This window comes from Dunckerocampus dactyliophorus, chromosome 14, assembly GCF_027744805.1.
Source record: "Dunckerocampus dactyliophorus isolate RoL2022-P2 chromosome 14, RoL_Ddac_1.1, whole genome shotgun sequence".
Classification (NCBI taxonomy): Eukaryota; Metazoa; Chordata; class Actinopteri; order Syngnathiformes; family Syngnathidae; genus Dunckerocampus; species Dunckerocampus dactyliophorus.
In genome coordinates, this window is record NC_072832.1 from 12,855,120 (window position 1) to 13,108,976 (window position 253,857).

At 40.5% G+C, this 253,857-nt stretch overlaps 8 protein-coding genes and 1 long non-coding RNA gene across 18 annotated transcripts; 6 read left to right on the forward strand and 3 right to left on the reverse strand.

Moving 5' to 3' along the window:
* Positions 1-12,480: 12,480 nt before the first annotated feature.
* LOC129194261 (uncharacterized) lies at positions 12,481-76,787 on the reverse strand. Its single transcript, XR_008573731.1, has 3 exons — positions 76,618-76,787; positions 67,058-67,134; positions 12,481-12,579 (listed from the first exon to the last, which is right to left on the reverse strand). It is a non-coding gene; the product is annotated as an uncharacterized LOC129194261 (long non-coding RNA).
* On the forward strand, positions 20,241-61,215 carry kcnk12 (potassium channel, subfamily K, member 12). Its single transcript, XM_054799379.1, has 2 exons — positions 20,241-20,960; positions 52,777-61,215. Exons 1-2 carry the CDS (start codon positions 20,621-20,623, stop codon positions 53,652-53,654), a joined length of 1,218 nt encoding a protein of 405 aa, XP_054655354.1. The 5' UTR covers positions 20,241-20,620; the 3' UTR covers positions 53,655-61,215.
* A 313-nt stretch (positions 76,788-77,100) lies between the features above and the next one.
* Positions 77,101-85,271, forward strand: msh6 (mutS homolog 6 (E. coli)). The gene is made up of 9 exons (XM_054798638.1): positions 77,101-77,461; positions 78,006-78,211; positions 78,293-78,465; positions 79,957-82,522; positions 83,092-83,496; positions 83,576-83,665; positions 83,740-83,894; positions 84,013-84,212; positions 84,281-85,271. The coding sequence occupies exons 1-9, from the start codon at positions 77,211-77,213 to the stop codon at positions 84,360-84,362; spliced, it is 4,128 nt and encodes a 1,375-aa protein (XP_054654613.1). The 5' UTR covers positions 77,101-77,210; the 3' UTR covers positions 84,363-85,271.
* fbxo11a (F-box protein 11a) lies at positions 84,558-101,587 on the reverse strand. Of its 3 annotated transcripts, none has more exons than XM_054798640.1 (22): positions 101,241-101,587; positions 99,747-99,871; positions 99,595-99,676; positions 97,544-97,688; positions 97,236-97,365; positions 92,193-92,276; positions 91,977-92,109; positions 91,801-91,907; positions 91,605-91,716; positions 91,415-91,521; positions 91,183-91,320; positions 90,872-91,089; positions 90,611-90,791; positions 90,398-90,520; positions 88,577-88,662; positions 88,419-88,495; positions 88,200-88,343; positions 86,935-87,045; positions 86,756-86,863; positions 86,571-86,679; positions 86,381-86,479; positions 84,558-85,886 (listed from the first exon to the last, which is right to left on the reverse strand). In XM_054798640.1, exons 1-22 carry the CDS (start codon positions 101,332-101,334, stop codon positions 85,757-85,759), a joined length of 2,643 nt encoding a protein of 880 aa, XP_054654615.1. In that variant the 5' UTR covers positions 101,335-101,587; the 3' UTR covers positions 84,558-85,756. The 3 variants fall into 3 exon arrangements, with proteins under 3 accessions (XP_054654615.1, XP_054654614.1, XP_054654616.1); XM_054798639.1 differs by having other exon boundaries at positions 97,544-97,691; positions 101,241-101,586; XM_054798641.1 differs by lacking the exon at positions 88,577-88,662 and having other exon boundaries at positions 88,419-88,545; positions 97,544-97,691.
* Positions 101,588-119,997: 18,410 nt separating this feature from the next.
* Positions 119,998-152,665, forward strand: foxn2a (forkhead box N2a). 3 transcript variants are annotated; one of them, XM_054798619.1, is made up of 6 exons: positions 120,001-120,366; positions 137,612-138,189; positions 143,054-143,178; positions 143,325-143,374; positions 146,750-146,818; positions 149,489-152,664. In XM_054798619.1, exons 2-6 carry the CDS (start codon positions 137,626-137,628, stop codon positions 149,914-149,916), a joined length of 1,236 nt encoding a protein of 411 aa, XP_054654594.1. In that variant the 5' UTR covers positions 120,001-120,366; positions 137,612-137,625; the 3' UTR covers positions 149,917-152,664. The 3 variants fall into 3 exon arrangements, with proteins under 3 accessions (XP_054654596.1, XP_054654594.1, XP_054654595.1); XM_054798620.1 differs by lacking the exon at positions 120,001-120,366 and adding an exon at positions 120,386-120,723 and having other exon boundaries at positions 149,489-152,665; XM_054798621.1 differs by lacking the exon at positions 146,750-146,818 and having other exon boundaries at positions 119,998-120,366; positions 149,489-152,665.
* Positions 152,666-155,814: 3,149 nt separating this feature from the next.
* On the forward strand, positions 155,815-175,075 carry ppp1r21 (protein phosphatase 1, regulatory subunit 21). Its single transcript, XM_054799192.1, has 22 exons — positions 155,815-156,429; positions 157,853-157,921; positions 158,141-158,287; positions 162,564-162,665; positions 162,753-162,917; positions 162,998-163,056; positions 163,159-163,253; positions 163,372-163,424; positions 163,512-163,661; positions 163,744-163,845; positions 163,928-164,016; positions 164,104-164,240; positions 164,328-164,420; positions 166,744-166,871; positions 167,297-167,446; positions 168,552-168,644; positions 168,956-169,207; positions 169,465-169,500; positions 169,590-169,706; positions 170,548-170,646; positions 170,761-170,889; positions 173,575-175,075. The coding sequence occupies exons 1-22, from the start codon at positions 156,370-156,372 to the stop codon at positions 173,602-173,604; spliced, it is 2,355 nt and encodes a 784-aa protein (XP_054655167.1). The 5' UTR covers positions 155,815-156,369; the 3' UTR covers positions 173,605-175,075.
* A 2,064-nt stretch (positions 175,076-177,139) lies between these two features.
* LOC129193757 (stonin-1) lies at positions 177,140-188,894 on the forward strand. 5 transcript variants are annotated; one of them, XM_054798351.1, is made up of 6 exons: positions 177,146-177,284; positions 177,695-177,791; positions 181,325-181,477; positions 184,637-186,561; positions 187,474-187,676; positions 187,783-188,894. In XM_054798351.1, exons 4-6 carry the CDS (start codon positions 184,701-184,703, stop codon positions 187,846-187,848), a joined length of 2,130 nt encoding a protein of 709 aa, XP_054654326.1. In that variant the 5' UTR covers positions 177,146-177,284; positions 177,695-177,791; positions 181,325-181,477; positions 184,637-184,700; the 3' UTR covers positions 187,849-188,894. The 5 variants fall into 5 exon arrangements, with proteins under 5 accessions (XP_054654327.1, XP_054654325.1, XP_054654326.1 ...); XM_054798349.1 differs by lacking the exon at positions 181,325-181,477; XM_054798354.1 differs by lacking the exon at positions 177,695-177,791 and having other exon boundaries at positions 177,152-177,284.
* Positions 188,895-189,043: 149 nt separating this feature from the next.
* Positions 189,044-202,666, forward strand: gtf2a1l (general transcription factor IIA, 1-like). Its single transcript, XM_054798357.1, has 10 exons — positions 189,044-190,588; positions 192,063-192,164; positions 192,236-192,356; positions 192,423-192,472; positions 193,766-193,859; positions 195,260-195,780; positions 196,288-196,533; positions 196,898-196,987; positions 197,079-197,182; positions 200,380-202,666. Exons 1-10 carry the CDS (start codon positions 190,565-190,567, stop codon positions 200,561-200,563), a joined length of 1,536 nt encoding a protein of 511 aa, XP_054654332.1. The 5' UTR covers positions 189,044-190,564; the 3' UTR covers positions 200,564-202,666.
* Positions 202,667-202,799: 133 nt separating this feature from the next.
* Positions 202,800-222,261, reverse strand: LOC129193758 (lutropin-choriogonadotropic hormone receptor-like). 2 transcript variants are annotated; one of them, XM_054798355.1, is made up of 11 exons: positions 221,886-222,261; positions 221,737-221,808; positions 218,240-218,314; positions 217,738-217,812; positions 216,613-216,687; positions 216,383-216,460; positions 213,228-213,296; positions 213,000-213,074; positions 210,665-210,853; positions 209,186-209,239; positions 202,801-207,071 (listed from the first exon to the last, which is right to left on the reverse strand). In XM_054798355.1, exons 1-11 carry the CDS (start codon positions 222,053-222,055, stop codon positions 206,024-206,026), a joined length of 1,980 nt encoding a protein of 659 aa, XP_054654330.1. In that variant the 5' UTR covers positions 222,056-222,261; the 3' UTR covers positions 202,801-206,023. The 2 variants fall into 2 exon arrangements, with proteins under 2 accessions (XP_054654331.1, XP_054654330.1); XM_054798356.1 differs by lacking the exons at positions 217,738-217,812; positions 218,240-218,314 and having other exon boundaries at positions 202,800-207,071.
* Between the last annotated feature and the right edge of the window lie 31,596 nt (positions 222,262-253,857).

Here is a 253,857-nt window from a genome sequence, read left to right on the forward strand (position 1 = left end):
ATTTCACAGTCTTATTTCAAATGCTAAACACTCTACCTGAATGAAACACGGAGTGCTGCAGAGAGGACGTCCTGGGCTTCTGAGTGATGTTTGTTCAATTAAATAGAAAACACGTCTTCTCAAAATTCCCAAAAAACAAGCATGTTTTACTGTATGTGCACAAGAAATGTAAGTTATTACACTTATCCAGTTATTGTATTTTAAACACAGGAATCAAATGGGTTTTTTAAAAGTGTTTAATCAATAGATTGAGATACTTCTGGCAACAAACCTCAGTTTTAAGATACTGAAAGCAACACAGTTTTCCAGTTTGCTCTGTGGCGGACATGAGGACTTCTACTTTTTTTTCTTTCATAAATGTAAATAGAAAAAAATATAAGCAAGTACATCTCTGAACTGCTTTACATTTTTAGCTGTTTAACTGTTTAATTTTTTTAGCAATTATATATTTTTATGTATTTAGCATGCAGTACACCATTGTCAGCAACAAAATAGTGTTTAAAAAAAGAAACACATTTTCTGGCAAAAAACAAAATGACATATTGTTTTCATTCATTTTTCACTTATTTTACTGCCAAACCAATGCAACTTTAATTTAGTGTGTTAGTCTTATTTATGATGAGGAAACATTACACAATAAATCATTTTAGAGCCCGAAGGCCTCACATTAATCAGATGATTGAAAAGAAAAGGCGTAGGTTTTTTTCACCATCTTACATTGTGCAATACACAAGACATTACAGGAATTTTGATGTATGGCTTCTTGAAACAGTGGGTATAAACAATGGGTGGTTAATGGCTGAGGGATGCAGCTTTCCTCCACCATGCTGCAGTTAATGTGCCGTGGCATACAGAATACATCTGCTTAGTGTTTTGCTTGGTACGTCTGCAAAAAAAAACAAAAAAAAACGGGACCATGCAAAGATTGTTATTCTTAATTGTTGGACTGCAGCTGAAAAGGCGGTGGATACAATTTCTTAAAATGTGAGCAGACCATCCACCCATCCATTTTCTGTGCCGCTTATTCTATCCATGCTGGGGCCTATCCCAGCTGACTTTAGGCTGGTCGCCAGCCAATCGCACGGCACATATGGACAAACAACCATTCACACTCACATTCATACATATGGACAATTTAGAGTCGGCAATTAAGCAAGCATGCATGTTTTTGGAATGTGGGAGGAAACCGGAGTACCTGGAGAAAACCCATGAATGAGACCCATGGGGATAACATGCAAACTCCACACAGAGATGCCCAAGCGGAGATTCGAATCCAGGTCTTTGCGATCTCCTGACCAACACACTAACCACACATGTGAGCAGACAAAGCACAAAATAGTTGTTAATTTCCAAATATTATTGTATACTTTTCTTTGGGGGTGAAACAAATTGCAGCCAACTGTCGATCAAGTTTAGCCACCAACTGATTTGGATATTAGTTTAGTGATAAGGGCTGATAGGAGCTGGAACAGTGCAAAGCGTCGGGCCTTTTAATTGAAAAATTTCTGTCTTTACAAAATATATAATAAATATTTAATAAAAAGAAGCTGAATTAAATCAAAATATTAAAGATGTCTGATTTTAAGTTTTGCTCGTCTTTCTGTGTCACTACCTAAACCAGGGTACTGTTGTTGCACACCTACCATGTTTGTTTATGTGAGTGTTTTAGCCTTTCTCTTTGAGGTGGGAAATGTCACAAATGAGATGTGTTTATTTGCGGGGCCATTCGCGCTGCTCTTTTAAAAAAAGGGGGGCCAGAATATTAGTCGACTATGGACAAAATCTAACAAATCAGATTCGACAATGAAAATCCTGAGTTGAAGACAGCCCTATTCTGGATATATATTAATAACTTTGGTCATATTCAGGAAATGAAATGTATTGTTTAATATTGTTGATTTTGGCATGTTATTGTAGAGTTGTTATTATTGATTGTTGATAAATTCAAGTTGCATCTGTCACATGCTGGCTGGCGTTGCAGCATTGAGGTAGCAACCCCAGTATGCAGAGAGCAGGACCCAAGTGCAGGTAAAAGTATCCATTTACCATTTTCTATGCCGCTTTTCCTCATTAGGGTCGTGGGGGTATGCTGGAGCCTATCCCAGCTGACTTCGGGTGAGAGGCGGGATACACCCTGGACTGGTCGCCAGCCAATCGCAGGGCACATATAGACAAACAACAATTCACACTCACATTCATATCTATGGACAATTTAGAGTGTCCAATGAACCTAACATGCATGTTTTTGGAATGTGGGAGGAAACAAGAGTACCGGAGAAAACCCACGCATGCACGGGGAGAACATGCAAACTCCACACAGAAATGTGTGGGCAACATGCTAACCACTAGACCACCGTGCGGCCCCAGGTAAAAGTATATTTTTATTTAATATAGCTGCTATGCAGCGGCAGGAATGCACACGAGCAGTTCTATGCCAATGCTCCGAAACACATCGGAAAACGCATCTGGACTAAATACTAACAATAAAAATTTGCGGCAGGTGCGAAAGGCAAAGCAGGCAAACAGAAAACAGGGCAAAGCAGGAAGAACTACAAAATAAAGGCATAAAGGCAAAAAAACAGGAACTAAGGTATAAAAGTGTACTATCACGCAGGCTAACTCGTGGATCAGCATTAAGCCTTTTATTTTATTTTCAGCCTAAATGATGATATCTTCAATATTTGGCCAGTTCCTTGATGTCTTTTGACAACACCTGTAAATTCCGGACTGCGCTTACCTGACTATAAGCCACACCCATAAATTTAAAAAGGAAAAAAAAATGGATCTATAGGCCATACTCTATAGGCCACGTTGTAACATATGGAACATACGGAAGTGGCAGTGTTCTAGGCAGGATTACAAATGCACATTAAGTAGGCTACTTTAACCACACTTCAGCCTTGCAGTCCTGTACACGTGTTCACATACATGTTACCAGCATCACTCGTTAGCTCCAAAGACTGAGACATGAGGCGCTTTCTTTCATCAGAGTTCAACAGCTCTGCAGCAGTCCAAGCAGAAACTGTAGTGATTCTACACTTGATTCGAGTCACTACTTCCTGAATCTGAACTCTAAGCATCATGGGAACTGTAGTTCTTTTTTTGCGTGAACAAACAATCTACTGTAATCTGCAATCTATTTTACATGTGCTTTTACATAACTACACTCCAACATAAATGATTAGTAGCAGCAGCTTGTTAGTAAAAATCATCATCGTTTAAGCCGCAGGTGTGCTGTTGTTATTTTTTGCAAGACATCGGAATGCAAGTGTCCACGTTGCTGACATCCACATCCACCCCCTTTAATTGTAAAAGATTGGCCACCTGTTGCTCTATTGAAGCAACAGCACCTTGTTTTCTCCTGTCATCAAGTACCCTGCCTTCAAACCTGTGCGTAATGTGAAGCCCAGTCACAATCACATTGTCCATGCGTGTATTCTGTTCCAAATCATCAATCCTGCACATCATTTGCGAGATAATGTGATGCTTTTCATTATTTTGCTTCTTTAAAAGCATACACTTTTTCCAGCCCATGATAATTTTAAATGAAGTGATGCAGGATCATTTTCCAGTTCCTTAATGTGTTTTGTTAAGTCCTTCACACTGTTCTGGAAGTAACACGGTAAATTGTTACCTTGGAACATAATTTATCTACCTTTTCTATGTAAATATGTATAGTATAGTAGTCTCCTTCTTCTCCCTTATATGCGAACTTCTATTTTACTATGTTTGTACTTTGTAACAGACAGTGATGTTAAGAGTCAAATTCCTAGTGTGGTAACATACATGGCAAATAAAGTTGATTTTGATTCGCTTGTTTAGTTCTCGTTTCTATTCAACCTGTCGTTCAACATCATAATTACCTCTCGGAGACTACCTGGTTCCAGACTGTCTTCTGCGTCCTCCTCCTCTGCATTCGCTGCAACAGAAGCCTTTTTCATCCCATTCTGTTGATGGTCAATAACCTTTTTATAAACATGTTGTTTGATTATTACACTACAATGAACGCATCACTGAAAAGTGAATATTATTATCATTGGGAGGTGCAGGTATATCAGCTCCCGTGGTGCCTTAAAACTTGAACAATAATGTTCTTGGAGAGCTTGTCCACTAGATGGTGGTACCATGCTAGGAGTCAAGTAATTAGCTATATTTTTAAATAAAGGAATGTCTGGAATGCAGTCTGCTCAAATAAAACAGGACCATTTCAACTGCATAATACGTAAACACATCACTTGATTGCACACAATCAATGCTGGCGGCAATGAAGCGTAATGTCCGATACTGCTATGTGCTTGACTAATATCTACTGACTGTACAAAACCTGTTGTGGACGATTTATTGGCAGAAATGCAATTTAGTATTCATAATTATGAATTATGACCGCATGTGAATACATTTGCAGTCACCGCTTGGATGCAATCCACCTATTGGACTAGGGGAAAAAAATGATTTTGTGTGAGAAGTATTAAAAAAAAATCAACATCACGACTATCTGAGGTTGCTATTTTAACTCATGTTCAAAACAAGGCAGCTTGACTCCTCGCTGTTAAGAAAGCAAAACGAAACCAGGGACAGACACCAGCAGATAATGAGGATAAACATTCAAGTGGCCTTTGCCAAATGGGAATCACTGATGAGGGCCAAATGTTTTGCGCGGTGTTGCCAAGCTTTTTGGTTGGACGGATCATTTAGCCAACCAATCTACATGCAATTACTGTTTCACTGCTGTAGTTATCATTAAAATAATGTTTGTTACAGAATATCTAACTACTAACAGGATGGGAAAACATGAGTTTGTCTTTGTTACTCTACTATAAAAGATTCAGGACTATTTTCTATTCCAGTGCTTTTCAAAGTGGGAGGCAGGCCTCCCCAGCAAGGCAGCAGACAAGTTCAAGCAGGGGAGGCGCAACAGCTTGAGGGAAATGAAGACATATTTTTCAAACGTGATAAGCTAACTTGAGTTATGTTAAAGTAAAAAGGAACTGATTCTTTGTTTCCTAGAAAACATCACAAAATATGCTCCAGTAAATATTTTTTGGGGGGAGTAGGGGAGGCCCTAGCAGTCTTATACTCTCTGAGGTGAGGCTCACTGTACTGTACTTTGAAAACACCTGTCCTATTACAGTACGTAGCTGCACAATATGCAAACTAATGGACACTCAGTATCGTAGATGAAGACAACAACAAACTGATAATGTCCATCAAAAGCACACAATTCCTGGAGTCAAACATCAAGACAAATGACCCAATTGCACTGCACGTGTCTGCAACCCGTTTTAATTTGTCATACTGGGACATCACAGATGTTACCAACAGCATGATGCTTTTTTTTCCACCGAGGTGAGCCATTTAGTTTTGCAGAGAAGCAGATTGCACATTTTGACTGCAAACATTTTGCCCTAGTTGTAGTAGACAAGGGGCAACAGTGACATGACAGGGCCTAAAAAACTGCAGCAGCTGGTCAGAATGAAAGCTAACCATGACATGTCCACTGTGGAAAAAAAGGAAGTAAAATCAGGCCTGTTAACTGGATTTTAAAGATAACATATCGTAAGTGCAACAGAAACCCAGTGGCAGTTGTATTGAAATTAAAGACAATTTATTTGGGATGACTAACATCCCTGCAGTGTTAAAAGTATAAGAGAGAAAAAAATACAGCCTGTGTGATTCATGTATTAAATTTCCATAAATGCATGCTTTATTTCCAGCAATTCTTTTTCTCACTGTCACTGCATGTCCTCGATCCCATAATGACACCCACTGTTTGAGTTTCAGGCTGCTGCCATGTTGAGCATGCTGCATGCCTTCCTGTCACGCTTCATGGCCCACTGGGACACTTTAATGTTACCTTCCTAAGACAAATGAATATTCGCTTAAAAGGGAAATCTGCCTCTGGAGAGGAAGTTTGTACAGTACGGCCAGTGACAACATTCACCAAGCGAATGATTCACATTGCCATGATGGGTGGATGATCTTAACTTTGCAGAAATAGCCAGTCTCATATGCTCATAAAAACTAAATCAAGAGTCAGAGTCTTTTCCCAGAAAGAGAAGATAGATTATCCCACAGTATAGCCCCCCATAGGAAATAATTGCCTTTTAAGATTCTGCCTTTGTCTCATCAATCAGGAGTATAACTTTCTTTGTAATTCCAGGGGGAACCAAGAAAAGATGACTCTCAACTGTAAGAGGTGCTGACTTAGCTGCTGCAATTTGCTGTCTTGGAGGAGCAAATAAAAAACCAAAATGGCTATAGAGAGAGATGAAAAAAAATATAGGAGAATGCAGGACTTCTGGTAATTGTTTGAGCTTGTGTTTGATGAAATGCATTTGCATTGCAAAGACTGCGTAGCTGCAAGATTCAGCTGCTGGGGGAGAAAATGGGTAAATAGAGATGTTTTATGAAGCAGGGATCAATTTCTCACAAGGCTGCACTTCTCACAGTAATACACTCATCTCTAGCAGTTGGACTGCCATCCTCCTCAGTGGACAGAGCCAATGGCATTTCCAGATGGCATGAACACCATGGTGCATAAAAGCTGCATATTCATCCCCGCCTCTCTAAGCCACCAAACTCATTAGCATAGTACATATACACTCACCCGCCACATACTTGATTTACAATATTCATACGTATCACAGGGGTACTGTAAAGTACTGTAGTGCATTTCAGTACGACGATGGAGTGCAGGTGACACTACCATGCACAAACAGGTTTATTTATTTATTTTAATCAGATTATTAACTTTGTAAAGGAAGACTTTTAATAGATGTTAGCAGCCTATGCAGATGTACTAACTACAACTACCTAAAAAAGTACATAGGTGTATGTGTTTGGCATATTACAGTGTTTCTGAAATAGTGCGGCGTGCCCCCTGGTGAGGAGTCGAGGGAGGGGAGGGCTGGGTAGTGTAAGAGGCAGTGGAGACTTTCATTGTCAGTGTCTTCATTCCTTGCCAGCATGCAGCTGAAGCAGACAACGTCCATGCAAAACTGTAAACTTTTACAGACAAGAACATTTTAATACAGAAAATAATGTAATTTCTGTAGAAAAAAAAGATTTGTACATACAGTATATAGGCGGCACCTGTCTATAAGCCACAGGTGTCCACTTTGTGGGATATTTAGTACACACAATGATTTATGAAATATTTTTCAAACTTCTGATTAAATGAATGTTTTTTTCCAAACAGTGCCGAACAGCGAGTATAATATGGCTAGTTAAACAGTAGCCTACCAGAAAAGTTATTCATCCTTGTCCTCCTCTTCCTCCTCCTGGGAACTAAAACCACTCATGTTGTCTTGATAAGCATCCCAATTGAACCACCTCATAATTCCTTCACTTTGACAATCTCTTTGACTCTCTCTCTCTTTTGTTGCCCCTTGTTGTCTCGAAGGAAAGAGCTTTCCTCTTCATTCAGTCCAGCCTTTCAAAACCCGTTGGTGATATTGGACAATTGGCGGTCCGATTAGTCCGTACAGAAGCTGTAGTAATTCTACTCTTGATCAAACGTACTTAAGATGTGTCAGAGATCACTGCATTCCGCTTCACTGGTCGATGTTGCTACTTCCTGAAGCTGCACTCTAAACATCATGGGAACGTACAGTAGTTTTTTGCCATATATTAGGCACATCACTGTACAAACCCCAGAGTTGAAAGCATGAGAAAAAAGTAGCGGCTTATACAATGAAAATTACGGTTATTTATTATTTTTTTGTATGTTTTCACCAGGGCCACACGGTGGTCTAGTGGTTAGCACGTTGGCCAACACGGTAACAGCTTGGAGATCGGGAAGACCAGGGTTTGATTCTCCCTTGGGCATTTCTGTGTGGAGTTTGCATGTTCTCCTGTGTGCGCGTGGGTTTTCTCCGGGTACTCCGGCTTCCTCCCACATTCCAAAAACATGCAGGTGAGGTTAATTGGCGACTCTAAATTGTCCATAGGTATGAATGTGAGTGTGAATGGTTGTTTGTCTATATGTGCCCTGCGACCAGTCCAGGGTGTACCCCGCCTGTCGCTCGAAGTCAGCTGGGATAGGCTCCAGCATGCCCCCGCGACCCTAATGAGGAAGAAGCGGTATAGAAAATGGATGGATGGATGTTTTCACCATGTAAATTGGGTGATGTTAACTTACAACTTGAAGACAAGCGGAAAAACAACAGCATTCACTTTCTTTTGTAACTGTATGTAAATCGCCGATGAAGGGGGGCTGTCTGTACTCGTACTGATGTATCCACAGTGCGAGTCCTTGATTAGAAAAGCGTGATTTTAATTACAATAAGTCGGAGTTCATGCCACACAATGCAGGAATCTTCCCCATTTACAAATACAACAACTTTCTTGCTATATAAGGAAGGATACAACAAACATGTAATGACCGTGTGACAGGAGGAAGCAACCAAGTGAAATGACGGCTGCCCTCAAACTCATACTTATCTGCATGGATAAGAGTTCCAATTATCTTGTACAAGGACATGAACACATGTCCACACAGATACTCCAATGTTCTGGGATTCGTCAGGCATCTGCCACCAAAGATACAGGCTCATCTGTTGGCCAAAACGTCACTGTGACCACTGTGTCTTTCCTCGTTCAGCGTCTTTGCCACAGTGCAGCCTTAGACAAAAAACACACAGAAAGAACATCTGCATGTGCCTCACAATGGCAAAAAAGCGCCGTTATCTGTCTCCCTCATCACTATGCCACTGGTAATAAAACAATAGTTTGTGGTAGAGGATAAAGGCAATCCTGCTGATAACGGTGATTCCTTTCCCCCCTTCCTAGAGAAGGGACGGAGACAGAGAAACCATTAGAGAAGAAGAGGCGCGATAATCGGATCAAGTCCTATAGGGACAAACGCAACATCAGTCACAATCTCAACCCCCTGCTTTGCTGCAAACATACATCACCAAACTCTTTTATGTATGGCTTCTTTCTGATGCGGTTTTGTCGTAGAGAACACAACTGAATGCTGGAGAGCCGGGGTGGGTATAAATAATGGGTACCAAAATATCACTGGCCCCACGTAAACGGTAGTAACCAGACCAAAAACTTAAGTAGGTATTGGTACCTCATTGCCATGCCACTACATTAATAGTAACTATTTATTTAGCACTGAAATGAGGCAAAAATGAGGTATTGACGCCTAATTCAGGAGTCAACGGTTGTGACTGTCTTATGCCAGGCGTACATTTTTCACCTGTAATTTTGGTGATGAGCATCCAGCTAAAATGCTCAGGCCAATAGCTCAAAAGTTTGGTTGTACTTAACCTCAAAAATGCAGACTCAGCCACATGCAACAAGTGCTTGAAGGTGATATTTTGCAAGGAACGTCGCATAAGTAACTTAATTTTGCTCAATTAATACACATCTCTTGCATGTAGGATTAACTGGCAAACTCTGTTGTAGCAGTAGTATTATAGTCCAAAAAGAGAAACAAAGCGATGTGGCAAAAGTGCATACCATGAAGCAATCCATAACAATAAGCACTCCTATAGTACGGAGAGAGGGGGCCGGGATCCACTGGCATAATGAGAAAAAGAGTACTTCACAACTAAAAAGAAAAAAATAGCAGCGTGAGAAGGTGGATAAAAAGCACCAAACGTGAGGAGCAGTCACAAAGCTGGTGTCATGGGAGACACAGAGGAATAATCCAGCAACATTCAGCTGTCAGCAGTGAGCCTTAGTAGCAGAGTAGTTATCAACCGCAGGTGTGCCCAGTGAAATCACCCGTCGCCAGGGAAGGGAGTTCTGTGGAAACAAAACAGAGGAGGAAAAGTATAGGGTATAAAAAATAATAGGGGCAGCAAGCGTACAATGAGAGACCGTAATAGTAAAAAGGAGAATGGATGCAAACTCATGCAATCTTAGACATTTAGAACACACTTCCCTGTGTTGTGCGTTGCTGCTGATTTTGCTGTGATAATTACGACAATTTGTTGTGGATTTTATTCCACATTGGTGAGTTTCTAATCGTATTATCATAAATATCATATTTTGGACAGGCGTATGACGATGGCTTCATTGATCACCATTATTTTAACATCAGCATCATAACTCCTTCTCTGTTGTTTGCTAACTTTCCAACCTTTAAGGCACTTTTTTCCAGCAGGTCTCAGTGTCATGGCTGCATCTCTCCAGGTCGCTGCTGTGTGACAGGAAGAAAAGCTTTGAGTCACTTAGGGAGAGGTCATTTGGCGCCACCTTCTGGTTTGCATGTATCAATCTGTAGGTTGCAGTGGTTTAGAACTGCCTTGCATACATTGAGAGCCGTTTCCAATGTAGTATTTTGGTTACTTTCTTTAGCTACATGAGAGCACTGCAAACTACATTTCATACCTTGTCTATGTCTTTGCAAATGCTGATTTTTTAAAATTCAGCTCTTGTATTGGATTCAGTTTATTTTTTGCACCGATGCTGTGACTCGTAACACATTATATAGTGAATTGATCCCACTGTCAGATTTGTCAACCCACACCCCCACCCCAACCAAGTGCAGCGCTTTCACAAACTGCTGATGAAGGCACAGTGTCCATGGCACAACAACATAACATGCTGTTCAACTCCCTCAGGACCTCCCACATCTGCTGAACATTCAGTTTGTGATGGTAGGCTGACTAGTTGTCATTTTCTAAATTTAGATTACACACCTTACAAGCTTGTTTATGGAGCATTTAAGCTTGCTTCTGAAACATTCTCCTTTACAAGTTAGATGTGTGTGTTTACCCCATTCAAATGTATCTTCTGACAACAGAATACATAAAATGGTTTTCCATAAGAATGTGTAGTATATATTAAAAGTAAGTACACCCCTCACATTTTATGATTCTCAAGGGACAATACTATAGAAATGAAACCAGGCTATAACTTATAACCACTGTACCGCTATAGGTATACAGTAGCGTCAACACACAGCCATTATTGTCTAAATAGCTGGCAACGCAACACACAATGAATTCATGTTTCCATCAATGAACTGTAGCTCCCCAGTGGTGGCGGCCCCAGACCATGACACTTCTGCCATCATCCTTGACTGTTGACAAGACTCATTATTTTCATACTCACTTGTGTTGCCAGCTATTTAGACAATAATGGCTGTGTGTTGAGTCATTTTCAGTGGCTAGTAAATCTACACTGCTCTACAAGCTGTACACTGACTACTGTAAAGTATATTCAAGTTTCATTTCTATGGTATTTTCCTTGAGAAGATATTATAAAATGGTTGCTCAAACTATAGTATAGTATGAGTACTCTTGCTATTAGAAATTCTTGCCCTATGGTAGTGGGACTTATGTGTGTGGAGCGTGTGATAGAATGCAGCCGATGCTATCGTGTGTGCGAATCTAAATGAAAAAACTTCTTGTGCGGAAACATACAGCCTATGAAAGCAAAAGAGAAAGGAAATCTATTGGCGTCTGTCGGCATGATAAATGCATTGGAACAAGTTAGTTTTCCTTCACTGTAAGGCTGAAAGTCTCAGTGGGCTAAATGAGTTGAGGTTTATAGGAACTCTACCACAACAAGAAGAAACTATAGGCTCCAATTGATTTCTTTTTTTCCCGCGGGCGAAGCCCCGTTCTGAAGGAGAGAACAAGTGTGATGAAAGTGAACTCACTGGGAGAAACATTAGGTACATGAGCATACACTGATGAGCAAGGGGTATATTTAAAAGGCATTCTGCTTATTAAGCATATTGTTAAAATGAATACCTCTCTATCATTCTCAACCAAAACTAGCCATGATTAGCTATAATCATAAATCTATCTAATAAAAGTTTCCAATTGATGTATGGCACTGCTTCAACCACAAATGTTTGCTGATGAAGATGTTTAATATAACATTTACAGGCATTGAAACACACAGTTAAGATGTGCATCATGTCCCTTCACAGTGCCACTTAAAACTGCTGGACTGAGACATTTGCTGCTTGAGGCAATTCACAGCATCCACTGATGCAGCCATGGGTCCTCAACTTGTCTTATCAGCTTTTTTTCCTTAAATTAGCTGAGTCTCGCGATACATCTTCACCTTATTTAACCTTTTATTCTGTGCATTTATTGCCCGAATCTGCAAAGCGTTGCTTTTACAAAGTTAATACATATTGCTTATGTTAGATATCTATTCATAATTGGTGCTTGACGAAAAAAGTAATAAGTAAGTTATTCCTGATATTCTCCTGAGACGCTTATGTCTGCTTCCCCCGTTGTTCCCTTGGGAGCTGTACAAAAGGTAGGTGGATGGAAGATGGAACACTGCAGCAAACTACAACCATCCAACGTCCACCTCCGTGATTTCACTGGTCACACAGTCACCAAGGGACACTGAATACAAAATGACTGAAAGTGACTTTGCATTAAGGTATACAGTAGCTTCAAGAGTAACTCAATATAAACGCAAAACCTTGCTTACGTTGTGCAGTTGCCACACATGCCAGGGAACGTTCATTTTTATTTTCTTCTGATGGGTGAGAGGCTCCCAGAGAAGAGATGACAAACTCCATGAGCGTTGCAGTCGCACATTCTCAGCTCCTTTCACAATGAGTCACTCTGTTACCACTTGAGGAACAAAGTGTTACTACAACACAAAAACAGGACAGGTTGTTAGAATGTTGGCTCTTTTCTTTCTCCTCCACTGAAAAGGTCAACATTTAAAAGCAAATGGAGAGAATCAATACATTGAATGTATATTAGGAGCAGTGGCAGGCGGTGCATTTGGTACCTGGTCCTTCAGTGGGCCAACAATAATTTTTTTTCCTCTAGACATCATGACAGCCAGTATCAAAAACTATTATACAGTCAAACCTGTCTTAGCGGCCACCTGTATATAACGGCCACCTGCCTCTAGCGGCCTCTGAAAAATCCCCCGCAGAAAATTTACGTGTTATAAACCCTGTGTACAGCGGTCGCCTGTCTAATGCGGCCAGCGGCCAACCATTTTGTATCCCTTGGTCAATATCTGACCGCATATAGCGGCCAAAATACCGACTCAAGCAGAAGCTTCATGCACGAAAAAGTTTCGTTTTTTTAATCAATGAAGCCGTCGTGTGTAGACTTTAATTACTGCGTCGTAACTCAGTCACAATCATTCACAAGATCCACACAATTTGTCAGTTGTTCCACATAAAAAAAAGCAGTCTTCTTTGGAGCTTGTTGCAGACAGTAACACCATTTATTTCCTGGTGTGAGACAATGTGCACTGGTCAATACTGTAATGCCCCTTGTTGTGGGGAAGGAGAGACTCTGGTTGGCGATGCACTTTAATCGCTTTATTAACAGCGGAGAACACTGCAGGACTTTACATCCACGCCAACATCCACACACTTCCCAACTCTCGACTCTCACCACACAGGTGTTTAAAGAGGAAGGAATTGCTGCACATTCCAAAGGCACACCATCCAAAAAGAAAAAGATCTGTGTGTTGCATTTGAAGTGACAGCTCAAGAGACAAATTGCACATTTGGTTTCTCTATAGTAACCAAACCTCCCAAAACATATTGTGTACTGCCTTGCCAATACTTCCATACACTAACAAAAAAGAACAAATTTTACAAGAATAAAAAAACATTACCTTGGAAATTGTTCCGTCACGTTCCTGTCTTTTCTTCATTTCCTTTTTGATAGTTGAGTGTTCTGAGATGTGTCTTTGGCTGTATCATTTTTGTATTAAAGGCTATTAAACTTCCATTAGTCTCTCTGACTCATTCCTCTGCTCTAGGGTCCGCCTTTGACACGTTTGTCACAGAAGTGATGTGCCTGCTTGGTAACAATGACTATAAAATTGACATGCATCACATTTTGAATGTCAAAAAAAAATTGTTTTCCTTTTGAAAGACTAAACCATCACAACAGACAGCCAGTTGAACCACTGCACAACCTCAAGCTCCATCATGAAGCCCTTTTCTCACAGATGCCGTCTCATTGAGCTGCAGTCAACATCAGTCAGGGGCTGTGTTCAATTTGCACACTTTGGTACTCACACTTAGGGTTCTGAGTGCATATGTGTGTTCGCACAAGAAGTATGGCAAAATGCAATGCGCGGTCAATGTCCAGATGTTGCCCTCAACACACCCCAAATGGTGAGTGACTACCCTCAGATGTCGCCATCTTGGCTGCGTTGCAGAAGAGAAAGGACTAACTACAAGTAAGGACAGGAAATGACAACAATTGATTTGGGACAACACTACATTGTCAAAATTTGCACCCTTAGAAACTAAGTATGCAGTGTAGTATATGTACATATTAAAGTGTGAGTAAGAAAGTGTGCCAAATGAAACACAGCCAGGGTCTTCATGGGTTGAGAATCGGCCCGAGAATTGTCTTTACGGACAAGCTGGCTTGACTTTTTGGTCCCATAACTCTCAGGATATTTTAAGAAATTTAAAATCACTGTTTTACTCCATTCAACCTCGGCAGCTTGTACAGTTATACAATCCTGCTGCGTTCAAAGATAGAAAGCTTTTTTGCCTTTGCCATCAGTGTGTGAATGTCTGATCGAAAATTACATGAAAGCCCGATTTTGACTATGGTCTTAAAGCAGATGGTTTTAAAACAGCCTTTAGGAGTTTAAATAGTTTTCAAAACATTCTTTTTTGTTTCTTGCTCCAGTTTCTTATTTTTGTATTTTGATGCTCTCCTGACAATCTGGTTACAATCCATTGCCACAAAATGTGAACTGTCATCCTTAATTTATCTCGGTTAATCGGTTCCAGACCCGACCATGATAAGTGAATTTCCACGAAGCAGCATTCCTTATTTATAAATCAAACATTTTCACAGGTAGAGCATAGAAAACCTGCTTATGATCTTCTAAATGCGTTTTTTTAACATTATTAGAGCCCTCTAGACATAAAATAACACCCCTATAGTCACCTTTACACTCATATTACCGAATGGAGTAGACAAAATATTAAGTCACGAAACAGCATGATGAATTAGTTTATATATTTTTGAAAAACTAATGTGTAAAGCCACAAAATTTGAGGGATTACTGTACTATTTTGTTCAGGAGTGTTTCAGGTAGGCTGTGGACTTTCAAATGATGCTTAATTTGTAGTAAGTATGGCAAAAAAGATATACCTCACACCATAAGCAACAGCAGCGTGTAACACTGAGGCAAGGCAGGCTGGATCAATGTTTTCAGTTCAAAGCAGCGTAAAACTAAACTGCAGATTTTCATGGTCAAGGAGTTTTTTTTAATTTTTTACATTGTGTTTGATAGTGCAATTTCACTTTATGAACCGTTTTAAATTCCCCTAAAGCAAGATGCTGATTATTTGACATGCTTTTCTAACCTTTGACTCTTTCAGGCACCTCATTTACTCGAAAGCCTCTGTGACAAATGAGTTTCATGAAGGCTTCTTCGTGAAACTCAGTGGGCTGTGCTGGCTAAATTGGCCTTGTCAAGCCAGATTTAAATCAATAAACCTTCATTTCTTTTAATGCAACATGGCAAGCGTTTTGTCCTAACCTTACAAGCGAGAACTTTATGGAACTCATCAGATCCCATTCCGTCATTAAACGGGCCCCACGGAGCGCTCTGAGCATGACAAAGGATCGGTTCCACCATATGTTCTAAATGACAGCGAGGCCGCTCTCGCTCGGCAGGGTGAAAGGAAATCCCTCACTCACTCGGTTGCTTCGTTTTTCAGCGTAAGTGCATGTGTGTCCTCCCTTGTCTCCTCATCATTATTCAGCGCAGCAGTGCTCACTGCTGCATTCTGAAGGATGGCCTCTCCTCTGTCTAGCCCACATGTCCTCTGTATCACCTGTAATAGGGAGAGTTAAGTGTGTGGAAAGATGGCTCGAGTGTTTGCGCTGTTTACATCACTGAAACAGCTGCTGTGCTTGGCACTCGTGGAATTACGTGACTTGCAAGTGGCTTCCACTATTGACACTTGCGTCGATGCGCAATGAACAGACCTTTCAGCTGCTTTACTAAGCCAATTTAAATTCAATAACAATTTCTTTTCATGAGCTTTGTCTGCTGTATGTGCCTGACTAAACTGTGAACTATTGAAAAAGTAAACAGTTCTGTTCACTGACGTCACAGACATTTGAAAGCAAAAGCTTCAAAAGCATAATGTTTTAAAACAGAAAGATTAGCAAAACTTTGTCATCTCGATGAGCGTTTAGGTTTTTTAGCATTCATATAAAACAACTGTAGTTACCTTAGTTATGCCTTTTATACTTTGCGGTCAATTTGTCTTGCAAAAGCTATCTATGAACATGTTTGCACTATAGCTATGCCACGTGTATAATTCATTTGTTCTACCACATTTTTTGGGCTGACTTGGGGCTAGAGGCAGTGTACACCCTAGACTGGTCACCAGTCAATTAAATTACACGGCACGTTACATTTCATAATATGACAGCTTATTTCCATAAGCTTAACACCTTATATACTTTGTATTATAGACGAGACGGGGCATTTATATATTTACAAGGAAATCATTTTTTAAAATTGAATAATGATTTGAAGTGAACAGGAAAGTAGCTCTCTTATGGGGGTTTTTGCGACCCCCAAAAGGAAGGCATTGAATTGAAGAATTAATCTTTTTGTGAACTCCAATTACACTAAAGAAAAAGTCAACTTGACCTGAGGTTGTATAACAGTTCTTTCATAACATCCATCCATCCATTTTGTATACTGCTTATCCTCATTAGGGTCGCGGAGTTATGCTGGAGCCTATCCCAGCTGACTTCGGGCAAGAGGCGAGGTACACCCTGGACTGGTCGCCAGCCAATAGCAGGGCACACTCACACTCATACTCATTCACACTCACATTCATACCAATGGACAATTTAGAGTTGGCAATTAACCTAACAAGCATTTTTTGAAATGTGGGAGGAAATCGGAGTACCCGGAGAAAACCCACACATGCACAGGGGGAACATTCATTAGAAAACTTTTATGATTTTCTTTTGTAGAGCACGCACTCAGCGACTATAGGTGACTCAGTGGTTAACTGAATAGTGGCCTTCTTATCCCCGCACTCCCTCTCTGTTTTCTTTTCTCTTCTTCTCTATCCCCTCCTGCTCTGGTCCGACTGCTCCTAATTTGCATAACAACAAAACATCAAAGCCAAATAAATTCTGTATAACGGGGCAAGTGTATCTCACACTTTTCCTTGGCAGAGCAAATCTGTTGAGCACGCAAGGGCATTTAGATCAACAATACCATCTGCCCTAATGGCTGGACAGGACAAAAAAAAAACAAAAACTGAATAGTGGCTTTAATTTTAATTGGAATTTACGGTACAATAACTCATTTCAAACACCTTTTGTCTGATTTGTTTTGTTTTGTCAGGATTTCTTTCAGCTTGAATTGGAGTGGAGACGTAACCTCTTGCTGGAGTGTATGTATAAAATCCTGGAATGACCTTCCACTCAGTGCACATTAGCCCCTCCCCATGACCCTGGGAAGAAATTAGTGTGGGCGGGATATAAATTCACATAAAGGGGGATGCTGTCGTCGTAAATGTTGTGTTATGACCTTATCCTTAGCTCATCCACTCTCCGCCATGTGAAGAGTACCACAAAAGCACCGACCTCAATCAAAGAAGTGGATAATTGTTCTGCTGATGCAGCTTTCTAACCCAATTGCTCACGAAATTTCTTTTCTTATATTTGGAGTCAATTATTTGAATTGACAGACACAGAGTGTGCAGACAACTGTGGTGTCCTTCTTTTGCATTCTGCTTTGATTTTTGTGTAAGCCAATTCACTAGATTAGAAAGTGTAATCAATCCATCCACCTATTATGCAACCCGACATAACACTGATGTCCTCGCCTTATGAAAGGGACGCCTGCTTGGAACAAAATTGGGTTTGATACACTTGGAGGCTTTGATTTCCTCCCTGCAGTAAATGCTCCCCATTGAGAGAAAACACATAACATATCGTACATCACATGAACCTCAGTGCTCCTTTCTATGTGGAAGTGACCGTTTCTTGAAAAAGATAACCTAATCTATTCACTTAGAACTTATTAAAGCAATAGTCAGTATTTTCAGACTCATTTTCATGGATCATCAGATCGGGGTCACCATTAATTTAGTCAGAATCTCCACTCCATCTCAACTCACACAAATACACTTGTGATCAAAATTTTAAGGCTAGTTGAAAAATTGCAAGGAGTTACATTTTGCACTGTTGGATCTTAAGGCGGTTCTAAGTAGAGCTTCAAAATGCAAAAAGAAGAAATGGGAGTGAGACAAAAAATGTTGTGAGTAAGCAATTTATTGAGAACAAGCATTAAAGTGAAATAGGCTGTCCGCTGTCCTCCGTCCACTATCCGCTGATCAAAAGTTTAAGACCACAGCCTTTACAAGCCAAAATCTTGACATAAACCTGGATTCAATGTCATTTTGTTATTCACACTGTCATGATCTCTTGATGGCAAAGGCAAAAATGCTTTCTCTCTTTGAATGCGGCCGGATTGAGCTGCATAAGCAAGGACTCTCGCAGCACACCGTTGCTGCTGAGGTTGGATGCAGTAAGACAGTCATTTGAAACTTCTTCAAAGATCCTGAGGGTCATGGAACAAACTTATTAACTTATTAAGTCATGTTCTTCTTCAGGCTGTAAATGAGTTAAGACTGAATCAACAGTGCCTCTGCTGGTTGCAGCCATGTATGCACTTTAATTTGCCTCAATTGCAACATGAATTCCAGACAGTAGACAGAATTTAAATTTCAGTATGATGCAGGGCAGTTGCACACCAACTACAGCCACAATAATAAACATACTGTCGTGATCTGTCAGGCACGAGTTGAGGTTATCGAGTGCTTGACCCCCAGTATGCAGAGATGAGGCAGTGGCGTGCAAAAATAAAGAGTTTTTTAATAATGCAAGTGCAGTTACTCATTGCAGCAAAACAAAAGCAACAGAGAAAAGGCTTTGTGGAAAACAAATACAAAAAGTAGAATCAAGGTAAGTAAACTGATCTACGTGACAGCTCCGGTAAGGAGATGAGGTATAGTAGGAACCGTGGCAACAGCAACATTGAACAACGACAATGAACCAGCGCCGTACGTCTGACGACGCTGGTCCTTTAACCGCCACTAATGGTAAATGGCAACAGCTGCGCTGCCACCAGGTGTGAAGCGGCTGCCTCTTCCACCCGGCAGGAAGTACACATTGCTAAAATAAGAGCGTAGGACAAAAAGCACTCGCTCCTGTCTTGTTCACTTAAAGGGTCCCTGACATGATTCATCAACTTTGCTTAAATATATTAGAGTGTTTGTAATTATGGTCTACATTGTTCGTTTTTTGAAAGCAAACGGTAAAAAAAATTACATTCATAGTTCATGGCGCCAGCCATGACGAACTAAGTCTTGCTGTTCAGTCTCGTTTCCGGAAGTGATGTCTCACCTCTCAGCTAAAGCAGAGTAAACAAACGCTTCGTTATTGCTGGACGTTTACAGTATCCGAGTGAGACTGTAAGCTTTTTTAATTTTCCAAAAGAGGAAGGTTTAAGACAAAAATGGACGAAGCAAGTGCAGAGAACACAGAGCGCAGTTCAAGTTCTTTTTTTTTTTCAGTGTTCATTTCACTGATGACTGCTTTGAAGGAACACCTTTACAAGAAGCATTTGGCTTGAAAGTACGGTATAAACACATTTTCAAAAAGAATGCTATTCCACCGGTGGAATAGTACCGGCTGTTACACAAGAAAAAAACAAGACAAGAACGACCACTACTGTACATCAAAGTTGCCACAGAACAGAGTAAGTCATGCTTTGTTTACATAATGTCTTCTAAACACTATTCCACAATAGCGACAAGGTTGCAAAATATGAAATAAATCCGCCTATAAAGACCCCTTTATGCTCATTAATGAGCCGATTTAAAACATTAATTGGAGGATAAACAACTCCAGAGTAATTTACATTTACCATTCTGTGTTTTGAAGGCAACCAACCGTCATCTGCATGACTTAATGCTTAATACCGTGTTCTGCAAGTTCTCTGTTTCATCTCCAAGTGTTTCTCCCTTCTTTTCTCCTTGAAAACTATTAACACATTGCTCACACATTAGACCAAGAGAACTACACATATAGTATTCCACGTTCCTTGTAGCTTCTAGGTTCCTTCGTAACTTTAAAACAGCTAATCTTATAAAGCAACGTCTGTGTGCGAGTGCGCGTATGGACCCGTGTTATCTCTAGTGGAGAGATAGTATCGTGGAGTAAGCTCGTAATTTGCGCGCGACAGAGCCAGTGTGCAGGCTGCAGCTCCCTCGCATCCTCACGCAAAAGGATGGACGAGACTGTGTGAAACATTTTTTGGTGCAAGGCACACACAAAGGGTAGCAGCACTGACAGCTTCAGTTTTTGCACTCGGGTTGATCATGACACCATGCGCCAGCGTCCAGTCTCCTGAATTCTTCCTCGGAGGGTCCGTGCAAACTGGTGGATTTCCACAAGTGGAGCCTCTTTGATGTCCACTCCACCATGGGACGGGGTACTGGGGGGGGTACTTAAAGGAGAGGCATCCCGGGGAAATGCACTCACTGCGGTGCCAGTGACTTTGACTAAAGCGCCCCCACGCTGGTTTTCATGCCGTCTCCGACGAGAAGCTTGTCGCTGTCCGATGCGCGAGTGGTGCTGAAATTTGGATGATGACTGGCCCGCGTCTGCAAGGCTGTCGCTCCCTGCACTTGAACGAGGACAACGGCCGCTTCGTGCTGCTCGCCCTCCTCATCATCTTGTACCTGCTGTGCGGCGCTGCGGTCTTCTCGGCCATAGAGAGGCCCTCCGAGCTAAGGGCCCACGGCCGCTGGAACGGGACGCTCCGCAACTTCAGCGAGACCTTCAACATCAGCCTGCGGGAGCTCAACTCTTTCCTGCGGGAGTACGAGGCAGCCATCGCCGCCGGGATCCGGGCTGATGCCCTGAGGCCACGATGGGATTTTACAGGGGCTTTTTACTTTGTTGGAACTGTGGTGTCAACTATAGGTGGGTGAACTATGATCATTTATTATCTGTGCAGTGTACATGACCCTTGCATCCTTAATCAATGCACGTAACTCTGTGACAAAGGAACTTAAAGAAAAAAAGCTCTTTCAGTAATTCCTACTTTAAACCTACTTTATTAATGGGAACCATATTCAGGGATTAATCAACATTACAGCTTCTGTTAATAGGATTAATTACAGTATACTAGCTATTTATCTATCTTGCTATCTTTGCATGATTGTAGACAACCAGAACAGATCCCTCTGGACAGCAGTTATTTTTATCATATATTCCAACACACAAGTGTACATCAGCATAATTAAGAATGAGGTCTGTGGATGCTAGTTGACCTACAGGATGTTGTCATTTAAAAAAAAATCTGATATTGGAAATAATGTAATATTAATTAATTCATTCCAGATTTAAGCTGTAAAGTAACATTTCCACATTAGTACCTGCCAAACTGCAAAACTATAATAAAGTAAAACTACTTACTCTGAAGACAAAAGCTGCAGAGGGAACAGGAAGGTCTTTGCAAAACCATACCATCACCTAGTGGTGAATTATAGGTGTTGCTGGATTAAAAAAGTATGTTAGTCAAATGGCAGCATAAGAACAGTATGTGCTGTTGACGTATTTATACATTCAACATCATCTTGGTAAAATTCATTGGTGTATGTAATCTTTACTTAATTTTATGAGTCTGATGTAGCTTTTCCATGTCACAAAAGGTTCAACTTCTGGTTCAGTTCTTCAGTGCTACACTCTTACACTCACCGGTGTCCTTAATTTGGCAAAAAAAAAAAAAAGAACTCCACACTTCTGAGGCAAAGTCCGGCATGGGGGCCACTTGGGGCCACTTGCAGCCTTACAGCTTCTTTTTTATTGACCCACATTAGAACATTATGAAGAAGGAATAGGCCCAGACTGTCAAGAAAAATCATAAAAGGGTTAAAAAGGGTTAAAAATAAACATTGGATTGGTTTAACACCTTTAATAAACAAAAAGGTGATTTTTTTCTGTATGCTGGCCTCGATTCCAAATATGCTTGGACACTTTTGACCTATTCATTATCCTTTGAACTAAAAATAACCATAAATTCAGCAAAACTGAAGAAAGAAATGTTGCTATACAGTTGACCCTCGCCACTTTGTGCTTCGAATTTTGTTGTGCTTCACTCTATTTTACTCGTTTATTTTGCTTTCAAAAATATGTTCATAAATCATGCTGTATTGTGGTTGAATATGATCTATTATTAGTCGAATATACGCATATGTGAGCAAATTTGACTTCTTTTCTGCCTAAATTAAGCATTTTCAAGCATAAAAATGGCTAGAAGAAGGCATTCAGAGGACGCATTCAAAGATGCTGGGATGATATGTAGTATTCTACAATTGTCACTAGGTGCCGGTAATGTTACTGTAATGTTCAGTGAAACACACAAGCACCAGACTTGATCACCGGAACAACAGGCTTTTATTGCAGGTTTGAATTATTACACAGCAGGCACAATAATCCCTAGCATGAGCTACTGTTATGGCCGTAACCCACACCAAGGTAAAACTCAACTCTGAACCCCCCGACGTCACTTCCACCAAAACACATTCACAGCAACATACGTTTACTAGTCTTATTAATTTCTTAAATGGTTTATTTTCTTTTATTATATCTACTATATTGGGTAATACAAGTGCAAAGGTGACTGTGGGGCGTTATTTCATGTCTAAAGGGCACCAATAATGTTCAAAACCATATTTAGAAGGTCGTAAACAGGTTTTCTATGCTCTAACTATGAAAATATTCACTTTATGAACCTTAGTTTGTGGGAATTCACTTGTCATGGTCGAGTCTGGAAGCAAATGACCGTGATAAATGAGTGTATTACAGAGTGTATATTCTTTATGTAAAAAAGGTAAAACCAATAATTTGCTAAGAACTTATAATGTATTTTTAAAAAAAACAGCTTTGTGTTATTAGCATCAACATGCCATTTTTTTATGTTTTCTCCATATTTGTTTGGTTTTTTTTGCAGTAATTGTATTTTTTAGAATGATTCAAGGGTCACTAAAAATGAGCTGTGGGCTACAAGTGGTTCTCGGGACACACTTTGGATGACTCTGATTTAGTGTGTCATTATTGACAGCCGTGAGCTTCTCAACACCTTTCTCTCCACTGGCTAAAATGTGTAACACAACAGATGAGCATTGCTGTTTTTTCCCCTCAGTCATGTGTTACTTTTTGGCTGTGAGGGCTTTTTGGCAAGGGGTTTGACAGCTCACTCTGCCTGCCATTTGGAACGGCACACTCATCACCAGCTATAGGACAGCACCCATGGGTGCAGTCTTTTGCCACATTTCCATTCAAACCAACTGGAATGTCAACGAGTAGGCCCCCTTCTGCCTCCCCTCCCAAACCACCCCCTGTAACATTTACTTGTGCAATAGGTCAGTAAAGAGCAAGAGTCCCTCCCAGGGTAACCCGCGGGCCAATGATGTGGTGGTCTGCATGCCTGATGGCTGAGGCGCCACGCTACCTGACGCCTCCCCCCTCCCTCAGCAAGAGAGGGCATAAAGTTAAATGATGGAGGCGATGAGCTCAGGTAATGATGTGATGTGACAGCAGCTCTCCATCTGACCTTGCCCTCTACATGCAACCCTAATGTACATATTGTACACTATGACCCCCCCCCCCCGAGACCTCTAGAAACAACAATAATGGACATACAGTACACAAACAGACACCCAAAGATAACTTTATCCACTGCGTACATGTCAGAGTTCTGTCAGATACTCGCCTTGTGCACCTTTCTCCACACAAAACACACAAAGCTCCAGGGAAGCACACGCACTAAGCTCACTCAGCTGTGTTTGTGTACGTGTCTCCTTAAAATCCTTTGTGCTCCAGTTGTCTCACACACTTCCCCCCGACAAGCAGAACCCATAAACTGACTCAGCCGTCTCATGCTGGCAAGGAAAAAAAAAAGGGGGGTGATTCAGAGGTTCTCTCTAAATGTGTTTCATGCACTTGCATGGGTTTCTATTTGGATTTCCATCTCGCTTTGATCTGCAAACCACCCCCACCCCTCTGGCTGTTGTGCAGCATGAGCTGCTGATATGAAAGGGATGTGGGGCGTCCCCACACAAGGCGTTATCACAGCGGCATCCCCCTGCAGCTCCAGACAATCCTCCCAAAACACCTCTCCAACTCCCACCGCGTTGTCACTGAGGATTCAGTTCTACTGTGATTCTTGGCTGCCCTTGATGCGGCACTAGCTTTGAAGGATGAGTGCTTACCTACATTTTGGTTAGCTTACTCTTGAGCCAATGTGTTTTTCCGTTACAAACTGATGTGTTTTTCCAATTTGAGGTAATATTATAGAGGACAATCAAGGGAGAAATGTCACTTTTTGTATAAAGCCAAACCCATCGGTGTCTTTTTCACTACAGTAGAAAAATCTAACTACAGCACTACTGTATATCTCCTTCAAATATGTTTTTTCAGGACTGCTTTTCAACAAAATGAGCATGGGATTAATTCCTACCTTGTACACAAAAAGGAGTGGGACAAATAGATACGCTGATGTAAAATATTGTGATTGCTTACTCACACGAGACTGCATGGTTATTTATTGTATGTTTAACGTGCAAGGATTATTTCATTTGTATTGAGATTTTATTGTTATTGTCGGCAGTATGTCATTTTATATTGTGAATGCAACCTCAAAAAACTTTATACAGTAATATTTATGGTATGTTTATCGCAGCTAATTAGTTCCAGACTTGACCGTGATAAGTGAATTTCTGTGAAGTAGGATTCCTTATTTAAAAATGGAATATTTTCATACTTAGAGCAAGAAAAACCTTTTTATGACCATCTAAATATGATTTTTAAGATTATTCGGGCCCTCTAGACAAAAAAATAACACCCCTATGGTCACCTTTACATTAGTAGACTCAGTAGACATAATAACAGAAAATAAGTTATTTAATACATAAATAAGACTCATGCGAGTGTGTGCTGCCGTAAATGTGTTCTGATAAGAGAGCTGAGCGGTGGTGATGTTGGGGGTTCAGAGTTGAGTTTCAGTTTGGCGAGGATTACTGCCACTCAGGCTCGGGTTTTCATTAGGGATTTTTATTAGGGATTCTTGTGCGTGCTGTGAGATGATTCAAACCTGCAATAAAAACCTGTTCCGTCTAGCGCTTGTGTGTCTCACCGAACATTACAGTAACATTACTGACACCTAGTGACCAGTGTAGAAATCTCTATATCACTGCAACATCTTCTGCATGTGTCCTGCGAATGCCTTATATTTGCATTTTAGTTAATTTAGCCGTGTTTATGCATGAAAATGCTTAATTTAGGCCCAAAAAAATGCATACAATTTGCTTAAATATGCACTTTTAAAAAAAGTAATAATAGGCCGTGTTCAACCAAGGAACAGCATGATTCATTAAATAATACATTTTTGAAAAACCATGATAGAGTGAAGCCGCAAAGTACAAAGTTGCGAGGGATTATCTCATTATCTGATTGCGGGATGCCGGGGTACTGTATAAAAGCACCCACAGCAACATCCCACTTCCTAAGGTTCTCTGTAAAAGGGAGTAAAACGTGTTTATATGTTGAATATTTGTTTTAATTTGAGCAAGTTGGGTTTATTTTCTACTAATTCACAATCCCCAATTCTGCAAAGCAGTGAGAAAAGCAGTCAAGTTAAGTTTGCCTTGCCAGAAAAGTTATAAGGACTCCCAAAACCGCATCCAAAAGTCATATGCTGGGCAGCAACCTGTGATGGAAACCCCCTGTCCGGAAGTCAGTGGGCCATGGCAACAAGACTTATTTGTTTGTGCTTGGTTGTCTCTTTACAAAAACTGAGCAACATGCAAATGAGACCAGCTATGTAATGAATTTCACTGCAGTAAATCTCAGATGACGCAACAACAGATGGAGGTGGAATGTAAGCGACTGCGGCTGTGGCATTGTCTGCGTGGAAGCAAATGCGACAAGTATGAGTAAGTTTAAGTTCTCACCGCGACGAGCATTAAAGCCTTCGGGAGGCAGGCAAAAAAGGCAGGAAACTAGCTGCATTTGAAGTGTCGTGAGTGGTCAGCATCCGGCACCTTCATGTACCACTGCATGCATGTTTACAATGAACTCATCAGCAGCATTTATTCTGGCTGAGCAGTTACCTCATGACCAGTATTCCAACACTGGTTCTGTTGCTTCTGTCTTAAGCAATTTGTGAATAAATTACCATGAGGTCAAAGAGAGCTACGTTTTCCTTTCCACTTGCATTGGATAAGGTTGTGGGGCAGGGGGGTTTCATTGAGAGGCCTTTTTTCTTATCATTTCATGACGGGCCCAATTTGTGTGTGCGTGTGTGTATGTGGCTTTCCGGAACAGGAATTTAAGAGAAACCCAACCTTCTTGCTCTCCTGTAGACCTTCTAAACCACGGGTGTCCAAACTTTTTCCACCGGGGGCAACACATGTCGATATGATAAGAATTTTTTGATATGTATACTACTCACAAGAAGTTAGGGATATTTTAGATACATTTCATTATGACCCTAAAATGTACTACTCTATAACCTTTACAGGTGAACTTAATTTGAGCTTCTCTGATTTCGAATGCAGATGTCCAAGATGTTCAATACTTAACGCATAACGTGCTGTTCTCTGACATAACAGTTGTGTGTATCCTTAACTTTTTGTGAGTAGTATATTTCAAGAAAAAACTGCATCTCAGCTTTGTGATACAGGTGAAAAAGCATATCGTTAGTGTGAACTTGGGTCTTTGCTCTTTTTTTTCCCCCATTTTTGTTGCTGCTGTTTCTTTTTTCCCCCCAAATATTTCAACTTTCTTCTTAAAAAATCTTCGTACATTTTCTTTTCATAATAGTATAACATTATTCCCATAATAGTATAGCTTTTCCCCAACCTAATTTTCCAAAAATTGCAACTTTATTTTGTTTTGTCTGTTTATCATATTAACACGTTTTCAAAAATATTATCTTTTCTTTAATATTTCAAGTCTATGCTACTAAAATGAATTTTTTTCTCGGAATTTTACAAGTTTATTTTTGCAAAATCGCAACTTTTTTCCACTTAATATTTTGACTTTATTCTTGTAAAATTACTGCTGTTTTTTTTTCCTATTTATGCTGTTGGTTTATGGTTTTTTTTTTAAATTTTCTACCTATTTCAATTTTCTTCTTGTAATTTTTCTTCTCAGAATTATGACTTTTTTTCTTGTAACATTATTTTCGTAACATTAACATTAACCTAATTTTCCAAAAATTACAACTTTATTTGTTGCTGTGTTTGTCTCTCATATTGCTACAACTTAGAAAAAAATAACATCTTTTTTTTCTTCAATATTTTAGACTTGTGCTACTAAAATTACGCTATTTTTACTCATAAAATGACAAATGTTTGTCATTAGATTACACATTTTTTTATTCCTGTAAAATTACTGATGATTTTCCCTGATTTTCCCATTTTTGCTGTTATTTTTTTTAGTTTTCTTGTTAAATTAGATTTTTAGATTGTACTGCAGGACAATAAAAAACAGCCACAGACCGCAAATGGCCCCCGGACTGCACTTTGGACACACCTGTTCTAAACCAACGCTAAAAAAGACCTTCTGGTTTGTGTTGTCTCACTATTTTCAAAAGAGTTCACTAAAGGGAGCACTTGAGTGTGTTCTGTCAACATTTCTATTAATACATCTGCTATTTATAACCGTACAGACTGATTGATAGCTGATGGCTGCCAGTTAGGACAGCTCTCTAAATCTGTTGAAGGGGCCCAAGATCTAAATTTGATGTGCTTTAATGACATTCTGGAGACCTTTTCTGTTGTTTGCGCAGAGTAGCAGTGCTTGACTGAGAATCGAGTGTGCTCAGCAAGGAAGAGGGCCAAGCTAATTAAGGGTGCTTTTTTCCATAACACATTCAGCTGCAGGATTGTACACTGCAGTGTTTTCCGTACATTCATTTTTTTCACTGTTAAATTTAAGCTGCCACGAATGGTTTTGGTTTGGTATGTGTCATAACGCCGCTCCGAATTCCCGCGTCAGGTGCGTTAAAAGTGAGACAGGAAGTGTTTCTTCTTCGTCATGATTAAATACAAGCGGTCACAAAAGGCAAAGCATTTGTGCCGCAATGTGCGGCGGTGTGGGAGTCGTAATAGCGATGGTGTTAAGAAGACCGATCATGAAGACGCTCTTGCGTCGTTTGGTAACACTTCTCCTTCCTATGAAATACTTGAACAAGGCGTGTCCAAAGTATGGCCCAAGGGGCATTTGCGGCCCGTTCATTTTTTGATGCTCACGTTTCATGTTTTATTTTAGCCCTGCATGCACATGCGTCATGACAGATTATGCAAATTATGCAATGATGACATCTACACACCCCCAGCAACCGCCCACCACAAATAGATATCAGTCCTGCGTTACTACCGCTTCTTACCGCTGCATGGCTCACCCACCCACGCAGATAAGTCAGACACGGATGCACCGCCGGCCACAACAATAGTCACACCTGCACAATCTTACACAAGAGCTGTATGAAAAAAGTCTGCATGTACAAAAGATAATAATGCTCCATTTTGAGAGACATAACATTCACTGATATTGTGTTGCGACAAGGAGTTATTCATGTAGTGTACATTGTTACTACATACATGTATACATTGGTTTTTTAACATTTACAAAATAAGCACTGTCTATCAGTTTCGGAAGCCAGAACTGGCTCTGCAGTTCATTGAACATCTGCTATCACACACATAAAACAGCAGGTTTGTCATTCGACGGGCAGTGATTGACACTGTCAGGTCTCTGCAGACTGCAAGATACAAGACGAGTGAGCAGCAGTCCCCGTTTAGCGAGCCTTGAAATCTGGCATGATCGGCTATTTTATTCTAAAATTCGTGGAATAGTGTAGGTGTAGTTGAAACAATGTGGATTTACTTACTGCCACCTTGGCAAGTTTTTCCATGGTTGAACTTCTTCTATTGTGTTTTCACTCGCAGATCCCGGTCTGACTTGAGGACAGATAGACGGGACAGCTGATGGTAGAAGCTCTCTCCGGTAACACACATTCAGTCCCAAAAGGTCCTTTATCTGAGGCGCAGTAGCGAAACAACTGGCTTCAAAAATGTGCCGGTATCAAAGAATCCGACGCGGCGAATGGCGTCTTTTGAAAATGAACACGCTTACGCCGTCTGCTTGAGCGTTCAAGCAAAAGCCTGCCACATATGCCATGTACGTAGCAACAGAAGATCAACAAAAAGTACACCACAACAATACGAAAACACTGCGCAGTCCCGGGAGGGTGTGTGTGTTTCACGTCACTTTTTCCTTTTCTCCAGTTTGCGACAGAAAAAGGGTAAATATGTCAACATTCGAGCACATATCTATGCAGGAAATATGCCTTTCAATGTTCATTAAAAATAAAAACGAAAATAAGGTTTTGGTGCCTTGAGCACTTTAACGGATGCTATGGCCGATTGCCAAGCAACTTATTCATACACAATGCTATGAGCGACGCAGCATCACGTTCCCTGCAAAGAAAAAAATCAGGCTGCCAGAAGAGAAATCCCACAGATATCCCAATAGTCGTATACATGACCCGATTTTCGGGTTAGAAAAGGAGTAACCCAGGGGTAATATTCGGGTTTTTAAGCACTGTCAAAAAGGGTCATTGGTGTTTACATGGCGGTGCGCAACCGGGTAATTGCTAATATTCCGGTTCTGATAAGGTTATTTGACTGCATGTAAAGGTAGCCACTGTCTGTTCAAGGCGGCAACACTGCTAATTTACTCTGCCACACTGTCATGTGCAAAAGGTCCGGCCATATTGGAGGACAGAGCTGCTCTGTCAGTAATCAGCTGCAGGATGCTGTTGCTTTAGCTGTTGTGCAGCGAGGTAGAGAGTGAATGAAGAGAAGGAGCAGTGAATCAGATCAATAATGTATTATTTAACGATTGTTACGTTCAACAGCACAATTAAGCTTCCCCACACACCACCAGCCAACCGTGCAGCTCCACCACAAACCTCTAAATCTGAAACACCCGTGTGTTGTTAAAAATACAGCAGCAACATTCTGCTTTGTTTAAAAAAACAAAAAGCTGTATGTCTCTTATTTTACTCCAAGTGCAATAAAATCTAAATGAATACTGTACACAAACCCAGAGAATACTAAAATTTATTTCAAGAAAAAGGAGTGGTTATTTGAAATGAAATAATAATTGCTTTTCCGTTTCATTCCATTTTCTTCCGCTTATTCGGGTCCGGGTCCCCGGGGCAGCAGTCTCAACAGGGAAGCCCGAGGGGGGACACCAAGGTGTTTCCAGGCCAGCTGTGAGACAGAATCCCTCCAACCTGTCCTAGTTCTGCCCCTGGGTCTCCTCCACCCACCCTGAGTCCACCCACCCTAGAGAGGGAACTGATTTCCGCCACTTGTATCCGCGATCTCATTCTTTTGGTCACAACGCAAATCTCATCACCATAGGTAAGGCTGGGCACATAGGTCAAATTGAGAGCATTGCCTTCCGGCTCAGCTCTCTCTTCACCACGACAGTCTGGTACAATGACCGCATCTGCGCAGATCTGCCTGTTGACCTCACGTTCCAACCTTCCCTTATGCATGAACAAGACCCCGAGATACTTGAATGCCTCCACCTGGGGCAACAGTTTAAGTAAAACAACTTAAGAATGTATTGGCTTCTATTAGATTGTACCGTTGTACGAGGATAACATTCTGTAAAAGTGGCCTTATTTGGAGGAGCAGAGCATTTCTCACCTCTCCTACAGGTGAACAGTGTGTCAGTCCATCCTGGTGGATTGTGTGATAAAGTAATAAAGGTGGTCTCATCAAACTAATGGTTGACACTGTAATGTGTACTTCAAATTTCAACAAGGCTGTTGATAAGAAATATAATTTTAGTATCCAATTTACTGTAAGTATCCAATTTTGTTCTAATTCAGACTAAATTGGCCAACTTTTTAGTTTATAGGAATGTCAAAACCTGCGTTGACTAGTTGACCAGAGATGCGATATACCCATATTGTCCAGCACTTCATTGCAGATACCAATATAGTAGGGTTGTGAATGATAAACCGATGGGACCGGATATATCCGGTTTGACAAGCGGACGATTCAGCAGCCTCCTGTATCGATAAGAATCAGCCATAAATCTTTAGATTAATCCATTGTGGAGACGTGCACTCAGCATCACGAGAGAAGCAATCGGTTGACAGAGTGTCATTTAAACAACACGAGAGCCTCGGCTGCCGGCTGCTCTACAGCTTGCCATGACTGAAGACGAGGATGGATGTAAACAGTAGCAGGCGCGCTAGCTAGCTAGTCACCAGGAAAGTCTTTGGATTTTACAAGAAGGGCAAAAAACCTGAGAAGCCAGAAGCAAGGCAAGTATGGTAGCTTTTTTGCTTTGTAACTTGTTTACATTGAAATACTGCACTTTTGTTACCTACCTGGAGTGTTGAAAACATTATGCTCAGTCTGAAATGTTGCACGCTTACTGTTGTTAGGACATTTTATCTGTGCTTGGACACATTTTTGCCACTTTTGAAGAGATGTGTCATTGTTGTTGCACACTTGCACTATTTATTGTTTTCTATTACTGATTGGACTGAAGGTTAAGGCTTCTATTTTTTTATAGTTATATTTTCTATATTGTAGACGGATCGATGTTTATTGTCATTGCACACAGTATAAAACGGCACTTAGTTGGTGGCTCCACTTCCATTTCTAGCAACATTAAGACATGTTAAAACTTAAATGTTTCGACTCTAACAGGTATAGAAATATAAATTGTAGAATGTAAAATATTGATTTCATCAAACTAAAAGATGTTCATTCAGCAAGTCATTTTTTTGTGTCTAAACAATACATACATTTGACATATTATTACTGTTATTACTTTTGCCAGTGCCTTCAGCATGCTTGGGGATATGATGTGCTCCCTTTACACATTAGAAAATACTGTAAGAATGCCACTTTCATATAATTGCCATCTTTATTTTATAATGTAAGATCAATGTCTACATCAACAAACATTAACCGTAGAATCAAACCGGATCGCTTGTACACTGCATCGAATCGTTCTGTTTTTAAAATATATGTTTTTTTTTTGTTTTTTTTTTTTTAAATCGCATGGTAACGTGAGATTTACATCCCTACAATATAGGCAGCATCTCTTCCCTCAAACTAATGTCAGGTCACATCACATGCAATGAATGAACACATTATGCTTCTTTTACTGTCATGTCACTGGATGCATTTCACAAACAAACACTGTTTACGCAACGTAATGTATAGAAATGTCCCAAATAAATTCAACCATTCAACTATAGAAAAAGTGGCATTCAAATTTTAAACCTTTTGTCTGAACAAAATAGTCACTAAAAATCGTCACCAACAGTCAACTAAAACAACATGTAACAACTATCAACAAGTAAGACAGGTTCATCTTAATACATTCACAATGAAGAATCCAATTAAATAATGCTGGCAACGACACAATTTGGACAGCTGCACATTTTTATGTGGCACAAACACCCGTATAAGAACGAAGTAAAGTGCAAAGTACGAAACACTGGTCTAATACAGCGATACTCTAAACTGAAACAGCAAGAACTAAACATTCTAGATTAAAGGTATTAAAAGGTACGAGACAATACAATGTGGCATTCAACAAACACAGATAAATGTAGCTTGGACGTCCTTGTGTTTTGTTGGGATGCACAGTGTGTGTGTAGAGTCTGGAGGGCATCCCTCAGCAGCTGACGAAAAACAAAACAGAGCTAGGAGGATCCTTACGTTAAAGATGGATATTGAGACACATTTGAAGGAAATGAGATTCTGTCACAGTGTGACAGTGCATATCATGGTTTATCACATACCTACTGTATATTCACAAGGCCAATAATAATTTATAACTGGGGAAGTAAAATCTGATATAGCACATAATAGTATAATGCACCATAAAGAAGAGGTGCTACTATACGCATTGAGAAAATCATATATTATAGTCATTTGCAGATCAGATTGAGCAAAGAACACAGCCCGCATAAGACCTCTAACACATACTCTTTAAAAAGGGACGATTTGTCTTACTCGGGTATGTGCGACTATTAAACGCTTGCATGACGCGGGCCAAGAGAAAAAAGCCGAATGGGTTCTATGCACTGACGAAGAGTGCGTGGCATTTAAGCGACGTGGAATGCCACGATTTGTGTTCTTGCGGAAACGGTTGAGTGCTTCCTTGCTGACTAAACCATCTGTGTAGTTCATACTGTGTTGGTGCACGCCATCAATGAGGAGGTGATTGGAGGATGTGGTTTAGGCAAGGTTTGTAATCTGTCACCTTAAGATGTTATCTCTGAATGACTAGTGCTTCGATTTGTTTCTTGATTTAAGCGCATTTGCTCCTCCCTCAGTTTTGATGTCAGACTCTCAGCTAGACAGAAGGCTGCTTCCATCTCTGTTAACGTGGCACTGAAGTCTGCAAACTATTTTTGAAATCACTTTTTCCACACAGGGCCATGTAGGTTTGATTTTTTTAAAATTCTTTTTATTTTATATTTACCCCTGTCTTTTTTTTTTTTGCTTTCGTCATTCTGCCCTGTAGTTTCTTTAGATGTGCTGTTCTGTGAAATGACAGGCTCAGATGAAATGTCACCAGTAAAAATGGACAACAGAGGACCTGCGGTCGCACAGACAACACTGGGGGTCTCTTTAGATTGTGCGCTGTCCTGAGGTCCGCACGTACAGTAATTCTCACTAAAAAAAAAGGCAAAGGAGTTTGTTTTTGTGTTGCTGTAAAACCTAACGAGCCCTTGCCTTTATATTCCAGTTGATTGGTGCCCCCCGGTAACCATACGGATACAATAAGTGCATCAAATTAACATTGCATTACATTTACAGCCACAAAATTTGTGTTGACGGCAAAGTGAAAAGCTATATTTAAAACAACAACAGATTACAGTGCAGTTTCTAACCACAGATGCGACATTTCCAGCAGTGTGTTATTCCTGTAACCATGACAACAAAAGCCACCCACCCTTAAAGTCGCAGACATAGTGTGCTTTGCCAATAAAAGGGGTCACAATGAGGTTACAAGAACAATATTGCTTGAATGACGAATAATCATTCGCAGTTAGAACAACTAACCCATCAGGAACATACACAGACGGACATGGCAGGCACATAGAAATATATGACTGCAATGGTAGAGTGCAGAATTGTACCTTAGATACCCACCATGGCATAAGGCTGAATTTTGTCAATGCACCATTCACTGAGAAATTAAGAAGTGGTCCAAGCTCAGAGTCAAACCTTCTTGAGGTAGCAACTTTACTAATAATGAGGTGGCGGGAGTATCCTGTTGTTGGAGCGGAGTTGTGTGGCCTTGCAGCCTCTTTGGAGCCCTTTTACAAAGCAAGGGAAACACACACACACACACACACACCAGGCTACAGAAGTCATATTGCTGAAATTGACAAAAAGGTTATTAGATTAGAATCCCTGAATCCATCTTCTAGGCCTTAATAGCGCCGGTGTGACCGTGTGTGTTCTTCATCAACTCCTATAGACTGTACAGTATGTCTGCACACATCTCTGCAGCGTCACTGTGGGTCATAAATCTGTGCTGACTAGCGAGGGCGTCCGGCCGCCCACGTACTGTAACTCATAGAGTCAAATCATCTCAGTGAAGTGATCCCAAGAACAGTTTAGAGGACACAGCAGATTTTTCTGAACTTCCTCTTCTCCCAAATGATTAGCGTTTCACTGATTCTGCTTTCTGCATCAGCAGAGCGAAGAGATAATCATCCCTGTGTGTCCTTTGCAACCTGCGGTCGCCTGACCTGCTTCTCATTTGTTCTAATTTGGAACCGTTAAAATATTGTGTAAGTTGAATTTATCTTGGTTTCCCACTGACAACACGGTCTGTATATGTGATAATCGCAGTGCTGAGTTGCAGAAAATGTCCATAAGGCGGTTGAAAATGTGCCTGCAAAGCAGAAAAATCATTTTCCAACAATGCAAAGACTGACTTACAAGACATCTGCAGTCACATGACAATACACACTTGCCAAACAATACAAGAACTGGATAAAAGATCGTGCCATCCAAAAATTACAATATCCAGTCTGACAGTATCAATCAAAACATTATTACTGGGGGTGCAAATCAAGCGCTCCTTTTCTGTGACGTGCTGCAAACAGCCTGTCGTAAACTTCCCGAGCTTACTTGTAAACAAACATGACATCGATCGTGTGGGACATCTCACTGTTTCAGAGGAAGACATTTCGCAAACATTCCGCAATGAGGGAAAAAAACAACCATCAAGCTCCATCACATCAAACCGTATCATCCGCCTGAAAGGCCCGGGGCTTGCTCCTATTGCCGCAGCGTCTCCAGCCCTTTACCATTGTTGAAGATACCGCCTTTTGTTGGCTCGTAAACCCCTTGAAGCCGCGCTTTGTACTCCTGAGTCGCCGCTATTTTGTTTTATGTTTTGTTTATAGTAGTGATGTCATGATTTTTGTTTAGGACAAATCTCCAGGTCCAGCTTTGTTTGAGTCGTTCTTACCTCTAGATGTGCACAAACTACAGTTAAATCAAAATTTAAAAAAATGATATATAAAATTATCGAGTATCGGTCTTGAGAAGGTGAAAGTTATCAGTATTAGTACTGGCTTGAAAAAAATATATCGTGCATCCCTAATTATTACACAGTAGAACCTCCAAAGTTAGTTCAAATCTTCCTCTTGCATGCCGTCACACTTCAACAAATCATGTGAGACTTCAGCTCAGTGAGCAGCCAAAGCAAAAGTATCCAAAGTGCATCCCGCATTTCTTTAAGATGGAATCTCTTTTTAAGATAAAATTAAACATGGCCTGCATTAGAACATTCCACAGAAAACACAGAAAAATTGGCAAAAATGCCCCCAAAACCTGCAAACCAAAATAGCCAACTACCTTTACGTCTTGCTTTATAGACCACCTGTGGGGCCATTTGCGGCCCGTAGCATATACTGTATCTATAAATATAGTTTAACCAAAAACAAAAAAAAAACAGCAAAAATTGAAAAAACAGTAATTTTATGGCAATAATAGTCGCAATATTATGAGAAAAAATAATGGCATTTTAATACCATAATGCTTAAATATTATAGAAAAAAAAGTGTTTGTTTTTTTTAAAGTTGGAATATTATGAGAAACAAACAAAACATAACATTAGGTTGCAGAAAAAGTTTTAATGTTACAAGAATAAAGTCAGAATATTATGGGAATAAAGTCATAATTATGAGAAGAAAACTGAATGAAAGCTGAAATAGTTGGAAAACAACAGCAAAAACGGCAAAAATTGTCACACGCTGGCGTGTTAAAGTTATCGGGTCCCAAGATGCAGAGAGGAAACACCGGTTGAGATAACAAAAAGGTTTAATACAAAAAGAGACCTCCGTGAAGGAAAAAGGCAAACACAAAAAAAAAAAAAAAAATGGTCTAACAGTCCAAGAACAAAAATACAGGGCAGAACCACAGAAAAATGTATAACAAAAACACTGCGAGCCAAACGTGCTGCAGGGAAAAACACACCAGCTGAACTGAAATCGCTGCTGAAAACCAAGCAGGTACTCATCGTTTGCATAACTGCTCTAATAGCCAAGCAGGAAACTATACTCACTACAACATAGGTTCTGAGACAAGAAAGCTAGCGAACAAAGAATACACTAGGCAGGTTGGCACAGGTTGCAGGTGAGGAATGGAGGAACAATCTGGCACTAAACAGCTGCCTTCAACCAGCTTAAGAAGGTGTAGGAGATAATTGGCTGCAGGCCTGTGCCGACAGCTCCGCCTCTGCAGGCCAGCATGCACTATGACAAGAAGCAGACAGGCGGCAGCAAAGCGACAACACAAATCATGATATTATCATCAAAATATTAAGAGAAACCCCACCTGTCGCCCGAAGTCAGCTGGGATAGGCTCCAGCAAGGCCCCCGCGACCCTAAAGAGGAGAAGCGGTATAGAAAATGGATGGATGGGTATTAAGAGAAAACAGTCATATTCTAAGTCACAATTTAAGAGAATAAATTTGTAATATTATGAGGAAAAATGATGTCATTTTAGTAGCGTTGAGAAGAAATATTAAAGAAAAAATACAGTATTTTTTCATAATATTAGCTGTAATATCATGACAAACAAACAAAAGAAAATAAAGTTGTAATTTTTGGAAAATTAGGTTGGAAATATTATGGGAATAAAGTCATAATATTAGGAAACGAAAATTTATGAAGATTATTTAAAAGGAAAGTTGAAATATTTGTCAAATTAAAAAAACAACCTCAAAAATGGGGAAAAAAGAGAAAAGACCAAAGTTCATAAGCTTTTTCACCTATATCACAAAGTTGTAGTTCCATTTTATTCTTGAAATATATATATAACTTATCATATCTACATGTGTGGCTATGCAAAACATCAAAGTGATCCCTGCATCCTTTCATTTTATGCGGTCCTCACTGGAAAACGTTTGGACACTCCTGGTATAGGCCCTTTGATGATTTACTTGTATCCTGTTATGATGAACATGTCACTGTGTACCATATTTCCTGTCAATCAGGCACTGGTGGCAGGTATTTCTCCCTCTCTCTCTGGCAGGGGTGCTACTGAGCAGGTTTTGGGGGACGGGGGTTGCATCCGGGACGCCATAAATATGTCAGTTTTCACCAGTGGACAAATGCTCGCAAGATTATGTTTTCAAAAAGGTAATTTAGATTGATTTTAGCATTTTTAATTAAAAAAAATAAATGAAATATCCAAGTGGCACCCACACCCTACCTAATCTAAGGGATTGACAAAGCTTTTGTGTGTGTGTGTTTTTTTTTTTTTATTTGAACCGCCACCAGAAAAAGATACCAGTGACAGCAAAAAGGAAAAGGGTACTGAACCTGAAATAGAAGTTATTATGACATAGGAAAGCAATCCATCCATTTTCTATACCTCTTATTAGGTTCACGGGTGTGCTGGAGCCTATTCCACATGACTTTAGGTGACAGACAGGGTACAATGCACCCTCGACTGGTCCCCTGCCAACCACAGGGCACAATAACAATGACACACGCAAATAATTTTTACCAAGCAGATGCTGCTGTAAATACACTTCTTACACGCCACGAAACAGTTAAGGACCTCAGTTTTTGTTATTAATTCATTCCTAAGGGTCAGGTAAAAACGGAAAGGTACATAACCTAAGCGACTTTCCCTAAAGGAAATCATGTAAATCCATATAATCCCAAAATATTAACAAAAAATACATATTAGAGGGAATAATTATAGTTTTACATGCACAAAACAATGTAAATCAATTGTGAATGACAAATTAAATGTATAAATGAACAATTAAAATCACTTTATTGAAGACTCTTGTTGGGAAGACGGAGAGGCGGGAGGGGAGAGAGGAGAGGATCCACACCGAAAACAACTTCTCAAGTATCTTCGATCATGTTTCCTTAACATCTTTACTCCTTTCGCAACATTAGCTTCCTTGATATCGTCTTTCTTCACCAGAAAGGAACTTACTGTTGATGTGGCAAACGGACCAGTGTGTGTTACATTTTCATTTGAGTTTGCCTTCCAGGATGCCGTAGTATTGTGTAAACTAAGCATTGCGAGATTTGGTGTTGGGTGTGTGATCCAAGATGGCTGAATAAACAAGCAATGCTGGGAGTAGTCCATCCCACATCTTCATCACCACCACGAGATTCAACATGCCAAAGGGTAAAATGCAACAGTTTGTTACGTGCAATATTGTACGATAACAGCGACACTGTATGAGAACCCAGGCCAAATTTGGGCAAAAATTTTCATCAACAATGGACTCATACAAAAACTGGGGCGTTTGAAAACTGAGGTTTGACTGTACCTATAAATTATATTGGCGACAGCATTTTTGTTACGTGCCTTCAAAGACGGACTAGTTTTACTTTATTTTGGCTTCATTTGATATAGTGGATATTGTTCATTTGTACTTAGTAGTTAGTTGTTAGAATATTTCATAACATATTGCAAGTACTGTTAATAAACTAGGAACAGATGAATTCCCTTCACATTGTCCTATGGTCAAATTTGTAATAAATTTGTAATTTTTTGTGTTTGACTTTGGCGGTTCCACTGTATTTGATTTTTGTACTGACCAGGATACTATTGCAACAACACGTCATCAGTAGGGCAAAACTAACCTGTCCCACGACGGTCTAACCCCAGCTCACGTTCCCTATTAGTGGGTGAACAATCCATTAGGGTAGAAGAGCAGGAGTTCAAAGCATTCCTGTAGCGTAACAATTTAAATTAATCAATTAATCAATCAATTAAATGTACTGGCTTTTCACCCTAGATGTATTCACTGTGAATGCATGTTCATTTTTTTAAATTAAGAAATCTGCCTATTCCCGAGAGAAATGACCAAGGTGCCGGATGAAAAGTTGCTCCTTGAAGGCGTCTTTCTGTTTTATTGATGGATGTTATAACTGCTTTGATGTGTCTGTGTCTGCCGTGTTTGCCGAGTGTGTTTGCCACTGCAGGGGTGATATTCCTGTCCCTGAATCGATGTCCTGTCTTCTGCTATATCCAAAATTCAGCCTTTACAAAGACAATAATATTCTGTTTTGATTTACACTTCGCCCCCTTTTTGAATTGTTTATTGTTGCCTTTGAGTCAATTAATCTAAAAGCTTTCTTTTACTTAGTCTTTACACGGTCCTAGTGGTAAATCAGGGTACATTTCATGTGCTCTAAAACTGTGAATACAATAATTACTAGGGCTGGCAAGTGATCAATCAATTTGATCAATCAAGTTAATCTCAGTTTTCAAATGAATTAATCATGATTAACCATGATTAATAATTTTTACTGTATTTTATGAACAGAAAGATAAATGACAGTACATGAAATGTGTGAACAGCTCCAAACGAACTGAAAATTTAAATCAAGCTAAAAGATATCACACATATGAAAATCTATTTGCCTAACATTAACGTAGCAGAACATTAGAATCACACGTTAACATTGTTATAATGAGCAATGTGAAGTTGAGACACCACGTGATATACGTTGAATTCACATATTTAGAGTGTGCTGGGATTTCCGAGCATGCTTAAATGCAGCAAATCGTAAGTCTTTTTCTTTGTCTTTTTTGTTCATTTAGACACACGCATAATAACGATGTTGTTGTGATGCTCCAAGTGTCCTTGAATGCACCTCGCGGTCGTAAAGTGACAATGGGGAATTATCGTTCCGAGGCTGAATAGACTAGAGACGTGTTTGTGAGTTGGAGATACATATATGGTGTTGGGATTCCACTGCTGTTGGTGTGTTCAGGTCAGAATAAGGTTCTAAAAGACTGGGTCCATCTGCCGTCATAACAGAGAGGGCATTGCTTGCCATGATGCGCATGCATTGATTAGACTAAAAATTGTCACGTAATTAATGACATAAATGAGTTAAAGCTGTTAAAGAGCTACTTTTGACTGCCCTAATAATTACAGAATATTTATTTTTTTAAATCAGGTATTAATTTAGCAATATGCTACACATGGTTCATAGTAGCCTCCTCTACACAAAGATCATGCAAAATGACTATACTATAATTACTATATACCAGAAGATCGGTCACTTATCCACCATTGCCTTTGCATGCAGCGACATGGTATCCCTCAATAAAATCAGCACCTCTATCTGATGTGATACAAATACATGTAATACATACATAAATGTAAAATGCTTGTAGGACAGTGACAAATGCTTTCAACCCAACAAGATAATGAATTCCATTGCACAAAGGCGTCATACCGCCTCTGTTGCAGCTTTGATACTATGTCTGTGTAAGTGTCGTTTTTTGTTTTTTTTCCTGGCCTAAACACCATCAGCAGCATTAACCTACACTCGCAACCCGGTGAGTAGGTGCATTTTATTGAACAGTATTTTTTTGTCAGGTTTTTGGATAAATATTGATTCCGAACTGCTCCAGATGATGTTGTAGTGTAGGTGTTTGTCTTCATTTCTCTCTCTCTCTCTCTCTTTATTGCCTAACCGTTCTGTTTCCGCTTATTAGGCTTATTTGGCTGAGCACCAACATCCACCACCGATCATCATCGGAAGTTACTAATGCTCGGAGTTACTGGCAGAAATGAAAGTGTGGTATTGATGTATTCGAAGATGAGATAAGATACGATAAGGTTAGCATGCAATATGACTTGTCGTGTTATTAATACACTGTGCGACTGCAACTGTGTTGTTAATGTATTTTTTTATCACTAAATGTCCTTGTTAGCATCTTGCAAACACATGGAAACAGGAAACGGAAGTCAGCTCAGTCGCCTGTATATGATGTCATCCGCGGTTGACTCTTACACCACAAGTTAAAAAAATGTCAACAGAAGGTTAGTTTTACGTGCATTAAATAATTCTAAATACATATACAGTAAATGATGAATGAAAAAGATAAATGAACATTTGAGGTTACTTTTACCTTCATTGAAGACGTGATGATGTGTTGACAAAGACACGATGTGGCAGCAAGATCAACACGGATGCCACCCTGTGTTTTGCGATAAGTTGTTTATTGAATTCAATAGTGTCAAATGCTGGCGCTTGCAGCTCGCAACAGCTTTTATACACCTGGTAGTGTTACCCATTACAAACAGCTCCGAGGGGAGAGACCAGACTCTAATGAAGACAAAAAACACTGCACCTAATTTACCCTTGCCCGGCTGCGGGCCATCAGGGCCCCCCTATGGAGCCCAGCCTGAAGATGGGGCACGATGGGAAATGGCGTCTGGTGGCTGGGCCTAAACTAATGGGGCCCAGGCGGGCATAGCCCGAACTGGCAAGATGGGTTCCCTCTCCTGAGTGGTGAGTGGGTCGGGTGCAGGGTGAGCTGAGTGGCGGTCAAAAGCAGGAAATTTGGCTGTCCGATCTTCGGCTGCAGAAGCTATTGGTACATGGAATGTCACCTCTCTGGTGGGCAAGGACCCTGAACTGGTGCGTCAGGTAGAGAAGTTCTGGCTAGATATAGTCAAACTCACCCTGACGCACAGCAAGGGTTCTGCAACCAGTCCTCTTGAGAGAGGCTGGACTTTATTCTACTCTGGCGTTGCCGGCAGTGAGAGGCGACAGGCAGGGGTGGCAATTCCTGTTGCGCCCCGGCTCAGGGCCTGTACGTTGGAGTTCAACCCGGTAAACAAGAGGGTAGTTTCCTGACGGGTCCTGACTGTCGTTTGCGCTTATGTGCCAAACAGCAGTTCAGAATACCCATTCTTTTTGGAGTCCTTAGAGGGAGTACTGGAGAGTGCTCCCACTGGGGATTATCTTGATTGGGAGGAACGGCCCCCCTGATCTGAAGACGAGAGGTGCTTTGTTATTGGACTTTTGTGCTCATCACAGATTGTCCAACAAACACCATGTTAAAGCACAAGGGTGTCCATATGTGCACTTGGCACCAATACACCCTGGGCCGCAGTTTGATGATTAACTTTGTGGTGTGTCTCTGGACTTGTGGCCACATGTTTTGGACAATTGGGTGAAGAGAAGGGTGGAGCTGTCAACCGATCGCCACCTGGTGGTGAGGGGGCGCCAATGGCGGGGGAGGATGCTGGTCATACCTGCCAGACCCAAACTCATTGTGAGGGTCTGCTGAGTCCCGTCAGAAGGAGTTTCATCTCCCACTTCCGGGAGAGATTTGATCATGTTCTTTGCCTTCATTGTCGAGACAGCTGATCAGAGCTGTGGTCGTAAGGTAGTTGGTGCCTGTCGTGGCGGTAATCTCAGAACCTGCTAGTGGACACCAGCGGTAAGGGATGTCATCAAGCTGAAGGAGTCCTATCAGGCCTTTTTGGCCCATGGTTGATGACAGGTACCAGCAGGCCAAGCGGCCTGTGCCTCTGACATGGAAGTAGTTCGGAGAAGCCATGGAGAACCTTAAGGTCGTACCTTCTGGAATGAATTAATGATGCTAACCAAGGTTCCACTGTACAAGATAGTGTTAATCAAAAGTGAAAATTATTTTTACTATGGCAGAATTTTTGATCAAGACCTTAAATTGGATGTCATTGAATACACAGGTGTACCTACCGCTGTTGCAAACAGCGAGTCTGTTATTGTTGTGGCAATGTCTTTGGATAGTTTCCAGCTCTTGCACTGGGAATACAACACCTTGAGTGATGGCAGAGTTAAAAGTTGATGGTAACGTAGCATTGCCTTATCACCTAACTGAGGCAGCTTGCCGCTTTACACGTTGGTGCAACATCAATTTTATAGGCGTCAGTCTGCAGTCACGCTCCATTTTTTTTTTTTTACATTTCAGACTTGACGGTCACATTTTTTCCCAAGAAATTCCTGCAACACTTCATATTCCATATAGTATCACCACAATGCTGTATCAGCACCTTTCCTGCTGAATATGCTCCATGAGTGAGAGTGTTTCAAAGGCTCCATCAGGGCAGGTGTGTTTACTCTCGGGAATAATAGCAGAGGGCTTTATGAAGCTAAGCTCTTACTCAAACATGGATGCTACATGCAGTGTCATAAGAAAGCCAAGGACAAGGCCACTGGATCCATTCAAGGCAAGCTATTAATCTGATGGCTGAATGGCTCCTTGGTCCCATAAAAGGACACATGCACGTCATTTGCAGATGGACAATGAAGCAGAGTACATCTTCATTGTGACAGTGTGTCCCTTAAACGCACCAGCATAATCATTTCCATCAGGCTAAAAGAGTCATCATAAATGGACACAGCTAATGCTACACCCTTTATTTCATGCAAAAAAATCACCATTTTGCTTTGTGACAGTGTGTACGGTTCATTTCCAAGTTTCCAAATGCATATTTCTTTGTATGTTACTGTATGTGATATTGGCGCAACAGGAGTACAGTAATCTTTTATTTGTCACAGTTAATTGGTTCCAGACCCAACCGTGATAAGTGAATATCCCCGAAGTAGGATTCTTTATTTGTAAAACAAATATTTTCATAGTTAGAGCACAGAAAACCTGCTAACTGCTTAATTACAGATTTTAACATTAGAGCCCTCTCGAAATGGAATAACACCAATATAGTCACCTTTACACTCGTATTACCCAATATACTATAGTAGATATAATAGTATAGTAAATATAACATAATAGCAGTAAATAAGCTATTAAGGCATCAATAAGACTTGTGCTCGTGTGAGTTGCTCCAAACTACATGCCCCTGTGTGAAGAAGTCATTGCTCCCTAAACCTAATAAGTGGTTGGGCCACCCTTAGCAGCAGCAACTGCAGTATTGCAGTAACTGCAATTTAGAAGTGGGGTTCCTCGGGGAATCCTCGGTGGCGCTTGGGAGTGTGACCAATCAAAGTGGAGTGGGCTCGACGGGACGTGCACCTGGAGGAGGGCCGTGGGTGGAGTAAACTACACAGACCGTTTGGGCAGGAAGCAGAAAACCCAAGGAAACACTGCGGGAAGAGGCGCAGAGACTGGAAAATCTAGAAAGCTTTCTGTGCGAGTTATTGTGTGTAGCTGCTCTATGAGTCCAGAACTCAATACAATACTCAATACAAAATGAGTGTAATAGGTCTCCTTTAATGTTCTTTTTGGTCAGCAGTAGTTTTCGTCTTAGAACTCTGCCATGCAGGCCATTTTTGCCCAGTGTCTTTCTTATGGTGGAGTCATGAACACTGACCTTAACTGAGGCAAGTGAGGCCTGCAGTGCTTTGCATGTTGTTGTGGGGTCTTTTGTGACCTCTTGGGGTCGTCGCTGCCCTCTTGGGGTAAATTCGGTTGGCCGGCCACTCCTGAGAAGGTTCACCACTGTTCCATGTCTTCGCCATTTGTGGATAATGGCTCGCACTGTGGTTCGTCCCAAAGCTTTAGAAATGGCTTTATAACCTTTTATAGACTGACAGATCTCAATTATTCTCAGTCAAGTTATGTTTCAACGGGGGGGGGGGGGGGGGGGGGGGGGGTGTAATCACTTTATCACACAAGGCCATGTAGGTTTGGATTTTTTTTCTCCTTTAATAATAAAAAGTTTCATGCAAAACCTGAATTTTGTGTTTAAATTTGTTTGATGATCTGAAACATTTAAGTGTGACAAACATGCAAAAAAAAAAAGAAATCAGGAAGGGGGAAACACTGTCACACTACTGTATGTCGATGTCAACTTAAGCAGGCACTTTTTAATAATAATGATAATAATAACAGTGGACTGGGATTTGATGAGTTGTTCGACAGACGGGTTGGCAACATAAGCGAGACTGACCTAAGCGGTCTCCCGTTTCTGTTTATATTCCCCTATAGTTGCAGAAATCTTGTTAGCTCCTCGGCAGATGGTCTGATAATGTCAGGACCTGAGACACTGTCCTGTCCCCCCCCCCCCCCCCAATCAACCCCCACCATGCTTCCCATGACTAATGATTTCCTGTTCGTCACAGAAACACATCATCAGAGCAGCAGGAAGGCTGGTGTATTCTTCTCCTGCTTCCATCAGACCAATTTAGGACTACTCCCACTGGTGGGATGCAGTCGGTTAGACTGGGAGGGAGCTTGTTTATAAACCAATTTCATTAAAAGACACGGGGCACCAATAAAAGCCACAGTTTTGGACTTTTAGTTGCAAAACACTTGCGTGATGAATCTTTGGGTTCCTCTCAGGTCCCCCTAAGGTTGGAGATGTACACAATAACAGTCATTGACATTTAGCTTCAAGGCGATTTAAAAAGACAAGTGAATGTACATGTCAGCGCTATATGTTGAATATTCATTCTTGGGGTGTCCACACATTATATTCCCTCTTTCTAAAGCCAGTCACACATCGTCAGCACTATGATGGCTCCCCTTGACAGGCTATTTTTCACTCAGCACAATCAATATGCTTTTTTTCCCAGCACACATGATTCCTGTTTGTTTGTTGTTGTTGTTGTGCAAGTGAGCTTAGACTAAATCACTGGCAATGTTCACGGTTTAATTTTATTTTGAACATGCATACAGGTTACATTGGAATACATCACGTTACACGTTAGTAAATTGGTGTTTGTCTCCAGTTTTGAAGATTGGTACGACCAGCTATTTTCATTTTGTTTGGAAATTTACCTGTAAATGATAAATTACTGATGTACGTCAATGGTGAAAACATCCCATTTTTTTGCTTGGACAGTATACTCACCGGACATGTCACCCGTTGAGCATGTTTGGGATACTTCGGATCGGCATACATAGACCACAAATGGTGGTAACACCAGATACTGACCATTCAAACCACTCCAATTCAGTTAAAATCCACATTTTGGAGTGTCCTTTTATTGTGGCCAACCTAAGGCACACCTGTGCAATAATCCTGCTTGTCTAATCAACATCTCACTATGCCACACCTGTGAGGCGGATGACATGAGAATGCTTTGTGAACAATATTTGAGAGAGATGGGCCTTTTGTGTACATAGAAAGTGTTTTAGATGTTTTGAATTCAGCTTGTGAAAAATGGGAGTAAAAACAAAAGTGTTGTGCTTATATTTTCGTTAAGGCATTTTTGTTTGTTTAAATTTTGCCCAATGGATACAACTCTGGAATAATGCAAGAGGGAAATATCTCGATAACATACCTTCTAAATGCAATGCAATATTGCCAAGTTAATGTTTAACTTTCTTTTCGTGATGGAGCATGAGAGTGGAACAGGTTCTGCAGTTCCATTTTTACTTTATAACTGCTCCCTGTTGGTTATGAAAAATACAAACAGCAAGAAGAAACCTTAATACATTAACATTTCAAGCTCCAAATGAAAAAATAGTTACATTGTCAATTACTGTATGTCTTATGCTTGAAATTGCTCAAATCATGTAAGTACACCTGCCAAAAAGGAGCCAATCGACATCAGGTCATGCCGCCAAGGAAAAAAGGAGCCAAGCTTAACTCCACCACCAGCTTCCGGCATGGACAGCACAGAGGTGCTGAAACCCAAGAAGCCCCTGAGGAGCCAGTTCTTATTCCTGATGATGCTGCACCTACCGACCAGACGTCGGGCAGCAATCAAATGGCACTCATAGGCTGTTCGAAATGCTTTCTAAATATTCTGGCTGCATTGTAACATTGTAAAACGGTAGGTGTTTTGCGGTTAGATTATCACTCCCTCACTATATTGTGTTTTTTCATAAATTCATTAATTAATCAATGATTGCTGTTTCATGGGAGACTATGGTCTATTAGTCAAAACATATTGAAATAGAAGTGATATGTAGTATCCTGGTCACTAGGCAGAAGTAATGACACAAAACATTGAGACATGATCTTAAATTACATTACCTTACCACTGCATGAAGTCCGACATGATAGAGCGGGGAAAAAAAAGTTCTCCCATTGCGTGTGGAAGTGGTAAGTTTTTGGCTTCTTAAGTTTGTAAGAAATAATTTGGAGGCTAACTGGTTAGTTTTGAATTGAGAAATTCTTAATTCCAGCTGGTGCTGCTTGATTAGTGCTTAGTGTGACGGGGGCTTAATCGGACAATTAAATACATACTGTAGAAATGTCATACGGCAGGCACTTGCAGCACCGCTACATCCTGAAGGGTAGGGCCATGCGTGAGCTGGAAGGTGCTTGTCAGCCTTCCTTGCACAGAGGAAAAGCCATCCTTTTTTAAACTTTATTGCAATACACAAACAGCAGTGCTGGCTAGGGCTAGATTTACAAACAATTTAAATGCAAAATATTTTCATGCTCTGCCGAGTGAATGCATGAATTTGACTGTCAAGATGGAGGTATACGTACCAAACCTCACCAGGAGGGGATCAGACTTTTACAACAAAGTAGAACGCATCCTGGAGAAGGAGGCTGCATGTATTTCATATCCAGACGAAACGTAAAAACACAACTTTTTTTCAGTGAACACAAAATTAAATAAATGGGACTAACCAAAGTGAATCAGTCTCTTTTTTTCTTATCCTCTTCATAAACAACCTGTATTAACATTAAAAAACAACTCCAAAGGAGCCAGTGCCTCACCCACCATGAATCTCACCACGCGTCGCCCGACTGTCGATTGTTTTGAATGACCCTCACTTTATATTGTTTGTGTACTTTTTGAGTTTTGAGATTTTGTGAGTCCTGTTGCTAAACGTCAGGACTGTAAATTAAACGATAGTTCTCCACACAATGGATTCATTTCCTTTCCACCCAATATTATAATTATACAATCTTACTGGAACAGTATAGGACATTTGTTGGTTGCCGATAATACTATTAACCCCGCACTCTCTTGTGGTTATTGTATCCATATCTGTGCTTCATCTGTTGCATTTATTTTGGACTAAAAGCCACTGATTGATTAGTGTGTTGAGGGCAAATGAAATGGAGTCAATCAATACTTCTATTAGCAACACTAAGTGATTTGTTGTATTGCTTTGCCTGAATGAGTCATTGTAATTTAGCATTTGACTGCAGCATGAGAGCTGCTCTACATTGTGTCGCCCCCTCTAATTGCTGTTGAGCACATGTGACGACCAAATCACAGTCCAGTAATGTGCTTTGCTTTTTTTTTTTTCTACACCCCATTTTTACTTCCCTGTCCCTGTGGCCTTATTACCATTAGAGCATCTTCTTTTGCTCTTAAAACTGTCAAATGGTAATTCATAGATCTTCAATTCATCCAAGGTCCAATCTCCCTTCCTGGTTGGATCTCTCATGTGTAATTATGTTTGCAAGAATCATTAGCTATTAACATAATTTGCATGTGGAGTTGAGCATACTCTAGTGACTAGCATATTTATTCAGTCAATGCTAATGAATAAATATGCTCCTATGGATTTTTAGATTAATCGCATATGTTTTTCTGCCTCATCAGTTTCTGTCGAGTTTAACAACTCTCTGACTGGTGCAGAGATTTAGCATTCACTGAGGTCAGCTGCAGTATCATTCATCTGGGCTGGCCACTTCTAAGTCTAATCAAGAATTTTAGCAAATAAAGTCATGGTTTGTTTCAGCTCGCTTGTCCTTTGTGTTCTGTTCATATTCCTTGTCCCTAATGCGTCTTGACACTCGCTCTGGAGTAATGGCTCTGCAACGCGACGCTGAATCGATGCCTGGTGCCTTTGCCTCTCTTAGGTCATTTGCTGGGTAATGAGAGACGGTGCACAGGACGATTTTTGCTCTCTTTGAAGGAGATGTGATGTTTTCATCCGGGATGCTAATTAATTAAATAGGAAACGCAAAGGTTTTCCTTTCAGAGGTTAATTTAGGGAGTAACTACTCCCTACCTTTCCTCATGGTTGTTTCACGGACTTTGTTAACAGAATGCTGTCCGGTGCACAGCTGTTGCTCTTGTGCAGAACGTACACCGATAACCCATGTGTGTGTGCAGCGTTACTTTGCTTTTGTATCCCTAAAACCATCTGTGTCAATCAGTGCTGATCTAAACGACCCAGCATGTCAACAGCCCTCATGAGAGTGCTCGTCAGTGAGCAAGATAAGGTCGAAAAAGCCATTTTGGGTGCCATAAAGGAAGTATTGTCTTGATATTGATGTCATTTATGACCTGCCAAGGATGGTTATAAAGGTGCTCTGTGCAAAAAAAGGAAGAAAGTGCTGCCCTGTAGAGAGACTCAGATGAAGGGTTGTCATGATGGGAAAAAAAAATCACTTTACCTGGAAGTGATAAAGATCAAGCAAATGCTCAGCAAGAGTTGATTTGTCGACAAATATACAGCCTGCTGCTCAGTGGATCAGAGGCAATAAATTTGTGAGTGTGTGAGTGTAAACTTGTGTGTGTGTGTCTGAATAAATGAGATTTGATTCAAAGCTTTTGAAAAAAAGAAAAACAATTTTGACATTTTTACATGTGCATCTCAAATTTCAGGGTGATTAACAAGTGCTTCACCATTTCTTTAGTTTTTCTGTGCATAAACGGTAATGGAAAAATTATATTGTGCACTAATGTACACTCCAGTTATTGCAATTTGTGATGGTGAGGGTTTTTTTTTTCCCCCACAGCTTACCTTTTTCGCTGTTGTTGGGCTGACCAGGATGTGACATTGTGGCGACGCATATTCAATGTATCAAAGAGCTAGTGGATGGACCCCTGCTTCAAACTCCGTGCAAGACTCAACACTAACACCGAAGTGTATTGATTAGAAAAAATAGATACAAAATCTGGATTGTAACGCATATAAAAAAAAAACAACTCCAAAGTAGTCAGTGTCTTAGGACAAACTAATTTGGATTGTAACGCGTCTCATGGACACTATGCCATATTTAATATTTTGAATCAGTGTCACTTTCGTTATTGTGTGAATCTTGACTAAAAAAAACAGAGCGATAACCCGGAAATACTCTGAAGCTCACATTTTGTGTCAAGGCTGACGTCATCTTATTTGCATACAGTCTTCCTCGATTCAATTTTAGCTACATCATGTGTGGACTATGCTGTTTACGTTAGCAACGCGTAACTTTTTGTCAGAGTTCGGTCATGTTACATGTTACAAGTACATGTTTTAGTTGCAGCAAAATGTGTTTGGTGCACAATGAGGCATTATACTTTGGAAATCACAGCAGCTGAAACGTACGTTCCACCGTATTATTTCTTTCTGACACACTTCTGCATATCACAAAATGGCGATGCGCAAACAGGCTGAAGGTGACATCAGATCGTGTTTTATACACAAGAGACACGAAGAAAGCATTTGACCTGGTTTCCCCTGCTTATTCATTGCGTTTGCGGTGTATTTTTATATGGTTCCAGCTCCAAATCATTGTGGTGTGTGCGTCATGCCCCTCGAAGTGACGGCACCCTCTCTGGTACCCATTTAAGGAGAATCACCTATACTGTAGATATATGGGAGTGTTGCCACTGTGGTTTTTATTAGGTTCTTGTAGCCAATTTTCATCAATCTCCCAAATTCAACCCTCCGACCTTTTTTACACCTAAAACGACCAACGTAGCTTCATTTTACGAGAAACCTTTCTGCACTCAAATCTCAAACATCCGTTGATGTTCACATCAGAGCTGCACCTGTGACACTTTAAGAATGTGAACCTCCCCTCTTCTCTCTGTGCCTCAGCTTCAACACTTAGCGTAATTGACTAGGAAATCAGATGATAGCAGGAAGCCGTGCGCTAAAAATGGGAGGAAAAAAAAGAAAAGGCTTAGCTAAGGCTTTTTACAGACATTATGATCTCTCCTGTTTGACCCTTTGTCCTTGAATGTTCCCTTCCCACCAATGGTGAGAGCAGCAGCCACATTAGATACACCTGCGCATTCCAAACAACATTTTAAATAATGCTGTGGTTTTATTAATAGAGTCAGAAAGAGTATTGATATAACAGTGACAGGCGATGCATTTGGGCCTTCTGTGGTCACTTGGAAGAATTTATCTCGGCAGATAGACCAACATTTTTTTGCCTCCAATCCTGATCCGATTTTTTGGCCTCAGTTCCGATCCGATTTCGTGTCCCGAGCCGATACTTTGACAATATTATTATAGATTATGGAAATGAAAATGTTTTCAGTAACTAACTAAAGTAAAAACACAATAACACATTTTTTTATTTCATGACATTTAGAATTTGTTAGTGTTGTAAATCAGCAATGTGTCGTTATGCCAGAACATCGAGTGTATCCATACGTTGTAAAAGACGGCAAAACCCCACGTTCTCCACAACAGAGATGGGCTGGATGTCCGGAGCAATAAATTTGACTACCTTTTCACTGATCAACTTTGCAGTTTTGGATATTTGTCTTTCTTCAGAAGGTTTGTTTCTTTGGCGTCGCAGCCTTTTCGTTGGTGCCCGTGTTAAACACATACGTTTTACCGATGTTCAGATACTACTCAGACGATACTCATACGGCGTATTAAATTTGTGGTATTGAATGCAGCTCTGCTAGTTCCACCCCTACTTGAAGTTCAGGCAGAAAAAACTAAATACTGTATCTTTATACTGGAAGAAAAGGCATTGGAGAACAAAGTGACAAGGCAAATATGTGGGCGCACAAGAAACTACAGTATATGCTGACAAAAATCTGGAAATTAAATGCACACAAACCAATTACAGAACAAGAGACAGCTGGGTAAGACACAAGGGAAAGGAAGGAGTCGATTGGTAGACACTATAGGAGAGCTGATGAGATCGGTTTAAACTAACAAGACAAAGAGGAAAAGTCTTCAACAAAAATATAACTCTAAACTAGGGCTACTCTGAAACCAAACATGAAACCAAAACGAAATGCCAAGATAGTCTAAAGACAAAATTGGGTAATAAAACTGTATACAGACCAAGACACCAAAAATTCAGGCGAATGCTGGTCACATCTATAGCGACGCCAATACTATGCCCCACATAGGTGGCAGATTCCTTAGTGCCTCACAAATTTCCAGGGCGTCACCTGAGCCTGAAGTCCTTCCAACTGGATATAACTGGACACAGTAAGTACTGTATGTATGGCCTTAAGGATCCCACTTCTGATGCCATTTTTTATGGAATCAGGGAGAAAGCCAGATGCTTTGCCGTGTTATCCAGCGATGGTATGCGACGTCATGTTACCGCCAACCAGTTGCCAAGTTCATTAGTTTTCTACGGCTAATCTTATTTAGGGTCTTAAGTGAGCTGGCTCCTATTCCAGTTGACTTTGGTTTGCATGGTTTTCTCTACAACAAAATATGCTCAGAAACCAAATTTAAGCAAGTTTTCACTTATCATGTCCCATGGTGTTCAACCACAGACAGAATTAGCCTACTAATATTTCATGTTTCCTCCATCTCTGCAGGTTTTGGAATGACAACACCTGTGACCGTGGCAGGCAAGGTCTTCTTGATCTTCTATGGGCTACTGGGTTGTGCAGCAACCATCCTCTTCTTTAATCTCTTCCTGGAGCGCATCATCACACTGCTGGCCGTCGTCATGAAGGCTGTGAGGGAGAGGCGGATCAGGAACAGCGGCCTCCTACCACCGGGGATTCACCGGGACTTCTCTGCTTTCTGTCTGCCGGGGTGGAAGCCCTCTGTGTACCACGTGATGCTGATTCTAGGCCTATCAGCCATCACCATCTCCTGCTGTGCTTCGGCCATGTACACCCCCGTGGAGGGCTGGGCCTACTTAGATTCGCTGTACTTCTGCTTTGTCACCTTCAGTACCATCGGCTTTGGGGACTATGTAAGCAGCCAGAGTGCGGCTTACGAATATCAAGGCCTCTACCGGGTGGCTAACTTCCTCTTCATGTTAACAGGAGTGTGCTGCATCTACTCGCTCTTCAACGTCATCTCTATCGTTATCAAGCAGGTGCTCAACTGGATGCTGGAGAAGATGAGCTGCTTGTTTTGCCAGCGCTGCAATAAAGCCAGCACCTTCCTGGGCAGACGTAATGCCATCCGGCCGGGTTCTCGGGGTCGCCAACCACCCGATCCGGATGGACCGTGTGACAGTGACACTGAGGGACGCAGGTTATCAGGGGAGATGATTTCTATGAAAGACCTGGCAGCTTCCAACAAGGTGTCACTGGCTATCATGCAGAAGCAGCTTTCCGAATCTGCTAATGGGTATCCCAGGACGGTTTGTGGCAGCTCACGGCATAACGGTTTCTCTGGGGGGGTCGGTGCCCTTGGCATCATGAACAACAGACTGGCAGAGACCAGTAACTCCAGGTAGACGGTTAGTAAGACATTCTGGCATCAGAAAACCTGCTGTGAAGTCGACATGTTATCCGCATTACACAGGAGTGTTTGCATTCATGTGGCTCCAATTTCCACTGTGATGACAGTGATGCTCGACTATTAGATGGTGATGGCATGAAGACGCAGTCATCAAGCAGCAGGGTAAATGGCTCTGGATGAGTGACAACCACCAAACACCCAAAATGAAATTAGCTTGCTTAAACAGAGGCATGCCGTAGTGGACCCAAGGGAAGCATACAAAGCAATCTCTATTTGTTGTATATATAAATTTATATGAATGTCCATAATCAGTGGTAATATTTATATTTAAGACAGAGTATAATCACTGAATGACACAGCACATACCAATCTATGCATTATACATTTCATGCATTATTTTGCACCATGTCTAGACATTCTGTTGGTTTTTAGGTGCCATGTTTTCTTGGCACAAGAGTGGCGTTTTTCAGCATGATGTAGCAGATTTTGTCTCGGCTGCGCTGGAAGGGATTTACAGTGCGTCTTACCAACAGGCAACAAAGAGACATTTTGCAATCCTCGCTTGCTCGCCATGGAGAAAAGGGCAGGGTTAAAGAATGAAAATCCATTTCTCGAGAGAGTCACCGGCCCTCTTATCAGCTCTGAACACGCTTCCACGGCCAAAGACTTTGACTTGAAGGGTAAAAGAGGCACCTTCCAATGTTTCCTCCCTCTGCTCACAGCTGACTGTGCAATGGAAAACAAATGATAAAGCCTTGCAATGTATTCATCGCTCTATGAACCCAGAAAATGTATTTGTAAACGGAAATAAACGAGAAGTAAGTTTATGTTTTTGGATGATGGCGGTGTAAGTGGGAGGTAAGTGGGTTTATCCCGTAGGCGCATTATGCTAAATGATGCAGGCTGAAAGAAGCTGGGTCAGTCTTATAGATGCTCATGTGGGAAACAAAACCCTGAAGAATTCTCTCCCTCGCATTGATTTATCTTGTTCCGGGTATTTGTGGTTTTCGTCAAGGGAGGTATCGTTGCAGATTAATGTTTTTGCCTCTCTTGCTAAAACAAAGATGACCCCGAAAGTCTGCAGAGGTTGATTTTCCTGCTGATTTCCGTGTAAATGTGCTGGCCAGGATTAATGGCTCAGTGGTTGTTTGCAGAGCATATTGTGCCACCTTGTCAGGCTTCACGATCAATGTCCTTATTGCCGGCGAGTGTCTCTTCCAAGGCGTCTGTGATTTAAAGCTGTGCGATGATGTTTGACGTTCGCAAACAGACACAGAGGAGCTTACGGGGAAGAAAGGAGTGGGGCGGAGAGTGGCGGCAGCGGCGGTGGCGTTCGTAGTAGTAGTAGTAAAAGATTCCTGTCAGATCTAGATTCATGACCACTGCAAATCAGCAGCCACAGGCTCTGTTTTTCCTTACACATTCTGGTTCTTTAATGTCCCAGGCCACATGCAACACTGCATTCATTTACGCACACAGCACCACTACTATCTTGCTTCTTTGTCTTTGTCAGCCTAAAACTGTGAACACAAGAGCCTCTAGTAGATCTAGATAGCACAGAAGCACAACAAGTCACAACATTATCTGATGAGATATCCAGCATGCATCCGAATCAGTTGGGGCTGATTAGAATTAACATTTGTTTTGCGTCCTGCATGCAGGTAGCCAATTTGGTTAAAATTCATGTTTTCTGAGGAGTCGAACAAATCATTTCCAGGAAGCTTAACTTCAGAATCACTTTTGCACATAAAAAATTGGAAAGTGAATTGATATACAAGGCTCAATCTACTTCAACTGCACAGGCGATGTATTCATTAACATTTCAGCATTCGCAACTGTCATACAAGTGTAAAAAGAAGTTAACCGCTTCAATAGGAAAAACACAAAAATAATTTCATCCTCATGTTTTTCAGTTAACGTTTTTGCCTCCATTTATGTGCATTTTCTGGATAGTAAACAATATGGTTCCCGTCTTGTCATGTTATTAATACACTGCGTGAGTGCAACTGTGTTCTTAATGGGTTTTTTTGTTTTGTTTTGGGTTTTTTTTTTTTTAAATCACAAAACGTCCTTGTTAGCAGGTTGCTAGTACATGGAAACAGGAACCGGAAGTCAGCCATCTATGATGTCATCAGTGTTTGATTCTGTAATTCTTTGCTCACTACCACAGTTACGCCACAAATCTCAAAAATGTTAACACAAAACACGCATTTATAGTTTTAAAATTGTAGTTGTAGAAAACCATTTGAAATACATACAAATGACTAATGAACATCTAAGTTTACTTTTATCGTCATTCAAGACGTGATTGTTGCCAAAGACACGATGTGACAGCAAGATCAAGACGGACACCACCTTCATGTTTTGATATGAGTTATTTAACAAATTCAAGTGTTTCTCACCTTCTTTATGAAATGCCGGCACTTGGAACTTTATTTGGCTTAATTTTGATATTAGACAAGACAGATACTTGAGGTGGGAAACACGACTGAATTTAAGAAATAACTCTTCTTGCTGCCACATCGTGTCTTTGTCGACAATTATATCTTCAATTAAGGTAAAAGTAACCTTAAATGTTAATTTATATGTATTTATAGGTATTTCAAATTTTTTTCTGGATGTATTATAATTGTAAACCTATGAAAATGTGTTTTGTGTTAACATTTTTGGGTGTCCGGAACGTATTGATTGGATTTACATGATTTCTTATGGGAAAATTTTATTTGGTGAGAGTATGTTTCGGTTCGAGTTGGAGCTTCTGGAACGGATTAATGACGCTTACCAAGGCTCCGCTGTATTTACTGTTATTATTAATGCCATGCTGAGGTCAGAGAGGTGTTTTCCCTGTGTGTACCATTGCAGTAAGTTTAATTTATGGTTCTGTGAGTCACCATATTTTTCCTATTTGTCATCTCTGGTACCCAATGCCCTGGCAACACACAAAAAAGCGAAATAAAAAGCAAAACACTCTTCTGGAGTTAATACGGAGCTCCAATGTATATACCATATTGACCCGAATACAAGATGGTATTTTTTCACTAAAAACATAATAAACATAATAATGATTTACTCTGTATTTTGTTTTTTTCCCCAAAAATGGGTTTTAAAAAACAGGTGTGTTACATTCAGGTCAATACAGTAAATGTTAACAGTTTCGCTTATTATTAAAACAAAGAATTTTTATTTGTATTTTTTTACATTTTTCTCATTTTTGCTTTTGGCTGGATGTGGATTGTGTTGAGAACATCCTTGGAAGAATACCTACCCATCATACAAAATCCAGGTTGCTATATTAACTGTAGATGGGAAGAAGGACAAACAAATAAGGGAAGAAAAAGTTACCACATATGTATATAAAAATAACATTGAAATGTCTAAAGCGCTTTTACAACAAGGTGTGAATTGGATTGGAATTGAAAAGAAGACTCAGGTAGTTAAAACTTCAGGCTGGTTTTCCTGCATTCCATTATGGTAAAGCCATACAAGATGTATAAAAGAATTAATACTCTTTATATTTTTATACACTGCATTTAACTAATAGAATAAGAGTCTTACTGCTACATGTCGTTTGCTTCCTCAGTCAGCAAACAGATAAAGTCATAAATACACTACATACACCATTAAACTTGCAGCCTGCAGTCCTAAACCCTTTGTTATTTACACTGCAAACACAAACAACACTGCTTGATTTGTGAGCTTTAGGCTTTAGTTACCCAATCAGTCCATCAGTTTTTTGTAGACTGCATATGCCGTCTAAAAGATATTGATGTTATCATCTGACCCCAAAGAAAGCAAACATGCACATTGGCCCAACTAGAGCTGCAGATATACAGTGGTGTGAAAAAGTTGCAGATTTTTTTTTTTTTGCTTTTGTTTGTCACACCTAAATGTTTCAGACCACCGAAAAAATTTTAATGTTAGTCAATGAAAACACAAATGAACACAAAATGCAGTTTTTAAATTAAACTTTTTATTATTAAGGGAAAAAAAATCCAAACCTACATGGCCCTGTGTGAAAAAGTGATTGATCCCTAAACCTAATAAGTGGTTGGGCCACCCTTAGCAGCAACAACTGCAATCAAGCGTTTGCGATAACTTGCGATGAGTCTCTTACAGCACTGTGGGGGAATTTTGGCTCACTCATCTTTGCAGAATTGTTGTAATTCAGCCACATTGGAGGAGGTTTTAAGCATGAACCGCATATTTAAGGTCATGCCACAGCATCTCAATAGGATTCAGGTCAGGACTTTGACTAGGCCACTCCAAAGTCTTCATTTTGTTTTTCTTCAGCCATTCAGAGGTGGACTTGCTGGTGTGTTTTGGATCATTGTCCTGCTGCAGAACCCAAGTTGGTTTCAACTGGAGGTCATGAGCAGATGGCTGGAAATTCTTCAGGATTTTTTGGTAGACAGCAGAATTCATGGTTCCATTTATCACAGCAAGTCTTCCAGGTCCTGAAGCAGCAAAACAGTTCAGACCATCACACTACCACCACCATATTTTACTGTTGGCATGATGTTCTTTTTCCGAAATGCGGCGTTACTTTTACGCCAGATGTAATGGGATATACCGTACACCTTCCAAAAAGTTCAACTTTTGTCTCGTCAGACCACAGTATTTTCCCCAAAGGTCTTGGGGATCATCAAGATGTTTTCCGGCAAAATTGAGACAAGCCTTAATGTCGTTTTTGATCAGCAGTGTTTTTTGTCTTGGAACTCTGCCATGCATGTCGTTTTTGTCGAGTGTCTTTCCTATGGTGGAGTCATGATCACTGACTTAACTGAGGCAAGTGAGGCCTGAAGTTCTTTGGATGTGGGGTCTTTTGTGACCCCTTGGATGAGTCGTCGCTGTGCTCTAGGGGTCATTTTGGTTGATCGGCCACTCCCGGGAAGGTTCGCCACTGTTCCATGTTTTTGCAATTTGTGGATAATGGCTCTCGCTGCATTTTGTGTTCAGTTGTGTTGTCATTGACTAATATTTACATTTGTGGGATGATCTGAAACATTTAAGTGTGACAAACATGCAAAAAAAATAACTCAGGAAAGGGGCAAAAAAAATGTCACACCACTGTATATTTGATAATCGTATGTAATATGGAGTCATGCTGGGGTCATGTTTGAGTCGACACTGATAGACGTGACCGTGCGTGCACACACAAAAATATCATGCCTGGGAGGCATGTGTATTGTAGCAACTGTGCTTTCCATCATAGCGCTGAACTAATCAGTGTTATGTTCTATAAGTAAACCTTCGTTCCCCCCCGTTGAGGCTTAGGGTTACAGGGCCAGCAGAGGTTTCGGGACTACAAGCTCTCTGCAGAGCTTTTGGCTCCAGTCTATGATTAACCTTCGAGAAGAAGCATGAGTGTAAAAAATGGCTGCAAGGGAGAGTTAAAGGACTGTGAAACAATGCAATGCTTTCCACAACATAAGTCTCCTACAGGTCAGTGGATTCGGTGACACACAGAGCTTTTTAGTCACACAATATAACCAGTGAGACATCAATGCTTATGTAACAGATTTCATCTAGCTTAGCTGTGCACTAGAACGTTATGTAAACCTCACTCACTGATGCCTCAAGAGCCGCGCTGGTCAGTGGGTTTGGAACCTGGGCTTTAGTCTACTGGCTGGCATGCACCACTCTCAGTCAGAGTGGTTGTGTGCAGGGCATATGCTGTCAGAAAATGTTGTGTTTTATTGTACAGTTCTTCTGCATTATGCACAATTGATCTCCACTGACTGCAATAATTTAAATGTCCTGCCATCCTCTGACAGGTGACAGGTGGTCTAAGGGAGTACAGTGGAACCTTTAATGTCAAACAATCTGGACTCTGAGGCTGGTTGACTTCCAAGTTGTTCTGATTTTAAAACAATTTTCTCCCAGAGAAAAGTGAAAAGGATGAAACCCTGTCGGTGACGTTTGAAGTAACATTCTAAATGAGATACAGTAATCTCTCGTTTAGTGCGGTAAGTGAATTCCAACAAAGATTTTCATTGTTAGAACGAGGTTAAAACCTTTTTACAAACTTCTAAATATGGTTTTTAACATTATTATAGCCCTCTAGACATGAAATAACACCCCTATAGTCACCTTAACACTCGCATTACCCAATAAAGTAGACATAACAGAAAATAAGTCATTTAAGACATGCTTGTGTATGTTGCTGTAAATGTGTTCCAGTGTTGGGGGAGGACAGGAAGTGACGTTGGGGGGTTCAGAATGGAGTTTTAGTTTGGCGTGGGTTACCGCCGCAACAGTAGCTCGTGTTCGGGATGTTTATGCTTGATGTGAGGTAATTCAAACCTGCAATAAAAACCTGTTACTCAAGTCTGGTGCTTGTGTGTCTCATCGTGCTCGAAAGCAAAAAAAATGTAAATAGGCCATATTCAACCACAAAACAGCATTATTAATTTATGCATTTTTGAAAATATGATTGAATTTGAAGCGCAAAGTAGCGAGGGATTACTGAATAAGGAAACTGAACAAAACAAAATTAATGGGCTGGAATTAATGAGCGTTACAAAAGTTTAGCATTTGCTTGGTAACATTTATTCATAACTGATATTTAATTAATTGTATTGATTGTGTTGTCCTGAGCAGCGAGATCCTTTCCTACGTATTATGTCCAATTTCTGGTTATTGTCACACTTTTCCCTCTTTGCAATTGCCAAAAAGTCAAAGAAAAAGCAAAACACACGAGTCTAGTTCATCCGTTAGATGCTCACTGAGCTGAAGTCCAATTCCAAGTTTGGTTTGACTTTTGAGGCATGTTTTTTTGCACTCCAAATCGTTTTCTTGTGGGGTGTTGGACTTTGGAGGTTCCACTGTAGCGCGAGTTCTTGCTGTCGTGTAACTCTTTCCTTTCATCTTCTCACCCACAATTCACTTTAAATGATGCAAAAGCCTCCACTGCACATGATAAAACATGAACAGCGGACCTTTGTGTTCTTTTCAGCATAAATTGTTCAACTCAATCCTGCTGGGGTTTCTTCCCGTCAAGACATATTGTTTCTGTAATCTCCAAGTAATGAATCTGCTCATGAGGAAACAGCACTTTGACCTATAAAAGCTCCAAATTGGTTGATAATGAGCAGGATCTGCCATTTTCATCTTGAAAATGGCTGACATTTTCATTAAATGTAATAAAAAAAAATGCCATATCGTGATGATACGGTGCACTCTGCAGAGAGTGGAGGTGCTTGTTTCAGGAGTAAACCATACGAACAGTCACTTTGAAAGCAGCAGGCAGGGAAACTGCAGACCAGTAACAGAATGATGTATCACTTGCTTGCTTGGTTGCCTCTGATGTGTAACTGTGATCTCAGCATTAGCTTTGGAGTTTCATTTTCCAGTGCTTTTGTATTTAGACTGAAGGTACAGAGCCACTGAAAACGTCCTCTGGTTAACTGTATGCTAAAAGATGTCTTCTTGACTCTTGGCATCACATCCAGTTATGTATGCAAAACAATTTTGTTTGCAGGTTGCACATTTCTACCAATGATTGTAATTTTATATTTATGTAATTAAAAGTCACAGATATGCTACTGGGTTCCATTAAACACCTATATTTGCTGAGGTTTCGTTGACTGTCCTATTTAATTTGGATATAAGGAGGGGGGAAAAAAATTGGTTTAGAAGTAATTAATACACAGAATAACTTTTGGTGTGCTGTTGAACATCTACAACCAATGAGTTAATATTTTAATCATCAATTAATGCTGTCAAAACGTCTCATAAGGCAGCCGGCGAGTATTCATCCTATCCTGTCTTAATGATACTTTAGCTGAAGCATCACATTGATTTTTTCCACATTTTTAGGCAATTTTATTTGCATCATCCATTTCAGAGATGTTATTATGCTAGGCACATTTACTCATTAATTACTCCAAAGTGAAGGATTGCAGCATAAAGTTTATTAATGACAAAAACTTTCCTGGCATTCCTTTTCATCTCATTAAAAGGAGATATTGATGGTGGATGTTATTATTTCACAATGTCAGCTCAACATAATTTAGGTGAAAATTTTGAGCATAAATATGCATAATTGCAAAAAGTCTCTTTAGGAGGCGAAGAGTGAGCTCACAACTACCTCAAAGTTTAACCCACAAAATCAACACTAAAACAGACATATAGCAGAATTATTGATATTTTAAAAGTTCGTTTTTTTTTTTAAGTTACAAGATATGTCAAAAAAAAATTATTTTGTCGTTAGTAGGGGTGCAGCCATGGTCTACAATACACAAGTCTACAATAATCCCTCATTTATTGGTTAATTGGTTCCAGACCCGATCATGATAACTGAATTTAGTAGGATTCCTTATTTATAAATGGAATATAATCGTCGTTAGAGCATAGAAAACCTGTTTACAACCTTCTAAATACATTTTTGACACAATTAGAGCCCTCTAGACATGAAATAACACCCTTGCACTCGTATTAGCCAATATAGTAGACACAATAACCAAAAATAAGTCATTTAAGATATAAATATGACTTTGTGAATTTGTTACAGCGCTAGAGGAGCAGAGCGGGGGGAGGACAGGAAGAGACTTGGGCGTTCGGAGTTAAGGTTTAGCATGCCGTGGGTTACATGTGCCACAACAGTAGCACATGTTAAGGATTATTGTGCCTGTTGTGAGATAATTCAACCCTGTAATAAAAGCCTGTTCCGGTAGTCAAGTCTGGTGCTTGTGTGTTCCACCAAACATTACTGACACCTAGTGATCAGTGTAGAATACTACATGTCACCGCAACATTGAATTTGTATTTTAGTTAATTTTTTAACCTTGAAAATGCTTAATTTGGCATGCATATTTTAAAAACATGCACATTTTGTAATACTAGGCCATATTCAACCATGAAACAGCATAATTTATTCACCGATATATTTTTGAAAATCGTGAGAGTAGATACTAGTTATGTGCGATACCACTGATTTCATTTCCAATCTGATACAGAGTAAAATTCAGGCTGGTATTGGCGATACCGCACCGATACCGATACTTTGCAAATTCACCTAGTGTGTCTGGTCAATTTTTTTTTGAGTAGTTTATTTAATCATTTAATCATTGCATAAGGAATACAAGGCATTTAAGTAATTTATTAATGAAATAAAATGATTAATTTCAATAAATTAATCAAGATAAGAAGAATGTAGGATATCAATACACTTTAATATCTATCTGCAGATGAAAATTCATTCAAATCTGATCGAAAAATGTTAATTTTGCCCCAGAATTACTGTGTTCATGCAGTTAGTAGTGTGACAAATACAGCTTGCTGCTGCAGCATTTATGACACTTGATTTTCTTCCCTGGACTTTTTGATTATCAAAAAAAAAAATATGTACAGTAAATGGCTACTGTGTTGACTTTTAAAACAAATGTCACAGCTGAAGCTATGATATATTTTGTACTACGGTTGTACTTGCCAAGGTCCGTGGATCCATCACAGCTTTTGTCTTGACTATGTTAAAGCAATGGGAATTAAAGGCACTATGACATTTGCTTTAACTTCTTTAATACTTGGGGTAAAGAAGTGAATGATGTATCAAACCAAAGTTCAAGTCATGTTTTATCAAAGAATTCATCACAGACTTGATTTTACAGGTTTCAAAATTGTGTAACATCCCTAACACATTCTGTCAGTTCAGTGTATTCTTGCTAGTTGCTGCACCGTTCTTTCAAATGGCTGCTCTGATCACAAGGATTATTAACCCAAAAAAAGCCTGCGTCCATGGTCCCGTACACGTGAGAAAGTTTCAACACCTCATTGAAAATACCATACCACATTCATTTGTTGAGGAATTTGCATAATGTCCCTCATTGGGTGCAAAGTGCAGGTTCGGATTGCACCATTTAAAGTAAATAATTCATTATGGCAAGCTATACCACCTTCTGTTCATCCTGATTTTGTGTTGCATTTGTTTCTAGGTAATTTTTTGTACTCATTGATCATTTATTCTTAAGTATGTCAGCACTATTCATGTTAGACCTGATTCCCTTATTTAAAAAAAAAAAAAAAAAAAAAAACAAAGGGAAACTTCACCTGCACTGTCTAGTATCCAGGTATTTATTTCACAGTCACACTGCTTGAATTTTTGGCTAAAAAGTTACTGAATCGTTTCGGATCGCATCATTCTAAATGAACCAATATCGTCCTTGAATCGTATTGGCAATCACGACTCGTGATATGAATCAAAGTTAGAAGAAATCTTTACACCCCTACTTTCACAGTTATTTTTCACAGTGAAAATAAAAAGAATAGAAAGTGTTTTGGTGTCGTGAGCACTTTAATGCAGCAGAGGCCCACGGACCGCTACCCAACCCCTGCCTGATGGTTGGGGACCTGGAATTCCTCAAACTTCGCTGATAATAACGTACAATATTTCCGCTTCTTACAGTGTTTTTCCACTTTCTGTTGTCATTTTCAGCCAGACGACACATTACAAATCCAAAATCATGAATTACTTTTACTATCATTGAGTATCTGAACGATTCCAGTTTGGAATCTGAGTCCTCGTTTCGATTCCAGTTCCAGAGTTCTTTTTGGATGAAACTGAACTTCTGCCTCGACGTCATGGTGACAATTTTTTGAAAATTACAATATGACTAACTTGTCCCTGAACCCCACTCTATGGGTCGAGGTCACCGGTGGGTCAATCTGATGCTTCTGCTTCATAAATATATTCTGGTTTGGCCTGGCCAATTTCATGACCAGCAACTGATAGCTTTATGTCTTACTCATCTTCACCAAATGGCGTCTGGTGTTTTCATGTGTGATTTCTGTTTGTTTTATAAACATTGTTTGCATTCTTAAAAAGGTAATTACTTTAAATCTTGAGTGTGAAGGACGTACTGATTTGTACCCCACTGAGTACAAGTCAGCGACCACGAGTCGAGGTCATCAACGGGGCAAGTGAGGCGCTGGGAAGTAGCGGGAGTGTGCTCGATGTGAGTTGCTCTCAGCTCATGTAGAAACAAGCCTGATGGAAGGAGCACTGAAAGGTAATTATGATATTGCATGAATCATACTGTGGGTGTAATGTGCTTAAAAGGTGGTACAACTGTACACCCAATGATTTACATCAAACCAAAAAGCATGCTGAAGGACAAACAGCGTTAGGTCGACTTGCCAATGGGCAATGGGTCAATTACAATGCAAGTCATAAAAGAGGGATTTGAAGGTGCATTCATTAATACAATCTTTATAATCCCAGCAAATAAACACGTGTTAACACGGTGCTTGGGTGCCTGCGTCCTACAAAGTCAATGTGGTCATTTTGAAGCAACGATCGCCTGCATGGATATCACAGTTTTCCAGTTATATCATTTTTCAGAACATGGTGATTAATCAGGCTTTACTGCACCACCAAAATTGTTCCTTGATTGAATGAGCTCTGGGAAAAGATCTAGCTGAAATGTTCTTTGTTTTCCATCTATAGGCAACACCGCTGCAATTATCTCATGCACACTCACGTCTTCCAGCGCAGGATATTATAGTACATGCACCCTACCCTTCTCCAGGAAAAGTTCAGATCCTTTTTTCATCTTAAAGTCCAGTTTGGAGAAGTTTGAGGTTGACTATTCAATACTCCATCTTGGCAGACAGCTTAATTCATTCCTTCATTCAGCAGCACATAAAAATACATGTATTGGTGACTTAAGCTCAAGCTGGTGCGTCTCTTTATGTACTGTATTTCAATAAGTAAAAAAAACACTGACATTGGCTTTTCCTCTCTATAGAAGGACGGCAGCAACAAGCAACAAGCAACAACCCCAACCATTTAAGGGAAGGTGGAGTACTGCAACGCGTCTTCATGACATTTTTTGTATTTTATTGGATAGTGGTCCAATATCAGCAAAAACAAGAAACAACTAATAACAGATCGGCCTGCATCTAAAATCTCAGATGTGAGCACTCCGATACAAGCAGTCCATTCCAGACTCTGCTGCAGCACTTCTACTCAGCAGTGGCGGGATTAGAGCCCATGTGATCACAACAGCAGTGTGTTCTAACATGCTAACAAAGCATGTTGATTTTGTTAAAGTCCAAAAAAAGACGTTGCAGCTGAGTGCAAAACTTTCCATGCACAAGCTTCCCGTGATGGCACAAAACCGGGGAAGTTGAATACGACCAACCTCAATGCGCAACAAACCTTTGGCTCCCTCAAATGACCAACACTGTCAGAAACATTTGCAAACCATGACAAACTCCCACGGGACAGCAAAAACCCACTGGCTTTAACAGAAAGAGCCAGCCCCTATTGGTGGTGAGTAATGTCGGGCTTTAGACATTACTTGCTATTCTTTATATCAGATGCCTTTTCTAACATTCCACACCAGTAATAAGTAATAGAAGTATCTATGATTCATGCTGATATTGTATCTATTCAATATTGATATCGGCCAATACTCACGGCTGCAATATTTGTATCATATTAGAAGTGAAAAGGTTACATCAGGACACCCATAGTGTATAATAATTGGCAATGTGCTGACAAACAGAAATCGCCATCCAATTCAGTGCATTGAGGGCGCAGGATAGGCTTGGTTGTGCACTAAGCAGAGATGAAAGACTCGCTGCAGCCTCATCTTAGCTTTCTGCCCTACATTTGAAAACATTTTTACGGAAGAAAATGTTAGAAACAATCGGAATCATACAGAAAGTACATTTATAAACACATTTCAATGGACAAATAATATTTGATGCTATCGTGGTTTGTTTTGTTTTTTTCCTGATCCCTTGACTGCACGTCACTGTTTCACTGTAAATAGCACATTGCCTCTGCTGTTATGTTTTTCTGGAAACAGGAGTTAGTGTACCACACTGTAGTCAAATGTATTCCACACCCACTGGTAGCATGTAATATATCATAATTTCAAGATTGTCGCAAGTGATTAGGATGCCAAACTGTTAAGAACCTCTTAATAAAAGCTTGTCAAGCTGAACCGATCAATCCTGCATGAGAGCACTCAAATTGGCTTTGAAGTCTCTGCAAAAAAGTCATTAAGAGTCTTCAGTGTCAGAGGGTGGAATTATGTTTTGTATAGAAATGTGCCAAGTACAAATGAAAGTAAATATATACAAACTGAGGTGACGGTGAACTGTTAACATTGACATTAACGGTCATTAGCATTAATTTACACAGTGCGGTGATGAGCTTGATTGCCTTTAGACATGAAAAACCTCCTTAACCATCCACACTTGCAGTTTGGACTCATTGTACTTTAGAACCTCCAATGTCAAACTCCCTAAAGAGCGTACAATATGGAATTCAACAGAAAAATATGTCACACACACACAGCCTGGGTGCCCAAGCACCTCACACAATATCTCCATTACAAAAAAAAACAGTCCTGTTACTGTTTCCAACAAGTAAATACAGGATATACTCACTGTCCTCCATTGTTGGTTCAACCGATGCGTTCAGTGTGGCTTGTTTTTCCAGTTCCTTCGCCTGTGGAGGCTCATCACTGCAGTTGTCAACAAAGACATGGGTAAGTAAACATATTATTGTTTCCTACCATTAGTAGTGGTTAAGATTCCCATTATACAATATATTTTTTAGTGATGTAAAATAGTTATTTGTGCCTCTAGAGCAGTGGTTCCCACACTTTTCACAGTCACGTACCCCTTCAGACATTTGACCTGAATCCATGCACCCCCTACTTCTGCACACTTGTCTTCATCCGTTGTGAAACACATACACAGCAATGGACGCGCAGTGATACGACAGGGAAGAAAGTAACGCCTAGCGATTGTGAGGTCTGATTTTTCGAGGAGGCGTTTTTGTGATGCATGACTCTTTTGAACGCATATTGTTTTGAGAAGCCAAACTCTTTACTAAAGTGGCCCCACCAACTAACCGGAACTACATTCCTCATCACTGAAATACGACTCGACTCTTGGGATAAAGTGGGGGGGTAAGTCACTGTTGGTGCACTATACTGCTGATGGGGATGTCATACAACTGCATGTCAAAAAATCCGTAATATCTCTTTAAAACCAGTTGAAAAATTGCAAGAATTTACATTTTGCACTGTTAGATCTTAAGGAGGTTCTAAGTAGAGCTTCAAAATGCAACGAGATTAAATGGGAGTGAGAAACATTTTTTGAGTAAGCAATTTATTGCAAACCATTAAACTGAAATAGGCTGTTCATCAGCTGATCAAAGGTTTAAGACCATAGCTCTTAAAATCCCAAAACCCTCATAAAATAAAAATAGAATTTCCAAAAAAGGACTCTGTAATGAGGAGCTGTGCCATTCTTGTTAATCACCTCAAAAATTGGTGTGGGCATGCTTGATGCCAGTGTTTCCAGGAGGCTAGTGGGAGGCTAGCTCCAGGTGGTGAAGATGGCATCACGGAGGGCATCCACCGTCTGGAACTGATGTCCATGTTTGTAAATGTCAATTGCCATCCATCCCTAAATTTTCTCAACTGGATTTAGAGCAGGGAAACACACAGGATGGTCTGAAAGAGTGAGGTTTTTCCTCTGGAAGAAGTCCTTTGCCCAGCAGGCACTGTGCACTGAAGCGTTTTGCTGTTGAAAAAGCCAGTCATTACGATAGCCTTCAGTCATGAGGGATGTCCGCTGCAACATCTCCGCATAGCCAGCAGCCATTGGACGCCCCTGCACAACGTGTAGCGCCATTGCTCCACTGAAGGAAAAAAAAAAACCCAGATCATAGTGGCGCCCCCTCCACTGTGCCATGTGGAAAACATCTCAGGTGGGATCTCCTTGTCATGCTAGTAACGTTGGAAGCAATCAGGACCGTCAAGGTTACATTTGTTCTCATCGGGGAATAAAACTTTCTTCCACCTTTCAATGTTGTGGTGCTCTTGTTTGCAATATATTGCTTACTCATTTTTTTGTCTTACTCTCATTTCTTCTTTTGCATTTTGAAAATCCACTTAGAACCCCCTTAAAGATCGAAACACTGCAAAAATACTTTGTCTTAAAATTTTGATCATGAGTGCATATGCCATCTATTACAATGGACAAGTGCAGAGTTAGTGTGTAAAAAGTGGATAAAATGCAAAATAATGCTTTTTTTTGTTTTTTTTTCCTCCCCCAGTGGAGCCACACTATATGAGACAGGTGTGGGCAAACACCGCTTATTAGCATTAAAGCTACAGACACACAATATTATGTTTGTACTTGTTTGGTACCTGCTTGAACAGGAATTAAAGAGGTTAACAGTTTGACAATGGAACTGATTATGTCAATTACAACTGTATGAAAAAAGGCACACATTTTGAAGGTCGTAGCTGTGTTGGTACCACATATGTGACTGAGTGAAGTCAAGCGGAAACGGGACATTTACATGCAAACAGGCCCAGCAGCCTGAGAGCGATGAGCCAATTACCTTATGACATCTGCTCTTTCCAATTACCATGGGGATAGATAGGGAGAGAAAAGAGGTTAATAGATAAGGGAAACCCACCAATTCAGCTAATGGAGTATATTATGATCTCCACCTCTGATCAGCATACGGTTGTGTTTATTATTGCATAAATTCTTCAGTGTCAGTCAGGTCTCAAATGCAATAAACGCTCAGGTTGAGTTTGCATCAAAGCCGAATGAATGCTGATCAGGCTGAAGAGGAAAGTGTTCAGCTCTCACAACAAAATGGAGAAATAAACTGCATTTCAATTAGTTTGTCATTATATTTGCCAAACAAATACAGCAATCCAAATCTTTCTGTAGATTATCATTCAAAATTTCCACTACATTGTCATGGAGTTGACTCATTCCGATCACATTTCCTGTATTATTTACATGGCTGCTAAACATAACTTTGTTACCAAACCCTCTGCAGCTAAATGCACCTCAGTATGGACATTGGGGAAGACAAAATGTAGCAATCCTCATTTCAATATCCCCCTACAGCGTTTCTAGCTAGTATCAAATTTGCTGACTGTACCATAGCTCCACTATCAGGGACTGCCCCTGCTTTGGCCCTGGAATGAATATGTAAAGGAATCTTAGTAATATGTAGTGTCTTTAGTCAGGTTCAATGAGAGGCTGTGAGAGCCCGGGTGGAGTGCAAAACTGGTGGCAAGAATGTCCAATTATTTTAATTTGGTGTAATTAATCCCAAAAAAATGTTTTATGAAGCTAAGATGATGATCAATAAAGAGACTATAGTCTACAGTATATTTGTGTTGCTGTCCCGAAACAGCAGAGTAGGGTGAGAGGAAGTAGAAGGGTAACTAAACACAGATATAAACACGACCATGACAATATGGTCCATCAAAAACAACTGCTCTAAAATATAAATCACCTAATCATCACATAACTCCAAGTAAATCACACTTGCGGGACATCAGCCAGTGCTGTTAAGAAGCAATAACAATTGTAAATTAATTTCACCCTGCTGTTGTGCAAATGGGACAGACATCAAGTGGAAACAAGAGCTCGTACTAAGAAGTGTTTTCGTATTTTTCCCCACTGCCCTTGCCGCTGGTCTTCAGTCCACAGAAGTTACTCAGGTGTTGCAGTTCTTAGAATATGGTTTGCTTACAGTGTCAAGAGCATGGATAAGATACTGTACTGAAAAATTGAACAAATCTTTTTTAAATGGTTTGAGGAACTGAACAACACACAGTCAAAGGATTCGATCCCCTGCTATGATGACCAGGCCCACTGGCTTGAGTAAGATGACGTCTGGCGGACCCTCAAGGGCAGTGGCCGTGGCCACCCTTGGTCTTTCTCCGGCTCGGGGACAGTTTTGACAAAAGGCGGCTCTGTGGTGCAGAACATTAGTTCAGACTAACCGCTGTTTCCTCTTGGACGCATTTCACTGCAGCACACAACTTTCCAAGTGGAGGAGCTGTCAATAAAAGCGTGCAATACAGTGGTCGCGTTGGTCTCGCAACATCTTGTGTGCTTCGGAGCAGTCATTTTGCGCTCTTAAAGGAGAACGCGTGCAGAAGTGCATGTGACGCGGTTTTCAGGTTGAAGGCGTCCGATCTAGTGTCTTTTGCGTGGGTCTGCAGCTAGAGCTTGGCAGCATGCAATGTGTCAATGTCTACCGTCGCTGCCAGGTTTCAGGTGGCTGGACTGTTGAGTGGTGGAAAGGACAGCACAGGCCTGGGGGCTGATTTGCCTCGGGGTGAGGGTGGAAATGGTAGTGACAAAAAGAGGGGAGAGAGACCGACGGGGTGGTGAGGGAATTGTGGGGTGGTGTTTCTCGGTGTTCGGTTCAGACACTGAAGAAGACAGCTTTAGTGGTTTGTGTAGTGGTAGTGCAGGAGGAGGAGAATGAAGATGTTTAACCTGATGTACTACACGCACTGTACGGAAAAAACATTTATTTAATTAAAAGTTTTTTAAAAATCTGTGTGTAACATTTTTCTGTATACTAAATATCCCATGCTACGACGTGGACACCTGTGGCTTATAAACAGGTGCGGCCGTAAAATGTACAAATCTTTTTTCGCTTTAAATTTAGTGGGTGTGGTTTATTTTCAGGTGCGCTGAATAGCCCAGAAATTACGGAACGTGCGAATGCTTCAGAGCAAAGTACCCCTCTTTGGTGTCAGCACCCCCCTATGATACAGGCTGTTGAATTTTCTCATGAATAGACCTCGTTGTGTGCCAGTGGGGAACACCTCCAGCACAGTCTCCCTAAGTATCCCCCAAGGGTGCACCCTGATCACCCATGACCATCAAGCCAGATTGATCACAAACTACATATTAAAAGTACACGAGCGACACCAGTGGTGGGCCTCAGAGAAACAATGAGGATTACAGATTACAGGATTACAGACAATTTGTGGAGTGGTGCTGCCCCAACAACCTGGTCCTCAACGTCAACAAGACATAGTAAAGGATTGTTGATTTCAGACACCATTGCACACCACTCCACATCAACGCCACTGCTGTGGCGACAGTACCACAAAGTTCCTAGGGGTGCAGATCATGGATGATCTCACCTGGTCACAGATCACCACATCTTTTGTGAAGAAAGGACAACAGTGACTACACTTCCTGCGTCGGCTGAGAAGAGCAAACCTCCCACCTACCCTCCTCACCACTTTCTATGGAGTAGCCATTGAGCGCATGCTGACCAGCTGCATCCCAGTATGGTCTGCAAGCTACAAAGCCATGAACTGGAAAGCTCTCCAGAGAGTGGTGAGGACTGCAGAGAAAATAATTGGGACTTCTGTTCCCCTTATTAAGGCTATTGCAGACAAACGCTGTGTGGCCAGGCACTGATTATTACCAGGGATCCAACACACACCATGGACTGTTCAGCCTGCTGGCCTCTAACAAGAGATGCCACCTGATTCCTCACCAGACACAAATCTAACAAATCTAAACTATAGTTTCTGTCACAGCAGAAACTCAGTATGTGCAATCACTGGACTCATATGCAATTTGTTTTGGATGTGACGGCAATATTTTTACCCTCTTTAAGATTACTGAATATTTTACAGAGCCATAGGGACATCGTGGGAAAAAAAAAAAGATGAGAGAGCGAGGAAAAAAATGCAAAATCCCGAGATCCCAAGAAACTTTTGTGAGATCCCGAGAAAGTTTTGCGACATCCCGAGAAACGATTGCGAGATCTCCAGAAAGTTTTGCAAGATCTTGAGAACGTTTTAACGAGAGCCTGTGAAACTTTCGCGAGGTCCCGTGAAAATGTTGCAACATCTTGAGAAACGATTAGAGATGCTGCGAATATTGTTGCTTGCCAGTCATGAGCTGAGCAGTCATGGAGTACTACTGCTAACAGTGCAACACTAAAGCTAAGCATAGAGATAAGAAACAAAATTATATCATGCAGTGTGACAAATGCTGAGGTGCACCTGAATCCTAGAATCCTAGAAAGTAGTAAAGTAGGACCTCGGTTAGCGTACACCGCTTATTTTTCAGTTTGCGTTGGAAATGTACGCAACAATGCCTCGGCGCGATGTTCGAACCGCAATATAGCGAGGGACGACTGTACTACACTGCTGAGTTATAAATGTGGAGCCTTTTACATGCTCAAGGGCGCTCCAGCAGCATGACAGTTATGTGTAATGTTTTGCATTGAGCTTAGTGTAGCTACAAAGCGTGATAACAAAGAACTCAATGAACTGAAGACCATCTGTAATGCTTTTCAGGATGAAGTATAGCAGCCAAAAGGTCCAACAGGTTCCAAGCTAACCTTTACTCTGCATTATATGCCAATGAGAGTGGGATGTGCAATAACCTTCTGCATATCCAATTCATGATGCAGACTGATGTGTGTATTGGCGCATACATCTTTCCTGGTGCAACCTGATGGGCACATTTAATATCACCCAAGGCTTTTTCCCCCCTTCTCCTGCTTATCCACGTCATTTAAATCATTTGACATAGAGATGTGTCTTAGGAAGAAGATACGTGTGCGCCGAGTATAAATTCCTAATGCAGCTTCGTGTGCATTGCTGCCCAGTCTCCATCCCTCTGGTCTGAGTCAATGCACCGAACAGAGCAAGGACACATGACACTTGACATGAATTTGTTTAACACTGACAAGTTGACCTTGGCTGCACTGGACTGTTGCATCGGCTTTATAACTGTCACAGCAGACAGGAGAAGACATTTCTACAGCCACACTGTAAATGTTGCTCTTTTAGCTGAATTAAAATATGTACTTTGGTGGTCAGTCTATCCCACATAAACACCTCTATTATAATGCTCCATAGGCACTATTTTGGACATAATTCTTACTTTATTTTCTGTCCACCATCTTTTGCATTGGGAGTACATACAGTAAGTAACTGGTGTCTTTCAAAAATAAAAAAAAAAGCAGCTGTGTTCTTCCGTCTGCATAGCTGCATAAAATTAATTAGCAGTCTTTGTTTTGTGTGTGACATATGGCAGCCAATTAATGTTTACACCTACAATGAAAGCAGTGAGATAGTAAGACTTTGTGTCTTCTCGCAAAGACAAGTGTTGCTTCCAAATGCAATCTCATGAAACAACTGCTGTGTAAGGGTACCATAATGCGTTGTTAATTAAGTGTTTTCTATCACCCACACACCATATGCCAAAAAAATTCAAACGTGGCTGGATACTTGCTTGTTTTCAAGTTTCTTTTTTTCCCCAAAAATGGTATCGGTAAATAACACTGGCAATGGAGCAGTTCGAGAAAAGCAAAGAAAAACACATTTTCAAACCTGTTAAGAGAACTTCACACATAAAGACAAAAGGCAATTGACTTTCACTTCCTATGGCAAGTGCAGTAGTGTGCAGTCAGGGCCAGCAAAGCCTTCTCTGCTGGCCTCAATACTATCAGAAGCACTGACCTATATTTGCAACCTAAATTCTAGTATTTGTTCCATGAAATTGTGTTAATTTATCCCAACAGTCTACTGTCTTAATTTTGGAGCATGTCTCTCGGCTGCACTTCTTCCAATACGTGTAGGTTAGATTTTTTTTTGTCCAGTCAGATTTCAGCTCCTATGTGTTGCCATGCCAGTGTAATCTGTTCAGAGCCTTCAGAATCAGTAGTGCTGGCCCATGTCACATAGTAATCAGTTTTCACATTCACCTCACAGGACTAGCTAGCCGGCATAAAAGGTAACATCATTTTTCCATCCTCCGATTGAAACCTATGCCTGAAACGTTGAAAGTTACCACTGCGCTTGAACACATCACATAAACAGTGCAGCACAATTTAATTGAGACAGACACAGTGTTGCTCATTGTTCTGTGTGCATAATATAAACAAATAAGTGAGTTTATACAATCATATAAATATTTGAGCCACTGGAAGTATAAGACACTGACTGAATATCTGTGTACATGAAATGGCAGGCTTAGAAAAAGGCTCCCCCCCCCCAGAAAAAAAGAGGTTGACTGGGTCGCTTAAGTCCCCACTGAAACCCCAGGTACAAATGCAATGCCCACCACTGGGTGAGAGAGGACACTAAATATGCAATCATTTATGGCTCTAGCCATATTATCCTCTCTGAGGGGAGGGTCAGTGTGCCACCCCTCTTTTTGAGGACTGCTGTCAACAATTCATGTGTCAACAATTCATGTGTTAACCAACGCTTAATGCTCTGAATTGAAGGTGCAAATTCTTTTCCCTTTTATTTTTTAACTTATTTATTCTGCTGCCCTCTACTGGGAATGGATTGTTAGTACAGTTAAAGAGCCAACTCGGTCTACATTAGCAAATTGCTTTCTTCCATTTTATCATAAATGTTATCGATGAAGGTTACATACTTTGATTATGAAATGATTCAACTATGTAGCGCTTTAATAAATGAAGTGTTGAAACGTACAAGTTTGTTTATCCTGAGATCAGTCGGACACTCTTTTCTGTATTATCAATCTTTAGTGAAGCAACTGTCTGGAAGATGTCACAAAGCTCAGTGCTGGACTTCAGTTCATCCCATGGGAAAAGGAAGAAGCCCCACACTACAAAGCTCCTGCTCTATTATCCTGTTCTCCGGTCCCACCCTCGCAGGGGTGGCACCGCTCCCTTACGTGGATCATTGGTGTGGCTGTGTTTGCATCTAACTGGTTCCAGCTCATCAGTCTAGGGTACGAGTGTGTGTCTTCTACATGGTGCAAGCTGCAGCAAGCGGATAAGGTTGTCAAGCAACCCGTCTGTACAAAGTACTTCTATTGTTTAATCCTACAGTGCTTCTATTGTTTAATTTTAGCCATCCCTAACAGGGTGAATTTGATAACTTGCAGCAAACTCGTGAGAGAATGAATATCAGGAATGCTGTGATTTTTTAAAAGATCATTTTGGCATAATAGTTGACAATTTAGTATTATGCTGCTTATGCGCTGTGTAATATAAATGGTCAAATTGCTTGTTTCATTAAAATATAGATATTTGCTGATTTGTGCTCATGGGACACAGAAAAAAGCTGCATTTTATTTTTGCATGAAATTGCCTTGGGTGAAAACCTTATGCTGCAATTGTCTTTTTTTTTCATCATGTGTACTTTTTTTTTTTTTTTTTAAATGTCCAGTGGCCAATGATATCTACTATCTGAATAAATATTTCATCTATCATCTTTCTATTGTTTTGATGAAAGGCACAAAGGATTTTTTAATGGAACAAACAAATTATTTAAACTGTACTATCATTTTCTAATCAATATCACTTGAACTTTTCTTGGTTTTGCCATTTTGTAAATTTCATGCCACACTTTTTCCAACCATAATATGCAAGGAGCAGTTCTTCTTGTTGGTTGCCCACATGCATTTCTGAATCCTCATGTATTTTTGTTGCATTGACTGTATTTTCGGCACAGTAAATGGGGGGTGTCCAAACATTTTTCACTGAGCGCCGCATGTTTGCTTTTGATACTTTTTTTATTTGGAAAAAGTAGGGATTAGCGGTTAAAGAGAGATAAAAAGAGAATCACACGTGGAAAGATTTCTTGTTTGGAGAAAAGCTGTATCTCAAGAACAGGGCAGCCAGAAGCCAACCAAGACTGAACTTTGGCATGGCTACGATGAATGATAATACAGTATTGTGGAAGTGGTAGTGTGCAAGGCATCATTGGAAGTACACATTTAAGGGATAGTTCCAATTTTTTGACATGAAGTTGTACGACATCGCCATCAGCATTGTAGTCCAATAACAGCAACTTACACCCCCCCCACCACTTGGGCTCCTAAGCCCAGTTCTGGTTTCTGTGATTTCTGTGATGAAGAATGTAGTTTAAGTATAATGTTCACTCGCCTGTGTATGTTTTTTTAAATTAGAAATATCAAAGGACAGCTGGACAGCCCTGACTTAACTAGATAAAGACAAGTAAATAACAGAAAAACAGCGAGCTGTATTATTATTATTATTATTATTATTATTATTATGCAGTATATTATCATAACAGTGGTTTATTTGTGGGACAACTGCCACAGAGGTGCATGGTCGTGACCCAAGATGCAGAGACAGAGTCAAAGTGTAGGAAAAGGTATTTAACTAGTGACGAGCAGGTGCAGATACTCACGGTTTTATAGTCCGAATGGAAACACAAGGTGACAGAGCAAAAGGGCTCTGTGAAAAATAAAACATGTAAGTACTAGAGGGATAAAAAAAAATAAAATAATAAGACTGAGAGCAGAGAACTACCCATGTCTGAACAAAACAGCTGAACTAAATAGTCCCTGATAATAATCAGCACCACGTGTGCTCACAGTGCTCACAAAAGTAAAGGCTCTGGCAACCAGGAACAACAGGGAAAGGAAATACCAAAGTAAGAGTCTCAAACAGGAAATCAAAGCGAAAGCAAAGGGAAATACATGTAATGTCCAACAAGCCAGTGTGACAACAATAAATATTTCAAAACACAACTGCATTGTTTTGTGACTCGGTTAAATAAAAAAGTCTGTTTGTCCAGTCATATGGTGATGTTTTGGCCACGTGACATTTTGGCTGCCCAGTACGCGTTCGTCATTGGATGCCATTTGTAACTCCGCCCTTGTCGCAGCCCGCGTCTGTTTCCCGCGAAGAGCGAGAGCTTTTGCTGCGTGTTTATGGCGTAGGGAGCAGTTGTTAGTTTTACTTGCTAGCCACAGCTACTTGTCACATTAAAGGTCTGTCATGGCGAAGCAAAGCTCGCTTTTCAATTTCTTCACCAAGTCACCACCTCCGGTATCCAAGCCGAAACCCAGTGCTCACCCTGCCGAGGCTGACGTGCCGTCGTCCGTCGACAAGTCCAACTCGTCTCCGAAAGAAGAAGCTAAACTACCGTCGAACGCGGCCACTAAAGTCAAATCAAAAAGTGTCGCCAAAAATGCTAAAGGAGGATTCAACAAACTGTTCGGTGGCAAGGCAGCAACAGCCAAGGATACGTGAGTTAAACCTGATATTGTTGTTTGCAGCAGTCTAATTCCTGGGAGCGTGTTTTGTTCAGTATAGTTCATACTTAACCGCAAGTGCACCTGTGGCCCTTATGTGTGCTTTACATATAATTAAAAAGAGGAAATACACTACTAATAAACTCTTAGTCAATCTAGCGTTTAAATGATTGTCCTGACATTAACCTGATAAAGAGTAACATTTAGAGTAACTGGCCCATCTTCTTCTTCGTTGGTGTTCGTCATGCGCTCATTTGCGCATTACTGTCAACTACGGGGCTGAAGTGTGGATCAGAATTTTGTCAGCAAACAAAAAATATTCAATAATAAAATAAAATTGGCAAATTAACTGGTCGCACATGCGCGAGAAGAGGAAAAATTAACTCGCAATCTCTCAAATTTTTGTCGCAAAATGCCATCATTTTGTCGCAGTCTGGAGCCCTGCTGGGGTAAAAAAAATGCAAGCATGGGGAGATTGTACAATATATGAAATTATATTTTGCATAAATAATGATACATTTTTTTGCCCTCCTCTCAGTAACCCCACATGCTCATTCAGCGCTGGTGCTCTTGTGTGGGCAAAGCTGGAGGGGCACCCATGGTGGCCATGCATGGTGGTACCCCAGCCTCTGACTGGACAGCAGATGCGAGGCCGTGGTCAGGCTCAGCGCATGCACGTCCATTTCTTTGACGAACCGCCTACTCGGGGATGGGTCAGCACCAAATACATCAGAGAGTACCAAGGTATCTTTTGGGACTATTATTTGCATGGCCTCCTCTTAAACTAGACCATTCATGAGGGGCGTCTTCTCTTTTATTTTGCAGGTTCCGACAGTAGCGATGCGAAAACCGGAGGGTTGTTTTTCAGTGGAAAGCCTGAAATCCGCCGTGCAATGGATCTGGCAGATAAAGTTATGTTTGACAGCACAGAAAAAAAATTAAATATGCCCCTCTGCACAGATGCCTCAGATGAAGAGGAGGAGGAAGAAGAAATGGAGGTGAACACTAACACCACAAGTACACCAATATTTTATTAAACTCACACCTGCTACCTCCTGTCAAAAAGATCTACACCTGCACAGAAAGGCTTTTACACATTAGATGGCTGTTATACATATTTTAGTTGGTTATAAAGCAGCTGACGGACATTCTGACACCTGCATTTATCAATCTAATGGAGTATTAGTTGTACATCTACGTTATTTGGGGGGAAAAAAATTGTCTACGCGGCGCTTGGGAGATGAGATGAATTAACATGTTTTGCCATGTGTCTGCTATTGCACAAAAACTATAACTTTCTTAAACAAGATCTGTTATGAAATGTTATCAATTTACAGTAAATGTTTTATTGTTAAATGATTGGTAAAGCTACATTTTGCTCCATTAACACACAAACACCGAAGACAAAGTCTGGGACAGCATTCACCTGGTACAACATTTTTCAAAAAACTCTTTAATTAATTTAATCCCAGCCATTTTTCAAAACACAAACCCTTCAGTACCGGTCATTTTAGACAATTTTCACTGATCTTTCAAGGCACACAGAATATTATGCTCTATGGCTATATACTGTAAACATGGAACCTACCAAAAGAAAGATTAGACTCTCGTCTTTCATCAGAAAAAAAGTTTGTTTCTACCTTTTTTGGTTCGTTAGTAATCAGCAATAGAACATAAGTAAGTTTCAGGAAAATATCTGTTCCCGATTAGAAAAGGGAGAAAACCAGCTTTTTGTGAAAAGATATACTGTATTTCAAGCATAACTTTCACTTTGACACAAATATTTTTTGCTTTTGTGACAGCTTGAATATGTAAACAACTATACTAACAAAAAGGGGCTGTTTTTCATCATTAACAATTGAACAATTTTCACATTTGGAACCGACCTATGCGTGTGCGGGCATGCGTTAAAATGTTCCTACGATGCGTAGCCTTCTGCGCTACACTCCTCCACGCTCTCTCACTTCCTCCTTCCTGTCGTGTGATTTGTCCGTTAACATGATCCCTGCCGAGCTCTTATCAAATACACTTCTGCCACCTAGTGGCCGTTTTTATGGCTTAAAGGTGCTCTGAAGTGTTAATGCATTAGTGGAGTGTTGCATCACCTCTTTTTGCCTCTCGTGCAAAAAAACGTAAAAGACATATAAATACATTGTTGGGATCAGGTGTTTGGGATTCTAAAAACGTATAAATACGTCTCTGGTAGTGAATTAGTTATGGGCAACTTGAAAAAAAGTGTCCCAAAGATGGGACAAATTAGCAAACAACATATGTCTTGCATTGCTAATTAATTAAGGTAATCGTGATCAATGAAGCAGTAATCAAGGAACTGTCTGGGTCTTGAGAAAGAGGGGTTGTCATATAATCGGAATCCGGTAATTCTCGGTGTTACCCAGTTGACTGTCAAAAAATAGTCAAGAGTATATGACAGTCATGCTATTTTTTTGAAATAGTATGTAAATAAATATGTACATTTTTATTTTTATCAGCTTGACAAGTCGACTGTAAGTGACGATGACATCGGCCATGAGGATGAACAGAACAATGAGGAGTCCACGTCAACAAAGGTCAGTCAACGTCTGACCCGTTCCACAGGACATAAGGCCAAGCGACGGCGCATTGTCGTGGCCTCGGACAGCGAGGCATCCGATGAGGAATTCAAACCCGAGCAAGCCGCAAGCAGCAGTGAGGACGAAGAGGAAGAAGGCACAGTTAGCAGTGAGGATGAAGAAAATGACAGCGAACAGGCATCCGAGCCGGACAGTCCTGTGAAGCCTGTAAAGCGCAAACGCCCTGCAGCAAAGCCTGCCATAGCAAAGCCAAAGATAACCAGTACCCCCTCTAGTGCGCCAAAACGAGCTCCAGCACCTATTACAGCGGACACAAAGTCTCGTTTGTCCGCCTTTTCTGCCCCTGACAACTTTGAAAGCCAGGCCAGTGGGTTGGGCACAAGTGGAGGAGCCACAGTTTGGGACCATGAGAAGCTGGAGTGGCTACAGGATCACAGGAGAAAAGATGGTCAAAGACGACGAGTGTCTGAGGAAGATTACGATCGTACCACTCTGTATGTGCCAGAAGACTTCCTCAACAGAAACTCTCCTGGTATGCGTCAGTGGTGGCTTATCAAATCTGAGATGTTTGACACTGTCATTTTCTATAAGGTGGGCAAGTTCTATGAGCTCTACCACATGGATGCTGTGATTGGAGTTAATGAGCTAGGACTGACCTTCATGAAAGGCACCTGGGCGCACTCAGGTTTTCCAGAGATTGGTTTTGCTCGCTTCTCAGATGTCTTGGTCCAAAAGGGCTACAAGGTGGCTCGGGTGGAGCAGACTGAAACCCCAGAGATGATGGAAGCGCGTTGTAAGACCCTGGTTAAGCCCACCAAGTTTGACCGTGTGGTGAAAAGAGAGGTGTGCAGGATCATAACACGAGGCACCCAGACCTACAGTGTGTTGGATGGTACTCCTGCTGAGAGTCAGAGCAAGTTCCTACTAAGTTTAAAAGAGAAGACTGAAGATGAAGGAAAAGGTGGGTGTTGCCGCATCTATGGCGTCTGTTTTGTGGACACCTCTGTAGGCTCCTTCCGTGTCGGCCAGTTCCCAGATGACCGCCACTGTTCACGCCTGCGCACACTCATAGCCCACTTTGCACCTGCTGAAGTGCTTTTTGAAAAGGGGAACCCATCTGCTGAGACCCGCAAAATACTTAAGGCTTCTCTGTCCTCCGCACTGCAGGAAGGCTTGAGTGCAGGCACTCAGTTTTGGGATGCTCAGAAGACTCTGAAAACCCTATCAGAAGAAGCGTACTTCAGGGAGAGTGCAGGCAACGACCAGGAGACAGGGAGAAGTTTTCTACCAGTTCTTTTAAAAAAGATGACTTCTGAGAGCGATTCACTGGGTCTTACCCCAAAGGAGGGCTACGAGCTGGCACTGTCGTCATTGGGTGGATGCATCTTCTACCTGAGGAAGTGTCTCGTAGATCAGGAGCTACTCTCCATGGCCAACTTTGAAGAATATATCCCTGTTGATGCTGAAATGGAGAAAGCTGCCGAACAGTCAAGCTTCTTTGCTCAGACTCGCCAGCGCATGGTCTTGGACGGGGTGACTCTGGCAAATCTTGAGATATTTCAGAATGGTTCTGGAGGGACAGAGGGAACACTGCTGGAGCGCTTAGACACTTGCTCCAGCCCGTTTGGCAAGCGGCTGCTCAAGCAGTGGCTCTGTGCTCCTCTTTGTAACCCAAAATCCATCTTGGACAGACTGGATGCACTGGAAGACCTCATGGGCGCTCAAGCTCAAGTTTCTGAAGTTTCCGACTTGGTCAAGAAGCTCCCCGACTTGGAACGCCTCCTGAGTAAAATTCACAGCATTGGCACGCCTCTGAAGGGGCATGACCACCCAGACAGCAGGGCAGTTCTTTACGAGGAGGTCACCTACAGCAAGCGAAAAATAGCAGACTTTCTTTCAGCTCTCGAAGGTTTCCAAACTATGCAGGATATTATAAACGTCTTCACATCAGTTACCGGTGACTTTCAATCCACACTACTCCGCCAAGTGGTCAGTTTTAAGAGTGACCACGGCATCTTTCCAGACCTTTCTGCTGAACTCAAGCGCTGGGAGACTGCATTTGACCACAAGAAAGCTCGCAGCACAGGAGTCATTACCCCGAAAGAGGGCTTTGACCCGGAGTACGACCAGGCTTTGACAGGAATCAAGAGCTGCGAGCAAAAGCTGCAGGATTACCTGGACCGACAGAAGAAGAGACTTGGCTGTAAGAACATGGCCTACTGGGGCACAGGGAGAAATCGCTATCAGATGGAAGTGCCCGACAGTGTCTCAGAGAGGAATATCCCAGAGGAGTACGAGCTGAAGTCGACAAAGAAAGGCTGGAAGCGTTACGTGACAAAGGAGTCTGAGCAGCTGTTCTACGAGTTGCAAGGCTTTGAGGAGAAGAGAGACGCTGCCCTGAAAGACTGCATGAGGAGGCTCTTCTACAACTTTGACAAGAACTACAGCGACTGGAAGACTGCGGTGGAGTGCATGGCGGTGCTTGGTACTGACATTTTTTTCTATCATTTCCACAACATTCAGACATTCTAATTACAGGTTTGCTGACTAATGCGTACACACATTAGGCCGTTCATACCATGCTTGGACCAACTTCACACCTACAGTCTGTCATGTTTGGCTACTTTGAACGCTTGATACACTTAGCCCCATCTGGCACAATTGAAACATGTGGGCCAGGGTACGATTGGATGTGCACATGCACTTGAGCAACATAGCCAAGTCATAGACTATAATGTGACTGCGCCATGACAGTTCTTAATGATAAACATTTCATAATAGAAAGACCACAATTATCCACAGCGTGAAAAACAGCGGCACATTCATGAGTGCATTGGAGCACGTAATAAAGATGTTATAAAGATAACCACCACCTTGCACAATAGAAATAAATGGCCACTTTAAGTAAGACTGGAAATTGAAGTAACCCAGCAGTACAGAAGTGATGACAGATTAGCAGGATGGGGGGAGAGTAGAGAGAGGGGCAACTAAGTCCAGTATGGTTGGACTTGCCAAATGTGAGTACATCGTAACATAGCAGTTGTTTGTTTTCAGATGTGCTGCTGGCCTTGTCACGCTACAGTCAGGGGGGAGATGGACCAATGACCAGGCCACAGGTGGTCCTCCCCAATGGCCATGAACAGGCAGCGCCCTTCCTGGAGCTTGTCGGTTCTCGCCACCCGTGCGTTACCAAGACCTTCTTCGGCGACGACTTCATCCCCAATGACGTCTACATCGGCTGCCCCGGCGGCAGTGAGAAACCCGAGGAGCAAAGACATTGTGCCTCTTGTGTCCTCGTCACGGGGCCCAATATGGGCGGGAAGTCGACTCTCATGAGACAGTGTGGACTCGTGATTGTGCTCGCTCAGCTGGGGTGCTTCGTCCCTGCCGAGAGTCTGCGCTTCACACCAGTCGATCGAGTCTTCACTCGCCTGGGAGCTTCAGATCGTATCATGGCTGGTAACGCGGCAAACTCACTGTCGCTTCAGAAGTTGTATTTCTAGTGCTCTGTAGTTCTTATTCATGTCGTCCATGGTAGGAGAGAGCACCTTCTTTGTTGAACTGAGTGAGACCGCCTGCATTCTGCACCATGCCACCAAACACTCGCTTGTGCTTCTGGATGAATTAGGTATGCTTTCACTGCAGTGGTCCTGTTGCTTCAGGGTGTGTGTGTGTGTGTGTAATTATGGAGTGTGTCTGCAGGAAGAGGCACAGCCACATATGACGGTACTGCAATTGCTTGTGCTGTTGTGAAGGAGCTTGCTGAGAAGATCCGCTGCCGTACTCTCTTCTCCACACACTACCACTCCCTAGTGGAGGACTATGCAAACAACCCCGCAGTGCGCCTGGGCCACATGGTATGCAATTTGGCACTTACAATCTCAAATCTACTTGCCACTCAATGTTTAACAGGATCCTGTACCGACAGTTTCCATCTCTGCGCGTATGAGTGCAATCCATATGTTCTGCATTCAGGCATGCATGGTGGAAAACGAATGCGAGGATCCGAGTCAAGAGACCATCACATTCCTTTACAAGTTTATCTCCGGTGCGTGTCCCAAAAGCTATGGCTTCAACGCCGCTCGCCTCGCCAGCCTACCAGAGGAGGTGATCCAGGCTGGGCACAGAAAGGCCAAAGAGTTTGAGAAGAGCACCATCAGCCTCAGACTTTTCAAGTAAGTTGTTAAAGTGGTTATTTCTGTTCACCATGCCCACACTTACTTCCTCTGTACTGCTGTTATAGGAAGCTCTGCCAGTTTACAGAAGACTCCACAATGGACAAATCCCACTTTGCTGCACTTGTTCAGATGATTCACACACTGTAGTTTGAAACTTTTTTATCACTCACACTGTACCAGTCCTGTCGTACCCCACACAGACGACCTAGGTGGTAGGTGTCCAATGGGCCTGAGCACGGTATGCGTGCCCTGGTGTAGGTACACTCAGTTTTGTTCTGTTTTACAGGGGGAATAACACTACTCCATGATCCAATAAAGTTTTTTGTTTTTTTTTTACAAAAAAAAGGACAATGTTTCACCTAGGAAATTAAACCCTTTTAATTCAAACTAGCGCCTACATAACGGTTATTGAATACTTCACAATATATTAAGTCTAGATGTTATGATACATGCATACATTTCAGTCTGAATGAGAACCCACAATTACCAGTACACATGAATAGGGGAGGTAAAGGGCATAATGAAACCATATAGCGCTGTATGCAGATACTTGTCTCAGCTTCAGCGAAGTAAAAGCCTAAGAAGTTCTCCTGCAACATTGGCAAATAAAAAAAAAAATCCAAAATTTTGTAAGACCTGGAACCTGATCAGGTAGAAGCAATGTCTTGATTAGTAATGTAGCAGTATTGTTAATGGTGGAATAATGATTTTGGTCATGTATTATAATAAGCATCTGTTATTTCCAAACAGATACATTGCAAAACATTAAACTGTTATTTTTAAGTTTGAAAAGAGCAGACTAAGTTCATCTGGTTGAGAAAGAGTCCAACAAATACAATAAGACACATCTGAACAGTTCCTTTGGAGAGAAAAAAAAAAAAAAGTGATTGAGCCAGCGTTGCAGGAGAAACCATTTAGTGTTTCCCTCTCATTTCTCACATCTCTTTCACAGAAAGAAGTTAGATACTGCGACATGAGTATAATTACAGCAATTTGGGATATAATAAAAATAAACACATTTAATAAAATAAAGACATTCAAGTACAGATTTTTGCATGAAAATACAAAACTACACAAAAAGCATTAAAATCAAAGGAACAGTTGTGTTGAGTGGAAAAAAAGCTGAAGTGCTAAGTCATTTTTCGTCGTACGTATCATACGAGCAGCCCGGTCACCCACTGATAGAAGCAATGCGGCCTTCGAGGGGCCTTTTACTCCACAATGCAGTGTCTTTTCGCCATATGTTTGTACAAGACTGTATTTTTCCCTCCAAAGCTGATGAGCGACTCTGGCAGTTGTCATTGTTCTCTTTCGGCAACCACTTGCTCTTCAGCTCTCCCATTAATGTCACCTTGCTTTAGAAAATAAAAGAAAAGAAAGGCTAGGCATCTTCTCTTGTGTCCAAGTCTTTTGTTTGTTTTTTTAAAGTCACTGTAAATGCTCTGTGAGAGTCTGTATTTAAAATTTGGATTTCCTCCTCTGCAATGGTCCAAAATGTCCATAATTGCTGAGGCGCAACAGGTTACTTATGGATTTTGAGCTCAGTTGTGCTGCAGCGTATTGGACTCTATAGGAGGCGCCGAGTCGTACAGTGTGTCGGTGTCGTGCGTTGGCTCTCCGGCTAATGTGCAAGGATTTGACAGCGTCCCTGCGCCACAGTCACAAAAAAACCTATGGGGGGGAAGAGAAGGACAAAACAATGACAATCGTGTTGACTTAATGGAAGCATAATAAAAGCTATTCAGTACTGTAGTAGACAAAATGCTTCATTTAAGACTGTTTGAGCAAGAAAATATTGCTTAGGTCTGAAGGATGCAGGGTAAAAAATGAAAAAATGAGAAGAAATTGGCACACCCCATTGTGGAACTCTTCTACCCCTGATCTACTATACCCAAGTGGGACAAGTTGTGCACCACATAGAGGTTGACCATTTGTCTAATGATTGTAAACTTTGAGCATATCAGTATTGCATCTACGCTAGCATGTCTTCCACAGCATTTTGAGCACAACCCATAGGAGTCACGTCAACACCATTGGGTGTCCTAATGTTTTTACAACTGTACATAATCTTAGTCACAACCTTTTTTTTCGCAATGAAATAATAGTATCGTATTGATTGTTTATGGCGTGTCTCAATAGCGTATCAATGTAAAAAAAACACTGACCTATCGTGTCTAATGAACTCCACGTCATGTCCCTGGTGGCACTTCTTGATGCAGTTCACGCAGATAGCGTTCCGGTCTGTCGTGTTACAGGTGTGGCACCTGTGGTGAGCCAAATGGGGAGCCGTGAAAAGTCAAACAAGACAGAAAAACAGTTGGATGATATTGTCATCTTGTTTTCAACAGCGATTACCTGTAAAAATCGTGCATTGGGTAGCTGGTGTAACTTGAAATCTTGTACAGGCACTGACCTCTGCTCACAGCCTTTTCAATTGCATCTTGATTGTTCATTATTTTATTATCTGGAGAATAAGAGTAACATTTCAGTTGGTGTCAGATGGTAACAGTTGGTCAAGTAAACTCAATCAACGGTTGTACCTTTCATCGTAACGTTGACACCAGATGCAAGAAAAAGCCCGCCAAAGCGATTGTTGAAGATCTGATTGCCTTCTAAAGTTGCTGTGGCATGATTGGTGATCTCGATACCTGGTGACGACAAACATGGTTCATACACACAACTCAATTGAAGACTTGAAAGTCACGATTTTTAGATGGACCTGCAGCAAAGCCATCGAATATTCTATTTTTCCTCAACACGGGGTGGCTGTTGGTGCTGATGAGCACGCCTGCTTGGGCATTCCTGAAGATGTCATTTTCCTCAAGCAAACCTGGGAGTGGGGTGCAGAGATGATATTTAGATAGCAAAAAATACAAAAACAACCTTCTTCAACAATACTCTTACAAATCAAACAGCTGTGTTGTTTAGAAGAAATATATGTAGAACAGAATGGCAGCAGACTGTAACTAATCTGTAACACAAATAACTCCAGTCTCCTGCTGCTTAGTGAGAAATAAGCATGTCAATGAAGGCAGCTGAAACACACCATACCAAGAGACATTGCAGGGAGGTGAAGAAGGCACAAAAGCAGCAACTTTACAGTGTGTTTGTTGTGATATTTACCAAGACGCTGGTTATTTTTCCAGTTTAAATTGATCCTACACCAAACTTGTCTCAATTTACCTGCTGTTTGGATTTCTAAGGAAATACGCCTCTGTTGGTCCATAATAAAGTGGCTACATAATCGGATTGCTACAAATCTTAAATTCAACAACACAACAATCAAAAGCGGATAAATCAATTTATCATGCCCAGTTCATTCTTAATGTCCATACGTGTACAAAAGCATCTATGAACTGTGACTTGATTTTACCCATTTTTTCCCCCCAAGGGGAGAAGTAAGGCCCCTATATGAGGGAGGTCATGTTTGGGACATGGTGCCTATTAGAGCAGTGTTTCCCAACCTTTTCCAAGCCAAGCCACATATTCTATACAGTGTTCCCGCACTCTATCGCGGTTCACCTTTCGCGGAGTCACTGAATTTTTTAATAGTAGGGAGTTGAGTCTCTCTCTTCCCTAGTTCGTATGCCTGCACTGCCCATTATTTTCTGCGCCCTGATTGGCTGTAGACCGTTTTAACAAGGATACAAAAACGCTAGAGTACAGCGGATTGATAATTATCGGTTGATAATTAAAATTCAAACGAAGGTTTGAACTTATTTGAGAGAGTTTAAACAATTGAGAAATGTGATAAAATGTTAATGCCTGTCTGAGAAAATTATCACTGGCATAGGTCGATACAGATTTTTTGTAGTAAATCATTATTTTCTGAACAATTAAGTGAAGTTGAATAATTTGTACAGCACACGAATGTGTCGTTAGGAATCACTGTATTAGAGAGACGGTGACAATCTGAAGAAATACAGTATTCACTATATATGGTGTATTTATCAATACTTCAAATATAACGATCAATGTAGTTACCTCTTCCTCCATTAAATATGCAGATTCCACCGTCTCTCCCATCATGGATCTTATTCCTTCTCAAAGTGGGGTTGCTGTCAGTCTTGATCCACACTCCTGCCATTGCGTTGTCAAAAATCTCATTGTCCTCGATAAAGCCCAGGCCTGGAAAACACACACAGGTTTAAGGAAATGTGGAAGCTGTGGAAAAAAACAAAACAGATTAAGTCTGCATCTCACCTGAGTTATAAACCAAAATGCCTCCATTCTGACCTCCCCAGATCTTGTTCCGCCTGATTTTAGGATTGCTGCCAGTTCTGTGGATCAAAAAGAACACATGCTCACTCAGAGAACACATTGCAGAAGTCTGAGTGAGCCAATTACAGTCACATTCAGACCTTATCTGAACTCCAGAATACATGTGATTGTAAATGTCATTGTCTTCCAGCACACCATGGCCGTTGTCATAAAAGTAGACCCCGACCTGTCACAATGAAAGCAAAAAAAACAACAACAAAAAAAAGTTAACGTGTTGACATGTACTACAGCTCTATTCAGCCAACTGCGGTCCACAGAGTAAGATATCAAACTGGCCCACATTTATCTTCTATTTACACTGAAATCTACTCTAAAATCTCGTCTTTGCAGTAGTCTTTAAATCAGAAGCCAATGCAATACTCCTTGTCTGTTAAATAAACTATGGTCATTGGCAACTCGTCTATGTTTTTGTTCACAAAAATGTGTCTTTGTACACTGCTTGCTGCTTACCGATGGCCACTGTTATGCACACAATCTTTTGACTATTGGCTATGTAATTTAGACAAGCTACAGTAAAAGGGAAGGTCCATCACTCCTGAAGGAAGAAGTCTGACCCCCGTTCATTTGCTTTCTGAAAATGTGGTCCCCTGAGCATTTTACAGGGGAGCCTCGGTTTTCCAACACCCCAGTTTTTGTGTGATTTAGATTGAAACAAAATGATTTGCCTCTGTTCTCATACACTGTCTCGGTTATCGTACAATATTGCACTTAACTAACAGTTGTATTTTACCCTTTGGCACGTTGAATCTTGTGGTATTAATAAAGATGTCGACGGACGACTACCAGCATTGCTTGTTTATTCAGCCTTCTTGGATCACACACCCACCATCAAATTTTGCGATGCTTAAGTTTACCCAATACTATAGTATACTGTAAGGCACATTCATTTGGCAAAATCAAATAGGAATGTTACACAAAGTAGTCCATTTGCCCATGTATCATTCTGCAGACTCTGTTCATGCTCTGGTGTTCTGCGTGACCCCAGGTTGCAGAGACAGAGGCAAAGTTCAAGTAAAACTGTCTTTAATCCAGCATGAGCAGGTGCAAAAAAAAATCACCACTGCAGGAGGGCAGGCAAAAAGGCAACAGAAAGTACAAAAACACCATAAGGAGACACGTGTAAGTAGCAAAAGGAAATGCAGATGATATGCATACAAAAAAAACATACTTGGCATCTCACCTAACCACACAATAAACAGCATGATGTGTACAAAGAACCATCAACATCCAAGTAACTACCCTGGGCACAAGAAGCCTGCCAATTGTCAATTATCGTCAGCAAAATCACACAAAACAAAAAACAGAAGACAAACTAAGAGCACATAACAGGAAATACGGATCAGTAGTCAAAACTGTCACACAGACCCTAACAGACTCGAGTGCCCAAACAAAGAATCCCACACGGTTGTGACTTAGTCTTGTTGTGTTATTGATACACTGTGTGAGTCCAACTGTGTTCATAACGTGTCTTTTACAATACGTGTTCTCAACGGCCACCCGAAAGTCATTCTCTACCAGCTCTGTTGCCCCTCTAAGTTGTAGTAAAACACCACGTTGGTGTCTGTGGGCTTAGGAAGAGTCTTCAATTGAGGTAAAAGTGACTTTAAATGGTAATTTATCCCTTTCAGTCGTCATTTATATGCATTTAAATACATTTAAAATTGTTTTATGCTTGTAAAACCATAAATGTTCTACATTAAAAGTGCTTTGTGTTAATATTCTTGGGTCTCTGGAACAGATTATTTAGGTTTTACATTGTTTGAAAAAACGTTTTGTACAATTCATTTTTACACAGACCCTTTGGAATAGATCACAAAAAACGAGGTTCCACTGTAGTTGGAAAAGCCATGGATTACAACAAAATGGGAACTGAAAATATCTCATCTCATCTCTAATGGTACCTGCTTCCCACTGTGTATCCTGTTCCTCCTCAATACCGGCGTGCTGCCAGTTGTGACCCACACTCCAGCAAGTGTGTTACTGTACACCTCATTCTCCTCGATGACGCCTTGTCCTTTCTCATGCTGCAACACACAAAAAAATCAACAATGACATCAGAGATACTATATGCTAAAAAGAAGAGAACCATTCTCTGAAACTGTGAGGCGTTTTACCACATAAATGCCACCATGCTGGCCGTCATGGATCTTGTTGTGTCTGACAATAGGGCAGCTATTTGTCCTGATCTGAATCCCTGCCAAGGCATTCCCATAGATGTCGTTTCCTTCAATGAGACCTCGTCCATCACCAAAAATATACACCCCACCTTGGTTGCCATTATATATAGCATTTCCCCTGTATATGAACACAAAACATTTCAGCATCAATACACAAGTAAATACACGCATTTTTTAAGGGTCAACGACAATACTGACCGTATTGTGGGGTCGCTGTTAGAGGTGATCCACACGCCAGCAAAGTTATTTGCATAGATCTTATTTTCAATAAATTGGCCGCGACCCTTTTCATGCACATAGATGCCTCCTGTCTGGCCGTGATGTATCTCACAGCGCACCACTGTCGGGTTGGCATACGCCTTCACCTCAAAGCCGGCAATGCGGTTCCTGTGGATGTTGCAGCTCTCAAAGTAACCCTGAAAGCAGACCAAAGAACATACATAAGCAAACATTAGATAACTACAGCAACTACACCACTAATACTTGCTTCTTGAAAATACACGACTTACCATGCCGTGGTCAAACGTAAAAACACCCACATCTCTGCCATGGTGGATGTGATTCCGTCTGATGATTGGGTTACCATGGTTTTTCACCCAAATCCCAGCCAGAGCATTGTTTGAAATCTCATTGTCCTCATATATTCCCTGGAAAAACAAGGAATATATTTTAAAAATCTGTCCATTCGCAGACCCTAGCCAAGCTCTTCAGCTGTCCAATAAGGGGAATGCTGCATGTTACCTGTGCATGGTCAGTGATGTACAGACCAACATTTTCACAATCACTAATGTTGCAATGCTTGATTGTAGGACCAGCACCTTGACCACTAACGCACACAGCGGATCCCACTGAAACAAGCAAAGTAAACTGCAACTGCAAACACACTGTAAGAACACACAAAGCAGACCCAAGTTGCACAAGTCTTCATTACCTGTGCAGGTGCTGCGTATAATGCAGTGGTCAATAATTGGGCTGCAGTTGACCGTAATCTCCAAGCAATGGTGTGCATTGTGGTGCTGGGCGGATTTATCATCAGGATTGAACTGCATTGGACACAAAACCAGATCAGCACTATACATATATTTGACTACAAGGCGCATAACAATATAATAAACATATTTTCTCACCCTAATGGTCATGTATCCAACGTAGGCATCTTCTGAACCTTCCATGAACACAAACGTGGAGTCCCTGGTATTTTCAATGATGACTTTCTCTGCCACTTTTCCAGGAGCTACAAACACAGAAGACTGGTCAAACTACAGCATATAATCACACACAAACAAAACTAAGACACACATACCAGCTCCGATCATTGTGATGGGTGACTCTATGTAGATCCATTCATCTGTGTAAATACCAGTGTGGACAAATATGAGGCCGTCAAAGTGAGGCTCCTGGCCTCCTCCAAGGGCATCCTCTATGGTGTCATAATACTGAGGGGGGAATACATGTGTTGATTAATGGATGGCTGGATAGTGACATGGAACAATACATTGTTGGGAGTGAAGTTACTCACAAACATGTTATCTCTTCCTTTGTATCTAGCAGGATTACTGTAGAAGTGTTCCGCAAAGCCTGGCTTAACGTGAGCTCCTTTATACTGCAAACAAACCATCACACAATTAGCCACGTTTGCTGTTATCAATGCAGACATTGGAGAGGTTAGAGGTAACAGTTTTATGAGATGAGAGTCGAAGCCAATGTGGAAATATTTCAGAAATGTTTTTTCTCAAGGAAACTGTCAAAGCCAAAGTTACCCAAAGGAACACAAATTAAACAAAGTTCCTGCTCACACCCTGCAAATTGAAGGTCACAGTTATGGCCGATGGTGTTGTCCTTTCACATTAGCCATTAGACATTAGACATTAGCTAAACATAAGAGGGCTTTAAGCAGCACAGCACCCAACCAAATAAATGTTAAATATGCTAAACAGTACAACAAATTCTGATATTACTGTCAAAACCTTTAAACCTAAAAATGTTTTTAATTATCATACATATGTAGATATGCACACACAGCGGGTAAAATTAGTAGCCTATTAAACACATCACCATTTTTCTCAGTAAATAAGTTTTTAAAGATGCTGTTGACATGAAATAATCACCAGACATCGGTAGCAACGATTGCAGTCCACTAGGATTGTCACAAAACGAAATGGTACACAAGATTGGGTCTACAAGAACAAGACGAGACGAGATCTTAACATTACAGTAGATACATAACATCTACATTACAGTAGAATGAAAAATATAAATATAAACTTTACTGCAATGTACTAATTTAATTTCTTTCTCTAATGCTATTGTTGTTCGGCTCTATACCATTCTCCAATCTAATCGTTTGTGGTATGGATAGCTAAAGGTTTCCACCTCCAGGTCTGTCTGTCCTGCCATCTTTTGGGTTGTACTGTGAATGTCATTGAATGTAGATGCATGGCTTCCTAATTCCAGTACTTCTAGTTGAGCAGGCCCTTGCAATTTGGTAGTGATGTCAAATGTTATTGAATGCCATCTTCTAACTGCATCGTTCTTTGTTTGTGAGTTGTATCCTCCATTTTCCTTGTCATGGTGATGTGATCTTTAATATTTATATCCAGATCCTTGATATCTTTGACAACAAGCACTCTTCTAGCCCTCCATTTAGCTTGATGTATATTTTGCAGTTGCCGCTCCAACTGCCTTAAATCTTCCCCTCCTTCCTCAAGTTGCGAGCTTTCTTGGCGATATCAGCATGGCATTGTCAGTTGCTCATTCATGTAGACCTTTGTACCTTTCAGCTTCTTTCCCTGTTTTAGCAGTGCGCTTTTGAATTCCCTGTTGGTGAACTTAACGATGATGGCGTGTGTGGCGTTGTTTGTGCCCTACGGTGGGATGCCAGTATCGATGGTGTTGATATCTACATCCCTCTTTTGATTGTAGAAAATTGGCAATTTGTTGTATCATTGAAGCAACATCCATTTCATCTGGTTCTCCTTTGGTCTGGACTGCCCTGTCATTTGACCTGGGTATTTGGAACCCCATGGGGATCACATCTCTCTTTGTGCATTCTGATCTCATCAATTGTATTTTTTATTTGCTCACTGATTTTTTCCTTTGCTTATTTCTCTTCCTCAAGAGTGGTGTGCACGGCAGTGTTATCATCCAGTAGTACCTTCATATCATTCTGTAGTACCTTGATATCATTGCGTAGTGCACTATTTTCCTCCATAGGGTTTTAAACCTCCATAAGAGCAGCATTATCATCTTGTAGTACCTTGATATCATCTGTTTTCCTGCTTAAGGTTTATGTCGTCATCATAGATCTCTGAGCAGCTCTTCTTGAGGCTATCATTCTGTTTGTACATTTCCAATCTGTGTTTACAGCCCTCTTATATCTTGCCTTACTTGTACTACAGTTTCCTGCTGTTGCTCTTTAATCTCCTCCTTCAAGACGCAATATAGCCTCCAAACTTTCTACATCTAATTATGGGCCTGTATGTACATACTTGGAGGCGCCGTATAATATCAAATCCTCCTCATTCAACTCTCACAAAAGCCCTTTTTCTGATTGTGGACCAGGATTTCCAGGAGCAGTATTATTTTGCTTTTTGTTGGGCATTGTTGCTAAGCAACCGCTTTGAACTTTAACAGTTAGCCAGGTAGCTTGTCTTGCTAGTACCTGTCAGCACTTGTAACTCGTTTATTTAAAAGAATCTGTACCTCTTGCCTGTCTGAGTTCAGGTTCAGGATGTCAGCAAGCTGTTCTGATCTTGTGTTCACAAAGTGTAGTAAGGAAAGTACCAATATAGTTAAAAACTCGAGTAGCGCATAGTACCAGTGAAATAACAGGTCAAAATATTGAACACAGTCACTGACATTTATTTGATACTTTGTACAAAAGCCTTTGTTGGTAATGACAGCTTCAAGACATCCGTATGGAGAAACAAGTTGATTGCATTGTTTAGTCCTGTACTATGGAGCAAGTTTAAGTTATCCAGGATCTCTCTCTGTTTTCCAACTTAATCAAGCCAAACATTGAAGAGGTTGGATAAGCAGTACTACAAAGCTGGATAACAACATTCACATAAAAGGGGCGGTGTTAGCGGATGACTAATCACAAACATGGACAATGTACCGACAGCATATCTATATGTACGTAAATTTGCCACATCATTAACCAAGAATATTGTACATATGAACTGCAATACAACTTTATTTTAATGGTGTAGTTAACCAATTTTGTTTTCTTCTTTCAGTTTCAATCTGGGTGGTGTCAGGCGGTTAAGTTGTGTCATACAAGTATGCCAAGTGTTGGAGTGTGCAGGTTATATCATTACATTAAAACACACTGAAATGACTGACATTGATTTAAATAGCAGATATACAAATACAATAAAGAAGACAGGTAGGAACCTTGCAGCACTGAGTTTCACTCTGGCTGAGGAACCAGCAGCAATAATGGAAGGGGTCTGAGATGAATTTCACTTTTATTTACAGGAAGAAACAGAGCAGATAATGGATATGTGAAATAAAATGAAAGTATTGTATGTTCTTTTATGGGAATTGTAAGCCCACTGTTTCACTGCATGTTATTGTAAACATACGACCCCAGAAGCTGGGAAAGATAATCCAGTCCCTCCAGTTAGAAATGTAGAGCTGTCCTCATGAAAATGAAACAAGAAAATCTAAAGGGTTTTGCCTGATCCTGGAACAATCATGGCTCTTCACTCTTACTATGTGTGCCGATCTCCACAGGACTGTCAATGAACGGCGACGACAACTGATTGGTGGGTAGGAAGGGCTTTCATAGGCTCTAATCTCTTCTTGAAAGTAGTTGGTGTTTTGTTCAACTTTGAGTTCTCATCCCCAAACATAACCTGCTCCCGACCAAGCCAGTGCCACTGCATAAGTTACCGTGGTGACATATCCTGCTAAGAAGTTAACCAACTTCGTAGCACTGCATATCAGCAGTTAATCTTTAAACTTCTCCTGGTTAAGAAGAAATCCTGCTTCATAGTACAAGTCCCAGGTGTGATTATGGCCCATTATGCCGCACCAACAGCCTTCAAACCTTGACGGTTCTGTGGGTCTCTTCTATACACTATTTGGTTGTTTCCATAAATTTTCAATTAGATTTAAGTCAGGTGATGGGCCATTCTAGCAGCTTTAATTTCTTTTTCTTGACCCTGTTGAGAGTTTCCTTGGCTTTGTGTTTGCCTTGCTGTAATGCCCACCTTCATTTCATCTTCATCAATGCCGCTTGGTGCCAGCATATTTTTCTCAAGAATGTCTCGATCCATTTTTCCTTCAATTATTAGAAGTTTGTCATGCCTTATACTGAAAAATAGCCCCACACTATAATGCTACCACTTGTGTTTTTGGGGTGATGTGCAGTGCAGTATTATGGTAAGTGTTCAATGGGGTCTCATCTGACCAAACCAGTATTTCACAGGCTTGTCCAAATATGCAGCAAACTTGAAACAAGCTTCAACATGCTTTTTCTTCAGCAATGGAGTCTTGCATGGTTAGCATGCTTATAGGCCATAGAGGTTGACTGCATGCATACCTTATTGTTTTCCTTCAAAACACTCATATCTTCTAATTTCAGGTCTTTCTGAAGCTATCCACAAGTAGTCTGTGGCTCTTGGACAACTTTTCTAATAATTATATTCACTCCTTTGTCAAAAATCTTGAGAGGAGCAACTCGTTGTGTCTAGTTCATGGTAAAATTGGGTTCTTCTCACTTCAGGATTTAGGTCCTCATAGTGCTCACTGGAACATTCAGCAGTATAGATACCCTTCTACGACCAATATCATCAGTATGCTCTACAGCAATAAGGTTGTGAAGATCTTGAGGTAGCGCTTTGCTTTTACCCATCATGAGATGTGTCTTGTGTGACACTTTGGTAAGGAGACACCTTTTTTTAGGCCATCAGTTGAGAATGAACCAGCTGATATTATGTAGACTGACGTGGGGCAGGATTGCTTTGGAATTACTGACTGATTTCAGGTGATGCTTTGACTTTCCACACTTTTTTGCACCTTCTCTTTGGACCTCTTTCTTCATTTGTTCAATACTTTTTCCCTGGGTCATTTATTACACATAATTTATACACATCTACAGTTTGATGTTGTTGCGTCTGTGCATTGCAATGGTTGTTTCCAACATCTGATGATAATTTCATGTCAATAGGACCTATAGATAAATACTGTAATTACTGAGAAAAATGGTGACATGTTAAATACTTTGCTTATCAATATTAGCTATCCTATATTAGCTATACTGTACTATGTTATGTTCATTATTGTGGTTGTCTTTTGTAGTGCTGTAGACCTGCACTAGATCAGACTGATAGGTATTCAGCGTACCGGTCAAAACTATACAATGTATTAAACGTCAGTAAGAGTGTAATGCTGTAGCCACTGAGTGCATAACTACCATCAGGCCTAGTTCAAGATAAAGAAGTACTTCACTTTCACTTTCATTTCTAAATACATTAAATCATTCTACCGTAGTGAGACAAAAACGTTTAGAATGAAACATAATAAACAGAAAAAACAAAAATCAGTAATGTCATACCAGCTGTTGAAAACTTTCCTTCCAGGGATTTGGCTGCTCATATTCTTCTGGGTTTATTTGGTAAAACTTCCCTGCCTCAGGATGCATCATGGGTCGCGTGTACTCAAAAACTTCCATGTAAAGCCTTTTCCTGCAAAAAGACATTAGTGCTTAAAATTATCCTTCTTGTGTGAGCACAACTATATAAGATGAACAAAATGTGTGGTGAGTCAGATTTTAAAAAATACAAATTTCAAAAAAAGATCTCTTCAAAAAAATACCAGTAATCCCAGTGCTTTCAATGATGTAACACACCACCGGAGACTCACCAGAGGATGGGGTCATTGGCCAACTCACTGAAGCGCTTGCACACACAAGCGGAGCGGCACAAGTCTTGCTCCAGAAGGTATGAGAAGATCTTTAGCACCACCTCGTCTGGAAGCTTCTCCTGCAAATACTGCTCTGCTGGAGCTGCTGCTAGGAAGGACAAGAAAACAAGTCGTCAAAGGCATTTGAGGCAATAAGAGAGAACAATGAATACCTGTAAGTGCTTAGAATGTGAAAAAAACACATCATCTGACTAAGTCGTCCTAATTTCATGGCATCTTTTATCACCTTTGAATGACATGTTAGTATACAACTTTAGTGAAAGTACAAAAGAAAACAAAAAAGAAAAAGAAAATGCAATTTTGTTGGGAAATTAAAACCCCTTGTACAACTAATCCTACCTTTCCATCCATCCAACCATTTTCTGCACTGCTTGTTTTTATTTTGACCAAAATTACACTGGAGGTATGGAAAAACGATTAACAATGACAACCATAGAGTCAACGTTAAATGTTTTTCCATCCATCCATTTTCTATACCAATTGTCCTCACTAGGATCGCGGGTATGCTGGAGTCTATCCCAGCAGTCTTTGGGAGACAGGTGGGGTACACCCAGCCAGTTGCATGGCACATACAGACAAACAACCATTCACACACACATTCACACCTATGGACATTTTAGAGTCTCGAATTAACCTATCATGCATATTTTTGGAATCTGGGAGGAATTCGGAGTACAAGCATGTGGAGAACATGCAAATGCCACACAGAGATGTTCCAACGGAGATACGAACCCACAATCTCCTGATGCTGAGGCCAACATGCTAACCACTCGCACACAATGTTTATATGTGCATTTTTATACTGATTAAAAAAATCAACACAAAACTGATGTAAAATGCTCTTTCATTTGTATAAACGCTTTTCCACCTCCAAGGCACTCAAAGCGCTTTGACACTGTTAGCACATTTGCCTACTGATGATGCAGCATCAGGAGCAATTGGGGGTTCAGTATCTTGCCCAAGATACTTCTCCATGATCGCCGGAGGACAGAGGATTGAACCTTCAGGTTGGGAGACGACCACTCTAGCACCTGAGCCATGCTGCATCCAAATCACAAAATTGGCATATGCCGATAAATGCCTTTCAACGCGGATCAGCTGTGGCTAGCACTGTTGCAGCTCGCAGCAATCCTTTCGTGCAGCGTAGTGTCTTGGCGTCGTCCTCCCATTTTTCCCACAATATCAATCATGTCTGCCATGTGGAACTTAACTGCCAACACATGCCACTGAAACTATCGTTAAAAAGCTTTAATACGACATTTGAAGAACAAACAATTGACGGAGTATGGTGAGTTTTCAAGGCTCACGGTGTGATCAGTAAACGGCAGCTGACACAGCCATGTGGCTAACACTCGCCCATATGTGCGTGACAATCAGAGGGCTAAGCTAATAACCCAAAAAATAATTAAATTCATCGGACGAGATGACCAGCCTCTCTCAGCAGTGCAAGACACTGAGTTCGCCGAGTGCTTTCTCACGTACCACCAATGTACTCTCACATCCAAAGTCTCCATCAAGAAGGCGTGTCATCCCCTGGAAGTTTCACCAGTGATACACGTTCTCTTCAAAAAGTAAGACGAATATATTTTTGTCTAAATTAAGGTGATTTTATGGTTCCTTTTTTCATATCATATAGCCAGTAAGCAGAGGTGCAGCCAGGAATTCTGGGTCCCATGAAAAAAAATCACGATTTTATTAGTAATTACCTATTTTTTGGGTCCCCTGGCAGTCAAGGGACCTTGGAATTATCCTGACTTTTCCACTTTATGCGCCACCCCTGGCCAATAGCACGATTAATAATAGCATTATTAGCATTATATTGTTAGCCAACAGCATTATAAACAAAATTGAAAAATTTATAATTAATCCATGTGATGGGTATCGGTCGATTTCACTCCTGGATGATCGGTATCAGAATCGGCAGCATAAAACCATGATCTGATCATCCCTATAATTACCCCTTCAATCTCCCCCAAAGTCTTAGTAGGTACCTGGTAAATCTTGGCATTTGCCTGAAACTCTGGGTCGCTTAGGGCGGTGTCCAAAGTTTTCTGTGGTTGAAGTGGAAGCACCCTATGTAAAGAACAAGTCAAAGAAAATATTAGTTGATGAAACTGTTTTGGAGGCATTTGCACCCATTTACCTCCATGTTTGTCTTTGTCGGACACACTGTTCTCTTGGGCAGAGACTTTCTTCTAAGTTGGTATGGACTATTCTGAGCTCCTGGACCAGATTCTTCTGCAACCATATCTGCAGGAACGTCCTCATCTGGAAACCATAGATAAAGGTTAGAGCATTTCATCAGAGGCATATGTGAGAAAAAAAAAGTTATTTTCAAACCTGCTATTCTAACTTCAGTGATGTTGAAAGTGAAATTAATAGATATCTAGTTCCTACGATGTGTGAGTAAACAGAGTCTGGGGTGAGCAGGAAATGCCACCAGGAACCTGTTTTAGGGGGAATAGCTGAGCCCCGATACAAATTATGTTCTCTGAAGAGAGGCTCACTGCGCCTATTTGAAAACCTGTGGGCTAAACATTATGTCTCAGTAAAAAAACACAGGATTTAAAAAAAAAAAGAAAACATTTTGTCATTACCTACTTTGTATGCTCCAGAAACTAATCTAGATCCCACCAAGAAGGGGATTCAATCAAGCCTTCATGAAGCATTCACCCTAAGCTTATTGAAGGGTTGTTAGCTACCCCGGAAGGGTGATGCAAATCCAGTGTCTGCTTGTTGCTCTGGTTGCAAAGATGACTCTCCCAGGCTACTGGGCCAGTAACCATTATAAACACTGCAACAAACCGGGTCGGTTAAAGCCGCTTGAAATTCCAAAAAAAAAAAAAAAAACTGATGCAGGGATCAATGAAACTGGGGACACATCACTTTCAATATATTCTATTAAGTGGAACATCACAATATGAATGTAGCTGATGGCGTTATATCACATTTACTAGAACTGTGTCACAAATAACAAAAGTGTCTGTAAATTAAGGTTCACTTCAGAGCAAAACCAGCTGTTTACGTTTAGCAATCTCAGCACGTATTTCAGAACATTACACAGCCAATGGGAATTGCAAAAAATAAAGTCAAACCATGTAATTATAGCATTAAAAAAAACCAGAGTTGTATTCCTTCACTGACAAAACATGGTCTGATATGAAACACCTGGACTCAGCAAACTAGCCAAACATGCTAATAATATGCGCTCAATGAGTATGCTATGACAACCACTTTGTGTCCCATTTCCTACGTTTGCCACTCGTGAGACAAGCAAACCCTGCATCAAGCTCGTCATTGCCCCATCACACCAAACGTTATTTTGTGGGAAAATATACTTTTAAACTCCGCTAAGAAGAGCAAAGTAGAAAGAAATGCCCACGCAGAGCGAAAATTACAGCAAAACAAAGCGCGGCCTAAATTCTAGCTCGGAACACAACAGCCTCGGTGTTTCCTGACAACACAAGCCTACTTCTACGCCTGTTACAGGCTAACTGCCGTTACAACAACAACAACAACCGATATTCTTTCCATTTGAAACAACCGTGACGAACATGACCATTTAATTACACAAATCGTCCTACAATTAAATATTAAACAAGTGAAACGTTAATATTCTGCGTAATGTCACGGTTACCTCTTTCTTGGTGGTTCCTCTCCGGCTGTACCGGGCGCGGCCTCGACACTCGCCTTGGTCTTCTGCTAACGTTACTTGCTCTGACGGAGTTCATTTGGTTGTGTTGTTAATGGTGAGGAAATGTCGAAGCCTTCACAGCAGAAGAGGCGAGCACATCGTTTATGCCTCTTTCAGGAGCATGGTTAGACCTGTCATTTTCCGTGGCGGTGGCTCCGGAAAAAGTCGCACGGTTGTCGGGTGATTCCCGTTCCCCTGCGCTGGTGTTACGTCTCGGCCTTACCACTGTGGCAGGCAGGAGGAGCCATAACAGACGAGCACCGTCCGCCAGGAATCAGTCACATCACACTCTGTCTCCGTCACATGGTCTTCTGACATCTAACCCAAATATTCAATTAGTATGTATGTTATTAACTACAAGATTTAAAGGTAAGATGCCTTGCTCAACAGCCCAATGGTCATTGGAGGCATGTAGCTATCCAATAATTCTGCCTTTGCAAATTACATTTATTGATTGACCGCATGTGTGATTTTTAACAATATGTGTATTATTGTGATTGCAGTGGTGTAGATACTAGGTGTCTTTAATATTTTGCATATGCTCCATCCATTTTTTTATGGCTGTCCTCAACAGTGTCATGGGTGACCTGGAGCCTATCCCAGTTGACTGGTGGTGGGTCAATCCCAGCACACATATTGACAGGCAACCATTCACACTCATTGACAATTTACAGTCTTATTGTCTTAGCAGACGTGCCTCACAGTCAAGCATTTTCTAAGTAAAAGTTTTGATGCAGCTTCTGTATTGAATATGTCATTGAATGTGTACAGATAATACTGCAACTTAGGTTGGCTTGTGAGCAATCTTTAGTGCAAGTTATGAGAGGATTCTTAAAAGTTGCAAGGCATTTTCTGTCACATGTGCATCTCAATTAATTTGAATATTGTGCAAAAGTTCATTTATTTTCGGAGTTCATTTCAGGTAAAGGTTCAGGAAGTGAATTTGCTGATTTAGTGTGACACCAGTTCTGTAGTTTACAATACAATATACTGTGCATAGTTTGAGACACTGACTTGGGGGATTTTCTTAGTTGTACATTCTAAGCGTGAAATTATTAAGTACAGTATTACTTTCCTTTAATTAGTGGGTAATTAGATTAAGCTCCCGTATTTGGCCGTTTGAAAAGAATATTTAGAAAAGAAAACTCACTCTTTGCATCGTTGATTTTTATGTGTGTTAGTGTACGAGTTTTAGGTAATTTTATGTATAGATGTGTTTTGTTGCATAGACATACTATAAATGGGTAAAACTGTGCTGTATAGTTATTAACAGATGGTGTTTTGTCCTAATGGTGGTGCTCTTGAGCCTGGGAATGTGCATCAACAGAGAGGTACAATATACAGTAGTTCATATACTGTATATTTTGGACGAATTGTGATATTTTGTAATCCCAGGTCTTTTTTTTGTATTTAATACACATACAGTAGAACCTACAGTGCCTAACAGGGGCCATCCAAATGCGCCAAACACAGACATGATGCACCTAAAACACAAATACCATTAAACCAATGCAAAGGGACAATGCTACAAATGAAAAATACTGCAATCACATACAGGAATTGCTGCAGGATAACAAATAAATGCAAAGAAAAATGCTGCAAATGCCAAAAACACACATACAAACCCCCAAAACAACTGCATGAAAGAAATACTGCAAGTGAACGGAACAAATCAGAAGTTGACTACACTGTAGGTTACCAAGGAAGTTAGGAAGGCTACTAGGGGCACCAGACCTGAGGGATATCTGTCTTTAAAGACATCAGCGGCACATGCTGTTTATGTGACTGCAGAATTTTTAATTTGACGCATTTTCCCACTGCATGTGTTTTATGGTGTTTTTGGTTTTAAATCATTTCTGTGGTTGGAGGTTGCCGCGTCTTTGACCCCGTCAGCCACCGTAGAATCCTCTCAAGTTGTAGAGTTTGGAGTTGGCAAAGAGGAAACGTGTAATGATAACCACAGAACCAGAAATTAAACTTACATGACCTTACATAAGACAGGCTCTGACTGCTTAGTACAATAATCATATTAGTTATAATACCCAATACGTAAACAATTGAATTTGATAAAACAGTTACCAGGGTGAACATACACTTACTTTACAACAACATACAGACACAAGCCAGAAAATTCAAGATTTGTCGAGACACACACGCACACAACTCCACAAGCGCTGTTAATGGTTGAGTAGTTTTTTTTTACTTGAGTTTAGTTTTATTTAGTTTTATTATAAAAGGGCTAAAACATTGCACTGACACATAATAAAGGTTTTATAATGGCCACAAGTTGACAACATTTACATAAATTATTAACTATTGGGATTAATTAGCAGGAAAGAATCTGTAGTCAGTTAAATCCGCTGTATGTTATGTCCAGTGTATGTTAGGAAAGTAAACAGACATATTTTTGTCTCTAACAAATTTTGACTGCTCATGCGTACTAATCAGAAATTTAATAAAAATGTCCGCAGTTTACAAAATAGTGGTAATAATATATATTTAACCATCTCAAATATCTGTTTCTTACAAAATAACACACATTACATTTGTAATTAAGTCTTCGCTCAGTCCCAATTTCCCTTTAGCTCATTTAAATGCACTGGATGCCCACTAGATGTCTCCTCTGACTTCTCACCAGCTGTTATGAGTGAAATGAGTGTCACATGGTATCTGTGATCCATACTAACGATGTACAGTATGTGCCTCCATCCAATAGAGATAGAGTCCATTGTCTGGAATATGCTGCGCCTCATTCCGCTTTATATTTCTGTCTTTCATGTGAATCCTTCTTGTTGGTGCTCAGTAAAATCTCTGGCATTATTATATTATCACTATTAAATAGAGAATGGTTCCCTCTGGCTAATTAATTTGAATGTGCAACATTTATATGATTCTAAGGGTTATCAGTGTGTAACAATTATAAAAAAAAGTCTGTATGATCATTATTTTTCTAAGCAGTCCAAAATTAATTTAGCCGGTTAATTAATCAACATTATGATATGCTAAATGACTCACACCACTGAGCTGCAAAACTAACCTGCAATTGCTTTAAGGTGACAGCCTGATTGCAAACAATTAAATGTTCTTGATTTTTTTTTTCCACTTCTCCTCTCTGCATTTGTTTGTTGTTATTAAGTCTTTAACTGTTTGCTCAACTACAATTAGCACCACCAGCAGGAACATCGGTGATTTGCCATTTTTCAAGGCAGTGACCCATCTGCAGGTTTGTCTGTGCGGCTTTGTGACAAGGTTAATGGCGACTGACTTTGCATTGGGAGGAGTCAAAAGTCAGCTGAGGATATTGTTCTTGATTGTTGTACTGCACAGATCCTTCTCTAATCTCATGTTATGTTATAAATAACATGAGATTATTAGAAGGATTAATAATAATGATGGCTGATGAGGGAAAGATGATATGTTTGGATTTATTGTTGCCGTAACCAGAAGGAGCCAAGTATATTCTTTATTTTGTATGTAAAAAAATAACAACATGTCACTTCTTCTGGTAAAAACATGGTGTTCTTCACCTAATCCATTTGAGTTTTGACAGTGCAGCACACGTGTTGGCTTGGTAACCGTCTCGTATCCAGTGGCAACAGAGGTCTATTGAACGCTCTCTGAATTGGCTGACGTGATGGCCACTATCATGTCACCAAGTCACAGTGACGCATTTGTACAGCAGCAGAGGATAATGAGAGGCTTGTGTATTATTTGGCTCACTGGTCAACATTGTGTGTGTGTGCAAGTCAGGGGAGGGGTCATTACAAATACCCATTGTGTTGAACTTAATGTACTGACCTGCAGGTGGGGGCACTCTTTGTCTTTCTGTCAAATGCACACAGAAACAGCTTGCTTAAGTCCTTAACTTCCTCTATGATGCATTTGTTTTCTCACTGATCATCTTTGCACCTTGTCAATATCTGAAGGCATCCACTAGTGCAGAGGCAGACACAACAGGATAAGCGTCTTTGTCTCAGACTCTTGTCTGTCAGAGACACCCCCACCACTCCCCATCCTTCCATCCCCTGTCTATTTGGGCGGCTGTTACAGAGAGGGCAGATGGCTCATTACCATAAATAGGACAGGGAGAGAGTGAGTGAGGGGGCCGCGCACACCGACCAAGAGGACCATACCGCCTAAAACAGAGGAAATGGGAGGCCGTTGCTAGGAGAGAGGAGAGACAGCTTTATGGAAACACAAAGCTGATCACCCCTCCCCGTCCGGCCTCATCCCATTCCTGCCCCCCTTTTTTCCCTGAGCCCTGAGTCTGCTGGTTGGGGACAGATGGTCACTGGGCCCCACCGTCTCTACAGCTGGACATGGACTACAACAACACAGTGGGACCTGGCAAGAGTGCATCACACCTCATCCCGTCCAACCTATGAGGAGCACAGTGCTGAAGCCCAGGCCAGAAGCTAAGAATAGATCTACACTTGTTGCCCGCAGGAAACGTGTGGCAGCAGAATAGTTTGTCTCTGAGGAAGTGTATAGAAAACCCTGACCTAACGTGGTACGCTTCCCAACTAATGCAGTGACGCTGATGTAGGGAGAGTTGCTGGGTTTTTTTCTAGCGAGCCGGTGCTGTTATTTTTAATCCTCCACTTGAGTCACTGACCTTGTTTTAAAGGGCTGACATGCTTTGTGGATGTGTTCATCCGTATGCAAATTAAAAGCACACCAAAATATGGGACAAACTGTGAGGTGAGGTCAGCATGCCAGTCAAGACAAACGTTTCAGCCTCACATCTGTCCTCAATGTCCCACAGACAAAAAGGAGGAGCATCAGCTGAGAGTCCCATCAAGATAAATGTTGCACATTAATACTTCAGTGGGGGTAATTATTGAGCAGTTACTTTAATATGATTAGAAACTACAGCATATTCAAATGATAATATCACGTCATTTCCCATGATAACTACTTAGATGTAATTGCTGGCGTGACAGGACCACATTTATTTTTTGGGCGCACAGAATGGGAAAGAGGAAAAGCACCAGCATAGAGGCAGGCCTGCATCACCTAGCCCTCCGTTGGCCATGCCTACCCTGCAGACACGCTCCTTTTCGCTCTTTTCTGTCACGCTTCATTACGCCGTGCTCAGCCAGGCACGGAGGCACTGCACCACTTTTCTCCACACTGCATCCGTGCGCCTTCTTACATTTTGCAACCAGCCTCTGTGTATAATCTCAGGCTGGGTAGACGCTCACCCTCAGGCATTGGGTCATTCTCGCTTTATATGCGTTGAGCAGAGGCAACAGTAGTGTAGTGCTAGGAGCCCTTTATCAAGAGAGGAACCTTGTTTGGTAACTAACTTGGTGTTGTGAGTGAGTCAATAAGGACAACACACATGTCACTAAAGGTAGTAGAACCATGTGAGTTTGCCTCACTATTCAGTGAAGATTCACTGCTATGCTCTCATCTGGGTCCGGGTTACGGTCTAAACAGGATGAGACTTTCTGAGACCAACTGTAAAGCATTGTACCTTGAAAGTGTTCTCTCCTGTCCTTTTGAGTGGAAATACCCAGAGCAGAGCACTAGGATGGTCACTTACACTGGCTCCTCTTGGTGTGGAACCATCACTCACAAGGGCAAAATAAGGTCCGGGGCAATGTGTGCATGACTTTACCTGTACATTTTTGAATTTATTCAATGAGTCAGCAGCGGGTGGTGCATTTCATATCTGGGCCTCCAGTGAGGATTTAAGCGACACAGTCCACCTCAATATACTATACTTAATACTATCCCGTCACAATTATACATATACAATATAAAAATGCGTGGCATTAAAGAATTGAGGATGAATAACATTATTAGTAAAGCAACAAACCCAGTTAACTCTTTATCTCTGAATGCGTAATCTCTAAACAACTCCAAACCTCTACACTACAACATCATGTGGAGCAGTTCAGAATCAATATTTATCTAATAATATGATAAAAAAACATTAAAAAAAAAGTAAAATACATTATACTCACCAGTCACTTGTAAGCGGTGGTTTGGCTTGACTTCCACCGGAAGTGGTGAACAAACCCTTTCAGCAATCGCAAAGGCGACTCTGACCTGGTGAATTACCTCAACTACATGGCCGGCAGGCCCCCTGCCTCCTAGCCCCAACATCACGGTGCGGTGCACTATTTTTGAACACTTCACCTCCGTGAACAGATAAAGATGAGTGCATAAGATGAAAGCAGCGTGCTGCCATTGTCCGGTAGAGATGAGAAGCTGCAACTATTAACATTGCACATCAGGCAAGGAGCTTAAATAAAAATTTAATAATAATCACCCTGTTCAAACTTTTACCGTTGCACTTGCACCTTCCTAAAAAGAAACACTGTAAATCAGGAGTGTCCAAATGACTGCCCATGGGCCATTTTGACTGAAACTATAGCCCAAATACCGAGGTACGGACCGTACCGTGGGTGAAAAAATTGCCTCATCTAATCATGTAAGAAAACATTTCAATTTATGATGCCGTTTATACTTTGTAGGGTCTTAAGGTATCGGACCTTGGATTTGGATGGGATAGATAGCTCGCCAGGCTAATAATAAAAATAGCATAGTGCTCTTGTGGTTAGAGCACGACAGTTTGGGGATGACATCACTGTTGGCTTAGGTCATTTGGATGACATCATTGTTGGCTTAGGTCTTTAGAAAATGGATATGTAATATGATAAGCATGATTACATTTTGAAAAAGTGAAAGCACTCGGAAGTATTGCCCTATAAAGGGTTAACAGTATGTTTGCAACCTAATGGTTGTAGTTTCAGTCGTGGAGTTCCAGCTGTGCCTGTCACACCGTAAATTCATGAGAATAAATGTTTCACCTGATCATCATCAACTGAATAATGCATAAAAGTTAGGGTGAAACTTTTTACTCTCCTGAATAAGTCAGTGCAAAAACCAGCTTCTCTCCAGGCATGAAAACTGACAGGGCTGCAGGAGCATTAGCAATGCACAGCACTGGTCGTGCCAGCCAACTCTGTCGGGAATAAGACCACAATTGTCCAACAAAATAAAGTGTGTTGTGTTTGTGACCGAAGAATGACAGGGCGGACAAGAAGCTGTGCAAATACATGTGGGTGTCAAAAGAACAAAGCTTTTGGTGTTATGTTGTTGTTAACAGTGAAGCCATCAGCCAGATGTCTCTGCAGACGTCTCGACTTTGCATAGCTGATGGTGCATTTTAAACTGAAGGAACTACGTGAGACAGTGGTGGAGCCAGAAATATTTCATTGGAGTGGCCAAGGTGAAACCATTACTCACATTGGGGTGGCAAGTTGATAGCTGAATTGTCTAGATGGCCAGTGGGGTGGCTGGAAAGTGACCAGGTGCCACCACTGGCCACCCCGTAGCTCCGACACTGTTTTTGGACCACCTATTAGAGCAATTAACAGCTGAGCAGTGTGCCGAGGACATGTTTTCAATGCATAGTTTCTGGATTCTGCTCCCTATCAGGGCGACCAAACCCGCCCACGGCATAATACGGAAGTGGATGCCGATCAGCATTCCTGTTTTACCTCTAGACTCCTTGGTTTACATACCCACTCATGCTGCTACCGAGAGCTTCCATTATTAAAAGAAAAGTTGACGGAACCAAACAGAGTAATCATGGAAAAATAATGCTTGAGGTTCATGCAAGACACGGTTTTATTGACAGCTCCTCCACATGGAAAGTTGTGTGCTGCAGTGAAATGCGGAAATGGCGGTCATGCTGAACTATGTTTTTTACCACAGAGCCGCTGTTGTCAAAATTGTCCCCTACCCGTGGAGGTGGTCACTGAAGTGGCCAAAATAGCATAGTGCTCTTGTGGTTAGAGCACGACACTGGCACGAAGCTACTGGCACGAAGTGGCCAGTAGCTCCGCCACTGACGTGAGATGTCAGAGTGGGTTGTCTTTCCTTCATACAGCTCCCGTTCCACTGTTAATTGACTACAAGTGTTCATTTGCGTGTAAGGAGTAGCCATTAAGGGTGAATAACTAAATTTGGTTTGGCAATAGAACAGCCAGGGATCAATGGTTTTATTCAATTATCCCTACATGTGGTGTATTGTCTAACTCAGCCATTCCCAGGCCCTTTGCAAGGGAGCCATGCTGCTTTAGTGTGCTTAAAAGTGCAAAGAGATAGCAGTGGTCAATAAAGACAGAAAGAGACTCACTCAAGGTGACGCAATAGAAAGATGACAGTTGAGTGTTTTGTGTCTTCTGGAAACAAAGAGCTTGAATCAATAAGTATGGGAGTCTTTACTTGTTATAATCAAGTTGCAACAACTAGAGTATATTGATTGTCTGTTTAAACCTACGATCATTGATGTAATCAGGAGGAAAATCTAAGCAGAAGAATGTAATCTGAAGGCGTCTGGCTCCGTTACTTTGACTGGATTACAATGTATGGATAGTTTAATCTATTAAAAAGGACTTTCGAACTGTTTAATGTCTCTCATGGCACAAAATCGTGGTATTGCTTTGTTCATAAGATTGATGTCTCTATTTCAAGTGCAATCCCGTTAACACCTTACTGAGTCCTTCACTATCAGCAGTAAAATTGTAAAAACAAGACAGACAATCAGCTTCTTAAACAGCTAGTTAAAGGTCATTGCACAGTTTAGTTTGTTTGTAATTAAGCCCTTGTTAAATTGAATTTGCTGCCCCTTAATGCTGGCGTGTGTTATCCTCCAAAAGAACAAATTGACGCTTGGGCCCGGTAATACTCTCGCATGTTCCTGTTGTAACCTGAATAAATAGACAGAATCAATACAGAATTACAGGATATTTGTTTGACTATTGAAAAGATCATTCCTCTGCCCTCCACGTTGAGCATTTTATTGCCTGCGCCTGAAAGGAGGCACTTATCTGCTGACAGATAACAGACAATCAGCAAGTGCTGACACAATTCATAAAACTGGGTTAACAGAAAGGATTGTCAAACAAAGGCTTCTGTAGGCAAACATCCTCTTCAACCGAGGACGACTGCAGGCAAAGGCAGGGTGAACCTCCAGCAAGACAAACCTGAAGAACAAAGACAGTGTTGCATTTGAAACAAGTTGACCACGCCTGCTTTGCTCTGCTGACAGTTACTTGAGGGCAGGCTAGGGAAACATTTACACTTGCATTCACAACAAAGATCAAATCATTTAGCCTCTGAGTGTACTATTTTTGATTATCATCCAAACAACAAATTTACATCTGCTATTTTTGAAAGGATGGGACTTCTGGCAGCTTCACAGATAGTTGTGGCTAACATCTCATCCTCATGAGAATGCAAATATTACCTGTTAAACCACTCTGACTATACTTATCTAAGAAAATGTCATTACTTGACACTGCGTGAGCACATCGTGTTCACGCGTGCCTACACATGCATACCTGTGCAAGCTAGACACTGTTCTCTTGACCTCTCGCTTCACATTTCAAAGGAGCTAATTACTGTAACTCCGTGAGCAGGTCTTTTGGGTCTTGGTCCTATTACACTAGGACATTTTCAACATCTTAATTCACTTTGGCTGTGTAAAGTACAGACTATGCACTCAAATAATGCTGAATACTCCCGTCTGTCACCAGTCCTACCTCCTTTCTGCCGTTATCTTGCCTTTCTTCTTCCAGTGCCCATTCTTGGTTTTCTGGGGTAGGGCCACATTCCCGCACCTGATTGTAATCTCCAATCAGGTCTACTTAAGCCTTGTGGCCATGACTGTGGACACAGTACTGTTCCCTGCCAATGCTTCATACTGCAGCTCATGTTATTGTTTGCTCAAGCTTTCCTTGTTATTCATTTCCCTGTTGATTCCTATTCCGTACCCGGGGCCTCATTTATAAAAGTTGCTGCGCACAAAAAAAGTAGCGGCAGCAGGAAAGAAATGTGCATTCACATCAAAAGGGTGCACATTCTTTCACCCAGGTTTTTCAGACATGGGACTCAGCGATGTGATGGGGACATCACAAAATAAAGTTCATACCCACATGAAAGACAAATGAGCCATAAAATGCATAATTCACATATATTTCACAATTTATAAACCTTCCTGGATTTGCTGATATATTGTGTATTAATTGATACAGCTTAAATCTCCCTCTCTTTCTGATGACATTTTGCACTGTTGGATCTTAGGAAGGTTAGCATATTGGCCGCACAGTCAGGAGATAGGGAAGATCAGGGTTCGAATCTCCGTTGGGTATCTCTGTGTGGAGTTTGCATGTTCTCCCCTTGGGCGCGTGGGTTTTCTCTTAAAAAAAAATGCATGTTAGTTTAATTTGCAACTCTAAATTGTCCACAGGTATGAATGTGAGTGTGAATGATTGTTTGTCTTTATGTGCCCTGCGATTGACTGGCGACCAGTCCAGGGTGTACCCCGCCTCTCACCCGAAGTCGGCTGGGATAGGCTCCAGCATACCCGCGACCCTAGTGAGGATAAGAGGCATAGAAAATGGATGGATGGATGGATCTAAAGGAGATTCTAACTAGAGTTTAAAAATGCAAATAGAAGAAATCGGAGTGAGACAAAAAAAAATGGAGTAATCAATTTATTGCAAACAAGCATTAAGGTGAAATAGGTTGTTCACCAGCTGATCATAAGTTTACGATCACAGCTTTTAAAAGTTCAAATCTTGGCAATGTGGCTGAAATGTCATTTTCTATCAGGTATTCACACTGCCATGATCTCGTGACGGCAAAGGCAAAAAAGCGTTCTCTCTTTGAACGTTCAGATTGTTGAGCAGTAGGCCTCTCGCAGCGCACCATTGCTGCTGAGGTTGGACGCAGTAAGACAGTCATTTTAAACTTCTTCAAAAATCATGAGGGTTATGGGAACAAAAATCAAGTGGTAGACCCAGAAAAACATCACCGGCCCTTAGCCGGAGGACCCGATTGGCTGTCCGTGAAGACACGAGACGATCCTCGGGCCAAATGAAGTTTGTTACTGGTGCTGAGTGCAGTCCAACCATTAGACTGCAAAGAGCTTGTCTCCTTCAACGACACAAAATCGCCATTTGGAATTTGCACGAGAGCACCAAACATGGGACATTGAAAGGTGGAAGAAACTTTTATTCACTGATGAGAAAAAATGTAACCTTGACAATTCTGATGGCTTCCAACATTACTGGCATGACAAGGAGATCCCACCAGAGATTTTTTCCACACGGCACAGTGGAGGGCGTGCCATCATGATTTGGGTTGCTTTGTCCTTCAATGGAACAATGGAACTTCAGGTTGTGCAGGGGCGTCAAACAGCCCGCTATGTGAAAATGTTGCAGGGGACATCCCTCATGACTGAAAGCCCTCATCTGTGTGGTAATGACTGGGGTTTTCAACAAGACAATACTGCAGTTCACAATTACTGCTGACAAAGGACTTCTTCCAGAGGAATAATGTCCCTTTTTGCACCATCCTGCCTGTTCCCCTGATCTAAATCTAATTGAGAACATTTGGGAATGGATGGCAAGGGAAGTTTACAAAAATGGACATCTGTTCCAGACAGTGGATGTCCTCCGTGAAGCCATCTTCACCACCTGGAGCAACATTCCCACTAGCCTCCTGGAAATGCTGGCATCAAGCATGCACAAATCAGTTTTTGAGGTGATGAACAAGAATGGCCTGACTACTCATTCCAGAGTCCTTTTTTTGACAAATTTATTTATATATTAGGTTTTTTTTAAGCTATGATGTTAAACTTTTGATCAGCTGATGAACAGCCTGTTTCAGGCTATTTCGATGCTTGTTTGCAATAAATTGCTTACTCAATTTTTTTTTTTATCTCACTCCCATTTATTCTTTTTGCAGTTTGAAGCTCTACTTAGAACCTCCTTAAGATCCAACAGTGCAAAATGTATATTGTAATATTTCAACTGGCCTGATCAGCAGTGTATATTTAATTTAGTTGTATTGTTTACATGCAGTTATAATGTGGGTCCTGTTATTTAAGTATCATTTAGTTTACTAAACTTTTAATTGAATGCCTTTGCACTGTAAATAGGTTGGGATGTGCATCTTTTCCTTTGTGTGCCTAATGAAAGAGTGAACACTGGCACAGTGAAAATTGATTTTTTTAGGCTTCAGAACAAAAATATGGATTTCAGCACAATAATTTGTTAGATTCATGTTATCCATCCATCCATTTTCCTCTGCTTATCCGGGTCCGGGTCGCGGGGACAGCAGTCTCAGTAGGGAATCCCAGACTTCCCAGTCCTCCTCCAGTTCCACCGGGAGGACACCAAGGTGTTCCCAGGCCAGCTGTGAGACATAATCCTGCTAGCGTGTCCAAGGTCTGCCCCAGGACCTTCTCCCGGCTGGGTATGCCCAGAACACCTCACCAGGGAGGTGTCCGGGACACATCCGGACTAGATGCCCGAGCCACCTCAACTGGCTCCTCTCGATGTGAAGGAGCTCTACTCTGAGCCCCTTACGGATGACTGAGCTTCTCACCCTATCTCGCCACGCTACGGAGGAAACTTATGTCAGCCGCTTGTATCCACGATCTCGTTCTTTCGGTCACGACCCAAAGCTCATGACCATAGTTGAGGGTGGGAACATAGATCAACCGGTAAATTGATAGCTTTGCCTTCTGGCTCAGCTCTCTCTTCACCACGACGGTCCGGTACAGCGACCGCATTACTGCAGATGCTGCGCCGATCTGACTATAGGCCTCACGCTCTAACCTTCCCTCACTCGTGAACAAGACCCCGAGATACTTGAAATCCGCCACCTGGGCCAGGACCTCATTCCCAACCCGGAGGGAGCAATCCACCCTTTTCCGACTGAAAACCATGGCCTCAGATTTGGAGGTGCTGAGTCTCATCTCAGAAGCTTCACACTAAATTGAGCACTAAATTAAAAAGTAACATGACATATATGGTTTACTTACGCGTGTTGTCATGTTCAGTTCCTGTGTTGTTCTTTTATTTTGTATATTATTTTGTTAAGAAAACATTTTTTCTGTCCCTTCCTTCGGGTCAGGTGGCAGAGTGACAACCCACATCAGTTGCCGCCTGGCGATTAGTCATGTTTCTTCAGATCCACCTTTGCACCAGTTTGGTGTGGGATTATTCTCTGCTGAGCTGTTGTGTTGCCACATATCTCCTTCGCTGCCATTGTTCTCCTTTACCATGGTTCAGTATTTTTGCTCTATTCTATCCACAGCTTGTTTAAGATGCTGTGTTGATGCAAGCTCTGTCCTCCTCCTCCAAACCCTCTTGCATAGAGTGACGTAGACCTCCTTGCATTGCAGCGATGTGGACCGTATATACCGTATAGCATAGAAAATGACTGAATGATACAGCTTTTTCATGACAACCTTTTTGTCACCATCGCTTCTTAAAAATTCATTTTTGTATTTTTACATTTGGACTATTTCACACCTTTTCATGCCCTTAGTTAATACATATTTTTTTAACTTTACTTTGCCTGACAGTCTGCTTTGGGGTTCAACCTTTGACAGAATGCATTTTTCCGTATTTACACAAAAGCAGCTGTGAGTACAGAGGATCCCACATATTTGCAATTCAGCATTCACGACGCTGAAAAACTGGTTGAATTTATTTCCTCCGAAAACAGGCGATTGGTTCAGAAGAAAACACATCTCATGTACAAATTTAATGACATGATGACATGACGTCAGTGCAAGATGGGGGTGCCCTGTTTGTGTGGCTATAGCAGCATTAGCTTTGACGTTATTGTCAACTCATTGTCACAATCCGGCCTCAGAATCAATATTTAGCTAAAACATGACAAAAATGTAAAACTTTTTGGAATATATGAATACAATTTTATGGAACAAATACCAGAATTCAAGTTGTAAATGGACGTCAGTGCTTCTGATAGTATTTAAGCCAGAAGAGTAGGCTTTGCTGGCTCTGACTGCACGATGTACAGTATGTTTGATATACTGTAGGATTGACCACTTAATTTACTAGCATATTTAAATTGTTAAAATTACTTGAATAGCCTGTATTATGTTGTAAATGTGGTAAATTTTGTGAATATTTGCAGATGCCCTCCCTTGGCCCTTTAAAGGTAGTCCACGGGTCTATAACAAATGACATTAGGCTGACTGAGCACCTCAGTGTCAACATCCATGTTCCCATTCCAACACTTGCTAAAAGGAAGGGGAAAAAAAGAAAATAGACAGGGAGCAACAAAGGCAAGAGGACAGAGGGAATATAGTGCAGTATACAAACAAGGTTTGTCACTAGTAGACAGTTTTATGAGCTCCAGACCTGCTGAAATTGAGTAGCGCGTGTGTGCAGCGGCTCTTATCGCCTCGCTGGCAGTAAGGGGAGGGCAAGAACCTCAACACTTGGCGCTCCGTAAAAATGGTCTGATTCATTTTCTGCCTGAGAGGGTCTCGCTGGGGGCAGCATCAGAGCAGCCAGCCCACACAGATTTATGGACCATTAAAGCAGCGGGGGCTCCTGACCACTCTGCCACCATAGGCCGGCTTGCTGAGACACACCGCGCCCTCATTCATGCTCAGTCACTACTCACCAGGACAGGATAGATTCCTCATTGTTCATCCCCTCACTTTTACTGCCTCACATGAACTTCTCTTAAAGTCTGTAATCTTGCACTTCTCACCTTACTCCCTTTATCTGACAAAGCTGTTTATTCTAATTGTTTTCCACTGCTGTCAGGTTAACACAAAACGTCAATATTCTTCTCTGCTTCACATTGTGTTTGTGGTATGGCCCTAGATATGCTCATCTAGCATTCTCAACATTTGTGATGGTAGTCAGTGGGCCATGTTGTTTTAGCCCAACAGTTTTACAATGAGATTAGCACCATTTCAGGCACATTGACTAATGGGCCTGTCTTTTCAAGGCATCCTCTATCAACAGTTTCCCTGGTGATTAATGCTTCTCCTCTCTCGCTCTCTCTCTCTTGCTTGCTTTGCAACTTCATCCCTGAGAGTGATGCCGGAAGGGAAAATGGGACACAGTCTACGCAGCTTGCCGCCCCTAAGAATAGCTGGTTGCACAAGAGAATGATGTCAGCACAGGCCTTAAAACATCAATGAATATAACATGACAATGAAAATGGCTCCCTTAACCAATAAACAAGTGTCATCTCATTCCTTCTTGAATAAATAAACACAAATCCCCTTTTAGGGCCTTTTCACACATTATGTGCGCATATTGTACTTATTCAAAGAATACAAACCAAGAAAATTATTTTAATGACAGGTCTGACTATAGAGATGGAAGACAAATATTTCAAGTCAAGTGTTCTCAGTGGCTCACAACAGCTGCCGCAAAGCCTGTTTGTCAGGTTAAAAGGAGGTGAAAACAAACGTGTGCATCAACAACAGAGGCAGTGCGTATGCCAGGAATGCATGACAGTTATGTGGGCTTATGCACAGTTAAAGGCACACGGAGAACCTTTTAGATCAGACCACAGAAAGCTACTTATGTACGCTTATGAAATAGGGTGAGCACGGTATCACCAGTGTGTGAAAGTTACAGTTTGGTGTGAAGTCGCTTTCAGACAGTAAAGCTGCACTCAACAGATAGCCAAGTATAGATAACAAAAAGCAGCTGGCTCTTTTCTGCTGCTACATTTTCAATATTGTGGTGCAAAGGCCTGCCTATATTTGATGTGCTGTGGCTGAATTGTAAGACCAATGAGAAAAGTATAATTACTGTGCTTTTTTCAGCTCTGTATTGATCTACATACTCAAACTTTGTCAATTTGGGGCTTAAGAACAACTTTTATAGTTCAAAAACTTCATGTAGAGGGCATTAAACTGGACGTGTGTGAGAAAATCCAAGTCATTCAAACTTATGGTGTAAAGGGAGCAACAATTTGCGAGTATTGTAGTAATATGGGCATCTGTGGGGCTCAATAACAGAACTATTGATATAAAGCATACCTTCGCAAACTTTGTGAATTTGGGGCTTAACATCAGCGCTAAATAGGGGTGCCACAAGATCTCGTATCACAAGATCTCGCGAGATTACGACGAGATTTCACAATATTTCTTGTTCAAAAAAAAAATGTCTCGTAGGCACTAGGCCTGGGACGATAATTAATAAATTCATTAATCCCACAATAAATGAAAATGAACTCGATAATTTTGCCGGCCTTGGCATATTGCCATGCGCATGCGTGTCTGTTTTCCTTGTCTCTCGCCTCCAAACAGGTAGGAAGAGAGTTCATTCTGTACATTGGTTTCAGCATCTTTTGCGTGTTTGAGATTTATCAGTTTGGAAAATGTTATAAAGCCATTTCTAAAGCTTTGGGACTCCAGCAAACCACAGTGAGAGCAATGGCCGGCCAACCAAAATTACTCCAAGAGTGCAGCAACGACTCATCCAAGAAGTCACAAAAGACTCCACAAAAACATCCAAAAAACTGCAGGCCTCACTTGCCTCAGTGAGGACATGACGCCACCGTAAGAAAGACACTTAGCAAAAATGGCATGTATGGCAGAGTTCCAAGACGAAAACTACTACTGGACAAAAATAACATTAAGGCTCGTCTCAATTTTGCCAGAAAACATCTTGATGATCCCCAAGACCTTTGGGAAAATACTCTGTGGTCTGATGAGACAAAAGTTGAACTTTTTGGAAGGTGTGTTTCCCGTTACATCTGGCGTAAAAGTAACACCGCTTTTCATAAAAAGAACGTCATAACAACAGTAAAATATGGTGGTGGTAGTGTGATGGTCTGGGGCTGTTTTTCTGCTTCAGGACCTGAAAGACTTGCTGTGATAAATGGAACCATTAATTCTGCTGTCTACCAAAAAATCCTGAAGGAGAATTTCCGGCCATCTGTTTGTGACCTCAAGCTGAAACCAACTTGGGTCCTGCAGCAGAACAACGATCCCAAACACACCATCATGTCCACCTCTGAATGGTTGAAGAAAAATAAAACGAAGACTTTGGAGTGACCTAGTCAAAGTCCTGACCTGAATCCTATTGAGATGCTGTGGCATGGCCTTAAAAATGCGGTTCATGCTCAAAAACCCCCCAATATGGCTGAATTACAACAATTCTGCAAAGATGAGAAAATTCCTCCACATCGCTGTAAGAGACTCATTGCAAGTTATCAACAAACACTTGATTGCAGTTGTTGCTGCTAACTAAGGGTGGCACAACCAGTTCTTAGGTTTTAGGGGGCAATCACTTTTTCACAGGGCCATGCGGGTTTGAATTTTTTTCTCACTTAATTATAAAACGTTTCATTCAAAAACCGCATTTTGTGTTCAGTTGTGTTGTCATTGACTAATAATTAAATGTGTTTGATGATCAGAAACATTTAAGTCTGACAAACATGCAAAAAAAAAAAAAAAGAAAATCAGGAAGGGGCCAAACACTTTTCACACCACTGTACCTGAGGAGCTTGTCAATGGAGCTTGTCAATGTGTAAATTTGGCCTTAACAACAGCTCTCTTATATGAACAAGTGTTACATTCCAAAGACTTTTTGTAGAAGACATGAAACTGGACTTGTGTGAGAAACTCCATAAGACCTATGGTGTAAAGAGAGCAGCAAGTGTGGGGCTTAATAACAGTAACACAATGGGGAAAACTTCAATGTTTCAGCAGATGCAGCAGCCTTTTTTCTGAAGAACATAAGAAGCTGAGTGAGTGACAGAAATTTGGTGTGATAGTGATATACAGTGATATTTTAAAATACTGTCTGAGGGGTGTGCCTTGTCAAAAGTTGTACTTTTGGGGCTTAACAACAACCATCTCATCTGGCAAAATATAGAGGACATTAATTTTACACATGATTTGTGTAAGCAATGTCGACTGATGCTGTAAGGGGAGCAGGGATTTCAAATGGGTAACTTTGGGTTTTAATAACACCACCAACATACAACATACTTTTACTGTAGAACACAATAAGTTGGACATGCGACAGAAACTTCAAGTCCACTGCAGCAGTGACAGGCTAAACAATCTATCTGTCTTTCTACAGTCAACATTATATTTGTGGCACCTCCTATGAGTTCTGCTGACAATCGTTTGGAAGACGTGTAATACAGATATCCCAAAAAGTTTTGTCATGATTAGACAAATGGTTAATGATGGCCAATTAGTTGCTGAGGCCCACCTGCAAACCAGCTTGATGGCGGCCATGTTTTTCAACAAATTGTGTTTGTCGGTCCCCTAACAAAGTTCACCAAATTCTGTGGTGATTTGCCTCAACACCCTAAAGTTACAGTAGGTGTTTTATAGCACACATTGGCCTGTGTGAGAAATTTCAAGTCAATCCGGCTTATAGACAGCATAGGCAACATATTGCGGGGAAGTTTTTGAATAATTTCCACTCTTTGGTGTGTTGTGGTCCAGGAGTAGAAGAGTTAGTATACACAAACAAATGTAACCATCCATATACTATACAGTATATAATACTCTGCAGTATCAGGTGAGCAACAACTCGTTTTCATAATCTACACTGTAAATCGCATGTCTATAACATTTGAACCAGATGAACCTTTGCAGAGGAATGTAACTCAAAGGTTACTGTGCTCTTTTTAATTGCCTTTTTGTTCTTCTTTCAGGTATCACTCATCATGTGACACTGTGTGTGCGTGTGTGCAGGTCTGGTTAGCACACGGTTTACTTTAGGTGGGGCCATGTTGAGGGTCCACTGTAGTGGGTGTGGTGACACATCCTCTCCCCGCCCCGAGGCGTTTGTGTATAGTGTAAACAACATGCACTCTCATCGCCATTTAATAATCATTCTCGCGTGTACTTCCCCGTTCGTGGTGCTGCAATAGAACAAAACAAAATTATTTAACTCCATATTGGTATGTGACTTAAAAAGTGAAAGCCCATTTGGCGATGCAAAATAGGATAGCGTGCGCTCACTCATGGAGCCCCCTTCGCTGCGGCAGTTGCCAGGGGAGATAGGAGGGGAGGGGCTGTGATTGGCTGGATTGGCTGTGTTGCCATGACGACGGCGAGGGGTTTGGTAGCGTTGCCGTAGCGCTGTGTGATCCGCGCGCTGCGTGCATGGAGGAAGCAGCTGCTGATCTGATCTCTGACATTGTGCGAGCAAGGCACACATCCGAATAAACTGCGCACTGTCGTGTCGTTGAAACACACACACCGCGCCGAGGCACGCCGTGCATGATTGTGAGTATTAAACATCTTCTTATTTGTGTTGTTTTATATCCGTGTGTGGATGATGTTTGTGTTTGGATCAAGCTAAAAGTAAATGTGGTCAAGTGACTTTGCTCAGAGCGGCCAGCATGGCAGAGCATACGACAGCATGTGGCAGCTAGCTAATGTTACTTCCCTTTGCTCCCCTAATATCTAGCTTTAGCTTTTTATTCCAGCCACACAGCAATCTATGTTCTTAACTATGTCACGCTTATCGAAATAGAATCGACAGTGTAGTTAAAGTTGCCCAGTGCTAACGCTAACGGTGGATTTACCCTCACTGACCTACCGAGCTGCTGCTAAAGCTACTTCGCTTCGTGCCTTTACTGGGTGAGCTAACACATGTAACTGAGTTTAAAACCAAACAAATGTTTGTTAACCGGTAATAAGTTACTCAGTCCAGTTTGTCGGAAAGTGTTGTGCAATACTTCAAGTCATTGCGTGTACGGTAACTTCGTATTCCACGTTGTGCGTGTGTGTGTGTGTATGTGTGTGTGTAAGGCTGTGTGGTGATTCATGTCTCCTATCAAGTATTAGCCATTTGCTTTTTTGTTTGCTAGTTACTCATTTTTTAGCTGTCACTGTCTTTAATTACATCTACAAGTATTTTGTTGATTCAAGTTTCATGCTGTTTTATCTGTGATTAATTTCTGCAACTGTATGTTTTTGCTGGCTAATCTATACATAAAATAAAAATGTAGCCTAAATATCGACAGGACCAAAGGTTGTGAGGCTACATTGGCTGAGCACATGATGTAATGGATTATCACAAGATTGTCCCAGATACTGAGTCCTCTGTAAACAATATCTGAATGTGGAAATTATCCCTTTATTGCACTTCAATAGAGACTGCAGTTATTTGAGGATATAATTGAGTGTTATTGTCCGCAAAAGGTCTACTTGACGTTATACTTTCCTCAATCTACTAACTGTACCCATCCTAATTTCCCTATATTTTGTGTGTATTTTAGTTATGCCCTTCATATGGGCATTGCTTGGTTTTTCAAGTTGTTAAAGCCCCTATGATAGACACAAGACAGATACAAAAGGAGGTAAAGTGAAATGAACAACAAAAAAAAACAGATGTTATCAATCTGTCATTAGTTTATAGCCAGCGTTTCTATGGCTACAACCATCTGTTGTCTTCGTTGCTGTTTGTAGTCCTTGCATGTATTCCACGTCCGTATGTACAGAGGCCTTTGCAGGGTCTTGCCGCCCAGAATAGATGGGAGCCTGTTAACTTTACTGACATACATTACTATAAATAGGACTCTGTGATGTTGTTATGTCTTCAATATCTATGAAGGCCTGAAATGTTGGGAGTAAAATTTGATGACCTTTTGAGGCAACAGGCTAATGATGTAGGTGGTGTAAAACAGATGGGTAAAAGTGAGCTTTTTGGTTTGTGTCATAAGAAGTGTGCAACATGTTTTTCAACCTTATTTAACAACACAACATGAAATGATTGACTGACAGGTGTCTGTTTCATTTTGTGCAGTTGTAGACTTGCCTTACAAGACGCACGGGCGATGAAAAAAAAAAAAAAAAAAAAAAGAGTCCATGATGTTTCCTGGGCTCCATGTAAGTGTGCGCTGATTTTAAAGATAACGTGTACTTCATTTTACATCTAATATCTCACTATAATGATGAACCGATGTGTTATAATGTGCGACCAAGTCAGCTGTGGTATTGACTGCGTAGTACGACCACTGTCACACGTGTGACGTTTGACGGGCCGCCACAAATTAATGAATGTATTGGCAACACTGGCATCTTTTCATATGCAGTTGGAAGTTGGAAGTTGAGCGCTCACTGATGTTCTCCATACATTTATTGTTAATAAGCATCATCAGTTAGTTGTTGTTTCAAGACCAACAGAAGGCTAACCTGCTAAGAGTTGTTTTTAGTGTGCTAGAAAACAGCATATTAAAAAAGGGTATGGTCAGCTTATAATGGTGATATGTTAATATATTATGTTTTACAGACAAAAACAAATTATATGGGATAAAATGATAACTTGCTAACATCTAGCATGCTACCGAGTTGAGTAAGGAACGTCCGAAGTGTGGTACCATATATTAGAATTAGGGCGGTCATATACGATAATGTATACAGTATATTACTACATACTACATTTTTTTTTTTTTTTTATGCGTGATTAATGTGCGCATTTTCTATTTAACCCTTTGTCCACACCGCAGTTTGAGGTAACGCAGCAGTGTGCAGTTGATGTGGAGTCACAAGCGGGAACAAATATTGAGCAGAAATGGACAAACAAAAGGGTATTTTTTGAATGTTAAGCTTAGCTTCAAAGCCCTGGCAGATTGCTCTCTCGACAAGACCTAAGTTATTTGTATATACTGTCGCTGCAAGTTGAGTTGTTACGGAGTACGTCTCCTTAAAAATGCCAGAGAGAAGAGTACTGCAAGTATTTTTTATTGTCATTTATACAGTGCTACCTTGGCATACGAGCGTCCCAACTAACGAGTGTTTTTTTTTTAGATGCGAGCCGTCTCTCAGTTTATTTTCTTGCTTTGAACAGCGAGCTAAACGTTATGGCGCTCAATGAGATGGCAGTAAAGGGTCGTAATTTATTATTGTTATTATTATTTATTAGCGTTTGTGCCTAAACTGCTGTTTGTCAAAAAAAGACAGAAAAATAAAAGTTGCATGTCGAAAGACCCGCGGTGTCATACTTCCACGTTTTTGAAGTCGCCAGACTAAGAAAAGTGTGATAGTGTGTAAAAGAGTGTTTGAAAGTGAAGTACAAGCTATAGCCTGACTGCACTACAGTATATAAGCGCAGTCTGAGCTCTGTAAACCACTGACTGTTCTTCAGCACCCTATTAAAAGTTGTGTTGTATTTCTTTTTCCAACACCCTGTTTTCATTCCACTTAGTTGTTTGGTGTTTTTGCAAACCTTTATTTGTAATGTTAGTCAAAATTATATTCTGTGAGGTCATTTGCTTCAAGAGAATGATATGTGAGTGATGGACAGTTTACCTTACCAATGTCTACTTTTACATTGTGTTTTTTTTTTTATATATACGTTTCTACATTTGTGTTGAGCTGTTTAAAAAACCAAAACAAAAAAACCCGGAATGTTTAATAAACAAAAAATAGCATATAACAAACATATTGTCTAGTCTCACGTTGGTAGGTGTATTAAAAATGTTAAAATGATCTTTCAGAGGTACACTTATTACAGATAAAACCTTCTTTCTATCTGTTATTATTTGCAATTAATTACAAGTTAACTATGGACAAAATGCGATTAATAACAGTTAAATATTTTAATCGATTGACAGCCCTAATTAGAATGCTAACATTTGCATGCCAGGCCCCCCCCCCATACAACCTTCTTTAAGCAATGGGTAATTTAGGGCAGCTGATGTTGTGTATATGTATTTTTTATAATAGGAGCAGAAAAAAAACGGTCAGCCATTACAATTTACCTCTAACATTTTCCCTTCTTACCATGAATTTAATTTGGTATTTGCCACAGTTTGGGCAAATAAATACAAATACGGTTTGTGGTGCCATAAAATAGTAAACAACAGAGAACCCGTCCACCGTGGACTCTCTTTGGGTTGTTTGTTTGAGGCGTAGACTCGGTAGGCCATGACTGACACATGACATGGTGGTGTGTGGGGGGTTTGACAGTTGACTCTCACTGATACTGGTCAGGCTTTAATAAATAAATAAATAAATGTCAGACTTTTCTGCGCTTATGTAATTATTTTTGGGCTGGGAGTACACAAACCGTACGTACCGTACGTGATTTATGATTGGCTCTTTATGACAGAGGAATTTGCCTTTAATACAGTCAAGTCAAACTAACAAATATTGTTTGTTATTCTGCAAGTCATGTTTGCCACTCTCTGTCATTGAACACATCGGTCTACATTTTAGTTTGTGTTGAGATGGACATGACCTTGTTAGTCTTACATGTATCATAGAAATGAAATTATAATCAAGCTAAAAAAAAAAAGTTAAATGATGTCATGCCCCGTGAATCAGGACACAGTTACGGAGATGTTTGAATCCTGACCAAAATGTAGCACCCATCCCTCGAACCATTTTGCTAGCGTGGCTTAAAGGCCTGAGCCAGGGTGTAGGCCCTCTTGCTGAATGGCGTTCATTTGATTAGGGCAAAGTCCAGACCAAACTGATTTCCAACTGAATTGTATTGGATTACGGCCGCGACAGTCACATTTTGTGTTGGGCATTTTTTTTGTATTTATATGTTTAGACTGTGCTATTACAAAGCTCCCATTGTTACTGGGATGTTGTACTCCAACAGAACACTGCACTCAACTCAGTGGTAATCTCCTCTGGAACCCTTGTGAAAACCACGTTTTATTTTTACAACTTTGACTACTTATTAGTTTCATTCTTTTCAGCAGTCGCTCCATTTCACTCTAATTAGTGATGCAGATACTCCCCAGAGGATGTGTGCTAACAGTGAAGAAATATGACCAACTGGATTTTCATAATGTGACTTTTATGTGTGCTAAGTACCTAGCACGCACTCGAGATATCAGCTCAGATTCTGTTCAGTCAGCACAACATGCTCAATGTATGAAACACATAAGTGACTAAATAAGAAACACGAAAAGTCTGAATTTGTTGTTCCTTTTAGGTTAAAGTGGCATAGAAACTGCAGTTCGACGTGGTGATATGGCCATGTAATCAGTCTTATCAGAGTTTTGTGTACTCTGACCCTAAGTAAGTGGAAGGTGGCGTCCTCTAAAATCCACCATGTGCTTTCTGGGTGTGTGACTGACTGTGGTTTTAGATTTTGTTATAAAAGCAGAAACTTCTTGCTTGTTCTGATTGCTTAATTGTATTGTCATAGTGCCCAGGCCCTCCAGTGAATTACTCCAAAAGAGAATTGACAACTCCAGCCATTATAACCTGTGTTTTTCTGTATACCCTGTAATTTGTCATACTGATGTGACTGGTTGAAATGGACTGGATTGATTAAACCATGGTGGCAGTAAATGTAGTAAATGAAATAATTTGATGTTTCATAAAACGAGTAACTTAATGGTCTGCTCATTTTACGCGTTGCTAGTATTTACACATTTTTAACAATTGGCTCACTGTCACGATCCTAATGTATTGTGCTGACAATGTTTTGGGACTTATGCTATCATACATGTAGGCATGGGCCGCTTCCCGGTTCCAAGGTATACCATGGTATGGAAAAAGTCACAGTTTCAAAACTGCTAAGAAAAAGGCCGTCATACCGTTGTACGGTATGGGAGAAAGTGGAGGTCCAACGTGGCCACTATGTGGAAATGCTTTGTCATGTCCTGTATTTGTCCTTGCAGTTGGAACTTGGCTTCGATGTGCTGAAACCATGGGCATTAGCTTTGTTGCCAAAAGTCGTGCAACTTAGCAGTGACATTAGCTGCCTCGTTAGCATCATGTGACGCCGTGTGACAACACGTGTGCCCTCGTAGAGTTTTGCATCCTGTACCAATTTATTGTGTATTTCACATGGCTTTGGAGCTGTCAAACTACTATGTAAGCACATAACACTATTTAAGTACATTTTTGACATGTTAACGTGAATATCATAACCTAATAAGTCGCAAATGTCATCGTATAGTCGCTTGAAGTGTAAACAAACATGTATCGGCACTACATGTTGCAGCTTAGAACGTATAGTAAATGGCAAAATACATTAATATAGCATTATTATGCACATTTAGAAGATTTACTCCATTTACAACAGGTTTCCTTTTATACGCATGCGCAGTAGCGCTAGGCGGAAGAACTCGATGAAGGCACACGCGTCGTCGAGGGTCACTAAATGTGGAGATGTGATTCAGAAGCCAAGTGGTATATAAAAATAACACTACAGTGAAATCAGATTTAACTAGAGAAGCACTCGGAGAATGCAGACCTCCGCCAAGTGCCATAGTCCCCCCCCCCATATTGTGATTCACACCAAAATAATAATCCTGTATCCTGTAATAGTCCTGTGGGGGGGGGTTCCAAAGTGCTCTGACCATTTTTTGTGGAGTTATAAATGCACAAATGCTGAAAATGGTCCTATCTCACAATGTTAAACAATCCTTTAAAAAATTCCTGGATCCTGTCGGTGATCCAGTTTTCAAGTTATTTTGAACACAAACAGGTAACAACAGCGGGTGGTATTACTCTCTACTGAACAACAAACAACAACGACTTAGTAACAGTTACGAACAATGATCACATGATCCGGAAACGGAAGGTGTGACCTGCACATTCACCACGATATGAAATGATAACGTAACATTCCGAGTTTTTAAAAATTATTATTTGTGCTGTGACCTTTTTTATTAATAGTTTTATTCTTATCTAGAAGTAATTCAGTTATTTATTCTAAATACATATGTTCCACTTCCGCCCTGCGATTGGCTGGCGACCAGTTCAGGGTGTACCCCGCCTGTCGGCCGAAGCTGGGATAGGCTCGAGCATGCCCCCGCGATCCCAATGAGGAGAAGCGGCATAGAAAATGGATGGATGGATGGATGGATGGATGTTCCACTTCCATCATGTTCTATTATATTGTTTAAAAATGACTGTTCCACAGAATTTTTTTTTCCCCCTCTTCTTTTCAATAAAGGTATTTCAAAATAGCACATTTTAGAGCTGTACTTATAATACCGTGAAACCATGATACCGATACCATCAGAATCTCATACTGGTCCATGCCTACTCACATGTAATAGAGATATCCTTAAAAAAAAAACAAAAAGAGATATCCTCACAGTTTTTACATGTTTTAAAGTTTTACATGCCCATGCCCTTTAAGAGGTTTTAGTTGATGGCGGCCATGTTTTTCAACAAATCTTTTATAGACATGTGCTTGTCAGTCCCCTAAAGGTGTGTATCAAGTTTTGTGGTGATTTGGCTCAACACGCCAAAGTAACAGGGGGTGTTTTGTAGAATGCATTAAGCTGTGTGAGAAACTTCAAGTCAATTCGTCTACAGCCTGAATAATTATGCTTCGACTGGCTCCACCCTCTCCCTTCCGCAGACCTGTGATTGGTTGGCTTTTCTTCATACATCATTTGTGGTTCTCCCTTGCCAAAAAGTCCATCATAACAATAGGAACAATGGAGCAAGTTGAGGGGCATCTGAGCGAAGAACTTGTCAAATATCAAAACCTATACAGTAATCCTTTGTTTATCACGGATAATCAGATAATTGGAAGTAGGATTTCCTTTTTATAAATGGAATATTTTCTATTTAGAGCATAAAAAACCTGTTCTAAGACCTTCTGTGTGTTGCTGTAACTGTCTTCCCTCGGGGAGCAGCATGACGGCCAGACAGGAAGTGATGTCAAGGGTTCAGAGTTAGTTCACTAATGGCCGCAACAGTAGCCTGTGTTATGGATTAATAATTAAAAGATATTTCAAAACTGCAATAAAAGTCTGTTGTTCCGTTGATTAAGTCTGGTGCTTGTCTGTCTCACCGAACATAACAGTAACATTACAGACAATAGTGACCAGTGTAGAATGCTGCATATCAATGTTTTTGAATACGTCTTTTGAATGCCGTATATTTATATTAGCTCATTTAGCCAATTTTATGCTTGAAAATGCTTATTTTAGGCAAAAAAATAAGTAACACTTGCTTAAATATGCATTTTTGAATATTAACAGGCCATATTCAACCACGAAACAGCATAATTTATTCATTAATATATTTTTGAAAAACTGTGATAGCGTAACGCCGCAAAATCAGAAGCGCAAAGTGACGAGGGTCGACTCCATAATATAATTCCTCGCATCAACCATATCTGCTCTGCTCACTTATGCAAACAAATACATACAGTATGTATTAATTAACAGTCATAAAGATAAACTTTAAAAGTTTAATGTTGTTAATTCTGGGAATCATTCAATTCATCTAACTCAGACTGATGACGTCAGTGTATTTGGGCCGTGGAGCCGACCACTTCTGATCTTTCCATTAGTTCTCCGTGCCCACTGACAACTATTGAGTTTGTTGTCTCGAGTTCTTTTACCTCCTCATGGCCACATTAATATATCTAACCATACACCCAAACCCAAAGTTATTTTGCGAGCTTGGTTGATGATTTGAAACAATCCTGCAAGACTTATGCAGCAGGTGTAGAAAAGTGCATTGCAAATCACATAACTGCTTAGACTGACTGTGCATGTCTAACGTGATTGTCTTCTTTCTGACTGGTGGACACAAGACACTCCAGATTAGGACACGCCTCACTGGCAACACTTGATGTGACTGTTTCTCTGAGTGGTAGAGAAGAGGGAAACACAATGGGTCTTTGTTTCATCACCCCTGGCATAATTAACAGGATTTGTTTAATTGGTTAAACTACAACTGTATTGACTGAGGACTTGGCAGCTGTTGTGCAATCGATGTGCATCTTCTAGCACCTAGGTTCCCAAAGTGGGGTACACCAATTGTCATGGGGGGACGTGAATTAAAATTAAAAACAATTAGCGCCTAACACTCACAATTACGAATGCCCCTAAAGGCCTCGCGGCGCAAGGAGAACAGAGTAGAAAAGAGACGGAGCACGAACTTATTCATTGCTCTGTGTGCATCATATGAACAAATAAGTAAGTTTGATGATTATTTTGTGGATTAAGAGTATTTAGTGTTGAAGATTTGTTTTATATTGTTGTTCCAATCCCCGCACGGCGCAGCTGTGAAAACCTGTCGTTGCGAGTGGGGATTCCCCCGAAAACAAGTCTTTATTGTTGGCTGTATGTATTTTTGTACTTTGCACGCTGCTTTATCGTGATTGTTAAACTTTCCCCTTCCATTTGGTGTTAAATTAATATGCAGACTTAAACAATAGCCATTGTGAGTGGACAAAAAAAGTGAAATGTCTGAAGGGGTACGCGACTGTAAAAAGTTTGGGAACCACTGTTCTAGCACAACTGAGGATGAATCGGCTGTTATGAAAAAATAAACCGGTAATAGAATACTGCTTGTAAAAGTCTAGTTTAGTTTTAGTTACGCATTCACAGTATGAATGACAGCTTTACATTGACCTTACCAGGTTTTTGCTTTACCAGATTGTACAAGTGTAGGATTTCACGATGTTTAACAATGAATCTCCAGGGATATATTGATGTTTTCTTGCAAACATTGCTGAACAAATTGAAACTGTCCCTTGTCACCCTGTAAGATGGATCAGTATTCATGCAGGAAACCATCAAAAGAGCACATCTGCTTTAGCCTCTAACAATAAGAGGGGAAACCTACTGCAGGTGTTGCATGTAAAAATAACACTACAGTGAAATCACATTTAACAACAAGCTTCATTGTGTTGACGTGCGTAACTAGAGTCAGAGATGAGATGCTGAAATATCACTATTGCCTTTTTTGGTGTACAGTCGTCCTTCGCCATGAATTTGATGGCTTCACTCTATTGTGGCTTTTCAAAAATACATTAATTAATAAAACATCCTGTTTCGTGGTGCAATATGGCCTATTATTAGTTCAACATATGTATATTTAAGCAAATGCTACATAATTTTTGACTAAATTAATAATTTTCAAGCATAAAAATAGATACATGAAATAAAATACAAATACAAAGCATTTAAAAGACGCATTCAAAGACATTCTCAACGAAGCACTCACACACGCCACACGCAACACAAGCACACACTCATAGCACTTTATTTATTTATTTGTATTATTTATTTGTATTAATGTGTCTTCTGTTTTTGTTGCTTAATTTATTGGTATATATGTTTATGTTTCTTATGTTCTTATTTCTTGTGTTTTCTTTCTTTTCTTGGGAGAATGAACAGAATAAGATTTTCATTGCATAGTATAACTGCTGTTTTACCATGCACATGACAATAAAACTCTCTTGAATCTTGAATCTTGAATTTATTTTTTTTTTATATCCAGCACAAGCATGTCAATTCCAGTTGTCCTCAACCTGATATTTGAGCATTTCATCTGAAAGTTCAATTCCTTTTCCTCAATAAGCGTTTCCAATGAGCACGCTTGATAAAGTTTGCTCTGATTAGGTTGAGTGACCTTTCTGCTGGTTCCTTAAACAAAACATGTTCTGTAAACACGGAAGCACGTGACTGTACACGGCGCAACACTTGTGTGTTAAAACCTGAGCAGAACTAAGAGGGTACATTTTTTGCAGATTGACAAAAGACAAAAAGCAAATGGAATGGCAATGATTGGTGTTTGTGGTATTTAGAAGCATATGAGGCCGTGGTGGGGAGGGTTTGTAGACATGACAGGCACATGACCCTCCAGATAAGGTTTCAGAGTGTTTGCTGGGAGGCAGCTCTATACTTTGTAAGCTAACCTCTGATTAGAGTCGAAGTGCAGTTTGAAACTAATAAAATCAATGTCTGTGCCCAACAAGTCAGTCTTTCTTGCATTTCTTTTTATTTGCCAGTCTGTCATTAAGAGGCTAAAAAAATGTATTTGCCTATTCCTTTTGCTGGTTCACTGTTTTAATGTCGGGCAGGCCTAACTCTCTGAAAATGGACTTCCTCAACAGGCAGGAGGTGTTTCCTTCCCTCCCGGTCGTCTGTTTGTATCTGTGAGGTGAATACTGAGAGCTTAGAAACATGACTGGAGCAAAAAAAAAAAAAACAAAAAAAAAAACAACTGCTTCTTTGTAGGAGCCGAGAGCAGGTTGGATCCCTATGCTTTGTGCAAGCTTTTTCATTCGCCCAGTCACCGAGTAGCTTGCTTTAATCCATTTAGTAGTTTTGCATAAGGTTCTGCCATTTTTAAAGAGTCGCCTTCACATTTCTCTTTGTGTAATTCAAGTTTTTATTTGTAGGGTAAGGTTTCAAATAACAGCCATTGGGGTTTTGCGGCACGCCTTTGTGTACCAAGAGGTGTAACTGGTTTGTGTTGACTGTGTTTAGTTAGTGCCTGTGAGGAGGGTGCGGTTCATTTGAGCGCAAACTTAATTCACAGATGAAATTGATTGAAAATCTCACATTGTATCTAATATGTAACTATCAGTATGATAAATACAGCATGCCTTTATGGTACTTAGTCAGTGCACTGTGTCATCCAGGTTGGCTGCGGCCTCTCCCACCCCTCTTTGTCAGACAGGTTTTGCGGAGAACAGCACTAGACTGCTGGCCTCAGCGTTTTCCGCCTGTATTGATCTCCCCACATCAGCTCTCTCTTCGTGAACGTAACCGCTTCCCTGGCCACACTGGCTGCCGTGGCAACTGATTCCTGAAAGTCACATCTGCTGCCTGAAATCCACGCTGGTGCGTCCATCGTCCACCTTTACATTCTCCCGTACCTATGTGACGCATTAGCAGCTTGATCTGCCACTTAAAGCGATCTCAGAGTGTCTTTGTGTGTGTGTTTTTTTGAATAGGCTAAGTGCTTAACAGGATAAAAGAGCAGTTTGAAAGGGGTGGTGGGGGAAATTGCCTTGGCACCTGCTGTTAGTCCTTGCCTGTTTGCACATGAATATGATGCGGCTGGCGGCGCACTGGGCTATTTTAACTTGCAGATGAGCCATCAGGTCAGCGCCATTCCAGCTTTGGTGTATTTTCAATGACAAGCTGCAGTCAACAGGCCAGTCCAGCTTATTGCCTCTACTTTTTACACACTAGTGTCCCATTAATCATTGGATTCTTACCTCCCTCTGAAGCTTTTTACATAAGAGCAATGCTAAGTGCAGTCATGACAAATGCAAGGGTAATTGACCAACTGCCATCACAGGAAAAGACTTCCGGTGTTTGGCTGGATGCAGACATTTTTTCCTCCTCATCCATTCATATTCAAATGACAGTCCTCTTCTTGGAGGAGCCAGTCCAAATAGGATGATCATTTCTCAGGCACCCGGGGGCCCAGCTGAGAGGTCAGGACTGTGAAGATGGAAAGAGGTTAATCAGTGGTCAGACACTTTACCCAGGCCATGACTTCTCCACATTTCCAAGCAACAAAACTTGAACAGATGTGAAAGCCAGTCTTCCACAGCATGTTTTTTAATAAGACGGAGACTTCAGATAAACAAACACGCTTATTACAGAAGGCTGACAGAGTTTTGCTGCGCCACACCTGTGCTAATCTAGTTGATTGTCACCATGACAATGCCTCTCAGTGGAATGTTTTGGCTAACCCAATCATGACATGATTATAATAGAAAGAACAACCTCAATTAGGGCATTGGTGTTGATCAGCAAGTTGCATTAATGTAGAGTCTATTCTGGGATTTCCACACATATCCTTATGACCCAGTCTCATTAGTCTACAACTTGGAATTAGTGACTTGAACTTCAAACATTTAGTTTTTCCACAGTGATGGAGTCCTTTTAGTCAGACATGTTGTTTTCAGAGGCCAAATGGTATTTTCCTCGAAATGTCTCTGCATACCTTCCTCACTATTTGAAAATTCACCCAGGGTAGTAACCCGTCATGTCAAAACATCTTTTTTTTTCTCTTGTCTTGGAGCTGAGATTTTCTTAAAACACAAATGGACAGTTCTCTCACTTCCTGGCATATCTTGTTGCTCTAGTTTTCTGAGAGTTTGGATTCATCTTGGACTGACGATAACTCCATACTAACTCCTTTTCTCTCTTGTTATTGTGGCTGTGTCTTTCCATAGAAAGATTTGACTATGTGTCCAGGACCTCTTGGCCTCTTGTGTGTAGCCTGGATAACTTTCTGAATTTAGTGTTTTTTTTAATGTGCTGACAATGAAGGCAAGTTAATGTTGGATGTAGGACTAAATTAGTTATCTGTGAAATTGTTCAGTGAAGGTCAACAAATTAAGCATAACTAAAAGTAAGTAAGTTTAGTAAGTTTCTTCCAGAACAATTTGATGCAATTTGATGTGATGAGAATTCACATATAAGCATCTGAATATGTTAAATGTGATTTTCCATGTTTAATTTATCTTACATTTGGCATTGCATCTTCTAATTTAGCATCCTATCTCATTGAAATACTGTCAAGCCAAATGTGGTTCATACCCTGGCCAAATATGGACTTAAAGTCATTTTTTTATTTGTTGAATGTGTATTTTTTAAAACTTGGAAATGTGTCAAAAGACTGCAAGAAGTTCTTTGAATAGTAGTTTGTGTATGATCGTGCCCATTTTCATTGTTTTTTACATTTTGAAAATTATTTTAATTTTTTGCCACCATTATCATAGATCCATGTAACTAGTGGCATAATGTAGAAATATATACAGTGAAGTCCATATATATGTATGTGTATATATATGTATATATATGTATGTGTATATGTATATGTGTACCTTAAAGCTCCGGTCAGACAACACATAGTCATCAGATGGACTCATCAACTTTAATGGTGGACATAGTAGTGTATACATGGTGCGTTACTCTAGTTAAAGAAACTCAATGTCTCTATGTTATACGCATATAAACTGAATATTAATATAAACAATGGCAGCAAATATACTTGCATATAGTAAGTGTCGGCCGCACGGTGGCCGAGTAGTTAGCATGTTGGCCACACAGTCAGGAGGTCGGGAAGACCTGGGTTCGAATCTCCTCTTGGGCATCTCTGTGTGGAGTTTGCATGTTCTTCCCGTGCGTGCGTGGGTTTTGTCCGGGTACTATGGTTTCCTTCCACATTCTAAAAACATGTATGTTAATTGGCAACTCTAAATTGTCCATAGGTATGAATGTGAGTGTGAATGGTTGTTTGTCTATATGTGCCCTACCATTGGCTGGCGACCAGTCCAGGGTGTACCCCGCCTCACGCCCAAAGTCAGCTGAGATCGGCACCAGTATACCCCCGCGACCCTAATGAGAATAAGCGGCATAGAAACTGAATGGATGGATAGTAAGTGTCAAACTGTAGCTAATTCATTTCGCAGTCGGATGCTATTTACTAAATAAAGACAGCCACCATTCTGACTATAACACCAATCATAATATTAATCAAACATCGCACACACTTAGGAAAAGCCATAAATGCTTCAAATATATCTCTTAAAGTGTTTCAAATCTTACATCGGTAGTAACTTCTGCACAGATAGATCATAGAAAGTGACCGAGAGAATAGCATTACCGATTGCACACAACACATACTCACACGAGCAGAAGTGACACTTTCAAAGAAAAAGGTTTCAAAATAAGAGTCGCCGCACAAACGTGCATAAACATGGCGAATTCTTAATAGGTAGCACCAAATCAATCTGTGGCAGTCAAGATTAATTAGCGGCAGGCCGCCACAAATAAATGAATGTATGCAATCTGCACACTGCAATCCCATGGTGGTAAAAACATAACCTCTTTGGCAGAGGTATCACATCCAATACAAGTGCTCTGGATGGCTAAATAAACCATGACTCAACCAAAAGCAAATTGGGATTTGTCTGCTATATGTTCCTCCACCCCCAGTGAGGGTTGAGTGGTAATTTAGTAAATGCACTAATGCCCCTCTCCTTCCTCTCCTGTTTTCACTGGCTGACTTTGACAAAATGATTTGTGTGTCAATGAGTGTGTGTGTGTGTGTGTATGTGCATGCATGTGCGTGTGTACACTCCCTCTCCCATCTCTGGGCAAACACTCTTTAGTCTGACCCAATTCCTATCTTATCACAGAAATGAAAAGATACGCCTATCTGCCAGATTATACGTCCCTTTTACATGTCCACATTGGTCCACATTCATTGCTTTGCTCAGGGGCATTTGGTGTCCACACACAGGTACTGCAGCATACATTTCCTCTGCAGTGCATGTCCATGGTGGCGAAAACAGCTAACAGCTAGCTAGATTACATGCAGTATTCCCCTACTGTTGTTTGTGAGATTTCTGCTCTTAATTGAAGGGACGGCATGGTTGTCATGGTGACACCCAACACTTAAAGCTTGTTGTGAGCTGAGCCAAAGAGTAATCTCTTTGTACACTTGGCCTCAACTGCATAAAAGGAGTTTACGTGTTGCATTTGCTTTGGGGAAATGCATTCAAATAAATATTAATGTAGGACACACCGAATAGTCTGGGGCAGGTACAATACCACATTGACAGTCTCAACCTTGGCTGTCCATATGTTCCATTGGTTCCACATTTTTTGCTGCTGCTGAGCAAAGGGAGTAAGCCATGTTACTTCCTTCTCAGCTCTTTTGACTGTTGCACAGCACTGATAGAACACTTATGGGAAAATATGTCTACAGGTGAGTAGAAATGTATTGTGGAGGGCTCAATGGTTTGACTTTCTCATGTGCAAGTTCTAAAACAGGAGGTTTTCCAAGTATGGCACAACGAACCTCCCCTCAGAGAATATAATGGAACTGGGACCTCTCTCCTCAAAAAACAGTCTTTCTGGAACGTATTTGGTGACACAGGAACTAAAGATCTGAAGTTATAATAGAAGGTTTGAAACATTTTTTTCTTTATTTTTTGTCAAGCAGCTGCACCTCCCCTGAAGTTTTCTGGTGCCTGCCAGGGGAGACCTGCCTTAAACTACTGTTCTAATACATGACAGTTGAATTTTTTTGTTATTTATATAATAGCCTGTGTTTTTAACAGATACATAACCAATGCAATATATTGAACTGCAGTAGATTTTTGCTTTTCATGGTACTTACATTGCGGAGCCACCGGCGAATGGCGAAAATCCGCAAGCAATCGAGGCCCCCATTTTTTTTGACACATGACGTTGAGGTTCTCCGATTTTGGTGACTGTTGTAATGTTGACTTCAGCTCCACTCCGGTTTCCTCACACATTCCAAAAACATGCATGTTAGGTTAACTGCTGATTCTAAATTGTCCATAGGTATGAATGTGAGTGTGAATGGTTGTTTGTCTATATGTGCCCTGTGATTGGCTGGCGACCAGTCCAGGTGTATCCCACCTCTCGGGGATGGATGGATTCAGCTCCAGAATCCTCCCCCGTCTCTCTTCAGTATGCTCCACACACTTATTAAACACATTTTAAATTCTAACATGCAGTGGTGTTCAAACTTTTTCCCACCAAGGGTCGAATACTGAAAATCAAAGGATGTGGTGGGCCACTTATTTTTATGTTTTCATATATTTTTTTATTTTGTAAAAAGGCTAAAAAAAAAAACGTTTTATACATATTTAAAGACAATAGCTTGCTTTATTATTAGTTATGAATATCAATATTTCAGCTTCTTCTCTATAAATTTTGCCTTTTTGCTGTATTTTTCCTATTTTTGCTGGGTTTAATTTTATTTCTACAATGTGCCGCGGGCCAATAAAAAGCAAGGTGCGGGCTGCAAATGGCCCCTGGGCCGCACTTTGGTACACCCCTGCGCTAATGAATGATAATGTAAGATGATCGATAAACAGATGGAATCAGTCACATTGTAGAAGTTATAAATTTCACTTTTGCGTCTCAAGGACCGCCGAACAAAGTGCAAAATCGTAACGCTTGACGACTTTTAAAACTTTGTCAGTGAAGCATAAAGACAAAAACATGTAACAGTGGTTCATGTATGCTGTACATCTTGCCTGTGTCATTACATATTTATAAATTATTACAGACGTGTTTGCTGCTGAAAAATTGCCTATTTTTGGAGACAAAAAATGGAAACATTATTTTTGACCAAAAATTTGCAAATTTGGGGGGTTGTGAATGCTGACTCGTGAATGAGTGGAGAGCCACTGTATACGCTGCCAGGGTGCTGGTTTTACTATTCTTTCATTTGGTGTTCTTGGCTGAAACCTAATTACATCAACCTTTGAAATGTCCCATAGTTGTTAGAGGACAGATGACTCCAAGGACTGTACACGTCTTAATCTTGCAAGTGACAAATTAGGACTTTATTCCTGCATAATGGGTCAGCCTGTAAGAGCCTTCCGCTGTAAGATGGAGGCAGTCATCAGATTCCTGGATGGTTTCATGCTCATTTACACATAACCAGAAGCCGGGTCTAGCCTGAAATGAGGTGGGCGTCAATGAGTGGAGCCTTAAGTCCGCTCAGTTGCTTGAGAGGATCTCCTTGATAGTCCTTGGCTAAAGTCAAGAGCAGGCAAGTTAAGGGGCTGGAGGAGAGGGGCAGTGGAGAGGCCTGGGAAGTACAGTTGAGATGCACAAGCAAGACCACAGTAGCTTTGGCCTTTATGAGAATCTCTATAACCACCTAATGGTGGACAGTATTTCAAATGTTTTTATCTGGCAACTGTATCTTATTGTCAACTTCAAAATGATCCTGTCAGAAGCTAATAATAGCATGTTTGACGTTGATCTCTTTATTTTTTTTTCTCCAGACCTCCTTGATTTAATGGGTCCAATCATTGGGATGTCACCAGACAAGAAAACGGAAATTCCGGGTATGCAAGAGGAGCGGACGTGGCTCCGAGGTGTTTGTGGTGTGGGAACACTGCCAGAAGCGGAATGCGCTGCCAGCCCACTTGCGACCAGTGTGGATCGGACTGGAGTTGCTGAAGATGAAGAACTCACAAACCTCAACTGGCTCCACGAGAACCTGCTTCAGAACTTTACTCTGGGGGGTCCTGAAGCTCAACCTAGTGGAAGCCCCCTCTTTGACATCGAAGGAGACAGCGGCTCCAACCAGGGCCCATCATCCTCATCCACAGCATCAAGTCACAGCAGGGGCAGGGAGCGGGACTCATTGAGGTCTAAACCCCCTTTCTCGTTTTCGCTCCTCATCTACATGGCCATCGAGCAGTCCCCTAGCAAATCTTTACCTGTCAAAGAAATCTACGGCTGGATTCTTGAGCACTTCCCTTACTTCTCCAATGCTCCCACTGGATGGAAGAACTCTGTGCGTCACAATCTCTCCCTGAATAAATGCTTCCGCAAGGTCGAAAGGAGTTTAGGAAAGGTACGCCATTAAACCGCCTTCTGTCTTCTACACCCTTCACACAGATCTACTTTTGTTAAATGGTGCTGTATTAAAATTTTCACTGTCCAAAATAATTTTTTGAGAAAATCTCTGAACAGTGTGACTCACATGACAGTGTCTGTGACTGCCACTGGCAGGTGATAAGGCTCAAGAAATGCAAACAAAGCACACTTGGACAGATGGCAAATAGTGTAACTGTAGACCAAGATTGAGCAATATATTACAATTTCTTAGAATTAGGTCTCTGTTATAAAAAGATATAGTTTAAAGTCTTAGCGAAAAAAGGATTTAGTGTAGATAAAAACAGTTAAAAACACTAAATATTTTTCTTTGTAGACAGTCTGTGAGGTGACTATGTCCATAAAGTTTAATGTCTTAACACTGACACTTGAGGTACACTACAGGGCATGGGTGTGCAAGTAGATCAATGGTTCCTAGTGTAGTGTCCCTGTCGTGTCACTATAGTACCGTAATTTCTGTTCAATTGAGCATACCGGAATATAAGCCGCACCCACTAAATTTAAAGACGGGATATTTAGTACACAGAGCGATATTACACAAGAAGATTTTTAAAATTAAACAAATTTTTCAAAAAAGTGCCAAACAAGACATGTAATACGGCTGGTTAAACAGTAGGTAACCAGACAGTAGCCTACCAGAAAAGTCATTAATCGCTGCCTTCATCTTCCTCCAGCTTCATAATTCCTTCGTCACACACTTTGTCAGTCTCTCTCTCTCTTTCGTAGTCACTCTCATGTCACTTTTGTCTCGAGGCAAATTATCCCTTGAGCTTGCGCTGTCGTCTTCATCATGCAGTAGTCCAGCCTTTTGCAACCCGTTGGTGATAGTGGATTTTTTTACGCTTCTCCATACTGTCAAGATCCGCTGGTAGACTTGAGTTGCTAGATCGATCGCTTTTAATTTGAAAGCTGAATTATATGTATTTCTTTGTGTGCGTGAAGTGCAAAATGGCTGTTCTGAAGTATACAAGATGCCGCATCACTGTATAAGCTGCAGGGTCTAAAGCGTGAGAAAAAAGTAGCAGCTTCTACACCGGAAATTACGGTAGTAGTGGTATAGTATTTTGGCAATTTTAGCTGCTAGTGGATTGGAACTGATAACACACAATTTGGATGCATATTTTTGGATTGTGGGAGGAAACCGGGTTACCTGGAGAAAACCCACACACGCACAACGAGAAAATGCAAACTCCATACAAGAGATGTCCAAACAGAGATTGTAACCCAGATCTTCCCGATCTCCTGACTGTATGGCCAACATGCTAACCACTAGGCCACTATGCAGCCCCGCCATATGAATATACAGTATGCGGGGAAAAAAACCCACAATGCAAACATTGTTTTTACTTGTAGTTTGTGATTCTTCAAAGAAGACGATGTTCATATAAGAACACAGGTAGAATATACTGTATGCTCATACCATAGTTTGACTTTGTGTCAGAAATGGGTTTCAGCAGATCCAGTGAGGGACACGATGGTAGCCATATTGAGCTTCAGTGTGAGTTCGGACTTGTGACCGGTAGAGCCCGTGGTGCAGAGGACTGTGCCTGGCTACAATCTGATATTTTTCAACCACGGGAGAGGATGGGGGGGTTAGCACTCTGCAAGTAGCAACACAGAGTAGCGCAAGTCACTCAGCATGCAGGTACACAGTGTGAGCACTTCGTCTGCTGAGAGACCAGCGCCAGTTTCACATGACACTGGCTGGTGGTTTCCGTTGCCATGGAGACATTTCCTTCTTCCTGCATCAGGGACAGGCTGGTAATGTGAGTCAAGGTTATTCTCCACCCTCCCTCCCTCCCTCAGAATGGGCAAGAATACACCGCCATCAGATAATGTGACGGTTAACACACTCCCGCACACATCACCAACAGACAGATTCATCGCTCACACAGGAGCAGTTTGCTCCTTTTGCCAAGCATGTGGAGGAACTCTTCATAAGTAGAAATGCTGTTAAAGGAGGCAGTCGATGCGGTTGCAATATTAAATGTCTAGTCCTGTATTGCCATGCCTTATTAAAGGAGCGGTCAATGTTCAGACAATTTACTCTTGGATGACAGAAGACGTCATCAGATTTGTAAACGTGATATTGTTGATCATAATACATTTTATTTAGAAGCGTTTTTCTAAAACCCCAAAAGTACTTTACAATAAGGCAAGCAATGAAATCATAAATATAATGTACAATAAAGCAAAAGAATATCCATCCATCCATTTTCTATTCCGCTTATCCTCATTAGGGTCGTGGGGGTATGCTGGAGCCTACCCCAGCTGACTTTGGGCGAGAGGCGGGATACACCCTGGACTGGTCAAGCAAAAGAATATAGGACATATAAAGTTAAAATGAAAATAACTAAGCATTGAGTAAAATGGCAGCATTAAACATAACATAATATAAGCATTCTTATCAGTGGACAGGTCAGTACAGTTACGGGCGAGTACGGAGAGGGAGTATTACATTTTTTTTAGAAAAAAATACAGTGACTCTCTGGGTCACCAAGTTGCATAGCAATGGTAGTTGCATTGGTCAATAATGCTGCATTCAAGACTGCAGGGACGTATGAAATATCCCAGTTAAAACTTCCGAGATCAAACCTCAAAGCATTACATTTTTAAAAATATATGGTTGAAAACCTCAGTAATGGTGTTGTTCAGGATTAGCGGTGTGTTAAAATCAATATACCAAAAACTAGTGAATGCTCAGCCTTATTCACTTTTTTTTTTTTTTGCATTATACATTCATGATGGGCTCCAGTGTGTGACCTCAAACTATGATTTTAAGTGCAATGCGACATTTCTCTTAAATCCATACATCCATTTTCTATGCTGCTTGTCCTCACAAGGGTCACTGGGGTATGCTGGAGCCTATCCCAGCTGACTTTGGGCGAGAGGCGGGATACACCATGGACTGGCCAGCCAATCACAGGGCACATGTAGACAAACAACCATTCACACTTACATTCATACTTATGGAAAATTTAGAGTCTCCAATGAACCTAACAGGCATATTTTTGGAATGTGGAAACCGGAGTACCCGGAGAAAACCCACGCACGTACGAGGAGAATATGCAAACTCCACACAGAGATGCCCGAGCGGAGATTCGAACCTACACCCACAATCCTGACCGTGTGGCCACCATGCTAACCACTCAGCCACCATGCGGCCCAATTTCTCTTAAATGTTAAAGTTAAATATTATACTATTTGTCAACAATTTTAGATAAATCTCAGAGGTCCCACAATACTGTATTTGAAGTATATTGGCCAATTTTTATTTTTATTTTTATTGCTGAAATTTAAACTTTAAAGTGCTTTTAGTAATCCCTACTGGTAACATATGCTGTTTCGTGTGTCTGTAGCTTTCATGCTAATGAGTTGTGTTTGCTCATACCCAGGCCTGTCACAATAACACATTTTACTGGATGATAATTGTCCTACAAATTATTGCTGATAAACAGTATTATTGTCAACATATAAAACTCTTGAATCTTGAATATTTTGAGCCATTTTTTCATTAATGTAATGATAATAAATGGCATAATGCGAGTATACCATATCACAAGCAATATTTGAGTATTTAACATTGCAATTGGAATGTCAACAGCTTTTAAATAAAATAAATTAAACAAACAACATAATACATTAAAAAACAAAAAAAGACAAAAAAAAAACCCCAATGAAAATAAAATTGACTCTCTTTTAGCAAAAATTACTTAAATAAAAATCATAACCAAAAACAATGAAAAAAAGGCCCTGTCTCTGTTAAGAAAAGAAGCACTGCAATAAAAACAATGAATAAAATGGAGTATGAAGTCTCTGTAAACAAAATTGCACTTCAGTAAATAATGAACATTAGGTGTTATTCCTTAACAGGGAGGGTTAACGTGTAGCGACAGCGACACTGTCTGTGAGCGTGCACCATTTTGCACTGTTTTGTTTATATTTACTTTGCCAACCAAACACCTCAGTAAGCACCGACTGTTGGGAAGAAGTTGGGAAAACTGGACAGGATGGTCGTGTTTGAGGTGCGCATGCAAGTTGATCGTATTCCCCTTCTTCGTCACGACTACTTTCCAATAAATGCGACATATCGGCTTGTCTGTGTTTGTGGGCTCACCTTGTTCATTCTGTTTAAAACCAAAATATTCACACACTGGGTGCTGTGGCACTCGCCTTAGAAACCATCGCTTTTGTGCCTTCATTCACATTTGCGTTGCTCACTTGTAGGCTGCAGCACTCGCTAGCAGCCCAGACTCCACACACTGGGACAAGGAGACTGAATGACTGACAGGAGTGTTCACTCACTCTGTTTATTCCGCTCTAGAACCAACACGCCCAGGTGTTAAAACAGAGGAACAGAGTGACCCTCTTGTCATCCAGCCTGTTTGGTAGAGAGAGAGGAGGAAAACAAACATGCATGCACATGTCAATTTATCGAGGCAGGCAAAATTTTTGAATTTGTTTTTATTTATTGTGCGGTTAATTGATTTATTGATTATTGTGACAGGCCTACCCCCACCTGAGTTGTGTTGCGCAAAGATGAGTTATTGTGGACTATATCCCCTTTTTACATATGAACTGTGACTATGCACATATATCACATGCAACAACGAAACAGTAATGAGTAGGTGACGACACAAACAGTAGCACCACTAGCGCAGCTATGTGAGCTACAAACATTACATGTTTTTTTTGTTCATGACAAAAGCCCAGCCTTCAAAATCGACAACAGATTTTGCATTTTAACATTTTTTTCACCTCCTAAGTATTTGTATTTGTATCTTCACAATCTGATGTTTGACGTGTCTTACTTTTTCTCACAGGCCAACGGAAAAGGTTCTCTGTGGTGCGTCGACCCGGCATACCGCCCCAACCTGATCCAAGCCCTAAAGAAGCAGCACTTTCCTGCCGCACATGCCTTCTGTACACCACCCGCCTCCCCGCCCAGGTGACCCCTCTGCTTTCACCACAATAAAAATCACAGGATGTGATGATGCAGGAAATTGTTCTCAAATCAGAACGTCACTCTGTCAAACAATAGTTCTGTACAAGCTCAAAGTATGATGCTTCTTGTTTTTTTTTTCTCTCTTGCAGTGCCTCCTCACCCCCTCGTCATCTCTTTCTACAAGGTTGCTCATTTAAAGGTGAGGCTGGTCTTTGTATTGTGCATACATGTGATGCAACACTGTGCTTGAGTTTTTTAGCGTGTTTGTGAATGTGTGGCAGTTGTGTTGCTTTTGTGCATTTCAGTCATAGAACATCAACATTTTCTCATTTTTTCTTAGTTTGATTTATTAATTTCAAGTCATTGATGCCTCATGTGGACCATTCGATGTCTCAGCTATAGCTCCTCTCCTCTCTCTGCCTCTTAGATTTGTAACCTTGACAACAGGCAGAGGCTCCGCTGGTGCTGAGTGTGGAGCACTCAGTCTCGCTGTAATCATTAATAATTTAGAGCCATGAGGCTTTTAGACACTTTGTCAGGTCTGAAAAGATTGCATTCTCCATATCAGTGGCCGGAATTTATCTTCTAGTTAGTTTTGATGAATCTGTTTTGTCCATTCCATTGCATAGGCATTCTTTGGGTCACTATAGCTATGTTGCCACCAAGTGATGCAAGTCAGGTCTGCTTCTCAAAGTGCTGCAAACCCTGATCTGGCTTGCATTTCTACTATGGGGTGTGCAGGCAGGATGCTGACAGCTTCATCAGCTACATAAATACGATGCAGTGTTTCCCATCCATTTATTTGTAGCAGCCTGCCACAAATAAATTCGGACTGCCACAGAATAGGTGTGGCGCTACCTGCTCGCCCTCGCTCATAAACACATTATAATGGGACTGTGGCAGTATGCATCATAGCTCCACTTTTTAACGCACCACGTACGCACTTGGGGCCTTTCTTATAAAGCTTGCGTACGCACAAAAAGGGGCCGAAAAGTACGCCGTTTTCCACACCAAGTATGGTACCTATAAAAACACAACTTGACGTGAGAATGTGCGCACCGCTGCGCCAACTTTGTAGTTGGCATACGCACTTTTTGGAGACATGGCAAATAGGCGACGCACATTTTAAGTGATGAAGTGAAATCTTATGTTTATAAACATGCAGTGGGAGCCAATAAACATGTATCCATTACTGCATGAAAACGTCACGCCATTATTGACTTAAAACATTTGTGGAAAGTGTTGTTACTTTACATGACTCTGATGGATATCGTTTGTCATTTATCATAAACACTGGACTAAAAGATGATAAACACAATGCAGCGCTCGAATACTTCATCATTTTAATTTACAATCACAATCATATTAGGTGTTTGATTAATGATAATTATAACAAAAATCAGGTTGTCAATTTAATAATTTGGGGGATTAAGTTTACAAGACAGTGCCAATATATCCTTAGTGCTCAGTTTCTCGCATTTCCCTTTTTTTTTTTTGGACAGTTTTTCATTGCGTATGTCATTAATAGCAACATTTATTTACCACGGCCTTGTGGACAGTGTCAGGGCTGCGTGCGTAAACTTCCTCTTTCCTTTTCCTGAAATATAACATACATTAGTTCCACATAAAATAATTATAATCCATATCCATTTTCTATACCGCTTCTCCTCATTAGGGTCGCGGGGGATAATTATAATATACCTAATATTTTGATGGTGTTAATGTCATCATTAAGTTAAATATTTTTAAACTATCCGTCTGGAATTACAGCAATTCATTTTCCTTTTATCCCCGTTTTTTAGTCATTGCGTCCTTTTAAATGAAACAGATTTTGCTAAGCTTACGTTCATCTAAAATGTTGTATCAATTTGGAAAAATGTGGAAACATGCTCAGTACAGTGGAAATGGAAATGTGTGCCTTGATATCCGACCACTTTTTTAAAGTTCTGCTACTGTGTGCCCCATTCCGCTGACGCTGTCGACAGCGGACGCTACTTGCTTCCACTTGCTCATCTTCCTCTTGTTCATAATGCCACTGCTGTGACCTGCAAATATTATGCTTTGACGGGCCTCCAGCTTTCCACCTCAGTTCAGTGAAGTTCCGCTTTTTCGTCTTCGGCTTCTCAGCAGCCATGATTCAGAAGAACGAGCGAAATGCAATCAATTAAATATGGACACCGCATTCATGAGCCACTTTGCATTGACCATTTATGGCGAATTGAAGGTGTGGAGAGGGCGTGACGTGGGGTGGATTTGCGTACGCACATTTGGACAGCAGGTAAAGCACAAATTGCGCGAATGTGTGCACACGCCACTTTTTTTAGGTCTGACTTTTAGTCAGATTTCCATGCACAGTTTTATAAGTGAGGCCCCTGGTCTGCCAGAGAGTAAGACCCAGCAGGAAGGATAAGTGTTACCAAAGTGAAAGACAGAAGTGTTTCTTCACGTATCACATATTTACTCAGTAATCAAATACAAGGCAGGGCAAGTTTATTTGTAGAGCAGAATTCATACACAAGGTAATTCAAAGTGCTTTGAAGAAAAGAAGGGTACAATACAAGCGTTCAAGCGAAGTATTCGCCGCGGTAGGGTACCTCCACAAGCCCGGGGAGTGTGCATTCCCACCGGTGTGAAAGGCAAGGTGTTGAAGTGTGCAAAACTACTTCGCAAGTGTGTCGTAACTAGTTGGAGTCGTGACTAGCGATAGCGCTAAGAAGACAGCGCTTCGCCTTCACTTCGCCTTCCTTTTGAACGACTTAAACCAGGGGTGTCCTGAGTGTCACCCGTGGCACATTGTAGGAATAAAATAAATAAAAAAAAACAGCAACAATTTTAAAATAGAGCAAAAAGGCATGATATAACAAGAGAGGTCTGAAATGTTGGTACTAAAAAGGAAGAATAACACAAAGATTTGTCTTTAAATTAATGTATATAACGTTTTTGTCAGCAAATATAAATATCAAAGTGGCGCTCCGCATTCAATATGTGACTCTTGGTGGAAAAAACAGTAGGAGTGGGACTGGAGGACACAAATGTCAGCAACACCAGCATAGCAAGTTACAATGCTAATATTAGAGTCACATTTTAACAGCAACCATCTCTAGGAAATGAGCTCTGACGTCTGTAGCTGACTGATGGATAGTTGTCAGAGCTCCAGACTTTATTTTAATATGTGTAGCGAAGCCTGATTTTTGTCCTCCATGGTGGGTGTATACAAAGGGCGGGCCGATCAAAGGGAGTATCATATGGCTTTTCCTGGTTTTTCATGTCGTTGTGAAAACTTCAAAAGCGACCGTTTGAGTACCTCTTTTCTCAAAAATGAAGCAAACAGGTGAGGGAGATGATAGACTTTGCTCATGTTCGGTGGTCATAAAGATTTCATCATTAAAAAAAAGTTGTTTTGAATAAGAGGCAGCCTTTAATTACCCTTCACAGCTTCCAACAAGGAATTTGCAAACAAAAAAAACATACCAAACTGTACTGCTTGGTGGAGCAATGTTGGTCTTGTTGGATCCACACTGCCATGCTCTCCCACCTTAGGACTGACCACCATGCATGTTCTCTCCTCTTCCAGAATCTGATATTGATGCTGCCACTGCCATGATGCTCTTAAACTCTGCCCCAGGGCACCACGTTGACCCATGTAAGAGAATCCAGCAGCAGCCATACTTTCACCCTCCTGACATACCGACCACCCCATTGCTTAAGTGTTTTCACTTTATTTGCTGACATTTTTTGACACACCTCATTTGTGTTTGTATCGTAATTTAATGCATGCATGCTTGATTCTGATTCAATCGGAGTGAATTTCAGAACCTTTTTTGTGTTTATCGGGGTAAATTGGTCCCAGACGTGAAGTAAATTAAAGTAGGATTCCTTATTTATAAATGCAATATTTTCTTAGTTAAAGCCTAGAAAACCTGTTTATGACCTTCTAAATATGGTTTTTAACATTATTAGAGCCCTCTAAACATGAAATAACACCCCTATAGCCACCTTTACACTCATATTACCCAATATAATAAACATAATAACAGAAAATAAGAAATAAATAAGACTTGTGCACGTGTATTGCTGTAAATGTGGCATTGGGGGTTCAGAGTTAAGTTTTAACTTGGCGTGGGTTACAGCCTTAAACTCAAACCTGCAATAAAAGCTTTTTCTTCGGTCAATTAAGTCTGGTAATTGTCTTACCAAACATTACAGTAACTTTACTGACACCTTGTGACCAGTGTAGATTACTACATACCATCACAGCGTCTTCTGAATGCCTTATATTTGTATTTTAGTTCATCTAGGCATTTTTATGCTTGAAAACCGTGATAGATAGAGTGAAGCCCCAAAGAGTACAAATACTATTTATTCGCCTTTTCACATTAGAATTAGGGATGGGCATAATAATCTGTTTAAGTGATGGTTACAATTTGGTCAATTAATCGCGTGTAGAAGCAATTGAGTGCACTACTTGTATGCAACCAGCAGAGGCGCTGTTGATTCTGGAAAGAAGAACAATATAACGTCAGTTAAGCAAAGTTTAGCCACAGTACATCCATGCAGGCCTTCGCTGTGGCAACATACTTCTGCTCAACATACTGTACATGCCTGGTCAAAATTTTAAGACCAGTTTAAAAATTGCAAGAGTTGACATTTTGCACTGTTGGACCTTAAGGAGGCTCTATGTAGAGCTTGAAAATGCAAAAAGAAGAAATGCCAAAAACATTATTGAGGAAACAATTTATTGCAAACAACCATTAAAATGAAAGCTGTTCATCAGCTGATCAAAAGTTCAAGACCATAGCTCCAAAAAACCCGAAACCCCTCTAAAATAGAAATATAATGTTTAAAAAAAAGGACTCTGTAATGAGTAGCTGTGCCATTCTTGTTAATCACCTCAAAAATTGCTTTATGCATGCTTGATGCCAGTGTTTCTAGGAGACAAGTGGGAATGTTGCTCCAGTTTGGGAAGGTGGATTCACGGAGGGCATCCACTGTCTGGAACTGATGTCCATTTTTGTAAGCTTCCCTTGCCATCCATCCCCAAATGTTCTCAATTGGATTTAGACCAGGGGAACACACAGGATGGTCCAAAGAGTGACGTTATTCCTCTGGAAGAAGTCCTTTGTCAACCGGTCATTGTGAACTGCAGTGTTGTCCTGTTGAAAAAGCCAGTCATTACCACACAGACGAGGGCCTTCAGTCAGGAGGGATGCCCCCTGTAACATCTCCACAGAGCCAGCTGCCATTCGACGCCCCTGCACAACTTGATTTTTTCCATTGACGGAACAAACACTCCCGATCATGATGGTGCCCCCTTCACTGTGCTCTGTGGAAAACATCGCAGGTGGGATCTCCGTGTCGTGCCAGTAACACTGGAATACATCAAGACTGTCAAGGTTCCATTTTTTCTTATCAGAGAATAAAACTCTCTTCTACCTTTCAGTGTCCCATGTTTGGTGCTCTCTCGCCAAATCCCAAATGGCGATTTTGTGTCCTTGAAGGAGACGAGGCCTTTGAAGACGTTGTTTGTTCTTAAAACCCTTCTCTCTCAGATGCCATCTGATGGTTATTGGATTGCACTCTGCACCAATAACAGCCTGCGTTTAGGCCGAGTCTTGTCTCATGTCTTGACAGACAGCCAATCTGATCCTTCAGCTAAGGGCCGGTGACTTTTTTGGGGGTTTACCACTTCACTTTTTTGTTCCATAACCCTCAGGATCTTTTAAGAAGTTTCAAATGACTGTCTTACTGCATCTAGCCTCAACAGCACTGCAAGAGGCCTTGCTTATACAGGTCAACAATCTGACCGCATTCAAAGACAGAAAGCTTTTTCTCCTTTGCCATCAAGAGGTCATGACAGTGTGAATACAGAAAATGACGTTGAATCCACATTTTTACAAAGATTTTGGCTTGTAAAGGCTGTGGTCGTAAACTTTTGATCAGCTGATGAACAGCCTATTTCCCTTTAATGCTTGTTTGCAATAAATTGCTTACTCAAAAAATGTTTTGTCTCACTCCCACAATTTCTTCTTTTTGCATTTTGAAGCTCTACTTAGAACCTCCTTAAGATCTAACAGTGCAAAATGTCAATTCTTGAAATTATTCAACTGGTCTTAAAAGTTCTATCAGGAGTGTATCACTGACATTGAAACAGGAGTTCAGAACACTCATAGTGAGATTCTCCCATCCTAATAAAAAAAACAATTAAAAAAAAATGTTAATTTTGCCATTTGCCCATATCCCTAATCTGTTGTGTAACTGTTCTGTTGCATTGGACTTAGTACTCATCACTCTTTGCTTCCTCCTCTCTTGGCAGGCAGTTCTGACAGCCCGTTGGACCTCTCCAGACCTGACTCGGTCCTGGTGAGCAGTGATCCAAAGCAGGACCACAACTACAGCAGCGTCGCCCTGCAGCGCTGCTCCTCCCGTTCCTCCTCCTCCTCCTCCCTGTCCTCCTTAGATGAAGGCGGCTGCGACCGCAGGCAGTCTCACCGCGCCGGCAGCGAGGGCTTCCACAGCGACGAGGACTCCGATCTCTGGGACGAGAGGGGCACCAACCAAACGCAGCGCCGCCCGCCTTCCATCAAGTGGCCTGTCAGCAAAAGGGCGCGACGCGAGGTCAAGCCGGAGCTGGATGAGGAGCTTAAGGAGGCCGCCGGTTCATTGCTGCACCTTGCCGGTATACGCAGCTGCACGGAGGGCTCCAAACGTCATGTCAAGAGCACAAAACTTAACAGGAAATAAGGACCCCCGTCATCAGACTCCGGACCCTGTGATCCCCCCCATCGTGTGTTCCCATGTGCCTCCCTCTCCTTATCTCATCGTATATTGGCCATTTTGAGCCTCCCCTTTTTTGGTGTTTGTTTGGGATATCTCTGTCCAACAAAACAAATGGCAATAGTATTCTTCACACAGGAGAACAAAGCCATAAAGAGACTTTAGTAACTCGGGGCGGTCACAGCATGGGGGGAGGGGTCGGACGTCTGGGTTATGGAGAAATGGATCCAAAATGCTTCTGTCGGAATAGACGATGGAAAATCAAGATTGAATTTTTTCCCTGACAAATGGGAAAAGCTGAAGTTTTTTTCAAACTCAAAGCGTTTGCATGCTTCCTCCTCAAACCTGTATCCTCTTCCAAGTGAATCTGTGTATGAAGCGAGCGAGTGCATGTTTGAAACCGACAAAATCTAACCTCCTGGTGTTACAAGTTCTCCCTCTTTTTGTGCTAAAGAAAAAGGAAAAGATGGCACAGTTTTAAACAACTTGTGCTCTACACCTCCTCTTGTGAGAGGGATGCAATAATGAATCCACAACCTTAACTTTTTCACATCATTTAGTGTAGTGAGCCCTTCCCCCCCATCAAAAATGCTAGTTAAACTACAATGAAGCGAATGAATGAAGTAGTGTTATTGTCTTGTTATGCCATGAACATACATTTCAGGATTAGCAAGATGTGGGACTAGTATTTACTCTGCCACTGCCAAAATTGACTTGCAGACTTTGCTACTGCGCTTGGCTGTTTTTGAGAATCGTCCTGTCAATCACTTTCATCCAGCAGTGTGTTTTATTTACAGCAACGCCACAGACACGCGCAAAGTGAACATCTTGCCCTCTTATTCCAGGCCTTCACTGTGTGTTCATAGGACTTTCGCCATAGCTTTTACTTGTTCAAATGTTCTTTTTATTGTGTGTTTACTCCAGTCTAAACCGAGGGTGAGATCCTGCTGACAAAAAGAAGCCCTGCTGCTCCACTCATTGTAGATCTTAAATAACCACTAATTCTTGCTCCATTTTGTCTGATTTGGGAGACATTGCGGTCAAGCTTATCTAAAACATGACACGTCGCTCATAACTGGAATCCATATGATGAAGATGAGTGCTGCTCTCGTGACGGGCCCACGCTTCCGGTGGGCCGCTCGCTCTTCCTCCTTAGAACAAAATAAGGAAGCGCGAAAGTCTCTTCTCAAGCTGTGAAATGTGGTGTTTACTGTCCCTCTTACTGCGGGAAGTTGCCAGCCACATTTCTCATTTGGGCTTCAAAACGACAAAAAAGTGCTTCACATTATGAGGAAAAAGACGGAAGCGCACAATAGCCATTTCTTGCCACACTGTGTTGTAACGGCTACATGCATGGTCAGTGCCAAACATGTTATTGTGCCACTGATGTAAAACCGCAACTTTTGTTTCCCAGTTGCCACAAAAAAGTTAGAGATAGTTTTGACTTCCTTGTTTTTTTCCCCCTTTTAAATCCTCGTAAACCGGAAATGCTAGCGGACTCTGGACTCTGTAGTGACGAAACCATTTTGGTGTATTTCAATCAGCAGATGAGGCTGCAGTAATTGTCATATACACTGGTCTTATTTAGCTGTGAAAGAAAAACAAATTTATTGTTTGTTACCTTATTTATGACATTAATTTATGGGACTATCGGATGGAGACACTGGTCTTCTGAAAGGAATGACGAGGCACATTTAACATGAGTTCCTCATGAGAAGTATTTCATCTTTTTTTTTTCTCAGCAATACACCATTACCCCCCTCTTTTACTGCGTTATATTGATTAAGTGTTTTGCCAATTGTCTATAGAGCGGGTGTTTTATTTTTGCAATTTAACTATGACTGCCAGGTTTTCTTTGCTTTTTTTGTTAGGCTGGCTAGAAAAGAAGCATTTAAAAAAAAAAACAACATTTGCTGCCAAAATGGATGTAAAACCGCGGGTGCGACGTTCCACATTTTCCCTTTAGTGCTGTAGAATTTCTGATTTAATTATTTTACATTTTGTCTTTCTGTTTATGTTGGGATATTTTTGGAATTATCTACAGAAAACTGCCACTCATAAGTCATGCTTCCAGGTATTGTGATTGTGACAGCAAACTGGAGCAGAATGACCCGTGCAGTCCCCCAGGCTGCTGCTGCTGCTGCTGCTGCTCTTGTGTAGTTGCAGACCTATGGTTGATATACGTAGAAGACTTCTCACTCATTCTTTGTGTAGCACTTGTCAGAGAAAGGTTCTGTTGCTCTCAGTGACACAAGATGTAGGTCTCCCACAAGATTCAACACCAAGCATAACCCCTATGGTTGTTTTGTTGCTTAGCAGCTTTTATTGAATATTGGTCATGTGGTTCTCAGAATTAAGTTGCAGCTTTTGGAGAGAGAAAAAAAAAAAAAGCATAACAGCAAACTGCCAGCCCACTATCGGTTTGCCATGGATATCGAACCGTCAACACCTTTTTGGTTTTTGTATGCTAACCTCTGTTGATAAAATGTTTATAAGATTTATTTTCGCCAAAGATATGCAATTGCATTATATATGGTATTACAAAATATTAATAAAAACCTGTTCTTGTTACCACCGTGAGCATCTTTTCTCTTGCAGATATTAAGCATCTGATTCACCTGCAGTGAACGCCATTAGCTAATCATAGCCTATTCTTCACTTTAACTACCCATTCATGTGGCGGCCTTCTCACTTTTCACATTACCATGTCACAGCTGGCAAATATTTCCCACCAAGTCCAGCTGTTTAGTTGTGTTTTGACTGCACAATCTGTGCTTGCAGCGCCACGTGTGACTCCACCGCCGCACACTGCCTCCCTTCTTCCTGCTTGTCTGACTCTTCCAACATGGCAGGCTGCCACAACTGCACCTTGACATCGGGCGAGCGTGCCAGTGATGGATGCGTCGTCATATGTCCTAACTGTGCTCCTTGCTGTAAGTTAATTTGTCACAGAGGACTGAGGGACGAACACAGTGTTGTGACCCTGAACAAGGGCTTGTGTGACCAGCCTCAGGCCTCATTGGCGCTGCACTATTGTTCAATAGAGTCCTGTGTGTGTGGACTGGAAGTAGAAGGGGAGGTGGGGGCTTCTCCCTACTGACTGCCTCAATTCAGCTGGAAATCAGAGCAGCATCACCTCCCCCCCCTCCCACACGGCCCTAGCAACCACGCCACGCCAACAGTTGCCAAGCAACCAGACAATGCTGGCGCTACTGGCTGTGTGTGAGAGTTTTGCTCATATAAGAGTGGCAGAGGATGTCGCTACAGGATATTTGTGTAAATACCTATGAAGCATCTCATGTAACATAAATATGTAGTGACTATATGGCGAGATTACTGTATTACGGATTAGGTGAAATTAATCGTCAAGGATTTAAGCAGTGATGGCTGCATTAGCAACATGCCATTTCTCTTCTAGACCAAATGAGGTCATGCACTGTAATTATAAGACCGTCCGACAGTGTACAACAACATAACCTTCCACATTGAAATTCTTCCCTGAAAAGTTAATCAATAACATGACACTAATTGCAAGTGGCATTAGGTCACATAATTAAAAGATACACGGAGGGGGGAGATGTTGTTTTAATGATATTATCTTCCTTTTTTCCAATTCTAATTCAATGTTTGGATCATTTCCCTGTGGGCATCTAAGTCTTTGCACTAACATCTCCAGGATAGTCCAGCATGGGAGTACCACACAGATGCAATTACAATCTTAATTTACCAAAGCTTATAAAGACCTGAAATAGGCACCTTCCTGAAAGACCTCCATCGAATCTACTACCTGTCACTATACCATTGGTTTTCAAAGTGTGGCGAAGTAAAAATAAATAAATAAATAAATGACAAAAACTGATCAAATAGAAAAACAATAGCAAAAAGTTGAACTCACGTTTCTAATAACACTAATAATAATATGCTTTGTCACCTGACATACAAGCTGTTTGTTTTTTGTTTTTTTAACATACAGTATATCCACTCCTGATCAAAATTTTAAGACCAAGAATTTACATTTTACACTGTTGGACCTTAAGGAGGTTAAGTAGATCTTCAAAATACAAAAAGGATAAACAATAAAAATATTTTTGAGGAAGCAATTTATTGCAAACAACCGTAAAAATGAAATAGGTTGTCCATCAGCTGATCAAAAGTTCAAGACCATAGCTAAAAAAAAAACGAAACCCCTCTAAAGTAGAAATAACATGTTCAAGAAATGACTCAATAATGAGTAGCTGTGCCATTCTTGTTAAACACCTCAACAATGTTTCCAGGAGGCTAGTGGGAATGTTGCTCCAGTTGAGAAAGATTGCACATCCACTGTCTGGAAGTGATGTCCATTTTTGTAAACTTCCCTTTCCATACATCCCCAAATGTTCTCAGTTGGATTTAGATCAGCGACCAGTCCACGGTGTACCCCGCCTCTCGCCCAAAGTCAGCTCCAGCATACCCCCACGACCCTGGTGAGGACAAGCAGCATAGAAAATAGATGGATGGATGGATTTAGATCAGGGGAACACACAGGATGGTCCAAAAGGGTGACAAAGTTCCTCTGGAAGAAGTCCTTTGTCAGGCGGGCATCGTCAACTTCAGTGTTGTCCCGTTGAAAAACTCAGTCATTACCACACAGACGAGGGCCTTCAGTCATGAGGGATGGCCCCTTCAACATTTCCACATAGCGGGCTGACGTTTGACGCCCCTGCACAACCTGAAGCTCCATTGTTCCATTGAAGGACAAAGCAACCCAAATCATGATGTTGTCCCCTTCACTGTGCCGTGTGGAAAACATCTCAGGTGGAATCTCCTTGTCATGCCAGTAACGTTGGAAGCCATCAGGACTGTCAAGGTTACAATTTTTCTCATCAGTGAATAAAACTTTCTTCTACCTTTCAGTGTTCCAGGTGTGCAAATTCCAAGTAGGTAATTTTTGAAGATGTTTTTTTTGTTCTTAAAACCCTGCTCTTGCAGATGCCATCTGATGTTTTTTGGACTACACTCGGCACCAGTAGCAACCTTCATTTGGGCAGAGGATAGACCCGTGTCTTGACTTACAGCCAATCGGATCCTCCGTCTCAGGGACGGTGCCATTTTCTTGGGTCTACGACTTTTGTTCCATAACCCTCAGGATATTTTAAGAAGTTTCATATGACTCTCTCCAACCTCAGCAGCAATGGCGTGCTGCAAGAGGCCCTGCTTATGCAGCTTAACAATCTGACCGCATTCAAAGAGAGAAAGCTTTTTTGCCTTTGCCATCAAGAGATTATGACAGTGTGTGTACCTGACAGAAAATAACAATGAATCCACATTTTTGCTTTTGGCATCGGATTTTGGCTTTTAAAAGCTGTGGTCTACTTTTGATAATCTGATGAAAAGCCTATTTCAGGTTAATGGTTGTTCGCAATAAATTGCTTTATCAAACATTTTTTTTTGTCTCACTCCCATTTCTTAATTTGGCATTTTGAAGTTTGAAACGTAAATTCTTGTAATTTTTCCACTGGTCTTAAAATTGTGATCAGGAATGTATCCTTAGACATGGTAGTCCTTAGCATATATACATTAAACTGGTTTTGACCCCTTCGATTATCAGCATGCAGCCCTCTGTGGAAGAAGTTTAAAAAATGCTATGCTAAATAAAGCAAGGGTATGATCAAATAGTATATAGAATTATCCTTTGCACCTCTCACATTGACTCTGCCACAGTAATGAAATTATTAATAAATGAACGTGACACTGTTATACAATGACACAATCCACTTATTCTACTGTACAGTATGTCAGGCAAAAGTGCTACGCATCTGTTTTCATTCACTATACCTCCAACCGCTAGGGGACGTCCTGACAGAATGAGCTCACTAGTTTTGTATTTCCTTCAACTCTGACCTCTCAGCTTGCGCTTGGCTGGACCGACGAAGAATAATAAAATGAAAACATTGTAAATGATGCATGATTTGTCAAGGCCTTATAGCAGTTTAACAGCAGCTGCGTTTCATATTTGAGCGTATTCCTGGTCACTACTCTGTTGGATATGGCTTTACATCCTCTTCGGCGCCTGTATGTATTTCGCGACTTTGCTAACTAGTTAGCATGCTGCGCGCTGTCATCGCTGATAATGTTAACTCAAACACTCTACTGCCTAGTCCGAATAACATCCGCCTTTGCGACATTGCGTAAATCAGGTGACCACCAAGCTGTGTTTTATCCGGAAAGCAAGACTGTACATCTTTAGCAATGTTTGCGAAGCTAATTCTATCTTATAGGAGCCGCTCTCAAAAAGGTAATAATAACTGGGCTTGCTAACCTGAGCTAGCCAGTGTATCACTCGTGGTGTCCATCAGGCTAAGTGGAGAGTTCACCTAGTAGCCAAGAAGAAGGTAATATTGACGCACAAGGTCAGGACGGCGACCAGGATTCTTAAGGACAATGGCTAATGTCACGGACCTTCAGACCAAATACAGCAGGTTGGCACAGGAGTACTCCAAGGTAAAGCACCTCTGTCTACTTCAATATGCTGACTATTCCCATAGACTAACAATTTGAAGGTGTAGGAACACTACACATGAATCTAATGAACACCAAATGTTCTACAATTGGAAGTGAACCCAAGTTGTTGTTGTTGTTGTTTATCTCAGTTAACTCTTGTGCAGGGGTGTCATACATAAAAAAAATAGTTGCAATTATTTAGAACTCTTATTTGAGGTGAGAGGCCAGAAAACCTCAGGGGAAGTGCAGCAGCTTTGGAAAAATAAAGAAAAAAAACATTTTTCAAACCTTAGGCTGCTGCCCTGGCAACCCAAACTCAAATAAGCAGCAGAAGAAGATGAATGTACGTTTTTCAAACCTGCCAATTTGGCTTCAGTTCTGTTTAAAAATAATTTGTAGTGCCTACAGTGAGAGAGTAAACAAAGACTGGAGTGAGCTGAAAACTCCAGAAATGATTGGAGGCCGCAACTGTATTATGTTGTTTGAGGCAAGGCTCCTTGCAGCAGGCACACTTTGAAAACTCCTGATTTAGATGCATGTGTGCGTCCAACAAGACTGAGCATCACTGTCTTTTTTTTGATTGCACTCTTCTATTGGATCTCAGTAGATAGAACGATGAGTGCGTGCGTACCTAATGAGTGCTCAGTCTTTAGGATAGGCAACCTTTATCGCCAAAACAGCCATTTTGGCCTCCTTTTCCTGTAAAAAAAAAAAGAAAAAAAAAGCCTGGAGCAGCAGATAGTTGTCGTATAGTTGTCGTTTTTTAAATTTGACCTGTTCCAACAACAGAATTCAGAAAGGGAAAACAGTGGTATTGCACATCAGTACAATCAGGAGTCAGAACATGGTCTATAGATGCATTCACAAACTTGCGGTGAGTCGGGTATTTCATGCTCTTTTCAAAAATGCACATTTGCTCCACTTCGGTGTTAGATGTTAGGAAAAAAAAAGAGGGGGGACTTGCAACAAGGAGGCTGAAGAGCCGCGGGTTGACGACCCCTACAATAGACTTTCAAACCTGTGTATTAAAAGATGTATAAGAAGATAACAAATCACGTTTAGACATTAAAAATATAATTTGGTCCGTTTGCTTGCAACATTTCAATGGGTTAATTTGGTTCTAAATGGCGGTAAAGGCTCTGTTTTCTCATGTGAGCTCTATATGCCCTTTGTTTCCATGTCATCTGACTGCATAGCCAGTGTGTGCTGCTTCCTGTTTGACTCTGACCTCCCAGTTAGTAAACCGCCATATCTTAGACAGGAAGTGCTGACTATGTAGTTGTCACTCATACACGAATATGCGAGTCTCTTTTATGCTTTTATTGTGGTACCTACTCCTTGTATGGTTACAAACAGGTAGAACAATGCATTCAACCCTGACAGTTTTAATCCAGATGTGTCATTTTTGTTGATATATTTACAGCTCCGTGCGCAGAACCAGGTGCTGAAAAAAGCAGTTGTTGATGAGCAGGCCAACTCAGCTTCCCTCAAAGTAAAGTGACATTTACACAACAGAAGTGTGATCTTCACTGTACATCTCTGGGGTTATTTTCTGCCATTTATCACAGTCATAGAACATCTGGTTGCAGTGTCACACATGGTTTATAACTGCAATACAGCTGCCAGTGATTGTCTGCTAATCCACACAGTGCCTCACATTTGCGTGCAGCATGATTGTTATTGTATTTACCAATTGTTTCTAAATCTTCAGGAGCAGCTAAAGCAGAGGGATCAGAGCCTGAGGAAGCAGGAGCAGGAGATGGACAGTCTCAGCTTCCGGAACCAGCAGCTGGCTAAAAGGGTGGAGCTCCTTCAAGAAGAGTTGGCTGTCAGTGAAGCCAAGGGCAAAAAGGGGAAGGTGATCATTGAGTGTAGTTTCTTCAGCACACGGAATAAGTTCAATTGTGTATCTCCTGTTAAAGTGTGCAGTAATCCCTTGCTACTTCACTCTTCGAATTCAGTGGCTTCACTCTATTAGTTTTTCAAAAATATATTCATAAATCATGCTGGTTCGTTTGGTTTGGTTTCATTTTATTTGAACATACAAGTACATGCAGGTTACAGTGGAATACATCTCATCAATCATTTCACAGTTCCACATGTCCAAAAGGAGTAGGAAGAAGCAAAGTTTATTTAATCCTAGCCCCCATCCATTCCACATATTGTGCAGTACATATTATTCACTTCCAGCATTTCATGGAATATTATTCCAAATAATAATCAGTGTAATAATAAATAAATAAAATGAAAACAAGAATGACAGAAGAATAAATATTATAATCAAGGCTCTTCTGCCTTATATTTAGCCAACATCAACTGCTTGTATTGTTTTTTGAATTCACTCGTCTTGGTGCATTGAGTTCCTTGCTCAATCTGCTCCATAATTTAATTCCACTTACTGAAATGCTGTGGGTTTTCAGCGATGTTCTCGCATATAAGTGTGTTAAGCTCAATTTTCCCCTAAGATCATATTTCTCCTCTCTGATATAGAAATACTGGATGATGCTTTTAGGTAAGTTATTGTTAACTTTATGCATTATTTTAGCAGTTTGAAAATTTACTAAATCAGCAAATTTGAATATCTGTGATTTAAAAAATAAAGGGTTTGTATGTTCTCCATACGCGGCATTATGAATTATCCGCACCGATCTTTTTTGCAGTACATTGAGTGAGTGAAGATTGCTTTTATAATTATTGCCCCATATTTCCACACAATACGTTAGATATGGTAATACTAAGGAACAGTAAAGAGTGTGGACTGATTTTTTAACAAGAACATATTTTGCTTTATTCATCCATCCATCCATTTTCTATACCGCTTCTCCTCACTAGGGTCGCGGGGGCATGCTGGAGCCTATCCCAGCTGACTTCGGGCGACAGGCGGGGTACACCCTGGACTGGTCGCCAGCATTGAAGTATTTCACGCCACCTTCTGTTGTATATTTTTAATATGAGATTTCCAACTCATTTTTCCGTCTTATTATGATCCCCAGAAATGTATTTTCTTTCACTCTTTCAATATCCATTCCGTCTATTTGTATTTGATCGTACGTATCCTTTCTGCTATTTCCAAATAGCATAATTTTAGTTTTACTTAAGTCCAAGGATAATATGTTTTTATCAAACCATGTCTTTAATAGGACCATTTCATCCTTGACCTTTTTAATTAGTTCTTGTGTGCTTTCCCCAGAACAAAAGGCAGTGGTGGTATCTGCAAATAATACCAACTTTAAGTCCTTTGTGACTTTACAAATATCATTGATATACAAATTGAACAGTTTTGGTCCCCTGGGGTACTCCACACGTGATATTTTAACTCTCAGATTATTCTCCTCACTTTATAAATTGTTTCCTGTTTGCTAGGTAGCTTTTAACCCAATTCAAAACTAATCCTCTGATTACGTACCTTTTGTAATTTTGTTAAAATGTTGTGATTCATTGTATTGAAGACTTTTGTAAGATCCATGAATACTGCAACTGCACACTTTCCGTGGTCTATAGCAGTAGTAATTTTCTCCGTGATTTCAATCAGTTGAAATGTTAGCTCTTTAACCGTATTGACTACCTGCTAGTAATTCATTGTTATTAATACATTTGTCCAACCTGTTATTAAATAGCTTCTTGGTAATTTTAGAAAATTGGGGTAATAAAGAAAATGGTCGGTAATTTATAAATTTATGTTTTTCTCCATTTTTGAAAATTGGAACCACTTTAGCTATTTTCATTTTGTTAGGAAATCTGAAATCATAAGTTACTAATACATGTTAACGGTTCTAAAATCTCATTGATAACCCTTTTAATTGATTCCATTTAAATTCCATTACAATCAGTTAATGTTTTTGCTTTAACCTTTTTTGACAATGTTAGTGATTTCCTTTTCCAGTGATTTCCAGTGAGAAACATGGAATTGAGATTCCTATCTATGGTTTCATTCCATTCCATTCTTCCATTGTCCAGAGTTTTGGAATTTCTTCTTCCAGTTTTGGTCCTATATTTACTAAATAATTGTTAAACATTTCAGCTACCTCATTCTTATCATCCTTATTAGTGTTTCCAACCATAAAATAGTGAGGGTAGTTTGCATTCCTACTGCTGTTTCTTATATACTATTTAAGATGCCCCAAATTGTTATTTTTATTCTTATCTCACTAGATAATTTCTGTAATATTCCCTCTTGCACACTCTCAAGATTGTTGTCAACTTATTTTATATTTTTTTTCTGCTTCTTTGTCCAGAGAGCGCTCTCAACCTGTGGGTACCCGCGGTGGGCTTTTAACAAATGTCAAAAGAAGAGAGTAGGGAAAGAAACCCAAAAGCCCACAGAAGCAAAAGGGAGAGGAGTGGTAGTCCCTTATGTAGCTGGGGTCTCCGAAAAACTCCAGAGGATCTTATGGCAACACAAAATTCCTACCTATTTCAAACCAGTAAATACCCTTAGTGCATCCTAAAGACAAGGCTCCAAACCAAAAACAGAGCAATGTGGTCTATTCCATCCACTGTAAAGATGAGGAATGCAAAGAGCACTACATTGGGGAAACTAAGCAAATGCTCCAAAAAAGGCTTTATCAACATCGCAGGGACAATTTTAGTGGTCCTCAATCAGCAGTACATCTACACCTTAAAGCAACCAATCACTCTTTTGAGGACAGCGAGGTAAAGATTTTGGCCAAAGAAAACAGATGGTTTGAAAGAGGAGTAAAGGAAGCTATTTTTGTCAAACAACAGAACCCATCATTAAATCGGAATGGTGGTTTGAGGTTTAATTTGGACCCTGTGTTCAGCAGGTTACTGAGACCAAAACCCACAGCTCTTAGTCTTGCAAATGAGGTGGAGCCAGGGCCGAGCCAGTATCAGAGTCGTTCATACCCAACTCAGGGAGCGACACTTCCCTTTTATCGGAGGTGCTAATGGCAGGAGAGGATTAGACCACTACTCTGCCCAGGCTTAGTGTAAGGAACCAATAGGAGGAGGGCGTTGGCACACCAATTCCGCCCACTCTTACTGTATTTAAGGCCTAGGCTACCAGCACTTATTAGTTCGCTGACGAAGCTCTTCGGATGAGGAGCGAAACGTCCGACACCTTCTTCACAGAAGTACAGATGACGTCTCAAGAAGCCTTTCCCTTTCTGCTTCTTTAGTTTGTTGAATGATAAATTTCCTGTATAATGTATTCTTCTTCTTACAGGTGTTTTTTAGTGCTTCTGTTATCCATGGCTGGTTGTTCTTCCTTTGCTTCTTGGACTTTTCTTGGCAGGGACAGTTCTTATCGTAGAGCTCCATATAAGTGCATAGAAAGTGATCATATGCTTCGTCCACATCTTTTGCACTGTAGACACTCTCCTGTCTTTGTTCTTCTAGATCTTTCCTGAAAGCGCTGACGGTATCCTCTTTGCACACTCTTTGAAAAGTGTATCATTTATCATAATGTTCATTGTAAATGATAAACACTGGGAGATGATCACTGATGTCACTAATTAACAGGCCACTAGTTGTGTTATTATCAAAGTCATTGGTGAATATATTATCGATAAGGGTGGCACAGTGGTCTGTTATTCTGCTTGGTCTAATAATTTTAGGATATAGACTCAAACTGTGGTTGAATACCACCTATTATAACTCAAATTATGCATATGTAAGCAAATGGTTCCTATTTTCTGTGCTATTTAAGCATTTTCAAGTAAAAGAATGGCTAAATCAACTAAAATAGACTGATTTGCCAGAACAGCAAGCTTTTATTGCAAGTTTAAATGATCTCAAAACAGGCACAATAATCCCTAACATGAGCTACCGTTGCTGCTGTAACCCTCTAATAATGTTGAAAACCGTATTTAGGAGGTGGTAAACAGATTTTCTGTGGTCTAACTATGGAAATATTCTATTTATAAATAAGGAATCCTACTCAGCGGAAATTCACTTTTCACGGTCGAGTCTGGAACCAGTTAACCGCAATAAACAAGGGATTACTGTACACTACAGTGCACCTGCACAAAGCCAACATGCTGCTAAAAGACGTGGAAGAATAATGGATGTACCGTAGCATTAGTGGGAATGCTTACCTCAGCAATCATACAATAATTGTTGGAGATACAGTTGGATAATGATGGTGACGATTAAATGCTCTTGCCTTCCTTCAGAATAAAGGGGATTCCCCCTCACACCATGGCGTTCGAACACAAAGTGTTTTTGATGAGGACCTGCAGAAAAAGATTGAAGAAAACGAGAGGCTTCACATTCAAGTAAAGATTGAATGCTATCCTTTTGAAACATTCAGAGGAATTATGAGGAATCAGCGCATGTTTGTCTTCTGCTGTTTGCTCTTGTAGTTTTACGAGGCAGATGAGCAGCACAGGAGACAGGAGGCGGAGATGAGGGCACGTCTGGAGGAACTAGAAAGAGACTCGCAGCAGCACCAGGCAGTCGTGGATAGACTAACGGCCAAGTACACGGAAACTATCGAGAGGCTACAGAGTGACAAGGCGAGATTGGAGGTGAGGATGAGCCAAGAGGATGAGTCACCATGAGATTGTAAGTTTACTTGATCTATTTACGTGCATTCCTCCTCTTCTAGGTTAAAACGCAGACTCTAGAGATGGAAGGGAAAGAGTGCAGATTGAGAACAGAGGAGTGGTGTGTTTGTCTTGTTTTAATTCTGTTCCATCACAGATTCTCGGCTGAGTCCTGGTTAGTTGTGAAGTGGATCTGGTGTGCTTTTTTTTTTTTTTGGTACAGTCAGCAACAGTTAAGGCGATGCCAGTCAGAACTCAACAGACAGTTGAAACAAAGCAGCAGCGTCATCCAAGAGAAAGTCCCCTTTAACGACACCAGTGAGTCTTCAGCACTCAAACACAATTCAAAATCATGTCGAACTTAGGACTTGCTGAGGAACATTTGTCAGCCAAGTGAAATAGGCATGTTATTTCTTTTGTTGCTCCAATCCTTTAGAATTTAGTGACTACAACAGTCTAAACGTGCCGCCACACAATCGAAGACATCAGGTGGGTGTTCAGGGGCGTCTCAACGAAAATGTGTCTGGCCACAAACTTTTGACGTTGATCTACATACATATTTTTAAAAAATTTCAGCTAAAAGCGCGGGATGCAGCGGGCCAGGCCTTAAGTTTTATTCAAGACCTGGTGGCTGGTCTGCTGAACTTCCATTCATACACTGAGCAGAGGGTCCACATCTATCCACTGGACTCTTCCATTGAGCCCATCTCTCCGCTGAACCAGAAGGTCAGAAAAGTTCATACACAGAGCAGATATTACATTTCTTGTGTGTCTGCTAATGATGGTGCACAACTCTCTGTCCTTCCAGTTCTCTCAGTATCTGCATGAGAATGCGATGTATGTGCGCCCCCTAGAGGACAGTTTCCTGCAGTTACACCAAAGCATCACCGAAGACACAGTCACAATGCTTGTGAGCTCTTTTAGGTGGAAACCATTGTGCTAACCCCATCAAGATGTGCCACTGTTTATCTCCTGTTGTGATTAAATTGCAGGAGACTGTGGACAAGCTGAAGTACTTCACCGACCATTTCTCCTCATATACCCATTTTCTACAAAAGCTGCTTCCTTATCAACTCAGAAGGTCTGCTGTGTTGTTGCATGTGTGTGTGTGATAAAGACGAAAGAGAGTGGATGTTGTTGGTTGTTGATACAGTCTTCTCCTGTCTAGCCTAGAGGAGGAGTGCCAGACACCTCTTTGCACTGCTGCCCTAAAAGTAAAGAACCTGGAGCTTCAGAACGATATGAAGAGAGTCACTTCAGCCTTTGGGAAACTACAAAGATACATTAACCTTATGACATTACCCAGTAGGTTACCATGAATTATTCAAACCTATCCTCCTAGTGCTGTGAAAGAATAATGGTTGTTTCTCTCTGTGGCTCTTTGTGTGTCAGGTGTTCGTCAGGATGCCATGCCACAAAGCAGCACTTCTGCTGTCTTCACACAACTGGCTGCCTGCTTGCACAGTCTTCATGATGCTGTTAAAGGTGAGCAGCCTGAACCTCTTTTTCACCGTTTTAGTCACATGAATACAGTGGGCAGTAGACCTGAAAGGAGTATCATTTTATCCCAATTAGTTTTTACCTGGATGTGGAAATGGTTCAGTCTGGACTCTTCAGACCACACAGCCCTTTTCCATTGTCTAATCTTAATGCTCCATGGCAAAGAGGAGGCATTTTCTTCCTATTATCTTCATGAATAACTTGTTTCTTTTGGGTTCAGAGTATTTTGTGATATCTGCACAAGAACTGCAGAAAATACTTTGAGTATTAAGCCTATGAAAATAAAACAATGAGCTGTTAATTTGATTATTTTTTACCATTTAATTTGCTCTCCCATCTCATTCACCTAATTTAAGTATTTTTTGACAATGGTGGAAAGTTGACTTACTTTCACTTCTTTAGTCATTTTCTTTGCTTATGCAGGTGTATAATTTTTTTTTATTAATAATTTCTGCCTTCTAAAAAATCCTTCCTAGGTCCAGGGGATAGGGGTTTTCCTTAATTATAGATTATTTATTGATTATATGCTATATTATTGATCCCTGAATGGGAAATTTAGATGTTACAGCAACATGAGAAGCAACGAGCAACTGAAAAGAGGAACATAGAAAGAAGAAAAGAAAAACATTTAAAAGATAATATACTGTATATACAGTACCAGTCAAAAGTTTACAAACGCATTCTCATGCTACTGAATGAGAAAGTGTCTGACAGTAATCCCTAGTTTATTGCAGTTAATTGGCTCCAGACCCGACCTCGATAAATTAATTTTCGCAAAGTAGGATTTCTTATTTATAAATGGCATATTTTTGTACTTTGTATAGAAAAACATGTTTATGGCCTTCAAAATAAGTTTTTTAATATATCATTAATAGAGCCTTTAGACATGAAATAACACTCCCGTAGTTACATATACGCTCATATTACCCAATGTACTAGACACAATAAGCGAAAATAAGCATTTTAAGACTTGTGCTCATCTCTGTATCTCTAAATATGTTCTGTTGCTCATTGAGCTGAGTGGTGGGCAGACAGGAAGTGATGTTGAGGGTTCAGAGTTGAGCTTTAGCTTGGCGTGGGCTACGGCTGCTCCAATAAAGTAGCTCGTTCTGGCCATCGGGTCTCGTGCTTGTGTGTCTCACCGAACATTACAGTAACATCACTGACACTTAGTGCCAGTGTAGAATACTACATATCATCACAACATCTTTGAATGCGTCTTCTGAATGCCTTATATTTGTATTTTAGTTAATTTAGTCATTTTTATGTTGGCCACACAGTCAGGAGATCAGGAAGACCTGGGTTCGAACCTCCGTTGGGCATCTCTGTGTGGAGTTTGCATGTTCTCCCCGTCGTGCGTGCGTGGGTTTTCTTTGGGTACTCCGGTTTCCTCCCACATTCCAAAAACATGCATGTTAGGTTAATTGGCAATTCTAAATTGTCCATAGGTATGAATGTGAGTGTGAATGGTTGTTTGTATGTGCCCTGCGATTCACTGGCGACCAGTCCAAGGTGTACCCCGCTGTTCACCCAAAGCAAGCTGGGGTAGGCTCCAGCAGACCCCCACAAGCCTAGTGAGGACAAGCAGCATGGAGAATGGATGGATATCCATTTTTATGCTTGAAAATGCTTAATTTAGACAAAAATATGTAAAATTTCCTTAAATATGCATATTTTTGGACTAATAATAGGCTGTAATCAACCACAAAGCATGGTTTATTATTGTATTTTTTATATAGAGTAATAGAGTGAAGCTGCAAAAATTGATGTATGAAGTGGCAAGGGATTACTGTATATAGCAAAAAACATTGAACTGAAATAATTAAAGCCGTTAAAGCATATTTATTAGGGGTTTCATGAGACGAGACGATACACGAGATTGGGTCTACGAGAATTCTCAGAAAAGTACAATTTAAAAAAATATATATATTTCTACTACGTTACACTCTTCTGCACTCTGTGTGTATGCTATTGGCCCTGCCTCCACCCACCAAGACAAAGAGACTGCATGACTGACAAAAGGGCTCACTCCTTTCATGCCGTTGTTCGCTGGCAAAAATGTGCTGAAACCAATGCACAGAGTGAATCTTCTTGCTGACTGTTTGGAGGCAATCCTCGAAGAAAGACACACACAAACGCACATGGCAATATATTGAGGCCGGCAAAATGATCAAGTTCATTTTCATTTACTGTGTCATTATTTATTATTGTCCCAGGCTTAGGGCCCACGAGACCTCAAAACGTGATGAATTTGAAATTGTCCTCCCCTGCTGTTTTTACTCGTCTGTGTGCCCGTTTGTGTGTGTAGAGATGTCAAAGCACTACAACCAGAAGGCCAGCCTTGAGCAGGAGCTCCCCACTGCAACACAGAAACTCTTCACCACCACAGAATGTCTGCTGGGCTCTCTAGGATCACTGACCAACAGCACTGGCAAGGTATGGCCAGAAGGGGGCAGTCAGGTTAATGATTCGTCACACACCTTGAGTTACATAAATGAGTTTTCACAGTATCATCATGCTGGGTTGCCGCCACAGTGAGTGTAATCTGAGTGGCAGGACTCAGGTGGGCAGCAGTTAAATGTTCAAAGCTATCCAAATCACAGTTTTTACAGATGCCTCCCAGGCAAAATGCTGATAAATGATTTCTCTTCTTAAATCAAGACTTGTTTGATAGGAAGCCCAGTGCGGTGGCTTGAACGCATGCTGGCACAGGATGTGTGAAAGGGACCATCTGAGATTCAGCATCTCAGAACAAATCTTAACTGCACCGACATTTACTTTATCCAGCACTGTTGCCTTCCAGCTCAAGAAGCTGCTAAGGATTTAATTTTATGAGGTTTAATTTCTGTGGTTTCATGCAGCTCGCCACGTTCTTCAGCAACAACTTGGACTTCTTCACGTCATCGGGCTACAGTCCCAAAGGAAGCACAGCAGCACTTAACCCCTTGCAAGCTGAAAGTATGCTTTCCAATAAGAAAAAAGCAGCTGCTTACATTCACGCTCTTAGAAAGGTACGTGTTTACATCTGCTGGTGAAAAGTTAATTGGACAGAACAACATAGTTCCTGTACTGTACAAAAGCTGTATCATTTATCCTTTACAAAGGTAGAAATTTAACAGTATATATTTTTTTGTGGTTGTGGTTGTAGTTTGTGTTGGTGTAGAATTGCACGGCAGATATGTTTTGATGTTTTACCTACATGAGAGGGGCTAAATACAGTATTAAAAACACAACACTAAATTCCAGTAAATGCTGTAATTATAGCTGGGGCATTTATTTACCTTAACCGCAAAGAGGATTAACTGGAACTTGGAAGCTGCCCTGCGATTGGCTGGGGACCTGCCTCTCGCCCAAAGTCAGCTGGGATAGGCTCCAGCATACCCCCGTGACCCTATTGAGGATTAAGCGGCATAGAAAATTGATGGATGGAACTTGGAAGCAGGCGATAATTGGAGAGCGTTTGCTTCTAAAATGTGAAAACTTATAATTTATAACAACAACAAACTTTAGCGATTCGGCGTGCATGAGAAAGTGGAAAGTAAAATTTAGCCCTTTTTGACCAACTGGTCATTTATTACACAGTAGCAAGAAACCCAGTGTTACACCAGAAAGGAACAAACTGCTCAGTCAGCATAAATACTGCTGATGAGTTCTTGTAAACAAGAGTATGGTGAGTGCAACATGCATGAGTTTCTCAGGTGAGTAGTTCAGCCAACATTCTAAAGTTGGTGTAGAAGTAGATGAAGCTGCAGGGTGGTGACCACTCATGCTACTTAAAATGCCGCTACTGTTAATGTTATTTTTTATCATGACAATTTGTCAACTTTTTTTCAACAACCAGCCGAACATGAACTGAGAACATTGCAAAACTGTTAATTTAATGGCAAAGTTACTGAGAGTCTAAAACGCCTCTTTTTGTCACCTGACCTATTTAGTCAAACATTGTTAAGGTGTGGCGGCTTTTATTTTGGCGTGGCTGTGTGCCATGATCAATTACATGGAGCTGAAACCCTGGAGTACAGGCGTTAAATTGGAGCATTTACAATAAATTCTATTCAATCTTTGTTGTAGTTGTTGACTTTTTGTTTAGTAATTATTTGTCTTGTTAATGTTTAGGCCAGGCCACCGTCTGTTCCATATAGAGAAGCTTTGTCCAACCGCCGTATACTCACCAGCTCCACTGAGAGTAGAGAAGGTCTCACCCAGCAGGTATGATGCTCATTCCACTGTAATCATCTCTGTCAGATGACATTAGATTGATAATATAGTACTTTCTGTTTCATGTAGCCAAAGGCACCTATAAAAGCATGTCTAATTCTGTGTGCTACCAGGTGCTACTATAAATCATGTAGTGATGGAAAAAATGATGACAATAATTTCAAGATGATTGCAATTTTGGAAGGTACTGCAAAAATAGCTTAGGGTAGCCAGATGCAACTTTTTTTGATTGATTTAATTTAATCCTGTTTAATTGTGTCTAATTTGACCTCATTTTGACTGGCCTTACTTGCCTCCTGCAGGTGCAGCAGAGTCTGGAGAAGATTACTCGTTTGGAGCAGGAAAAAGAACACTGGCTCCTGGAAGCTCAGCTGGGGAAGGTGCGACTGGAAAAGGAGAACCAGCGAATTGCTGACTTGGAAACGCAGCTCACCGCAGCTCTGGAGGGAAGTCCGAACTTGCAGAAGACTGCAGTCAGCACAGTCTCAGAGAACCACGAGGAAGTGGAGACAGCTCTGAAAGCAGCTGGGAAGGAGACCATGTGCACCAGCCTGGTATAGTCACTGCTTATCTGCAGCTTGTAGATGAAAGTTCCTCTTCATGGTTTGAGTCCGTCATTTCCTGTAACAAAGGGTGTTATTGTCTATTCTTGTAGCTCCTACGCAGTTTTTGTTTGATAAAATTCTGATTTCCACTGTGCTGAGGCAGCACAACAGGAGAATGCTGCAATAGAGAGTACACAGTGTACTGTGTATAGATAGCGTTTATTGTTGTAGTCTACTCAAAAACTGTATTTGTCACTTCTCTCCAGGTTGGCATGTTATGTACCGTACCTTCAGCTGAGCATGTAAGTGACCATGCATTTGTATGAAAAACAGCATATTCTCCATGGAGGAAGCCAGTGTCAAGTTGCAGGGTGTTGGGTATGTTTTGCAGGTGGCAGACGAGGAGTCCAGGGAGCATCTGATAAAGACTCACTACATGGCCAGAGTGGGAGAGCTCACCACTCAGCTCCAGGTGTCAGACAGCAAAGCAGTGCATTTCCACTCTGAGGTGAATCCTAAACTTGAAAGTTGACCTTATTAGCTCTTAAGGAAGCAACCTTCTCTTAAAAGTATTCTTATGGCATTGATGCAGCAAAAACACCACTTTTACTGATACTTTTACTTATACTTTACAGTGGAACCCTGCACTTTCATGATTCAGCATTTACTGTATGGCCTCAGGGGTTTTTGTCTTCCCCCTTGAAAATAGGCTGTTTTTCCACAGAAAAGACATCACATTCACCATAACTCGAGCATAGTAATTTATAAATTGAATAATAGAGGTAAAGTGTACCACTGTTAGTAAATTTTACGTCAAGCTAGCAGGAGGTTTTGGAGGGGTAGGAGCAAGCCATGTATCAAAAATAGACAATTTTATGGCTGTATAAATTACTCGCAGATTTTCACCATGAGCTGCTTGGCTTGGAACGTAGCATCCGCGAAAAACGGGGATCTACTGCATATGTTGCTTCCAAATATTTGAAGGCCAGAACACAGGACACGTAGAATATACCAGTGTGTGTGGTCCTGATGTTTTGTTTTGTGTTTTAAACATTGCTCATTAGTTGGGATGCTCGGATCAGGGTTTTATGATGCCGATCATCCATGACTGAGATCAGGCAATATCGATCACATGGATTAACTGTACGTTTTTAAATTTATTTACAATGAGTGCTATTGGCAAACCCACTGTATATTGAGGAAAAAGTTAGGACAATTCAAAGGGAACCAGACTGCCAAGGGCCCCCAAAACTAGGTAATTATTGAAAAGGGGGGGTCCAACGTGATTGTTTTTTTTTTTTTTTTCTCGCTGCACTCTCAAACAATTGCCCACCTCTGTATTTTTCTAGTGTCGTGCTTTGGCCAGGAGATTAGCCATTGCAGAGAAATCACGTGAGACTCTAGTCGTAGACATAAAGCGGGCCAGTCAGAACATCACACACCTGCAGGTACGTTGCCGTGTCATTGTCGTAGCCCTCTTTTTTTCAGCCTCCTTCAGCAATAGTCCCACGAACAGGACTCAAGGCTCACCCTCCATTGAAAGTTTGCCGTTTGCCGCACAGGATGAACTGAGCACGACCAAGAGAAGCTACGAAAACCAGCTGAGCACGATGAGCGACCATTTGTGTAGCATGAATGAGACGCTGAGCAAACAGAGAGAGGAGATTGACACGCTCAAACTGGGCAGCAAGGTACAGTGCTTATATTCTGCTTTATTTCTTAGGAACTTTTAACTAAGAATGGAAAAAAAACAGTGAGCGATAAAACTCAATTGTCTCTCAGGAGTGTTAGTTTAAGCCTTTGAGCCGTGACGTCGTAAAGATTCTGTCAGTTACAGGCTGGACCTAGAAGGCAATGGCGGCAGGGTGCTTGCTACATGGACTGAAGGGAAACGCGCCTGCTGGCACCATGTGAAAAAGACATTAGGTCTGAGGATGCAGAGTTTGAAGAGGTCCGTTTTTGTGGGTGCATGTTGCTGCCTGCTTCGAGCGCTTATTGCCAGATGACAAGACAGAGCATGTTTGTGATTGGAAGCTGGTGGTTTTCTCAGGAAGGACAGGGACCAGACCCAGCATGTTTTATAATTCTAAAAGGTATGCTTAGTAATGTTGGAAATCTGAACAGTAGCTTTCACTTTGTCTCTGCTCTTATGCAACATGAAGCAATTAGCAATGCATCATATTTTCTGTTTGTGTTGCAAAATACCATCTGTTTCATGCACAAAACTAAAATAATCATTTTATTTGTGTAAATTACAGATGGACAATTAACTAATCATAGTAAATTAACAATTTGTTTTTCTAATGTAAACTTCAACATCATGGGAGAATCTCCCTGAATGTTTTGAACTCCTGTTTCCATGCCAGTGTAGTATTTAGCAGAGTAATACTGCCTGGAGTAGTAGTTCAACTTCATATAGCTGACATTATAGTGTTCTTCTTGAGACCATCTACCATAGTTTCCGGACTTATACCCCGGAGCGATATAAGGCGCATCAGCGTCATAGAGAGGATGTTGCACTGCACTATAAGTTGCATTTATCGGTATTTATAATGGAGCTATCATCAGCATGAGCTTGTCATGTGCCATGGCGCTTCTAACAACATTAATTCACAAGAGAAAAAGACAAAGCCAGAGGGAGGGGGCAATGTTTACACCAACAAGGAGACAAACCAAAACTCCGGAAGCTGAAATAAGGCTTTTTTTTATTTTTTATTTTTTGAAGTATATGTAAGCCTGTCATTGTTACAAATTTTGCAGGACGATAATTGTCCTACAAATGATTACTGTCAACATTATTTTGACACCATTTTTTCATTAATGTAATGATAATATATGGCATCATCATGCGAATACACCATATTAAAAGCAATAAATAATTTATCAAGAGTATTTAACATTGCAATTGGAATGTCAAGAGCTTTTAAATAAAATAAACAACATAGTACATTAAAAAGACAAAAAAAACTAATGAAAATAAAATGGACTCTCTGGCAAAAATTGCACTTAAATTAAAAATCATAACCAAAACCAATATAAAAGAGACCCTGTCTCTGTTACGAAAAAAAACAACACTCCAATAAAAACCACACACAACAATAAAAACAATACCAGAAATTGCAGGAGGTCATTACTTATAACAGTCTAACTCACGGTGTCATCTTACAAAGAACACTAAACTCATCACACAGCAACTTTACACACAAAAGGTATACCTAAACATCTACCAATACGAGTAAAAAAAACAAACAAAAAAAACATTTTAAAGTTTTTCCATAAAGCATTTTGTCTGAGTAAAGCATTTCATTGGAGGACAAGCGGCATAGAAAATGGATGGATTGATGCAGTGCTGCCTCTGTCCACCAGAGGAGCCCAGACGGAGGCTGACGTCATCACAGTGCCCCAGCAGGCACCAATGAATGCGTTGCTCAGACGCAATGCATTATGAGAAAACCTTTTTAAAATCGGCACTTCATTAAATAATGAATGTTGTGTATTATTCCTTAACAGGAAGGCTTAACATGTAGCCAATTACACTGTCTGTGAGCATGCACCATTTTGCGCTGTTTTGATTATATTTACTTTGCCAAACAAACGGCAACAGTAAGTGTTGACTGTCGGGACAAAGGCTCCGCTGCACCTCAAGCGGCACTTTTTCTTCCCAGTTGGGAAAATTGGACAGGATGGTTATGTTTGAGGTGCGCATGCAAGTTGGTCGTATTCCCCTTCTTCATCGCCACCGCATATTGGCTCATTGGTGTTTGTGGGCTCACCTTGTTTAAAAACTAAATATTGTCACCCTGGGGCTGTGGCGTTAGCCTTAGAAACCATCGCTTTTGTGCCTTCATTCATATTTGTGTTTGCTCACTTGCAGGGTGCAGCACTCGCTAGCAACTCCGACTCCACCCACTGGGACAAAGAGACTGAATGACTGACAGGAGGGTTCACTCACTCTGTTCATTCCGCTCTAGAACCAACGCCCCAGGTGTTGAGACAGAGACAGACTGAACCCTCTTGTCATCCAGCCTGTTTGGTAGAGAGAGAGGAGGAAAACAAACAAGCATGCACATTTCAATATATCGAGGCCAGCAAAATTATCAAGTTCGTTTTAATTTATCTTGTGATTAATTCGTTGACTGATTGTCGTGACAGGCCTAAATATATGGATACAATAAAACCTTCCCTGTTTAATAAATGTCAGAATGTTCTCGAAGAAGACACTTTTAGTATGTGACATGATGCCTTCTCATTCATGGATCGGCAGCATAAAACCCTGATTGGAGCATCTTCAGTTATTATGCTCATCCCGAGTGGAGGAGCTCATGCATTGATCTTCAAAGCTGTGTGAAAACTAAGTTGTTATTTTCTTTCTGTAGGGAAATGCCAAAAAGAACAAAGGTCGCTAGAAGTGCCCTCAAACATTGGCTCCATTTGGGACAGCACCTTGAAGACACTGTGGAGACCCACCTCCTCCCGTGACAAAACCCGGACCACTACCAGAGCCTCAGAATTTTCTAAATGGTGGCAATGCAGACACTGCAAACTGACTGAAAAGGCATTCCCCTTCCTCATGACACCGCATCACATAACTCGTCCCAGAAGCTGTTTGACGTTTCGCCAGAACAGGATAGAAGATGAACCGCAGGAAGGCGACACATCTTGTTGTCTTCCTGTTCATCGGTCAGCCTTTGTATTTTTCCCGTTCTGTGTCTGTGTGAGGAAAAATGACATCTTACTGCTTATCTGAGAGGACACACAATGTCAGTGCGGCCGTTTTAACATACACATATAAGCCTCTTTCACACAGAGATTATGCAAAATTGCCGCATCAGAGACGTTACAATCCACATTTATTCGCCTGTGTCTCTGACTCAACTCAGCATAGCGGAACATGGCTGTGAATGTCTGTGCAGTCACAAAGTGATACAATATTGGTCTGGAAGCAACAATTGCTTTCAACACAACAGATGGTTTACTCACCGCTCCCTTTCAGACAGCTCCCGTCTCGACTCGTTACACCTCTGATACTACCTCCAAAGACGGAACATTTGCAGGTCGACTTTGACCCCCTCGCCGCGCCCCAAATTACATGTCGGTGCTGTTCACACAGAACAGCGACACAGGAAAAAAGGCGGAACATCCCCAGCTTTAATAAGTTGTCTTTTTAAAGGAGCTATTGTTTCAGACATTATGCATTTCCCTTCCAACATCTGCATGGTCTTCAGAAGGGCTTCCAACAATCAACTAGTAATGGAAAGACTTGAATCCATCTTTCATTCTGAAGACATTTAAATCCTTTGGATCTTCAAATGGAAGCACCAACTGATTTACTGTGTTTACATGGAAGAATAAGTCTATAACGGACAAGTGGGAGCTTGTAAAGCGGACCTGTACGCGTGTGTGATCTTACTTTGCAGCAGTATTTCCTTTTAGCACCAAAGTAAGGGTAAATCTGCAAAGATGGTTTTGAATAAAAGCAGCATACATTATTCATACAGTTAAAATAATTATTGTATGTTTTAATCTTAACCTCACACATACAGGTATATACATATATATATATGAGCATATAAATGTTTCTCATAAAATGTCTCCTTCCTCTTTTTGGGTGTGTCCCATAAAGTTTGTATGATCGGATGCGTCATTGCCTGGACTTTTAACTGGTGCGTAGACAAGCTGGTTCATGCAGCGTTCAGTTTACAGTTCAGCTCTGGCTTGTTGTGACATGATGAGGTAAGTCAGGAAGAAGCCAGTCTTCCCTCTGCCCACCAGGACTTGCCAACTGTGTGTACACATGATACAGTACTTGTAGCTTCACAGTGTAACTTCTCAAGAGCCCACAATGTCTGTGAGAATCAAAATAAAGCTCTACTTGTGTTTAGAAAGATCTCATTGTGTCGTGGTTTTTTTTTTTTTTGGTCTAAAATATTGACAAAAAGCCAGTGATCCACCCTGACCACTGGGAAATTTAAATAGACATGGGAACTGTTTCAAGATGATTACTTAATGGCGTCACTTTCTTTGGCAAGAAAAACTATGCTGTCAATCTATTGTAGTTCATGGTGCTTTTAACACCATTACTATATTACCATATTACCATATTACCAGTTCCAACAAATGGAGATTTGCAAATAAATGAGTGGCCACACACATAGTACTCTATTTGTACTATACAGTATTAATTTAATAGCTCACTCAAAGCCTCTGCAACAAGTAATGAGGCTATTCAATTGATGGCCTGTATGGTATTGTTAGATGTTATAACAGCTTCTCGTAGCACATCAGAGTTGCACAATAATTACATGACTGATGGAAAAATACTGGAAGAGAGACACAATAGATGCATTGTTGTCACACAAGCTTAACTTTAACTTTCTAGAGGGGCATGGCAGCTTCTATACAGACTGTGTACTTTCATTCTGCGCTTTCTGTCCAACGCTGTGACCACATATACTGGTCTTATTTTTTTATAAATTTGAAACCCTTTTAAATTGTGTGATCGTAGACTACTTATCCGATAGCCACATGGTCCAAAGAGCCAAGAAGAAAGGCTAAAGACAAGAAATAGCCTTTAGAGTATGTTATGGTCTAAATGTTTCAAACATGCTTAACAAGTTGCATAAAGTAATATCATGATTACACTTACACCATTCAACATGTCTGAAAAAGAGTACAAAGACAACTAAATACAATACGGCCTTTGCACGACGGATAGGTCTTAGTGCTCGGGCCCTAATAATAGAGAATCAAATAAAGAGATGAATGCACGAGTATATAAATCATAAATAAATGCTGCATATACTGTAGATTAAACAGTAACTTATTAATGATCATTGCTTCCTGAAGTTGCATGCATTCTTGGCGATGGTGGCATTGCGTTTTGTAAGACACTCATTTATGTAGACATTTGTTTCTTTCAGCTTACTCTGTTTCAGCGATGCTGTTTTGGGTTTTTTGTTGGTGAATTTTAAAATGCATGTCTGTCATTTAATATGTAATATGAAGCCCAGTCATAATCATATTCTTCATGTGTGTGCGCTGCTCCAAGTCATTTATTCTGCACATCATTTGCAATATGATGTGATCTTTCTCATCATTCAGCTTCTTTAGAATATCCACTTTTTATTTCTGGCCAACATTTTGAATGTGAAGTGCTACAGTTTTTCCTGTGGACCAAATCCAGTGTGGCCCATGAGTTCAGTTAAAAACTTGGGAGCAACTAACATTTTTGCAGCAGATTCCTAAAAACACCAGCACATGCTTATCAGAGCATGCCCTGTTTTTAGACGATCTTTGACCAGCATTTTTGGCATGTGCTCCAATCGTATGGAGGAGCGTAGAATACTTTATAACTTTATTTAGGACTATATTAACCATTTGGTGAGGTAAACATGGTAAGGTAAGGCAACGCCTTGCATTGAAATTATATACAAATTAAGAATAACATTGAAAGGGTGCAACCTGGTCACTTGCTTTCTAGAAATGTGGTCCTGAGAACAACTTTGTTGAAAAGTCCTAGACTAAAAGTATTGAGGTATCTGGCCTTTTCATCTAAAGGAGGTAACAAAAAGTTCAAGGAAATCGCAGCCCTTACAGTAGCCTCCACTCTTTTGGGAAGACTTTCTGCAAGATTTTGGAAAACATTTCTGAGGTCAAATGTCACTGATGTATCTCCGAGTAGTTCATCCCAACGGTGCATTTAAGGACCTTGCTTTGTGCAAGAAAACTGCCTTCTTTAGACTGTTTCCACAAAATATAATTAATAGTTTGTGTGTAATGTTTTCAATTATTTTATGAACACACCTTTTGGGTGTAAAATCCCACAGAACCTGTTATAGTTCAACATATTCACCTTTCCGCCGTTATCTTTGGTCGGTTAAAAAAGACGTGTGTAACTTCTGGTGGCATTATTTCCTACAGTCATGAACGCACCGCGGTTGTGTTCCTTCTTGCAGCGTCCTGTCGGGAGGACAGTCGTTCACATTCCCTGGATTCACTCTCTGCCATTTTGAACACAACCGGCCGACATCAGCGTCCGTCAAACTTGAAGCGATGTTCTCAAACAGTGAACTGTCTTTGTGAATTCGTAAGTACGTCTTCTTTCTATTTGCGTCCATGTCGGTCGACTGGCCATAGTTGGTGTGACGTTACAAAGCAGCAAAAAGTCTTTTTTGTGGTCGAAGTTTGACAAATGTTTGTGGTGCTGTGATTGAGTCAGCGGCGCATGTTGTTAAACGTGTGAAAAGAGTGACTAAAGTCACGAAAAGTTCACGCCGGTCCCCCCCCCACTGTCAAAACAATGGCGTAAGCAGCGAACACGGCAAGCGGCCTCCGTGTCCAGAGTGTCGTGGGTCATCGTGCTGGAGCTCCACTACTGTTTAATGCACTTGGTGGAGTTTTTTATTTTTGTAGTGACATTTACTGTAACCTACTCCTGCCCATGCTGCAGAGCGCAATGCCATTAACCTTATGCCTTATGTTTGCTTAACTTTACAGTGTAAACACACTTGCTGGACACAACAATAGGTACACCTGCACAATCCAGTGGCTTGGTCATTTTCCAGCGTGACATACCAAGTGTCAACTGAAGCAGGTTTGTTTGGTCTTACGACGTACACACACTTGGGACATTTGTACCGTGCTTGGCCCCACTTCACTCCTACAGATTTGTTTGAATGATAGAGAGCAATCAGTTTAAGTTTGGGATGCTTCCCCTCCTCTGGCATGACTGGAAGATGCGGGCCAGGGGACAGCACGATTGGTCATACATACGTGCATGCAAGGTAGAATGCCCGTAATGTGACCGCTCTTCACAGGTTCTTAATGATAACCGAAACATTTCATAATAGCTTTAAAGCATGGCAAAATGCAATGTGCTGTCAGTACCCGCATGTTGCACTCAACACACCCCAAGTGGTGAATGTGCAACGATGAAGCCTAACCACCCGCAATCATCCCCATCTTGGCTATGCAGTGGAAGAGGAGGGACTAGCTTGAGTGGTTGTAATTCACAATTAATAAGGAGAGAAGAGGAAAATAAATATTGAGACTGTTATTTCCAGTATGTGCACAAGGACAGGAATTGATCTGGGACAGCACTACACTGTGTAAATCAGGGGTCTCAAACTCACGGCCCGCGGGCCATTTGCGGCCCACCAAATCGTATCTTGCGGCCCGCGACTGGACATCAAAAAGTAGTGTAACTGTAGCCTGCAACATCTGGGCAAGCTCAGTGTTACTTACATTCTTAGAGGGGCAAGTAAACACCAACACTGAACTAACAGTGGTGTTATCACATGGACAACCTCGCCCCCAGGAGATGTTAGCATTATTGTGAGCCATGTATTGTGAATAGTATAGTATCGTAAGGTACCCTGAGATTCTCAGCCCTACTCCCTTTTTTTTTTTTTTTTTTTTACATACATACATACATACATTTTTTTAAATTATTATTTTTTTTAAACATTCACAACATTACAAAAATCAACAGAAAACCTGGGAATTGTGTTGACTTCCCCCCCTTATACTTCACCCCCTAGCCAATGCCACTCATAAATACATTTAAAAATGTATAATTAATCCATGTGATTGGTATCGGACGATTTCACTCATGGATGATCGGTGTCGGCATTGGCAGCATAAAACCCTGATCGGAGCATCCCTAATATTTTATTGTATTATGCCCGCTTGTTGTGTTGAAGTCTTTTGCTGGAACACTCGAGGAAACGGAGTAAGCATGTTCACATTTCCTAAAGACACCATTCACCTGGTCAGAAGTGTTGTAGACCTGAATTGCTTGCAATCGATCGGTCAGTAAGTTCAGTAAGTAAAGACGTATTTTTTTAGGGCTGTCAATTGATTAAAATATGAAATCATGATTAATCACATTTTGTCCATAGTTAACTCATAATCAATCACAATTAATCACAGATAGAAAAGTTTTTATCTATAATAAGTAGGGACATTAATCACAATTAATCACAGATAGAAAAGTTTTTATCTATAATAAGTAGGGACGTAAATCTCATTGTGGTAAACAATTCGATACGCATCTAGATACACGGGTCAAGATACAATTTTAAAAAACGAAATATGTTAAAAACAGAACGATTCGATAAAGTGTACTAACAATTAATTTGGTATGAGTTACATTTGTTGATGTGGACATTAATCCTCCATTATAAAATAAAGAAGCCAATTCTATAAGTGGCATTCTTACAGTATTTTCAAATGTGTAAAAGAGTACATCATATCTCCAAGCATGGTCTCCAACTACATTCAGGCACAATTATAAAAAAAAAAATAATAATAATTTGTAATTAACTACATAAAATTTTATGTAAACGGATATCAATTTTGGAAGTATGGGCAATTATTTTATAAAAAAAATAATATACAGTTAGAAATCCCACAGTTTTTTGCATGTTTACTGCGAGTGGAGACTTGTCCCACTTTCTTTGACAGTCCTTGAATGCATCATCTACTTTGTCCCGATACTGCTTGCTACTGTAAAATAGGTTGACGGATGGCGTAGATTACACATGACTAACGTGACACTTGCTACTTCTTCCTTGAATATACTGTTATGGAATTATCAAAGTGTTATGAGAATCGACAATGTGTGATGCAGGGTATGATGCCCCATTCAGATTTTTTTTTGTTAAAATCTGATCTTTTCATGCAGTCATTACTAAAATGTTTTTGTTTGTATTTGGTTGCACGACGTTACACACGGCAACATTGCCTCAATTTGTGGTCTCGCTGGAGCATTTGTGACAATTCCGAGGATTTTGTGTAACCGGAGTCAACATTTTCTTAACCAAATTATTTCATGCAGGAGGTTAAGAAGGAAGAAGGCAAGACTTTTGGCTATGGCAGTTTTAAAAAAAAAAAGCCATCAACATACTTGTGGCCATTTTTTTGTCATAATATCATCATAGTTATCAAAACATAATATCAGTGAATGTTATTATTGTGTTATTGTTGTGAATATAATGGCTTTGGTTGGTGTGAGTTCATTGTTACATGCGTTTGAATCTGGTTCCTGGAACGTAGTCTGTCAGTGATGTCACAACCAAGATGGTGTTGGGTTCAGAAAACTAAATGGGGGCGTGTCTAAACTGTGTCAAAATCGCCTCTTAATTTCGCTCCTATTTCACAGTTGTTTATTTATCCATGGCAGTAGTATGACAAAAATGTTTTGTTAAATGAATACTTTCATTTTGTTGTTTTTTTTTTCAAAGTTTTTTCAAAGTCATGGTTCGGTTCATTTCTGGAACAGTAAAGGTACAAAACACAAACCATACAGGTACTTACCCAATAAGTAAAATTATTGAGTAAAAATAAAAAATACGACCTACTGTATCGTAATTTACAAGGTTTCTTTTTAGAAAAGCGAAACAACGCAGTTGGCAACAACAGATTCCAATTTTTCATCTCAAGTCAATTGTGCACTGCAATACAATCCCAATGATTGCCATTCTTGTTGGGTTGTATTGAATAACTGACTGCTAATTAGTGATGCTGGTTGTGCTTTCAGCGTGTGCTGAGCAGCAGTTTCTCTTCTGCTCTCTGTTTGATGAGTCGACGCTTTGCCTCTGGAAATGGGTCATCACATTCTGAGCTCTGCACTTGATTACAGCCACTGTGGTCACATCGACATCCATCAAATGCAATCGCCAAGTCTGATTCGGTTGTTTTGTCATAACTTTTTCTTTGTTTTGGCGTGCAATTACTGTTCCGCTCACGCGCTTGAATTGAACTTGACGTTATTTTGAGCGGCTTGCTTTAACTCACCACATGATTTAGCATGTTGTAATTGCCTCATTTAAAAACACATTGGTGCCATATTATGACCCACTTTGACTTGTTCTGGCCCCACACTTTATTATTGTGTTCTAGCATGTTAGGCACAATAATTTACATGCTAACTTAAGTCAAAATATTGCCCATTATATTTCTTTGTGTGCATCACGGTGGAGGCTTTTTTTTTTTTGTAGTTGAACAAACTCGTTTAAAAACAATATTTGTTGTCTGTCAGATAAATAAGAGCATAATGCTATTTCCTGTGTGCAAAGCTGGTTGTCCCAAAGGAATGTGTGGAATTTATGCCTTTGTCCTCCACAGATTGAGCAGCTTCTCATTTCTTGCCTGCCTTGTGAGCAGACGTTCTGCATGGAAAAACATAATCAGGGACTTTTCAGCACACCTCCCCATGTGGAGACTCATGTTGGTCTATGTTCCTTCATATCGAACACCACAGAGGCGTTCCATAACATGGTGAGGAGCACATATTAACTTTTGACAACATCCTCCCATTAGACTGATATATCCCAGAGTTTGACTGAGGAAGTGTCTGAATCTGAACTTTGACTTCCTGGTTTGTTTATAGCTGGATGTCTCCATAAGGAGGGACACTGTAATTGTGGCTTTCTTTTCTGCTTTTAAGTTGAGGAAGATAGAAGAAATTCAATCTGGCCAGTCTGTGCCCTCTGAAACTTGAATAGTGACTGACGGTACAAAGACTGTTGCATATTCACTCATTGTAAATCACAATATTTGTCTCACTGACAATGTCTTAATTTAAATCCAAAAAAGAACATCTGAACAACTGCATATGACAATCTGAATTTTCTTGTTGGAAAGACTGTTTTATAGCATGTAACAGGGTTTTCAAAGTTTGAAGCTTGGCCACCAATTGGGCGGCATCAGCAGACTCCAAGGGAGCAGACCTGCCAAAATGTCTGCATTTTTTGTACACGGCACAAATTTTGACACTTAAAGGATCACGGACATGATTTATCAACTTTGCTTAAATATGTTATACAGTATATTGTTTGTAATTATGTTGTACAATGTTTTCAAAAAACTAACGGTAAATTGGCAAAAATTACATGTATTGTTCATGGCGACAGCGATGACGAACTTGTTGTCACAGCAAAGCGACATTTCCCGAAGTGACATAAGTGGAGTAACTCCTCTCAGCTAAAGCCAAGTAAACGCATCTCGAGGTAGCTTGTCGACTTTGTTTGGTATGGTTTTCATCAAAATAGTAGTGATGCTAAAATGTTGTGTTGCTGCTGGATGTTTACAAAAACGTTTGGCTTGAAAGTACGGTATAAACATATTTCGGCAGAATAGTACTGAACGGTACTATTCTGCCGTCACTATTCTCTACATATTGTATCCTAATTACTATTTTACCATGGCGAGACGGCTGCAAAGCATTATCCATGTCATGTAAACATCATTTCAGAGCGATATGTGATTGTGGGGGGCTGCCACTATGACGGCAATTAAATATGAAATAAATCAGGCTATAACGACCCCTTTACACTCATTAATAAATATAATATAATATTTAAAATATTTATATATAATATTAAAGCAATAATTGAATGATAAGCAACTCCAGAGTAATTTACACTTACCATTCTGTGTTTTGAAGGCGACCAATCTTCATCTCCATGTCTTAAGTCCATGTTCTGCAAGTTTCTCCCTTCTTTTCTCCTCAAACTATTGACACATTGCTCAAATCTTTGCTATAATAACTGTAAACATCCTCGCTATGTTTGTGTAGCTGAGAGGTGTTACTCCGCTTATGTCACTTCCGGAAATAACGCTTTGCTGCGACGAGTTTGTCATGGCTGCCAGCATGAACTATAAATGTCATTTTTGTGAATTTACCATTCGCTTTCAAGAAACGAACAATGTAGAACATAATTACAAACAATATATAATATATTTAAGCAAAGTTGATCAATCATGTCAGTCACCCTTTAAATACGCTTGTACAATTCACTGTTCTCTCGTACGCTTTTGGTTTTCTTGCATTTCGCTGGTTTCTGTTTCCTTGTTCAACCAGCCGGCGCTGTGACGCTGGAGTATAACGAAGCCTTCAGTCTCTGCATGTAGCACGACATGCACCTCCTAAAAAATCAGAGAGCTGCGGCGATGCTGACTGTAACGTCTGTGATTGGTCAGATTGTAGCACTTTATTTCTTGTGTGTATACGGCCTCGAATGCTTTCCCCTATGTCAGATCAACTGACTCATCGATTTAGTTCTAGCTGCAATAACACTTCCCTTCCCTCTTTTAATTACAAGAAATACAGGAACCTAGCAAGCTCAGGCTATGTCCACACAAAGACAGACATTTTCATGCGCCGCTCCTACACTCCTGTGTTTAAGAAAAAAAAAGTGAAGGTTTCAAGAAATGTCTGTCCACATAAACACACATGCACCGGATTCCTGAAACATCAGGAAATATTATGGAACATCATGAATGTCTGTCTTGTCTGTACAGCACTTTTGGGCCACTGCGGTTGTTTTAAAGTGTGTTACAAATAAAGTTGGATTGTATCGGATGAATGTTTTTTGTTTTTTTTTAATCGCCCGCAAGCACGCGCGTCTACCGCTGCACAAAATAAAACAAATCATGTTTGACTTTTACCAAGCATTCTTGAAAGGCTCGCCGCTTCTTTCGCAGTTTGTCTCGTAAGACGCTCGGGGATGCCATAGCTCCCCGATAGCTTCATGATTTGTTGTTAAATAAGGTTTAAAAACATGAGATTATGTCACACATTTCTTGTGACACAAATCAAAAAGCTCCATTCCTGTAAAAGCAGCGGCAACCAAAGTGCGGCCCAGGGGCCATTTGCTGTTCGTGGCTCGTTTTGTTTGTGATGTTTGACGGGCCGGAAATGGCCGATGGGCTGCCTATGGAGAACCACTTCTTTACATTATTTGGGTGATGTTTGACAGGCCGAATGGGCCGCCAATTGAGGACCAGTGGTATAGAGTATATTGTAGACTTATTGCTGCCATACATGGCAGTTATCGCTAAAGCAATAAGACCAGAAGTGTGATTTTGCTTTAAAAAATGTTTGGATGACACAATGTCAAATGCGTCTTTGTATCTCACTAAATTTCAACAGCTTGGTGATAGTGCATCATGGCAGCACGAGAATAGACTGGCATCACTTGTAACCTCACTGGCAGATATCACAGTAACATAGTAACAATAGTAAAATACTGTTTTGCCCTGTCACGTGCAAATATTGAGCTTTTTTGTCTTTTACAAAAGCAAAAAATGTGACTGACGTATTGGATCACAATACATTGTGCAGGTTGTTTGTGTAGTTATGTATAGGGAATGTTTCAGCTTTGAGAGGTGAGCTTCAGAATATGTAAATATCAGCCTTGTCTAAACTTCCAACTTCATTTTCGCATTTTAGGAGGAAAAAAAAAAATGTTTTCGTATCCCCAAGGAGTTCTCCCATTTGTTCACCCAAATGGATACATTGCCTTGTTCTTGCTTTTTAAATCAGGACAGATGTTTTTTTGGTTTTTTTTAAATAATTGGTTACCATTTGATCAATTCAATACATTGCTTAGTTACACAATGATTTTCTAATTCTTAGCCTTTGTTTTCTTGCAGATGAGAAGACTTCTCTGTGTTGACACAACAAAGCAGCAGCTGTTGTTTTGAAGTGCCACCAGCCATGTGCTCCACCAATCAGTCCAACTGGGTCACATTTGAAGACGACAACACACCCCTCTCATCCCCACAGAAGCCCCTACAATCGCCAGGGTGTATCAAAGCGGCACTGCCACGTCCCAACGGTCTCAAATTAGTGCTTCCTCCTATCAGAGACACTTCCTGGAGCTTCATCAGCTCCCTGGAATCTCCTCAAAGCCAGTCAAGTGTCAGTGGAGATACGTGTGTTCCGTGTAACTCATCCCTTTGCACTCCTGTAAGCAGCGTTCCGAGCAGTGCATCTCTACTTCGCTCCAACACCAGGGAGGAGAACAATTTCTTCCAGAACTTATCCAGCTTGTCTCCAACTGTTGTTTCCTCTCCTGGACCAGAAGCCCTGAATCTTAGCTCAGATGGACCAGACACCTTCCCCACTTTCCAGGGGAACTCTGGACACTTAAACCCTTTCTGGGACAGCTCTGGACACAGCGTGGATGTTGGCAGCTCTTCTTCAGACTCGGAATCTGACAATAGTCTACCACGTTTCTTTATACGGACCAAAGATGGCAGTGAGCCTCCACGTGATCACCTCCAGAACACGCTGTCTTTTGTTTGCAACAAACTTGAAGGCCTCCGAACAGAAAATGACCACAACACAGACATGGAAAGACACGAGAGAGCTGAGAGGCGGCTCAGTTCGAAATGTGAGGTAATAAGCGAGAGTCCCTCTCAGTTTGTTCCTCGTGGTTTGTTTCGTAGCCAGAGGAGAGATGGCTGGCCTGTTATGCTCAGGATTCCAGAAAAAAAGAATCGCATGTCCTCAAGGCAGTGGGGTCCCATTTACCTCCGCTTGTTACCAGGAGGTGTTCTGCAGATGTACTACGAGAAAGGACTAGAAAAGCCCTTCAAAGAGTTCCAGCTCCTGCCTCAATGTCGACTCTCTGCCCTCAAGCTGGAAAGCTATGGTGAGCCCCGTAAAGTCCTCACGGTGAAGGTTGAGCATTTCTCCTACACAGAAAAGAAACGCTACCATCCCAAGCTGGAGGTGAATCACGAAGCTGAAGTCGAGCAGCTGCTCAAGTTTGGCTCCACCGTACACAAAGACATGGAGGATCTGGTGGTCTCCATGGAAGAGGAGATTTTCCAGCTGTCCGTGCTCCACCAGTCCAGGCGGCATTATGAGGAACAAGAGCTGTCCCTGCAGATCACCGACAACATGTGGGTACAGCTAGATAAGTTTGGAGGAGTCATGGAGCGGACCGCCTTCACTCAAATTCACTGTCTTGCCTTTCTGAACGGACTGGGCGATTGTTTTCTTGCTCTGAATGACCTTGGCCTGTTGCGCTCAAATGCAAGCTATGGCTCTGAAGAGAGCAGCGAGCCCTGGATGGAGATCACAGACTGTCACCTTCACAAGTGTGTAAATGAGCCTGCCTTTCAGAAGTCACGACTGATAAAGTTCTGTCCCCCAGAGGCATGTAGGGTGGAGCTGATGCGGTACAAAACCATGTTTTTGGGTTGCACGGAAATACCTTTCACGATTAAAGCAGTGGTTACTGTTCAAGGTGCCTACGTGGAGCTGCAGGCCTTTCTCAACATGTCAAGAACATTTCCCTCCTCTGTGGGGGTGTCTGACACATACCCACTGTGTGAGAATGTAGTGGTGCGAGTGCCGGTGCCGGGCGAATGGGTCAAAGTGACACAAACAGTGGCCTTGTTGCGCCAGAGGTCGCTGAAGGCCCGAATGAACAGAAATGCCTGCCTGGGCTCTTTCAGCACTGCAGACTCACAGCCCGTCATGCAGGTATCAGTCGGCAGTGTCAAGTACGAGAACGTCTACTCTGCTGTCGTCTGGAGGATTGACAGACTCCCTGCAAAGAACACAGGTAACACCATTACATACACACGCACACGCACACAGGGCAGGATCAGGCCCAGTCATTAAAAATAACTTATTAATAACTTATTATCTAAAATGAACTTAACTTGTGCACTATTAACTGTACTTGTTAAAGCACTACAAAGCAGAACCACGCAGCAAACAAGCGCAGCCAAAGAAGCACTTCCTGCTCTCTAACGCAAAACCCTCAGTTAACCATCCATCAATCACCAAAATGCCATTGTATGTTTATTAAAATAGCCATAAAAGAAGCCTAAAAAAAGAACTCTCCCCTTGGTTGCACATTACTCAGGATGATGAAAGAATTTGTGTAAATGTACATTAAAGAATGTTTGTAAACCTGTGGTACAGCTAAATGATGCTAAATGCATACGGCCGTCATTGTTTTTTCCGTCAGGTTTCAGTAACTTAAACATCATATTACACAGAGATCCTGCAAAATTTCACAAATAGTGCACATCAGATATGTTAACAAGAGAATCTGCTTGCACCAAGCGTCAGCGACACTTGCTTTCAACACATCAGGATGCAAGTTGCTGGTGTGGCACTTAACGACCCGGTACTGGCATTAGGGAAAACCTATTCACACAGGCCTGTCCCGTCTGTCGCGGCTCAAATACTAAGCAGGAAAATTGCCGGGTCACACAGAATATCAACACAGGAACATGGGAGGGTAATTGAGGCAGTGAAAAAGAGGTTAATATCTCTATTTTATATCGAACAGTTTTCAGTGTTTAGGGAGGTTTTTCTTCTTTGTCTGACATTTTCGGGTGTTAGTTTATAGACTTACTGGTGCCACCCAGTACTGTTCAGCAACCCCTCATGTACAATCTCTATACTTTTGATCACTGTTGGCAAGCAGCATTGCACTCAACACACTTTGTTTGCTCCTTTGCAGCAGTGGACCATCCTCATTCATTCTCCTGCAAACTAGAGCTGGGATCTGATCAGGAAATCCCAAGCGACTGGTATCCTTTCGTCACCATGGAATGTGAAATTATGGGCGCCGTCGTGTCACAGACCAGAGTCAAGTCTCTGGGCACAGCCAATGACATTCAACCACAGAAACACGTGACCAGCTGGACTCGCTATCATTGTCAGGTAAGATGTTTGAGGGACCTCTTAAGTGAATCAGCCTTTTGTCGATCAGACCTCTGCTTGATTAATATGTTAATCAATCACACCTAATGGTGTTCTTTCTCTCCAGGTGGAAGTGGAGAAGAAATGGATTGAAATAGAGTCACAACAGCAATCTGGCTGTATGACGCAGTGATAATGAAAGAAACCTTTATTTATAAAAAACAAACAAAAAAAAAGAAGTAAATGAAACACAGGTGACAAGGGACTGTCTGCGTAATATTTGGTGTCATACTTGCTCTAATCTAATTTCAGCTTGGTAGTATTGCTCATGATTAGGTTAATTCCTTTAACTAAGACTGTATGCCTACCCATTAACATCTTGCAACACTTGCACTTTACATCTAATAGTTGTATTCTTTGTAAAAAAAAAAGAAAAAAAGAAAAAAGAAATTGTATGTAGGCTTGCATTTGTGTTATCTGCACTGCCCTCCAGATTCATTTGCAGGCTGAACAATTGAGCATATTTTTGTTGGGTTTGCAATTATGGCCTTTGTCGAACACTTGAATTAATTGTTGCTTCATGTTCATAATTGTGTGTAGAGATTTGACTTCTGCTCTAAGCATCTCATTCATTCCACATTGTAAGTCAATTAACTTGCACTAAATATGGCAAAGACAAAGCATCCAAAAGACACCAACACCCCTCATGGAAGAGTGATGTGAATACAATAACAAAAATGGCTGTTTTGTACATTTTTTATTTTTTTTTAATCTGGACGTTTTTTTTTTTATCTGGACTGTATTGATTGAACTCATGTTAGAAGCCTTTCAATGACAGGCTAATGGACATTTCGTGCATTGATCTAAGCGTGTTTACAATGACAATTGGCAAATAAGGTTTTAATTGTCATGCACCATACAATGTCTGTATGCAACTGCTGCTACTGCAAAAACTAAAGTAAAACACTCAAGTTCTTAAATGAGCGTTACTATTTAACTTTTTTTCTCATCTCATCACTTACGCTGCTTACATTCAACTGTCCTTAAACTTTATCAAGGTTGTATTCTGGAGAAATATGTTATTTAAGCCAATCTTATTTGACTGTTCTGCCTCTAAATAGTGCCAGAATGGTCAGAGTGAACTAAAAGACCTTCAGTTAGACATGATGTGGTACCCTAAATTGATAAACATGCCGTACCAAAGTCAAATGAAAAATAAAACTATGACTTGTGACACTTTACTGCCACAAAGGTTCATTCACGTGTTGTCTTCTGTACCACGCTATTCATACAATCACACACATTATTCAATGTACCCAAAGAGACCGTTCACACTGACACACTGTTCATGTACCCAGCCTTTCCTTTATATTTATAAATAAGTTGCTTGCGTGCTCTGCAAGTGATAGGTCTTTCAGTGTGCACTCTCTCACACACACACACACAGACACACTATACATGATAATGATATCTTAAGGTCACAGTGTTTACTGACATGAAAATCTTCTGCTGGCTGGTTTTGTGGTTTGTGTCAGGCGGCATTATGGCGCCTTCCAATAACCTAGTGGAGAAAGAGCCTTGAAAGGAAGGTTCCGTTTGTTAAGATAATCTCTTAGTTGGCCCTCAGTGGGGAAAATAAATGTTCAACAGAAAAAGACTTTTTCTTAGCACACTGTTGCTGTGGCTGACACAGTGGCAAGTGGTGCATTTCATATTTGGACCTTCAGTGGACACTTAAAAGATCTTTTTAATCACATCCTAATACTACCACTATCACATCACAGTCACACAAACCATCAATAATATACAAAAAGGCAAGATATAGATGCATGGCGTTACAGAGTTGGGGATGAATACCATCATTACTAAAGCAAGAAAACCAGTCCCCAAGCGTCTGTCAGTTTTAGATTCACCGTCTTAGATTTATTTTACAGGGTGATTGATTGAAGCAAAAAGATACAATTTCAGGCAGACATCTCAACTCACCTGGTTCCTTCCAAAGACGTCTGCTCGCTTTCAGCTTAGAATCGTCCTTATACTGTCCCCACCCCCATCGGGTCATGGAAATAGCGGACTTTGATATCTCCATTTGGTCTGGGTCACCATGGCAATGCATCCTGGCCTGGCTCCATCGATGCTGTTCTGCTCGTAAATACCATCTATCCTCTTCTGTTGCTTATAGGTTGTTGGCAAGCAGCTAATGGGGTGCATTACCGCCTTCTTCTCTTTGTCGAACTTTGTTTTGCTTTGATCAACCAATCAGTGGACGGAAAAATGCTGACGTTGCTGTACACCTGCTACCAGGCTCTGTGAGGCTAACCTGAATGCTAATAATTTAAGTGACATCGGGCCAGCTCTCCTAACTCTGAAGGCCCTTGGCGTCACATGAGATTGACATGGCAACACGTAGAAGCTGAAATCTGATTGGACAAAAAAATGTAATGTAGGCCTACATATACGCTACTGAAATCAGTGCAGCCAAGAGACACTCCACTAAATGAAGATAACAGACCATTGGGAATAAATGTATACAATTTCATGGAAGAAATATTAGAATTTAAGTTGTAAATGAAGGTCAGTGCTTCTGATAGTGTTTAGGCCAGGATACAATTGCCCATAGTGTGTGTCTCTACAGTATGTCTGCAGAGTCCAGGGTGTACCCCACCCTTCACCCCCCGGCTCAGTGGTTACTTCTTGGATTGAATGTAAAAATTGGACAAAAAAGGCAGTTTCCACCTTATTACTTCTTCAGGTTATGTTTAAAAGGACAAGAAAGTAAGAGAGGAGATGACCGTCAACGTGAACTCCAATCAAACCTCCATTCAGACTCATTACCTTCACCTGTGAGAGCAGCAGTTGGGACGCCAGCTGATCAGTGCTGATGGAAGTCCATTGCTTTGCCTTGAATCATGCTGACCAACATGGGCCCAGTGGTAAGAGCAATTATTAAATAGTGCATTTGTAAAAACACTCTTGTGCAAATCCGTAATGTCGCTTTCAAATAAACAAGGGTGTTCAACCTTTTTTTTTTTTTGATATTTTACATTTTGTAAACCAATTTTGTAGATCGGCTGGGAGGTTACATGCTGTATATTTAAAGAACTAACACTCTGCATCTCAGCTTTGTGATCTAGGTGAAAAAGTGTATTATTAGTATGAATTTTGGTCTTTTTACTTGACAATTTTTTGCTCATTCTTCCCATTTTTTAAAACATTTTCCAAATATTTCACCTCTCTTTTCGGAAATTGTTTCTCGTAATAACATCACAACATATTTAGACTTCATTCTGGTCATATTGTAACTATTTGCCAACCTAATTTTTCAAAAATTGCAACTTTAATCTTTATTTGGTTTGTTTCTCATACTATTACGACTTAAAAAAAAAATAATGTAATTGTCCTTGTAATGTTTCAGCTTTATGCTTTTAAACTGACATTTTTCAGCATATGCGATTGGCCTGCGCCCAAAGTCAGCTGGGATAGGCTCCAGCATGGTCCCCCATGACCCTAGTGAGGACAAACGAGATAGAAGATGGATGGATTTTTCTGTATAATATTAGGATTTTATTCACGTAAAATTACGATTTCTTTTCCCCCCTTTTATGACTACAATAATTTTCTGTTATGATTTTTGTGTTCTGATATTTTGACTTTATTCTCCTAAAATTAGTGCTGTTTTTTTTTCCAATCATCGCTGTTATTTATTTAAATTAGTTTTCTTGTATAATTATATTATTAGAATGTGAATGTGTCGTGAGCCGATTAAAACAATATGTTTGACCTCTTCAAAATGCAATATTAAACTTTTAATATAAGGCTATTTTGTCCCAAGAAAACAGGTTTATGCATGCAAACCCAAGGAAGGAGACAGCGGAATAGCGAGGCAGCGCTTCCAGCGTATTGTGTAGTTGTCATTTCTTCATGCTTTTTGATCTCATTTTAACCCTGGTTTGTGTCTTTTGGTTGGTGTTCGTGAAATGTGAGTGCTTTGTGGATGAGTGGCAACTGCACTCTTTGAACAAATATTTTTGAACAAAGATTTTTTTTAATGAAATCCGAGCTGGTAAAATAGCTGAATTTTAAGAAAAAGTGATCAATGAAGCAGAGTCCTCAAACAACTGACAAGCATGGAAGCAATATGATTAATAAAATATGATGAATGAAACCTGATTTAACTGATATACTAATCTTGTCTTTTCCAAAAACTGGTCTTGAAGAAGTGGTTTCTTTTTGCCAATACAAAGCCAATATTATCAATAAAGTGCACTCTTCAAGAATATATGTTTAGATGTATTTTGGCTGGAATAAAATGAATTTGTGCACTCTGCTGAACTCGAATTGACTTTTCCCAAATTATTTTAAAGCCAAAGTCAAATATTTATTGGACTTTTTGGTAAATGACTGCAGGCCAAGCTGTATTTGTCCATAATTGATGACGTGATTGAGAGTATGAGGGAGCTCTTCTTGGATGAGGGCCTTGAAGACCGCGTCCTGGACGATTTACGACACGTGAGTCTCAATGTACTGTGACGTTAAATTGTCCAGATGAGAATAAACCTGCTGCATCTTCTGCTCTGCAGCTTTGGGAGACGAAGATGATTCAGTCGAAAGCAATGGACGACTTCAGGAAGACCATTAATTCTCCCAATTTTGTGCTGCAGCTTCCGGCCAACTACAGCCGATCTGATGCAGAACTCAGAGGTGGACTTTAAATCAGCTGCTAAATCTCACCGTTAATTATGACGACGTTTTTCTTTTTACTTGCAGCCTCAGTAGCGAGCCCCGCAAGTCAGAATATGCACAGTTTCCCTGCCAAGGCAAGTACATACATGGACGCATCATTAGGTACACGGCAAGAGCTGTATCAAATGTATCAATGTTCCTTTTGCAAAGATATGCTCATGTTTTTTTGTTTTACTTATTGAGTTATTTACGAAGGAATATTAGAGGCACATTGCAAAAAACAATCGGAGATTTTGACAATTAAGTCGCAACTTTACGAGAATAAAGTAGTAAATTTGCGAGGTTATAAGCCGTAAATATACGAGACTAAAAGTGAGAATAAAGTCGTAATTTTACGTGAACAAAAAGTCCTGAATTTACGCGAATGAAGTAAATTTACAAGGGAAAAAAGTCGTAATATTGCGAGAATAAAGTATTAAGAGTCGTAATATTACGTGTCAGAGACAAAATAGAGCATAGCTCTTCAGGAAGGCAGGGAACTTTTGTGGCAGCAAAACGGAGCAGTTGAGCACAAACAGACTAGCATTTCTAGCCCTTCGCACTTCTGCCTTCCTTACCCACCCCCTGCACATAACCACGGCCAAAGGTCACATAAGTCCCCCCATTTCATAGCTGTCTCGGGCAATGCCTGTCATGTAACGTTGCAATTTTTTCTCGTACATTTATGACTTTACTCTTGTGAAATCACTATTTTATTCTCAAAATCCTAAATTTTAATACTCTGAGGCAGGAAGGCGGAAGTGAGAAGGGCTTGACATGCTAATCTGTTTCTGCTCAACTGCTCAGTTTTGCTGCCACATCATAAATAAAAGCTTGCCTGAGGAAAGTTTCCATCCTTCCTGAAGAGCCGCTACACACTATTGTCCCTCTGACACGTAATATTACCACTTTATTCTCGAAATCTCAGATTTATTAATTTTTTTCAATGTGGCCCTAACTTATAATTATGGAAGCCTGTTTCCGCCACTGAAAGAAAAAAAAATACCCCAATGGTAAGTCACAGTCATGGTTCTGAGATAAAAGTAATAAAGAGTCATAATTATGAAATAAAGTCATAATTATGAGATACAAACTGCGCATGTGCAGAGTGCCATTTGATGAAGGCTCCAGTGAAGAAGGCGAAACATATGCAGTTTGTATCTCATGACTTTTTCCTCATAATTTCGACTCTCATTCTGACTTTTTTTTTCTCGTAATTTTGACTTTTTATCATAATTATGACTACTATCTCATAATTATGACTCTACCTCATATGACATACCATTGACAGATTTTTTTTTCCTTTCAGCGGTGGAAACGTAACTTATAGCCTTGCAGAGGCAAGAATCGACACTATTTAACAAACTGTACTACATGTTGGATTGCAGAACAACTCCGAGGCGGTCGCTACCTTCTCGCTTCCTGCTGGCCTTTCTTACCCTGTGCAGATACCTGCCGGTGTCACTCTACAAACAGCCTCTGGTATGCGATGAATACTCCCATTACTTTTTAAACTCGCAGTGGAACCAGTAACGATTTGGGTCTAGTGTTCGGAAGAGTTCCTGGGATGCCAAAGAAGAAAAGTGTGATGATAACCGTAGAACGCAACAAAGAGCTTATTGCAATGTAGGAAAGCTGTTGAAATGCCTCTATCATGGCTGCTCATTACAATATGGCTAAAGCTACACTAATAAAAGCAGTTCTGTTTGATGGTAATGTGAAAAGACAATAATCTCACTGTACAGGTAGTCCACAATCATTACGTTTTTTACGCTTGTATGACAGTTAAGTTTAAATCCATTACAATAATCTTTCGCTGCTTCGAACTATGCGCCTTCGTTCTATCATAGTTTTTCAAAAATATATTTATTAATGCTGGTTTGTGGTTGAATATGGTCTATTATTAGTCAAAAAATATGCATAGTTAAGCAAATTTTACAATTTTTGCCTAAATTAAACATTTTCAAGCATAAGAATGGCTAAATGAACTCTCATACAAATATAAACTATTCAAAGACACTGTCATGATATGTAGTTTTCTACACTGGCCACTAGGTGTCAGTAATGTAATGTGAGACACACAAGCACCAGACTTGATCACCAGAACTACAGGCTTCTATTGCAGGTTTGAATTATCTCACAACGGCCACAATAATCTCTAACACGCCAAGCTAAAACTCAACTACGAAACCCCAACACTTCCTGTCTCCTCCCCACTGGGCTCCCCCAGCACTGGAACACATTTACAGCAACACACATGAACACAAGTCTTGATGTCTTATTTTGTGTTATTATGCCTATTATTATATTGGGTGATACAAGTGCAAAGGTGACTATAGGGGTGTGTCACGTTATGTCACGTCTTGAGGGCTGAAATATCAAACCTATTCGGAAGGTTGTAAACAGGTTCTCTATGCTCTAGCTACGAAAATATTCCATTTATAAATAGGGAATCCTACTTCGCTGAAATTCACTTATTACAGTCAAGTCTGGAACCAATTAACCTTGATAAACAAGGGATTACTATGCTCTTGCCATGGGTCATTTTTACTCTGTTTTTGTTTTATTTAGCCTTATTGTATAGTAGTTAACTTATTTTTACACTTACATGACCATGTTAAAAAGTGCAATGCATTACATTGGACTTGTCGGTGTGTAGTTTGATTATTTTTTTAGTTTTATTTAGCCTCACCATATTGTAAACTTCCTTTTATGCTTGTATGACAATTAAGTTCGTGTTTAAAAGTGTGATGCATTTAATTGACTTTGCTTGTGCATTCAATTCTGTCTCTTGTCAAAGTGAGTCGTTTCATTGCATTCTGGCTTTATTTAGCCTTTTTAGCCTTTCTTTTGAAACGGTTCTCTTCTTTTTTCACCCAAAGGCCAACTTTACAAGGTCAACGTTCCTGTTGTAGTCACACAAGCCCCAGCAGGTCAACAGACATTATCCAAACCTCCACAGAACGTCATTGATCGGAGAGAACCTCCTGCTGTCCAACCCAGTGCAGCCCATCCTGAGGACACGGCCGTGCCGCATGTGCCAACTTCATTAGTCAACCTGCCACAACCACATACCAGAGACATACCAGAGAACCGCGGCCTCCAGCAGGAAGCTGTCACTGAGCCCCCCTTGACTCAGACAGCGCCATCTCCAGAACCGGACTACACACCGGAAGAGGACAAAAGCGAGTCTAATCCAGAACCTGTGGACCTGAGCCTCAACAGCTCATCCGTCCGTCAGTTGTTCGACTTCCAGATCGGCGGCCAGGAGGCTTTGACGGCTAATCCCCGATTAAAGAGCAGAGACATTGACGACATCCTCAAAGAAGTCATCGAGGAAGAGCGAGAAAAAGCTACAAGGGCCGGGAAGAAATCTTACGACCATCCTGAAGCTATTCTTGGGGTGATTCTGACACACTTAAGCCTAATGAAGACCTAACCCTAACCAACACTAATTCTTGGACATTTAACTCTTTTTGCACAGAAATCTCGCAAAATAGTTGCATCAGGGCCGCAACCTAATGTGCCTAATGTGAGCTTTCACACAGCCATACGGCATCCAGCAATTCAATACATTTATATACCGCATCATGTCAGCACCAGTGTTTGGTGAGGCATACACAGGCCTGTCACGATAACACATTTTGCTGGATGATAATTGGGCCGAACTTGACAACAGATTGTGTTTTATACACAGCAGGCACAAAGAAAGTATTCTCTCATGTAGCACACAATACGCACACACCCCGCCTCTCCCCACTGGGACAAAGAGACTCAACGACTGACGGGAGGGTTCACTCACTCCATTCATTCCGCTATAGAACCAATTTAGAGCCGCCAATTAACCTAACAGGCAGGTTTTTGGAATAACGTCGATTTCTAATGAAATGTTATTCCCTTTCCCTCCAAGCTGGACATGGAGTACAACTACAGCGAACTGTCAGACATCATCCAGCTGGACGGGCATGCCGACAACTCTGACCTGGAGGAGGAGGAAGAAGTAGTCATTCCGCTGGAGGAGAATGACTTCCTGGGTATGATCAATGCAGAGGCCATCAAGGCTCTGCAGGAAGGATGTGGGAGCAGCGATGGCAACAGCAGCTCCTGTAGCAGCGACAGCGATGGAGCTGATGAGCTTGAACATATAGAAGATAAGGTATGAGCCTGTTTGTGCGCGCACACACACACTGTACACCTCATTAGGTACACCTGTACAAGCTAACGCCATCGTATTGTCATTCTATGTGAAACGGAATCCTGGAAACAAACCTTTTGTTAGAAGAGCACTTTTCACTGCATCGTTCTTGTCAGTGTGCATGCCGCTGATTTCAGAAAATGCTGCTCAAAAATTGCCTCTGTTTTCGTCCAAACAACAAAAAAATATCCAAAACCAAGGTACCACTGTAAAGGCAGCTACTTGAAGTCTTGTATCGGATCTCAGACTTCAGGCACTTACTAAGTGTGTCCAGTGAGCATATTTCCAATAAAATTTACATGTATTGCGAGTTTTTCTTCAACAGGATCCACTGAATTCAGGCGACGACGTGGTTGAACAAGACATCCCAGACCTCTTTGACATAGAAAATGTCATTGTTTGTCAATATGACAAAGTAAGAACATTTTGACTGATCAACTAGCCTTTCATCAAATAGCTCTGAGCTGTTATGAACATTTTTTTCCTCTTTCCCTTCTGGGCTGCAGATACACCGCAGTAAGAACCGCTGGAAGTTCCATTTGAAAGATGGAGTCGTGTGTTACGGTGGCAGAGATTATGTGTTCTCGAAAGCTGTCGGCGAAGCGGAATGGTAATGACCGCTGGAAGGAAAATGAAGTGTTCATGACAGTTAAGAGTACACTGTGCTTAATTAGATACATTTGTTTCTTAGTCATCGGCAACGCTACAGAAAATGACTTTGCAATTGGTTGCAAATACAAGTTGAATTTGATTAAATATGCATATTTATTTTGTATAAACAAACAAAACATGCTTTGAGTTAGACTGTACTCCCGTTATGTTGTCAATGTGACTCCCTTCTTTGATTGGAATGGTTTTCCTTAAATACATTTATTTACTCTGCTGCAATGAACCTTGGAATTTTAACTTTTTAGTAATCCAGGTATGTCCAAACATTTCCCACTGAGGGAAAAACCCACTCAATACCACACAGACGAGGGCCTGCAGTGATGAGGGATGCCTCTTGAAGCATCTACATGTAGCCATCTGCCATTTGACGCCCCTGCACAACCTGTAGCTCCATTAAATTTCATTGTATTGTAAATCACCCCACAACCTCAATATACTGAAGGGTTTAAAAGAACAAACTCTTATATTAATGAGTCATTTAAATGTTTTGTATTCTGTATGCTATTATACTAAATACACTGTTTTAAAATGTACCAGAATTGGTATCTGATCGGTATTGCCGATACCATCCAGAGTATTACTCTGTATCGAATCAGAAACTAAATCGGTGGTATCACATCACTATTTGGAAGCCAGAAGTGTTTTGTTGACAGTTTTAATCAAATTAAATTTAAGGGGAGCAGTAAAAATGAGCATATTTCAGACATAGTGTTTGGTTTGGTTTGGTTTAGTTTATTTGAACATGAAGGTTACAATGAAATACATCTCGTGAATCATTTTTTGACAGTTCCACATGTCCAAAAGGAGTAGGAAGAAGCAAAGCTTATTTAATCCTACCCCCCATCCATTCTACATCTAGTACAGTACATGTAGTTCACTTCCTGGATTCCATGTCATGTTTTCAGTGATAGTCAGGATAACACATAATAGATAACGGTGAGATAACCGTCCCCCCAAAAAAAGAGAGAACATTCATAATAATGATAATATGATGACAATACTAAATAAATAAATAAATAAATAAGAACAAAGCTTTTTTTTTTTTTTTTTTTAAACACAACAAAGAAAATTATTAAAAAAAAATAAATAAATAAATAGAAATAAATAAATAACAAATAAAATTTAATTAAATAAATAAAAAATAAAATAAAATAGAAAATAAAAAAATAAATAAATAAAATAAAATAACAAACCTGACAGAACAATCAGGACTCTTCTGCCTTGTATTTGGCAAACATCAACTGCTTGTATTGTTTTTTGAATTTGCTCATCTCTGTACATTGTTTGAGTTCTTTACTCAATCCGTTCCATAATTTAATTCCACACACGGAAATGCTATGGGTTTTCAGCGTTGTTCTCGCATATAAATGTTTTAGGTTTAATTTTCCTCTAAGATCATATTTCTCCTCTCTGATTGAGAAATACTTGATTAGATTTTTGGGTAACGAGTTATTATTAACTTTATACATTATTCTAGCGGTTTGAAAGTGTACTAAATCTGCGAATTTTAATATCTGTGATTTTAAAAATAAAGGGTTTGTATGTTCTCTATACTTGGCATTATGAATTATCCTCACAGATCTTTTTTGCAGTACAGTGAGTGAGTGAAGATTACTTTTGTAGTTATTTCCCCATATCTCCACACAATACGTTAGATATGGTAATACTAAGGAACAGTACAGAGTGTGGAGTGATTTTTGATCAAGAAGATATTTTGCTTTATTCAATATAGAGATATTTCTCGCCACCTTTTGCTGTATATATTTAATATGAGATTTCCAACTCATTTTTTCATCTATTATAACCCCAAGGAATTTATATTCTTCCACTTTTTCAATATCCGTTCCATTAATTTGTATTTGGTCGTACGTGTCCTTTCTACTATTACCAAATAGCATTATTTTAGTTTTACTTAAATTCAGAGATAATCTATTCTTGTCAAACCATGACTTTAATATGACCATTTCATCCTTGACCTTTTTAATGAGTTCTTGTGTGCTTTCACCAGAACAGAAAGCAGTGGTATCATCGGCGAATAAGACCAATTTTAAGTTGTTAGTTACTTTGCAAATGTCGTTAATGTACAAGTTAAACAGTTTTGGTCCCAGTATGGACCCCTGTGGTACTCCACACGTATTGTGTAGACTCCCAGATGTATATTCTCCTAGCTTTACAAATTGTTTCCTCTTTGCTAGGTAGCTTTTAACCCAATTTAAGACTAAACCTCTAATTCCGTACCTTTCTAATTTTGAAATTAAAATAGTGTGATTAATTGTATCGAAGGCTTTTGTCAGATCCATGAATACTGCAGCTGCGCATCTTCTGTTGTCTATGGCAGTAGTGATTTCCTCCGTGATTTCCATCAGTGCCATAGAAGTTGAAATGTTGGCTCTGTAACCATACTGACTACTTGCCAATAATTCATTCTTATTAATAAATTTGTCCAACCTATTATTAAATAGCTTCTCCACAATTTTCGAGAATTGTGGTAACAAGGAAACTGGTCGATAATTTGTAAATTGGTGTTTGTCTCCTTTTTTGAAAATTGGAACCACCTTGGCTGTTTTCATTTTGCTTGGAAATATTCCAGTCTGAAATGATAAGTTACTAATATATGTTAACGGGTCTGCGATCTCATTGATGACCCTTTTAATTGTTTCCATTTCGATTCCATGACAATCAGTTGATGTTTTTGCCTTAAAATGGTTAACAATGTCAGTGATCTCCTTTTTGGTTACAGCAGTGAGAAACATAGAATTAAGATTCCTATCAATAATATCAATCCCTTCATCAATTGTGTCTTGTTTTGGAATTTCCTCTTCCAGTTTTTGTCCAATATTTACAAAATATTCATTAAACATTTCAGCTACCGCATTCATGTCATTCCTGTAAGTGTTTCCAACCATGAAATAGGGAGGATAGTCTGCTTTCTTAACGTTGTTCTTTATAATACTATTTAAGATGCCCCAAGTTGCTCTCATGTTATTTTTGTTCTTATTTAGTACGTGACTATAATATTCCCTCTTACACACTCTCAAGATAGTTGTCAACTTGTTTTTGTATGTCTTATACTTTTGTTCTGCTTCTTTAGTCTGTTGAATGATAAATGTCCTGTATAATGTGTTCTTCTTCTTACAGGCGTTTTTTAGTCCTTTTGTCATCCATGGCTGCTGGTTTTTCTTTTGCTTCTTGGGCTGTTCTTGCCAGGGACAGTTCTTATCGTAGAGCTCCATATAAGTACCAAGGAAGCTGTCATATGCCTCGTCCACATCTGTTGCACTGTAGACACTCTCCCAACTTTGTTCTTCTAGACCTATCTTGAAGGCACGGATGTTGTCCTCTGTACGCAATCTTTGAAAAGTCTTTTTGCCTCCGCCTGTTTTTTCTTATAATGTTCATTGTAGATTGTAAACACTGGAAGATGATCACTGATGTCACTAATTAGCAGGCCACTGATGGTGTTGTTATCAAAGTCATTGGTGAATATATTATCGATGAGGGTGGCACAGTGGTCTGTTATTCTACTTGGTCTAATGATTTTAGGATATAAACTCAAGCTATACATTGTATCTATAAAGTCATCTGTTTCCTTGCACTTGTGTGAGTTCAAGAGGTCAATATTGAAGTCTCCACATATGAAAATAGTTTTCTGACCTATGTCTGTAAACGTTGTCTTAATCCAATCCTCAAACATTCCAATCTTTGACTTTGGAGTTCTGTACACACAACTTATTAACACATTTTTGCTTTTTTCTTTACAGATTTCAATTGTTATACATTCTAAAATGTTATCAATGACAAATGACATATTCTTTACCATTTTGTAGTTCAAATGTTTGTCCACGTATAAGGCCACACCTCCTCCATTTGCATTGTTCCTGTTTGCACACGTCATTTCATATCCTTCCAGCTCGAAGTCCATTCCTTTGTTAGCATTAATCCAAGTTTCTGAGATTGCTATAACTTTGAAAGGTTCTTTGAATTGATTCAAATATTGTTTAATATTAGTAAAGTTTGCGTTCAAGCTTCTGCTGTTTATGTGTATGATGGATAACTTGTCGTCGTTGATGAAACTGTTGTTGTATTGCTCCTCCGTATAATAACGGCAGTCGTTTGTAATGTGAGAGAAAAAATTTGAGTCTGGATCAATATCTTTTTCCATATCCAATTGTTTGTGATCTGTAAAGTGAAAAGTGTCCAATTGTAGATCTTCTTGTAGCATATTAAAGCTGTTTTCCTCCATGTTGGGAGACCTCAATATCTTTCTAGGTCCTTGATGTCTTTGACAGCAAGAACTCTGGCCTCTGGTCCTCCATTTGCTTTGATGAAGATTTTGCAGTTTGCACTCCATGTTCCTTGAATCTTTCCTTGCTTCCTCAGATCACGTGCTTTCTTCGCAATCTCAGCGTTGCGCTTGGTCAGGTGGTCATTCATGTAGACATTTGTTCCTTTCAGCTTCTTTCCCTGTTTCAGCAGGGCAACCTTGTATTTCCTGTTGGTGAATTTGACGATGATGACGGGTGTAGTGCGGTTCCTCCCATACAGTGGGATGCAAGTATCAATAGATTGGATGTCTACATCCACCTCCTTCGATTGCAAAAAATCAACAACTTGTTGCTCTGTTGAGGCGACATCCCTTTCGTCTGGTTCTTCAGTATTCGCCACTGCTCTGGCATAGGACCTTGGTTTAATTCGAAGTCCCGTCACGACCACGTCATTCATTCGTGTGTTCTGATCCATATCATCTATGGTGTTTTTCAGCTTCTCAATGATTTTATCCTTTTCTTCACGTTCTTTTTTGAGAGTGGCTCCCAGTGCATCATAACTTTCCTGTAATTTTTTATTCTCCACTCTCAGACCTTGCATTTCTCTTTGTATGGCGTTGGTAGTCTCTATCAAACTGTAAATTAGTTGATGCAGGGAGTTGGAATTCTCCACAAGTTGCTGCATCTGTTTTCCATAATCCTCCATGGTTTTCGCCATAGTATACTCACTCTTTTCCATTGAACTTCTTTCTTGCTTGTTTGCGCGGTGTTTAACCTTCTGCAAGGCTGTCGCTGTTGCTTTGTCTATATTTCCACTCAGGTGTGTCAACTGGTTAACTGTGTCATCCTTGTAAGGTCTCGGCGGCGGTTGTGGTAATAGGTGAGCACCTCCAGTTGTCTCAGGAATCTGTTCAACATCCGTATATATGACTGAATCTGGAGTACTTCGACCAGAACTACTAGAGCCACCGCTTGTTGCGCTTCTTCTCCCTCGAGACATTGTTATTAATCATGATTAATTTGAAAACTGATTAATCTGGTTAAAAATTGTCATCATTTGGCAGCCCTATTTTATACCTTTTTGTGACAATGTATAGCTTTATATAGTTTAAAAAACACAGTCAGAAAAAACTGTAGTGTAAATTTGTGTGTGTGTGTATATGGAGGGTTGGTTGGGGGGGGGGGGGGGGGGCGCAGCATCAGTCCACCTAGGGCGTCGTTCAAGCCAGAACCACCGCTGTGTGCAATTCCATTCCTTCCTGTTGTCAGCAGTGTCTGGACTAAAATTGAACAAATTATAATAAACACCTAATTTACAATTATTTTAAGTATGTCTGTGTTTTTTGGGACACCTTGTATATTAAGGTGTGTGTGTGTGTGTGTGTGTATATATATATTTATATTACTGATTATTCGCATTTGTGTTTATTCACGTGGTTGTACTTTGCAGTAATTTAGGACAGCCTTCTCATATGGGAAAGAAGTAGAAAAACCTTCAATCACGTTCAGTTTATGTTTCAAATATTGTGCATCATATAAGGCTTATATGATTTACTCTTGAAAGTGGCCACTTTTGCATTTTTTTTCATGCAAGATAATCATTTCCCATATATTGTTCTGATCAATGGCCAAGTCATACAAGTTTCATTTTGTACAAGTTTACTAAGGATTTTATACCAGGTTTCCATGTCTGATGCATTACGTACAAGTTTCAAACAAAAGACATACAAACTTATAAAGATTTCTATATATCTTTTCCATATGGGTTATATCATAATGGAAATTGCCAAAATCTTTCAACAACGACATGCCTCTTTGTGTCATGAGAAACAGTAGCTTCAAACATCTTTTATTGCTGAAATGCGCTCAAAACAGTCTACAAAGGTTCCCTAGATTGCAACTGAAATCATTTACGTATATTGTATTATACTACAGTACTATATACTCAATAGGTTGAAATTACAAGACTATAAAAACACATTCATGATACAATTCATGATACGAGGAAACTGTCAACAGCACTGTTGACTCAAGGACAGAAATGCAGGGGTTGTCTGCTCAAGGGCACCTCAGCAGGGCCTCAAGAACAGGCTCCCAGCTGGATTTGGACCTCCCATTAAGAACCTCGCTAAATTAAAAAAACACAAACTAGATCCTTGTGGTAAAATATACTGTATAACGTGCACAAATACACTAAGACATATGAAGTTGAACAGATAAACGTCTCACTTAAAAAAAAAACCAACGTATTGTGCAAATCTACTGCAGGCGATCACGCAGACAATGCAGGCCGTCTATTCAACCTGATCAAAGCTTTTGAAGAAACGCGAGATCATCCAGCTCATGACACAAATACGCATGTAGAAGAAAAGGCTGTGTTCGCACTTGTAGTTCAGTACTCTGGTCCAGACAGGATACGGCACATGTTGCGCTCTGGAAAAACTGAACTCTAAGCAAGATTAAATAACTCAAATTAAAGTCAAATCATTATTGTTCAGTAGCAAGATCTTTTTCTCAGCAGGCATGTTCTTTTTTTCACCAATTCAAATGCTCCAATGAATGCCTCAATTTGATTAGTTGCTGGGTCGGTGGACTAATAACGTAAATAACTACTGGGGTCTCCAATCAACGTTGGATCAAAAACGACGGACATCAACATCTGTGACTGTAGGCAACCTCCTGATGTAGGTTTTTATGAACTACTCAAGATGGCAGTACCTGCAGTTGAATTATCATGAGTTTATCTACCTCTGCATACGCTTTAAAATGTTGGTTAGTGTGAATCTCATGCGTGCTACCCTCCTTGTACTCTTCTTTTCAATGAACGCATCATCATCCGTTTGCTCCTCACCACTATTACGACATTGGTTCTGCTGCTGCTGTGTTGTGCAATAAAGGTTGTTAATAAACAATTGGTCAAAGAGAGTTTACATTGTCCTGTCCACTGTCATAATTTCCTAATCATTATTATACTATGAAAAATAAAAGTTATACAGAATGAGTTTCAAATATCAGAACAACTTCGCTCCAATTATCGCCTGCTTCCTGTTGACGCCTTGTTCTCTTTGCGGCTTAGGTAAATAAACAACTGCTTATGATTAGAGCCTTTACTTTCGTATGTACTCAAATGTGACATACGGTGGAACCTTGGTTAGCGTCATTAGTCCCTTCAAACCGAAACGTACTCCTAACTGAATACATTTTTCCCATAAGAAATAATGTACTGTAAATCTGATTCATCCATTCCAGACATCCAAAAATTGTAACAATTCTAGTTTTCCATGCAGAAAACAATTAGAAATGCGTACAAATGAGGAATGAAAGGGACACATATTTATGCTTATGGTTGTTTACATTAAAGTATCACTGCATTTTATGTGTTTTATTCTATTTAATTTATGTATTTATACGTAACCTGATATGACGTTTACATCTGCGCTACGTGCATTGCGTGCATAGCTCAGTCTTGGTGGATGTCACGAGACGATAGAAACATCCGCATGCTAACGAAGTATTTTAACAAGAGTTACTCATAAAACGAAGTATGGTTGTTGACCATTTATGTTCATACATTTTAAAAAATAACTACGCAGAAGCGATGTTGTAAAATAAAGGAGGAAATGACGTAGTCCTGGCACATGTGTGGCACCGATTGCGTTCCAGGTACGTATTGCGTAGTGACACGCTCCATGGTGTGGCACTCCGGAACAGCTTCTTCTTCCTTTCAGTGTTCCCGCTCACTTTACCGCCACCTGCTGTACAATTATGTGTGTGATTTTTACACGTACATTCTGTGAAAGTACAGCAGATTTTGATTACATTACTTTACTGTGAAATAACAGTTAAATACTGTCCATTTTTACAATTATTTGTTGCAATTTTACCGGGGATTTTGATTACAGCATTTTACTGTGTAATAGTACTTTTAAAATCCTGGTAATATTTCACAGTGGAGGCAAAACTTAGGCATACATTTTGTACACAAACCAAAAAAAAAAATAACGCTAATCGAGGTTTCACTGTATCCTTCTTTAAATGAGCAATATAGTGTGAACAGAACAGGAAAATATGGTTGGCGAAACACCATTTTAGTTGGTCTGGTCTAACCTAGTCAGAAAAAATATTTTATTAGTCAAAAGTAAGTATTTTGACCTTGATTGCAGATGTTCAATCTTGCTTCGATTTCCATTTTTGCTGTGTGTAATCAAACAGGTAAAGACACACATTTGGTTTGGTTTCAGCAAAGCAAACGTTACCTCATACCAAACTGTCAAAACGTGCTGTCTGTGTTGCTTTGTGGTGCTATTTTTCAGAGCAGACACGAGTTGTTAAAATGCACTCTAAAAAGCGGCTGACACGCACGCACAGAGAAAAGTAAAGAAACTTTTCAGACGCAGGCGCTGACCCTTTCGTGTTAAATGTTTGTAATTTCTCTGTGCTTTTTTGTTGGTCAGAGTGCAAGCGGACCAAGACCGCCTGTCCAAGGTGCACGCCAGCACAGCCTCAAACTGGCTTTCTTACTTGGTGTTACTCGTACGCAAGTTACTTTGAAGCTGCTGCCTCTGATCTTTAAACAGCTTGAGTGCGCCGCCGCAACGATGGAGCAGCCGACCCATTTCTTTCCTGAAACGCCTGGTCAAGATGGTGTACAGGAAAGGGTTGCAGAGAGAGTTAATGGGGTGAAAAATGATGAGAACTATCTTGGAGTGAGACACGCTGATGAGGGGCATGTGCAAGCTGGCGGAAATGGCGAAGAAGGAGATGGGCGCCTTGCAAAGGAAGTCCGTGAAAATGAGCACAGCCATGCGCTTGGCAAGCTTTGTGTCACTGCTGCGATTGACGGGCAGCGGCTTGCAGACGTTCAGGTAGATGCACCCGTAGCAGCAACACACCACCACAAATGCTAGGACATTAAGAGAGAGGACGATCATCACGTACAGCTGAGAATCCCACGTGTCAATATCCATGGGCAGACAGATGCTCACTTTGCTGTAACTGTTGACCCCCACTAGGGGGAGCACAGCAACCAGCAGGGAGAAGATCCAACCTGCGAACATGATGTTTGCCACATGGTGCATGCACAGCCTCTTGTTGAAATCTAAGGCGTTGACGATAGTGTACCAGCGTTCGAGACTGATCACAGTAAGCGTGTAAACTGACAGCTCGCAAGAGAACATCGTCAGGAAGCCTGCTATGCCACATCCTGGGCCCGTCTGCCAGGCAGCGGCGTAGTTAAAGTACTCACGGCGAGAGTCACAGTCCTTGAAGGCGATGAGCATCAGGTAGATGCCCATGCACATGTCGGCCAAGGCTAGGTTGCATATGAGGAATTTGGAGATGGTTAGCTTGTGGCGGGTAAGGAGCAGGTGCATCAGCACAGCGATGTTGCCAAAGACGGTAAAAAAAGCGATTATCCATGTGAAGTGGCCCAGGATGGGGCCCAGGAGGTCCTCGCAAGGATTGAGGGCGTCTGGCTTCGGTGTACACTTGACGTCTGCGTATGTGGGACAAATATCTTCCAGTTCTGGATGATCATTGTAGAGGTTGTATCCTGTACCGTCTTTTCTGGAGAACCAAAGACAGGATGGAATATTTCTCCTTAGCATTAATGCAAAAACCACATCGCAGTGTTTCATCACACGCACATCATGCACACTACAGAACAATTGGGGTTTTAGTGGTTGGACGATTATACAGTATCTTTGTTGGAACAATGCATTGTAGACTATGTCGGCCTATTTTCCTTTAAAAAACCATATCGACCTCAATATAAGAATTTTTCCCCTTAAGACGGGTCGTCTTGTACACTCCTGATCAAAATTGATGAAAGACCAGTTGAAAAATGCTAAGAATTTACATTTTGCACTATTGGATCTTACGAAGATTCTAAGTAGCGCTTCAAAACGCAACAAGAGGAAACTGGAGTGAGACAAAACAAAAACCGAGTAAGCAATTTGTTGCAAACAAGCATTAAAGTGAAATGGGCTGGTCATCAGCTGATTCAAAGTTTAAGACCACAGCCTTTAAAACGCCAAAATCATGTCAAAAACGTGCGTTCAAGGTCATTTTCTGTCAGGTATTCACACTGCCAGGTATTCAAAGCTTTCTCTCTTTGAACGGATTGTTGAGCTGCATAAGCAAGGTCTCTCGCAGCACGCCATTGCTGCGGAGGTTGGTCACAGTAAGACAGTCATTTGCAACTTCCTAAAAGATCCTGAGGATGATGGGAGGATTATAAAATGTTCAAGAAATGACTCAGAAATGAGTAACTGTGCCATTCTTTTTTGGTTCGGGCATGCGTCCTCGAAGATGGTTTCAAGGAGGGCTTTTTTTGCCTTTGCCATCAAGAGATCATGACAGTGAAAATGACACTGAATCCGAGTTGCAAATTGAATCCAATTTAAAAAAAAAAAAGTGTAAAAAGTGTCGGTGATACCAATTTTAAGATAATGGTGGTCAATGAAACAGTCATCCGTTATTTCACTGATATTGAAAAGATGATACTTAAAAAAACAGCTTATTTTCTCTTTTATGTTGTTTAAAAAACATAATTTTTCAAAAAAGAGCATTAAGGAAGGGGTTGTCTTATATTCCGTCAATATGGTATATGTAATTTTGTCGATTCAATGTTTGGCCCGAAAAAAGTATGACTATATGCATATGTCCAGGAAATTTGATAGAATAAATAATAATAATAATAATAAATACAATGGTTTTTCTTATTAATTCGTTCCAAAAGGTCAGACGAAAACTGAAACATCCCCAAAAAAAAAAGAATCCATTAATTCTCTTAGGAAATAATGGAAATCATCTATTCCAGACATCCAAAAATATGAACAAACAATACATTTTATGGGGAATAATTATAGTTACACATGCAGAAAACCATGCAAAATTCAATGGATATATGAACATTTAACATCACTTTTACCTTTATTGAAGATGCGAGGAGCGGAGCGGGATGCGGGACGGGAACGACATCTTTGTATTGTGGACCGTGGTGTGTTATTTAGCAGTCGCACGCAATAAAAAAAAGAGTGAGTCACCAACGCGTAGGTTAAGGTTTGTTTGAGCACTCGATTCTGCGAAATGATACAGCACACGGCAAACCGAATAGACTGTTACATGCAAAATATATAAAATATATAAATCATACAAAAACTGGGACATCTGAAAACGAAACTTTGACTGCATACCTTTTAAAAAAGATTAACTTGGTTGGTTTTTGTGTCTGAGTTTATCTTAAAAAGCATTTTTTTCAAAAGCGGGTCTTAAGAAAGGGGTGTTGTTTTATATTCTGTGTTGTCTTATAGTCAAGTCAGTACAGTAATGCCCCATTTCTAAGGAATAGACCCGTTATAACAAAACACTGTAGTTGCTTGATGGCTACACACCTGTTAGCAGATGTAAACGACAACTGAGTGGAGCCCCATGCTTTGGGTAATGTGGCTAATTTAATGTTTTTTATTGCATACAAACATTCCGTTTGATGGTAGTTGCGTTGTTGCAGGTCTTGGTATCTGCTGGTTTAGTTAATAAATGAACTAAATACAAGTGGATTTAGGGTTTTAAACTTTCATACGTTACAGTACACTTCTGGATGTTAAGATCAAATTGGGCAGTGAAAATAGAGCAGTGTCATTTCAGTTAGAAATAATCATCCTATCATAAGGACTTACAATACCCGTTGGATTGTTTTGCAAAAAGCTGATGAATTATTCATGGTCTCCTGCCTGCAAATATAAAAACAGTTGTAAGGTTTCGTTTCACTACAGGTGCGTTGATGTGGATTTTTGAAATCTATAGTGGTGTGAAAGTGGTTCCCTCCTTGCTGATTTCTTATTTTTTTGCATGTTTGTCACACTTATTAATGTTTCTGATCATCAAGCAAAATTCAATATTAGTCAATGACAACACAACTGAAATGAACACAAAATGCAGTTCAATGAAACTTTTTATTATTAAAGGAGAAAAAAATCCAAAGCTACATGGCCCCTGTGTGGGAAAGTGATTGCCCCCTAAACCTAATAACTGGTAGGGTCACCCTTAGCAGCAACAGCTGCAATCAAGTGTTTGTGATAACTTGCGATGAGTCTCTTACAGCGCTGTGGAGGAATTTTGGCCCACTCATCTTTGTAGAATTGTTGTAACTCAGCCACAATGGACGGTTTTCAAGCATGAAGCGCCTTTTTAAGGTCATGCACAGCATCTCAATAGGATTCAGGTCAGGACTTTTACTAGGCCACTCCAAAGTCCTCATTTTGTTTTTCTTCAGCCATTCAGAGGTGGACTTGCTGGTGTGTTTTGGATCATTGTCCTTCTGCAGAACCCAAGTTGGTTTCAGCTTGAGGTCGCGAACAGATGGCCAGACATTCTCCTTCAGGATTTTTTGGTAGACAGCAGAATTGATAGTTCCATTTACTGTATCACAGCAAGTCTTCCAGGTCCTGAAGCAGCAAAACAGCCCCAGACCATCACACTACCACCACCATATTTTACTGTTGGTATGATGTTCTTATTCTGAAATGTGGCATGACTTTTACGCCAGATGTGATGGACACACACCTTCCAGACAGTTCAACTTTGTCTCGTCAGACCACAGAGTATTTTCCCAAAGGTCTTGGGGATCATCAAGATGTTTTCTGGCAAAATTGAGACGAGCCTTAATGTTTTGTTCGGCAGTGGTTTTCGTCTTGGAACTCTGCCATGCAGGCCGTTTTTGCCCAGTGTCTTTCTTATGGTGGAGTCATGAACACTGACCTTAACTGAGGCAAGTGAGGCCTGAAGTTCTTTGGATGTTGTTGTGGGGTCTTTTGTGACCTCTTGGATGAGTCGTCACTGTGCTCGTGGGGTCATTTTGGTTGGCCAGCCTCTCCTTGGAAGGTTCAACACTGTTCCAGGTTTTCGCCATTTATGAATAATGGCTCTCACTGTGGTTCGCTGCAGTCCCAAAGCTTTAGAAATATCAACCAATATCAAAGGGGGGAATCCCTTTTTCACAGGGCCATGTAGGTTTGGATTTTTTTTTTCGGCCTGAATAATAAAAGGTTTTATTTAAAATTATCTGAAGAATTTAATTGTGACAAACATGCAAAAAAATAAGAAATCAGGAAGGGAGCAAACACTTTTTCCCACCACTGTATGTGCACACAGTTTACCTGCGTTTGCTATACCAGGAGTAGAAAGCACAGCATTGGCACGGGTACGTGATGTCGGCTTGCTGCAGCTCAGCCAGGCTGTTCAGCGGAGGAAGGCGCTTGAGAGCAAAAGCAGATGTAGCTTTTAGTTTTTTTAGATGCCGCATCCCTGTCTCGGGGAGGAAGCTCAAAGCTGTGGAGGACACATCCCTGAATCACACACAAACAAATATACACACAGACAACATGGACAAGCATCGGTTAGCATGTATTCATCTGCTTGCGTTTCAGTTAAAGGCCTGCCTTTCTGCATGGTCTGACGAGACTGTACCGGCAATGACTATGCAACCATTGGCCGGTCTATATGTGCACCATTATTGAATGCATTCATTTGCATCTTAATTATTAGTGTCATAACCAATATGCATCTATACCCAATATGATATGAGCACCAGTTGGATACACTACATTGTGGCTAAAGATGTGCAGGACGTCACAATCAACACGTCTCTAAAAGTCTATTTTCCCCTAAGACTCTCAAAAACAAAACAAGATTTTACAAACATGAGTACAGCGGTACCTCATTTTTCATTGGAATCGGGTTTTTGAAAAAAATTCTCACCAAAAATATGTCTCATTTTGGGTGTCTTGGGTATTGTCCGGCCTCTCTTTAAAGTTAAGTTTGGAACGAACTAGAGTGACACAGCAGCCACAGCGCTCTCCCGCCCTCCTCCTCCTTTCACTCATTTCTGTGTTCACCAACAATCATCCAACGGCTTCAATTAAGGAAGTCACCTTTCATGTTAATATCTATTTAATTGTGCATTTATATGTAGTTTGCATTGTTTTCTGCATGTAAAAAAACTATAAAATTATAAAAACTATAATTATACTCAAAATAAAATGTGTGTCTGGAACGGATTAATTGGATTTGCATTATTTCTTATGGGAAATATAGTTTTGGTTTCCCATAAGAAAGTTTCCCATTCTTGTAAAATTACTGCAGATTTTTCCATGTTAGCTTTTTAAAAATTTTTTTTTAGTCTTCTTGTTAAATTGTATTTTTGGAATGTGCCGCGGGCCAATACAAAACAGCTGCGGGCTGGCTGCAAATGGCACCCGGGCCGCACTTTTTGGACACCTCTGAGCTATATGTGTTTATATGCATTTAGAAAGCATGTAAAACTATAACTGTAAAATTATCAAAACATTTCTGCAACAGATTAATTGGATTTCCATGATTTCTTATGGGAAAGACCTGTTTGGTTAGCATCCGTTTCGGTTAGAGTTGGACCTTCTGGAACGAAATAAATGACGCTGACCCAGGTTGCGCTGTATAGGAATTTTCTATCCATACAAAGGAGGCATACTTTACATGTAATGAAGTTATAAGGCATCTTTGAGTACACTTCGAGTATCATTTGAGTATTTCATTGCCAGCCTGAGTATCCTGGTTTTCGGTTAACATATACAATAAACTATACAATAAAGTCATCCCTGTCTCTCTACCAACATCTCTCCCTCACTCTATCGTGTTTTTTTCAAGAAATGATTCATTAATAAATGGTCACTGTTTAGTGGTTGAAGACTGCCTATTATTAGTCGAAAAATATGAATGCAAATTGTACATATTTTTGTCCTAAATGAAGCATTTTTAAACATAAAAATGGCTAAATAAATTAACAAAATGAACTACAACACAAATACAAGGCAGACGAAGCATTCTAATTGTGAATGTGGGAACACATTTACTGTGACACACACAAACAGGAATTTCATTTACTTCTTAAATTGCTTATTTACTCTCACTATGTCTACTATATTGGGTAACATGAGAATAAAGCCATTTAAAGCCGCCATTACAATACGTTGATGAGACAATAGCCACCGCAGGAAGTAAGCTATCCAGAAAAAAGATCGTAAACAGGCTTTCTATGCCATAAGTACAAAAATATTACACTTATTAATATTCAATCCTACTTTGTCTAAATTCACTCATCGTGGTCGAGTCTGGAACTAAGTAACCACGATAAACGAGGGACAACTGTGCTTTCCTTTATTGATTTATTCTTTATTACCTAATAAGCAGGTGTCTAAAGGCTATTTGTTTTTTATGCTGATTTATGCTGAGCCCTCCTATTTTCTTCTGACCTTGAGACTATAAGAGCAGGTTGGTGTAAAGCTAAACAGCTCAGTGCCGGGCCGACAAACCAAAACAGTGCACTGAGAGGTGATAAAGCAGTTACATAGTAGTCAAGTGTTAAAAAAAACATGATTGCTGCTGTTTTAAAAAGGGACGCACATACCAAATTTTAAATATATTTCATTTGTGAAAGAATGTCTTTTGAACACTCACAGAGAAAGCGGACCAGTGGTTCCCTCAAAAGCATCATCTGGAAGCTTTCGAAGAAATCTGTTGTTACTTAAATCTCTATAAAATGTAGAAAAACAAAAACAAAAGAGGAGAGTCTTTAGAAAAACAGCCCGTGCTTAAAGGAAAATAGTACTCCTATTAACTCCTGTTAATATACTACTATAGCGTGTACTGTATGTTACAAAAGAATTATTGGCAATGAAGACTTACAGTTTTCGGATGTTGGTTCCATTGAATGCAAAACTATCAACTTCCTTGATACTGCAACTCACCAGGGCTCTGTCAAGGTCAACATTTACCGTTAACACCACAGATGGTCAGGGAAGTAAACACTGACTTACAGTTGAAACCAGCACATTAAATACATGATGTAAAAAGACACATACATATCACGGTTCGATTACCTCTCCCGACGTTGCATTTGATCACAAAGTTGATTGTTTAATAAATGATCGCTGTTTCGTGGGAGACTATGGTCTATTATTAGTAAAAACACATTGAAATACATGTGATTAGTAGCCACTAGTAGATTAGCTACTAGGTGGCAGTAATGGCACAAAATATTGAGACATTACCTTACATTACATTACCTTAAGCCATGGCATGTCCGACATTATAGAGTAAAAACAAGTTCTCATTCCATTCCGTGTGGAAGTAGTAGGTTTTTGGCTTTTTAAGTGTAGAAGAAATCAATTTGAGGCTCACTGGTTAGCTCGCTACCTTGTTAGCTTACAAGCTAGTGTCGAGAAGTCCCTGCAGCATAAGAGTTGCTCAATGTGTTGTAAACAATGAATAATAGGAGTGTAAAGGTGACTATTATGCATGTTATTTCATGTCTACAGGGCTCTAATCATGTTAAAAATCATGTTTACAAAGTCATAAACAGGTTTTCTATGGTTTGACTACAAAGGTGTTTCATTTATTAACGGAAATTCATTTATCGCGGTTGGGTCTGTAGCCAATTAACCGCTATAAACGAGGGATGACTGTAAACCTGTTTTTCTCGCAATCTGAAATCAAATCAGACTAAACTTTTCCTGTTTTAGGTCATGTAGGATTACCAAAATTATTCGCATTTGGTAAATGCTGCAATTACGAGAGAGAGGATATTTTACAGCAGGCGTGTCAAACTCAATCGCACAGGGGGGCAAAAGTCAAAGCCTACTTTAGGTTGTGGGCCAAACTGGACATTAACCCCCACCACACCCGCCAACTTTGTATCTTTCTTATTATTTATCCTGAAATTTTCAACACTTGTACTTGTATTTCTGCATATTGAAAGTATTAAAAACCTTAAAACCTTCTTGTCCTTTTAAGCAACATAATTGGTGAATGAAGCACACTCATCTGCATCATCAGTGCACACAGTGCTCGTTTGAAGTTGCGAACATGACAGGACATGCTCCAATAATCCAGGCTGAAAAAATAGTGGTTAATATGGTCAGATTTTGAGAAAATGTCTCATTAGCGCCGAGGAATAGATAAGTAGCAGCCTACACACCTTTTATCCGGGTCCCTCGTGCGCGCAGTGCTGGGATTGGAACATACCAAGGTTGAGGAAAAGGCTTCTTGAGACGTCATCTGTACTTCTGTGTAGAAGGTGTCGGACGTTTCGCTCCTCATCCGAAGAGCTTCGTCAGCAAACTAATAAATGCTGGTAGCTTAGGCCTTAAATACAGTAAGAGTGGGCGGAATTGGTGTGCCAACACCCTCCTCCTATTGGTTCGTTACACTAAGCCTGGGCGGAGCAGTGGTATAATCCTATCCTGTTATTCACACCTACGATAAAAGGGAAGTGTCGCTCCCTGAATTGGGTATGAACGACTCTGATACTGGCTTGTTAGCATCTATTGTTCTGGCTCGGCCCTGCCTTCACCTCATTAGGTTGTGCATGACAGCTGGTGAATGAGTCTTTATGTGGGCATACATTTTTTTAGAACGTCACTCGTGCGGATGGACGTTTTTTTTTTACATCGGAGTGGAGTAAATGTGAATTTTTTTTCATGTCCGTTCATTCCTGCTTGAAATTTGTACTTTCTACTTTCCGATCCGTCTGCGGATATCCAACTATAGTTGTTTTGGCGTGGTTGTTTCAATGAAGTCATTGTCGATCAACCACCTCTTCTTCATTCTCCCAGTGTCCGGGCAAAAGCTACAGTATTTGATATCAACACAAAATCATCACAATCCATGAGATGTGTAATCCGGAAGAGTCTGCAACTGTGGAATGGGAAGGCTATGCATTTCCCAGCATGCTTTGCTGCAGTTAAAATGATCACTCTTGACCGTCCTTTGCCTCTTTAAGGTGTTATTAAGAATGGTTGTGAATTTCGTGCTATAAACAATATTGTTTCCACTTTTTCAATTACAGTATAATGCCAGAGCATTAGTTTATAACTTATCGCTGTAAGCACTTTGCTTGATGAGGTCCGTGAGGCGGGCCAACTCAATGCTACTTTCCAAACAGTCCCGGATGAAATTGCAACGAGGGCCAGATTTGGCCCCCAGGCCTGAGTTTGACATATGTTTTAGAGAGTTTTTACTTTCTTCTGGGTCAAAAGCTTACATACATTCCCTTAGTATTTCAAATATAACATCATTAAGGCATAAATAGTCCCACTTTACACCACAGGACATGTCTCCCAAAATTAAGATCTTTGTCCCTGTGTAAACGTCTACCAGCTTCGGCCATCACCATCAGCTTTGGTTCTGGGGTTGATTTGCGCATTTTGGACCAAAATATGTTCATCTCTGAGACACAGAACCTGTCCTCTTACTGAGCGGTGGACACTCCTATGTTGTTTATGCTTGCGGGTTATTGTTTGATCAGATGAGCGGGCACCTTCAAGTATCTGGAAATTGCACCCAAGGATGAACCAGACTCTACAATTGTTTTCATGATATCTTGGCCATAATGTCAAACAAGGTGTTTGAGGTGTGGCCTTAAATACATGCACAGATGTACCTCCAACTAACTCAAATGTTGTCAGCTAACCTATCAGTGGCTTCCAAATCCATGTCATCATTATGTTTCCCACATTGTTTAAATACATAGTAATCTTTGAAACTTATATATATGTGACCCGCCTGTTTCAACCAGGTCTGCGCTGGGCTCGAACACTGGGGCTCGAGCGCTGACCGTTGGGCCAAAAGCCTGGGCTGGCAACCCAACGTTCAGTGCAGCTGTATGCTGGTAATCCTAACTGACCTAAAACAGGAAAAGTTTCGTCTGATTTAATTTTGTTTTTCCACAGCGTGCACACAGTTTATGTAAACTTCTGGTTTCAACTGTAGAAAGCAAAGTTTGAGAAGCATCAAATGCATTGATAACTTGCCAAAACAAAATATTTTCTCCTTGCACTCACATGTCAAATGTCATCTTTGCCAAACCATGAAAGGCATTGGCAGGGATTCTTTTGATCTCCACGTTGTCTTCCATGGATCTACAAAACCAGATACTTTCATTCTCAAACGTTTGGCTAATCAGTCAGACAAAATGATGACAGCTGGCAGGATTTGTGGTGGCGTTAGCGGTGTTTGCAAAAAATGTACAGTACAAGTGCGATCACAGTCATTATTAAACGGGAGTACTTACAGGACAAATTCAGTTCTCGCAAAGGATATAGTGGAGAAGTCTGGCAAGTGCCGCAGGCCGGTGTTATAGATGCGCCTGTGAAGAAAAGCAGCATGTCATCACGTTATGGCCATCTATGTCAGTGATGTGCTGTCGGGGAAGGCAGGTGAGGCAGAGCCCGTGTTGAACTGTTATCAATGAATTTCTTTTAACATTTTCTTAAGTAAAAATATTTTCTGATCAAATACAGGGCAGAAAACAAGGTGAGGCTGCGGTGAGTCTCTCCTTCCGTCTGAGTGCACTTCACTCAGTGCACTGAGTTGGATGGCGATTTCTGTGTGTCAGCATGTTGGCAATCTACACTCCTGATCAAAATTTTAAGACCGCTTTAGCCAGTAACCATTTTCATTTGGGCTGAAGATCCCCGTGTCTTGACGGACAGCCAATGGGCTCCTCAGGCTCAGGGCCGGTGACATTTTTTTTGGGTAAACCATTTGACTTCTTTGTTCCATAAGCCCCAGGATCTTTTAAGAATTTTCAAATGACCATCTTACTGCGTAAAACCTCAGCAGCAATGACGTATTGGGAGAGGCCTTGCTTACGCAGCTTGACACTCCCACCGCGTTCGAAGAGAGAAAGCTTTTCTGCCTTTGCCACCAAGTCAGCCAAGTAAAGATATTTTCATGCTCTGCTGAATGAATTAATTTGACTACTAAGGTGGAGGATTATATATCGAAGCTCAACAGAAGATGATCAGACTTTTACAACAAAGTATCAGAGTTTTCCTGGAGGTACTTCTTATACAAATAATAAGACCACAAAGATTTTTCCGTTTATAAACAAAATGAATAAATAGGATTAAGCAGTATTTGACAACAACATTTTTAACAAACGTGAATCATTCTTCTTTTCTTGTTACCCTCTTAACGATCAACCTGTATTAACATAAAAAAACTCCAAAGGAGTCAGTGCCTCACCAGCCATGAACCTCGTCGCACATCACTGACCCACGTAACTTTTAACTTTGGATGGACCGCTTTGGTGGCACTCGGTGTATGAAAAGCAGTGACTCACTGATTTATCAGCAATAATTGATTCTGCATGCATGGAAAGAAAATAATATGAAATAAAGTCACGTATACTCACAAATATTTCAAATCAGGCAGGTCAGTGAATGCACCCTTTTCAATTGTCCTCAGATTTATCAGACCTTCCACAATGCTACATGAACAGATATAAGAAATACAGTACTATGTTAAAGTATAGCGTGTAAAAGCCAAATATTGGCCACCATTAGATTCAACCATGTTAGAATGACCGCATAAAACTTGGCTGTCCATTGTGATATGGCAAATCCCTGCATCTGCACCTTTATTAGGATTAGTAGCAGTAAAGTAGTCGGTTCTTTATCAATCTAGCCTCCAATTTGCCATTTTATTATGTCAGTTTTACACAGAAACAACAACGCTTTTGCACAGTATTAGGATACGGGGTAACTATAAAATTGCTTTGGGCATCAGTCAACAAACTGGGCAGCTGTGAAATTTAAAGCTCTATCGAACAACTTGTACTTGAGATATTCTGTTAAAGTGAAATGCAAAGCATAAATAACTGGGTTGAACATAAATGTTAGATGTGGTGCACATACATTTCCTTCAGGCCACGGATGAAGAAGAAGGCGCGTGTTCGTATCAGTGTGATGTGCTCGCTGTAGGAGACCAAACTGTGGCACATATGCAGAGACTAATTAAACAACAACATACAACAACATTACGGAGCATATAACATTTAACTATAGGTTGGGAGTTGCAGTCAATAAAACCAGGGCAAAAAACAAGAATGCAAATAATGATCATCTCACTAAGCATACATTCAGTTTAACGTAAAGACGGCAAAGGTAAAGTTCATGCTGACTTGACATGAACTAGCTACCCTTTGCGTTTGATATTAGTGAATTAGTGAAACAAATACTATGAACATGTTACTGAGGAAGATATGGCACGCTAAGATGGCTAATCACAGCTAGCTAACGTGACACAAAGAAGAAAAGCACCGGCATGATGTTATATTTTCTTTATCGTTACAGTTAAAGTTACAATTAAGGCAGCAAATCAATCAAAACTCATCAAATACACAATCCAGCCAACACTCTTCTGGACAAGTTTTTTTTTTAGTATGTAAATATTTATGGTGTTGTGGCTTGAGTTGCAGGATTAGCCACGGTAGACTGCATTAAGAACTGCATTTTATTTATTTTTTTAGAAATAATTCTGTTTTTTTGTTGTTTTTTTATTTGCATTATTTATTATTTATTATTTATTATTTATATATTGTTATTTTTAATACATATATGTTCCACATCCATCATGTTCTATAATATTGTTTAAAAATGACTTTTCGACAGAAACGTTTTTTTCCTCTTCTTCTCAACGATATTTCAAAATAACACATTTTTAAAGCTGTAATTATAATACCGAACTGTGAAACTGTGATATTTTTGCCTAAGGTTATCATATCGTTAGAAATTTATACTGGCCCATGCCTGGTCTCAACCAGCCTTGGAACCGGGAACAGCTCCAGGAGGAGCTTAACGAAGCAGCAGGCGACAGGGATGTCTGGACTTCTCAGCTTAGACTGCTGCCCAGGCGACCCGACCCCGGATTACCGGGAGAAGAAGGATGGATGGATGAATAAGACAGAGATGCTCAAGCGGACATTTGAACCCTGAAATCTGTAATATAACCACTAGGTCACAACGCAGCCATATTAAAATTAAAAAAAGCCTTTAAAATATTTTCCCAATAACAGGTTTTATATTCAGGGTCGTCTTATACTCAGGTGAATTCTCTGCAGGATGCTTTTTGTAGGTCCTAATAAGTGGAATGGAAAGTAAGGAAAAGAGGATGTCTTCTACAAAAACACACTTATCACCTTGTTTTGGAGCCAATCTTAAAATTCAATATGAATGTATGTAGGACGAGAAGTGAAAATGTTTAAGAATGACGTCTAAACAACAGACACTGAAAGGCAAACAAAGACTTGCAAATGTGTCCTTGAGTGTTTTGTTTACTGATGGAAACTCATCTTGGGTCACTCTGCTTCAGTTCCCCTCCATCTGCACTGCTTTTTAAGAACATCATCATTAGTGTGAGATGCACAAAATGCCTCATTAAAAAATGTGAGGTCTGATGTCGATCGATGTGGAGGGCTCGGACATCCACACCAATCCGTCTTTGTAGCGTACAAAGGTCCATGTTTACTGTCGCTAATATTAGTGGACAAGCCTGAAAGCCTGAACACCTCACATGCCAACCATGTTCATAATTGTTTATTTTTCTTAAGACATGATATTAATGCCAAATAAAACACACATGTTGGTTATTTGAACATGGTGAACCCATCATTCACCAGCCAAGTACTAATATCCAAGGCTGATAAGGCTCGTCCCTGAGGACGAAGCGAGACATGTCAAAGTTTTCGACATAACTTGTCTGCCCCCCAACTGAAGGAAAACAGGTGAGGCCAAATGAACAGTTAGCTCCAGAAGTATATGGACAGCGACTGATTTGTTATCATCTTGCCTTTTCACACCATCACACAGTGACATGGGTTATTATGTGTTCACCTCTGTACACAGCTGCAACCGATTTGAAATAAAAGCATCACCCTGTGACTGAAGCGCAGACGCTAAGCATTCATTTAAAAGGCTTCCAAAAATGATGGCATGCCATTTACCATTCAGAAATTACAGACATTTTACAGTTCAAAAGTATTTGGACCTTTGACATAATTACCTCCGCAGCGCGGAGGTTATGTTTTTGTTTGTTTGTTTGTAATCAAAATAACTTGAAAAGTTTGTACAAAAAAGCCATCCAAACAACACAACACGTCAACACACACGACGTACAAAGTAACCTGCCTACTGCACCATGTGGGCATACAAATACATATCCACGCAAAATACCCATGCCAAAAAAACACCCATATATACCCGCCGCAGGGCATGCTGGGTAGCTTGTGGTAGTCTTTCTCCCAACATTTTGCCGTGTTTGTCGCATTTTTGCTTGATTGCAAAATATGTTGAGGAGGTCGTCAAAGAAGTAAACAAGGAGGAGTTAGCATACTCTTGATATCCAATGTTTTATTATTCATAGCTCACATTGTTGTTGTAGCTGGACGACCCAGCATGCTTTGCAGGCCTTTGGAAATAACAGTTTTAAGTTGCGTGTTGTGTTTAACACTTACTTGTTGTTTATCACCCCCTCAGTAGTCATAGTTGATTTATGTGATGCGTTAACTTGCTGTGGAGGTGTTGTGTTTTCATTTCGTGGCACCGTGAGCAAGTATGTCGTTCTGTTTGATGACCACCTAAATATAGACGGCCTCTCCGCCAAGTTATTTAACACTGATTTATCCAAATGCTCATCCTCATGTTAAGATTACGTTACGTTATCCTGCACTTCACACTAACACAGATACCACTGGCTACAACTTTAGGTATCACAATCACAATCAAATAAGAGGCACTACACGAAAACACATTTGTTAGCTGGTTTTCTTAACACCCATCAGAAAAGTATTCATGTAACACCATAAGTGTCCACAAGCCTAGCTACTGTATGATTTACGATGCCTCATTTAGCTACACGAGAGATGCAAAACATTGGAAACAGCTCTCGGTATCTGTGCCGTTCTACACCACTGAAAACTACAAGCACCAAGATAAACATTGTTACATGAATCATATTGGGACAGTCAGTCAGTTCTGCAATGGGGCGTGCAGGTGTACCTAATGCCTTATGTCAAAAAATGCAATTTTGCAAATATTGTAATTTGATTCCAATCAGGACTAAACTTGAGATCAAGTCAGCTATAAATATGTTATTAAGAAGCGTACTGTATATTTATATATTTGCCTTATCTCATGCTCATGTCATGACCCCCTAAGGAAAGTGACCTTGTGCTTTGTGTTATTACTGTAAGACTTCATATAACATTATCAGCAACTCTTATTGCACATGTTACCAAAAAGCATTCAGTCATTTATTTTGATCGAAATGTCTGCTCACAAAAGAATAAAATATATATCAAATGAACATATTGAGCCATTCATGCATGCAACACACTGCATAACAAAGAACTTACATTTTTCTTATGCTGACCAGCCCTGTGAAGGCATGGGTCGGAACCTCTGTCAAATTCACGTTTGTGAGCATTCTGTGAAAAGAGTGACATAATCTGGATGTGTAACCAGAAGAAGTGGCAGACACACGGACAGAGGCTGCAGTACTTACAGCAGGGACACAGGTGATGTCCCATTCTTAGAGGTCAGTTGAGTCACATTGCTGCATTGGAAACTGGAGGCAGTGCAGCTGCAGATTTTCGGACACCTGAACACCTCAGAGGAGGTCACGTTCAGGATGCCAAACAGCATGACCATGACCCAGATCGCCTGGAAGGTCATTGGTGAAATAAAACAAACACAAAATTGACTTAAACTCAATAAAAAAAAAAAAACAACAACAGTCAAATACCACAATGTAAAAATCCCAAACTAAAAAGCATGCGAGTCTATAATAAAATGCACTAGTCTTGTTTCCTCAAGCTCTCTTTCATTGAGTGTGAGCTCGTGTTGCCTTCATGTACTCTCGTGAACACGAGGTGCCTGCCCACCTGGAGGAGTCACCTAAAAGAGGAGCACAGACGGCTGAGATATACACTTGTGGGTGGAGATCCCAAAAGCTCTTCAAACATCAATGAAAAACCCACAAAGATGGCGTTTATGGCATAACGACAAAGACTTTGAGAGACATAAAAGTCTACACTACTAAATGTAATTATAAAAGCAGTGCTGCATGAAAAATGCCAAAAAAAAGGAACATAGGAGACTATACTGTTACCCAAATCTTTAACTTTGCTATGCTTCTGTGTTCATAAGATGACTTGCTTCTTTAATGTACAAAGAGTTCATGGATTGGTGGTATTGGGACGCAAAAATCAGGCTGCAGATGGTAATAAGCTGGTGTTCAGTGTGCTCGCCATAAGACAGGCTAAGAGCTTGCTTATGTTAGTCGGTGTGTACACATATGTAAGTGTCATTATTTAACAGAAGCCTTTGAACTACGACCATAAAGGTGCAGTTCAAGCCCACGTCATGCTCTACCTAACAGTCAGTAGGGGTGAACGATGGCACCCACGCAGGACTTGCACTTCAACGTCTCTTCACAGAATGGCAACTTGACCTGGGAAAAAAAGGAGAACCGAGGAAAGGATAATTCTGCATGTTCAAAAAAAAAAGAAACAACATATACTGATTTGACATTTCACCACAGTTAAATTATGAGAATAAAATTGAAATTTGACGGGAAACAGCGAATGTTGCGTAAAATTCGGTGGCGAAAAAAGTTGGAATGTGACAAGAACGAAGTCGCAATATTACAAGGAAAAAGTTGTCAAGCTACACGAGTGAGGCTGTAATAAAACGAGGTAATAAAGTCACAAAGTAAACTTAGTTGTGAGAATAAAGAGTCATGTTACGAGGAAAAAAACGTACGTTGCAAGATTACAGGCGTGAAACAAGAAATATATTTTTGAGAAAAACGTCGTAATCACGCAAGTATAATATCAAAATAAAGACTAAATACACGATGAAAAATGTACCAGATTAATCATGACAATAAAGCTGTGATGTTACAAGAGTGTCGTCTTGTGTATTACAGGAAAATGGCAAGGAAAAAATATCTAATGTTACGAGAATAACATCATAAAGTTACGTTTTCAAAATAAAATAGTAATATGAGGGAAAAAAACAAGAAAAAAACAAAAAAAAGACTTAAAACACTGAATGTTACGAGTACAACGTCGTAAAGTCACCAGAAAAAAAAGTTTGGCCATATTACAATTGTTACAGGGGAAAAAAAAGGTGTGAAATTAAGATTATGTAAATAATTACGTTAAATTTTTAGAATAACAAACTACAATTTTAATAATGTGCATAAGTTACACTACTAGGTCATAATATTACGAGGTCAAAGTTGTATGATTACAAGCATAAGGTCGGAATATTAAAGCTAAAGGTCCAAAAATTACAAAAACAAAGTCTTATATAAAGAAAACTCCAAATTACAAGAATAAAATCTTACATTATGAGGGAAAAAACGTAATGTTCCGACATTAAAGTCGTGAAATAACAAAAAAAGTCATATTTTAGAGAAAAAAACATCCTTAACACAAATAACTTCAAAATAAAGACAAACTAGACAATGAAGAAATGTGCTACATTTCTAGAATAAAGACACGAAAAATGTCTTGATGTTGAGCATCAAAAAAAGGGGAAACTAGTCAGATTAAATATGAGATGAACATCATGAAATGACAATATTGTTTTAAAAGAAATTCATCAGAATCACATAAAATGAAATAAAAATGAATACTGATTAGAAAAAACTCATCTTCAAATAAAAAGTAATAAATAAAAGCCACTTGTTATGAGAATAACATCGTAAAAACATGACAAAAAACTGAATAAACAGCCTCACTTGGATTAAAACACGAAAAAAAACTTGCAATGCTACAAGATGAAAGTCGTAAAATTGCAAGAAAAAAGTTTTAGTCTCACAAGAATCAACGAAAAAAAAATGCAAGTCTGAGAGCAGCAGCTGCTGTCTTCCCCTAACATTACGACTTTATTCCCGAAATATGTTTGCTTTACTCCTGTAAAATTACAACTTTTCGACAAGAAACTGACAAGCAACAAGAAACCCAGCGTAGTCTTGTCACTTAATGATAGCGTCAAGAGTAGGTGTGATATCACCACAGACGCTTACCATCACCACCTTCGTTGTTGGATGCTGTCAGAGGTTCCTTTTTTTGGTACAAGTTTTCTCGTACTTTTGAATGGGAGTGTGTGTGTGTGTGTGTGTGTGTGTGTGGGGGGGGGGGGGGGGGGGGGGGGGGGGGGGCTGTTGACCTGGCAACAATATGCTGACCTGACAGCCTCTCTTTTTGTACTAAGCAGGAACACAATACACGTGTACAACAACAGGACACAACAACAACACAATAATCGATGAAGACTGTTGAGACTGAGTCACAAAGAGGCCCTGCAGTCATTACGAAAAGTGGGGAAAGAAGCAATTTGGTGTCAAGTCCCGTTTTCTTCTTACAAAAGCGACTTGCTTTTCGAGCACACGCAGCTCAGTATGGAATTGGAGGTAAGTGGCAACAGGGCCGCTGTCTTGTGTTGTGATAATTCCTGTGTTTTATTGCTCAGTGAATTGGACCTCAGCCGCAAAGCTCTTCACTCCGTCCGTCTAAATGAATCCGTTTCAGGGCTTGACAATTCTTAAGAGCTCACCTGAGCTGTGACATTATAAATGAATACCAGCAGCGGATCCTATAGTGGGGCCAAGTCATGGGAGGACGTATGCATCACCCAAATACTGCTCAATTTGACGGTCAGTTTTGCTTTTAAATGTCACTATAAGAAATGAAAATCAGGTCATTTTGCCAGACGTTAGCTTAGCAGGTGCGAAAAATATGTTTTTTCTTCTTTTTCTCAAGCTGCTGCGCCTCCCGTCAAGTCTTCTGGCGCCACCCACTGGAGGCTCGCCCTTTGAAAGCCCCTTGTTTCAGATGACACAATAACTGTTTTGGAAGTTGGAATGGTATCAAGGCTCAACACTCAAGGGCAGTGCAGGGGTGTCTTATCATGGGCAAAAAAAAGCGACAAGGCAAGGAAACTTAACTAGAGCCAAGTGGTTCTGAGGGGAGATAGTGACATGGACGCACCGCACGCGCTGTCCACTCACTACTGAGGATCTACTGTTTACTGGGAGTGTCAAACATACCATCTTCGATACCATCTTTTTGTCACTCAAGACAACACGCTTGTTAATGAACGTGGTATAGCCATTGGTCTTTTTTAACCTTAATGATGCTTGCCAACACATAACTCACATACAAACACACGGCAAGGCTTCTTGATAGCTTATCAGAGTAGGACATCTCGAGTCCTTGAGACGTCCTTAGGAGCATGAACACTTAAAAAATCATGTTGGGATCAGGATCTCCCGCCATCTCGTATTTTAAGTGCACTAGTGCAATAGGAGTGTGATGGTTTCAGTGTATGCATTTCTGACTTTGAATACACACATAGGACAAATAATCACTTGTCAATAATCATTTATGTTGGACAACCGTTTTTATTTATGTGCTCTATATGATAACCATTGTTTTGAAAACACTTAATACGTGTTTTACACTGTTGATGAACTTGCATTAGCACAGCTGAAGTTCTGCTGGTAACGGCATTCATTGAGATTTATTTATTATTTTATTTATGTATTTATTTCTCCGGGCCGCACGACGGTCTAGTGGTTAGCATGTTTGCCAACACAGTAACAGTCTGGAGATCGGGAAGACCTGGGTTCGATTCTCCTTTGGGCATTTCTGTGTGGAGTTTGCATGTTCTCCCCGTGTGTGTGTGGGTTTTCTCCGGGTACTCCGGTTTCCTCCCACATCCAAAAACATGCATGTTAGGTTAATTGGCGACTCTAAATTGTCCATAGGTATGAATGTGAGTGTGAATGGTTGTTTGTCTATATGTGCCCTGCGATTGGCTGGCGACCAGTCCAGGGTGTACCCCGCCTGTTGCCCGAAGTCAGCGACCCTAAAGAGGAGAAGCGGTATAGAAAATGGATGGATGGATGTATTTCTCTTTTTAAAAAACATAATTACAGTATTCCTACAGCATTACTGAAAGTTGCTCTGTTTGAGAACATTGTAATGACAGTCAGTCTATTTATGACATAATCAGCAGTTTAATTGTACTGCAAGTGTCTGCTCAAAAGCTAACATATAATGGAGGATGGTAGGATTGATCCAAATATCAGTTGTACGCACAACAGAGGAGGTGAAAAAGAAATGGTTTGACCTCAAATCCAACGGCAAAAAAATACCACAAAATTCCAACGGGAGATGCAAGAAACAGAAGGGGGAACAGCAGACACCCAAAACCTGTCTGAGTTGGGCGAGCGCATCGGGGCCATCATTGGGGAGACGGCACATTCAGGTAGGCAATGGGAAAAATCGAAATGTTTATTTTATAAAGTTTAACTTCGCCACCCTACTTTTTACGAGTGCCGTCAGATGAGAGTTTGGATACAGACCTGGGCCCCGAGGCAATGCTTCCATCCGCTCCCTGTGCTTCTGCTACTCCAGAGGGTTTTTTTTAAACGCCTTTTTATCAAAAAAGTGTGTCATAAAGGCAGGAGTTTCCATGTACTGTATGTGTGAGATCAAAATACGTCCTAGGATTGGACTGAGGGTTGCAATAATGGCTTGATTTATTCACAAATGAAGTCCCGCAAAGCCAACAAGCAGCAGAAACCAAACCCTTTTGCAGAACTACCTCCACATGGACTCGGTCCCTTGCCCCTCCAGGCCTCGGAAGCGGTGTTGGACAATCAGGTGGATAGGAGGACAGCTGACACGCTCGACAACGCTGAACACTCGTATTTAAAAAAAAAAAAAAAAAAAGATGTGCACTGAAACCGGTCTGTCCTCATTTATGAAGTGACACATTCAGTGTAAGGAATCACACTGTTAGATTCAAATAATAATGCAACTTTATTCACAAACGGGGGAGTCATTGCGTGAAAAGTGTTGGCGCAATTCATTTAGGTTCAAATGAAAGGTGCTCTGTAAATTACCATCCATCCATCTTCTATGCTGCTTATCCTCACTAGGGTCGCAGGGGTATGCTGGAGCCTATCCCAGCTGACTTTGGGCGAGAGGCAGGGTACACCCTGGACTGGTCGCCGTTCAATCGCAGGGCACATATAGACAACCAACCATTCACACTCACATTCATACCTATGGACAATTTAGAGTCACCAATTAACCTAACATGCATGTTTTTGGAATGTGGGAGGAAACCGGAGTACCCGGAGAAAACCCACGCACACACGGGGAGAACATGCAAACTCCACACAGAGATGCCCAACGGAGATTCGAACCCAGATCTTCTTGGTATCCGGACTGTGTGGCCAACATGGGTGTGGCCACCACGGGGGCCCGTATTGATATTACATGGATGGGGAGAAAAAGTGTAAATGTGGCTAAAATCCCAATTGTGTCCAAAATTTAAGAACACTTCCTGTCATAAACACAAATCTTTTTTGATATGATTTGCATGTAAATTCAAATTTTTGGATTTATAAACTAGATAAAAAAGAAGGAGTAATACTTTCTTGACTCAAGCTTAATAATCGAACACATTTAGCTAGCATTTATAGAAAAAATCGCGCAAAAGTGGAACTTATATGCGACGATCCAGCCTCAAAACTTGCAAGGGGGTGAAAACAAGCTACTCCATGATCGTAAGTCATTATTGGAATTACAACAGACAAGCAGTGTGGATTATGTAGACACGACTTGGAGGAACGCATGGGCATACATGACAGCTGGCCGGGACTACCCAGTGGCCTACAGAGGAGGCGAGCTTACTCCTGCTAGCTGCTTCAGAGTGAGGTGGAGCAGCTCCACAACAGATGCAAGCGCGGTTCTCGTGTTAGCCTGTGACTCTGATTCATCTCTTTTATTGATCACCGTTATCATTAGTGGTGAGTAACTATGTATTTTAGAATTCAACAATTTATTGATCATTGTTAATCATGATCAACAAATTAAAGGCAAAAAGCACCAAGTCGTTTAATGATCTTGACGATTTTCCAGCAAACAGTATCGGTATCAGTATCAGTATCGAGAATACTGGCCCTATCTTTACTTGGTATCGGATTTATACTAAATGTGCAGTATCGCCCACTCCTAACAGCGAATGTGGGCTCATGCTTGTGTTGTTTATAAGCATGTTTATTGAATATTGTATTAATGATATATTTTCCAGAGTTAGTAAGTTTTCCCCGTGCTTGCAGTCCAAAAACTGGAAACTCTAAATTTTCCATAGGTGTGAATGTAAGCCTGAATAGGTGTTTTTATCTACATGTGCCCTGTGATAGACTGGTGACCAATCCAAGGTGTCCCCAACCTCCCACCCAACGTCCGCTGGGATCGGTGCCAGCTCACCTGTAAAGCACATAACCCTCATATAGCAACAGAAGTTATCTGGAAAAAAACAACAACTGTGTTGCAATGATTTGAATGATTTCTCCCCACCCTTTCAACACCGTCTCCTACATGGTAGTCCAAATATGTTTACTACTGGCACAACTTCACACAATTTCTCCTCTTTATGAGAACTTTTTTTTACTGCTCAACATCAAAACATTACTTTCCGAGCCAGCTGGACTGCAATAGCAGCTGCAGGGATACGCTTTGTATGTGTGCATGTGTGTGTGTGTGTATGTGCGTGTGTGTCTGTGACTGAGAGGCAGTGTGGGAGACTTGGATGGTGACTCAAGGCTTGGCAAATGTGTGCGGATAAACACATTGTTGTCTCTTGATACGATAGTGTTTGTCCACATCAGGAGGTGCCTTGTGGTCCTCGCATAACTTTACTGGCTGATGCACTCAGGGAACAAACTCTGTGGGGGATGTCTGAGGACAACATTATCTATACCTGCTGGCCACAGACGGACTCTGAGCTCTGTGGGTGTGTGTGTCCTCAGGCTGCTTAGCACCTTGGACTTATTTTTATCTTTACTTAAACATTTCACACAAACATCCTTTAAAGGAGAGAGTATGAGTGATGGAGAAACAGACAGGGTTCGGTGTTTTGCTCGAGGGTACCTCGGTAGTAATCAGAAACTCTCCAGCAACCACTCCAGTCTGCACATCTCTTACTTTTTTTTACAGTATTTTGCGTGTGGGTCAGGTATTCAAAGTACAGCACCACTCACTCAGGGAGAAAAAAAAATACCGCAATAAAATAATATAAATGTTACAGTATGTTACTATGGCACAGATTCACGTTGCTGCAATTATCCATCAAGTACAGGTGGGCGATACTACAAATTTTGGTATCGATCCGATAGCTCATAAATACAGGGCCTTTATTGCAAATGGTTTTTACTGGAACATTTTAGAAGACTATTGAATGATTTTGTGATTTTTTTTTGCCTTAAATGCTTTCATCATGATTATAATCAGAGTAAAAGACAGGATACAGATTTCAAGCAAACAAACAAATGTCAAAATATATCAATAAGGGGGTGTATTCAAACAATTCTTGTTCATAACAAAATCTTGCGATAATACAGGAAATACATAAAAAATTAATCACACGATAAATGAAAATGAAGTGGCTAATCCTACTTTCCGGCCTCCATACACTGTATTGCCATGTGCATGCGTATCTGTTTTCCTCATCTCTCGCCTCCAAACAAGCAGGAAGGCAGTTCACCCTGTGCATCGGTTCAGCACCTACACGCTTCAAAAAACAGCAACAAACAGAGTGAGACCTCTTGTCAGCCATACTGTCACTTTGTCTACGTGGGGGAGGCTGGGCCGCCAGCATACACACAGCAAAAGAGCGGCGCCTGTGAGGAGCAATGCTGGAATATTAATGAGCGAGGTGAGCTCATCAACATGAACGAGCCAGAATGCCAAATTTATTCGAAAATGGTAGCAACACAAAAGGCAACAAAGCAAACTTGCCCGCCTCGATCCACCCGATCCAGTTTTCCCATTTGGTAAAAAAAAACAACTACACAAGTAGATGCAGAGCCTTCGTTCCGACGATCGACAATCGCTGAGACGATTTCTGTACTTATTGCACAGTTATACGTAAAATATTTGATTTCGTCCTATTATTAAGTCCAATTTTGATATTTAATTTCAATTTACGAATTACAGTCAAACCTGTCTATAACGGGCACCTGTCTATAACGGCCACATGCCTATAGTGGCCACTGAAAAATCCCCCGCAGCAAATTTACATGTTGTAGACCCTGTGTATAGCGGTCACCTGTCTAACGCGGCCAGCGGCCACCCATTTTGTCTCCCTTGATCAATATCTGACTGCATATAGCAGCCAAATTACCAACTCAAGCAGAAGCTTCATGCACGAAAAAGTTTTGTTTTTCAATCAATGAAGCCGTCGTGTGTAGACTTTAATTACTGAGTCCTAGCTCAGTCACAATCATTCACAAGATCCACACAAGCTGTTGTTCGACATAAAAAAAACGTCTTCTTATTTTGCAATGCCGCCCTTTTTTTTTTTTTTTTTTTTTAGATGCAATGCCGCCCTGAGAAGATTCAATGACGGCCAAAACGGTAATCTTCCCACTTTGCAATGCCGTGAATAGATTCTAAAATGACCAAAACACCTGAATAAAACATCTAAAATTTCACTTTTTTCACTATTGTTAGTTTACTACGATCTTCGCACCTCCTCCGCACTCTATTGTTCACGCACACACCCATTCAAAAATAATAATAAACACACATTTGAATCAAGAAACATGTAATAATGTTTTAAATGTAAAGATTATATTAAAACTTTTTTTTATAAAACTAAAATTTTCTTCAAAAAAGTTTAAGGTCAGCCAACCAAATCAAAATTCAAAAACAAAATATTAAAAACAAACACAACAAAAGACAATACTAGCACAGCCTCTAATCACAGACATGTTAATATGTGCACGCAGAAATTCAAAATGGCCACCAACCTCTCTATGGTGGCCACCTGTCTATAGTGGCCACTTTTGCCATTTCCCTTCAGCGGCCTCTATAGACAGGTTTGACTGTATTTTTATGCATGCCGACTCCTCATTGTCTTAATAAAATGCCAAAATATGATATATTATATAAAATGGTCTTTGGACATGTAATTATGTGCATTAATAACAAATAGGTTTGACTTCAGTAAAAGTGGGTTGTGACTTAATGGCCGTTGGAAAGTGTGCGCCCCAGGTTGGTACCATTAGAGAACCCATGAACTACTTAATCCTCTCATTGAGTTGCAAAGTAAGAGAGTCGTAAAGCACGACATAAGGTACATACAGTATAATAAGCACTGATGTTGAGAGCCAGCTCTAATGAACACACTGGCTGACTCACAGTCATACTTCAGGGGAAGAAAATGAAAAGAGGCTGCGATTATATGACGTACAAGAGGACAGCGGAGGTGAAGGAGCATCCAATTTGGGAAGAAGTGTATCACACGGACAGATAGGCCCGTGTGCTTGTCAGAGATTGGCAAAGGGAAAGTGTTAATCATGGAGAACTAGCAGCAACTCAAGGGCAGTTTGAGTATTCTGCCCTTTAAAATATAGGTCGTGTCAGAGAAAGGGTCAATGGCTTTGTCACATGGTCCAAATGAGGACATTAAACAAGTGTTCTTTATTTTACCTGTATAAATAAGAGCACTCTTCTTCAGAAATCAGTCTGTAAGTGTACTTCCCACATGACAGAGTCCAAGTGCTAAAAAAGCACGTGAGTTGCTGTGGATTATAGAAAAACAAAAACAAGATACAGTGGAACCTTGGTTAGCATCATGAATTATTTCCAGAAGGTCCGACTTCAACCGAAACGACCAAATCAGTTTTTCCCCTAAGAAATAATGTAATCCAATTCATCTGTTCCAGAAAGCCAAAAATATCAACACATTACACGTAATTAGAGTTTTCCAATTATTGTTTTACATGCAGAAGACAATTCTAAATGCATATAAAGGTTATTTACATTACATTTACGGTTACTTTACCTTCATTGAAGACGTGATTCTTGACATGACTGAAATCAGGAAGGTGGTGGCGGTTCATCTTGTTGCCACATCGTGTCGCTCACATCTTCAACAAAGGTAAAACTAACCTTAAATATTCATGTATCCCTTTCTTTTGTCATTTATACGCATTTAGAATTGTTTTATGTTATGTAACCGTATAGTTGTAAAACTATAAATACGTGTTTTGAGAGTCTACCGCTGATGACATCACATAGCAATGTTATAAAATGTTGAAATTTGTAAAATCAAGGTTGCGATGATGATTCTATCTGATAAAGCATGACTTGTAGTTGAATTTGATACCTCACTCACTTCTCTACCCCAAATATTAAAGAAGTTAGAGCAGATGTTATACCGGAATATAGTGCCTTTGGTCCCCATTGCGTTCACATTGAGTCAAGACAAAAGCTGTGGTCGACCCACGGACCTTGGCGAGAACAACCGTACTGCAAAATATATAATACCTTAGGCTATGAAAATCTGTTTTAAAAGACAACAGAGTAGCCATTTTCATTTTTTTGATAATCAAAAAGTCCAGGGACGAAAGTGAAGTGCCATATTTTCACACGGCAGTGAGGCAGCACGCTGTGTATTCCTTTTCACCCCACACTAACCACAATGCAAAAGCGACAATTTTGCACAATTCAGTTTTAATGAAATTTTGTCTGCACATAGATATTAAAGTAAATGAATAACCCATATACAGTACCTTTTTATCTTGTCCTATAGCTCTGGTCCAAGAGTTTGAAAGGCTCAAAGTTGTACTTAATTCTCCAAGCACTAATTTGACTTGATGTGGTCCAACACTCAATATGACTCCAATACGAAATTGAAGATGAAGAAGTAATTTACCTAATAAACATGTACATGAATGAAAATACACAAGCTATCAAATGAAAACAATTGTAAGGGCGTCCGTACGGACTTTTATCACTTTAACACAGGTTTTGTAAACACTGCTACGTCATAAATGGTCAATGTAACTTTCGATTCCGGTAGCCATTTTGTTTAGCTAATAGGATGCTAACAAGAAAAGACGTAAAAATTAAGAACACTCGTCGACTCACGCAGTGTATTAATAACATGACAAGGCGCGTGCCATATTTTATGCTAACCGAAGAATTGTGGCGTAAATTTACGACGATGTTAACAAAAAAGCACGCTAACCGAGCTTCCGCTGTACATTAATTTTTAAAGCTAGGCACTTAGTATAATATTTATTTTTATATTATAATATAGTCTACGCAGTATAGTAATGTGACACAATATGGAAGTACTTTGTAGTAGGTAGTGTAATAACATAACATTATTTAATGCTAGCCTGCACAGGTGCTTTAATATTTGGAATGTTTTGGGGTTCTGTCATATTTGCCCACTGACCTCTTCAGAAGTGTAGATTGTGCTAATATTAAATATACATTGATTAAGAAGTACATTATCGCTAAATATGGTCGACTATACGGGAGAATAATCGAATATATAACTTTTCCGGGCCATTAGAGTCAGAGTTTTTCTTTCTGTCACTCACACACCAGGGACTTGCTCTAAGAAAGTGTCTCAAAAGTTAGCAAAAAGCAGAGGAGGAATTGTGATGCTTATTCCAAGATGAAGAAGAGACATCAAACAACTGTGGAGCAAAAACAATGTATATTTGTTTATCCACATCCACCAGCATCCACCAGTTATTTTACTGATATGGAAAAAATCATTTCAAAAAATGTATTAATTTTGTAACTCATTATGTTCTTAAAAATATCTTTCCACAAAACAAATCTTGAAAAGGAGGAAGCATCTTACTGTATATTCAGTGTTGTCTTATATTCGGATCAATAGTGTAATGCATCAATTTTATGCTGCCTCATGCCAGCATGACTACTGCATTTCTGTATCACAGGCAGATATGACAGAGTACAGGATCCATTTGAAAGATGAGGAACTCCCACCAGTCCACTCTGAGAGTATGACGGTGCTGCAATCAATCAGGATTTGTCGTGACGAGGCGATGAGTGATGTCGGCGCTTATGATATTTAGTTTAGTGGTGAAGACGCATCGATTGTAGGCTTTCTGCAAGACACTGCCCTGTCATGGATAAGATCAAGCTGCCAGAAACGGCCCGATCATATACTCACACTCGGACTGCAGCATCCCCTCTGAATAAATCACCTTCCCTATCAGTTTACTCGGTGCATCCGCTGGCTTCAGTCCAACGTGTTAACCAGCAACCAGCTTGCAGCCTTTGGAGGCACATTTTCTTCATCAGTTGAAGAGTATGCCTATTTTTCCATGTCAGCAGGTAATTGAAGTTCTTGCTAAGCTCCAATAGAGTGCCTTATAACAAAACATTATGCATCCATTTCTGAAATAAACCTTCCTGTGGAGAGGGGCAGAAAAAACTCAGCAAGCTGTTGGATACAAATATGTAAATCAAGAAAACACCTGCTTCTGTACTCTCATAAAATATGTCACATAGTCGAACAATGAGGACTCTAGGGTTTTTTTTTTAAGTTCATTATTTTGTGTATTTATTGTTGTATTGTATTGTATCCATGTTGTGGTTAATATCTCAAAATGTGTGTCTGGGATTAGTAACTGTTTCTAAAAACACACTTGGTCATCTATTTGTGCACAATTCTTGTAATATTCTCAAAATGCCACTCAACTGCTGCACCGACTTGCCTGTATTATTTCTCGCAAAACAATTGCTATATTAGTTCATTTTTAGTGTAGTTAATGGGTTTTCATTACAATGAGTGAATAAATACAGTTTTAAAAATGCATTATTCGTGTATTGTAGTTCTTTTTAATGTCAACATTTTTGCTATGGTTTTCCAGTCCTGTCTGTTTTGTAGTCATCTTCTGTCTTGCAGTTCACATAATGACCAGCAGATGTCAGAAGAGTTCCTCACAAACCGTCAGCATTGTCTTAAGCGTTATTCTACATGTAATATGAATTCATGTGCTACAGATTGGCCCCTTTGTTGAACTGTTCTTTTTTTTTAGTGGTTATGCATTAGCAATACATGATGTTAATGCAGTGATGTGCAATCAGTGCCAGCAAAGCCTTCTCTGCTGGCCCCATCACCATCAGAAGCACTTACCTACATTTACACTGAAATTCTAGTATCTGCTCCATGAAATTGTATTAATTTATTCCCAACAGTTATCTTCATTTAGTAGCGTGTCTGTTGGTTGTACTGCTTCCAGTAGTGCTTAAGATTCTTTTTGTCCAATCAGAATTCAGCTTTTATGTGTTGCTATGTCAATCTAATCTGCCCAGCGCCTTCAAAATCAGCGGGACTGGCCCATGTCACTTTAACACTATGAGCAATAGGACTGTTTCTTTAACCAGTCAGATTCCTGACTTGGCTCACAGGCCCAGCTAGCTGGCCTTCAATAACGTCAACATTTTTCCATCCTCTGACTGGTTGATCAGAGCAAAACTGTTCAACAAGCCAAGTTATGCCCACAGTGGCTGATGGATGAGGAGAAATTGACATCTCTGGTGAGTACCAGAATTTTTGGACTATAAGCCTCTACTTTTTTCACACGCTTTGAACCCTGCGGCTTCAACAATGACGTGGCTAATTTATGGCTAAAAGAAGAGAGTGCATTTTTCGCAATAGAAGCTAATGTTCGGTTTGGAAGTCTGATGCAGCAATCGTGTTTTCATCTGTAAGTAAGTTTGAGGAAGTGTAGAAATACTACAGCTTCTGCTTGGACCGTGGCAGCTGTTGAACGCCAATGAATAACAGCGTCTCACGTCGCACCGGCGCTAACAAGTGAGGCTGGGAACACTGAATGCAGGTAGGATTGCAAGGTTTATAGTGTGTTGATGTATTTTATTCAAAGGGTTTATGTTGCCATGTTATTAGATAAATATAAAAAATATATTATCTTTTTTATGATACTGACTCTCATAGTGTCTGATAAAAAAACAAATCTGTCCCCACTGAAGGCCCCAGGTACCAAATGCACCACCCGTCACTGCGTTAATGTATCCGTGATGAAAGAAGAGTGCGTCAAGATAGAAGGCGGAGATAGCACATGCGAAGTGTCTGAACGCACTGAGAGGCAAATAGAAAAAGCAGGTGGACGGACAAACAGGAATGACTATCAAGCAGGCATCATCTTGCAAATAAACACGAGTACCTAGCCTATACGGATATTGGTATGGTTTCAGAGATGAAAGCCAAAACAAAACAAATAGCCTCCTACTCTCTGTTGTTACCATGACAACCAACCACAGGAACTTGGAGGGAAGTCCCAGAGGGGATCTTGCAGGGGGGAGATGCAAGGCAATGGTGGTGAATGTCCTGCTTTGCAAGCTCCTCAGCGTATCTCATTAAACATTAGTCATTCAAGTATTGAGTCCTCTTGGAAACATATTTATGAGAGCCTACGGATGTGTGTGCCATTCAGTATATCATTTTGGCTGTGTTGAATGGATACAGGTCAAATTTGCTACTGGATATTCATAACAGAATTGTCATCTTTTTTACCATAAATAGCAGAACACATTTGATCCAAACAATAAATGCCCTACTGAAAACCACTGGAAATGCCATTTTTGATCCCACATTTATCTCAAAATAAACTAATGCAATCATTTATGTTAAGATTTTAATTTTAGTTTTTTATATTTGTCCACCAGATGGCACTACTTTTTCCCCATTCAAAGCATGCATCAAAGTTCCATACAATTTACTATTTTCGATGTGTGCCTTGCTGCTGAAATAATACATGTGTTGTTATTACTTCTAGTCCTTTTCTTTAAAAAAAAATTCTATTATATATATATAGGGCTGCCAAATGTTTACAAATGTTAATCAGATTAATCACAGTTTTTTTTTATTAATTAATCATGATTAATCAGCATTATCAACTATGCGTGAAATATGCCCATTTTTACTGTATTTAATGAAGAGAAAGATCAATGACAGGACAAGATTAGATATATTTGTATGTATTAACAGCTCCAAATGAACTGAATATGTCAATCAAGCTAAAAGACACCACACACGTCTAAAAACCTATTTGTCTAACACTAGTCAAGAGTTGTAGAACAATGGAATCACACTTTAAACCGTGTTATTATGAGCAATGAGTGGTTGTGTTCAAGGACATCACGTAATTTAAGGTAAATTCAATTTTTTCAGTGCAATTTCCAGCATACTTAAATGTATACAGCCCTTCAGGCGCCAGAGTTTTTTCCAGAAAATACAGTCAAACTTGTCTATAGCGGCCACTAGAGGGAGTCTGCAAAAGTGGCCGCTATAGACAGGTGGCCTCTATAGACAGGTTGGCGTCCAGTTTGAAAGTTGACCAGTAGAGGAAAAAAGGAAAAAAAAAAATAATAATAATGTTGACCAGTAGATGGCACTGCGGACTGCTGATAAAAGTTGTACAGCACTACTAGGCTTGTTATTATCATGGTTCATGGTTTTAATCCTGAACATGCATGAGTCAAACAGTAGCACATCACATAGTACAATTCACAATTTTGCATGTCCAAAAAGGAGTAGGAAGAAGCAAAGCTTATTTAATCCTACCCCTTATCAGTTTCACATCAGTTGCAATACATTTATTCACCTCTTGTTCTTCCAAGTGTACTTTGTAGGTCTACATGACAATGTAGTGCAATCATAGTCAAGGTTTTTACTTACTAAAAGGAAGCTAGAGGCTTAATAATAACTGATAACTGATAAAATACTTCAGTTAAGTACAACCAAACTCAGTTTTGCTCACGCTGCTGCATGCATGCTAGCATATGTTTTTGTTTTTTTTTAATTGTAGCGTCGCTGGGAGCACATCCTGTTCCCAGCCTACTTTGCGGTAATGTTTTGGTGCAAATGTTCTTAAAGTTACATGTTTGACCAGGAAATAGCAAGCTCAAAAGAAGACGGCTTTTTTATGTGGAACAACTGACAGTTTGTGTGGATCTTGTGAATGATTGTGACTGAGCTAGGACTCAGTAATTAAAGTCTACACACGACGGCTTCATTGATTGAAAAACCAAACTTTTTCGTGCATGAAGCTTCTACTTGAGTTGGTAATTTGGCTGCTATATGCGGTCAGATATTGACCAAGGGAGACAAAATGGGTGGCCGCTGGCCGCGTTGGACAGGTGACTGCTATACACAGGGTCTATAACATGTAAATTTGCTGGGGGAATTTTTCAGTGGCTGCTATAGGCATGTGGCCCTTCTATAAAGGTGGCCGCTAAGACAGGTTTGACTGTATTCAGTTTTAATATTACTATTTCAAACGCTTGTGGCTTGAAAATGGTTACACGGTAAAGGCATACTGTAGATGAGAACAAATCATCAGTATGACCCAAAGTTTGTGATGGGAGCAAATTCACTCATCTAATTTGCATATCATGACGTCACCAGGCTCAGAAATTGTCAGATCCCTGTCTCCACGATACCCAACAAGCTCATCAAAATGTCTAAATCCACTTGTGATACTCTTCCTCATCTCTCACGCAAACACAGCCTTGATCTTGAACATGTTTGGTTGTTTTTTTTTACATTCCCTGTTTATTCCTGTTGTTCGGAGTTCGGAGTGTCCCTGAATGCATCTCGCGTTCTTGTAATGAGAATGAGAAAGAGTGAGACGGGAGACATGTGTGAGTTGGAGATACATACTGTATATGGTGTTGGAATTGTACTGCTGTGTGTGTTCAGGTCAGAATAACGTGATAGAAACAGTGTCAGTGCTCTGTGTGACTGTGTGAGGACGCCCCACTGTGCTCATGACGACGGACCCATCTGCCGTCATAACAGAGAGGTGTTCTTGCTCTGGTGCGCATGCGTTAATTACACAAAAAAAATGTTTGTAATGAATGAAATTACTATTTTTGACAGCCCTAATATATATATATACATATATATATATATTAGGGGATGGTGGATGAGGGGTTAGCATGTTGGCCACACAGTCAGATCGGGAAACCTGGGTTTGAATCTCCGTTGGGCATTTCTGTGTGGAGTTTGCATGTTCTCCCCGTGCCTGCGTGGGTTTTCTCCAAGTACTCCGGTTTCCTCCCACATCCAAAAACATGCATGTTAGGTTAATTGGCGACTCTAAATTGTCCATAGGTATGAGTGTGAGTGTGAATGGTTGTTTCTCTATATGTGCCCTATGATTGGCTGGCGACCAGTCCAGGGTGTACCCCGCATCTCGCTCGAAGTCAGCTGGGATAGGCTTCAGCATACCCGCGACCCCAGTGAGGATAAGCAGCATAGAAAATAGATGGATGGATATATAACAGTTTTCGGGATGCTGACATTTTTTTCAAATTGACACTGCCATTGACTCATCTCAGGGCCTGATAATAAGAAGCAAGTACACTCTGAAATGTATATTTTTGGAATGTTTTCTCCAATAAAATTATGCAAACATACTGGCCTTTACAATGTTAAAGTCACCCAAATTACAATAATTATTTGATCTTTATTTCAGGGTGAAGTTTGACAAAAATATTCTTACATCTTAATATATTACAATATTATATTATTACATCACATTTTACGGTCGTTTTTGGGACGAATTAGTGAGGATATTTAAATGGTTAAGGAAATAGAGGAACACACTGAATTACATTTTTCAGTTTTCACCACCTGGGCAGGATGCAATAGGTGTGCACGTCTGTTAGCCATGCAAAATATATACCAGTCTGAACTGATCATGACAAAATCAAATTAACCATTGTTTTTTTTTAGCATAGTCGTTCCAAAACCTGTTCACAAAGGTCGTCTTGGTCCATATGTTTCTATAAAAGTGGTTGAAGGTAAGCTAGAACACCAACATGCCAATCATTTTGCATGCTGTAGCTACATTTTTACGACAGTAATAGTTTCTTAGCATTCATGGTGAGAGATTGAGCACATTAAACTGTAGATGATATGAGGTCTTGTACATTAGCCGTGATGGTCAAGGCGTTGGTGGTGGTGGACTTGAACGTTTTTTTGTTGTTGTAACAATCAGACCATAATTAGCTGCGAGAAATGCAGTCAAGCACAACATGAGCTGATGTCATTAACTCGCAGTCCACCGCTGACTGAAACAGACTTGCTGTTAGGGGGTTAAGAGGACGGTTTCCATTACCTGCTATTATTCTGCAAGAAATACAAACGATTACCCATTTTGTTTATTAGAGGACGTGGATATGCAGTTAGATGGTGAGAGCTGTGCCATGTTTGTCCGTTTTGTTTGAATCCAGAAATGCCGCAGCACATGGGAAACAAAATAATGAGCTTCTGAGTACTGACTGACTTTCTTTTCTATTCAGTCCCTTGTAAACAATGAAAATAAACATTGTTTCCAGGTACCAGTGTGTGGAAGAACCTTTCACAGCCAACAACCTGGAAACTCCTTCTCATGCTGGTCACACACTGTTGTGGGATTGCATTCCACTCCTTAACCAGGAGTCATAGCAAGTCATGGGCCACCAAGGGCCACATATTGAAAAATGAAAGGATGCCAGGCCACTTTGATTTTTTGTCAACCAACCGTGTAAATATGCTAAGAAGTGAAATATAAAAATGCATCTCAGCTTTGTGATATTGATGAAAAAGTTTATTGTTTGTATAAGCTTTGTTTTTTGCTGTTGTTTTTTTTGTTTTCCAAATATTTAAACTTTTCAAAAATAATTTTCGGAAATGTTCTTCTATTAATATCTTGGCTTTATTCCCATAATATTTGGACATTATTCACATATTGTAACTTTTTCCCCAACCTAATTTCCCCAAAATTACAACTTCACTTTGTTTTGCTTGTGTCTATAATCTAACGACTTTAATGTCTTTTTTTCCATTTCTGCTGTTGTTTTTTCCAACTATTTCAACTTTGTTCTTGTAACTTTTCTTCCCATAATTATAACTTTATTCAATAATATTTTGTTTTCATTATCATAACATTATAACTTTTCCGCAACCTAATTGTCCAAAAATTACAACTTCATTCTTCATTCTTTGACTTTTTTTTACTGCTTTTCTATTTTTGCTGCTTTCTGAAAGTTTATTTTTGGTTCAATGATATTTTTAGAATGCACCGCGGGCTAATAAAAAAACAGCCGAGGGGTGGAAATGACCCCCGGCCCACACTTTGGTCTGCTCAAGCACGGCAAGTTGTTGGTTTCGTATTCCCAAATTTGTCTTTGACAAACTGTGGGGCTCATTTTGGAGGATGTAGTTCGGTTGTCCACTGCGGAGATTGTGCATTGCCACGTTTTGCAGAACCTCATATCAATATTTCTGCATTGAGATTGCCTGTATTTCCTGTGACAGAGAAGCTGTCTCACCAAAAGTGTTACTCTATTGGAACAACAATCAGCTTAGCATTCGCCTCGTCTTCTCCACACCTCAACACTTATCAGCAACTTAGGGTACTGAAATCCACCGAAGAACACCAAACAAGAGACAATAGCAAGAGCAAAATAAGCTGTTTGGCATAGGCGGTAACACACTCAGTTGTGCTGCTTGATGCCATTTGTTCTTTACAAATGGGGCATTTAAAAGGTAAACAGGATAAAGTGCACGGCAACTGCTAAGAGTTACAAATTAGTTGTGTACTGTGTAATGTGTTCTGCTCAGTACAGGTGCAATGTCATGCAGGCAAGGTGGGTGACGTGTCTCAATTATTATTATTATTATTATTATTATTATTATTATTATAACGTAAGTGACCATGATGTTCAGTATTCATGCAAGACATTTTGGAATAACTGCTGAATATTTAATGGTCTGATGAAGCGGGATTTCACCTCTGATGCTGTTGCTGTTGGATGCAATTGCTGCACTCACACACGCTGCCTTGATAGTTCTCCCTGTGCAATGATCAGAACTGTCAATTTTTCTTTCGATGGAAAATGAAGACACTGAAATTATGGAAGAAATTGTTTTGTGATACATACTTATGCAATGCACCTCTAAAACATCTAGAGCTGTCATAGTGTGATGTGGCGTAACGGGACGTGTCCCATATCCCCCTTGGCCCTTCAGGTTGCTGTCAGGGCTCCAAGTTTGAGTTTAGATTTCATCTCATTTACACAGGGTCAAAATGATACATACTGGCTCAAACATATACAGTACAATCATTCACATACAATCGTCACTCGTTTATCGCGGTCAGTTGGTTCCAGACCCGACCGCAATAAGTTAATTTCCGCAAAGTAGGATTCAGTGTTAAAAAACAAAATGTCTTCATAGTTAGAGCATTAAAAACCTGTTTATGAATTTGTAAATACAGTTTTTAACATTATCAGAGCCCTGTAGACGTGAAATAACACCCCTATAGTCACCTTTACACTCATATTATTCTTTGTTTACACCACATTATGTAACACTAACGCACAGGCTACGGGATCACTGCAGGGACATAAGAGATGGCTGCCGCTAGCATAGCAAGCTACCAAGCTAACTACTTAGCCTCTAAACTTAAGAAAGCGTTTCAAACGGAGTGGGGAAGAAGGACAAAGTAAGCACCCGAAAACTTACCACTTCCACACGAAATGGGAGGAGAACTTTATTTTCACTTTATGATGGTGGACATGCCATGGCTGACTACATGCAATGTGAAGGTAATACAATATAATGTCCCGTCTCATCAATGTTTTTTAATTATTGAAAAATAGCAGGACTAAGGGAGCGATGTTCAAACCAGGATGTAGCGAGGGATGAGTATAAATCTTTTAATAAGTGGAGCTGACAAGGACTTTGACAAGGCCATTAACTTCTCGTTTGTGGTCATGATTGGCTGTCTTTTTGACAGCATAAAATGATTTGTTTGAAGGCATTCACTGGATCGACCGATATTCAGAACAATGGGAAGGCCCAAGGAACTCGGTGAAGCTCTAAGAAGGGGAATTGTAGATTTACACAAGATGAGAACGTTTTGTTGATCCTTTTCTAAACAACTTCAGATTCTACGGTCATCAGTTCAAATTCAATGGCACATACAGTACAGTACAAGTTATTTAGGAGGTAATGCACATACTCAGTTGTGCTGCTTGATGCACAAATGCATGTTCTTTGCAAATGGGGCATTTAAAAGGTAAACAGGCTAAAATGCAAGGCAACTGCTAAGAGTTACAAATAAGTTGTTTACCGTGTAATGTGAAAAAATTTGTTTTATGCTCGACGCCATCAGGTTTGCCTGTTCTGCTCAGTACAGGGGCAATGTCATGCAGGCAAGGTAGGTGACGTGTCTCAATTATTATTATTATTATTATTATTATTATTATTACAGAAGTGGCCATGATGTTCAGTATTCATAACTGATGAATATTTAATGGTTTCATGAAGCAGGATTTCACCTGTGATGCCGCTGGCGTTGGATGCAATTGCTGCACTCACACACGCTGCCTTGATAGTTCTTCCTGTGACAGAAGAGGACGAACTTTATGTGCATGCGTTCTATAGTTTTAGTGTCACGCGGTTCTATCTGCGTGTCTGTTTACAGCGCCACAGGTAGGTGTACCTTATGTATTACATTGTTTTCACCCGGTGATCCGTTCCCATCTGGATGCAATATTTCCTAATACAGAGCAGTGTGAATGCGAATTTTGTTTCAGCAAAAAAAAAATCTTGCCAGACACTGTGAGGGCCAGTATTTTCTTTTTTAAACAATGATAATAATACAGTATATATTGCCATTCACCCTGACTAGGATTCAAACCCAGGACCTCTGTGCTAAGTGCCGGCATTGCTACCTAGTGAACCATCCAGCCAGAAAAATTCAAAATAAAAGAAAAAAACACTATAAATGACTGCTGGGTTGCTAGCAAGACACCCACTTAACCCTTAATATTCAAATACATTGTCACCGATATGCCTGACTTCTTTCATTTCTGCTAGTAACTTTGCACATTAATAATTTCCACCGGTGATCAGCGGTGCTTGTAAATTTGGCGCTCAGTCAAATGTAACGAGCGTAAATAGAACGGCTCGGTGAGAAAGGGTTCAGAGAAATCCAAATTGCTACACAACAACATCATCTGGAGCAGGTCAGAATTAATATTTATCAAAAAATATGACAAAACATAAAACTTTTAAATAAAATAACATCTACTCATCAGAGATGCCAATTTCTCCCATTTAGTCAGCCATTGTGGGAGTAACTTGGCTTGTCGGACAGTTTAGCTTTAATCAACCAATCAAAGGACGGAAAAATGCGGACAGTATTGCAGGCCAGCTAGCTGGATCTGTGAGGCGAATCTGAAATCTGATTGGTTCATGGGCCAGCACTCCTGACTGTGAAGGCCCTGGTCAGATTAGATTAACATGGCAACACATAGAAGCTGAAAATCCAACATACACATACACTACTGGAAGCAGTGCAGCCAAGAATAAATTACGACAATTTCATTAGTCAAAAACAAGAATTTCAGTCATAAATGTATGTCAGTGTTTCTGATAGGGCCCTGACCGCACACCACTGCAATATGTACATAGCCTGTATTTATAATTTGGACCCTGTGAGTAAATCCAAAATAAATAAAAACAGGTGCACCCAATTCTTGTTGTAAAAAATATTAAAGCTATATGTTGCATAAGCATTGTGGAAAAAGAAAGCTTCAAAATATATTATTATACACCAAGGAACCCCAAATTAATGACATTCACGCCCAGGAGCTGCATGGAAAATAAAAAAAGGTTGTATGTTATATACGTAAACTTATACTGTACAAGACGTGACACTGCTGATGCTGATTACTGCAGATATTTTACGGAGATCAACATTTGAAAATACTGAAACATGCACGCACAAGGCAGCTCGTGTGATGAATGCTGTAATTGTAGCATGAGCTCCATCATGATGTGAAGTGGTTCACATCTTTTAGAACAGCACATTTAGAGCGGCACTTCATTTTAATGGCTCATTTAAAACAGAGGCGAAAATCAATGTTGTTTGATAAAATTAAATCAAGTAAACTAATGCAATCAGTGTTTCACTATTCGGAGTCACGGTGAGAGTAAACTTTATCGACCAGACTGATTCATCCAGTCATAAGTGGATGTGTCATCCTGGAAGTCAAACATAAGGCCTTTAATGTTGTTATTAAAGCTACCCTGGAAGGAGGAAATATTGACCTAAGTGTAGACTCCTTCACGGACGAGTGCACTTTGCTGTCCCGCCTGCTTCTGCCATCAAATCAATCAACCCTTCTAATTAACTTCATCCAAATGAGCTCGCCAATAAGACATCCCTCCCCCCCTTCTGCGGGGTCTTGCCCACACCGGATGTGCTTGGTGATGTTTGTACTTCTTGATAATAATAGATCAGGGGCGTCCTTTTGAAAGTGGAGCAACAAGATGATACATTTTTCTTACATTTGGTGGACATAAAGTAAAAAAGTAAAAATAGGGGACCATTAATGTGTGAGCTTTTAGTGCGTTAACTTACAATATCTCAGAGAGCTTATGGCTGTGAAGGCAACAGCTGCTCAGCAGTAGTTTCTTCTCATAAATGTTTTCAGCCAAAGAGTGGGGCTCTTCTTAGCAAAGCCCTCAAGGCGCTAGAAGCTATCCCTATGTGCTCCTCCCACACGCTGTGGACTGCAGTATCCCTGGCATTTTTTCACACGCCCCGTTTTCCTCCTTCATTTACAATCAGGCCACATTTCAAGCACTATCGTTAAATCAGCTTCTCCCTTCCATGTTTTCCCCCTCTCTTGGTGGTGAGATTAATTAGAAATGCAAACTGTAATCAAATCAGTGGAATAAAGATGAGTGGCATAAAGATGGCAGATATGAGTGACAATTCCAAGGGCTCTGCATAAGAAATGAAGTGGTTGGTTGTGATAACAGGGATATGGCCTTGATCAGTCGATGAGACGCTAATGGTTTGTTTTGCTTCTCTTCCGCTGAGGTTGTGTGGAAATTATTTTACTTAGAATTAAGAAAATGAGCTCATTTACATCATCTGTAATTTGTTTTAGTCTTTCTGCCTTATAAGGAGAGGAATACATGCAGATTTGTGTTGAGAACTTGCTTACTGTTTTTGTGTTCTGTAGCAGCAGGCATCCTTAAAGTGTGAACATGATTTGTTTTTACACTTGTATGACTGTTATGGGGATAGTTTGGATTTTTGACACGAAGTTGTATGACATCCCCATCAGTAGTGGACTATACAGTGACTTAACCCCCCCGTGACAAGAAACGTAGTTCTGCTTAGTTGTTGGGTCATTTAACATTCAACATAAAATTTCATGTCAAAATATCTGAACTATCCCTTTAATAATGTCAAAATTGTCCACCCCCTTGCCTGTCTTTCATTCCCTTATTGCACCTCCCGAAAAGGATCTGACCTGATGTGTGAAATGTCTAGAAGGCCAGTGGGGTGGCCAAAGAGTGACCAAGCGTGGCCATGGGCACCATTGGCCACCACACAGCTCCGCCACTGCTCCTGCTTTTTGTCCACGTTTTGCAGCGTGATTGACCTTTTACCTTGCCTGAGTCCCTTCTTCTCTCGCTGCCCGGCCTTCCCTGCACACTCCACCGAGGACTCCCTCCACCCTAGCCACGACAAATCTAAATAAATGTGTCTTTTGCCCGCACAACAACACAACACAGGAACAACACAAGTGTCTGCATTTTGCAGACACTTTGCCCACGATCCCATTATGAACCCTGACAAAAATGTTACTTAAAAAAACATTCTTTGCTCAGTTGATAAGGTTTTATGATTCAGAATGGCAACAAATAAATGAACTTACAAGAAATTTTAAGAGAGAATTTTTTAACTGTTTGTATCTGCACTTATGCAGGGCTATTGGAAACATGTTGCATCTTAAATGATCATGCACTGAAGAGTCTCTGGACTACTGCATTTGAATGTCAGATACTCGCTTGTTAATATTTAAGAGGTTTAGCTGTTAAATTCCAATGTTTGGTCAGATATCAAATTAAATTCCTGCAGGAAAGACGTTTCTTGCAAATAAAGTATCCAAAGACATATATGTACTGTATATATTAACAAATTATGTATTATACATATTAATGCATTTTAGTCTTTAGTCATAGTGGCACCTTGTTAATGATCTGCTTGTTTACTTATTTATTATAATGAGTTTATGTCTTGCATCGACTTCTCTAACACTTCACTCTGGAAGTAGTGTTGCATATCCCAGGCTATATGTACTACTTATCCACAATACTGCATCAGAACACAACAAAAGCATGCCAGTATGACTGGATGCTTTGTGTTTGAATTGTTGACTTGTTGAAAAAAAAAAAACAAGCAGGAGGATAATGATAAGAACGTTTTGATGCATAATAGCTTTAGTGCCAATGCTTGTCTGTAAGTATTCCCACAATTTCACAAGTACATCATTTCAATCATTTGTTGGTTTAACACTTTCCAGATCATCGAGAAAAAAAAAAGATGTTTCCACCATTTTTTTTGTTTGTTTTTTTTCCCCAGCCAAAATACTCAACAATGAGCATGCATTATTCATTTTTAAAGCTCCATTCTCTGAGTGGATCATTTGGCTGTTATAATGCCTTGAGGGGTAGGACGGTTTATTTTTTCATTGAAATAATCTCTCAATAGGAGAAAAGTTGCCCATGTGAGAAATCTGATTTTCTGCCGTTGGAGTGCAGAGACAAAGGCAGAGAAAAAGAAGTTGAGAAAGGAACCGTGTGGACAGTTTCTTTTGCTATTTGACTATAAATCTATCCATCCATTTTCTATAGCGCGTGTCCCTGTTGGGGTCACATGGAGAGCTGGAGCCTATCCCAGTTGACTTTGGGCCATCCTGGACTGGTAACCAGTCATTCACAGGATACATATATACAAAATTGTCTGGAGTAGGCGTGATGGCCTCATTTTGAACACCTTTAAGACCATGGAGATGATTGTGGGCTTTGGCAGGAAGAAACTTCAGGGTCAGTCTGTTATTATTGATGGAGAGAACATTGAGGCAGTGGAATCCTATAAATATGTGGGAGTCCACATCGACAACAACCTGGACTAGTCTATACACTCAAATGTAGCGCACAAAAAGGACTGAGCAGGCTTGATAAGCTGATCAGAAAGTGTGTGTCTGTGATGGGTGGGAGAGTGGTCTCTGTGAAGGAGTTGGTGGAGAGGAGGATGATGACGTGTCTGACGCAGGCCATCCTCACCAACTGCAGACAGCCTCTGCATGAGACTCTCACGGCACAGAGAAGCAGCCGCAGTAACAAGCTGCCCTCTCCGCGCTGGAGAACAGAGCGGCTCCGGAGATCCTTCATTCCTGCTGCCTGTAACAGACTGTAACAGCTCCTATTGACACTTTATTTTAATATCACTAGTTTGACTTGATACTGTGGTAGTGTCTTTTTTATATTGTGTGTCAGTGAGATGCGGTGAGGTCCATGGCTGGTGAAGCACTGACTCCTTTAGTTTTTTTTAATGTTAATAGAGGTTGGTCTTAAGAGGATAACAAAAAAGAATAGAAAAATAAACGTGTTAAAAATAATGTTTTCAAATATCTCAATACTACTTTCGCACTTTTATAATTGTTTTTTTATAAACTGAAAAACATTTGTGGTCTTACTTTTTATTTGTTTACGAAGTCCATGCACTAGGGGTGAGCCGGATACTCGTTATAAACGAGTATCCGTTCCGGATGATGCATTTTTGCTGAATACAAGCATGAAACGAGTACATCTCGTCATTATCCGTAATCGTGATGTAAGAAAATCCTCATTATGTATTCACTCTTCACGCGCTGTGATTGGTCAGTCACACACGGCGACCGCCCCGCCCGAGACAGACTGTGCAGGCTGAAACCACAGAGGAGTTGATCAGTGTCACTCACGTACACGGTGCAATTGGTGAGTTGAAAACAGCTCATGTGCCGTTTCCCACTGCCTCCACTTTATTGGGTTTTCCTCAGCTCGCCTTTATTTCGGTTTGTATCTAAAGTTACTTGGTAAACTTGTTTCATAATGTACGCGGTGCATTTCACAAGACAGCCGGATACGGCTCCTGCATCAGTTTTTTTTCCCCCGTCTGATTGCTTATAATTTCGCTGGTGATATAAAGTTGGAAAACTTTACTTGTAGTACTGAACGCGGTGCTTTTGAGAAAAACACAGTGAACAAAGCTGACAGATTGTTTCCCTGTTTGCCATCACTGGATGTTTGCATGAATCACCAACTTCACACAGATCATTAATAAAAAGAAATAATAATGTCTTACAGATTGCTTACACACATACACAGTACACATATAGCTGACAAATAAACAATGAATATAGTAACTTCTGATCAATCCATGTCATTTTCAGAATTCAAATACAGTAATGTACCGATTTAAGCCCGGCTCATCTCTGGTCAAACCACGCCCACTTTTGGTTTTATGCTTCGCCCACTCCGAGTACAGGCACGAATACGAATAATTTAGATGGGTGAACAGATACAGATAGTGGTGTACTCGCTCATCCCTAACGTGCACCCTATCCATCTCCAGGAAACGCTTTGATACTTTGATACTGTAAAAGTCTCGTCGTACATTATAGCGATCTAATTTATCTTATTTATTATGTATTGTGTTTTTCCAGAAAGATTGTTACATTGCTGTTTGACATGTGTGGTAAAAGGCAGTGTGCTAGCATGAATTAACTTGAGACAAATGTGCACATTAGCACTCAATAAGTCATCAAAACTTACCTTTATGCATTCCCACATAGTATCAGCATTTGACACCAAATATGAGGTGAAAGAAAAATGGTAAAAATACAGTAGTAGTCTATCTGTGCGGCGAGAGAAAGTTAGCACACGCACAATGGACATGCGTCAAGTGAGACGGATGTAACAGAGAGAATCCGGACACTTTTCAAAATAAAACATAAAAAAAATGAAATAATGGAATTTATTTTTTCTTTCTGTGCGGCCCGGTACCAAATGACGCACGGCCGCGGCCCCGGGGGTTGGGGACCACTGATATATAGTATAATCCTCCATCTTGACAATCACATCCATTCATTTATTCGGTAGAGCATATTTAGAATTCCATTTTTTTTTACCTTTTACACTTATTTTACCACCATAATGTGTGTGCTTTTTGGGGTAGTGAATAAAATGGTCATGAATTAAATGCAAAAATCCTTTGTGATTGTGTTATAAAGCCTATATTTTTATGACACCTTTGTTTTGTTTGCACGGTTAGACAGGATGGTGCGCACAGCAAAGTGTGTCGTGTGTTGAGAATGTCTCTTGACTGTTAAGTAAAAGAGCTTGGGTACAAATCTAAAAAAATGAAAAGTAAAAGTGAAAGCTTTTGTGTGAGAGAGTGAACAGCGTTCCTGTTACGTGTTTGACTATTGTCAAAGTATTTTTCCATGAGTCAAATGTAAGCGTTGCGCAACTCTGATTGTGTCTGTGTCGAGAAGGCCTTCTATGAGAAGCTTTTTCACTGAATCTGTAAGTTTATAATAAGACAGATAGACAAATACTTTATTAATCCCCAACACATAAATAACACGTATAAAAACCTAAACTCACTCTTGTCATGCTCTTCATTTGGCTGTGATCTTTCAGTTTTAGCTCAGCATGTGCATTTGAGAGTTAAGTAACAATACACAGCACATAACTGCCATGGCTAATGTGCTTGTTAGCCAGTTCGGGCTCGCTGGAGGCAAGTGTCCCATTCCTACGACTTATTTATGGCCCATTTTAACAAGCCCAGTCCATGTGGACCAGCCTTGCAAGATTACAGTCAATAGCAATGTCATGTGCCACACACTGTGCAAATGAGCTCTCCAAATGTTACGTAGCCTTCAACTCATGACGCCTGTGACAGCCGGAAGACTGAAGTGTGATCGCCTCAGGGTGCAAGGCTACACTAAGCAAAGTCAGAACATTTTAACAGATCTTATTATGATATTTGGGTTATATATTTTCATAGTGTCATATAAGATAGGTGAGAATGTCAGCAGGTGGCAAAATCTGTCATTTCTGAATGTTTTCTTACGACCAAAATTGCTGCTAAAAATAATCCATATCTAGCTCCCTGCACCAAGTGGGACAAGTTAGTTATCTCTGGGTAGCGCCAAGCCAGCTGCTCTTACATATTCTCAGTCTTAATGTGAAGCTAATCAAGTTTATTTGTTTGTTTATTATCTTGTCAAAGCACAAACACACGTTTCATCTGTTTGTTTAAGGGTTCGTTTGTCTGTTACACATTTTTTCATTTCCTCTTGTGCACAGATGAGCACCCAAACACTTGTTATTCACCACATGTGCAATGTGTGTGTTTTTTTTTTTAAACAAGAATTGGATCCAGAAGTTGGAATTGTGGCGACTACCCCGAGGATGCAAAGAGCAGGAGACCCGATTGTCGGTAAAGTATACACATTTTTTATTAATTGCTGCAATGCAGCGGCAGGATACCAGCAAAGACAGAGTTGCAGTAGCGTGGCAGGCTACAAAAAACAATGCAACAACAAACTAAGATGCACGCACGTGAACTAAATAGAAGGAGAACTAAAATTAGCAACTGGTGATAAAGGAAAAGCAAACTAGGCAAAACAGGAAGAGCTACCAAAATAACACATTCACCCCCACTAATACCGTAAATTCTGTAAATTGAGCGCACCTGAATATAAGCCGCACCACCAAATTTAAAGGGAACATTTTTTTTGTGCATATAAAGGCCGCACAACACATCTTATTGTTCGTCTGGTCCCATACACAGGGAAAGGGCATGAGGTGTATATGGACAGCTACATCACTTCATTAGCCATAGCTTGCGAATTAGCAGTTAACGACACTGGTATGTGTGGGACAGTGAACTGCAACATGAGAGGGATGCCAAGGGGTCTAAAACCAGCCCAGTTGACAGTGAGAAGGGGCGATGACCCAGCGTTCATGCGATATGATAAACTGCTGGCTTGTGCACTGCACGACACAAAGCGTCTCACGCTGCTGTCCACCATTCATGGCAACACGTGCACAAAAGAAACGCATCCGCACAAAGGAAAATGTGGGTTTTGTGAAATTGAAAAAAAATAAAACTGTGTGTTGAAAGTTACAACACATTTGTGGGAGGAGTACATACAGCTGGTCAAGGAATGAAAATGTACAGTACCTCTTTCCACACAGACCAAGTAAATGCTATAACCGCATTTTCAGTGCAGTTCTAAGCATCAGCGTAGTTGATGCCCACCTCATTTACACCAGGTGCAGTCCTGGTCCACACAAGCCACTGAAGGTCATAGTTCAGGACATAGTAACACCTTTGCTTGAGGGCTACTCCAAGAAGAAAGGCAAAAAAGGAGGAAAGCCTTCAATGCAGCAGGGAGAAGTGCCACAGAGGCTCATTGAACAACACTGGCTCCGTAATACGGACGACCGTCCAGATTGTGTTGTTTGTTCAGATCTCACCCACCCAAAAGGCCGTCAGCAGACACAGTTCAGGTGCGGTCAGTGTGGAGTAGGTCTGTGTGCTGTGCCTTGCAATGAAAGATACCATACACTGAAGCACTAACAGCGATGCAATCTTTATCGATAAACATCTGTAAAAGTTATGCAATCCAATATGGCCACCACCTGGTGATGTCACAATATGCATATTAGATGAGTGAATTTACTCCCATCACAAACTTTGGGTCATACTGATGATTTTTCTCATTTACAGTATGCCTTTATTTCTAACCATTTTCAAGCTACGTTCTGTGGGCTTATTTGGTAATACAAGTGTAAAGGTGACTGTAGGGGTGTTATTTAATGTCGACAAAGCTCTAATAATGTTACAAACCATATTTAGAGGGTCGTAAACACATTTTCTATGCTCTCACTATGAAAATATTCCATTTATGAATAAGGAATCGGGCTGCAAAATTCACATATCAAGTCTGGAACCAATTAACAGCGATAAACAACGGATTACTGTACCCCGTTTCCCATCTTGGCTAAAACACACAACTTCTCTTCTTTGATTGCTAATTTTGACTTGTGTTACCTGACATAGAGAAACACCAATGTGTCTCTTAGGGGTTGGGGGCCGTGTAAACCATGACACTGGTCAAGTGTATAGTAGCTTGTAAGCGAGTTAACAATGGCAATTAAAGAGATAGGGAGTGTTACTGGAGCAGGAACTAATCAATATGTTCCATCAATAATTCTTACTGCAAATGTTGATCAGAAATCCAAGCTGTTGCGAAGGCGGGGCGATGCCCTCGGAGAGAGTCATATGAACACAGGAAATAATATTAAAAAAAAGCCTACCAATCACAGCCTTTACAGTAATGTATTTGGAGGTGTATTTTTTGAAATTTTTGAAATTGAAAATGAATCCCAGTGCTGGATTAATCAAAGGCAAGGGCCACAACCAGCCTGTGGGCCCCCAGATGCCCATGCCTCCTGTAGGCACTCCAATATACTGTATGTTCAGGTCTCATAACTGTATCACAACTGTATTTTCTAAAGACTGTTAGACCTCAGGGGTTCTACTGTACATTGAAAAAAAATAAGAAAATCTCACTTAATAAAGAAGAAGAGCACAACAATCATACAATAACAATGTTTGGCAGCAGTTAAAAGCCTTCCACGGTGTAGTTTCTTGTCTTTTATTGTTACGTACATGT

Coding starts and splice junctions, on each gene's coding strand:
- msh6 (XM_054798638.1), top strand. CDS start 77,211: ATGGCGAAGCAAAGCTCGCTTTTCAATTTCTTCACCAAGTCACCACCT. Junction 77,462..78,005: donor GCAGCAACAGCCAAGGATAC/GTGAGTTAAACC, acceptor CCCTCCTCTCAG/TAACCCCACATGCTCATTCA. Junction 78,212..78,292: donor ATACATCAGAGAGTACCAAG/GTATCTTTTGGG, acceptor TTTATTTTGCAG/GTTCCGACAGTAGCGATGCG.
- foxn2a (XM_054798619.1), top strand. CDS start 137,626: ATGGGTCCAATCATTGGGATGTCACCAGACAAGAAAACGGAAATTCCG. Junction 143,179..143,324: donor CCACCCGCCTCCCCGCCCAG/GTGACCCCTCTG, acceptor TCTCTCTTGCAG/TGCCTCCTCACCCCCTCGTC. Junction 146,819..149,488: donor AGGGCACCACGTTGACCCAT/GTAAGAGAATCC, acceptor CTCTCTTGGCAG/GCAGTTCTGACAGCCCGTTG.
- kcnk12 (XM_054799379.1), top strand. CDS start 20,621: ATGATGACTGGCCCGCGTCTGCAAGGCTGTCGCTCCCTGCACTTGAAC. Junction 20,961..52,776: donor AACTGTGGTGTCAACTATAG/GTGGGTGAACTA, acceptor CCATCTCTGCAG/GTTTTGGAATGACAACACCT.
- LOC129193757 (XM_054798352.1), top strand. CDS start 184,701: ATGTGCTCCACCAATCAGTCCAACTGGGTCACATTTGAAGACGACAAC. Junction 186,562..187,473: donor ACTCCCTGCAAAGAACACAG/GTAACACCATTA, acceptor GCTCCTTTGCAG/CAGTGGACCATCCTCATTCA. Junction 187,677..187,782: donor GGACTCGCTATCATTGTCAG/GTAAGATGTTTG, acceptor CTTTCTCTCCAG/GTGGAAGTGGAGAAGAAATG.
- LOC129193758 (XM_054798355.1), bottom strand. CDS start 222,055: ATGACCTTCCAGGCGATCTGGGTCATGGTCATGCTGTTTGGCATCCTG. Junction 213,075..213,227: donor GGAACCAACATCCGAAAACT/GTAAGTCTTCAT, acceptor TACATTTTATAG/AGATTTAAGTAACAACAGAT. Junction 207,072..209,185: donor AAAACAATCCAACGGGTATT/GTAAGTCCTTAT, acceptor TTGGTTCTCCAG/AAAAGACGGTACAGGATACA.
- ppp1r21 (XM_054799192.1), top strand. CDS start 156,370: ATGGCTAATGTCACGGACCTTCAGACCAAATACAGCAGGTTGGCACAG. Junction 157,922..158,140: donor CCAACTCAGCTTCCCTCAAA/GTAAAGTGACAT, acceptor CTAAATCTTCAG/GAGCAGCTAAAGCAGAGGGA. Junction 163,057..163,158: donor AGATTGAGAACAGAGGAGTG/GTGTGTTTGTCT, acceptor TTTTTGGTACAG/TCAGCAACAGTTAAGGCGAT.
- fbxo11a (XM_054798639.1), bottom strand. CDS start 101,334: ATGAACTCCGTCAGAGCAAGTAACGTTAGCAGAAGACCAAGGCGAGTG. Junction 91,090..91,182: donor TTACGTTTGACCACGGCATG/GTAAGTCGTGTA, acceptor GTCTGCTTTCAG/GGTTACTTTGAGAGCTGCAA. Junction 86,680..86,755: donor TGTCAACGTTACGATGAAAG/GTACAACCGTTG, acceptor CTTATTCTCCAG/ATAATAAAATAATGAACAAT.
- gtf2a1l (XM_054798357.1), top strand. CDS start 190,565: ATGCTGACCAACATGGGCCCAGTG. Junction 195,781..196,287: donor ATCCTGAAGCTATTCTTGGG/GTGATTCTGACA, acceptor TTTCCCTCCAAG/CTGGACATGGAGTACAACTA. Junction 196,534..196,897: donor TTGAACATATAGAAGATAAG/GTATGAGCCTGT, acceptor TTTCTTCAACAG/GATCCACTGAATTCAGGCGA.